The sequence below is a fragment of the Cupressus sempervirens genome, chromosome 3 (assembly GCF_028749045.1).
Source record: "Cupressus sempervirens isolate cs-2001-9-10 chromosome 3, ASM2874904v1, whole genome shotgun sequence".
NCBI lineage: Eukaryota > Viridiplantae > Streptophyta > Pinopsida > Cupressales > Cupressaceae > Cupressus > Cupressus sempervirens.
Genome location: NC_143120.1, coordinates 491,139,966 through 491,428,323, shown reverse-complemented (window position 1 = coordinate 491,428,323; position 288,358 = coordinate 491,139,966). Strand labels below are relative to the sequence as shown.

Below are 288,358 nucleotides of genomic sequence, written 5' to 3'. Positions count from 1 at the left end.
ATTGGAGGTTGCAAAGTTGTGATTTTTTTTATTTGTCGCTTTGCCATGATTTTTTACTTTCCTTTATTTCTAGCTACAACCATGTGAGGAAAGCTATCTTAACTATTTCACAGCCTTTCCACTTGAAACCCTAACTACTAGGTGGACCTTACAATGTTGCGCTTCCTTTTATTTGCCACTTCACAACTCTATTTCCTTGTTGACTACATGGGCATGCGAAATAGCAATCTCTTCATTTTAACCTTTATTGCTTCTTCGCAACTATTCATCACTTCAATTTACTAACTATTGCAATCTAGCGAAATAGCTATTTGACATCTTATCGCAACAGTGCCCTCTACATTCTTAATTGTCACTTTCACCTGCAAAGTAGTGAAACCCTTTATACTAACCTTTTCACAACTTCTTTGTGGTTAAGGACTTAACGTCTTCATCTCTTGTGATGGTGCGAGGACTTTCATTTTAACTTTGTCGCCTTTTCGCAACCGCCAAACACAAGGCTTCTCTGAACTGTGTAATATTGAGATTATTGTCTTGATTAACTGTTACCTTGTCTTGTGGCTTTGCGACCCAAAAATTTAACTGTAACTCAGACCTTGTGAGAGTGTGATAGCTATTTCATTTAACTATGAAATGCTCTTCACAGTTTCGTAACTCAAAATTTGTACTCATAGCTTAACCACATGAAGCTGTGATTTATTAACTCTCACCACTTCACTACTCTGACCTTAAGTCCAACTTAACCTCTTGCAAAGTTGCGATGGCTTAAACTTTAACCGTCCTGGCTCTTTGTCACTGCTTCACAACTTAAAACATATTAACTACTTTGCCACCTGAGATGTTGCGATAGTCATTTGAAGTTAACTTTTACCTTCCTTCACAACCTCACAACTTGAAGTTTTAACTCATCTCTTAACACTATGAAGTCGTGATTACATGCTTCACCACCTTAACCATGGATTACTCTTAACTATAGGTGATGAAGCGATAACCTTGAATTTAACTATTGTTGTTAGTTTTCGTACCTTCACGACTAGTTTCTAGAGTTTATCTGACTACTTGCAATGGAGTGATAGCTATTTAACTTTAACATTTTCTTTATTTTGTGGTCTCGCAACCATGGACTCTAACTGTAGTTTTAACCCTGTGAAGCCACAATTTACAAGATTTCGCTGCTTTGCAACTATAATCTCAAGTTAGCATTAATTGCATGTGAAGCTACAACCACTCAAGCTTTGACTATCATGATTATCTCCTGCACCTTTGCAACTTAAAATTCTTTAAGCCAGAATCAAACCGTCATCATGTGATCTTTAATGAATTGCTCCTTCGCAACCCAAATATGAAAGTTAGCAATAACATCTGTGGCGTCGCAATGAATGTGTTGATGAACGTTCTATTGCTTTGCAACTTCTAAAACAGTTAGATCTCAAACCGGAGTGATGAAGCAGTTGAAAGGATTTTGTGACATCACAACTTAAAACACATTAGAAACATTAACTTATAATATGAAAATGATCAAAGGACTTAGGGATATAAAATCAATGTATAACCAAAGTTTTTATATATCCCTATTTCCTACTTGCACATCAATTTATGAACATTTCAACAAAATACAAGACATGACTATTTCCCTATAGTTTTTTCATGAGGAAAACATATTTTCAGAAACCCTAAGCAACTAAAACAAGTTTTCTTCCTAATTTTCACAGGATATCACAAAAATTTTGTTGGGTGAAAAATCATGCCATTAGTTGTTCTTTTTGGGGATGATGGATAACTTTTATCCATGCAAGAATTCAGAATTTTTGGGATGGGCAGACCACATACATGACAACTTATTATAATTATAGAGAGCAACACTTGACAAAGCAGAGGGAAACAACAAAACAAACTGGAATAAACTAGACTATACAGATATTTGCATATAATACAATTTATGAAAACAAAAATACCTTCAACAAAAGTGTTTCTTCAAGAATTGTCCATGAACTAGCAATTCAAGAATGTCACTAGATAACTCCTTCATGAAATAAGAGTCTTCTACGCAATTTTCATGAATCAAATAAGGTCCTATCTAGATGGGATCAAACTTTCCACATTTTCCTTTTCTTCTAATCTTGCATTCCATAACAACACCATATCTTCACGGTGAAATTTTCTTGATACTACCCTTTTTTCATATAAATGCTTAATTTGCACTTGCAACTTTGCATTTTTGGCAGAAGCATCTCTTCTTGCTTCATCTAACTCCATAATGTCATCCATTCTAATATGCATCTCATCAATGAGATTATCATCATAATGCTAAGCAAACTTGTACATACCCCATAAATTCTTTTGAGGCAGCCTAGCTTGTATTCCATATACCAAGTCAAATGGTGCACATCCTATAGCTTTCTTTATTGTTACTTTGTCAGCCCAGAGTGCCAATGGCAATTTGGAATCCCAAGCCTTTTGTTTTCTTCTAGGATCCTCTTGATGATCTTTAGCAGACTCTTGTTACTTGATTCTGCCTGACCATTTCCTCGGGGATGGTATGGGGAAGATGTTGATCTAGTAATACCATACTTTGTCACAAAACTTCATAAATTCTTCAAACCTAAAGCAAATGGCATTATCAGTCACAATCTTTTTAAGACATCCAAATCTGGTTACAATGTTATTCTCTCACAAGTTCCTATGCATCTTTGAAAAGAGTAGGCCACCAAAATCTTGCTCTTATCACTTTGTGAGTTGTGGTTTTAGCCATATAATGTCCTCCACATACTCCAAAATTAATTTCATTCAAGATTATGATTGAATGATTTTTTTCAACACATTTGAGTAATACACCTTCTATACTTCTCCACCATAGTTGTCCACTCACAATAACATATTTGATAGCCTATAACTTTAAGGCTCTTCTCTGATTATCACTTAAACCCAGAGGAGCTTTCATGTATTACAAGTAAAATATGATATCCTTATACCAATCACAGATATCCATATTACACAATCCATCTATGTCATCACCATCAAGTTGATTTATCTGATTTGCTTCAAGATTTGCCTCTGCCATCAGCTTGGCGAGTCTTTGACCTCTCACCAACTTAGTAATTTGAATTTCTATATTGAATTCTTGGATCCTATTGATCCATCTACATCTTCTCCCTGATACTTCTTGGTGTGAGAAGATGTCCTTGACTACAGAACTTGGAACAAATGTAATCACTATAGCACCAATTAGGTAACATCTAAATGCCTTAACTACCTTGACCAATGCAAAGGCTTGATTTTCATTTGTGTCATATTTTAATTTTGTAGCCTATAATGATTTACTAAAAAATGTTATTGGTTGGTCATACCTATCCTCATTTTTCTGCAATAAAATTGCTGCAATAGTATGGAATGAGGCAAAGGAAAATGTGTGCATTGTCTTAGAATAATAAGTGGCTCTTAAAACACGGGCATCCTTTATTTCTTGTTTGATTTTATGAAAATCCATGCTTGGTTCTTCATCCCATCTAATCTCAAACCCTTTATTCAACATCTTAGCGATTGGTCTACTTATTTCAACAAAATTTGTAACAAATCTCCTAAGGAAATTTATTTGCCCAAAGAAGGATTGAATCCCCTTTACATTCATAGGCTTTTGAATCTTATCTATAGATCCTACCCTTTCAGGGTCTATCCTAACTTCTATCCCTATTTACCTTCAATAATAGCAACGACACACTTCATAGGATTCAAAGAGATACCATACTTAAGAGCTCTAATGAATACCTTTTCAAGATGCATACAATGGTCATTTTCACCCTTTAAATATGTTGTCAAGTCATCTTGATACACCACTAAAAATTTATCAATTATATCAACAATGGCCACATCCATGGCTCTCTGAAAAAGTGGCACTAGTAATAATTAAGCCAAAAGCCATTCTTTTTTACATATATGTTCCCCAAGGCGTGGTAAATGTTTTTTTGTACTACTATGATTCCTTTACAACTACCTAATTATATCCAGAGAAGCCATCCATCATAGACATCAGTTCTGATCCAGTAACTCTTTGCAACATGGCTTCCATGTTTGGCAAACAATAATTATCCTTTAATGATGATATGTTCAGATTTCTAAAATCAACACACAGTCTGATATCACCATTTTTCTTTCTAATAGGAACTAAATTGGACACCCAAGAAGAATGCCTAATTGGTTCGATAATTCCTGCATCTCTTAGCTTTACCAACTCTTCTTGCATTTTTGGTACCAAGGTTAGGTTAATAGGTCTTTGTTTTTGTCGAAAAGGATTAGCCCCTTCCTTCAATGAAACCTCATGCTAGAAAATATCTTCTCTATAAGCCTTCAAATAAGCATAGGACCAAGCAAACACATGTCTATACTTTCTCAATAATTCAATCAAAGTCTATATGGTACCTAGTGGATGTATCAGTAGAGTCAGTAAGAGAATTTGAATACTCACTAAGTTGTATGTGACATTTTGGAGATGTATTGTATTGGAGAGTGACATTGGACCATCTACTAGGTACATATGTGATATGAAGACCCTACCTCCAGATAATAGCATGGCCAAACTCATCAGTTTTGCTAAGATGGATGCATATTAAAATATTACTAGAGAGAAGACATGACTCTATTATGGTCCCCTACTATTTTGATAAGGGGATGCAGAATTTTGGTCTTTAGCAAGGTTGTTCCACACTTGTACCCTGGAATAACCATGGGTAGAGTTACAAAAGACCTAGGATTGTATCACAGCCTTCTATAGATGACATAGAAATGACAAATATAAATATTCAAAATGGTATCATGCTACCTTCTATAGTAGAGGATGTAGGAATCTCAAGGGATTATATGTGATATGTGAGTGTGTAGGGTGTGAGACTCCTATTCCTGGATGACTACCCCACTGAGGATCCTAGCCCATTCTTTAAGTCTCAAAGTAGAGGAGAGGATGATTAATTTCCAAATTAATCTAATTAGTAACTAGGATAATTTACCCATTACGTATGGATTGGACACTCACAAAGCAGCTACTAATTTAACTCACAGACTCATTAGCTTGTCAATCTAGGGGCGTAGACTTGAAATGGTGCAACAAAGTGTATGCACTAAGTTACAAAAATTGTCATCACTATTTTACTTAAAATGAAATGTTGCATGTTGAAAGTAAATACTCAAGAAAACTATCTAAGAAAGGATTTTTAAAAAATCAATTGGTTTAGTCTACTTAACAAAATTTGGTAACCAAATAGGTCTCTACTCTATCTAGCATTGTTGTAGGAACAACCACAAGTTTTGTTACCTAGTGGCTATAGGAACAATAGAGAACTTAATAACACCTAAAAAGACAAGTAATAGAAATGTTCAGTCACTGATTCAACCCCTTGGATGAGTGAATTAGAACAACACAGCACAAGTTATTAGAATGAAAAAATCTCCACTTTATCCATAATAGGAAATTGTATACATGTTGAATATAAATTGTATAACTATGCTTACCTGAAAATTACGATAAGGACATATGTTCTTATTCTTTAACTAACTTCAAGAAGTCTATAGGAAACTTATTTATAACAAAAACTCTCCTTAACTAAATCCTAAACTATCATCCATGTTAGTCGCATTGACTACAATAGTTCTACTTTATTAGAAACAAGTCTTAGATATCTTCTCAACTAACAGAACAAGTCTTATCTACTAAATGATCAACAAAAATACAGGTTCTTCTTCCCTAGATTTTCTCTTGAGCATAGTGGTACTTGGTTGACTCGCTCAATATTATCTTAGTGTGTTCATGATGGTCAGTAATCCACTCCTTCTAGTAGTTGTTGAACTAGTCCAAAATCCTTTGTGTTGGAACCTATCTTTATGTCTTGAATCACTTAGTCCTACAAACAAGGGTTAGTATCATACACCACATTATAACACGTGATTATCTCATCATCGTACTTTTAATAAAATCATCTATGTACTAATTCGTTCTTGTAGGAAAAGGTTTGTTTGGTTGCATGAACATATTTACAGTTTAATTGTCCGTATGAGAATGAATATATAAAAGGTGATTAGTTGTCCATAGATATTATTAGTCATGTTTTTCCCTTCCTATCATCTATAAATTAAAAAACACGTACTTAATAGACTTTATGCATTGGTCCTTTGAGTAATTTATATAGACATTTAACTTTAAAAGAGTCTTTATAAAAACATAGTAAAAATCCTAGCCCCTCAACCTTAAACTAAGAAAACATAAACATATTAGGCCATAAAAGGGCTTCATCATCCTCCTAACTTAATTTCCTTATTGGTCCTTTAGCAACTATAGAGTTTCTAATTCTAGCATTCATTGAGAAGTTTAATGGAAAGTATTGTCTTGTTCCTCCCTTTGCTAGGCTCCAGTAGTGTCCCTTACCTTCTCCAGTGCTCAATCTCCTCTACCATGTTATGGAAGTCGACATCATTGGCCATGCTAAGTAATGGACACATCAAATGTGGAGGTTAGAATTTTAGTGGAATCCAGTGGCTGCCTAAATCTTCCTAACATACATATCATAGATCTCTTTGTGATTCCATTATGTAATTTTGTGGGGAATGGGGCTCGGTACTTTTTTAATTATTAGGTAAGCTAATCCACCTTTGAGTTATGGCTCCCAATGCATGCTACCCTTCATGTCCTTCCATCTGTTCATTATCTCTATAAGTCAAATCTCTAAGGGTTTCTATTTGTAACCTTGCATCTTTGCAAATGATTTTTAGCCAAACGTAGTATACCCTCCTTGCACCCTTTGCTTCTACCAGAAAGGCTAAAGGTGTGTCCAACTCTTCATGCTTGTAAAGTTGTGTCTAATATTCTCAACTTAACTCATTTTGGATCCATGACATAAAGGTTCTTAATTGAATATCTCCCACATATGTCGAGGGATTCCAATGTCTATCATGAGGGACAACATAATTGTGCAAGTATAGCTCACATAGCAGGTTTTTAATAATTGTAGGGGAGAATTGAAATGTAGAGTAGAACTCATGTGGAATCTCTAGAGAAGGGTTAAGTCCTTGCACAATCATGGCCAACTTGAGATTGAGGAGCTATTCTCTCAAATAGATGGCATAAACTCATGTTGGAGATCAGCATTTTATCAATCCAAGAATAACAGTTGGTATTTGTGTGACCTCATCCTTCAACAATTCTATCTCTTCCTCTTTCTCAATTATTTCTTCATATTACTCATCATTTTTTTTTTGTAACCTTCCATTTTCTTCACGTTATAATCCTTTGTATAGCAGCATATCTTGGTATAAACTCAGCCCTACTATCAAAGTGGTGGTTAGATCAAGCGATGTTGAAGGCCCCTAGTTTTCAATAGACATTCAACCATCTCCTACATCAGCTAGTTTATTATCACCCCTTTGCTCTTGGATTGGTGCTTCTATCGAAAACACTATCGCACTTTCTGTATTTATTTCACTTAGTTTTTGGGCAGCTTTTGCTAATGTATATAAGCCAGCCTTATTTAAAACTTTCTCTACCACCTAATTTATAGCTTCCATATTAGTCTCGGGATTTTAATTTTCAAAAAATTCTCAATTTCCTCTTAGGAGGTGCTTCCTAAGTATTATCTTCCTCTATAGACATAGAACTTTCTCCTTTATCGTGTTGTTCCATAACTACATCTTCAACACTTTATCATCAAAGGTTATTGGACCTTCTCATTAAATGTCTCCTCCTACCCCAACCTCAATGTCCTCATCAAGTTTTGTCACCTCAAGGGACCCAAAGGACTCAATATAGATGGCTAGGGTGTCCTAAGTAGGGATGTCCTTGCTAGGATTCTCCTTAATGTTTTCACTTCTCCTTATAGGTGTTTCTATTTTAGATTTAGCAACAAGTTCTCTTCTAGCCTTTTTGTTAGAAACATGGCCTACAATAGAGATGTTGCACAAACTTTTTCTTGAGTAGGTTTCCTCTTAAGAGGAGTGTCTAGAGTTGGTTCTTCATGTGGAACTTCTCCCCTATCAACGTCTTTCCCTTTTGCATTCCTGCTAGAAACCCTACTTCTTACAGTTTGGAGGGGAGTTTGGTGTTTTTCAATACAGGAACTTCCTTTTTACATTGCCTAGAAGATGATGCCTCAGATGTCTTTCTAGATTTATTTTCCTCAAATGTTGACATGCTTCTAGGATTCCTACATTTAGAGATAGTAGAGGATAAAGGTTCCCCAATTATCTTTTTAGTGCCCTCAGTAGTATATGCCCTTCTGCCTATCCCTGCCCCACATGGGCCTACATCCATCAGTACAAACTATTCTAAAGAAACAAAATCATCCCAGGAAATAGTAGATTATTTCTTTAAAGCTCTTTCTATTGAGTAACTTAATTAAACATTGATTAGATATAGAATGTGTACCTTTTGTACTTTCTCTTCCATCTAGTGAGAAGATTGAATAGAAAGTTGGGAAGACTAATTAGCTTGTTTCCATGCCTTAAATAGCTCAACAACTTCAAATGCATTGAATGTAGGCAAGTAGTCGGACCCTCACAGGTCAAATATTGGATTATATAGGTACCCACTGCATGTAAGGATGTGGTAGCGAAATTCTTCTTGTGACATACTTCTTGTCAACATCTGGTGGAGGGTCTATATGCAAAGAAAACTAAGCCCTAGCTATTCAAGGATCCTGGGTGTCAAGAAAGTTCTCACCCTCTCACGGCAACCTTGTGACTTTCCCAATTATTTCTCATTGCATTTTACTTTCAACCCCTTCACATTAGCTTCCCCATATCTTAGTGTATCCAAGAATTGGAAAGCTACATCTTCATCATACCCATTAAGCTTATGAAAGTAATGTAGCCATCGCCTTGCTTCAAACTTCGGCTTGCATGCTTGATCAACCAGTCTAACGTTGTGTTATGTTCATTCATGGTAGATTAAATCACCCCCCATGAAAGCAAGGACTATTATTCCAAGTAACTCAAGAATTAAATAGGAAATAGACACAAACAAACAAAGTCAAGATTAATTTTTTTTAGGCAAGACTCACAAAGTATTTGTCTTCTTTTTGCCAAGGTATGAAAATGGCAATTAATAAGGTAATAAGCAATCGAGCACAAAATTTAGTACTATCATTATGAAAATCCTTCAATTGTGGTATGTCATGGATTTGCAAAGCTCACTACATCACATCATGGATGTTCAAATTTATTGCATTGAATACAATGAGTACTTGCAATTGAAAGAAAATACCCATATCATAACACTTATAGGTAAGAACCTCAACTAAACTGACTTGACTACATCTCCCCTGACTTAACTAAACTATATGTGCACTATTGTGCTAAACGTCATATCAGCAAGAATGAGTTAATTACACTAGAGTTTATATCAAAGTCAAATTAAGAAATAACACATGCAATAAAGGGGAGTAGAACTACTTACCTAGCATGATCTAAGAAATCATTAATGAAATTATTGTTGCACATACATATGTTGAAATGACGACTGGCAGCACGAAATGGTTAGAGAGAGAAGATGTGATGGATATGTATTATGAAGAAAATTTATTTCACATAATATGAAAGATTCATTATGAATGATTGTGAAGTAATCATAATGTGACCCATAGTCGGATACATGTTTGGAAACATGTTGGCTTCCACTAATTGGAATTTATGTAGAAATTCTTCTCTACTATGTGGTTTTTTAAACAATTTGAGTTGATGACCATTAACAAGCAATTTAAGGAGACATGATCAATGGTTGAAAGTGGCAATCACCTCATAAGGATTGGAGTATTCTGATACGTGGAGTCTTATCTCTAGTCATCTTTCAAACCCAATATTAGGGATCACAAAAAGAATTTTGTTGTGATGTGGAGCCTAATCGAACTCGGAGGTTATTTTTTCCCCACTTCTTTCAGTGTGGTTTCCCCCCATATTTTTGTATAGGGGTTTGGGGGCAATGGTCCCAAGCTCTAGGGGTCAAGGAGTAACGCCCCTTATGGGTTCCTAGGGCAGCGCCCTAGGCAGGGCCAAGGGGCAGTGCCCTTGCAAGGTCCTAGGGTCAATGGCCCCAAGCGTGCTCCCTATCACGATGTAGGGCCAAGTTTGAATTTAAAAGGCGTCAGGAGTTATATTTTCCTATTGGTTGGCTTATTCTTGCCCTAATTTTGTAAGTAGCAAAAATCTTGTATAAAAAGGCTTAGGGTTAGGGATTTTATTATGTATGACGGGATTGTAGCTTCTTGCACTAATATTGATTTGTAAGGGTTTACGAATTGTAATCAAGTTGTAATTACTAGATGATAAGATTTTTGGACTTGTTGTTTGGTGGACGTAACCCAAGGATTGGGTGAACCACGTTGAATTGTGTGTTGTGTTCTCCTCTATGCAATTTATTATTTTTTGATATTGGTTGTATTTGTGTGTAATTGTATTATGTATGACACGATTGTAGCTTCTTGCACTGAGAATGAGTTGTAAGGGTTTACGAATTGTAATCAAGTTGTAATTACTAGATAATAAGATTATTGGACTTGTTGTTTGGTGGACTTAACCCAAGGATTGGGTGAACCACATTGAATTGTGTATTGTGTTCTCCTCTGTGCGATTTATTATTTTTTGATATTGGTTGTATTTGTGTGTAATTGTTATTTCTGTCTCATTTATCCTAACAAATCTTTAATGAAAAACCCATTCTCCATGAGGGTTTTCTTGTGCTCATTTATGATCATTTCAAAGCCCTCCTCACACCCTTTGATTTTGTTTCTACTTTTGAGGAGGATGATACACCCTTGGGAAGGTTGTGTATGTTTCTAATGGTGAGGATGATACTTAGTGTGAGAAAGAGGAGAATGAGCTATCTTCTAAGTTTTCAAAAAAAATGTGAGGCCTCACCTCGACCCATCCTAGCATCGATGATACATTATTATCTTGATATGCATGAATCGATATGTCAGAACATTATTTGATGCACTGGAGATTATTATGTTATTTATGATGTGTGATGCTTTACTTTAGTTATTTGATTTTGTCATTTAATGATTTATGAACATGTTTAGTGATGAAGTAAATGAATGCAAAATTAACACTTTGATTTTCCAATTTTAATGAATAGAATGAGGTAAACAAATGATTTGTAGAAAAAATGGATGTTTTAATTTACATGAATTTCTTGATACATATTCTTACATATATATACATGTGTTTCTTGAACTACTGATGTGTGCAATGAGTGTGTAGGAAATTTAGCCAGGAAACCCCATGGAAAGACGGAACTAAACCCCTTGTTAATTTGTGCTATCTTTGCATTGTCTTTCTTTGAAGGTTGTTAATTGGTCTTAAAATTCTCCTAACTTTTGTTAGGTTCTATTAAGTCTTTAAAGCCTAAAAACATTAAATTTAAGTACCCTAAGGGTAAGGATGTGAGTGCGGAGCACTTTCCAACCCCTTAGTTTCTTTAGTTGACTTTTAGAGTCACTCAAAAACCCTTTTTTTGTTGATTGCGAAAATTGATTGTCTCCTACTTGAGTTGGTGACTCAAAACTCCATCTTGAGTTTACTTGAAGTCTAGTTCAATTAAAGATCATACTTAGAGGCATTTTGGAGTAGTTTTGGGGCTGTTACCCAATCTCTAGTTTTGGAGAAAGTTTGAAGATAGAAAGAAAAAAAGGGAAAAAGTTCTTCTCAGCTTACCATTTTACCATAACTTTTTGTGAAGGTAAGAGTTCTTCACTCTTTTGAATTTGTTTCCTCATGATTTTCATACTTGAATCATGCATATGGCATTGTGTTGTTCTTTGTATTGCGTGCTTGTGTGTTGAGGTTGATTTGGAGAGATCTTAACTTGTTCTTGATGTTATTCTTATGCTTGCCTTGATGTTTTGTTTTTTAGGGAATTTCATAGGGATTGTTTTCGCATCACTCACCCTTGGATAGGGAAGAAGTGGCTATGTATGGGGGAAAGGCCTTAGTTGGACCTCAATAGTGTGTAGTATCTTCTCATGGTGAGAGGAGGAAAAGAAGGTAGGGTGTATGGGCCCCTACTTGTCATCTCATACTTTGCATGAAAATTTGAATTCTTAAAGAAGGGAAAGAATGAACACCCTTGTTATATTGGCTTCGAAAGGGCATTTGTAAAAGAATGGAAGTTCTTGAATTTTAGCCTCGAAAGAGCTATGTTATGGTATGGTGATTGATATCTCCTATTGAGAAAATCCACCTCCCCCTATTTTGGTTCAATGTTGAACCTATTGTGCAAAACCAGGTTGGGAATGCATGCTTGAATTGTTCATCTTATTATGTTGTTTTACCTCCATGTTGGTTCTTGCCTTTCCCATGGTTCCCTTGATGCATTGAAGACATTGGTAAATATCTCTTGTGAAAGCCCTAGAAGAAAATTCAATTGAATTGTAACATTATGTAAAATTGTATTTTAAATTTTGATGTATTTGGCAAAGATGTCGAGTTTTCTTACTGGTTCTTTCTCGATGGAGCATTGAACCAGGTTGCATAATAGAAAAAGAAAAAAATTATGAAAAAAAAAAAAAAAAAATTGTGTTTTGCCCATATATTTTTGGGCATGACAAAAAACTAGGGCTAATATTTCCAATAAAAGGACAGGCAAAGACATGGTTACAGAATGACTATGTCCCCTCAACTGAAATCAAGACTATGCCCAAATCTAGTACAAATATGGATACTTTTGTGAAAGGGAAAGACAAACTATCTAAAAAGTAGAGAATTAAGGAGGTTGTGTTGCCTTCCCATGTTGGAGTTAGTATTGTGGCTAAAATTAAAAAGCCAGATCTTGGGAAAGGCAAGGACTGGTAATAATAAGATTATTTGAATGGAAATTCTTGTGGGTCCCTCACTTGTTGCTTGCACTACTCGATTTAAAAGGGATGTTGTCCATATTGGAGATATAACATAATCCCCATTGGAGCTTAGACCCAAATGTCACCATTTCAAGCCTAAATAGGAGGATTTCTATGATATGCTTGGCATGGCAAGAGAGAATGCCATTGATGCCTTTGTTCTTTTTAAATGGATTTTCCATAAAATTAAAGAATTGAAGATCAAACAAATAGGTCTATATAGAGTTTGATGTCCTTCAGAATTTTGCATCGAGAACTACAACTAGAATGATATGGTTTTGAATAAGAGTTTGTGGACTATGAAAGCGAAGAAATTGGTTGTTGACTATCTTAAGAAGACTAACATGAACTCAAACAATTGAAGAGTGATCATATGAAATATATGTCAATGTTGGAGGATAACATTAACAATGGCAAGAAAATTTTTTATATGGTGCTTAATCAAAGGCATAAAAGTATCAAGATCACCTCAATGAACAAGTTGAAGCAAAACTTGTAGAAAGGTCAACTTGAGAAGCACATTATCCAAATCCTTACCTAGAAGTTAGTAGATCGAGTAAGAGTGTTAAAGGCAACTTAAAAAGGAAAGTTACTAAAAGTTCCCCTCCAAAACACAACTATCTAAAGAAGGCTACTTAAGGGATGAACAAAACTATCTGAAGAAGGCTACTCAAGGAATGTCCAAGCTTGAAGAGGAGGTGTTTGAGGTTCTTATGAACCTTTTTTTTTAAATATTCCTCTTTTCTTTGTTACTTTATTTTCTACTTTTTGTTGACTTTTAGCTACCTTTATCTTTATCTACCCTATGGATAGCATTTTAGTTTTGGGCATAGTTTTCCTTAGTACACTTGCTATGGTGTGTTGCTAAATTTGTAATCTTTGATTTGTTGAATGGTTTCGAGTCCCTTCAAAACCTATTTTTACCACAACAAAAAACAAGATGAACAGTTAAAGAAAACAAAGGAAAAAAAAAAGTTATCTTCCTTTGGGCAAATAAGAACTAGGAGTATTACTAGGGAACTTCCCTCTATCTCCAAGTCTGGCAAGAAAAGAGGTGGAGCAAAATGATCTAGATCTTCTAAAAAGGAGAAAATATATTAATATTGGTGATGGTAGTGAAGCATGTGGAGATAAACAAAACTAAGCAAACAATGAATAAATAAAAGAAGAGCAAAGGAAAGAAAGACAGAGAATGCTCCTTTCTATTTTGATTTCAAGAAAAGAACAAGTGAAATTAAAAATGTTTTCAATTCTATAATTCAACATGATAATTTATAGAAGTTTGTTGAATTATATATAATGTTGCCTATACATATATTTAGGAGTTATTGAACAAGATATTATTATGTACATGAGAAGACAGCATTTCACTAGGTGACATCAAAGGTGATTTTGCAACAAATTTGAAGATGTGTTGAAGGAGAGTTGAAGCTCTTTTAAGATTGAAAAGAAACTAAGGAAAACAGTCATTAATGACTCCAAGAGTGCATTACTCGACACAGCGGTTACAATAATGAAACTATCACAAGAATTGAAAAGCGATCAGAGAATTAACACGCTTATAGAGGAAACAAAAGAAGAGAAAAAGTACTCAAGGAAAAAGTCCTCAAAGGTGAATCATTAAGGAAAGTTGTGTGCATCATTAAGGAATTAAAGGTCCTCAAATAGCTGACTTCTCCAAAAATCACGAAGAAATATAATATGAGAGATTTAAATAGTATTCACAAAATTAGTTCAATGAAAGGAGGAATGATCAGTACATCCAAACCAAAGCTGTAAGGAAAGTTGTGTGCATCATTAAGGAATTAAAGGTCCTCAAATAGCTGACTTCTCCAAAAATCACGAAGAAATATAATATGAGAGATTTACCTAGTATTCACAAAATTAGTTCAATGAAAGGAGGAATGATCAGTACATCCAAACCAAAGCTGTAAGGAAAGTTGTGTGCATCATTAAGGAATTAAAGGTCCTCAAATAGCTGACTTCTCCAAAAATCACGAAGAAATATAATATGAGAGATTTAACTAGTATTCACAAAATTAGTTCAATGAAAGGAGGAATGATCAGTACATCCAAACCAAAGCTGTAAGACCTCTCCCAATGAACTTTGAACCGTTCGTGGAACACTATTGGATCCTCAGTTATAGAGGAAAGTTGTGTGCATCATTAAGGAATTAAAGGTCCTCAAATAGCTGACTTCTCCAAAAATCACGAAGAAATATAATATGAGAGATTTAACTAGTATTCACAAAATTAGTTCAATGAAAGGAGGAATGATCAGTACATCCAAACCAAAGCTGTAAGACCTCTCCCAATGAACTTTGAACTGTTCGTGGAACACTATTGGATCCTCAGTTGTAGCTCAAGCCTTATGTCTTCCTCTCCTTAAGAAGGAAACTCTAATGAAAACAAGTCTAGTTGATAATGCAATGAAGTTATTCTTATTCTTATACATCTTACTGACTGTTTACACATCTTACTAACTGTTTACATTGACAGAGCTCTTGACCCTAGCCAACAATTAATTTTTTTTGTAAATGCTTTCAAAAATTACTCAGCCTTCTTGGGAAAGAATGTCAAAAAAGTTTGAGAAAATGACAAAAATTCAAAAGGAGGCAGATATGTAACCTATGCAAAATGCTCCCTCTTTGTGGCATGAAAACCTACAGAAAGTCGTAAATCATGTAAAGAAAGCTTCCAATATGTTCCAAGTATAGTCTGAAGTGGTCAGATTCCACCTGTATCAAAGCTCAAATGGAGTCAATTTTGTCCCAAATTTCTCCTATTTACAATACACATGATTTGGAAAACGATTGTAATGGTTCCTTTTGATTGAAAATCAATTAACTTACACTCTCAGATAGATAATCTACATGATCAAAGGATTCAGCTTGAAAGACAATTTGTATTGCTAAGGGAGGCAAATGATCCAAAGATGGTGACCCTGTCTACAATTGTGAAAGGTGCTTAATGCAATGAGAAGGTCAAAAGATGTATAAGAATATCATCATCCACTTTAAGGTTTTATGTTGTGTTGTATCAATGGGGTATGTATTTTGTTTGGTGATGCTGCTTTTCGGAGATGTGCAGTGTATGGAAGTTTTGTTCTGCAGATTCTTAGAAGCATTGTAATATCAGGAATATACATTTATATCTTCAAAGGCATATGTAGATTATTGGATAAACTTGTGTGAATGGTATAAGCATAATTGTTCCAATGAACAATTTAACAAACCCTGTTTGGTGTTTTACTCCATATTTTGGCCAACTGGCATATCTTGGGTTGCTATTGAAGAATGATGAAGATAGTTGGCAGAGGAACTCGTATCTCAGATTTGGTAGTTTGGCTTGACACTATAAGTAAAATTATAATGCTTTGTGGTTGTCAAGAAAATAGAGTACAAATATTGTCATCAAAATAGAGTACAAATGTACAAGAATATGTAACCATCAGGTGTTTTAATGTTATGACTTGATAATATGTTGTATGATGATTAAGTGATAGTGTTGTGCTTTTGCAGCCATTTTGGTGGTTTCCATTATATTTTTGGCCAAATTGAATAATAAGTTTATCTTAAGAATTGACCCTAAGCTTGATGCTTGGAATGGCATGCAGGAGACTTAAATCAGCCCTTCACATGCATAGTCGAAAGTCATCAAGTTAGCCACTATGTCTCATTTTGCTACTTACATGGGTGATTTTGATGTTGTGATGAATACACACACACACACACACATATATACAGAAGTGTGTATATAGCAGCACATGAAATATTGTGCTGTGTAGATAGATGGACAAAAATGAAATCAATCGAAAATTTATAAACAATTAACTATAATCAGCTTTTACATTATGTGAACCTAATCAATTCAGTTACTCCTTACTATCACTTGTAATCTTGGAATGTAAATAACAAGACATGAAATATTGTGGAGTTTGGACTAATCGACAGAAATTGACAGTGAATTGTAATCAGCTTTTAGAGAACGTGATCCTGTTCAGCTCAATTACTTTTGCACAACTACAATGTATAGTTTTTGTGTCCAAAATCAAGGAAAATACTATTTGGTGAAGTACACTGATTAGTTTTTGTATCCAAAATCAAGAAGTGTTTTTCAATGTCTCAAAACAGTTTGCTTCCTTGGTACTTAGCAGTGCCTACTACAACCATGACAATAATTCAGAGTGACTCGTGTTGTGTTTTTCACCATTTGGGTTTTCAATGTCCAATTTTGCATTATTCTCTTTCAAATTTCAATTATTTACTTTGATATATGATTTGAAAGAAATGAATGGATAAATGATCTCATTAACTTCTTAGCACTTGCTAGCTAGAGTCGAGGAACTGCTTTTCGATTTCTCAAGCAGTTTGCTTCCTTTGTACCGTACCTAAAACAACCATTGTAATATTTGGAAACATATAGTATGACTATTCCCATTTGGGTTTTCCTTATCAAAATATTATTTTCCTATTGTTCACTCTAAGATTTCAATTATTTACTTTTACATATGATTTGAATGAAATGAATAGATAATTGTCTGTTTTTTAATACATGCTAATTTGACCCCTCAAACAGCATCAAGCATCAAGTTGAGTTCTGGGCCAACAATCATTGGCTTGCTTTGTTTATCTTTGACATGCTAATTTGTTAATCTGTTTCGCCCCAATCGCAGAACTTCTATTATATATACACATCTCTTCCCATAGAGACAAGTGTCTACTTTGATCTGCCTATTTCAAGGATATATGGAACCTTCTAAAAAGAAATTAATCCAAAGTACTCCAAGTTCAAGACTACCTGTATTCAACCAAGGGTTCCTGCAGTCCTTTTCCTCTTATAAGCTGCATCTGACACTAGACTGAAGTTGCAGATACCATTACCTCAAAGAAGTAGATTTGATAATTGTGGTAAAACAATTAGAATTGCAAAAACTTCAGGTATGACAAGAAAATTTTCAACTTAGTAGCATTTCCTTGTGATAAAGCATTAAGATGATTAGTGTAGGTGGAAAACAATTAACCAGGTTCAATCAAGATATCTTAGCAATTGTCTTGTTTGCCAAAATACTGACCAGGTCAGGGCCTTCCCTGGGACTTGGGGTCACTGTTCCCAAGCCCCCAGCTGTGCCATCGGTCAGCCACTTGAGGCCTTCATAACTAGCATTTTAAGTACAATACGTATAGTATAAAGTATATGCACCCACCCTCCCACTGCTGTCCCATCTCCAAATCGAGGCCCCTATGTCCCCACATCCCAATATGTCCCCCATTCCAGCATCCCCTTGATAGTGTAACTATGCAAAATAGACTCTCAAACAGTTTACATCAGCAAGGTCTGCAAGATAGGCAAAAGAACAAATGGGCCATCACAACATTAATCTTGACATTGTTCAATCAGCACTCGCCCTCAAAATCAAATCCACCCATCCCAGACAACAGTGTAACTATGAAAAATAGACCCTCAAACAGTTTACATCAGTGACGTCTGCAAGATAGGTAAAAGAACAAATGGACCATCACAACATCTCTGATGGCCCATTTGTGAGTGATCTAATCTCTGCAAGCACCCTTGTGAACATTATTTAAAATGTCAGGTAATGGTTTCATTCAAACTAATGGATTATGTATGATCCATCTATATCCTATCACCCAAATAAGAAGCTCTACACTTTTTCTAATCATTGGAAAGTTCTGATTTGCCAACTGCTTATGTTAAAAGCTTTCAACACTCACTTCAATCTTAAATCCTCTAGATATGAAAACAATTTTTGGACAAGCCATCTTGGCAAATTTAATGCCTGTGAAGATAGACCCTTAAGCAGTTAACACTGCACCTGTAAGGTTGGCAAGATAGACAAAAGAACAATTGGACCATCACCCATCAATCTAAACATTGTTCAAAGAAAAATGTTCACCCTCAAAAATCAATTGGTTCACTTCACTGGACATTTTGGAGCAACACCCAAGCATCAACTTCCAATGAACTTTGAAGTTTACTAATTAAAAATCCAGGACTGTTGATCTCTGAGATGTGCAGCCATCAATAATTGAAAGGATTTGCAGAATTCAGAACTATCAGGTTGGCCTATACACTGTAAGATATGTTTGTTTGTCTCCTTGTTGCATAGACCACCAGGTTCCTACAAACATATTTATTATTTCCTTATTATACCAATGTCAACAAGCAGAATGCAATCACAAGACATTGAAACAATATTAACACCACAAATAAGAACACCTAACAAAGCACGGCAGTTCTGAAAGCTACAGCTAGTAACAAGGACGCATTGCCAGTTCTTGTTGCCATAGTTTGCAATCATAAACTCGATTTGTGGTCTAATCTTCTACAAGCACCATTGAGAATATGATTTAAAGTAGCAGAAAATGGTTGCATATAAAATGATGGATTATGTAGCTCTGTCTATTTCATTTATACATCCAGATTCTAAACCCTAGCCCCCAAATAACAAGTTCTACACTTACTTCTCATCATTGGAAAGTTCTGATTTGTCAACTGCTTTTGTTAAAAGATTTGAACACTCCCGGAAATCTTGAATACTCTAGATATAAAAACCACTTTTATTAGCAGGCAGGGTTTTAAGTTGACACAAAAATTTGCCTATCATGTCTGTTCTATGTATTCATCAATAGGTTTCTAAGGTTTTAATCCTGTTACTAAAGATGCAGAAAGTTGAAAGAAAGCATAGAAGACAAACATGTATCAACAATCGAAAGCCTAAATTTGAAGAATCAAGAAGGCAAGAAGGACATCAAAAAAAATCATAAAATTTGGTACAGTAAAAATATCAGCATACATTCACAAGCCCCTCAGCTGTTTGCTCCCATGAAACTATAATCTCCACATATACAGTTATCAGCAATATCACAATGTTTTCGGCAAGGGCTTGAACTTACTAATATTGCATTTTATACATCCATTTCGAATAACTGTGTATCCCATTGTACTTTCTGACTTAGACTGCTGCAATCGCATCCTATCTTGACTTCACTTACAAATTAATCACATTATTTCTTGACTTCACTTACATATTGATTGCACTACGAGAACTAAATCTTCATATCCCTGCACTATTTCTTTTCTTTTGATATAAGAATCAAACCAATACAAAGACACTAAAACAACCAAATCCCCAGAACTAATTAAAGCGCTCCGCCAGAAATAAAAAATTATTGTTGTCTGAAGTCAACACAGCAAAATCAATAATATGCATACTGAAGTCGAAAACCAATGGAATATGAAGTGCTCAATCATCGTGCATCTTTAACAAGTTTAAACTTTAATAGAAACTAGATCGAACTAAAAGCTCCACAAAAGAACATCCATTCTTAGTAACCAAAATTCTTACTGAAGTTTCCACTAAGGAGATAACCAAACTCTTACTCAAGTTTCCACTAAGGATATCTCAAAGAAGTCTAAAAACATTATGAGAAACTCCGCATAGATGTATCCAGGCAAACAGAAATTGTTTACCTGTGCTAATCTAAAATCACTCAAAATCAGTCTTTCCATGTCACGGAAGTTACCATATTTCAATTTAAAAATTGCATTCTTTATCCAGATACAATACTAAAATGTTCAGATTCAATATAGGAAATTACTGTCCGATTTCTGATTTCTTCTTATGCCACAGCCTATCCAAAGCGCTGTCAGCCTCTCCCTGACAACACAAAACAGAGCACAGTTGCAAATGACGAGATATTAGAAACCCTCGACCGTCCAAACACCACAGGAAACAAGCCAAATAAATGTTCATGTGCTCAGTAATACGCAACATTTGATTATCACAAAGTGAATCATGTCCACGGAAATATGCAACGATTAATTATCAGAAAGTGAACCACAAATAAACAACTTTGCCCGAGGAAAACATAACTCCAAAAAAATGTAACCCAAAAACGTTAAATTTCATCCAAGCTACTATCGGAATAGGGGTGAGATTTGCACTGCCATGAAGTGAACAAGATTTCATACATCTTAAAAAGAAAAGCCCCAATGAAATTTATTAATAGACGCAGCAGCCCACAGAGAAACATTGCGTCTACCAGAATGATAATGGTACAAACCTGTTGGCGAACAAATCCACAGAGAGCAAATGTTGTGAACTGGCCTGTATATATGCCGTTTTCGTCCAGATGCCCAACGTTAATTTGAACGGAAGCATGGTCTTTCGATGTTATCAATCGGTTCGTTGCAGAGCTGTAACATATCAAACAAATATACCAACAGCTTCAATTCCACCCGTATCTCATATATTAATTGTTCCCATTCAAAGACCGATTTTAAATATAGAAGAGTACAAAAACTTACCATTTTCTGGGGATGTAAAGATCAACATTCTGCCCTTCTTCGTTCTGCATGATGCCTCCACTCGCACAGATTATCCAAACCCCTTCAACAAAGCTTCTAAGGTTGCAGGGCAGTCTAGGGTTTCATATATCAGAAAACACAAATTCTGTAGGGTTTCGAATATAAAAAGCTCGGAGATTTTAGGGTTTTCAAAGTGGGAAGTTCGAACCTCATTAAGGTAGAATACGGGTTTATTTATATTTATACTAGCAATCGCACCTTGGTGTGCAATAGGTACGCCATAGAGTTATGGAAGGTTATCTAAGTATTTATCTTATTGTTTGTCTCTCCCTCTCATTCTCTTTTTATCTATTCATCTCTCTATTAGTCTATCTCACCATTTATATCTCTTTATATACCCTCTTCGACATTATCTCTTCTGATTTCTTTCTATCTGTACCTTTTGATCTATCTTTATCTCTCAATCTATTTTCTCTCTCATCCTCTCCCTCTGTTCATCTCTCCATCACCCCCTTCCTATACCTTTAAATATTCACATCTCCATATTTCTTCCCACATCTCTCTCGATATCCTCCCTCTATCTCTATAGCTATCTATATGTATATGTTTACCTTATTATCTTTCCATGACTCTCTATCCCTATATATTTCGCCATCTCTACCTCAGTCTCTACATATATGTTTCTGCCTCTATCTTTATCTTTATATATATTACTTACTTATCAGAGCCTAGTTTCGTGACACTTGGGCAATAATGGATCCATGATAAGTGTGGACATTTAAATTTCACTATTTGTAGCAGGGAATGAATCTATCTAAAATATATGGTGCTAAAAATGAAATTAAATAGAGATAAATATGTAGTTAGTATGTGGGATCAATCAGAGTTTGACCGACCATGGTTGTTAGACCACCATCTAAAATGAATTCAAAATCTCTGCAATGTATTGGGAAGACCTAAGATCCCTTATTTTCCTCAGTGACCCTGGTATGGCCGCATTATGTCAGTAATGTAAATTTTGTAAGTAATTGGATTTATGTCCTTATTTGTTTGATTTCAGATTTCACTCTTAGCGTTCTTCCTTTTTGGTAACAGTGTGATGTGGGGCTGTTTAGCCAACTATATTATTGATGATTCTATTTTGTCTTTTGGTTATATCTTTATTTCTTGATTAAAATTTTACTATTGTGGCCACTCTTTATTTTTTTTATTTCTAACTTTTGCGTTGGATGTTTCATCTTTGGTGTTGAATTTAAATTTTTTGAGGCACCTTCTTTTGAATTTTTTATTGGCAAAGTGACATATGATGAGCCTACCAAAGGGATTTCGAACAATCACGTGGATTCTCAACTTTAGGGTATGGGGTTATTAGTGAGAGTATTCGTGCCCCACCCTTTCCCAGGACTTTGAGATTAGAACTAGTGATATCCGTTGGATGTTTTGAATAATAAAAATTGCACCCCAACATAAATTTGGTTAAGGTTACGGGTTAACCAAAAGGACTTCTAGATGGAAAGGTGCATGTGTAGTGATGGACTTGTTGAGTATCCTATCAAGAATTAGTGCATTGTGAAAACTTTAAAGGAAAGTATTTAACCTTAAATAAAGGGACAAGTTCCTTAATTCGAACCCTCATTTGAGGGAGTCTTCTACAGTTGTTACTTGATGAGTGGGATTATTACGATGAGGTCACAGTTTCATGGGAGGATGCAACACGGATGCAATCTCAGTACCCTTATCTTTTTGATGAACTTCAGGAAGAAGTTCATGCCTAGTGGGGGAGGATGTGAGGCCTCGCCCCGACCCTTCGTAGCACAGTTGATACCTTATTATTTTGATACTTATGACTCGATACATCAAGACACTATCGGATACACTGACCATATTATGTTATGTTATTTCATGTTGTGCGATGTTTACTTTATGATATTTGAGTTCGTCATTTAAATGCTTTATGAACATGTATGTTGATGAAATAAGTAAATGCAAGATTAATACTTTGATTATGAAATTGTAATGATTAAGAATATGAGTAGGACGAGAGAAACCCTAATTGATTGAAAGATGTATGTTTTAATTTATGTGATTCCCTGATACGTATATACATATGTGCATGTGATTTTATGGGGCTACTGATGTGTGCAATGAGTGTGCAGGATATTTTAGTCGAGAAACTCGACAGAGGAACATAATTGATCCCTATGTGCCATTTGTGGAAACCATACATTGTTCGTATCTTAATTGTATTGTGAGATGCATGAATGTATCTTTCCATGATTTGTAAATGTTAATGTTTCGTAATTATGTTCTTATAGTGTCACTTGACATTTGTGAATTGTATGTGCTTTCCAACATGCTAGTTAGGGTTTACTGTGTAACCTATGGACCTAAGTTAGCTAAGTTAGCGCCCTTTTTGCTAATCAATTTTTAATCAAGCTTAGTTACCCCTAATCCATATTAGTGCTTAATCTACATTTTGGAGTTGTTAGATGTTCCTAAATTATTCCTAGCATTTGTTAGGTCCCAAATCAATTCCTTAGGCTTTAAATCATGAAATCTTTATACCCTAGGGGTATGGGTATGGGTTGGGGGCATTTTCCACCCCGCAAGCCCCCTTTTTTGACTTTTGAGGTCACTCAAAAAGTCTATTTTTGCCTTTGTGCGAAAATTGAAAGTTGTTGCCATGATCTGAATAACCTCAACTCCACTTAGAGGTTAACCTTAGGTTTGGTTGAGTTAGAAACTTCTAGATTTTTAAGTGAGTGGGGAAGTTATTGTCCTTTTTGGTGGTTGAGTTTGGATCTTTTTAGAGGCCCTTTTTGGAGTAGTTTTGGTGGTTACCCAATCTCTACCTTTAGAGAGAAGTCTTGAAAGATTGAAGACAAGGAAGGAAAAGCTCTTCTCAATTTGTTCATATTACCATAACCTCTTGGTGAAGCGTGGAAGATTTTTCTTGGATGGCACCCATACTTTGAGAATAATTTTTGTGACATGTGTCACATGGGTTGAGGTTGGTTTGGGGTAGTATAGGTAAGTAGTTTGTAGGTTGCTTAATATTTATTTTTAAGTTGGTTTGTTTTATTTATTTAGTATTTAATTTAGTTAAGATTAGTATTATTTTAAATTAGTATTGTTTTAAGATAGTGTAAGTTAAATATTAGTTATTTTGAGTTATTTTTAATGTAAGTTAATTGTAATTAGGAATGTATAATTGAAAATTAGTTTATTTAATCTTTTTAGTAGTGATAAGAAATTCGTTATTTAGAGTTAGTGATAATTAAATTAGTTTAGATTTTTTTTGAATTAATGTTAGTTTGCTTAGATTGTTTATTTTATTTTTAAAAGTTTTAAATTAAGTTAGTTGTCATTTAACTTAATGTTGATTTAAGTAAGCTTAGATTACTTTTGGTAAGTTAGTTAGGATTTATTTAAATAAAGTTTTTTTATTAAAAAAAAATTTAGGTTAGTATTATTTAAAGATTTGATGTTAGTAGGGATTTAGAATAATATGTTAAGTAAAGATTTAAATTTTTAGATAATCATGTTATGTAATCGACTTTAAACCTTAAATATAGTATATGTTAGTATTTTATTTTTTTATTATAGTTAGTAAAGCTTTATTTGGGATTTAGTTTTTAGTAAAGTGTGTAAGAATATTTTTAATATTAGATTTCTTTTTATTTAATTGCTAGTTGAATATAGTTAGTTATTAATATATTGTTTTAAATGGTGTTTTTTTTTTAGTGTATTAAAAATGGTTTTAAATTAATGTTAGTATTTTTATAATTGTTTTACTAAGTTAGTGTTACTTTGTTTTAAGTATTTTTTTTAAATGTTAGTATGTAATAAATGTTAGATTTTTATTTAATATTAGTTTTAAGTTTGTTAAGTGATTAGTGATATGCATTTTATTAATTTAAATGTTCTTTTTTTAATGTTAGCTTTAGTATATCTTATTTTATGTAAAGTTTTTAAATCTTGGGTAGTTTAAATTATGTTAGCATGTTAGTTTAGATTTTTATTATTATTTAACCTAGTAGTTTTATTAATTTAAATTGTATCATTTGGTAATTTTATTGATTGCAAGTTGTTTTATTATATTAGTTTAAGTTTTAAATAGGAGTAGTAATTAAATGACATTTAGATTTAGTTTTAATTTAAATTAGTATTAGATTCGTTTAATTTTTAAGTTAGTAGAATTGGATGTAGTTTAGTTTAAAGGTAGATTAGTTATTTAAAATAAATTTTAATATATTGTTGTAAAGTTAAAGTAATAACGTAACTATTGTCGATATCAATTTAATATCGAGAGTATAAATTTAATGATTGATTCATTCTCATGATTATAAACTTTAGAGTAAATGTAGTGAACCTATACTTTAACTATGAAGTAAACGTATCAACTTGGTGACTTTTAATTATTAACTTAAAAAAAAAAATTGCGTGTATTTTTGCCCTCGTATTTTTGGGCATGGCATTACTCATTTTCTTATGGAAAGTCAATTAAGTTTTTGTCTTATTCTTTGTCTCTCACTCTCGTCCTTTTTTATCTATCCATATCTCTATTGGTCTATCTCGCCATTTGTATCGAGCTTTCTATATCTTCTTCTTCTCTATCTCCCTAGATTTGTTTCTTCCTTTACCTCTCAATATATCTCTATCTATATATCTAATTTTCTCTCATGCTCTTACTCTAAATTCATCTCTCCTTCACCCCTTCCCAGACCTTCAAATATTTACATCTCCATACCCCTCTGCCTTTCTCTCTATCTCTATCTATATGTATATCTTGTTATATCTCCATGCCTATATATCTCCCCATCTCTACTTCTTTATATATTTATATCATCTATACCCCCTCTCTCCCTCTATATCTCCTTCTCATCTCTATATCCCTTTGCTTCTCAATCCTCCTTACTCATTTTACCTTCTTTATATATTTATATCTTCCATTCTCACTCTCTCCCTCTGTACACTCTCCATCTACATATACCCATGTCTCTTCTTCTTCCCTACAAACATCTCCCTCTTTCTATCCCTATCTCTTCACATCTCTCCCTTTCTCTCCCCTTCTCTCTCTCTCTTCTTTGCAATATCTCTTTGTTTGCCCATCTCTCTCTCTCTCTCTCTCTCTCTCTCTCTCTCTCTCTCTCTCTCTCTCTCTCTCTCTCTCTCTCTCTCTCTCTCTCCACCCCCTGCCCCTCCCCCTTTTTTTCTTTACTTTTCCCTACATATATCTATCACTTTCCATCTCTCACCAGGAAGGAATTTAGAAACCCAAGATAGTTTTTTTTTTCAAAAAAAATTTCTACTATATATCGATGTAAGATCCCTAATTGTTTTCTAGTGTGCCTTTACCATCTCTCTTTTTAAAAGTATTGAATAAGACTATGGTAATAAAGATGTGGAGACAGAAAGATATGGAGAGAGAGATAAAGGTAGAGAAAGATAAGGATAGAGAGATAAAGGTAGAGAAAGATAAGGATAGTGAGAGTAGGGGAATGAAGGGAGACAAAAAGGAAGGTTGAAGTGTAGAATAATTAACAAGAGGGAGGCACAACTAATTTGTATTTTTAATAATTTATTTAGTTTTTTTAAACCTATAAAAAAGAATTAACTATATTTATGTTCAATTTAAATATTTTTTATTTTGCTGATATTAAATAAAATTTTTAATTAACATAATATTTTTAAAGTATATTATAATTAAATATATCTAATATTTTTAATTTATTTAATAACTATTCTAACAAATTATTAATACATTGGATGTGTGAGAATTTCTCTTCAACTAAACATTTTATTATGATAAAATAACTGATTTTAATATATAATTTATTAAAATTTAAAATAATAGTATTATTTAACTTATATATATATATATATATATATATATATATATATATATAATTTTAATTTATATTAAATGTAAATTACACTTCTATTTAGTATCTATTGTATTTTATCCAATGTAAATTATATATAGAACTGTTTAAATCTTAATATTTATATTGCAAAGATTTTAACCATTATTATTAAAATAAATTGTGTGATAAATATTATATAAATAATTGGAAGGAAGGAAGCATATATTTGAAGCCCAGCTCCGTCTCTCCTCCTCTCGATTAGGAGCTCATCAATTCTCCAAATTGGACGACCCTCACTCACGTTTGCACATAGGACACAATCTTTTCCTGTTAGCAATATCATGTACATGCAACCAACTCAGAGAAGAAAAAATAATAAAAAGTGACGGTCTGTTTGATAGTGCAAACCAATCATCGATACCTACATGTGAATGATGACATATCACTTCAATCGTCACAGGTGTTGAATCCCTCCAACTTTTAGTAGACAGTTGTCTTACAATTACTTCTGAATGCACAAGTTACAACTAAAGACATCTCATACATGCACTACAGCCTGTTATAGAGGAATGATGATGTATGGTTAGGATGTTTCTGGCATTTCAGTGGCCTCTTTTTCTGTATTCTTCGTTCTTTATGCTCTGTTTCAAGAACTATTGGCATTGACAACTGATATGATGTGAATAGTGAATGACAAAAGGAAATAGAGGGTCCAGATGATTCCAATCATCTTGTAGGGTCTACAGATTTTTTTCAACCATCGATCCAAAATAGCTGGTTGTCTTTTTCAGATAACAAACCCCTTTGGTCTAAATATGTATAAAGTGTCTCAAAAGAAACAGAGGGATGGGATCATTTCTATGGTCGTCCTACTTCTCTAATACAATATTTGTCGTTAGATGGAAAATTCAGCTCCTCTTCTTCATATAGGAAACGTCTATAGCGTAATTAGAAGTATTATTTGATATTTTATTAAAATATGTTTAATATTTATATCAAAAGTTTTGTATTCACATTGAAAATTAGATATGCATAGGGGAGAGGACCCACTAGTTGTGCACCATAATTTTGGACACCTCAAAATGTATCATAACAAAAATAAAAATGACTAATTTTTTTACATCATCTTACTTAAAACTAAGGTTTCAACTCACCACCATCAAAATTGATGTCAATTTTATGTGTTAGAGTGTTCAATTTGCCATTTTTCAAACCCCCTATGATTCATAGTTAATTACCACCCCCCATATTTGATTGTCGAAATCTTGTTACTTGAACATTCTATCATGTTAATTTATAATATATGAAACCTAATATAAACATATAATCTTTATTAGTTACATAATAAAACATTTATATATAAATGAATATGTTCTACATTTAATTACTAAGTATCTATTTAATTAACAAATATTATTATATTATCAATTGTTAAAAAGCTAATAACTAATTATAAAATCTTCTTATTAACTTGTTTCTAACCTAATTCTAAGTTCATATTCCGACTATTAACCTAGCATGCATGCATCTATTGCATTGTTGTTGCCACTCATTATTTATGTGCGATGCCTTGTGGCAAGATTTGCAAGGGAGAAGACACAAAATTGGTTTGGCATGTCCCGAGGAGAAGACACAGAGGTGGTTTTGAGAACTCACATATGTAATACCTAAGCCTTCACCCAATTGGGTATGCAGACCCACCTATCCAGGCATTTTCTCTAGCAAATTTTTGTTTTACAAAGGGTTGCATTGGAAGGTTGCATGCTTATTGACAGCCTAGGATGGCATGGGCAGAGGTAACTCACAAATGTAATGCCTAAGCCTTCACCCAACTGGTAATGCAAACCCACCTATCCAAGCATTTTCTCTAGCAAAGTTTTGTTTTACAGAGGGTTGCATTGGAAGGTTGCATGATTGCTGATGGCCTAGGATGGCATGGGTAGAGGTCCGATGGTTGTGCTTTTTTTCCTTAGCAGATGGTTTAGGATGATGTGGACAAAGTGTCGTCAATTGTGTTTTTTTTTGTGGTTAGTTGCACATAGTTTTTCTTTGCCCAAATTCACAAGCAAGTTTTAAATTTGCAATTCTTCAATCCAACACAAGGTCAAAGAGATTTTTAACAAGATTTTTCTCAATTCTTTAATCCAACATAGGGTTAACAATACTTTTTCTCAATTCTTCAATCAAGCTTAGGGTTAACATATCGTTTGTTCTTTGGAAATTTCTCTTTAATCTACATGCTTACTGACCAATTGTGTTATTTGGGACAGGGTGAACTTGTGGACGCTTCATACTAATTTGGAAAATAGAGGAGGGGGCAGAGATTTTTGCACATGTTTCTATGGGCACACAAAAATCTTAAGGTATTTGGCACATTTTGACAGGTAAGGTCTTTCTTGGACCTTGTTAGGCAAATGACCCAATCATTCTTTTCTGGCAATTTTAGAACCCTTTCATATGAATTTGTTTCCTTTTGCAAGTGAATTGTGCTAAATCATTTGCTTCATTTACAATCCATTTTTAGATTTAATAAGTGTGGTTTGGAGTAGACATTCAAAGTTTTATGTTTGCATGTGAATTTGTTTCCTTTTGCCAGTGAATTATGCTAAATTGATGGCTTCATTTACAGTCCATTTTTAGATTTAATTAGTGTGATTTAGAGCAGACATTCAATGTTTTCAAGTTTGAGCCTGATGGTGCTAGCAAGTTGCAACATTAATTTAGAGGTTTCAAATTATTCCTCTATTGGTTGTTGTGGCTTCCATCGAGGGTTCCACTGCACATTTTGTTGGTTGTGAAATAATAGCATGGCTATGTGTGCTTGTGTTTCAAGATTCAGTACTCACATCACATAAATTTGCATTTCCAGACAGTTGCAATCACTTATAAGAAAGTTATTCTAATTATTTGCTATCAAATCTATTAAACTAGATTTCCTTTTCTGGGAGACACGATACTCTAAACACTACATTTTATTGTTCACTAATAAAAGAAATGATTTTAAATTAGATTACATTACTCCAATTTAGAAGTCAGTAGGAGTAATTTTTAGTAGTCTTAGATTAATTTAAAATCATTCATTTTAATGCCAAACAAGATAATTCAGTGCTTATAGAGTCATGTCTCTATCTTTTTTTATTGCTACCTATAAATTATGGAACACCAACATTCAGTTTGTCCATAACAAATATCTCTTGTATAAATTATTGGAACACCAACATTCATATTTGAAGACTAATCAAGTAATATAATAATTTGCATATTATATATATAGGAACCACAATAGTTTCAACTTGTACTAGCTGAAACATAAGCATGATAGAAGAAGTTACAAAGTTGGAAATACATGAGGTATGAGAGAAGAACTAGTCAATAAAACATTAAAAAATGCCAAACTTGTCATTGGAAAATAAGCTTGGACTGCTCAATAAAATGTCCTAGTTGGAAATAGAAGTATTGCAGAAGAGGACCTAAGCTAGTAGGTACTACATAAGAACCCATCTATAGGATCATTCGTTCACCATAAAGACAGGGAAGGGTTCTGGTTCCCCCTCAGTACTACCTATTGTAGTATTTTCTAGACTAGTTGAATCAACTTGTAGGGTGATGGGAGTCATACGCTCAAACATATTTTCATCTAACAGTCTACCAATTGGGAATTGCTTGATTGGAGAATGAGGGGGGCTTTGGCTAACAATAGCTTGGATGTTGTGGAGGGTTACATAGGTAGGGGATAGAATATTGTACATATCCCTCAAAATTTGATGATGCTCTGGTAAGGGGGTTGTTGGAGTACTGTTGTAGCCTGCTCTATTTGTGTTTGGTTCTAAAATACTGGGGTTATAATCAAGTTGGACAGGGGACATATTTGCAATTCCTTTGTTAGGTTTCTCTTTTTCTAGCCCTATAATCCAACTTTTCTTTCTTTTTCAACTCCCTCTCTTTTTGTTGTTGCAACATTTGCTCTTACTTCTGTTGCTTTATTGTTTGTCTTTCAAGTTTTTGTACATCTTTCCTTTTTCTCAACTCAGTTTGTAGCTTTTCTTTTCCTCCAACTATTTTTTCTTCCTTTTTATTAGCTCTCAAAGTTCAACTTTCTTTGCTTCTTGTTGCTCTTGCAACATTAAATGTACTCATTAGATGTAAGTATTTGAGATTTTCTTCCTAATATATGAGTAGCATTATCAGATGCCACATATCTCTTTATGACCCTTTCAATTTACAGCTTCAAAAAATTTATTAATGACCCCGACTACATAACACTTGTTCATCTTTGGTCTCCAAAGCTACAAATCTGTTCTATGCATCTAGATTATGTTTAGCTACTCCATCTTCATCTTTAGTATATTCCAAATTTGAAGCTTCCAGATTGTGTTTAGTGTAGCCAACTTCATCCTCATTATGATTTGTAGTTTCTAAAGAAAGAAAAAAATCAGCTTAATAATGAACCACCTCTTCTCTTGGCATTGGAGGTAGAGAAGGAATGGATAATGAAATGTCTTCATTTTGAAACTCAATCTACACTCCCAATTCCTTTGCTCCTTCTTTAACCTAATCAAGTGGATCAAAATGTGTTGGAAAACTCATATCATCATGTAGGTCATTTTCAAAATGTGTTTATGAGCACAACATTTGCAAGTGGAGCTAAGTTCCAATTGAATCATTTTTCTATTATTTTTGTCATTTTTGCCACGAAATTTCAATAACATCATCATCATAACCAACTAACCTTAAACTGCTTACAATTCCTGTAGCAACATTTTCATCTTCAACATTGAATGCATTACTTGGCTTCATGTCAGTACAAAGAGCATCTCTATTCAATGGCCAAATTCTAGTCCTTCGAATACCAGTTGTAATATTATCAGGCACAAGGGCAAGTTGGAAAGCTTTACTTTCTAGTTCTACTAATTCCATTCTCCTTATTTCAATGTGTGGATGTTTAGCCATCCATTATGACCTCTCAAATTTGAAATATGCCTTGAATGGAGAAAATACACTTACATCTAAAGGTTGTAGTCAATGACTAGTATGAGCAAGCAATGTAAGAAGATCTATGCCTAAAGATCTTGTCTCTAAAATTGTAGCAAAGGCTACATGTCTTCCATGTCCATGAAAAAGAAGGATATGCCTATTTTTGGGTGAAGCACCACCTAGAACAGATATAGAAAAATGATGTTGTCAATTTAAGAATAATTCTTTTGGTATCCACACATGTGCTTGTGCTGCTATGCAAGCTCTAGCTTCGCAATTAGCAATGTAATTTTTAAGTGTTATTTTTGCTTTCTAAAAGATAAATTCATGGTATGTTGTGACTTGTTGCATTGATACAACACAATAATGTGATCCATTATCTACTTTTAGATAAGATTTGAGGCACACTTCTACTTCCCAACTTTGCAATCACTCGCATCCCACAGTTTATGCTTGCTTGCACTCCCATTTCATCATAGTTCCAAATGTGTGTTGGTTCATAATGGTTAGCATCACACAATGTTGTCAAATTATTATAAAAATCTATTTTAATACTTGGTTGTAGCATCACTTCTCTATTTCTATCTAGATTTGTTACTGTCCTTATTGTCAAATCTGGATGACATCTGCGGAATCCAACCCACCATGATCTACTAGGTAACCCATTTTTCAATGGATTCAACCTTGTTTGGCAAATGTGAGCCACACGTGACTTCAACTAAATTACCTCCAAATCCACAAGCAAGTTGAGCTAATTTTTTACACCACTCAACAACTTCTAGCTCTTCTTCCAAGGAGAGAATCATTGGTGGTCCCTTGACACAGTTCAAGGTAGGAGAATCCCCAAAGGAGATGTCCTAGCCCCCAACAACTAACCACACAGTGGAAACACAATAATAATGCAAGATCTGATATAAAATCTCATCTCTTTATTCATAAAATAACTCTTACATGCAATGTGCCAGGTTGTAAGGCTTTCCTTGTTATGGCGAAATACAATAGCAATTACAATAATAGTTCTGTAAGATCCCTCAAGATCCAACCCATACACTAGCTAGTCCAGATCTACACTCTGGTAGAAACCTCCAAGATCTCAACTTGTGCTTGTAAGCCACCAAGCAAACTCCTCGTTTCTAAACCGCAACCACTAGCTCTTCTCACAAACTCACAACTCCACCAGAATCCTACTATAAACTACCTCACATTCGGCACTCTATCCACAGACTTAGGAAAACTCACTTCTTGCTTCCTCCTTCTCTCCAATATTATACTAAGAAGAGATCGCACCTTGAAGCTTGATTAAAAATGCTCATATGCCTTACTTAAATAGGCACTTACCACCCAAGATGTTACCAACACAACCAATGTGGGATAAAAGGTAAATACAACTACCTTAAAAAATATATTAAATTCTGACCCAAGTACAACTAAGCACCACCATGTGGCCTAATTAGAAAATTGCATTTCCTTTGTAGATCACAACAAATATTAAATGTATGATATAAGGAACTTTCCACAAACTTCTAAGATGCCACCTGCACACCTCGATTAATGGAATGACAACTATTTTTCTTATTTTTATATTCATGACACCTATGCACCTTGAAAATAAAAATTCCTCTTTTCTCCTTTTTTTTTTTAAAAAAAAAATTCTTTCTATTTTCATCACTTTCTCTCTCCTCCACATTTTTTATTAAAAAAAATTCCCATGCAAGATGCTCCTACATCAGACTCCCTCGATAGATAGAAAAGTGTGTCCCACACTTTGACACCAAAAGAAAGATCTACAACCATCTTCATCTTCGCCAAAGGTTTCCACCTCAATAGGGACAAGAAAATCAACATGCAGATATTCCACATCTGCATTCATATGTCAAACACCAGAATCTCAACCATCCAATCAACATGCTCACTCCCAAGAACAAACTGAACATAATGCTTCAACATCAAATCCTCATCCACATCAACAACTAGTGAATCCACACCAACAACAACAAATCCATATTTGCAACAATATGTAACTCCTCAACAACATATGCCAAACTCTCAACACCAACGACCTCGTTGCTCACAACAAGATGCTCTGCAACATACAAATAATTACACCAACAACTAGATCATCCATGATTGAGTGCTCCACAATCTCCATGTCAGACTCAACTAGCTGATCATGAAAACCAATCTCCATCCTAACATCAACAAGGTTAGGAATATCTTTAGCAACAACCTCCAGCTGCTTTGCAGGTTCTGTATCAGACTCCACAAACTGATCAACAAAACCAAACTTTTCCACCTTGACCTTGCTATGTCATCTTCTCTCATAAACAAGTATCTACCAGATGGCTCTCTTTTGGATCGATAGACTCCAGCTCCACAAACACCCACAAAATGCCTTTCTCACCTTTTCCTTAACTAGATTAGCCAAGCTAGCTTCAAACTGAGTAAACATCTTAGAAAACCTTCTCTCCACCACATCACAGAGATTCACAATCATCTCAGGGTCCAATCCTCTCGGAGCCATCTCCCAAGATCTTTGTAAACCCTTTGCAACAAATCCTTCCCACACTCCTTGGGACAACCTTGAATTGTTTGCAAGTTAAATCTCAACCTGCCACCTCACATGAACAATCAAGAACCACATCACAAGTTTAGGATCATAGATTCACAATCTACAAACTCTCTACAATCATGCCTCAACAAGATTAGTCTTTCATCTTTGCATCCATCGATCCATCTGTAAACCCTCTACAATTGCAAGTTAGAACCACGATCTGCCACCTCATAACCAAGAGATCTAGGACTCCAAAAAGAAAATCCACCACCAGATCAAGATCTTCTTAGATCCACTTCTCCAACCCAAGTCCTAGTGCAAATTGCCTCAACTTTAGCGATTTATCTTCACACTCAAGAAGAACCTTCACTGTGATACCATCTGACACAATGCAAGGTAGAAGAATCCCCAAAGGAGATGTCCTAGCCCCCCAAAAATAACCACACAGTGGAAACACAATAACAATGCAAGATCTAATATCAAATCCCAACTCTTTATTTATAAAATAACTCTTACATGCAATGTGTCGGGTTGTAAGGCCTTCCTTGTTACGACCAAATGCAATAGCAATTACAATAATAGTTCTGCAAAATCCCTCAAGATCTAACCCATACACTAGCTAGTCTAGATCCACACTCTGGTAGAAACCTCCAAGATCTCAACTTGTGCTTGCAAGCCACCAAGCAAACTCCTTGTTTCTAAACCGCAACCACTAGCTCTTCTCACAAACTCACAACTCCACCACAATCCTATTGTAAACTGCCTCACATTCAGCACTCTATCCACAAACTCAGGAAAACTTGATCCTCGCCTCCTCCTTCTCTTCAATATTCTACTAATAAGAGATCATACCTTGAAGCTTGATTAAAAATTCTCATATGCCTTGCTTAAATAGGTAATTACCACCCAAGATGTTACCAACACAACCAATATGAGATAAAAGGTAAATACAACTACCTTAAAACAAATATTAAATTCCCACCCAAGTACAACTAACCACCACCATGTGGCCCAATTAGAAAATTACATTTCCTTTGTGGATCACAACAAATATTAAATGTATGATTTAAGGAACTTTCCACAAACTTCTAAGATGCCATGTACACACCTCGATTAATGGAATGACAATTATTTTTCTTATTTTTCTATTTATGACACCTATGCACCTTGAAAATAAAAATTCCTCTTTTCTCCTTTTTTCTATTTTAGAATTTTTTCTTTCTATTTTTGTCACTTTCTCTCTCCTCTACAATTTTTTTTTTCAATAAAAAATTTCCCATGCAAGATGCTCCTGCATCATCCCTTGGTTTTTATTGTTGTGAGTCCTGCTAGCCAATACAACAAGCTACTAACATGGATTCCCCACTTCTTTGCTATTCCTCTTATTGAAAAACAACTATTTCCAACATCTTCAATTCAATGTTCCATATCCTCTTCTGTCCATTGATTTCTTGGAACCTTTTCTTATTCTTTTGGTGTTCTAAGGATTTGACAACATCAAGACTATTTGCATCATTGGCAAAAAGATTGTGGCTTGCATTATCATGAGTTAGCTTGGTTGAATGTCCCCATCATTAGAGTCCATAACATGTAATTTAACAACTCACGGATAATGAGGTCTCAATTTTTGGGTGGTTCTTTTGCTTCTTCTCTTTCCTTCCATCATAATACCTAAATAGAATAACAACATACATTAGATGATGGAAACATTGGGAAAGAATAGTAGCATACACTATATGATGGATTGTAATAGTTTTGTATAGTGGTTTATGATAGAATGGTATAGTATGTTGTTATTTGTACCTTAAATATGAAAGGATAACATTTGGAATGATCTCCCTACAACATTTGAAAAGAACAACAACATACATTAAATATGATGCAAACATCATGTGGACTGTAATATATATGTATAGTGGATAATGATGGAAATGGTATGGTGTGTTGTTATTTTTTATAAATGTTGTATGTTGTTATTTTTTCAATCATTCTTATAAATGACATCATAATATACCATTGTGGAGAACTACTACACCTTTGATCATATTGTGGCTTATGAAAAATTAAACTTGCATGAACCATTATGCCTAGAATAACAACATACATTATATGATGGATTGTAATAGATTTCTGTAGTGGATTATGACAGAAATTGTATAGTGCATTGTTATTTTTACATAATAACAACATACAACATTTGAAAAAAATAACGGCATACATTAAATATGACTTTGATCTTACTACAATATTTGAAAAGAATAACAACATACATTAAATATGGTGCAAAACTTATATGATGGATTGTAACTTATTTGTATAATGAATTATGATAGAAATGGTGTAGTGTGTTATTGTTTTCAAATGTTTTATGTTGTTATTTTTTTTAATCATTCCTATAAATAACATTATTCTATATCATACCATTTGTGGATAACTACTAGCTTTGTTCTTAATGCAACTATGGAAAATTAAACTAGCATCAAACCTTGGAAAAGAATAACATCATACACTATATGATGGATTCTAACAACATACATTAAAAGAATAACATAATAGTAAAATACCTGCATGTTTTATTGGGCCCATTGAAAAAGAATAATAGCATACATTATATGATGGACTATAACAACATATGTTAAAAGAATAACAAAATGGTAAAATACCTGGAAGAATAACATAACGGTAAAATACTTGGATGGTTTGTTGGGCCCTTTGATATCATGAGAAATTGATTTTATTGGGCCCTTTGATATCCAGAGCAACTAAGTTCTTTGCAGTCAAGCAGTCTAGGTTCATAGAGAATGTAAACACATTTGTAAAAGAATTCTTTCACCACATGTCATATTAATAGAGTTTTTTCCCTCCCAACAATTTGAATTTGAAAAAGTGCTACCATTTGTGACTTTCCTTTAAAAATCATGAATTTTCTAAGAATTTTGAAAATGGTTGATCTATGGCTTTCAAACTTTGTAATTTTATTGGCTTGCAATTAATTGTGTGGTTTTCAAGAGTAGATTTTGAATTGTGTTTCATTAATTGTTTTATTTTCCATGAGAAGATTTTGAATTGTGTTACATTAATTGTTTGATTTGAATGGATTGGAGAGCTCAAACATATCCATCTTTACGATTGCAAGTACTTCAAATTATTGTAGGTACTCCAACTTTTCTTGTTGAAGGCTCTAATTCTAGCATTTTGGTTTAAGATTTGTCAAAGATGGGTTGAAGATTTGTCAGAGATGGATGAGTTGGTAAATAAAAGTTGATTTATTTACATCTATATATGTGTTGGAAGTTGAACAACTGTACATTAGTCATCGCTTAGACATCAAGTAAAGAGTTGATGTCTTGTCCATGAGTTTGGACAACTATTTTGTTAAATTTGTACCTTTTAAAATATAATATTTATTAAATGTTTCTTTATATTGTGTACAGAGTAGTTTGACTTGTCAAAATTAACATTTTATATCATTTTATATAAAACACACAATGAATGTTCTAGTCTAGAATTGGTATCAATTTAAGTAAATCAATGATATATACAAGAATATTTTTTAATGATTTAGTTTTATATAAATTTTGATAAATTTCATACATCAAAATTAGTATCTTATTTTTCAATTAATAGGCTATATTGATACTATTATTGGGATATAACTTTGCATGGACTGTATAACACTCTATTCATTTTCAATTTTAAGCACTAAACTTTCTAAGTTCTACATTCTAACATTTTATCATAAATTTGTATAGGAAATTGGGCATAGGAAATATTAAACAAGTGTCAGGCAGTGGCTTGTAGATGCCTTGAGTTATAATAGTTAATAGGTAGATAGGTAAAGTTTTAAAAAAAGAATAATATGTAGAAATTTTGGTGGTTGATGATTGTACTATGTTTTAATCTAATAATAAAATATTTGATGAAATATGTATTATTCATATAATATTTTTACTTTTTAATTTATTGTATATATAGTTAATAACCATCTTTGACAAATATAACATTAAGTATAATATGATGAATAATGCATGATAAAAATTACAAATTAATAAAAAAAGTTCGACCAAGTTAAAATGTAAAACTTCTAAACTTTAACAATTATAAAACAATTGTACTATATTTTAACCTAATAAGAAAATATTTTTAGATTTTTAAAAAAAAATTATATATGCTAGTAAACAATTTTTAAGTAATAGAAAAGTTAATATGATGAAATATTGTAATGATGCATGCTAAAATAAATATTTAGAAACTAAATAAAATAGTATTTTTCTCCAATGCTATTATTTATCACAACTAAAATATCTAATAGTGCTATTATTTATCACAGTTAAAATATTCGATAGTCCTATTATTTATCACAACTAAAATATCAGATAGTGCTTCATGGAAAAGAAAAATATTTGCATCTAATTGGTTGAGATAGAAAAGATTAATCACTAGCAAATAGAAGAAGTGCCACATAGTGGCTTAGTACTTGCCTTCAGTTTTTATATAGATATAATGTTAATTTAATAAATTTGTTATATTCTATTAAATATTTTAATTAATAAAAATATTATATATTTATAGTTTTCAATAACAATATTAATTATAATTATAATTATAATTTTATTTATTAATATAATTATTGATATGTATTTTATTGCACATATATCATGTGATACTATTATATTATAAATAAATCATAACATCTTTATAATAATATTATATAATAATATTTCTTAAAGTATTATATAATATAAGAAATATCATTTTTTTAGTATTTTTAATTGAATGACAAAAATTATATTATAAAAAAAATGAATATAAAAATATAAACCAGCCCACTCACATTCAAAAAGTATAAAAAATGAATCAATCATATTAATAGAAAACAACTATACAATCCATCAAACTCAACCTATATAAGAGATAAATGAATTCACCCAATCAAATCTTAGCAATATATTTTCTAATAACTGTAAAGTTAAAAATCTTGAATCTATGCTTATGCAACATATTAGTTTAATAACAAAAGTTAAAATCAATTATTTCTGACTGTAGAAACCAAGAAATTTAATCAGTAGTTAAAGAGTAAAATTCAAAATGTGTCACAATAGTACTTAGCCTACTGACAAGTACTAATAATATATGTAGTGTTTGTTTGGTGTTCAATTTTTAGTCCTTGTCATAAATGCAAGAGACCAAAGTTTTCAATCTTCTAACATATTAGTTGGTTGATTGAAAACCATGTCTTTTTAGATATTACAATCATAAACTTTTTTTTTTTTGGAAAAAGAGGGGTAAAAATGTATTCAATAAAATCTAAGATACAGAGCAAAGCCAAAGGCCCAAAACAACACTACATACTCCTATCCTCAAGTAACAATTGATCAATGATCTCACAATACTCAGAAGGTAACTCATCCCTACCGTTAATATCCCATCTAGCCACATTCTTTGAAGCCCACTTTGCCAGACAATCCACCACTCTATTCCAGTTGCGAGGGATATGACGAAAGGAGACAAAGTCCAAGGAACTACAGAGACTAAGAATTTGTCTGGCCAAAGAGGCAATTTGCCAACTAACATCCTCCAACCTCTGGTTATTCAACATATCCACAACAATCTGAGAGTCAAACTCACAGATGATCTTCCACCACCCTAAAGAACAACCATGCTCAATAGCAACCTTAATAGCCAAGGCCTCCATTAGATTATTAGAATGTTGACCCTTGTAAACCGAGAGGAGAGAAACCACACCACCATCATTGCCTCTACCAATAGCCCCAATACCAGCATGACTAGGGTTCCCTTGAGAAGACTCATCTGTATTGATCTTCAAGAACCCAATCAGGGGAGGAGACCACCTCCCATCCCAACAAACCTGTTGCTTTACAGGGCTAGGTCTTTTTCTGGGAGTGCATCCCCAGTTGTTATCTCCCAGGTTTAGATTCCTCACAATAACTTGATCCCCAGGATCTATAGTAACAGACATATCAAACTTTGCATAAATTATCTCCTGGAGCCTATTAAGAATCATCTTCCATAGTTGGAAGCTTCCTAATTTGGAATCACAAAAAATTCTACAATTCCTTTCCAACCAAAGGTTCTAGAGAATGAAGATCGGTCCAACCATCCAGGCAACTTGTAAGAAAGAAGTCTTCGCTGGAGGTCTGCCCAAGCTTTCCTAGAAATCAATAAGAGAAGTAGCATGAATACAACCATGACACCAAGCCTCCCACCATCTATGCCATATCTCTCTTGAAAAAGGGTAGAGAAAAAACAAGTGGGAAGCAGACTCCTCATTGTGCAAACAAAGAAAGCAAACTGAAGGTCCTTGAAAACCTCGTTTGAGGAGATTCTCCCAAGTGAGGCATTTCTTCTGAGCCAACAACCATAAGAAAAAGTTACATTTGGGCCATGAAAAGCTGCTCCAAACCTTTCTCTACCCAGTGTACTTTAGCCAAACCGTGTAAGTTCCTATCAAGAGTAGAATAGCCTTGAGCCACTGTAAATTTACCTTTTGGACTAGGACTCCAAGCCAAGCTATCTCTCCCATTGAGAGCTGCAAAACCTATTCTCCAAAACTCTAAAGAGAAGGGCACAGTCCTCATCAGAGCCACCAACTAGCCACTCCCAAGAATCCTTCTAGCAAGTCACCTCAACCTGACCCAAGCATTTGACAGTCTTAAAATACTCCACCTTAAGCTAGCTTGCATACAATCATACACTATAGTTTGCAAGTGAAAATGAAATTTATATGATCTCATATATATAAATAAGTTTTATCCTATTGGCTCTTGCTATTTTTCCAGACAGCTTGTTTTTCTTGTGAAAAAATTCCCTCAAATATTTGAGTAGGGCAATTGTCATTTGTTCGTAAAGGTTAAGTGTCTTTTGTTGCAATTCTTGAAAAAGGAAATAGTTGTAGACGAAAAAATCTTGGAGAAGAAGCATTCCTTGCATGAAACGAGGTGTAGATTTTTTGGATAATTTGGTACATTGATTCCCTTGACAAAAAGAATTTACAATGTAAACACATTATATTAGCAATTGCAAACTTTTGTGACTGCGACAATGAGCTAATAGGAATTTTGTTTTACCAAATTATCAAATAATATGCATAATACCAAAAATAAACATTGATAATTTATTGTAAAACAATTTTGTAAACCGAAGAGAACACTTGAGGAAATAATGTACACTTTATTAAAAATGATAGTGAAAAGATAATTTGCATGCACTTTTGAAAGAAAAAAATGAAGTAAAAAATGTGTTTATCCATTAAAGAAAATATTTTTGGAAATCCCTCTCTTCTATGTTTATCAACAAGAAACTATTAAAAACTTTGACCATTATTTATTAAAATTATTATTAATTTTTAATTAATTTTCAATAAAAATAAAATAATTTTTTAAACTTATTTTTAAATAGAATATAAAATTATATTTATTTTATATTAAATTTATTACCATCTCAAAAAATTACCTAAAAAATAGATTATTATAAATTTTTTTTTTTTTTATTTTATCGGTAAACGGTCGAAGGCTGGGTATATATTTTATTAATCAAATATCAAAATTTTACATGTCCTCCATTCAAACGAGCACTGGTAGGAAAGAACGGGGAAGAAAACCTCCAGTCTTGCTTGAGAATTTTCGTCCTTAAAAATTACATAAGGAATAAGGGGCATACCCCTATATACAAATTACAAAATTTAGAAGGTAGATCCACCTATACAAGAATTTACAAGATTTAGATACAAAGTGCTCTTATAGCTTAAAAGATTATTATCAAAAAATTAATAAATAATGAAACTAATTAATTTAGAAATGTATGATCCTTACTTATAAAATATTATCAAAAAATTAATAAATAATGAAACTAAAATATTATTTTAACCTTTTCTTTAACTAATGACATTTAAAAGATTTGCATGGAAAACAATATCATAGAAGATTATAATGAATTTATTATTTTATACCATATTAATCTAAAATAAGAATAGTTGTGTGCATAATGAAACATTTATTTGACAATTTATTAATTTATCAATTTATTTAGGTCCATTTTGTGAAAATATTATTTATAATCAGTTGCATGTTTAATGGTTTCAAAAATTTATTTAATTAAAGCTACTTTATTATTCAGATCTTTCTCATGATAATAATATGATATCAATATTAGTAAAAGAACAATAATGCTTCCAACCATGAAAACCATGAATTTAGTATCATGTACATATTTATGTTACAAAGTCTAATAGAATACATTATTGCATTCTTGAATTAAAATTTTGCATCTCTTTTATACGTGCTTATTGAAAAGACAACAATAAGCTTATTGATATCATCAAGATATTGCTATTGAACAAAATGACTCCCATGAATTTAAAAACATGATCTCAAGATTGGGCACATCATCCTTGAACTAATAACTGTCGATATATGCTTTTTCATTCTAGGAAACCTGAGAATGTAATCTAGTTCCCATGATAAATAAAGTGAGCTTTAATAACAAAGAGGCAGAGATCAACCAAAACCTCTAAATTTTTGTAAATGAAAATCCAACATTGAAAGAAAAATTGTCAAGTATTAACTCTTTACAAAACAAAATTTTAAAACATTTTTTGTTTTTTTTATACATGTTCTTTTAAATTATAATGTTATCTCTTCAATATGTTAATGGAGATGTAAAATAATTAATTAAATCTACCTCTTTTTCTAAACAAAATTTAGATGATTATGTAAGTCATATAAATCAAAATAAAAATTCTTTCTAAAACACAATTTTCATGTTGAACTTCTTATGAAACAATGATATATCATCTTAGATGCCCTTACAATAAGAGGTAGAACAAAGTACATCACATTGACATCACATCTAAACCATGCAATAAGACACATAGCCTAGATTTAGCTCCTCCTAAAACTGCAATGAGAATAAAAAATAATTTAAAAAAAAAAAGGATATCGAGATCTATCAATGACAATAACCTAAATCACAACCAATGAACCAAGAGTAACTAGTTCTAAAAATATAAAACTATAACTAGTAGTTGTACTTTTTTGTATGTTCAACAATGAGTCGATAGGATTCTTTTTTTTTGGTACTAACAAAGAAATTGGTTACAAATAATGAACTAAAAAACTTGTAGTAATCATAAAATTGTTAAAATATGTTTGACATATGAAAGGGAGACAAAGACAATCATTGGCACAAATGACATAGTAATTTTATAGACAACTTAAATTCATAAGGATGAGTGGTGTGTCAAAGTCCAAAAACTATCATATTATGGTGATGAAATCGATGACCAAACAATTTTATGTTTTGTACATAATCTTATAACACCACAAAATATGAAATATAAACATCATTTATAGGTAAGAGCCTACATTTTTCTAATAATTTTATTCAATCTAGTTTCACGGTAACATCACTGCCTATGACTATACTCAGCAACTCAAAAGAGGCTAAACAGTAAATGAAAGTTGTTGATCATTCAACCATATCCCATATATGTAGATTACATCATCATGGAGTGAAAACATCAACCTTTTCCCATGTTTTTCTAATGTTACTAAAGTATTAATCATACCAAGATCCTTTCCCTTCAAAATACATGGAAAAAGAAACAAAATCATTACCACCACACTTGAAAAAAGAAGAACTTAGTCCTCTAGAATCTTCTTAATGCATAAGTAAAAAATCATATGATTTCACTAAGCAAAACTATTTCTTTTAATTAAAAGAGGGTCCAAAAAAAATTGGAAGCTATATTTGTAATTCTTTGCAAAGAAATCCTTAACAATTTCTATGGAAGGCCAAAAATAATAAACAAAATAACTAATAGATGAATCTTCTGTTGATTTTTCCACATGTGCTAAATTCATAGCCCAATAAGACAAAAATAAATTAACCCACAAGTCTTGTCAACTACATCTTTACAACCCCCTTAACTTTGCATTTAACTAGTCCTATGGTTTCATTATAGATCATTCCAAATTTACATGTTAAACTTATAGAAATTCATATTAACCAACTCAATTTTAGTCTAACACTTTGAGAGTTGTTAAGATGCATTCAACTTTCTCAAGTTTATCTAGAACTCAACCATTACATGTTATTTCTCATGCTTGTTAGGGAAGATTTAAAAAATGCATGCTTGGATGCTACATTTGACTTGTACTTGTATTTATTATGAGATGAGAAAAATAATCAATATTCAAAGAAGTGACAAAAAGTTATAATTCATTATAATTTATTTTACTTACGCTCACTTCATACATCTCTAATCTATATTTATTAGACATATTAATTAGTCGAATTCAAATAATCATTCAATTTGAATAGAAATAGTGAATCTAATTGGATACCACAAAAAAAAAAGTTTCAAGCATCAAGAATAATATATGTATACATGAAATGTATAAGCAATATATGAGTAACTAAAAAATTCAAATTACAATATGATGATCCAAAAAAATGAAAACATATTTAATATAATAAATGGATATATTTTTTGAAATCATCTCAAGATAAATCTTACAATAAGAACTTTCTATTTGAGATTTAATGAAAAAATGTTTCTATAAATGAAGTAGAAAAAAATCCATAAACTTAGGAGCTAAAAAATAGAGATATAAGTAAAAATTAGAAGGTCTTGGATGGTTTCTGTAATTGAAAATGTGATATGAGCAACTCATTCTTATCAGAAAAAATAAAAATAGCAGAAGGGCTCACAATTTTTTGGCAAAGAAATGTAAAAATCAGAGCAAAGCTCCCACATATAAGCCTGTCGGCTTAAAAATAAGACCGAAAGAAAACATCACTCTAGTCTGCATGTGGTTTCTGTTGTTTTTAGAGGTTGGAACTTCTCCCACTATTTTTGAACAAGAACATTTACTTTCATTGTTTTTTTAATCGACATGCTAAGATGTAGGTCTAAAAAGAAATTTGTTTGTTTACTAAAACAATTTTATTTTCCTTGCAAGTCAAGATAATATTGTGTTGAGGCTCTTTCTAGGCAAATAGTGGCTTCCTCACCCTAACATGTAACGTATGCTAAACAACATTTCCCATAGCCATGAAATCATTTGTATTTATATGTGTTGTTTATTCAACATTTTGTGTCACTATAAAATCATTCATCACTACATTTAGTTGTATCTTGATGAAGCAATCAATATTTTCCAGCCACTTGTTTTTTTATTCCTCCAGCTATCACATACTAGCATACATCTCAAGGAACACCACACACTTTGAGAATGGTTTACTATAGATTTTCAATGGTTATCTAGGCATAACAACAATATTATGTGATCATTTTTCATACACATAATGAGCCTATATATTCAAATCTGTAAATTGATATAATATGAATTGATATTTATTACTATACTTCTCAAAATTGTAAATCTAGTTTGTCATATTGGGACCGTAACTTGTTTCTATAGCTATAGATGAGTAAAATTAGTTTCATAAGTTTATCCCTTGTTGTGTATTCATTTTTGCATACTACTTCTTTACAAATCATACTTTTTGTTTATGTAATTGGATAGACACAATTCAAATCTAACAATAATAATTAAGGCTTACATGTCAAGTTGTATAACAACCATTAAGTGTTTGGTGAGCTATTTTCAGTTGTTTGATTCCATTTTTTATTTACTTTTTTGGTTTTCAAAAATTAGGAAATAAAAAATCATATATTTCCTAAAAATTCAATTTAAAAACATTACACAAACTCCTTGACATAGATAAATTAATAGAAATTAAATAAAAAAATATGTTTGTAATTATTATATATTTTATGCAAAACAAATTAAAATGCAAAGGTAGAGATTTATTTATTCATTTAATATAATTAATATTTATAAATTAAATATTACTACAAAAATATCTAACAAGGATAGAAATTAAAACCTAAATCTTATTAGTTAATAGTTTTCCATAACATTTGTTGAATGAAAATATAAATGGAAATAATAAATTTATACTGTGTTCCCCTCACAATTTTATAGCTTATTTACCCTCATAATTTTTTAACATTTAAATATTTATTTTCACCAATAAACTTAAATCTTATTACTCTCTAATTTTTAATAGCATTTGTTGAATGAAAATATAAATAAAAATAATAAATTTATATTGTGTTCCCCCTCATAAGTTTATAATTTGTTCACCCTCATAAATTGATAACACTTAAATATTTATTTTCACGAATTGCATTGCTTGTAGAAGCTCCACCATTGTTTAATGAGGGCAGATACGATATAAATTTAACATCATTACTAGCCCTCATAAAGCAAGAGGCCATTAATGCACTAGGACATGATCTCCGTTACATTTACTTGAAACTTTACTTTGAAGGATGATTTTAATGATCAATTGATTGGTAGGATCTTGCTATTGACTTTTTTCTAATTTATCTATCATATTTTACTCCGGATCTTAATCCTATGGATTTATGATAATTTTTTTATTGTAACTCTCTCTACAACGTTGCTTTATGGTTGGCTAGAAATCATCTATATGAGGATTTGGTTTTCTTTTCTTTTTTGATGGTGTAGAGCAAAAATTTTAATTAAACTTGTTCTAAATATATATCTTTGATAGGTAACAAGTTTTTTGTATTAAGTAAATAGAGATAATGCTTACAAAGATATGCCATTGTATAAAGTGGCCATTAAAACATGAGACCTCCTAACCTCCCTTCCCCATAGACATTGATAGTCAATATTTACAAAGGGCATAAACACCCATAAAAAAGCTAGACCCAAACATAGTAGTTTTCGATTACCATGGAGGACATAAACAACCAGACAAAACAAGACCCCAGAAAAAGCCACCAAATGCTCAAGATTCCTTGAACCATTTTGCTACATCCTCCTTTGGGAAATTTGGAACTTCTTGGTTTTTCTCCATTGATCACAGGATGCCCTTGTGCTCTAGACCATGAGGGCACTTCTAACTAGCTATAATTGTACCTGCCTTTGCTTCCAGCGACACATCAATCCATGCTCTAGACACTGATGTCTCCCCTGAAGCTCCCCTTCCTTCCCTTGCCAACTAATATTTCAATGGGTCCCTTGGCATCCTCACACTCTTCTAAGGAGTCATCTTCATGAAACCCCTCCTCTCCTCCTCCTTGACCCAAATCATTTCCTCCAAAAAACTTGTTGACATTATGGTCAAGTTTGTTTACTAGTGACTCACACTTAGTCAAATGGTTAACAACTACCAAGCTTATCTTGCAGTTTACAGTGTTAACCGAGTAATCAAGGTTCTACTGAGTTCTACAGTTTCTACAGAGTTCTAGAATCACTATTTATTTCACATCAAGCAGTATCTACCGAGTTGATAAGTAATAGTGCAAACTGAGCTTCATAGTATTAACCGAGTTACACAATATCAACTGCGGTCTCCAGTGTTTACTAAGTTCGTAGTATCAGTGATATGAATCTAGTGTTGACCAAGCTAGGAAGTGTTAATCAAGTGATTTAGTTTATACCGAGCTCACAATGTTAGTGTTGACTAAGCCATGTAGTGTCAACCAAGTGATTTAGTTTATATGCTGAGTTTCATAATATTCACCGAGTCACCAGTGTTGATTGAGCTAAGAGTACTTGGAAGTGATCAATATGAACCAAGCTTCTATGTCTACCAAGTGCATGATGATGTCAAGTGTTGACAATGGTTGTCAAGTATCAAAACCTCACCGAGTTTTTCTTCGAAACCTAAGTGCCAACAGTTGAGCTGACTTTGTGTATTTTGGTGAAACTTGTATTGTAGTTGACTTTTATGAATTGTAATTTGGATTGGTATATATGAAATGTATTATATCACACCAAAATAGAGAATGGATATATACATGTGAGATATAATTAAAGCAAAAGTGCGAAGTAAGAAGGCTACAAGTAGTATAAGTAGCAACAAAGATTTATCTATTACAGCAAGGTGATCATTACACTTCAAAAGAATCTTAGCCAGCAAATCAGAGTTGCAGATTAGAGATCAACCACTGGTTCATCATAATAGGTGGAACAATTAAATCCTTTCACAAGGTAGACTTAATAGTCTTTCACAAATCTCTTTACCAAGTGCATGCTTCATTGTATATTTTGTAAATCGTTTAACAAGGTGGATCTAGCAATCCTTATTGCTCCTAATAGAGAATATCATTAGAAGTGACCAATTGTAAGCCTTAATCACCTAAACTTTATACTACAATACTAAAGCTTGTGGGTATCATCCCCACCCTAGTTTTACTTTCTATTTAGAAGGTTTCTGGGTCACCATATCTTGTGTCAAAGTGTTATGAATGTTTTAATGCTTTCAGTTATTTATGAATGTCTTTATGCTTTCAGTTATTTATGAATGTCTTTATGCTTTCAGTTATTCATGCATACAATTAGATCAGAATATATATGAAGGATTAATTGGTGAAATAAGAATAAGTTTTATTGGTTCCTGATTCACCCCTCCCCTCTTAGTAATCTAGCCTATCCTATATTTCGAACAAAACTTACCAATTTCCTCCAACCTTCTACAACTTTTGGCAAATTCACCCCTTGTGGAGATGTGAAAGACCAAATAACCAGAGGTTGGACTGAAGAATCCCCCCCTCCCACCCCCCCACCCGCCACCAATTAGCTTCCATGGTTCTTGTCATATTTCCAAGCCAACACCCAACATGAATTTTTCAATTACATCATCAATCCCTAGTAGTAATTGAAGGTCCATGCAAGTTGCCACAAGCTTGCGAACTTCTTCCTTTGTTCACCAACTAACAGAGCTAGAGCCACAAAGAGAGACATAATGTCCAAATTGGATCTTCTCCTCCAATAAGTATCTGGATATTCCAGCACAAAAACATCATGGATGCTACTCAAGAATTCCTTGTCATCAAATATGAAAAATATTCTTTAATCTCCTTACTATGATCTGCCCTTCATACAACTGGGTCTGGTTGTCTGATTCCAACACAAAATTGGCCTCCATCTCTGATTTCCAAGCAAAGTTTCCTACTAAAAATAATCCCCTCCCTTCTTTAATCTTGCCTGCAAAGGATATGGAAGCCCAAACTTTGTGAGGTGATGTTTAATAATTTCATATCCTTTTTCATGCACAAGGGATAAATTCTTTATAAGTGTTCTTCTTTCCGAGAGCTCAAAATCATGATTGAGAGGTATGCTCACAATGGGGAAGTTTAAACACTTAAAAAAGCTACTCCATCACCCATAGTTCTTATTCCAAATTGAGATGCCTAAGGTCTTCAAAAAATATTATTTCAACTCCCAAATGAAGCATCCGCTCTCAAGTTGGCCAACTTATTTGCCTCCCTATAGACATGGGTTATCCTGAAGTCTTCAAATTCTACTAACAAGCACGTAATCTAACTAATGTGTTTATCAAGGTGCCAAGACTCCATCTTCCCTTTCTTGATTCCATTGATAATAATTTATGAATCTCCTTTCAAATGCACTCTACAGAAACCAAGCTTTACTCCTAAAACTAAAGCCTCCTTGGTTGCTTCGTATTCTGCCACATTATTTTTGCCATCCCTTAAGTGTTTTTCCAAAAATGCTAGAAAATTCCCTTGTGGTCTCATGTTATACATTCACATCCATATTTACTCAGGTTTCCTTAAGCAGCCCCATCAAAATTTATTTTTATCCATCCCTCCTCTGGTGATTGCTAACTAAAATTTTCTCTACTTTGGTTGGGATCAACCCTTGCAAGCCCATTAATAGGCCAACTTGTTGTAAATTTTAAAGATAATGATATTTTTTCTTTCACGAGGGTGCTCTCTTTTGACACTTCTGATTACCTTGTAAAGAGTTAGGTTGAATCATTCTTATGATTGTGATATTACAATAAAATGGATATGATGTCTTCGAATTGCTATTGGCAAGAGTAGAATATACTAACTTTGAAAAATAGTCATCAGGACAATTTTTTTTATTTTTCATATAATTGAGAATGAGATATTATTATTGATCAATAATGTTAGCCTTTAATGTTCCTCTTTCAACATACAATTGTCGTGGATGCACCCCTCATAAGAGTAGGTTGTTTTTGGGTGTAAAATGTGTCTTTCAATATAAATCAATTGTTTTTATTCAACTATTTGGTTATGTTTTTTGGAAAAAAAAAAAAAAAACATTCTTCATTTGCCAAGTCATATAGCATGCCTGGACTTCTTTTTATGATCTATGTTATGGTTTGCATTTAGATCAAAATGAAGCATATGTTAGCTTTACAACTTGGGTTTTTACACACATTTTCAAAGTAATTATCTACAATAACTAAGATTTTTTTTTTTTTAGTTTTAAAATTGTGTGTTCTTGACAAGAGACCAAACTTTTCTCTGTAATAATCACTGTACTGCTATCTAGATAGTTACTCTAACTCAACTTACTGGTTTTGATTTGGTTTATTTCTCTGTTTGAATTGTTTTGTTGAAATTTTGTTTGAATTATAGATTGGAATTAATTAATATTTTTTTAGGTGTTAACATTTATCATTTTTCCTTGTGCTAATGTCGAAGGAGAAGCCCACTCTTGGGTAAGTCATTCATATTTCTATAATATCATCATTTGTTAACTTTTGAGATAAGTTTTTTTTATCAAATTTTAACTAACTAAATCACTAATATTGGAACTAAATTAGTAAAATTTGTTTTTTATATGTTATATTTGACTTTAATATATTTTTTATTAGATTAATATGTATTTATGTTGTTATGTTGTTATGTTGTACTTATGCACGATCTTTTTAACAGTTGTCTCAAGTGAGTCCACTGTAAATGTAACGCCCCGCCAAGGGATCCAAAAGAATTAACCTAAATTTTTACTAAGTTTTCCAAACATTTTTTTTTAAAAAATCATGAAAGATAAACCATTCACATCAAACACATAGTAGTGGAAGTAATAACATGCAATCAACTAAAGCATACATAACATGTTACATTCCTTAAGGATCCCAAGATGTTGAATCACATTTAATCTTAATGAATACTAAGTCTAACAACTACCACATCTACATGAAAGAACAATGAAAAGTCTAATGTCCATAATATACATTTGTTCCAAATGCCTCTTGGCAATTAAATTCGGAATACTCAATCATCCACTGTACATGTCACAGGGTATGAAAAGCTTAAAAGATTAAACATATGTAAAAATAAAGATACATCATCCTCATCAAATCCATGATACAAGTACAATAAAGTAAATGAAACTATTAACATCCATGATACATCCATCCATCAATAAAGATATAACAACCATCGTAAAAGATAACCATCCATCACAAACACAATTATCTAAGTGTGGGGTTCCTCCCAACCATCAATAGCATCATTAGACCATCGTGGGCCCAAGCCATCCCCCGCACGTAACATCCCAAGTCATCGAAGAGATCATTAGCATTATCATAGTAGGGATGTCACTCCTAAAACATACTACATCATATGCATAAAGAAATCTAACATGCAAGAATAAAGCATAAGATGATCCTACAAAGTAGATAACATCATCTATCACATGCTAATCATCAATATAGAGAAACATACTAGTAAATAACATCCATCATAAGATCTATGAATAGAATGAAGGTAAATACCACAAAGAATGCTCCAACCATAGTGACTACAAATGGATCTCAAATGGTAAGAGTGAAAAAGCACTACCACCCGACCACATGGAACCTAAATGGACCACTCCCACTATGTTGAGGAGATAGTCTCAAGTCCCAAATAGGATATCAAATCATATAACACAAGATAAAAAACCACATAACACAAGATAACAAATCACATAACACAAGTACTCTCTAAGTCCAGGAATCCTAGATGTACACTAACTCAAGGTTCTAACACAGAACGACATCTAATTCTTAGAGGCAAACAAAGACACATAGGAAACCTACTATGTAAGTAGGAAAGTGTCATTACATGAATCACGCTAGAGTTACCCTGGTAGTCTCTCAATAGACCTTAGCCCCCTAGTGATCCCTATGCGGCCACTAGTATCCTCTCATACTAACGAGGCATACTACAAAATGCAAGGTTGCAACCAAGCGTTCTCTCTACTCCCTTCCTAGTTTGTACTAGCACTCGAGGCATGTGCAAGAGCATACAATTATCTTATTAGGTTCATTTTAATCCCCATTTAGTGTAAATGTTTTCACTTATTAAAACAACTTACAATGAGTTACCCTGGTAGCCACTTAGGGCCCTGGCCCCCATTGCAAGCCACTTTCTGACACTACAAGTAGATAACCTACCCTAGGCTCATGAAATCATAAATCACAAAATCACCTCAATCCTATACAAGTGACTAAAAAAATACCAAAGGATAATAAAAAATAAGAACATCAAATCTCCATGAACAACTGAAAAGCATCCATTGATAATCATGACCACAACAGTTCTCTATTGGTAACTGAAGGTATCAATGATAATCACAATATCCATAAGTTCTCGACGAGCAACCGGAATAAGTCACAAAGTAATACTGATCGAAGACCCCAAAATGGTCAAGTCAAAACATGTCACAACATGACATCATCAAGATCAAAATGAACACTTCAGTCCCATCAAGGCGACTAGAAAGTAATCCAAGTATAACTGATCGATGACTCAAAAATTGTTAAGTCAAGTATCTCAAATACATACACCTCAGCTTCACACATGAAGACTGTAAAGCAATAAAAATCAGTAAATACAAACATCTCACAGAGCATACAATCACATTACCATGGTTGGGTTTTAAAAAGATCGAGATCACCATCAACATGACATCGCAAACACATAACTCCCAAGCCTCTGGTAGACGTCCTAACTGGTCAACACTCTAGGACCACCCAAACCCCAAACATGGATAGCATAAAGAACAAGATAAAAACACATATTTTAGTTTGCTTTCGGAATCACATGGTTAAGCCAAATATGAGGTTTCAATTTTTGTTTCAAGTATACTTCAAGTGTATAAGATTCTTTGTTTAATCTCCAAGTCAACCCATTTATCTTTTCGGATAAAACATAGAATTATCCCTCCATTAGTTTAAAACAATTTTCTGAAATAGTCAAAAGATAATTATTTACTTATTTAAATCATTAAACTAATTCCCATTGACTTTTAATAAAATTATTGCATTATTTTACTAAAATCAATGTTACTAATAATTAAATGAAACTCTCTTAATTCCAAGAGCATCTCCCATTATTCAAATCATAAGAATAATACTTATCAACTTTCAAATAATTAGTTTACAATTTCCTTAAAACACTTCAAGGACAAACATTTATTTAAAATAATCTTCATTGATTTTAAGTAAAATCAATCTCATTAATAATTCAATTATTTAATTCTACTAAACACTTATTAACATCTCTTTTCTTTTAATTTTCCCTCATTTAAAAATCCATTTACTAAAATTGACTAATAATTAATTAGACTCCTTCTACTATTAACTAATCTTAATTAAATTAAATTTAATTAGATTAGTTAATACATCATATAAAACTAATGCATAATAATAAGATTCTATTTTAATTCGAACCCAAACCCAAATCAATTTCCAAATCTTGATTCTACTAAGGGAAGATTGCAATAATATTTTTAATTCCCATAACTAGATGGAACAATATGCATGCCCAAATTCCAAATTACAAAATTAAAGATTCATTCATAGAGAATTATTTAGACACACATAACAGACACGATGAAGATAGGAAGAGAAAGAGCATAGTAAAATATGTGAAATAATCACGAGTGCCTACCTAGACACTACTACTAATTTGCTACGCCCCAGAAAATTATAGAGAAGCTCCTCCTCTTAGAACCTTCTCCTTTCTAAAAATTCCTTCCTTCTCCAACATTCGCAATTCCTCCAAGAACCGAAACCCCCCCCCCAAGTGACTAGGAGTGCTTGTAGAAGCATATGAGGATGTCCATGTGCACTAGGAGAGCCTGTATATAAAGGCCTCTAAGATGCGTCTAGAATGTGTCTAGAAAGAATTAGGAGATAAGCATGACAACTAAGCACATATCTTCCATGATAAGAAGATGAACATGATGAGGTGTCTAGAATGTTGTAGACACCATGTGCTCAAATAATGTGCTAACTCCTAAGTGTAGACAACACGTGCATAATTAGAGTGCAAACTCCTGCGTTGTCAACATGACAACTCGCAAGAGTTCACATACTCCTATGTGAATAAATATTAAAATAATGCACATTACTTAATTAATTAAATTACTTTATTTAATATTCACTTGAATCTTTTTTTAAAATTAATTTATTAATTTTAAATCTCATGCACTCACTTTATTAAAGCCACTTGTTTTATCTTAATATATTTTAATCACATGCACGCATCATGCGATCTAGAATCTTTTAATAATTTTAATATCTTTACCACTTTTAAATTTATTTTCGAAACTTAATTGATAAAATATTTATTAACTTAAATAATAATATTATTTAGCATTTATTTAAAAATGAACTCTAAATATATTATTATTAAATTAAATAAATATTATCACATTCCAAATTTAAACTTATAACTTTCATCTCCAAATTTAATTCTTTTATTTAATTAATTTCCCAATTGATAAAATAAAATAAAATATTAAAATACCATAATAATTTTCTATTTAATTAAATCTTTTAATTAGACTTAATTAGTAGAAAATACCCCAAAGATTCATAAAGTAAAATACAAAAACCCATCATAGCAAAACACATACAAAATCAAATTAAGGGGTTAATATCATGAATTATGTCATCCAATGCATTCGAAGGGTACTCAACTCAGATACTTGTCCTAATTTTTAATTAGGACAAATGGCTTAAAAGTTGGGATTTGGATTTGAGAATTTATCTTAGGGTATGCTCATCCTAGCAATTCAGGGAAGTCGATACCCAGTACTTGCAACTTGCATAAAATCCACACATGTACAAGCATAATATATACTAAGCTAAATAGGAAATGGCAGGAAGTGGTGCATCATGTAGATCTTGACTAGCAGGTGACTACGACTCCCTTCCTTAACCACATCAGAAATGCCATACATAAAGAAAACAAGCACAAACACCATACACATGCAAGTATGGGGTAAGTATCCATAAGAAAACACATATGATAATAAATCATCTAACTAATCCTCATTAATAACTACAAACACTGTAATATTCATCATACATACATGAAATATATAGTACCAAGTAATCTCATCATGTAATAAACTGAATGTAAAAACAATATCTGATAATCTCAAAATAATGTCACTAATAATTATCAACATAAAACTGTCCTAAAAGGGTTTGGCAATGATAGCAAAATGTAACATAGGGGCAGGCACTACAGTAAACTTTTTAGGAACCAAAATAAAAGAATCTAATCATAGAAAGTGCATAAGGAACCATGCTTTTATGTTTGTGTATATATGAAATTTTGTAAACGTATATAGCTCATGATTCCTTGATATGATTGACTAATTGGTGACTACTTATCTAGTTTCCCTTTTCCCACTGGGCATCATCTAATTTTAATTATTTGACAAGTTTACTTCGTAATTGTTCTTTTTGGGATTCCTTTTCAATAGTGCACAAATTAAGACCCACCAAAAGAATATTGGAGCTCCTTTAGACTTGAAACATTTGTGTATGTAGTAATACAAATCTACCTTGAGCATGACCATGACTTGGTATGTGTTGGGACATGTAGTGTTGAAACTTATTCTATATGGTTGATTGAAACTAATAACAAAAATTGTAATTAGATAACATCAAGCTTCATTGATAGAAAGAATTTGTAGGCATATTCAGTCATTTTTAGATTTTGAATTGTGATTTGAGATAAATGGCAAGATATGGTGACACTTTTTCCGAGGTTTGGAATTTTTTTAAGCTTAATATGCCACTTTGTTTGTTTGAGTTATTATTTATTACTTAGATGGAAACTATTTTTTATTCTTTATGACAATATTTTTTTTTTTTCAATTTTTTTTTATGGTGAAAGCTTAGGGTTGACATTATTTGAAAGCTATAGAAATTCAATTCTTTATTTATAGTCCATTATCAGTTCTTTTTGCATATTAACCTTCTATACAGTGCGGTGGAATAAATTTCTCTTTAGGATGGTAGTTCACTTTTATTATTTTGATGTAGAAACTAAAGAGTTGGTTTTCCCTTGTGGAAACTCACTGAATATGCTTCTGCTGAAGTTATATTTGTCACCTTCTTTTCCCTTATTAATTAGATTATGGGTCATTCAATTTTTATTATAAGATTTACTCTTATGCTTAAAGCTTTTCAAAAATTCAATTTTTTCATAAAATATTTTTTTCATGATTAACTACCACAAAATCATTATTTATCACATGGATAAGAAATTTAATTAGCACACAACCATATTTCTAGTTTATGGTTCAACCATGCACTTATACAATCTATTTGTGCACAAAAATTAAGAGTTTATACATAGGTTTTCTTTTCTAGTTTTCTTTTGACAATATTTATCTGAATCCTTTTTTTTTTAACTAAACTTAATATTACCTCACATATACTTGATCAAATTTTATTTTAAAAAAAAATCTTTTAATATTTTAGTTTGGTGATTGGTTCACTTATTGCTTTACATAATAATTATTAAGTATTTGATATATCTCATTGTAACTACACTTTAATGTAAACATGTATGAATATTTTTTAGGTGGTATTCACAAGAGATCACACACAATCTGGAACCATAAATCTTGGAGAATGTGGTCAGCATACCTTTGCTATTTTCAATTGTCAACCTTCAAGGCAAAATATTTTTCCATTTGTTCTTTACATACTAGAAGATACTACGTAGGAGACATTTTCTTTTCAAGAATCTTGAAAATGTTATGTGAAAGTTCTTGTAGTCAACTTGAACTGTTCGAAGAAAATGAAAGAAAAATCTTGCAATTTTCACTCTACTCACCTTTTCTCAAAAATTGTCAAGATTGCCACCAAAAACTATTTTCCAACCTTGTTAGGATTACCACAAACAAATATAACAATTACATGCAAAAATAACCAATATCAAAAAATAATAAATCACACAGAAGAGAACACAAGACACTCATATTTAAGGTGGTTCACTCAATCTCTAGGTTACGTCCATCAAACAATGAGTCCAATATTATTATTATCTAGTTATTACAACCTTATTACAATCTGTAATCCTTTACAACTCAATACCACCACAAGAAGCAATTATCGCATCACACCTTATGAAATCCCTAATCCTAAGACATTTTATACAAGTATTTTTTCTACTTTAGGGTTAAAATTAGTTACAACATGTCAGCCCAAAAAATGTCAACAAAATATCCAAAAAATATATATCAGTTGCTCCACCCCTAAACCCCCAATAGTTGTGGCCTATCGACTACGGTTGTATTGGGGGCTGCAACCCTCAAATCCCTACTCGAGGCCTGGCCTGACCCCAAATATCATCAAGGAATAATGGGGTTTGTACATTACTTCCCTTATCAGTCACCGCAAACTAACACTCTCCCACTTAAGGACTGATCATACTCCACACTAGACAACAATCTCCCACTTGGAGACTGATTTTGTAGCAATGGTGCTACTCCATAAGGCTTCCACTAGAACATCAAATCACCCTAAACTTGGTTGTTCTTTTATTCTATTCAATCTAGAAGACCAATTGAAGTTGAAGAGGAGTTTGACTTATCCCTTATCGCTATCTTTGTAAACATATCTATTGGATTGTCATCTGTATGTATCTTGTCCAACTTTAGATGTCCATCATCCTAAATTGATCGAATGAAATGGTACCACAACTGTATGTGTTTTGTCTTTGAATGTAAAGCATAATTCTTTGCATGATGAATGACACTCTGGCTACCTCTAAATAAATAATTATCCCTTTGTAGGTGTCCCAATTCTTCCAGGAAGAATTGAAGCCAAGTCATCTCCTTAGATGCCTCTATAGAAGCAACATGCTCTGCCTCTACAGTGGAAAAAGCATTCACTTCTGTAATTGAGAAACCTAACTCACTACCACCCCACAAATAGTAAATACACAACCTGTAGTACTTTTCCTAGTATTAATATCCCCTACCAAATATGAGTCAACATAGCCTTGTAAGTCAGTAGTAGAGCCCCGAAAGTGTAAACACTTACTACATGTGCAATATTTGGCCTTGTGCATATCATATCATACATCAAGCTTCTTATAGTTGAAGCATAAGGTACCTTGGACATCTTATCCTCCTCTTCTTGTGTACTTGAACACATTTTCTTAGTCAATTTCAAATGACCAGGTAAAGGTGTGTTGACAACTTTAGTATTCTCCAGAAAGAGATGTTGCAACACCTTCTCAATATAATTAGCTTGAGATAAAGTCAATTTTCTATTTTTCCTATCTTTGCAAATCTTCATACCAAAGATTTTTTTTTTTGCCCCCAAATCCTTCATAGCAAATGAATGTGCTAATTGTTATTTTAACCCCTTAATGCGATCCATGCTAGACCCATCTACAAGCATATCATTAACATATAAACATAAAATAATGTAGTTGTCATCATCCAACCTCTTAAGAAAAACACTATGATCTGAATGACACCTACTGTATCCATGCTCGTGCATAAAACTATCAAATTTTAGATACCATTGCCGAGGTGCTTGCTTTAAGCCATATAAATGTTTTTGCAATCTGCACACTACATACTCTTGATCTTTAACCTCAAATCCCTATGGTTGTGTCATATATATCTCTTCATCCAAATCACCATGAAGACATATTATTTTGACATCAAGATGTTCCAAATGCAAATCTTCAGTAGCCATAATACTTAAAACAATGCGAATAGAAGTGATTTTAACAACAGGAGAGAATATCTCATTAAAATCAATACCCTTTTTCTATGTAAATCCTTTTACAACTAACCCAACTGTAAATATTTTCTTACCTCCATCCTCTTCTTTCAACCTATAAACCCATTTATTCTGTAAAGCCATTTTACCTTTAGGAAACTTACATAAATCTCAAGTCTTATTCTACAACGAGGAGTCCATTTCTTCTATCATCACAAACTCCCACTAAATCTTAGTATCTACTTGCACAACTTCATCATAACATTCAGGTTCACTAGCACCAGTTAGTAAAATAGAGTACAAAGAGGGACAAAATATTTTTGGAGGTCTACTTAGCCTTGTCGATCATCTGACATTCACTAACATGCATGGTATTTGTTGTTGCAGTTGTTGTAGAGCATGAGGGAGTGCTAGAACATCATCTTTTGGATTATCATCTAGCACTACATAATCATTTTCTTTCTTCTCATGTTGTTGCTACATATCTTTGTACAACACTTTCTCATTGAATGTGACATCCCTACTTCTTACAATTTTACAATTTTCAAAATTCCAAAGCCTATAACCAAAATCAACAATCCATATCTAAAAAATACACATTTCTTTGGCTTCGCTTCCAAATTGGTTCTATTTTTAGAATCTATATGTGCAAAAGCTTCACAACTAAAGGTTTTGAGAAAAGAATAACTCACCTTATTGCTAGTTCATGCTTCCTCTAGAATACTACAACCCAAAGGAATAAAGGAACCTCTATTAATCAAATATACAGTAATATTGAAAACTTCTACCCACATGTTTAAGGGCAGCCTAGCATGTAACCTCATTCTCCTTGCATACTCCATTATTGTCTTGTTCATGTATTCAACCACTCCATTTTCCTATGAAGTCCTTGGAACAATTTTATGTCTACAAATACCATTAGTGGACAATAATCTTCAAATTCATGACTGCAATACTCACCACCATTATCAAATCTGAGACATTTTAATCTCTTACTAATCTCATTTTCAACCAAGCATTTCCATTTCTTAAAAAGTTTGAAATACGTCATATTTTTGTCTAAGGAAATAAACCCATACTTTTCTAGTTGCATAACCAATAAATGTAACATAATAATGGGAGCCACAAAGGGAAGATACCTAAGCTGGTCCCCATACATTTGTATACACAAGCTCTAATTTTTCATTTTTCTTTTCCTTCCCACTCTTCACAAAACCCACTCTCTTTTGTTTTCCATACATGCAACTTTCACAGAAATCCATATTGATACATTTCAAACCTGGATAGACTTTCTTTGAATGAAATAATTTCATACCTTTCTCACTCATGTGCCCAAGTTTTTAGTGGCATAGCGTTGTATCAAAATCTACAACAAGTGTTTGTTCTCCCTACTCAATTATAGCAATTATTCTCGAACAATCATTTTCTTTGAAACAATTAAAGTAGAAGGAATAGTATGACCCATACAAAGATATAAGGTGCCTACTTTCACACCTTTTGCTGCTACAAGGAAACCTTATGAAACCTTCCAATTTTTATCATTAAAAGTAACTACACAACTCTCATCACGGAGTTGCCTTGCTAAAATTAAATTCCTACTCAGCCTTGGAACATGTCTTACCTCATGTAGTAGCTAGTTATTCCTATTCTGCAACTTAATCTTAACTTTTTCTTGTCCAAAAATATGATAGGGTTCATTATCCACCAAATAAACAAGCCAAAAATCCCCTTGGACATAATCAATAAAATAACTTCTATGGATTGTAGCATGAAATGAAGCCCCAGAATCTAAAACCCAAGAATCATCAACACTTTCTAAAGAATCATCAACACTTTCTTCTTTCGAAAGAAAGAAGAAAAACATCCTCTTCAAATTTGTTGCTTACCACATTTGCCTCTTTGTTTCCATTTTGTTTGTCTCCTTCATTGTTCTTTTTAGTCCAACAATCTTTCTTCTTATTCCCTTGTTTTCCATAGTACCAACAATCTCTTGGTCCTCTGGATTGAGACTTCTTCCCCTTTGATTTTCCTCTTGATTTCCCATGATTTCTAGAATTACTTCCTCTCTTAGTCGATTTGCCTCTACTTTGTGCATTCAAAGCACTTCCTGATGTAGATCAACCTGAGATTTTTCTACAAGTTTCCTCACTAAAAATAAAACCTATCACACCATCAAATTTTAGGGTATTAGATCCAGAAATAAAATTACTCATATCCATTACCAAGCCATTCTAGCTTTTAGGCAAAGAACACAAAATCAAGAGAGCCCTAATTTGTTCATCAAAATTGGCATTCACAGAAGATAACTAGCTGGTAATCTTATTAAAACTCATTTAAATGATCTACAATAGATCCACCTTCTATCATCTTTATGTTAAATAAATGCTTCATGAGAAATACCTTATTTGAAGTGAAGGGCTTTTTATAGAACTTTGTTAGGGTTTGCATCAAATCTTTCATTGTCTTTGCTTTTGTAATGTTAAATGTCACCAATGGTGCTAGTCATAATCAAATGCTTTCAAGTACTTTTTTGTCTAAAATCTCGTAGTACTCTTTGGTCATAGTTCCCTATTTCTTGACTTTTCCTTCCAATGGCTTCCATAAATCCTTCTAATAAAGATAGTCCTGCATTTTTATTTTCTATAACTAAGAGTTTTTCCCATTAAACTCCTCAACCTTTAGCTTACCCTCATCTACCATCACTCCTACTCAACTATGAGACTCCCGCTCAACTGTGAGACTTTCCTATAAAGGATAACTAAAAAAACAACCTTGCTCTGATACCACCTATTAGGATTAACCACAAACAAAAATAATAATTACATGCAAATATAGCCAATATCAGAAAATAATAAATCACACATAAGAGAACATAGGACACCAAGATTTAAGTTGGTTCACCCAATCCCTAGGCTATGTCCACCAAATAATGAGTTCCATATTATTATTATCTAGTTATTACAACTTGATTACAATCTATAATCCCTCACAACTCAATACCATCACAAAAAGAAATTATCGTATCACACCTTATGAAATCCCTAACCCTAAGCCATTTTATACAAGTATTTTTGTCACTTTATGATTAAAATTAGTTACAACATACCAACCCAAAAAATGACGATAAAATAGCCCTAAAAGTATTTCTTAGGTGCTCCACCACTAGTACATTAGGCCTCCATTTTCGACCAAATTTTTTGGTGACAGGCCAATTTGGCTTGTCAAATCCACTTTTTTTAATATAATCTCAATAAGGTCTAACATTTGACTAAACTTAAGTTTTTTTGTCAATATTTTGATAAAACTTAAGTTTTCCATCAAAATTTTAATGATTCTTATTATTGTCAAAATTTTGACATTGTCAAGATACAAAGAAAAAGAAAGAAAATAAAACATTTCATTTTGTATCTGTCAGATTGCAAGTACATGGGAGGGCTTTTGTATCACATTGTCTTCACACAAGGGAAAACACATCGTCACTCAAGTAAGATATCAACACCCATATCATTTTGGAGAATGGAATGGAAAATAAAAGTTCAGTAAATTTTGATTAAATGATTTCCTGCATTTAGATGATATACTGTTTATTTTTATGGCTCAAAGCCCTTTAGTTTTGTATCATCTTAAAATGGGAGCACTTCTATGTTAAGAGTGTTTAGCCCTTCGAGTAAGTGATATGGGGTCATGTGAAGTGCCTTGAATGGGTCTTTGCATGGATCTAGCTATTTTCCCCCTATTTTGCTTCTCTCCCTCCATTTCCAACCTCTTTTTGACAACTTTCACTATAAAATTGAGAAATTTAACTTTCTGGGTCAAGGATGACTTTTAGCTCAATGTCGACCTCAACCCTAACCTAGGGTAGGGTCGACCTCATCCCTAGCCCTAGGTCCAATTTTTAATTTTCAAGAGTTTTGGGACATCGAGCTTTAGAAAGTCTCTTTATCTCGCTTTCAGGTTGGCTGTTTCAAGTTTTAGAATGGTAGACTCTTAAATTGCATTTAATCTAGATCCATTTCTAAGGGTTAGGGTTTATTGGGATTTAATGCTCCCATGTCATCCTTCTCTAGGAGTTTGTGCCCTAGATCTCTATATAAGGAAGCCTCCTCCTCTCATTTTTCTCCAAGGCATAAGAAGATAGATGAGGAGATCAAATGAACCATTATCTTTCTTCATCCATTATTCTATGAAGTGAAGATCTACTGAGCATTCAAGTATTCAAACATTCAAGTGTTCAAGGATCCAATTCATTAAGGAGGTCCATTATTAGCTATTGAAGGATTCAATCTCTATGGAGAACTTTGGTTGAAGATTTCTCCATTCATATTCATCCAAGCCTTTTTTTACGCAAAGATACATTCAAGATTGGTGTTGAAGATCTAATACCATTGATTTGAGACATCCTATATACATTTCTACATTCATTTGGAGCACTCATAATTGTGGATTCAACGATGTGGATTTCAATATAAGCAAGTTGAATAGTTCCATTTACTTTGTTTATACATATTGCAATTTCAATTACATTTCAAGGTTGATTCTAAACTGGGGTTTGACCAAGGCAAACCCCCCACCCAAAAAAAAAAACTATTTTTCTTATAGATTTAGGTGTGGAACAAAAAATTGAAGAGTAGATTTCGACACCATTTTTGTCGAACTTGTGGGATCCATGAACAAAAATTTTGTCAGAGCAATGTAGGTCAAGGTCAACTTTTTGGGGTACAATTGTGCCCTGAGGTAAGATTGTGCCCCTCTATCTAGGTCAAGGTTGACCTCCCTTCAGAAGGACAAAAGTTTTATGTGTTTTCTCCATCTCGACATTTTCCAATCTAGAACAAGTTGCAGAGATCCTCAGAACTATACATAGACATCAAAAATCAACATTTTCCATATTTATCCTATTTCAAGGTTAGTATTTGTCTTTTATCTATTTCAAGATTTTAGCACATACTTCTCAAATAGCAAGACCATAGGATCTCTTTTCTCCATATTCTCCACTTGATGATCCATTTGTTAATTGATCACTTCCTTGTGCTTAATCAATTTAGTTCATTCCTTTTGGGAATTTGGGTTGAGGATAGGTCCTATTTTCTTCCTACTCATTTTGGTGAGCCCAACACACTTACCCTCTTTTCTTTTGTGGAATTAGACGGCCTATTGTGTTTTGCAGTATTGAATTTCATTTTTATATTTGTTAGGTCTTTTCTTGCATTAAGAATAGATTTAGTTTATGCTCTTGCATTTTACAATTCAAAAATACAAAAATATTGCAAAATTTATTTTAAAACATAAAAATGTTTATGTTTTATGTTTTATTAGTTTAGTTCATTTACATTGCATTGGTTTATGAGATTTATTAATTCTAGTCCTACTTCTAATCTTAGGGTTAGACATAATCATAGACTTATGGGTACCTTTGAGCCCAAGTATTCTTATCCTTTCCTTAGGATCTTGGATGAGACTTTGATTCTTCCTGATTCTAATCCTCTTATGGAGCAAAAATCTTCTTAGTCATCACATGATGAGGATGATGCTTTAAGAGTTCCTCCTGAACAAGTGCAAGAACTTTCAACCGAACTTGATAAAATGGGTAACTGGCTTCTTCAAGAAAACCATAATCAAGATTCTATTCAAGCTATAAAGGCTCTTAAGAAAGTTCTTCATGATAGTGACCAAGGTGTTAATCTCTTGCATGGTATTACTCACCTTGTGCATTCCAATGTTGAACCTTTAGCTCTAGAAGCTCAAGTTTTAGGGTTGATTCCTCTTGTCAATCATGTATAACCTTCTTCTATTCCTTTCCCTAGTGTTCCCATCTATACTCCTTCTTTGGTGACTAAAATAGTTCCCTCTATCCCTATTTGTGTTCCTCTTGTATCCCTTCCTATATCACAACCTTTTTATCATGATGTTCCTTTTACTTATTCTACTCCTCTACCAAATATAGTTCCTAGTGTTCCTTTAGTTGTGCCTTCTATTCCTATAGATTCATACACTTTTTTTGAGGGTTTCTAATGTTGCTAGTTCCTCCTATTTCCTCTCATGATTCCACATTAATCAGTTTGGCTCAAATAGTGTCATCTTTATAACAACATATTGCATCCTTGACTCAAAACAAGTTTAGTATTCCTAAATGTGACATGGAAAGTCCTTTGTCCTAGGATATTATTCATACTCTCGTTCCTCAGCAAGTTGATATGCCTCATCTTGAGAACTACAATGGTAAGGGAGACCCTATTCACCATGTTAAAACATTTCAAATCCTTTGTAGTGAATATGCTCATAACTATAGGATTTTAGCTAAGTTGTTTACTCGAAATTTTTGGGACAAGAATTTACAATGGTTTTGTTCCTTGACACCATATTCTATTAATTCATTTCCTCAACTTGCTAATGCTTTTATTTAACAATTTGAAAACAACATTGGCTCGCAAGTGTCCTTGACTGGTTTGATGCATTGTAAACAAAATCATAAAGAAAAATTGACTGAATTTATTGGTAGATTTAAACATTTGCATGCTTAGATTTCCTATCATGTTCCTGATATTGATATTCAATGTATGTTTATTTCAAATTTGCAAAAGGATATTAGAGATGAGATTTTTCTTATTGAATTTACTTATTTTCAACAACTTTGTGCAGTGCTTCATCATTATCAATTACAAGTGAGTTAAATTGAGAGCACCACTCCAATGGCTCCTGTTCTTGTTGTTAACATATTGCTCCTAATCCAAATAAAGTTGAAAAATTCAACAACTATGGCAAGATAAATAAACAAGCAAACACATTTGTTTCTCAAGTTGTTGTTGCATCTCATAATGCCACTTCTGCATCCATTTCTTTTCGATTAAATCATACATTTATTCCTCTTTCTAAATCTTTACATTCTATTATGAATAGGTTGTTAACTACTAATATGATTATTTTACCTCCTATTTAACCTCTTTTACCTGCTACAATGGCATCTAAATCTTTTGATCCAAAAGCTTTTTGTCAATATCATCACTAGAATGGTCATGATACTAAGAAATGTTATTCTTTAAAGCATCAGATTCAAGACTTAATTGATTCTAATGCTTCATCTATTGATAATTTTGATGGTAGTAGGAATAAATCTATTTCTCCTCCTAATCAAAATCTTCAAATCTATATAAATCCTTTACCCACACATGATACTAATACCATTGCTTAGCCATCTCCTATGGATATTATGTATGATTTGAAGATGGATGATCTTAATCATGTTTTTAATCAAGTGGAGCATGTAGTTCAATCCATATCTCCACCTTAGCCTCCACTTCAACCTTAATTTTTAGTGCCACCCAAAGTGAAACCTAAGCCTAAGTCAAAGTCTCAACCTAAAGCTTGACAACAACCTAAGAAAAAATGACCTCGGGAACTTTTGATTACCTTTGACGATTTCGAGACTATTAAAGCTCCTGATGGTCCCCATTATATTTATGCTAAGATTTCTTAGATACCCACTCGTGGTTGTCTTGTTGATCCTACCTCCTCAGTTAATGTAATTATAGAAGAAAATATTTTTATGAAAGGATTGTAATGTGATTTTTATAATACATTGGATGTGTGGATTCAAACTTGTAATGGTTTTCTTTATCCATTATTTGGTTCTATTGATTTACCAGTTGAACTTTGTGGAAAAATTGTGAACACTACCTTTGTTGTTCCTACTTCTAATTAGTTTCAAGTTAAGCTTGGGTTGTCATGGTTAACTGTTGTTCATGTTGTTTCTTCCCCTATTCATAAATGTCTTAAGTTTGTTTATGATGACAAAGTGAAGACAATTAATCATAGTTTATATCATACTTCTAGGCCCAAAGATTGTGTTACACTTGACTTCTTTTGGCCTTCATTACCTAATTCATGTCCTTTTTGACCTGATCATTTTTTTCATTCATATCAAGCCTTTAAGAATTGTAAGATTCTTGAGTTAAGTTTACCTCCTATGGATCTTAATCATGGTCTTTTTGCTACACCTTCCATACCTCCTTTATCGATGGCTTCTACAACTGTTAATCAATAACCTCCTATTGCTTGTCAGTCTCTAGATAATCCTCCTACAAAACCTATGAAGGATCCTGTAATTGTTCCTCCTTGTTCTCAACATATTTCAAGTAAGACAAAACATAATTAATCTACTAAAAAATGTTGAAAGAAGCATCGTGCTCAAGCTAAAGCTCATAATTATGTTCTTAAAAGATGTTTATCTTCTTTGAATACAACTATGCATGATGTGTTAACATAAATTTTTACTAATAATGATGTTAAGATGTATGATTTTGAGGATTCCATTCATATCTCAGTTCCCATTTTGATTAATCTAGATGAATACGATACTCTTAATGATGTTAATGATGAATATGAAACTATTGACATTGACATTGATTTACCTAATATGCTTTCCTCACAATTGACACTTACAACTAGTATTGAACATTGTGATTCTCAAGAGGATATTTATTTGGAACTGGCTATCATTCCAACTATTTTGGATACAGTCCCTCTTACAAGTTACCCACCTTTCCTAAATGATATACAACAAGATGCAGAGAGTAGGTGGTGCACTTGATTGGCTAGTCCTTCATGGTAGCCTTTGTCATTTTTTTTGTTGTACTATATTTCTCCCGTGATGTATTTTCTAAATGTTGTTAGATTCTTTTATATGATCCTTGCTACTCTTTTGGTGCAAGGTGATAAAGGAATGAAACCTATTATACTATTCCTCTATATGCACCTCTATTCTTCCATATGTTGTTTCATGTTATGTTGTACCTGTGCTATTATCTGTACATGTTTCCTTGTGTAATTTACTTGGATCCATTGATTCTTTTAGGTCTCCAAGTCATGGTCCGAAAAGATTCTTCTTTGTATCTCTCATGTGATCTTTCCTCCTTTGTGATTATAGTTCTACTTTCTTTGTGGAATGATGTCCACTAATGTGCATATATGTATGTATGTGTGTGTTTGTGTGTGTGTGTGTGTGTGTGTGTGTGTGTGTGTGTGTGTGTGTGTGTGTGTGTGTGTGTGTGTGTATAATGATCATACTAACCCCACAGTAGGTAGATCCCTTTGTGTTCTTTGTATGTTTATATGTTCTTTCGCTCAATTTGTCTTCATCCGAGGCCATCTCGTAGTGTAAAGATAATTAGTGGAATTGTTTTTGTTTTTATCAAAGCCATTGCTCCTATTAAAGTATTAGCAATGCTTTAATATGGGAGCATATGCTCTACTCACTTATTGCACACACACAGAGACAAACACACACATTTCAATACATATATATTATACCTTTTTCTCTCCCTTTTTGGATTAATGACTAACCTTAAAGGATGGATTTATATTTTAGGATCTCTTGATCCCTCCAATTTCAAGTATTTTTTTATCCCTTAAGCACGAAGGTGTCCTTAAGATTGGATCTCTTTTTTCTTTTTGGTTTTACTCTTATAGAATAGAATATTCTTAACAATAAATCCTTGATGGGTTGACTAGTGAGTAGCCACATTCACTAGGTGGTTCAATTCCATCTTTCTAGTTGTGCAGTTTCCTTGTGTGGTTCACAATGGAACATAAGTTCTCATTGGGCGAGATAATCACTCTTTTTTATTTTTCTATTTTTCTAGAGATGTCTCTCTTATTTTGATCTTAGAGTTGACAAAGACTTGAGTCTCTGGGGGCTTGAGGATCTCTTTGTCTCTTTGATTTTAATAAGATTATCTATTTATTATGATCTACTTTTCCAAGAGTTTACATCAAGTCCATACTCTTGCTAAAGTGGGGGCTAAATGTATCATCTTAAAATGGAAGCACTTCCATATTAAGAGTGTTTAGCCCTCTGAGTAAGTGGTTTGGGGTCATGTCAAACACCTTGAATGGGTCTTTGTATGGATCTGGCTATTTCCCCCTATTTTTCTTCTCTCCCTCCATTTCCAACCTCTTTCTGACAACATTCTCTATGAAACTGAGAACTTTGACTTTTTGGGTCAAGTACAAACTTTTAGGTCAAGGTCAACCTCAACCCTGACCTAGGTCAAGGATGAACTCAACCCTAACCTAGGGTAGGGTCGACCTCATCCTTGACCCTAGGTTCAATTCTTAATTTCTGGGAGTTTTGGGAAATCAAGCTTTAGAAAGTTTATTTTCCCTGCTTCTCGGTCAGCTGTTTCAAGTTTTGAAATGGAATACTCTTAAATTAAATTAAATTTAGGTCCATTTCTAAGGGTTAAGGTTAATTGGGATTTAATGCTCCCATGAAAGCCTTCTCTAGGAGTTTGTGCCCTAGATCTCTATATAAGGAAGCCTCCTCTCATTTTTCTCTAAGGCATAAGAAGATACATAATGAGATTGGATGAACCATTGCCTTTCTAGATCCATTATTCTATGAAGTGAAAATCTACTAATCATTCAAGTCTTCAAGCATCCAATTCATTAAGGAGGTCTATTGTTAGCTATTGAAGGATTAAATCTCTATGGAACCCTTTTGTTGAAGATTTCTCCATTCATATTCATCCAAGCCTTTTTCTATGCAAAGATACATTCAAGATTGGTGTTGAAGATCTAATGCCATTGGTTTGAGACATCCTACATACATTTCTATATTCATTTGGAGCATCCATAATTGTGGTTTCAAGGATTTGAATCCTCTATAAGGATTTCAATATAAGCAAGGTGAATAGTTCCATTTACTTTGTTTATACATATTGCAATTTCAATTACATTTCAAGGTTGAATTCAAACTGGGGTTTGACCAAGGCAAACCCCCCATCCAAACAAACAAACGATTTTTCTTGTAGGTACAGGTGTAGAACAACAAATTGAAGAGAAGATTTGAATATCCTTTTCGTCAAACTTGCAAGATCCACGAACAAATTTTTTGTCAAAGTGGTGTAGGCGAAGGTCAACTTTTTAGGGTACAATTATGCCCTAGGGTAAGATTGTGCCCCTCTATCTGGGTTAAAATTGACATCCATTCAAAAGGACAAAAGTTTTCTAGGTTTTCTTTGTCTTGACATTTCCAGTTTGAATTGAGTAGTACAGATCCCCAAAACTGTACACAGACATCAAAAATCAACATTTTCCAGATTTATCCTATTTCAAGGTTTAAGCACATACTGCTCAGATAGCAAGACCATAGGATCTCCTTTATCCCTATTCTCCACTGCATGATCCATTTGTGCATTGATCACTTCCTCATGCTTAATCAATTTGGATAATTCCTTTTGGGAATTTGGATTGAGGATAGGTCCTATTTTCTTCCTATTCAAGTTGATTTTCGAGCCAACATGAATATCTTTGTGTTATTGGAGTAGAAATTTATTTTCATCTTCACCTATCAGTATATCTTCAAGTTGATAAGTCCCATGTTCGGTGCCCTAGTCACAACATGCACATGATCTAAGGAGTTGTGTAATCCTTTTCATATAATGTGAAACTCACAAGAAAATCATCCTGGTGGATACCGAGCCTTGAAATAGGAGGATTATAGAGGAGGCACTAAAAACTATTGTCACACGGTTCAGTAGTAGAGTTGTTCAACAATGAAGGGTTCAATTTCATAACAAAGAGCCTCTGGTAGGATCTTTTTAACCTTACTATAATTTTCCTCATAGGTTTCACATCTCTCTACATTTGGGTATTTTTTATGCAAGAATTACATCAACATATTGTACAAGAATGAAGGGCTCAACTTCATAACCCATGGGAGATATCCATTGAACCCTTGGTTTCAACTATCTCCATACAAGTTCTATCTCTCTCAACCATAAAACACATGGTTTCTACATACTTCTAAATAATGTTCTTTGGTATCCTTACTCATTGTTTCATCTTTGTCTAAAAAATTTGGAATATTTTAAATAAATCACTATCAATAATCTTCCTATCTTGCATTTTGTAGTGTTTTGTGATTAACTTAGTAGTAGGAATGTTTTCTCTCCATGCATGAGGATACATATTGGGAAACTTTTAAATTATATGGAAAAACAAGTGAAGTATGAAAGAACCAAATCTAAAGACTTGTGCCTTTTCTTAGAATAGATGTACAATACTTAGCACTAATACTCCCTTATTTTATGTAATATTCTTCTCTTTTTTCTTTATGTGCCTTCTCATTTCCATCATTAGTTTCATTTACAAAAGTCTTATTAATATTCTCATAGTTTATCAAATTAATAGTATTATTCCTTCTTGCGATATATTTATTCCTCCTAACATTAGGCATTATTCTATTGCTTAGAAATCCATGAAATTTGCAATATCTAGTTGTATGCCCTAGATTATTACACTTGCAACGTGTAAAATTGAAATTCCTCACCTTGGCCCATTCTAATTTACTTGTGATTTATAATCTCTAGAAATGTGTCCAAAATTATTGCATTTGAAACATCTAACTCCACTAAATAATATATTGTTATTCCCAATAGGTCCTTCTACATAAGTTAAGTGTGAAGTGTAGTGTAAACTTTAGTGTCTTAGCTAGTGGAAGAAGTGAGCCAAAAGTGACCATAGATATTGAAGTGGTGTTATAGTTGTATACTAATGGTATAGTTTCATTGAATTGTTTTTTAAATTATATAATGGAATCAATCTCATGTTGTGAGAATTATTGTAAGTTGCCTCTTCAATTGGGAGTTTCATGGAATCAATTTATTTTCAAAAAAATAATTTAATTCACTTCATTACATTCATTTTCATTTAAATGGCATTCTTTCTAGTATCAATCAAGGGGTTCACCTCTTGAGCGATTAAAAAAGGAAAAGGATACATATTTTTGAGAAAAGTAGTTCATTAAAAATCCAAATCCAAAATCAAATTGAACTCCCCTGAATTACCTCATAATCCTCATAAGATGGAGCTTTGGGTTAAACCCTTGAGCATGTAGTCCAAAAACATTGAATCATAAACACTATATTATTATAGATAAAGCTCCTCTAAGTGGTATCTTGATCTGGATAAGGGTGATAATTCTTAATCACAATTGCATTAGCTTTTTGTGAAACCATCTATATTTGATCTCTTGAAAAAACCCCAAACCCTTCTCCAAAATATTACCTTCATACCGCATGTATCCATCAAATTTATTAGCATCAACACAAAAGGGAAAAAAATCATAAACCAAAAATTTTAAAAAAGATTCTCATAAGAGCATCAACTTAGAGGTAGAATTTAACTTGTACTTGTAAAAATCCTTCATACCTTCATACCACAAATCTCCAAAATTGACAATCATTAACCCTTAATAATAATAAAATAGTACTAGAGGCAAAATGAGTACAATAAACCCCTTTTCAATTGCTACATCTAGAAGGCCATACTCAAAAGCTTCCTTTAAACACATGAATTACATACACCAACATTTTCAATATTTCTCTTGACAAAGAGAATATTCATACAATATTTTAAGCCTCTCCTACCTTTTCAATTGCTACATCTAGAAGGCCATACTCAAAAGCTTCCTTTAAACACATGAATTACATACACCAACATTTTCAATATTTCTCTTGACAAAGAGAATATTCATACAATATTTTAAGCCTCTCCTACCTAGCTTGACAATTTTCCCTCCTCAATTAGGTAAATAAATGAGGCATATTTTTCAAGGAATTTCCATTTAGGTACCTATAATTATTTTCCTCAATAGCCTAATTTTGATGATATATTTTCTTTCATTTTATTACTTTTAAAAAATTAGCTATAATTAAGATTTCTCCATCCACATAATTGCTACCATAACATGAAATACCAACAATGTACTTAAGTTTGTCTAACATTCACAAATGTTTAAAACATCTAGCCAATTTTTTTTTGATGGTTTGGAGGTGAGAAATTTAATGTGAAATATCATTCACAATATATAAATATATAAATATGTTATGCATAATTCACTTAAGAAAATAGTTATGTAATTAACACTAGCACATGTTTTTTGAACTAACATTTATTTACTCCAATATTTAAAAAAAATAAAATTAAATATTGATGCATCGAAGAAAAATAATAGTAGATTCATATATTGAAGTCTTGCTTACTATAGAGGCAACTATGCACTCTAATCAATAGATAGTGGAAATTGGTTTTATTCAAGTCACAATGGAAATGGATGCGCAAATAGATTGAAAAAAGATACTTAATTTAGACACCTTCTCAAACTATTCAAGAAAGGTAGTTTTATTTACCTCAATTCACATTATTTTTATGATCATTTTTTATATTCACCAAAATAGTCCCTCCTAAAAGTTGTGATTTTTTAATTTAAAATGTCTCAAAATCATAGGAAGTAGGAAAGCTCAATGATCTCCTTTATAGGATATACACTATTACTTTGAGAATACCTTTTCTAATCTACACCGAGCCTTCATCATTTGATGGATTTCTATTTACTCCTCATTCCTTTCTTCCTCTCCAACATTGCAATTCTATGCCTTAACTTCATGCACCCTTCTACATGGAAGAAAGGTGAACTTCCACAACCCGCTATGCTTTAAACTTCCACATATTCATGTATAGATTGTATTAATATAAGCCCAAATGAATCCTTCACCATTAAGATGTCTTTATGCTAACATAGAGAGAAGACTTAGTTCCTTTCTTCCTCTCCAACATTGCAATTCTTTCTTCCTTTCTTTCTTACTAAATATATTTTGCACAAATCATGTGATCATTTATTCTAATTTAAAATCCTCCAAGATTTGTTCTAGATATGCAAGAAGGAATGTAAAGATGAAGTGGTATTAAAATTGTATACAAAACCCCAAATGCTGATTTGTTTCCCAAACCCAAAATGTAACCTACTAGGACTAGTTATTCACAATTAGCCCTTCAATGTTGTTCTACCTCCATTTTATCAAAATAATTCCAAAACATTAGAGAGATAAATTGAATATTTGGATACCCATTTGTATGTAATACAACATATTAAAAATTTAGGTATGCTTGTTTTGGATAGAGTCCTTGCTATTACACTATAGGCCCTATTTTAAGCCCAAAAACACCCACTTTTACAATGGAAGTATCATAACACCTATCCCCAAACCATGAGATTTTTTTAAGTATTCTAATTTGATCCCAATCAAAGAAATATAGCCTCCATTTGAACTTATTGTCTTTCTAGACCCAAAATCCCCAAATCACCCTCTAAATCCTTGCCTAAACTAGGGCTTCTTCAATTTCACCTCTCCAAACACAATCTCAACCTACTATGAGTTTTTACACTATTATTTGGAAATAAAAACTTATTCCAATAAAAAATTATTCCAATCATAATATATAGCCCTCCAATAGCTAGATCTCTAGCTTCTACTCCATAGCTATGCAAACCATTCATTTCCCAAGCACTTTTGATGATCACCTATTAGTATTCTATCCTAATCTGCATAGTAGTCTTTAGATATAATATTTTACATGTTTAAGGATGATAATCTCATAGGAATCAAAGATTATATCCATAAGATGATCTCCATTTCCATCAAAAACTCAAAATTAGTCAAATGAAACTATGAAACCCTTCAAGCAAACATCAACTTTTAAGAAAACTCAATGATCTAAACTTCAATACATAAAATGCTGGTCTAGAAATATCTATTATGATTCCAAGACCTTATAGAATGAAAATAATTAAAAGAGATCAAACAACCATGAATAAAATGCTAGCAAAACAGAGTTTTCCAATACATTTCCTTAACCAATCCATACAAATTGCTGATACAATAGTACATTTACTATCCCTATGCCTTACCTAGGATATAAAGGGTGATTGAAAACTTCCACAACCAATTACATTCGGTTGGGTCTGATTAGAAAATCATTTAAGCCTCTAAACTACTATTCCTTCCAAATTGCTACTAGCTATTAGGGTGTAAAAATTTAAATTTGCCATTTTATGTTTTACAACTTTCTAATCACTTTAAACCTTAAAAATTTAAACATGGATCTCAAATTATCCCTTATTTTTTCTAAGATTCCTATTAACCCTTTCTTAATTTAATTAACCCCATATGACACTATTGGCCATCCATTACATTATTTGGTCCTGTAGATGCTCAAAAATGGTTCGTGCCTACTCTTTTACCACCTTTCCATCCTAGCTTGTCTCACTTTCTCATTTCACTAACTTTGATCTTTTCGCCAACTTGATCATTTTTCAATCAAAATGCAGATCATCTCAGAATCAGTTCAAAAGTCATTTCAATATCATCTCATCATCATCGATCCTTTAGGCATTGTTATGTCCTTTAGTGCCTTATCAACATTCATTAATATATGGCATGTGTCCTTGGCATATCATCATTTTATCAACTAGATCCATGGCATTGGCACATCCTTTAATACCTTATCAACATCATCAATCCTTTTCATGTGTCCTTGACAAGTCATCATTTCCTGTCATTTGTCTACCATCATTTATTTCATTTGATCATTTCTTTGGTTCAATCCAATATCATCACATTTGATTTGTATTTTCATCATGATCCTTCACTAGGATTAACTTGCATTTATTTTATCATTTTGGCCAATCAATCTATTAATTTCCTCCACAAGAATAAATAACCCATGCTTTATTCCTATATCTTTAATCAGTTAATCCATTTTATTTTATTAATTCACCCTCTTTTATTAATTATTCCCAATTAATTAATATTTATTAATTAATTGTTCTATTTCCATGAATTTTGGGAATTTCCTATTTCCTAAATTGTAATTTTCATTTTTGGAGGAATTTATGAGTTTTTAGATTCAAAAATCTTAACTCTTACACTTTCCCACTAATTGTGCTTCCACTTCCTCTTTTTAATCTTTCACTTTCCCTTTTTATTTTGTCATAAATTTTCATAGCTTATGACAAATTTCTTTTTCTCTTTTCTCATAATTTGTCATAGTTCATGACATTTTCCTTTTTCATAATTTTCATAGTTCATGACAATTTTCCTCTTTTTCCTTTTGTCACATTTGTCATAGTTTATGACAAATTTCCCTTTTTTTTAAACTCTTCAATTTCTAATTGTGCATCCTTTTGTCATACTTTATGACAAATTTCCTCCTTCAATTTGTAAACTTTCTTTCAATTCTTCCAACCATATTCTCCTATTATTCTCATTATCTTGTCATTTTGTCATATCATATCATCATCTTGCTTTCAATTGTAGGTACATCTTGTCAAGATCAAGAGCTACAACAAATTCAAATTTATCGAGAAGAAAGGAGAGAATATGAGTTACATTTGAAAGAGGGTTTCTTGTTTTAATTTCTTTTATATTTCAAGTAGCTTTTATGTTTGGATTATATTTGTTTGCATAATTTTATATGAGATTAGCGATTCTCTCATTTTTGCAAATTTCCTCTTTTTCTAGTCCTACATTTGGTGAACCCAACATGAAACATGCTTTCCTAATCTTCTTTATTTTTCTTGTGTGCTTGTAGGTGCAAGAAGAAAGCTTGGAGAACTCTTGGAGTCTAACATTGTTCATTTTTGCAATTTCTTGTTTTTGGAATCAAAATGAACAACAAAGTCACATAGTCTAATTAGGAGGTGAATGAACAACAAATATCATCTAGCCTAATTAGGAGGATCAAAGAACAACAATTCTTTTTTTTATGCTCTCAAATTTTCCTTTCTTAATGGATCAAATGAACAATAAAGTCACATGGTCTAAGTAGGAGGATAAAAGAACTCTACAATTCTCACTTAGATTTAATTAGAAAGGAAAAGAACAACAATTTTTATATTTTGTCAAACTTCCTTTCTTAATGGGTTAATGAACAAAAAACTTTCATGCAATTTTAATTAGGAAGGAAAAGAACAATAAAGTTGTTTTCATATTTTGTCAAACTTCCTTTCCTAATGGGTTAATGAACAACAAATTTTCATGCAATTTTAATTAGGAAGGAAAATAACAATGGATTTGTGTTTTCTACCACAATTCCTTTCTAATTAGATTAAGAACCATGTGCTTATGTGCTTAAAATGAACTTTTTATTTTAAGTGGTTAGATTGTCCTATCATTTGTAATCTCAAAAGGCTATATAGACATATCCTCTCCCCTTGCCTTTGTGGAACTTGAGTGAAGAGAAATATGTGTAATTCTTTTATGGTAGCACATTTTTGTATTACTAACGATCTCTTTTAAGCTTGTGGCAATTGTTGGGTGAAGACCATATCATGCAAACTACTAACAAATTTGATGCAAGACTTTGATTGAAGACCTTGTGTGTTTGCCTTGAGACCAATGTGATTGTGATTTCTTAGATTAGCAAACACTTCATTTCGTACCTAAAATGAATATTTTCCATTATGCTTGGCATGTATATAGTGTCTAAAATCCCAAAGGGTTATACAAACATATTCTCTCCCCTCATCTTCGTGGATCTTGGGTGTAAGAGAAACCTATGCAATTCTTTTAGAGAAGCCTACCTTGGACCAAGATATCTGAGATTGGGTATGCTAGAAGATGACTTTGGAGTGGTAATAGGCCAAAGCCAAGTTTCCACTCTAACTACTATATAAAGGCTTGATTGTGGGTAATGCCTAATCGACAGTATGGCTAGGTGATAACTCTCCTCTAATACCCTTAGAGGTGCATCAAACCCTAGTTATCAGGGCTAAGAGATCTCTTGTAGGAGTGTATCATCCACATGCTGAATAGAGTGTCCCGTGCTAAAAACCTTTGTTGTAGTGGCCAAAATCCTTTTATTTACTAGCTCAAGGGATCACCCATTCCTGTGAAGACATCTCATACTTTTACAGTCCTTAGAAGAGACAACAATCATGCACTATTCCCACAATAGATCAAGATAATCAAACCATTATTCCTCTTTCAAGGATACTATGTCCATTTTTGAGAACTATCTATTCCATCATGAAAAATACACTTAAATTATCAACCCAGGGACGCAGGACTTGAAATAGGTCAGCACGATATGTGCATTAAGTTCCGTAGAGAGTCTCAACACCTATGTTGTAGGAAAGTAAAATGCATGAAAGGAATCTATACTACTGATACAGATAAGTAAACACACTTAGAATAACAATAGATAACTATAAAAACTTTAGAAAAGGAATTCTAAACTGGTTAACAATCCAAACATCCACTATGATCATTTTCCACAAGTGCTGCAAGAACTTTCACAGTAACTATGCTGCATGACTAATACAATAAATCTATCTTAAAATAGGAGATTGTAAGAAATGAATCTACTCTACCTAAATCTATTCCACCTCCCAAGTGGGCCCCCTTGGTTGGCTTCAACTAACTAAGAACACAAAAAGTATTCCAAAATCACTCTCTCATTAGAATTCTTCTTTGATTACATGACTGGATAATTCATGAAGAACAGAAAATATCAACTTCTGAATCTCAAACTAGTAATATTTCATTTAGTTTTCATCTCCCTTCTTATAATTCTTCAAGATGACCCCTTCTTCCTTATATATAGACGATTGGATACTTATTACAAACAGAACATAAAAGTTACGAACAAACATCACCAGAAAAGAAAGTAGATTGTCAACCATGACATAAAACATTGATTAAGCAACAAAATATAGCTCGTGGGAAATATAGCAAGTCAGGTCTTCCTGGTTTTTCTGAAACAACTACTCTCCTTGTGGAAGTGGCTTATCATCCGAAACTAATTTGCACTTCTTTTGCCATGAATAGTCTTCATTACTTCCTCCTTTAATACAATGATCACCACTCTTTGTGCCACTTCCCTGAAAATTAGAAACATTTGGAACATATGCATAACAAAACTTTTATTCAAATATTAGAACATAGCTTAAAACATTTATATGAAATACTACACATTATGTATAATATTAAGCAAGGTATGCCATATCCACTATCCATAAGTTTAATAGGTTCTAGCCATACCCGACATAAGTTCAAATATATTTAAGACAAATATGTTGGGAATGTTTTTCACAAGGCTCAAAGTAAGTTCAAACTATATAAAAACTACATGAAATTTGAGACATTAATATGCCTCATCAAATCCCTTGGGAAGTAATGCCCCTTGGGGAGTGGATCTTGGTATGCCCAAGAAGTGAGTATATTGTAAGGGGGAGCTTGTGCTACCAAGATTCTAGGTTGTCCACTCTCGACAAGTGTGGTTGAACTTTGGTTCAAGTGAGAATTTAGTGGATATTGTCCTTTTAGCCTAGGTTGTGGTGTGCTTATTCACTTTTAACAACAACCATTCTGTCTATTGTGTCTTGCATGAGTGTTTTCACTAATCAATATAATTTCCAAATTTAAAAACTTGCAAACACTTGTCAAAAACCTTGAAACATTTGCAAAATAATAAACTTGTCAAACTTGTCCAAAACATTTAAAAAATTTTCAAAATATACACTTGTCTAACTTGTTCAAAAACTTCAAAGACATTTTGCAAATATACACTTGTCAAAATTGGTCCAAAGCATTATAAAAAACATGGAAACTCAAACTTGTTGCCTTAGGATCTTATGGGATGTCTCTTAGAAATCATTTTGCATATCCGTATTGCACATTTCATATCATGTCCTTATCATATTCCTTGCATAATTTTTATTTTGCACTTAGGATCCCTTTTGCATAGCATAGCCCTCATCCTGGTCCCTACATTGTCCTCATTTTGCACTTATCATACCTTACATTATCCTCATTTTGCACATCCTAATCCACATTTTTATCATCCTAGTCCTCATTTTGATCCCATCATAATCTTCTTTTTGCATGTAGATCCTTGCATAACCCTCATTTTGATGCTATCATAACCCTCATTTTCAACCTAGGACCCTTGTTAGGATAAACCACAGACAGAAATAAAAAACTACATGCAAATATAACCAATAACAGAAAATAATAGAACACACAGAAATGAACACAAGGCACCAAGATTTAACGTGGTTCACCCAATCCCTGGGCTACGTCCACCAAACAGCAAGTCCGATCTTATTACAATCCAGTGATTACAACCTGATTACAATCCGTAATCCCTTACAGCTCAATACCGCCGCAAGAACCAATTTCGTATCACCACACATCAAAAATACCCAACCCTAAGCCCTTTTTATACAAGTATTAAACCGCTTTAGGGTTATAACATGTCGGCCATATGTCGGCCATAATATGTCGGCTACCATGTCGGCTACTTCCCAAATTTTTTTTTTCGGGGCGATGCCCCGAACCCCACTATTTATGAAGTATGTACAGTACTTTCCTGATCAGTCACCACAATCTAACAACCCTTTGAATTTGGTAGACAATCCAAACAAAACATGAGTCTTAGAGTATTATCTTATTTGGATGAATAAAGGATCTTGACCTTGGTCTCTTTATCATTTTTCCTTTTATCATTTTATTTGAGTCAAATTTTATCTATGTCCTAATGGATTTGACTTGGTCCTTTTCATCAAAATTGTCCTTTTAATTTTGTTGTTTATTTCTTGGTCAAGATCCAATATTCATCCTTGTAAGGTTAGACTCTCAGCCTTGTATTTTCCAAAGGTTTTCCTTAAAATTAAAACCTTCTTTTGCATGTCCTTAGTTTTCATAGTCCTCATTATAATCACCTAAAAATAGTCATCTAGACCATTAGCCCCTTTTCAGCATTTTGGCTAATTTAATTAATCGTTTACCTAGACCAAATTGCTAATAATCAATTAATTTGATTATAACTTATAGTTTGACTATGCTATCCTAAGTTCATTTTTTGATTAAAAGAACACGTCTCCTTTTAATTAAATAAAATACCCCATTCTTCTAACCCACTTAAAGTGCACATATAAAGTCCTTTTTCTATTTTTCAAATTAAAAGAAAAGGCTTTATGAATTTTGTCTTGTGTGGCAAGTCAACTTATATTCTATTGGTTGACTTATGTGTGCACATGGATCACGCCTCTTTTCAAATTCCACTATTGATCATCCACCATCTTCATCTTGATATCTACTGTCCGTATGACTTTAAAAGGGAGAGAGCTTTCCCCCTCAAAGGATCCATCCACCATTTGAATATTGTTATGTTGTAGGTTTTCTAACAGGTTTTCTTTGAAGCTTTGTGGAGAACTTCTCATTCCTTGTCTCATTCTCTCATCACCATTGTATAGTAGTTTAGAAGCATCTTGCATGATAGTTTAGTTCTTTTTGCATCAATCTAAGATCACATAGCATAACTAGTTTGGATTTTAATACTTTCTTTCTTGTTAACATAGCTGCATTTTGCATATTCATTCTAGCTTAGTCTCTATTTGCATTACATTTTTGAGAGTTCTCATTGTAGACACTTGCATTCTTGTTCTAGTCTCAAAGAACCTCCCCTTGCATAGTTTATTAGCAAGAAGTGTATCTCTAAGGCTCAACTGAGAGCCTTCATACTTGAATCATACCTTCTTGCACTTTATGGATATGGAGCTCTAAGCTGGCATCCAAGCATTCCAAACTCATGGAATCTTTTGGATAGAAGGGTTTAGAGTGTGACACCTTTTGAGTGTACATTTTTGGCACCCACCGTGGGGCTTGAATCAAGTTTCTAGCTCCATTTTCTTTCTTGAATTTTGGTTACATTATCATTTCTAATTTTCTACAGTGACTTCTTAGATCTAATCAAGTGGTTTTGTAGGTTTCTTACTTTGGTTTTAAGGCTAACCCTTGTGTAGATTTGTTTGAAGGCCAAAACCCTATGTTTTTGAAGATTTGATCATATCTCCTAAACCACTTAGAGTTTGGTTCTGAAATTGTTTTTTTAGGTTGACTATATGTACGAGATGTCTCAGATTGATTTTTAGCTCATTTAGACTTGATTTGCATTATTTATGATTTTTTCTTTATTTTTCATAAAAAGTCATTTTTGGTCTCAAATCTACAAATTTTTTGAAAAAAATTACATTTTCATAAAAAATTTTGAATTCTATAAGGGGTAATTTCTTTGTGTTTTGAATTTTGAGGTCATATTAAGGATCAAAAACTCGATTGATAAATCTGGTCTGTTTTGAAAAAATGGGTTCCTAGGGCACAAATGAAGATATTTTTTGAATTTCTAGCATTTTTGGAAAGCCCTCTATTTTTTAATAGGGGAATCTTCTTTTCATTTTTGTTTTTGAATCTAAAATCATAGCAAAAAAGTATAATCTTGTTGACTAGGTCAAAAGCAAAGAGTAAAAATGAGAGCATTTGTGATTAGCTTGCACTTTCTTTGCATACACTTGGTTCGAAGATAACTTGGATTTTTTAGGCAACTAACCACTTTATGTTGTAGGTCTTACTTGGTTGTTATTTCCTAACCTTGGTTGCTTTGCAAGGAGTTTCTAATTTCATTTCTAAAAAGAATGCATGTCAAAGCTTCAAATGCACAAGGGCTACTAACACTTGTTTGCAGGGCTACCCAACGCATAAAAATCCAAAAAAATTCTTTCTTTTTAAAATTTCATGTACGATATCTACTAGGTTTTTTTCTTTTCATAGGCACATTAAACTTGCAATTGGGATTCCTTGGTGATAGAAGAGTATGCTCTTCATCCTTGTGGTGAATCAAAAATTTTGACATACCTTTGGATTTTGAAAGCAAGTGGATAATTGAAGCTTCTTGGCGTGTTTGGGGGAGGTAATCAAGATAGGAGAGTATGCTCTTCACCCTTGTGGTGAATTAGAAATCTTGACCCTTGAGAGTGGATCCATTTTGTGGTAGTTAGAATCCTTTAGAGGGCTAGCTCTCGGACAACCTAAGAGAAATGACCCAAGTGGGGACAAGAAAATTACCCGGCTCTTCCAACCCACTATAAACTCAAGGCTATCAAGAACACAAAACCTTGGTAGATTTAGTGTTTATCTTCATTGAGTGTGATCACTTATGGGATTTTGACCATAAGGAGATCACTAGGCAAGAACACTTAAAGTGCTCTTATGATCGTGAGGTCTATTACCCGCCACAAGCTGGGGTGTCCCTTAATTGGGTGCAAGAGGAACATTATGAATGGAAGCCCTTTCTAAAAACCCTATTTTAGTAGCTACCCTATTTTGCCACTCAACTTCTTGGTGCAAGGATCGATCCTAGTGGACTACCTAGATCACCCCAAGATTTTACACTCACCATCTATGTTCCCTTGGTTGTGATTATGGCACTTCCATGAGGAGGCCAATATCTCTTGTGGGAAACCATTTAGTGTGATACGAAGGAGAATCAAGCATGGGCCAAGTTGTTGAGTAATGAACCATGACTTTTAGGTAGATATTGCTTGATGTGTTCTCGAATGTGCTAGACTTGTAGAAATCTTTGGAACATACACATGATGATAGTTCTAGGGCTTTCTTTTAAGACCTCACATATGCTTGTATCATAAAATGTTGCTTTGTCCCTTACTTGATTGTTTGAAGACTACTCCATGTGTCACTATCTTTCTTGGAAATAAATTTCTTTTGAACATCAAACTTGCTATGATATCAACTATTGTCAAAATTTGTCAACCAAGTCAAAGCATCAAGTCTTAACATTTTTTGTTGTGTTTCTTTCTAAGGGGAGTCTCATCATTTGATTTTTCTTTTCTATGTCTCCAACGCTTGAAAATGATTAAAATGACTCTTTGGTCTTAGTGCTCTTGGTCTAACTATCTTCATGGTCTATGTCCACTTGCTAGTTATCTTTTTTCTAAAGTGGTTACCTTGATTTCTTGACTATACTCTTAGGTTGGGAAAGTTGTTCACTTGTCACCCTACTTGCTCCATCTACTTGGCTATTTGGATTTTTTCCTAGATCTTGACTTGAGTCACTAGTGTTGTAATTTTCTTGGACACTTTCTTGATAACTCACTTTACTCTATCTTTACTATTTTGGCAAGTGAACACTCTACCTCTCTAGTTTGGAAATCAAGTTATATTGTCTCACCTTCTTAGCTTCATCTAGCCTCCTTCATGCTTGATTATCATCTACCACTATGAAATTCAAACCTTGTGCTACCAAACCTCAACCAAATATAGATGATCATGATATCCTCCATGCCACTAAAGAGTTTCAAGATCTATACGCTCAATACAAAGAACTAGAAGAGACAAATGATCTTTCTTACCTTCATCTCTCTAAGCATATGATAGAAATGAAGAATAAAGTTGAGAAAAGATTAGAGGATAAGATTTCATTCTTAAATGAATCTCTTTTAAGACCTTTACATACACATGGTTCATCTTCTTCAAGGTCTATATATTTCACTCCAAGACATCAAATGTCTTCATCTTCTAGATCTAAAGACCTCCTTAGAGAGAAAGAAAGTGATATCTCCTTTGAGCCTATCCCAAGCTATCATGATGGACCTATCTTTGACCAAGACAATGATGAAGACATGGATTCATATAAATCACTTGAGAAACAACAAAAGGACTCTAGACACACTCTTGATAAAACTTTTTCTCCCTTGGAAGATTCTTACAATGACACTTTGCAAACACTTCTTGGCACCAAGATCATCAAGTTACCTAAGTCTAGCTCATAGGAAACCCATTCTTGGATATCTATTGTGTTTATCATTGACATAATGAGCATAGTACTTCACATTGAATTGAGCTAAAACATAAAATCCAAGATCTTATTGATAACAGGATTATTGATACCTCTAATGACTCATGTGATGATGATACTTTTCCTGAGAAAGATCATATTAATGAACTTATGTCTAGTGATGGTTTCATTGATACCTCCACTTCTTCCAACACTCATGCACCTCCCAACACTTCAAACATTTCCATCATGCCTCTATCAAATAAAGAACCTAATGCTTTTCATGTACACTATGCATATCCTCAAGGGCTACCTCTAAAAGAAACTCAAGCTAACCTTCACTTGGCTGCAAACCTTTTCTATGCTACTAATCCTAGAGATCCAAGCACTACTCCATTCACTCTTCATTCTCCCTTGTCCTTATAAGTGGCTCCATGTCAAGAGGACTCTCAAAAAGAAAAATCTATAAATGTCAAGAAAGATCAAGATCAAGCACCCTTTCATCTCATTCAAAATTTCACCTCTCCATATCCTATGTCTTTTCCATCGCCCAAGTATGATGAAGATACCACTTCCACTATCTTCCTTGAGCTTACTGAAAATTATGAGAAAATTTCTCTTCGTATGCTATGCAAATCTACTTATCAAGATCAAAGCATCCCTTCATGTTATACTTCTCCATATCCACTTCAAAATTGTGCTCAAGCTTCAAGTGCTCCTATTAAAAATGTTGTTCCTATCAAAGCTACTCATGAGTTTATTGATGGCTTTGACCATGTTGCTCACTCTAAAGATGTTGATATCCCTTTCCACTATCCAATTGCATCTCCTAAGTCTATCCTTGGTCCTCATCCATCAAAGCTAAAGCCTTCAAACCTTCCATCTATATTGGGACCTTATGTTCCTTCATCTCCTACATTTTCCTCTCCTAGCTTTCCCATCATATCTCAAGATCAATAAAGACACTCATCCTTGATGAGTTTTCACCCATCTATCCATCTACACCATTCATATCAGCCTTATTCACCCACAAATCCTAAGTCCTTTGGAAGTGAGAGTAAACATAAGAATCCATTGAAAAATGAAGATCACTATGTCCCATCTAAATGACATGTGAATGCTAAGAAAGAAAATGCACAAAAGAGATCACAAAGGTCCAATATTAAGAGAGATAAATCAAAGAAAATATGGGTTCTTAAATCCATCATTGAAGAAATGCACTCTCAAGCATCCAAAGATAAAAAAAAATCTAAAGCTATATGGATTACCAAGTCTCTTTTGAAAGACTTGAATATTGAAAATACTTCAAAATTGACATTCAAGCTTCCAAAGGCTTCCACTCCATTTTCTTTTAAAAATTTTCCTCAAAAGCTTCCAAAGGATTCCATTCAATTACATCTAAAACTCAAGCTATTTCATCCATGATTCCTCCATCATTCCAACACCCTTCAAAGTGTGTGTTAATGTTGACCTTGTCCAATATTTTAGCTACCCTCATGAAATCCTTTAAAGCTTACACTTACTTTATATACATAAACTCTTATCCTCCATATGCTCTTCCTACTATCATGTCCCTTTCATCACTCTATCAACATCTCTAAGCATACTTATCTATGGTCTTAGCTTATCATGACTTATCCTTCCTATAATAGCATTATCTAAATTGAAAAAAAAAAGCTTGACCTATTTCTAAAAATTCCAATTTTTTTTTGAAAAATAGATAAAATGAAAATGTGCCTTGGTGAAAACCACTTCTTGTAGCACCTTGGTAGCAAAAGTAAAGACAAATAAATTCATCCTATGGTGAAAACTACTTCTTGTGGCACCTTGGATAAGTACCATGATGAAAACCTAGTAAACAGGTATCATGCATAATTCTTCCATCATCCATCTATCCCCTCTTCTCTCTTTGATCTTGAAAATGTTGAGCTATCTTTGCATATTAGCTATCTTATCCATGTGATTCTCTATTGTGCTTTCTTATTCACTCATAGCCTCCATCTTGAGCTTTATTCTTATTGCTCTATTCCATTGCTATCCTATCTAGTTGACCCCTTGGTCTTGATCAAAATAAATAAAACATGGTTCTCATAGGTCTCTTGACATGGCTACTCTTTTGGACTACACACTTCATTCTATCTCACCTATTGGCTTCGATTACTTATCCCATATGCTATCTCAGTTAGTGGCTCCTATTGCTTATCCTATATTTTATATTGCTCATTGCTTCCATCACTATCCAAAACCTTATTCATTTGGCTATCTTTCCCTAGCTTGTATACTCTTAAAGAGTCAATCCTTGAGGATCACTTTCACTCACTTCATATTCCTTGCCTATTCATCTATGTCTATCCACCAACTTCCTACTCCATATTATACACCTTGCTAGACAATGGGAAAAAATGATGTGATCTTACTTGAGAACTAGTAATCTCTAAATCATTCTTAAAAATCCAAAAATAAACCATACTTATTGTTGCTGAAAAAAATCCTAAAAATAAGAAAATGTCCTGAAAAAATGATCATCTTAGTGAAAACCTAGCAATAGGCACTTTGATGTATCACAAAAAAAATAAAAAATAAAAAATAAAAAATTTGAAAAAAGTCTTAAAAAAATCTATCAAGTGGTGAAAACCTGGAAACAGACACTACTTGAGACCCTTGCACCTATTTCTATCAATCTCAATCACCCACTTCAGACCACATTTTTTATCTTGGAATTGTATCTTGTCCTTGTCATGGGGGCATAATGTCTTAGCCTATTAAGGTTTCCTTGTGCATTAGGGTTTCTTTGGCAACTCACAAACATAGTGTTTCTCAACACTACCACCCCCCCCCCCCCCCCCCAAATTTGACATCAAGTGTTTTTCAACACTTTTTAGATAGTTTACCTATAGTCTTCGATGTCATGATATTTCTCACTATCAGAATCAAGTCTTGAAGAAATAGCCAACTAACTTACACACACACACACACACACACACACACACACACACACACTTCAAGAATGTCATTAACTAGAACATTGGGGGCATGGGGCATGTTTTATTGATTTTTGCTAGTGGGTATGCTTTATTTGTCTATAGTGTTTAAAGCATTTATGCTTGTCCTATTTGACACTTTGACTTATAAATGTATCATCCTTGACTATTTAGCAAGACCATACTTGGGGGTTTTCCTTGCACTTATGCCTTGATACAAGTGTAATCTTGATATACTAAACTTAGGGAATCTAATCATGTAGTCATATTGACTTATATTGTAGGGGTTGATAAAATTCAACTCCACAGTGCATTAAGATCACCTGCATGCAAACAACTTGTTGAAGAGAAACTAAAGGAGCAAGAGCTTGAAGCAAACAATGCAAGAAAAAATATTTCACAATAGGAAAATAAAATTTCTATGTGAATGGATGAATTTAGAATGAGAGAGAGACTAAATATAAAGGCCTCAAGGAAGCTTGTAGAACAAGTTGGAAGGTGGTAGAAGATAAGGTTGACAACTAAGCACACTTCCACAAAAAGGTGGAACATGCTAGAAGGGAATAAGCTCTCATGTTGTCAAAAACTCATCACTACAACTATTAACTACATGCATTAACCTAAGTAAGCTTAAGTAATAGAATAAATAATTAATAATTAATTAATTATTTACTCTAACACTCCCCCTTAAGTGCAACTTAGGGGAATGCCTTAAGCTCACAAAACTAAGAGAAAATGCAGAATGGGTCCCAGTGACAAGGCCATGTTAGGTACCCATGTACAATGCAAAGAAATGTAACCTCTAAAAATGGGGAAAGTAGGAAAACCTCATGGGAAAAACCCTCCCCCAAAAAGAGGTAAGTACAAACATGTTGAAAAAATGGAGGAAGGAAGGAAGGAAGGCCTTAACAAGACCCCCCAAAGGACAACTTCCATCGAAAATGTTTCAAGAGACTCTCTCAAAACCATAAGTACAACCAACCCCCCATGAGATATAGAAAAGATGCTAAAGCCCCCCCAAAATAATGGATCCCCCGGAGAAAGAATCAAACCAATGAAACTCCAATGTGGAGTAAACAAGCAAACAAAACAAGGGAACCCTTGAATGAGAGGGAAAATTGGAAGGCCTAGCTGATGCCCAAAGGAACAAGTATGAGGATCCTGAAATGGAATCCCCAAGGCAGGTGTGATGAAACTGTCATTAATGTCCACTGTACTATCCACAACAAGTGCACCTTAAGGCTTGATGAATGAATCTAGAGGATTAGGTAAATCAAAAGAAGAATCCTACAATTGGATGTGGTGTGGTAGTCAAAACAAGGATCTCAAGAATAACACAAAGGTTCAAGTATCTAGATTGCACCACATGATGCTCCTGCAAAAGAGAAGAGCCATGCTCTGAAAATGGAGATGGAGGGAAAAAGTGTGAGAAGGTATAGAGACAGGTGGAAGAATCAACTGTCCCTATAGTAATAAGGCCTCCTGTGGCATGATCTTGAATGAAGACTAAATCAGTAGTGAACTCAACTGTCTTCCCTGATTCACTACGTGTAATCTGAGAAATCAAGAGAAGGTTGGCAGACAAAGATGCAACATACAATACATCATTTAATATATCATCTTGGATGCAAATTGAACCTTTCCCATAGACTGGTAGGGTAGTGTTATTCCCCATGAGAATATGAGGAATAGGAGAAGCCTCAAGAGTAGAGAAGACACCTTGAGAAGATGTCATATGGTAAGAAGCACCTGAATCCAGTATCCAAGGAACTTGTGAAGGAGATGCAAAGGAAGCCTGTAATACAAGACCCTTTCTAAGGTCAAATGTAGATGGAAAATATGTGGAAGAAGACTGAAAGGTAGACCCCTATTAGTAGAAGAGGATGGAGAAGAAATAGTGTTCTTTTGAAGAAGAGCTTGCAAATCTACAATTTGTTTCTCATAGCCATCAAATCTCTTCTAAAAACAATGTGCCTCATCATGATATCCTTTCCAATAGTAGGAACAAGTAGCAGTCCCAATCTTCATTTTCTCCTTCTTCTTAGAATATGATGAACCAGTAGAAGAGGGATCTGATATCTGCTTTGACTTTTGCTCTTGTTTATCCTTGACAAGAAATGCCTATGACTGTGAACTTGAAAGTGAATCCATCTGATTGATTTTGGATTGTTCACGAGTTAACCGATCACAAAATATGTCAAATGAAGGCATCCTATGTCTATCGCCCAAGGCATCCATAGTGGATTAGAAAGCGGAAGAGAAGATCTGATATTGATCTCTCAACTTTGAGAGTATAAAAAAGATACACTCATCATTTGTCTTATTTTTCCCACATCCTTGCAAAAGTGTACGCAGAGATTTGAACTTCATCAAGGAGTCCTCAATGGTGGGGGAGTCTATAGGTGTCAAAGATGTCAATTCTACATCAAGATGAAGTGCCTAGAACTCATTCACTGTGCCAAAAAAAGTCTAAAATTTGAGCCAATAAGATTGTGGATTGGTCAAACCATCCAAGTGAAATAGTAGACTATCTGAAATGTTCAGTGCAATCAATCCCATGGCTTCATCCATTTTATTCCTATGCTAAAGAATCTCAAAAGTGCATGTAAGAATAGGTTGATTCTCATCGAGACATGACCATAAGCCCCTTGACATGAGAAGCCTAGTCATTTGTGCCTTCTAGGTGTGATAGTTGTGTGATGTGAGATGGGTCACAGATGGATCTTCCATTGAGAGAAAAAAATAGAAGTAGAAGGGTCTTATTCTAAATTGAATTACAGAAAAGAAAATGCCCCCCTCCCCCCACAATAGATAATGATATCCCTCAAATACCACAAAAGAAAAACTATGGAAAGCAAGAAAAACTAAAAAAAGAACTTGGATTTTGGATGCAGAGAGGGAGGAAACTGAAGCCTCTACTTCAATGCCAAAAATAGGAGCTCAATATTACTCCAAACTGATCCCAAATCTGGAAGTAGACAATAAATCATGCACTTTAAAAAAAATAGCATTGAAATATGTGTCCATATGAGCCCAAATGAAGCCCTTGAAGGTGCAAAAAATGGGATTTTTGAGTTGCATAAAAATTGAGGAAAAAAGATGTGAAACTTCCTATACCAATGTATAGGTCATGAAATTCTACCCCAAAACAAAAAAAATTACTCGAAAAAATGAGTCTGTATGAGGGAGATATCACTATCTGAAAATCACTTTTGCAGTTATTTTTTCTAAATTTCCATTGTTGCACCTCCAAAAAATAAAGAAAAAATTCCAAAAAATGTTAGATCTGTTATGTCAAACCCTCTTTCTTCTTTTTCTCCAAATACTAAAAAAATGCTCTTCCTCCCAATTGAAGAAAAAATCACAAACAAACTAGAGTTTGTGTCTTCAAATCATGGCTTCAAAAATTCTTCAACCAAGAAGTAGTAGGGAGTCTTTGATACCATGTAGGAGTTGATAAAATCCAACTCCATAGTGCACCAAGATCACCTGCATGCAAATAGCTTGCTGAAGAGAAAGCAAAGGAGAAAGAGCTTGAAGCAAACAATGCAAGAGAAAATATTTCACAATAGGAAAATGAAATTGCAATGTGAATGGATGAGTTTACAATGAGAGAGAGACCAAATATAAAGACCTCAAGGAAGCTTTTAGAACAAGTTGGAAGGTGGTAGAAGATAAGGTTGACAACTAAGCACACTTCCACAAAAAGGTGGAACATGCTAGAAGGGAATAAACTCTCGTGTTGTCAACAACTCATCACTACAACTATTAACTACATGCATTAACCTAAGTAAGCTTAAGTAATAGAAAAAATAATTAATTATTTACTCTAACATATATATATATTTGATGCTTAGATTGGATTTCCACATACCGATATGATATTGATCATATTCATATCCTCATAGTTATACTAGTGATGGTTGTATGATCTCATGATGTCCCTAATAAATGCTTAATGACGAAATAAGAGTCTAAATGTTATGCGTTTCTTGCTGGTAAACCACTTTACATATTATCTTGCATTATAGTTTCATTTCCTAGCTTAGTCTTGCATTCACGCATATGGGGAGAGCTCTCTCTTCATCTTTTCACAGACATATCGGATAACTACTTTCATATCTTTCTTGCTTTCTTCTTGATCATGTCTTTTCATCTTCTTGATCTTCCACTTTGTCTCTTTGCTATCCTATCATCACATCTATATAACCTTTTGAACCTTGGCTAATTTCAATGTCCTGAATCCATTTTCGAGATCAAAATTGAAATTTGAGTTCATCTTGATAGTCAAAATTGTATTTTAAAAATTCTACCTTCTTCTGAGTAGTTAGTTGATCTTCTTTGGTTTGATCTTTGAATCATCGCTGGGGCATCTTCATTTCTTCGTGTCTTCATCACCTCTATGCTTCATAGCTACTCAAATTCATCTTTTCATGTCTAGAATCATCTTTCTACTTGATTTGACCTAATTTTTATGCTATATCCTTCATGGTCAACTCTGGTGAAAAAGGGGTATTCTATCATTCCTTAATATTTACTCTTTGGTTCTAATCACCTATCTGTCATCTTGGACATTGCTATATTCTAATTTACACATATCGTGCTTGTTTCATCATCCCCTTACCTCATTTTGATTTTGATCCTGAGGGAGCATAAACACTCTATCATTGCTTGCTACATCTATCTATTTATTAGGAGCATTTATTTGATCTTTTTACTTGCTCTTGATCTATCTGCTTTGCTAGGTGTTAGCATTCTTCTTGAATTCTAATATCATCCTTTTCCTAGTGTTTAGTACTATTGCTATTAGGCTATACATTCAAGATGTGCTATCTCTTTCTGCATTTCATTCTTTAGAATCAAATATCTATATCTATTGCTGCATACTTGGCTTCTATTATCTTTGATGTAATGTGTTTCCAAATCGATCATGCATTAGTCAAAGAGGGGAAAATGTAATCACCTAAAAATGGTAATCTAGACCATTAGCCCCCTTTTCAACATTTTGGCTGATTTAATTAATCATTTACCTAGACCAAATTGTTAATAATCAATTAATTTGATTATAAACCTATAGTTTGACTATGCTATCCTAAGTTCATTATTTGATTAAAAGAACATGTCCCCTTTTAATTAAATAAAATACCCCATTCTTCTAACCCACTTAAAGTGCACACATAAAGTCCTTTTTCTAATTTTCAAATTAAAAGAAAAGGCTTTGTGACTTTTGTCTTATGTGACAAGTCAAGTTATATTCTATTGGTTGACTTGTGTATGCACATGGATCACTCCTATTTTCAAATTCCATGGTTGATCATCCACCATCTTCACCTTGATCTCTATTGTCTGTATGACTTTAAAAGGGAGAGAGCTTTCCCCCTTAAAGGATCTATTCACCATTTGAATATTGTTATGCTACAGGTTTTTAAACAGGTTTTCTTTGAAGCTTTGTGGAGAAATTCTCATTCCTTGTCTCATTCTCTCATCACCATTGCATACTAGTTTAGAAGCATCTTGCATGGTAGTTTAGTTCTTTTTGCATTAACTTGAGATCACATAGCATAACTAGTTTGGATTGTAATACTTTCATTCTTGTTAACATAGCTGCATTTTGCATATTCATTCTAGCTTAGTCTCTATTTGCATTACATTTTTGAGAGTTCTCATTGTAGACACTTGCATTCTTGCTCTTGTCTCAAAGAACCTCCCATTGCATGGTTTACTAGCAAGAAGTGTATCTCTAAGGCTCAGTTAATAGCCTTCATACTTGAATCATACCTTCTTGCACTCTGTGGATAGGGAGCTCTAAGCTGAAATCCAAGCATTTCAAACCTTTTGAGTGTAACACTCATCATGCATAACCTTGTCCTCATTTTTCATTATCTTAGTTTTCTCAAACCATAGTTGCATAAACCTAGGTTTGCATTTCATCTACTTAGTCCAAAAATACTAAAATAAATTGCATTTTGCATTTGCATATCAGTATCCAAAAAAATTTCATATCATATCCAAAAACATTGTCAAAACATCTAAAGCCTCCAAAGTCCAAGGAGCATTTTCAAACACAAACTTTGTCCAAGTCCAAAAATTTCAGCCAAACATTTCTTTTCATAGTCAAACCTTTGCATACCCCTACATTACACTTTAACTTTGCATGTCCTAAACACCCAACACATTGCATACATAAACACTTATCTTTCATTTTCATTTAAAAATACCAAAATCCAAAAATAAAGTGCATTTTACATACACCCTCATAGTTAGGTGCATTTGCCTACATTCTTAGAAATCATGCCAATTTTTACAATATCAAAAACTTCCACAAGGCAATAAGGTCCATACCAAACCATGTACATTTCAAGTGACAATGACCCCCAAAAATTCTTTGACCTAATACAAGACATACATGTGAAACAACAAGGTTTTCATCCAAACATCATGGACACTACACAAACACCTTTTGTTCAAACACAAGATTTTGACCCCAACATGGCATACACTTCAAATGACATTACCTCTTTTGATCAAGCACAAACAACACCCTCAATAACTTATTATCAATCACTTGAATCTTACATACTCCTTATTGAAAGGTTGCAAAATAAATTGGATAAAGAAACCAAAAAGGTTCAAGACCAAATGGAATCTAGTATAAAATGAGGCTACAAAATGGCTAAATTTTATAATTGTCCACTACAAAATTTTCCTAAAGCTCACTCTCAAGGTGTTGGTATCCCTTCCAAATCTATATCCAAACATATACCTCCTCCATCAACCCTTCCATCTATTTTAGGTCTATATGTTCCTCCATCCATTAGTTCACAATCCACTTACCCTTTTCCATATGCAAGTCAACAAAGGCACACATCCTGGAGAGTCCTTCACCCGTCCAAAAGTTCTCTACAAAATTCCTATCCATCCATAAATTCTATTCCATCTCCAAGCAATTTGGATGCCAAGCATAAGGTCTATAAGTCTAGAAATCCACATGTAATCAAGGATCAACATGTCCAGTCTAATCAACATGTGAATAAAAAGAAAATCTTGATCCAAAAAGAAAAATAAATATCAAAAAATCCATAGGCCCATGAATCCAAAGAAAACATCAATAGAAATATGAGTTCCTAAATCTCTTTTACAAACATTGCAATCAAAGGACCCGTAAAAGAAAAAAAAGTTAAACTACACGTGGATTCCCAAGAAGCTTCTTGAAGCACAGAGTCCTAAAGAAAGATCAAAGTTGGCATCCAAAATTTCTATCCCTCCATCAAAACATCTTCCACCTTCCAAATCTATTTTGGTCCATGTGTCCCAAAATCCACATCCCTTCCTCTATCAAATCAAAAATATTATTTTCCTTGATCATTCCATTATCCTTCAAGGTGTGTGATAATGTTTTTCTTGCATCCTTTTCCATCCACTAAACATCAAGCCTTCTTTCATTCCCCCTATCATCCTACATACTTTTCATATCCTTTCATTGAGCCTATCTAATCCTTTACCTGAATCTATTTTATCCCCATTTTCATTACCCTACCCAATCTCTAAGCCTACTATCATAGTCATGGTCCATTAATGCATAGCTTTCTAGAGAATTATCCAAAGAATAAGATGCTTGAGTCCTTCATCCATGTCATGTCATGCATCCATCATCTTCTAAAAATTTCAAAAAGTCAAAAAAAATGGAAGTGCCATGATGGAAACCTGGAAAATAGGCATCATATATAGTCTATGAACATCTTGCATTCAATTAAGCTTATTATGCCAAAATAAGAAAAATCCTTCATTAGTTGACCCAGCTCGGTAGAAACTAACTCAGAAATGATTAACTTTGTTAACCAACAGAAGCTTGGTTAACAATACAAATTCATGAAAATCCTTTGGCAACCAAGTGAGCTTGGTTAGCACTGGTTCCATCCAAATTTACTTCATTAACTGAGTGAGCTCGGTTAACACTCACTTTCTATATCTTTTCCTTTGATACCTTAGTGAACTTGATAGACATTGCCTTTTGAACTAGGCAAACACAAGAGTGCTTAGTAGACATAAAATTATCTTCACTGCTCAACTGAGCTCGGCATATGCTGACTGATAATGATTATGAAATTTGTGTAACATCAAAGACAATACACAATTAATCAATTATATCTAATAATCTCCCTTTTTGGCATTGATGGCAACACAACATGTCATAACATAATGAAATTTTGGATTTAGACTTGAGAATTCCCTCTGTTAGTATGAGCTCTTCCTTTCATTTGATTCTGTTTGCAACAATTGCTATCAAGTTCATTCAGAACTTTCTCCTTCTTTTAACAAACTTCTTCTTTGGAAAACTTCTCTCTCTTTGGTGCCTTACTTTATTCTGGTTCCAAAAATTTCTTAGAGATATGACAATAAACTTCTCCCTCTTTGACAACAAATGCCAAAGACAATAATTCTATAAATAACAATGTACCTTAAGTATCGATTCATTTGCAATATGCCCTTTGCTAATCCTACACCAATTAATTGATCTTCAATAGATTATGGTTGATGCATCATTAAACTTCATTTAGTGAATTTAAGATAGGGAAAGACCCCTAGCTTACTTCTTAGATACAAAAATGCATTCTTAGGTGATGGCTTGGTGAATATGTTTGCAATCTGTTCTTTTGTATTCACATATTTCAATCTAACTTCTTTATCCTACACTAATTCTCTTAAGAAGTGATATTTTATAGCAATGTGCTTTGTTTTGGAATGCATTACTGGATTTTTTGATATATTGATTGCACTAGTGTTGTCACAATATATGACTACTAGATCTTTGATCTCTACCTTCATTCCTCCCAACAGTTGTTTGAACCAAACAATGTTAGAACAATTGACTGTTGCTGCAACATATTCTACCTCTATTGTGAATTGAGATGTATAATTTTGTTTCTTACTTGTCCAAAATACCAATCTTTTACCAAGGAAGAATGCTCCTCCACTAGTGCTTTTTCTATCATCAAGACTTCCTACCCAATCAACACTAGTAAACACTTTTAAGTCCAAATTGCCTCCAAGTTTGTACCATAAACCATAGTCTTCAATACCTTTCAGATATCTCATGATTCTCTTGAGTTCTATCATGTGTTTTTCCTTAGCATTTTTTGAGAATCTTGCCACTATTCCAAGTGCTAGAGAAATATCAAGTCTTGTGTGTACTATATATTGCAATTTTCCAATCATTGATCTATATAAGGTCTAATTTAATTCTTTAGAATCATCATTTTTGGAGAGCTTATGTCCAAAAAACATAGGGGTTCCAATTGGTCTTGAATCTTCCATTCCAAATTTCTTCAGCATCTCCTTGATATACTTAGATTGAGTGATGTAGATATGGTTTTTGTTCTATTGTATCTACAATCCAACAAAGAATTTTATCTCACCAAACATGGACATCTCAAATTCTTTACTCATTTGTTCTAAAAATGCTTTGTACAAGTCATCATTTCCTATAAATAGAGTATCATCAAAAAATATTTCTACCAATACAATCTTCTTGTCTGGTCCTTCCTTGATATATAGACTATTGTTATGATTTGTTCTCTAAAAACCAATTTGTACCAAGTAATTATGAAGTCTTTCATACCAAGCTCTAAGAGCTTTCTTGAGACCATATAATGCTTTGTGTAATTTGCAAACCATGTCCTTTTTGTTAGGATCTACAAAACCTTCTAGTTGTTCAATGTAGACTTCCTCATTAAGAATTCCATTCAAGAATGTAGATTTGACATTCATTTGATATACTTTAAATTCCTTATGTGTTGCATATGCTAGTAAAGTTCTAACAACTTCTAGTCTTGCCACAAGAGTGAAAGTCCCACCATAGTCAACACCTTCTTCTTGAGAATAACCTTTGCACACCAATCTTGCTTTGTCTCTCAAAAATTTTCCATCTTCATTCAACTTATTTCTGAATACCCACTTTGTACCAATTATATTTTTATCCTTAGGTCTAGGAACAAGAGTCAAAATTTTGTTCTTTTCTATTTTTTCTATCTCTTCATTCATTGCTTCAATCCAACTTTTATTTTCTAGAGCATCTTTAACCTTCTAGGTTCAAATTCAACAAGTAAACATGTACCTCTTAATTTTCCTCTTGTCATTGTTCCATCTGATTTGTCTCCAATGATCTAATTTGGTGCATGATGCCTTTTGACATATCTTGCTAACATAGACTCTTTGGTCTTTGAATGAGTTCCACCATCTTCATCTTGAATTTTAGTTTCAAGCTCATGTCCTTCTATCTATGACTCAGGTCTATCAGGTTTAGTTTGAACTAGCTCAGTAGCCTCTGATTATTGCTAGGGTCCTTCAAGCTATAACTCAGGTTGCATTGTCTACAACTCAATAATTGTTGGGGATTCAGGGAACTCAGGAGATGAAGCTTCTTTTCTCTCAGATAGATTTGGTAGGGTATCAGGTTCATAGTAGACAAATCTTCTATAATCTTTTAGTTCCCTGTTGCTTTCTTCTTCACTCTTTTCTACAAACTCATCGATTCTAACATGTGCACTTTCTATAATTTTATGAGTGGACAAATTCAAACATCTATATGCTTTACTTCTATAGGAGTATCCTAGAAATATGCCTTCATCACCTTTTACATCAAATTTTCCCTTTTTAAATTCTTTTAATATATAACATTTGTTGCCAAATACTTTTAACTTACACTAGGTTTGTAGCCATACCATAGCTAATAAAGTGTTTTGTTTGAATCTTTCTACAACTGTACTCTATTCAAGGTGTGAACTATAGTGTTGATAGCTTCTTTCTAGTATTTGAGAATAACCTTCTTTTCAATCATTAGGGTTCTTGCACAATCCATGATAGATTTGTTTCTTCTTTCAACTATACCATTCTACTATGGTGTACCAAGGGTTGAGACTTGTCTTTTGATTCCTCTTTCAATGTAGAAATTATTGAATTCATTGGAGATGAATTCACCACCTTTGTCTAATCTTAAGCATTTCAACCTCTTTCTAGTTTCCTTCTCTACTCTTGCCAGATGCCACTTGAATTTTTGAAAAACTTCTAATATTTTTTTAGATACATTACTATCATCATTCTAGAATAGTCATCAACAAAAAGAACAAAAAACTTTTCTCCATTATAGCTTTCTATTCTAATAGGTCCACATAAATCTATATGAACAATTTTCAAGACTTCTTCTGACTGATAGTTTTTTCTTTTGAAGCTAGTCTTTCCCATCTTACCAATTTGACAATTCTTACATAGACCCATGTCAGGCTTCTTCAAACTAGGAATACCTCTTACTCTTTTATGTTTTCTTATCTTAACCAGATTATCAAAGTTCAAATGACATATCCTTTTGTGCCATAACTAGCTTTCTTCTACTTGAGCAATAAAACATGAATAATCACTCAGATCAAGATAAAATAAATTACCTTTTGGTTGCTTGCCAAATCCAACTAGATTTCCTTTTCCATCTAGTAGTTTGGCTTGTCCATTCATGAATTCTACCTTAAATCCAATGTTATTCAACTATGCCACACTCAGTAGATTATGCTTTAGTCCTTTAACCCAATAAGAATTGTCACATATAAGTTCTTTAGTCAATGAAATACATCATTTTCCTTTTATGTTACAAGGTTCATTGTTTCTAAATCTCACACTACCTCCATCATAATATTCCATGTGCTCAAATTTTGTTTTGTCTCTAGTCATATGATGTGAACAACCACTGTCAATAATTCATATATCATTTTTGCTAACATGAGAGATAAGTGCCATCTTATCTCCTTCATCATTAGATTCATCTTTCACAGTAATATATACCATTTCATCTCTACTGTTATCAAAATCTTTAGCTATAAAACAAGATTTCTTACCTTTGTGTTTGAAGTTCTTGTAGTTCTTGGAGTCCTTGCCTTTATGCTTATTTCTTTTCTTCTCATCCTTGATTTCTTTATTTAGACACCTAGCAGCAATGTGACCAACTTCTTCACAAGAAAAGCAAATCTTGAAGGAACTTTACCTTTGTACTTTCCTCTTCCTTTGGAATACTTCCTTGCAAGTAGGCCTTCAACAACTTCAAGATCACTGTCTGAACTTTCTTCTAATGTTTTTTCTTCTTCACTTCATAATTGACTGGACTTTGATTTCTTACCCTTTTCTTTGAGTGAGAGTTTAGCTTTAAATGCAGATTCAATATTCTTTGAAGCATGAACATAGTTATCATAGTTGTCTAGTTCAAAAGTTGTCAGTCTTCCTACTAGAGCATCCAAGCCTAATTTGTTATTTGGATCACATCTTATTTCTTGAATAGTAAACACTCTAATTGCATAAATAGGAAGAAGAGTTCTGAGCACTTTACTTAAATAGTTTCCTCCTTAATGTTTCCTTCAGATGCTTTGATTGCACTTACACTGGCCTTGATTCTTTCCACATATTTTGCAATGTTTTCATCTTCTCTCATTTTCATTTGGTCAAATTGTCCTCTAAGGATTTTTTCTTTGGCTCTTCTTACATTGTCATCTCCTCCATAAATATCTTTTAGTTTGGTCCACATTACATGAATAGTTTTACAATCTTTTACCTCATCAAATTCAACATAACTGAGAGCATATCAATCATCATGATATTATGATTCTTCTTTTCAACAATATCTTCAACTGATAATGTTCTAGTAGGAGTTTTGTATTCAGCATCAAAATACTTGCAACCTAAATCACTGATAGTAGCTAGATGTAACCTCATAAGTCTTTTCCATGATGCAAAATTATCTTTGTTCAGCTTGGGAATCTCTCTTTTGTAAGACATCCTGATCTTTAGCTTAGATCCTTGAAATATTCTCTACAAGCACCAAAAGCTCTAATACCAATTATTGGAAATATAAGATGAGTAACTAAGAGACGAGGGGTGAATAATTTACTACTAACATAAATCCTAGATCTCTTAGATATCAATACAGAAATGTAAACTGAAAATTGAATACTGTTGAAGCCTGGTAAACACACATAAAATGTTGCAACTTGGTAATAACTAAATTAGCTCAGTAAATGTTTAACATATAAACTTCTGGATTTTTTCTGTGATTACCATTACTGAGTTGCAAACATATAAAAGAAAATAACATGAACACATTTAACACTAGGATTTAATGTGGAAACCAATTTGGAAAAAACTACCAATTGCAACTAGTTACTCTTTTCACACTTTTGAAGTGAGCCCTATTAGGAGCCAACCTTGTTAAAGGTTACAAAACACACCATTAGGCATGACCCTATTAGAGGATTTAATCACCCTATTAGGAGTGGCCTTGTTAGAGGTCTTGAGACAATTCAATAGAATTACCACCTTGTTATAGGATTTGTAAATAGCTGTTAAGCCAACTTTGTTAAGAGATTTAGATCATTGCTATAATGGTTAGAGAGTAACAATGAGAGGATCTAATTGAATGTAACTGATTTGCTAATTACAAATCTCTATTCTAGCTTGTACTTGATCCTTCCTAATCAAATATAGCTTTGCTGCTCCACAAGGATATTCTACTTATCCTTCAAATTTGCTTCCTCTTCTCATCATTAAATATTCAATAACATCTTCATGTATTTCACACACTTTGAAATCAAAACTTGACCTTATACTTATATCCTTCACTTTGCCAAGTCAGCTCAAATACAACTTAGAATAATTAATATTCATTACCTTAGTTAGATGGAATCAATAGATAAATCAATTAAACTTATTATGCCAAAATAAGAAAACCCTTCATTAGTTGACCCAACTCAGTAGAAACTAACTTAGAAATAATTTCCTTTGTTAACCAACAAAAGTTTGGTTAACACCGCAAACTCGCAAAAATCCTTTAGCAATTGAGTGAGCTCAGTTAGAATTGGTTCCATCCAGCTTTCCTTCATTAACTATGTTAGCTTGGTTAACACAACTTTTTGTATCTTTTCCTTTGACACCTGAGTGAACTCGATAGACACTACCTTCTGAACTAGGCAAGCACAAAAGTGCTAGGTAGACACATAAAATTTTCTTCACTATTTGAGTGAGCTCGACATATACTGACTAATAATGATTATGACATTTGTGTAACATTAAAGACAATACACAATTAATCAATTGTATCCAACAAAAATATGTCCTCCCATTTCACTGGATAGTCCTCGATGACCCATCCTCAAAACCCTTCTAAGTAACCTTTTTCTTTCATACATCTGCCTTTTCCACTCATCCATTCACAAATACTCTTACCTAGCTGGACACTAGTGGAAATTCTTTCTCTGTACATACCTTAAAGATCCAAAAAAAATCACATATGATCTTGAAAAAAGATCCAAAAAATATCATAAACTATCCTGAAAAAGTTTTTTACAAAAGTCCTGAAAACAATCTCTAAAAATTATAAAATGTCCTAAACAAAACACTAAAAATTAAATATGAACTTGAAAAAAAAACCTAAAAATTGCAAAATATCCTAGAAAAAACAACACAAATTTTTTTTTTCAACACCCCCCCCCCTCCAAAAAAAAAAGAAAAATCCTAAAAAATTGCAATAAACCTTGTACATAATCACTGTAAATAATCACTCCTTTTGCTAAACACTTGCACATGTAGACTCAGACTTAACTATTGCACTTCAATGAAATCATGGTTTGACAAGGTTCACATATAGTTGCTTGAACCAACCTTCAACAATCAACTTGTGAAACATCAATCTTTGCAATCCCAACCAACACTTAATAAAGCAAGTAATAACAAATTAGAATGGTTGTTGTCTCACATTGTTTAGTGAGTATTTTATTTTTTGCTTTCTTTTCTTTTGATCATGTTCCTATGCCACTCAATGATATAAATTGATTTATGAGAGTGGCTAGGATAGTTCATGATTGGTTTTGTCTTTGTTTTTTGAATGTCTTTTGATAGTTTGGGGCACAACTCTATGCCTCATGTTGGAGAAGGTGATTCTCTATCTGGATCATGTTTGTTTACACAAAAGGCTTGCATTTTCACTCTGACTCTCTATTTCATGATGCGTTGCATTCTATTTGCTACATATAAATAAATCTCTTATGACATAGAGTGCACCTATGAAAGCAAGCTTCATCTCTCTTCTTAGTCTCATTTCCTTCTTCTACTAATGTTTCTTTCATTAATCTTTCTCTTCATCATATTATCTTTTCAAAAAATTATCTTCGAGTCAATTTCTTGCCCAATTTTTTGAGGGGGCACCCTACATCCTTCTCTTAATTTCATTGGGGAATTGATCTTTTTCATTATTATTCTTTGACACAAAGCTCATGATCATATTGTATCAAAGAAGGGAAAAATGTAGATGCTCAAAAATGGTTTGTGCCTACTCTTTTATCACCTTTCCATCCTAGCTTGTCCCATTTTCTCATTTCACTAACTTTGATCTTTTGGCCAACTTGATCATCATTCAATCAAAATGCAGATAATCTCTAAATCAATTCAAAAATTGTTTCAATATCATCTCATAATTATCTATCCTTTAGGCATTGTTATGTCCTTTAGTGCCTTATCAACATTCAATAATATATGTCATGTGTCCTTGGTATATCATCATTCTATCAACTAGATCCATGGCATTGGCACATCCTTTAATACCTTATCAACATCATCAATGCTTGTCACGTGTCCTTGCAAAGTCATCATTTCCTGTCATTCGTCTAGCATCATTTATTTCATTTGATCATTTTTTTGGTTCAATCCAATGTCATCACATTTGATTTGTATTTTCATCAGGATCCTTCACTAGGATTATCTTGCATTTATTTTATCATTTTGGTCAATCAATCTATTAATTTCCACCATAGGAATAAATAACCCATGCTTTATTCCTATGTCTTTAATCATTTAATCCATTTCATTTTATTAATTCACCCTCTTTTATTAATTATTCCCAATTAATTAATATTAATTAATTAATTATTCTATTTCCATGAATTTTGAGAATTTCCTATTTCCTGAATTCTAATTTCCATATTTTGTGAGATTTCTGAGTTTTTAAATTCAAAAATCCTAACTCTCACACTTTCCCACTAATTGTGCTTCCACTTCCTCTTTTTAATCTTCCACTTTTTCTTTTTCTTTTTTCATAAATTTTCATAGTTTATGACAAATTTCTTTTTATCTTTTGTCATAATTTGTCATAGTTCATGACATTTGCATTTTTCCTTTTTCATAATTGTCATAGTTCATGACAATTTTTCTCTTTTTCCTTTTGTCACATTTGTCATAGTTTATGACAAATTTCCTTTTTTTAAAACTCTTCAATTTCTAATTGTGCATCCTTTTTTCATACTCTATGACATATTTCCTCTTTCAATTTGTAAACTTTCATATTTTATGACATTTACCTTTTTGTGTACTAAAATTGCTAATTTTTGTACAAATTGAATTACAAATTGAAAGTCCTATTTTTCTTGTTGTACAAGTCCTAGGTTCCTTATCAAGTCCCTTAGGACATTTTATGATTCTTGCATTATTAACCATACAATATGCCATTGTTGGCTCTAAAACATATCGATTAACTTTAATTGGTGTCTTCATGCCTTCTTCCATGTTGGGAGCCTTCAAAAGGCCTTTGGATTTAAGAGCTTTAAGGGGTGCCCCCACACCACAAGATTTGAATGACTATAGATGCTTTTGGGGAAATGAATCAACACATATTGAAATCTATAAATTTATTAACCATTAATTATATGTACATATGTAAATAATAGAATTATAACATTCAACACACAAGAATAATAAGATTTTTAAATGAAAAATAGTCAATGTGGGAAAAACCACAGTGAAAACTCTCTCACTATATGAACACTAGCTACATAATTTTAGGCTCTAGACCAAGGAATCTCATTGATCCTAACTTGACTTTTACGCTAACATGTGCAACCTTAGGGAAAGATGCAATAGACTTGTAGGTTAAACATTGCTTCTTCAAGATAAGATATAACACATTCTTTGAAATGATAAGTGTAGTACATTGTTGTAAACATATGAAACTAACTTCACTAATACTCATCTAGAATTGTGGACCATTATACACCATAAAAAATAAAACCTTATTCAATTATGATGCAACAATGAATACATATTTTCTACTAGCAACTAAGGAATATATTTTCTAGTCATTCATTCTTTTAGGATTTGACAATGAATATATATTGTGTCTCTTGTTGTGCCCTTATGATCTATGTCTCTATATTGATATTTTTTTAATGAAAGATTTTCTTATTATTATATATATTTATATCATATAATTTATTTGATTTATTTAGATGTCACCCTTACTGAAGAGATACTAATATTTAATTATTCAATTATTTTTTATTATATATAAGATACTATTAATGCTTGTATGTTAATATTTGATATAATTTTATAGCTCAAATATTTTCCTATAAAGGAAGTCCATGCCTAACAATATAAACCCAAAATAAAATAAGGTGAAAATTGCTAGATTCTAGTCTTAGTCCAAAAGAAAAGGTGATGAAAAATGTTATTATCCTTGGAAAAAATCAAGGGCTTAAAGAATTAAATAATTCTTATCACAACAACTCAAAGACATTCTAGGCAACATGATCACATTGAAGGGGGAAAGGATTTTCATCCTTTGGTAAATGTGGATTTTGAATAGGTGGAACATGGAGGTGTGAATATCTAAGTAGAAGGTATTTATCCCATGGAAGAAGATGATCTTGAGGCAGAGAACACAATTGAAGATGTTGGTATTGGTGCAACTAATAATGTGCCAGAGAACAGGATTGAAGATGTCACTGGTGTAATTGATGAAAATGATGAAGACGATGATAGAAGCACATCTAGTGATGATGATTAAGAGAACCTTGATATACCTATAATTGAAAAGGTATACAAGCCCTTGTACCAAGTCTCTCAAATAATGCTTCTCTTCAATGTATTGTTGTTGGTAAACTTCAAGGTTATGTATGGTATGTCCAATGTAGTAAATTCACATATGCTAAGGTATATGTCATTTTTGTCATCTTGTATGTTAGCATATAATTAATGTTCTTTATATTAATAATTATTATTTCATAGGTTGATAGGTGAGTGTTTGTTACCACCATCAAACATTGTACCTCACTCTTACCGAGAATTATTGTCCTTTATGAAAGGTATTAGAATGGAGTATCAAACAATACATGCATGTACCAATGATCATATTATATTTCATAAACAACATGAATTTTCAACACAATTCCTTGATTGCCACATTAGTAGATATCGATTAGATCAAATAACCAAAAAGATACCTCACAAGGTTTTTCGGTACATTCCCATTATTCCATGTGTGCAATGATTATTCAGGTGCACTAGCTTGGAATAATTTATGGATTACCATGCACACAATAGAAGTCAAGATGAAATTATGTGAATGCCTATGGATGGTTCTACATTTAAGGACATAGAACATAGGTGACCATTATTTTAAGAAGAACCTCATAATTTAAAGCTTCCATTGGCTTTTGGAGAGATGAGATCTATTTACTCGATCTAGCCTATTTTTCTTATTATTAATAATATTCCTCCTTGGATTTTCATAAAGAGGGAGCACATAATGTTGGCAATGGTTGTACCAGGTATTTTTCTATTTAATAGTCATCTAAATTAATTTATACACATAGTATCAAAATGATCATAATAATTATGTTTTGTTTATGTTCATTCAACTAGGTAAGTACCAAGTAAAAGATATGAATGTATATATTAAGCCCTTGATTGATGAATTTTTTGAGTTATGGAATGGGGTCACTATGTATAACATATCTAGACCAATTGGTAAAAGACAATTTCAATTTCGTGCAATGCTTGTATGGACAATACATGATGCCCCTAGACTAGCATATTTTTGTGGTATGTAAAACTATTAATGTATATTTTTGGTATGTAATAGTGCTAACACATTTTCATTTTATGTTTAAGTTACGCATGATAATTGTAAATATGAATCTTCTAGTACACATCATCCAATTATACACAATCTTGTGGGTCTTTAGATAAAACAAAAAAATGCACGCCCAATTTGTGGTCCAAAGATGAATTCTCATCATTCAAAAAGTTTAGGAAAGCAAGCGTTCGATGAGCATAGAACTTTCTTCAACAAAATCATACATATCAAATTACTAAAAAAACATATTTTCAATGGGAAAGAAGAGACAACATCAAATCCATGAAGAATGACACCTTACTTATGGAAGTTGGAATACAATAGAATAAATCGTTGAGGTAATATCATTCCATCTGATGCAAGTTTTTGTATGAAATTAAAACTTGGTTATGTATTTTGTTTAGTAATGATATAATTGAAGTTCATGAAGGTCGTCAAGGCATTGATGAACAACTTCCAAAAGGACTTAAAATCTATTCTAGATAATTTAGTAGCTTGTTGTACTATGAGCACTTCCCAATCATGCATTTGTTTGATACTATGCATATTAGAAATTATGGAAAATATTGGATGGAAGGCATGACAAAGAAAAATTGGTCAAAATTTGTAATAACATTGATGAATCCAATCATGCATTGAAGTTTTTCCTTGAATCAAATAGCAATGGAAACCATATTAATACAAGTGTCATTCCTTGGTTATTAACACAACAACAAATCGATTCCATATTTGAAGCCATAAAAAAAAAAAAATTTCCCCAAGAATTTGTTGCAAACATAAGCAATCTCATTTCAAAGAAAGGTGATTTTGAGTCAGGATTGAAAATGCATGATTGACATACCTTTGTCAAGGTAAGCCATGTTCTTCTCTATTTACAATACATTTGTAAAACATCATGTACTTTTTATTATTTTATTTTATAATATATTGAAAAGATCATTTTTTTATTATTGCAGTATGTTCCACCTCTATCTCTCCCACACAACTTTGAAAACATGAGTGTCAAAAAAATTGATATGTGATCTTCGAAAATACATGAGATTAGAAGTGTTATTTGTTAGATTTGTTGTATAAATATTATTTTTTCATCTTGGTCTTCTTTTTTATAATTTTTTTGTAGAGTCTCATTAATATGTTTTTGCATGATGAATATCTTCTAGGTGGTTATCATCTAAATAAATTGATAGAAAATACATTAATTATTAGAAGAGAAAAATTCTTTAGCTTTTGTGTGAGATGCAAAAGTGTCTACCTTCAACTTTTTCCAATACACAAGAATACTACCTCATATATCTAGTTGAGGAGATTGAATTGTATGGACCCGTACCAACTAGGTCAATGTGGATGGTTGAGAAGCACTTGAAATTTTTGAAAGTCTTGGTTCAACATAGAGCACGTCCTGAGGGTTCCATGGTGGAGGGATATATGGTATACTAGACCATGGTGTACATTAGTGAATATTTTTGCAAGTTTGCTTCAAAGATCCATGTAGACCACATTTGGGATCCCAAATCTATTAACAAATTCAAAGGGGAGTACTTGATGAGGAAAGGTAGATTGAGGAAAGTGAGAGGTAATTATAAGATTTTGTTGTAGTTAATTAATTCTTATCCATCATCAATATAAGTTGTTTCTAAGTGGTCTATTTATTTTATATAGTTGTTCATGAGTGGGATGCACTTTATTTGTATACTGCAAATAACTTTGATTGGATGATGGTACAGATTAAACAATCTCAACAAAATGGTCGCTCATTAACATGGGAAGGTGTTTCTTCATTGGTTAAAAAATCTCATTGTAGTGAAGATTTCAATGTTACACCAATGGTGATTGATCTAGCAAATGGTTTAAGAGGTGGAAATGTATGTATAAGTTAATCTATCATGACCCATTTGTTTAATATCAACTCAAAATAGGAAGTTCATTAATCACCATAAAATATTACAAATCAAAATTGAATAGTTTTTTTACCTCATGGAATATTATGAGGATCGTTACATATACTTAAATCAATAGTGAAAACTAAATACTGGTGATATATCCTTAAAGTAACTAATAATAATGATAATTAGTGGTCATTTCAATTTAATTTCTCTAATAATATATAATATTTAGGTGACTCAAATTTAATCATGTATCAAATATTGTGGCAAATATTTGAGTTTAAATTTTTCAATAAAATAAAATATTGAGTGATTTTAAATATTCTAGACCTAAATTTTATAAAACTATGGCGATTTGGGTTGTATTAAATCTTAAAGTATTAGCCAAATTACTAGACAAAAATTTCTAAAATTAGCCAACTTGGGAATATTAGCCACTAAAAATACCTTGGGGATAAATGTAGTTTTTGAGGTCACCGATATTTTGTCTAGAAATGAAATGCATCCTCAACAATACGAAAATAGATACTTTGGTGTTTTGGATGATATAATTGAGTACAACTTTAATTCCTTTAAACTAGTTCTATTTGTTGTCAAATGGTACAGGCTACAATTGAATCAAAATTATCTAGATAGAATTGTTATTGAACATGATAATGGATTTACAATGATTAATAAAAGGTCATTTTGAGCTAGTTGGAAATGAGCCCTATGTTCTTCCAAGCCAATGTGATCAAGAGTTTTACTTTGGTGTTCCACATAAATTAGGTTGGTCATTTGTTGTTAGACATGATCCAAGAGGAAAACCAATAAAGTATAATGTGATTAAAGAAGAAGATACCAAAGAAGTGGAAGATGAAGTAGATGATGATGATGGAAAAGATGAAGAAGGAGATGGTGATGATGATGATGGTGAAGATGTTCATGATGATGTGATGGCATTGATGATGGTGATGGTGGTGATGATGATGATGATGGTGGTGACAGTGATGATAATGATGATGGTGGTGATGGTGATGGTGATGATGATGATGGTGATGACAATGACGATGATGGTCATAGTGACGATCATGATGATGACTATGGTCATCGTGATGATTTGGATAATGATGATGTTCATGATGATGAGATGGAAGAAGAAGATGATCAATGACATGATCAATGGAAATGTATTAGGTGTTGATTAAGTACAAATATTTGTTATGATGCTCAATTAGGTAACAAATTAAAAAGTATAAAATGCTTATGATGTATGCATATTGTTCATGTTATGTTCTATGTATTTTGTAGCATAAGTATCATGTAATTTGTAACTAACATAAGACAAATGATTTACATATGCAGCAAACGATACCCCTTTGATGAGGATCATACACAATGACATGGATCAAGAGGTATAAGTTTATTACATGCTTGATTTCTCTTTACCTTCAACATTAAATTTAGGAAAAATTCATTAATATTAGCCTCATTTTATACAAAAGTGTTTTTCTCCTTCAACTATCTCTCTCATTTGATGGGCTATAGATACCACCAAATAGGTATCTATCAAATTTGTCTTCCTCGAGTGAGGGAAATGTAGGAATAGAAGAGGATAGTGAGACATGTTGTAGGTCTATGAAAGAGAGACAAAATATAAGTGAAAATATTAGAAGAAAATTCAATAAATGCATGAAATTTTTCCTTGCTCAAGGGGGTTAATGTTCTTATGATGATGAGACAAAGGGTGACATCAAGGTATTGGAAATATAGAGGAGTAACTGAGAGTGGAGAGGTGAATTAGTTACTACAAAAAATAATCCCAAATCCCTTAGATGTCAATACAAATCAAAACTCTAATTAAATTGTATTTTGTTGTAACTCGGCAAACACACATGCACTCAGTTTACTCTAGTAAATACTATAACTCGGTAATAACTAAAATATCAGCAATAACTTAGAAAATAAAAATCATAAGATGTTTTCTATGATTAGCCTTATTTAAATTAGTTTCATACGCATAAAATAAATAACATGAAAACAAGTAACACCAAGATTTAACGTGGAAACCCAATTTGGAAAAAACCACCAATTGCAACTAGTTACTAATTTTCACTTTTCTAAAGTGAGCCTTATTAGGAGCCAACCCTATTAAAGGTTACAAAACACACTATTAGGTGTGACCCTGTTAGAGGATTTAATCACCTTGTTAGGAGTGGCCTTGTTAGAGGTCTTAGACACTTCAATTAGAAATGTCACCTTGTTAGAGGATTTATAAATAGTTGCTACGTCAACTCAGTTAAGAGATTTAGATCACAGCTACAATGGTTAGAAAGTAACAATGAGATGACCTAATTTTTGATGCAACTAAATTATTTATTACATATCTCAATTATGGCTTGTATACTTGATCCTTCCTAATTGAATGTATCTTTGCAACTCAACAAGGATATTTTTCTTATCCTTCTAATTCACTTCCTCTAAGCATCATCAAATATTCTATTGACTTCCACACATTCAATCCACAACTTGACCTTATATTTATATCTTACACATTTTCAAGTTGGCTTAAATTCAACTTATGATACTTAATATTCAACTTCTCAGTCAAATAGAACCAACAATTAAATCAATTGAACTCAATATGCCAAAACAAGAAAATCCTTCATTAGTCGATCATGCTTGGTAGACACTAACTTAGAAATGATTCTCCTATGTTAACCAAGTGAACTCGGTTAACACTACATATTCATAAAGTTCTTTTGGTAATCAAGTGAGCTCATGAGCTTGGTTAACACTAGTTCCATCCAATATTTTCTTCATTAACCAAGTGAGCTCGGTTAACACTCAACTTTTGTAAACTTTTCTTTGATGACCAAGTGCACTTACTAGACATTTTCTTCTAAACTAGGTAAATTCTAGAATGCTCAGTAGACACACAAAACTATCTTCAATGCCTGAGTGAGCTCAAAATATACTAACTGGTAATGATATGACATTTTGTGTAACATCAAAAATAATACACAATTAATCAATTATTTTCAATAATCTCCCTCTTTGGCATTGATGGCAACACAACATGTCATAATACAATAAATTTTTTAGAGAAAACATAAACTAAGGAACATATCCTTAGTTTCATTTTGATTCTCATCAATGAGAAATCCCTCTATCAATGTGAACTCCCTCTAACTTGAGTTTCTCCCTCTATCAGAAAAACTCTCTCTTCAACATCTTTTTCTGATAGCAAACTTTCTTCTTTGATATTAGGCCAAGTTCTCCTTCTTTGACATCTCTAAAGTAATAAATTTTTTGTAAGATATGACATCAAACTTCTCCCTCTTTTACATCTCATGCCAAAGACAATATTTAGTGAATATCAATGTACCTCACATACTAATTCATTTGTAATGTGCCTTTTTTGATACTGCATCAATTCTCTGATCTTCAACATGCTCTAGTTGATGAATCAATAAACTACATTTAGTGAGCTTCAGATGGGGGAATGACCCCTAACTTACCTCTTAGATATAAAAATGCATCCTTATGTAATGGCTTAGTGAATATATCTACAATTTTCTCTTTAGTATTCACATATTCCAATCTTACCTCTTTATCTTGTACCAATTCTCTTAAAAAATGATATTTTATAGCAATGTGCCTAATTTTGGTATGTATCACAAGATTTTTGGATATATTAATTGCACTAGTGTTATCACAGAAGATAACCACTAGATCCTTGATCTCTACTTTCATACCTGCCAACAGTTGCTTGAACCAAACAATATTAGAACAATTAACTATTGCTACCACATACTCTACTTCTATTGTTGACTGAGAAATACAATTATGTTTCTTGCTTGTCCAAAATACTAGTCTTTTACTAAGAAGGAATGCTCCACCACTTGTGCTTTTTCTGTCATCAACACTTCCTGCCCAATCATCATCTGTGAATGCTTTCAAATCCAAATTGCCTCCTTTTTTGTACCATAATATATAGTCTTCAGTACCTTTAAGATATCTCATGATTCTCTTGATTTCCATCATGTGATTTTCTTTGGAATTTGCCGAGGATCTTGCCACCATATCAACTGCTAATGCAATATCAAGCCTTGTGTGTACTACATACTGCAATTTTTCAATCATTGATTTATATGTGGTTTGATCTACCTCTTTGGAATCATCATTTTTTGAAAGCTTATGTCTAGTATACATAGGTGTTTCAATAGGTTTTGATTCTTCCATTCCAAACTTATTTAATATCTCCTTGATATATTTAGATTGAGTAATATAAATGTCATCTTTTTTCTGCTGGATGTGTAATCCAACCAAGAATTTTATCTCTCCAAACATGGACATCTTTGTAGATGCTTCAAATCATCCCAAATGCTATATTAATGCATTTAATATTTCATTTGATATTATAATTAATTATTTATTAACTAATTATATTTTTCATATTCTTCTACTTATTTAATTAAATTTATTTAATTAAATAGATTCATTTCCGTAATGTATTTAAATATAATTTGAATACTTCCCCTCTAATGTATTAAATTCATTTAATGCATAGTGCTCCATAAATCTCCTTTTAAATAAATTCTAATTTATTTAATTCCCTCCACTTTATTAAATTTTTTAATCCTATGATTAAGTTAAATCCTATTTAATTTAATTCTAATCTCATCCTAAAACCTAGTCTACACCCATCACTCTCATCCTTCTAAGCCCACCCATTAATTAATCCCACTTAATTATCCTAAACACTTTTTATCTCTTAAGTGTTTGCTTACACATGTGTGAGAAACTCAAGATCCAATAAAGCTTCCATTTTATTATTTTATTCACACCTCTTACACCTCTTACACATTTGTCCCCCTTTCCTTTCTTCAAGGTTTCTCACACATGTGAGCAAACCTTGAGCCATCACTTTCATCTAAAAGGCTTATGTTGACCTTTACATGAATTTTCCCCTTAGTACATGTGTCTTCCTTGTGATACCTATTTGGATGCCACATAGATGCCACCTTCCCAAGGCCTCTCTCAAACCCATAAATATATCCCCTATCTCAAGCATTTTTCATCTCCCTCATTTGCATTGTTATCATGCTAGTTTAGAGTTAGAGTTTTCTAGTTATTTTAGTGATTTTATGCATTGGTAGTAACCCCTTGGTAGTTGCTAGATTTCATTTCATTTGCATTGTTAAATTTGTTTGATTTCTTGTATCCACATTCATATCCTTTGAGTGCTTTCAAACATGGTTGCTTCCATAGCCATTACTTGAAGTATTCTTCATTCATCTTAATATAGTCTCATTATCATTGTACATCATTTATCAATCATTGAGATTCATAGTTATGTTTGGGGAGAGCACACTCACATCCCTTCAATCTAAAGCACATCAAGAAGGCCTCTTATGGGCACGCTTGTTGAGTTTTTTTGAGGTTGCATGGGGACTCTTTCTTTTTGGTTGCATAGTTTTAAAACTCAAGTTTAATAGTTAATTATATATATATTTTATTTTGAATCTTTTCATATGCATATGTACAATTAATGTTTGCTTGTTTATGCGTGCTCCCGACAGGTTAGGTTTTCACGTATACATTTTGGTACATTGGGTGGGACCCATGTCCCTATTCTACTATCAAATTTCATCAAAAACCCATAACTTGCTGTAAATACCTACACACTGTCGTCTCTGCTAGGACACAATATCGTCTGCAAAGATGCTTTGTCATCTATGCATATCAATGTCTCCACAAATTGGCATCTGGATGTCACTGTTAGTTTTATAAAACTAATCTAATCCTAAAAACTTCTAGTGTTTTGTCATCTCTATATTTTCATTTGTCATCTTTGCATTTTACCATCCTATTGGTTGAATAACATGCGACCAAAAAATTGTTACTTTTATCAAACTATCATTTGTGATATTCAAGCTATACCATCATCTTCACCTAAAACTATAGTCATCTCTGCTAGAGTCCTTAGTTGTCTACAATCAATTAGTATTTCCTATATTCTATCATCTAGAAAGTTTGGTATCTCTAATTTTGTTATGTTGTCTATGACTATAAAAGTGTCAGTGAAAAGTAAACCATACTTCTCTATGTTCTATCATCTATGAGTTTTTTCATCTACATTATTTTTTCATCTGTGCCTATTGTCTGTTGTCTCTATTTTTAATGTCTAACTCATTGTTCAATTGATATACAAGGATTTCTAATCTGGTTTTTATTGCAGATGACAAACTTTGGAATATTTTTAGTGATTTTAATCACTTGGAGATTTATAGTGATTTTAATCACTTAGAGATTTGTAGTGATTTTAATCACTTGTGGGATTTAAAATGATAAATGAACTTGCATGAACCAATCATTTGTCCTTGGAATTCATATTGCAACTAATATCAAAAGGTCAAATACACTCTTGAATTCATTAAAGTAATATTACATACACTATTGAATGATTTAAGAAAATTTACACACATTTCATTGAAATGAATGATGTTCAAACACACACTTGAATGCCTTAATGAATGAACAAGCTCTTCGTTGGAATGCATGTATAGAGTAATCAAACACAATCATGAGTGCCTTAAGGAAATTGACATGCTTTTCATTGGAATGAATGGTTAGATAGTGAATACACTCTTGAATGCCTAAGGTCAAAGAAGAATGCAATGAAACATTTTAATTTTGGGTTTGAAACACTCTCATACAATTTTGAATGACTAAGGGACAAATAAGCTTGCTATGAAACATTTAGACTTAGTGCTTAAAATGAATACTCTCAATCTTGAATTAAGAGAATTTGTTCATTTTCAACAATTTTCTTATGTTTAAGATGATCAATTTACTTTTTTTTGAGGAATCCTCACTTTTTATTATGTTGACGATGCTATCAAGTTGAAAAGAATAATGCATGCTTAAACACAAGTGTCTTCAAAAGTAGATAAAAATTCTAAGCTTCATTGCAAAAGAATGAGCACAATTTTAAACTCCAAGGTCACTTATGTATTCTCTCCTCTTGTGCCTTCAGGTGATCTTGAGTGCACAAGAAATAAGTGAGTCTTATTTTTATTTTTAGGGGACCTACTTGGAGATTTCATGACCCCTTTGGATGACCCCAACTTGAGCATTCTAGCAAAGTATAAATATTGAGAGGTGAATTGAAAGACACCTCTCTTAGAAGAAAATTTTTGTCACTCTTGGCTAAGCCCCAAAGAACTTTATACCTTTAGGAACTGAAGGTGAAGATTTGGGTTACCATCTTCTCTCGACTATGTGGCACTATTTTATTTTATCTATAGATTTGGGCCTCACGTACCTTGCGTATATCAAGGACGCCCCCTAGATAATCTTTGTACATCCTAGTGGTAGCCTTATAGGATTGTTGATATGTTCAACATGCTTGATTGTTTAAACATTGAAAACTAATACCAAATATTAAACAAGTCCAAAAATGAGTGAAATGGTGAGCTAAACATGTAGTGAGTGAAATGGTTGCAAGTGGGTCCTTATTGAGCTACAATTATTTTCATGAGTTCTTACATTGGGTCTAGCATTTGAAATTTATTGGGTCTTTTAATCATAAGCTTATTTGCAAATTTTTTATACTTGGTCTTCTAACTGGGTTTGTTTTGTTCCTGCCATGATTGACAAAGTCAAACCTAAGGGGGTGAAACTATCCAAACCATTTTCCTACAAGGAAAGGAAAAATCTAGCACACAATGATAAACAATTCCGATACACTATCAAAGACATCAAGAAAGAGGAAGCTGAACAAGACTGTTATGAATAATTTTATACAATGTTAAACTTTGAAATTGGTCTGCTTTCCCTAGAGTAAACCCAAGCTTTTTGTTTTCAATGAGAGAAGATTGAGTTATCCACATAGTGACCATATCATCCTCATTTTTCACATTAATCCATTTTCAAAATTTCCAGTCTCCCATTTGCAAAAGTTCCTCTAGAGAGCTTGATCATTTGAACCTTAATCTTTGGCCTAAGAACATCTTAGCTACAAAAATTTCTAGATTACAATACTAGACCTTCATCCACAAAGCAAACACTTGTCATAGTTACACTCACTCATTTGGGATCACAAATCCATCTTGAAATAGTGAACAATCTATTCAGTGTCCTATCTTTCCCAAAGATCACTTGTCCATCTTTGGTAGGAGAAATATACTTTTATCCTATAACACACTTGGTTTGCCAAATTAATAAGGTCTTTTGTTTACATTTAGGTTTTTGGCCCTTTTATCATATAAGGTTTAGTCGCTCTCTAACATTTTCTCTTTCTTCCACAATCTTCCACCCATTGGTTTGATCACAATTGTATGGTACAAACACAATCCGACAGACTAACATTTAATCCTATGTCACATTTATTAAAATCACTAAGACAACAAAAGATGGAGAATCATTTTCCTCCATGATCAGCCTCATTAGGGAACACATTTCCCCTTAGCATGAACTTTGGTATGCCTATCTCAACATCCAAACAAGAACCAAAGAATCCTTTTTGAAAAAAAATTCTAGGGGGTAACTCACATGATGACAAAGAAGTGTACCAAGATGAAGATCCCATTGATAATAATAATAATATCCCTAGTGATGTCCAAACATTTCTTGCAGATCCATACAACTTGGAAATGCTGGAAAAGTTTATTAGGGAAAACAAGACTAAGATCTTCCTAAACTTGGTTAAAGATGGTGGTAATGTCTCTACAAGTTTTGATGAGAGCACTTTGTTTAGACAAATTACCAAGGATGGTGCTCCCATGTTGCCAACTTCAAACATAACCTAAACATTTGGCAAGGAAAAAGAACCTATGGTGAGGACTAGTTCCATACCTACATCAAATGCTTTAACACAACCAACATTCTAATTAAGTGTCAAACATATTCAACAAATTATTAACTTGCTATGCCCAACACTACTACACATGCTAGCATTCCACGGTCAACCTTGACAGGTCCAACTATAGGATGGTTAAACATTGGGCAAGTACCTATATAACAAATGGCAATCCTAACACAATCGATATATTCCTCTTATTTACAAATTCCAACAAGTATGATGAAAATGTATGTGCCAATTCCAACGACTGCATATCAATACATTGGCCAAAGTGGTGCACTACCACCTCCACCACCTCATAATATGTTTGGGAATCCATACAACTTTGGAGATGGGTTCATCAATTCTCAACAATCACAAATGCAACCAAACTAAGATCTAGCCTAGTAGTTGCATGCAATTTGAAATTTGGTCCATAACATGAACAACAAAGGGGTGAAGGACTTCTTTTTGTAGGAAATTTGTCCCTTTCCATTTGATAGATCCATTAAAATGATACTGTTGCACCAAAATTTAAGATTCCTAAATTCGAAAAATACACAGAGAAACATGTCCCATCACACATCTCAAAGAATTTTCCGTCTTATGTCAAGAAGTGGCCTATAGTGAGGATTATCTTAAGAGGCTCTTCACACAAAGTTTTGGAGGCCCCACAGTTGAGTGGCTAATGAACTTACCCAAGGGTTCTATCACTTCCTTCAATGATTTGACAGGAAAATTTGTAGCACAATATTCTTAAAACATTGAACAATTGAATTGTGCAATACAAAACAATGAAATGGTGAAACATTTTCCAACTTTCTACAATAATGGAGGCATCTTGCTAATTGCATGCCATACAAAATTGAGGATTCATACCTTGTGGATATATTTATCAAGAATTTAATCCTGGAGATGTCTTTCCAAATGAAGATGGCTAGTCTTGAAGACTTTGCCACATTAGTCAAGAAAGACAAGAACATTGAAAGTGGACTCTTAGACAAGGGTTCCATTAAACATTATAACTCTTCATCCTCAAACAATGACACGAGAAACAATAGCAAACCCAAATTTTGGTCCAAAAACAAAGGTGTTACCCATGATGGTGTCATCGATGTCAAAAGTGTAAAAAACCTTCAAGGTGGAAACAACAACAACAACAACTATCATAACTAAAACAACAACAATTTGAACCATGATAGTCAGAATCAAAATCAAAACAACAATTAGAACAACCAACAATCTCATAATCAAACACAATTCTTTCCTCGCAATAGCAACAATAACAACTACGATCATGATTATGATTGAAATTGAAAGTTCACTAACTTTCGTGAACCCTTGGATGTCATATTTCAAAAGTTAGTGGATCACCATTTAATGATCTTTCCCAACACACAACTCTTTAATGAAAATCAACCCAAATCAAAATTGTATAGCGAAAATGAATATTAAAAATACCACTACATCAAAGGACATGACACAAACAACTGTATCAAACTCAAAATCTTCATCCAAAATGTTGTTGATGATGGAGAAATTGAGATTGAAGGAGGACCACCCTCTAAAAATGCTAAATTGAAGATATTTCAAAAGTCATTTCCTGACCATAACAATGACAATAACAACAATAGAAACAACAATATGAACAATGTTAGCCAAGTTTCCATGTTTAATGTGCTACACTATGGCTATTTTACTAACCACATATTAGGATTTGACTCCTTGTGTGGTAAAATAGAAACAAATGATATATGTGATTTTGACTCCATGTGTGGCCACATTGAAGAAGTGGACTCTCATGTAAATACCCTTGTCCTACAAGTAGCTGATTGTGATGCAACCACTCGGCAAGAAAGAATTACTTTGCAAGATGCCACTCCCAATCCCACTAACCCATTGTAGAAACTTAAAATTGTCCTAAACATTGTATTAATTCATTTAATATTTCCTTTGACATTATAGTTAATTATTTAATAATTAATTATATTTGTCATATTCTTCTACTTATTTAATTAAATTTATTTAATTAAATAGGTTCACTTCCCTAATGTATTTAAATTAATTTAAATAGTTCACCCCCCCTAATGTATTAAATTTATGCATAGTGCTCCATGAATCCCCTTTTAAATAAATCTTATTTATTTAATTCCCTCCATTCCATTAAATTCTCTAAACCTATGATTAAATTAAATCCTATTTAATTTAGTCTTAAACCTATCCTAAAACCTAGTCTACACCTATCACTCTCATCCTTCTAAGCCTACCCACTACTTAATCCCACTTATTTATCCTAAACACCTTGCTAAACCCCTTTTAGCTCCTAAGTGTGTGCTCACACATGTGTGAGAAACCCTTCACACTTCTCACACCTCTCACACCTTCCACACTTCTTACTCATTTGTCCCCCACTCCTTCCTTTAAGTTTTCTCACACGTGTGAGAAAATTTTGAATGTTGACCTTTACATGACTTGTCTCCTTAGCCCATGTGCCTCCCTTGTGGTACCTATGTGGATGCCACATAGATGCCACCTCCCCAAGGCGTCTCTCTCAAGTCTATAAATGGAGCCCTTGTCTCAAGCATTTTACATCTCTCTCATTTGTATTTTTATCATGCTAATGTGATTCTAAAGCTTTTTAGAGATTTTCATGCTTAGAACTAACCCTTGGTAGTTGTTTGCATTACTTAGATTTCTAGCTTGCATTTAGCTTTCATGGTAGTATGATGTTGTAGGTTTCTTTCGTGCACTACATTTCCATCTCATATCTTATAATTCTTTGAGGATTGGCTCACTCATAGCCATTTCTTGAAGGTTTTCTGCACTCATTTAGTCTTAGGATCATATCATTTTGCATACCATTTTATCATTCAAGGGATTCAATAGTTGTGTTTTGGGAGAGCACATCTACATCCCTCACACTTGAGCACACCAACAAGGCCTCTCATGGGTGCCCTTGTTGAGCTAATTTGAGGTTATGTGAGGACTTTATTTGTTGGTTGCATATTTGTTTTAAAACTCAAGTAGACTTAGTGGTTTTATCAATCTTATTTGAATCTTGAATGCATATGCTACTAACATTTTCTTGTTTATGCATGCTCCTGACAGGTTGGGTTTTCCCATAAACACCCATTAGTTCAACATGCACCTGCTATGCCGTCCACTTCACAAAGACCAGCTTCTCACTATGACATATTATCCCAATTAGGGAAGACTCCTGCATAGATATCCATTCTAGATCTTCTCACCACCTCACCTATCCACAAAGAAATTTTGGAGACTGCTCTTTTAGAGTCTCATGTTCCTAAAAATATTAATGTATCCCAATTCACCACCATGATTAAAAATATTGCCACACAACAAAACCTTGTCTTTATAGACAAAGATTTCCAAGGTCCCAATCGACACCATGATTTGTCACTCTACATTGAAGTCCTTATACAATGACATCAAATAAAGTGAGTCCTTATAGATAATGGTTTTGGTTTGAATCTTTGTACATTGAAGATGATCCATTTCTTGGGGCTTCCAAATGACCTCCTAGACATCAATAAAAGAATAACAATTAAAGCATATGATGAAAGAGCAAGAGAATCAAAAGGAGTTATCATGCTACCACTAAAGGTTGGGACAGCTATAATAAATACTAAGTTCCATGTCCTAGATTTGGACTTTCCATATAACATCTTGCTTGGTTGACCTTGGATACATACACTCAAAATGGTACCATCTACATATCATCAATGCTTGAAATTTCCCCACTAAGGAAGAGAGGTCACAATTCTAGGCGATCCTTTACCTTTTGCTTTATGTAAGAGATTGGAAGGTGCCCCAACAAATTTTTGTCCAGTTAGTGAGTTTGCTAAGGTTATCTCTCACAATAATAGAATCACCTTCCACAACAATACCAGAGTTATCTAGTATTCATTCCAATTCCTATAAAGGAAAAGATAAAGTTGAAGATATTAAGGTCAATACTACAATAAAGAAGGTTACTTTTGCTGACCAAGGAATGAGAGAGTATAAGTTTGAGAATTCCTTGTGTGTTGGATAGCTACCACTCTCCCCTCGATCCTTTGGAAAACCTTCCCAAATACCACCTTCTACAAATAAGGATACTATGCATGTTAATAAGATAACATTTGAACATTGGGGTTCACTTAGTGATGAATAGATGGAGTCTAATATCTTAGATTGGCTATATTTTGAAGAAAAAGATGATCCTATGGAATTCCCTAGAGATAAGTATGTTAAGGCTTCTCCCCTCATTGAAAACATGGGATATCACAACAACAGCCTTGGACCAGATGGAATCAGACAACCCCTTGAGGCTAATAGCTATTCTAAAGGATGTGGTTTGGGCTCTATTAAACCCAAGGTGTCCTTTGCTGACAACTATTATACAACTAAACCTAATTTTGAGACTGAGGAGGAGGAATTCTTTGAAATCCCCTTTCAACACATTGAAGATGACCTAGATAATAATATATGTGCCATTACCATAACCAACCTTTCATCTATCAACTTACCTCTCACCAACCCTGACATGATAGACTGGGACCTTCAGGATACACCACCAACCCTTGATATCTATAACTCAAATGAAGCAATGATGGTACTCTTTAGCCTTAAGAATATCCAAGATTATGAACATGAGATCCAATACAATAAGGAAGCCTACTTTAGTATCCAAGTCAACTCTCTTAGTTTTAAAAGTGAAAAATAAAATAAAAATAAAAATAAAAGAAACATCCTCTAGTGAAAACTCTTTTGGAGCACTTTTGGATGAAGAAAAAGACAAAATAAAAGGACACATCTTCTAGTGAAAACCTCCTAGAGGCACAATGATCTTTATATCCTAGCCAATTTCTTGGGAAAGGCATCATGTCTCCTACCCACGATGATATTTATCATTTTACGACATGCAGAGATGGCAATCCTCTGCATGTGTTAGATTAGGAAATCATTTCTCAGGACCTCAGTGTATGCTTGTTTCTAAAGAGTTCCAAGAAAGTTAAATTCAAAGAGGGAGAGACTGACTTGCCATTTAGATCTTTAACACCAGAAAAGTCATCTATATTAAATGAGGACACAATTCTAGTTAACTTGGGTATGGTAGATAATCCACAAATCACCTATACTACAACTACCCTAAGTCCTCAAGAACAAAAAGTGATGACTGAGTTCCTACAAAAAGGAAAAATCAAATTTTCATGGACACACTCCCCCCCAAGACCTTCAACCCACCATTACACCATGACCCTTTTCCTGCTAGGGATTCAACCTTGTTGGTTAAATAGATCCAAATTTTGCAAATGGCCACAAGTATATTAATGTCGCCATTGAGTACTTCACAAAGTGGGTTGAGGCTGTTCCTTTAACCTACACCACTGAAAAATAGGTTTTGAAGTTCATCTTGAACTACATTATTTTTCATTTTAGTATCCCTTAGGACATCATGATTGATAGTGAAACTCCTTTCAAAAATTAGGAAATTGCTAGATTGTATAGGAAATTCAAAATCACCCAAGATTTTTCCACCAAATACTTCCCCCAAGGCAATGGCCAAGCTAAAGCCACCAATAAAACTATTTTGAAAATCCTAAAGAAAATTGTTGATGCAATTGGCTATGACTGACACCTCCAAATTTCTCCCGCCCTTTGGGCATATTGCACCTCCATCCGTACCCCTATAGGAGCCACTCCATTTTCCCTTGTTATGGTTATGAGGCTATTTTACCCATCAAAATTAAGCTCCCTTCCCTTAGAATCTCTTTCAAGAATCGGATGTCTAAAGAAGAATACCGAGTTTCTCACTTGAAAGAGCTACAACTCCTCAATGAGAGATGCCTCAATGCCCTAAACCACTTATGCATGTATCAAAATTACCTTCAACTTTAGTTTCACAAAAAAGTTAGACTTTGGGAATTTGAGGTGGGTGACTTAGCTTGGCAACATAACATGAGGAACCTCCACAACCATTAAAATAAAGGAAAATTTGAAGTTAATTGGCTTGGCCCATTTATTATTACAACCAAATATGGTTTTGGGGCATATCAAATTGCCACTTCAGAGGGAGATCCACTCCCTGAGCCTATAAATACTCAACTTGTCAAGCCGTTCTATGCGTTAACTCTGCAATTCTTGTATAGTGTTGGTTTAAGTTCCACAAAACTCCAAAAAACATCAAAAAATCAGAAAACTCCAAAAATATTTGTCAAATGTTCTTGAAGAAAAGACTAAAACAAGAAAAAAGTTCCTAGAAAAAGTTTGTTGGTTCATTATCTATAAGGTTCAGCTTGCTTTGCTGTATTTACCCCCACTTCATCCCATCTTTGTGCAAAATTCCTATCCAAATTTTTCTTTTCATGCATCCAATAAAAGATCTCTTATCTATGAGACATCCATTCACTTCCATCTTTCAAAAGACCTCTAGTCTGCGAGGCATTTTCCTATCAAGTGTTTTTCCTAAATCCCATTACACTAAGCTTTTTCTGACAAAAGTGACTGCACGAGACCTAAAAAAAATCACCATTTGAGACTTAACAATTCAAGAAACTTGTTCTTTTCATAACCCTTACCAAAAAACATTTGCGACAACAACATCAAACAAAAAAACTTTCCTAGGATGAATCCTTCCTACAAATGGCAATACAACCTTCACTTTTTAGACTTAGCATTCTTAGTAGGAACTATGGACTAGATGACGACTTGGTCATGCAGTCTCTTTTGGTTGATTTCATTTTGTGTGTTAGTAGTAACCTTTTATGGTGTGCCTTATCTTCCATATTTTGGTATCACCTAAATGACTCCAACTAACTACACTTGTCATTTGCGGTATGATCTATTTTTGATGCTTTAGTACATGTATGTCAATTTCAAGTTATGGTTATGCATTGCTCACTTAGGGCAATGGGTTAGCACAATTTCCACCAAAGATCCCTAAAAAGACTTTGGGTGTGTCTAGAACTCTCCAATATGCAAAGACTTTGGGTGTGCCTAGATGTCATTTGTTCTAGCATGACTATGCAAACTCTATCTATCATGCTAAAGTATCTATTGTGTTGAAAGTCTAGTCCATGCAAAAGAAACTTGTCGTCTATGCTTCTATAGCATATGGTGCATAAATCCTTTTGAAAAATAAAACTAGGGTGTGCTCTCCCATATAAACACAACTGAATTCTTCAATATCATGTAGCTAGGATTCATGTTGTACAGGATTTCATTATGCCCTGCTTGAGACAAAGGTTCTGTTTATTCTTCCCCTCCTATGCTAAGCTACTTAATTCTTACGAGTGAAAAGTTTGACACATGTCCATTCATTAGGTTCATTCATATTATATTTTTATATTTCATATTTACACTTTAAGTTTGCATCATACATTCATAATTAGTGTCTTTTTTCTATTACTAACATTTTCATTTAGGATACACTCATTGTCATATTAGTACATTCATTGCATTAGGCATTTCATTCATTATTAGATCCCATTATTCATTACATTAATCCATTAAGTACATACATTTTAGCCATTACATTTAGTGACATATTCATCATGATACACCTCACAAAGAATATAGTAAATTCATACATATAAAATAACAAAATGCATACATCTCATAAATCACTATAGGACCTACATCATCTACACATTAGTCATCATATATGCATCATCAGAAACATAACATCACACAAATCCTGCATCACAATGTCAGTAATAACATCATAAATATCACATGCATCAGAGACCATCATCCCTATACATATAGGCTCATTGAATCATGTCATATATATCAAAAATAAGTGTCCATGTACAATCCCTATACAAAAGAATCATGTAGTACATCGTGCATAATGCATCATCAAGTACTTGCTACATCTGCATCACTATGTCAAAAATGAAGGCTCTAGGTCTCATGTGGCTGGCTATGAGTACCCTACCCCTCCTGTACCCCCTCCTCGTGGTGACTTGTCCAACCAATGACTCTAATCTCTGATGGCCCCTCGTGGCCCATGATCCATATGCCTCCTAAAAATTTGGCTGACATTGATCTGCCGAAATGACATCATGACATAAAGACCTATAGTAGGTCACCTCTCACATGGATCATGCCTCATGTCAGTGTACAATTAGGGCCTCTTCATCACCATCACCATCCCCTAGCTTGTACCATTTTTTAGGTGATATCTTACTAGGCACAGTATTCATCCACCTACCTCTACCAAGTCTCCCTTTTTGCCCATAGGGTGGCCACCTACTGCCATAAAGCATGATAAACTTTAAGGAAGCTGCCTCTGAAAAAAATATAAAATATTGGTGAATATTTCATTATTTTGAAAAAACAAAATTATTTTGTATTGGCGAATCTCTCAAAACTTTATTCTAAATATGATTAATATTGGTGATCATTTTTGAATCATAATTTTTTTGTATACAATATTGACGAATCACAATAATAATAAGTTCATTAATCACTATGGAATATTACAAATCAAAATTAGTTTTTTTTACCTTGTGGAATATTATGAGGATCATTACATATGCTTTAAATCAATAGTGAAAACTAAATATTGGTGATATATCCCTAAAGTTACTAATAATTATGATAATTATTGGTCAGTTCAATTTAATTTCTCTAATAATATATAATATTTAGGTGACTCAAATCTAATCATGTATCAAATATTGTGGTGAATATTTGAGTTTAAATTTTTCAATAAAATAAATTATTGAGCAAATTTAAGTATTCTAGAACTAAATTTTATAAAACTATGGTGATTTAGATTGTACCAAATCTTAAATTATTAGCCAAATTACTAGCCAAAAAATTCTAAAATTATCCAATTTGCAACTATTAGCCACTAAAAAATACCTTGCCATAGAGTGTCTATCTTAGCCAACTCATCCATATCAGCTTGCATGATGAAGTCATTGAACTCTCCTACATCTATCCTAGCCTGCAGTGCTGCAAAGGCCTCCTAGGCACTGTCTACCTCACTCTCTTTGCTACTATATCCCCTATAGATGGGAAACCTCTTTCTAGAGGCTATCCTACTTAGCCCTTAATGTCTCTATACAACTAAGGTGGCCCCTGTGGTACCTATACTTGTGGCCCCTATGGCCCCTACACTAGAGGTGACCCCGCTGGTACTAGTCCTCTCCTTTAATGGATTATGTGCCCTTGAGGACCCTATTATGCACCCTACTCTAGTGGTGGTACTACTATTACCTATCCCCCCTCTCCTACCCCATCTCCCTCACCTTGTGTCTACTCTGCTATTGGTGGCGCTCTTGGTACTGTGAGTCATATTGGCTAATGGGCCATCCACCATTGTGTGTATCCAGGTGTCATCCCTGCATCTCCCTAATCCTGTCCATGAACCCATGGCACTGGATGCATACCATGCCATGACATCCTCAATAGTCTCAAAGAGATCTCATGTCCCCAAAATCTCCCATACGCTCAGGATACCATTGGGTATAGGAATCTATCTGGCAAAGCATCTTGAATGTGCACGAACTATCGCTACACCCTAGAGGGCATACATCACATAAAAATGTGCATGGTCTAACCAATCAACCAATAGTTTATCTATGCATAAGGAAGGTAGAGCTAATCCTTGCTATCACCCTCTCCCCCTGTTGGTAGTATAGCCCCCCACTACTTACCGCCATCATATGCCATCTAGTCGAACATGATAATATCATCCAAACATCTCCTCCAAAATCTAACTGACTTAGTCAAGATGTACTGGCTCAATGGCCTATATCGACATACATAAGGCTCACCTGGCTATTGAGTCTTTTTCCTCATAATAGGGTGTGTCACACCTATGTGCTCCCATGACCACACCATCAATAATGTTAGTCTTGGACCTATAGTTTGTTGTGTCTTGTAGGCACACATGTATAGATCATGATATAACTAGGCCAAGATAGTCTAACCCCAATAGAAGACCAGTCCATCATCCTATAAAAGAGTGCTCAACACTCATGTCTAGTCGATCAGAAACCCATGCCCAACATGGTCCAACACCATCCTCCATATCAATGAGGCCAAATAGAGAGCAAGTCATGACAACCTCTGTTCTAATGCCTCCCTCCATATCAACCATGATCTCTGGATAAGTAGCCTTTGTCTGGATGCCTGAAGCACTCTTGAAGATAGGGATCTACACCCTCTAGTATGCACTCCAAATAACTCCTGCAAATTGGCACTCAGAGAATCAACCACACATCGAGAAGATTCACTATCACCTCTCCAATAGCTAGATGGAAGCTTAAGGTTAGTGTATACCACTACTCTATTAGTGCTAAAAGATGCACTGAGTGCACCCTCAAATTATGCTACTCATGGATGTGCTCCAAACTACATAGTCTCATGTGACCCCACTCGACCTCCATGAGTGTCTCTCCTAGCACCATCGTAGCTGGGTAATGCTCCTGCAACTGAAATGTCTCCATCACCATCTGTAACATAGACATGCAATGGTTAGTATATCACTTATTTCTTGCTCTTTTTGATTATCTAAGCATGGGGCATCATACCTTGTTCCCACCCAGTCATCCCCATCACCCACTTTTTCCAATTCATCCAAATTGGTGAAGATGCCAATCCACATAGACATGGATCAACGAAGATGCCAATCCATGTAGACGTAGATTAATAGAGATGAAAAACTATGGAGATGTCAATTTGGCATCTCTGACAGCTATGTAGATGCCAGTTGCCCACCAATGATTGCTAAATGTCATCTTTAGAGGTGATGACATGGACATCGTCATCTCTGATCCCATCTCCACACATCATTTTCCCCCCTTTGCAATCCGTGCAAATGACAAGATGAACCCTATCATCATCAAAGATGACAGGATGAATGCTATCATCTCCATAATGCCTGTAACTCTATTTTGTCATCTGTGAACACAACAAAACAAAGAACTATCATCTCCACCCTAACCCTATTTTCTCCCCATTTAATGTGCAATAAATGCCAATATTAAATTTGTATTCAAAAATTTGACAAGTAGCTGATGGTCGACTTATTGGTGGACCCATGTGGTTAACTTGTTGGTGGACCCATGTCAGTTGACCTCGGGTGTTCCTGGATGTGCTCTCCAAGCTGTAGTCTCTTGATCGGATCCATCCTTTGCTCTGGTTCTATGCTCTCTAGGTGTCAAATAACTCTTCCTTGTGCTCCTTGGAGACTTATATAGGTCCTTCAAGGTTCCCATTTGAGCCTATACCCTTTCTTTGGCCATGTCGACCCCTATTATCCCAAGTCATGCAAAATGTTCATCTATGCCTTTTTCCTACCATTTCTTTTCTTCTAGAGTCCTTTTTTTCGTAAAAAATATACAAAATTTATTTCTTGCTCTATTTTTGCGAGGGGGCACCCTCCTCTCCTATCATCACCATGATACAACTCCTAGGACCCCTATCCTCTCTATGGCAACCTATATTTTATTTTCTTTGATATAATGTCATTCTGATATCACATCAAAGAGGGGCAAAATGTAGACATTATAATTAATTAATTATATTTTTCATATTCTTCTACTTATTTAATTAAATTTATTTAATTAAATAGGTTCATTTTTGTAATGTATTTAAATTTAATTTGAATATTTCCCCTCTAATGTATTAAATTCATTTAATGCATAGTGCTTCATAAATCCCCTTTTAAATAAATTCTAATTTATTAATTTCCTCCACTTTATTAAATTCTTTAATTCTATGATTAAGTTAAATCCTATTTAATTTAACCCTAATCTCATCCTAAAACCTAGTCTTTACCCATCACTCTCATCCTTCTAAGCCTACCCATTAATAAATCCCACTTAATTATCCTAAACACCTTTTAGATCCTAAGTGTTTTCTTACATGTGTGAGAAACTCAAGATCCAATAAAGCTTCCATTTTATTATTTTATCCACACCTCTTACACACTTGTCCCCCTTTGCTTCCTCCAAGGTTTCTCACACATGTGTGAGCAAACCTTGAGCCATCACTTTCATTCAAAAGGCTTATGTTGAACATTGCATGGCTTGTCCCCTTAGTACAAGTGTCTCCCTTGTGGCACCCATGTGGATGCCACATAGATGCCACCCTCCCAAGACCTCTCTCAAATATATAAATAGAGCCCTTATCTCAAGCATTTTTCATCTCCCTCATTTGCATTGTTATCATGCTAGTTTAGGGTTAGAGCTTTCTAGTTATTTTAGTGATTTCATGTATTGGTACTAACCCCTTGGTAGTTGCTAGATTTTGTTTCATTTTCATTGTTAACTTAGTTTTATTTCTTGCATCTACATTCATATCCTTTGAGTGCTTTCAAGCATGGTTGCTTCCATAGCCATTGCTTGAAGTATTCTCCATTCATCTTAGTATAGTGTCATTATCATTGAACATCATTTATCAATCATTGGCATTCATAGTTATGTTTGGGGAGAGCACACTCACATCCCTCCAATCTAAAGCACACCAACAAGGCCTCTTATGACACTCTTGTTAAGCTGCTTTGAGGTTCCATGGGGACTCTTTCTTTTCAATTGCATAGTTTTAAAACTCAAGTTTAACATTTAGTTGTATTTTTGTTTGTTTTGAATCTTTTGATATGCATATGTACAACTGGCATTTTCTTGTTTATTTGTGCTCTTGATAGGTTAGGTTTTCACGTATACAATCTCAGATTCTTTACTCATCTCTACTGAAAATGCCTTGCATAACTCATCATTTCCTATAAATAAAGTGTCATCCACAAATATTTATGCCAACACAATCTTCTTGTCTAGTCCTTCTTTGATATATAGACTATTGTTGTCATTTGTTCTTTGAAAAACAATCTTTATCAAGTAGTTATGAAGTCTTTCATACAAAGCTCTAGGAGCTTTCTTGAGACCATACAATGCTTTGTGTAATTTACAGACCATATCTCTTTTTCTAGGATCTACAAAACATTCAGATTGTTCTATGTAGACTTCCTCATCAAGAATTCCATTCAAGAATGCAGATTTTACATCCATTTGATAAAATTTAAATCCTTTGTATGCTACATGTGCTAGTAAAGTTCTAACACTTTCTAATCTTACAATAGGAGCAAAAGTTTCACTATAATCAATACCTTCTTCTTGAGAATAACCTTTACAAACTAACCTTGTTTTGTTTCTTGAAACTTTTCCATCTTCATTTAGCTTATTTTTCAATACCTACTTTGTGCCAATTATATTTTTCTCCTTGGGTCTAGGAACAAGACTCCAAGTGTTATTCTTCTCTATCTATTCCATTTCTTCATTTATAGCTTCAATCCAACTTTCATTATCCAAAGCATCTTTAACATTTTTAGGTTCAAATTCAGCAAGCAAAAATGTACCTTTCAATTTGTTTCTTGTTATTGTTCCATCTGATTTGTCTCCAACGATCTGATTAGGTGCATGGTGCCTTCTAACATATCTTGCTAACACAAGTACTTTGGATTTAAAACATGTTCCATTAACCTCTTCATGATCTTATATATCAAGTTTGAGTCCCACTGTATGTGACTCAGGTCCATTAGACTCAGTTTGCTCAAACACTAGCTTGGTAGCATTTGAACGTGACTCAGGTCTTTCAGACTGTGACTTGGGTTGCACCGGATGCAACTCGGTAGCTTCCAAATAGATTTTTCACTATATCAGGTTCATAATAACCAAACTTTATGTAATCCTCAGGTTCTTTTCTACTTTCCTCTTCACTCTTTTCTGCAAATTAATCAGTCCTTACATGTGCACTTTTTATTATCTTATAAGTAGTTAGATTCAAACACTTTTATGCTTTACTTCCATTGGAGTATCCTAGGAATATGCCTTCATCACCTTTGACATCAAATTTACCTTTCCTAGATTTCTTCAAGATATAACATTTTCTACCAAATACTTTCAGGCAACTTACATTAGATTTGTAGCCATACCGTATTTCATAAGGAGTTTGGTTTGAGTATCTCTTCAATTGTAATCTATTCATGGTATGCACTGTAATACTAATTGCTTCCTTCTAGTATTTCATTGCAACACTCTTTCTATCATTAAGGTTCTTGCACAATCCATGATGGATCTGTTCCTTCTTTCAACTATACCATTATGCTAAGTGTAGGGCCCATTTTCCATTACACCAAAAGCCATGACTATTAGTGAACATGGAACACCACATAATTAACCACCTGTGGGTAGGGGAGCATGTCAAATCACCCAACAATCTCCCCCTTGACGTGCATACCAGGTGCTTACACGGGTCGGGAAGGCACCAGGGAGATTTGAACCCATGACCAGGCCAAAACTAGGCTCTGATACCAATTGTAGGGCCCATTTGCCGTTGCACCAAAAGCCATGACTGTTAGTGAACATGGAACACCACATAATTAACCACCTGTGGGTAGGGGAGCGTGTTGCATCACCCAACACTAAGGTGTACCAGGGGCTTATACTTGTCTCTTAATTCCCATTTCAATGCAAAACTCATTGAAATAATTAGAAATGAACTCACCACCTTTGTTTGATCTCAAACATTTCAGCTTCTTTCTAGTTTCTTTCTCTACTCTTAACATATACTACTTAAACTTTTGAAAAGCTTTAGATTTTTCTTTTAAATATATTACAGTGATCATTCTAGAATAATCATCAAAAAATAGAATAAAATACTTATCTCCATTGTAGCTCTCTATTCCAATAGGTCCGCATAAGTATGCATGTACTAGTTCCAAGACTTCTTCTAAATGATAGTCTTTGCTTTTGAAACTTGTCTTGCCCATCTTACCAATTTGGCAATTTTTGCATAGTCAAGTTTCCTCAAACTAGGAATACCTCTTACTCTTATATTTTTTCAAGTATCTTGTCAAGATTATCAAAGTTCACATGACACAACCTTTTATGCCATAACTAGCTTTCTTCTACTTAAGCAATAAAACATGAACTTTCACTCAGATCTAGGTAGAACATGTTACCTTTTGTTTGTTTTCTAGACCCAACTAGATTTCCTTTTCCATGCAGTAGTTTAGCCTTTACATTCATGAATTCCACCTTGAATCCAATATTATTCAACTATGCCACACTTAGTAGACTATGCTTTAGTCCTTGAACCCAGTAAGCATTGTCACATCTAAGTTCATTAGTTAGTGAGATACAACCTTTTCCCTTTATGCAACAAGGTTTATTGTTTCCAAATCTCACACTACCACCATCATAATGTTCCATGAGTTCAAATTTTATTTTATCACTAGTCATATGATGTGAGCAACCACTATCAATAATCCATGTATCATTTTTTCTAACATGAGAGATAAGTGTCATTTTATCTCCTTCATCATTAGAATCATCTTTCATTGCAATGTAAACCATTTCATAACCTTCACTACTATCTAAAGCTTTAGTCATAAAACAAGATTTCTTACCTTTGTTCTTGTAGTCCTTGAAGTTCTTAAAATCTTTCTCACCTTTGAACTTACTATGCCTCTTTTCATCTTTGTCTTCTCTATTTCAACACCTTGCAACAATGTGTCCAACTTCTTCACAAGAGAAATATATTAGAGGAATCTTACCTTTATACTTTCCTTTGTCTTTGGGATACATTCTTGCAAGAAATGCTTCAATGGCTTCAACATCACTGTCACAACTATCTTCCTTTTTACTTTCAAATTGTTTGTTTTTAGACCTTTTAGCTTTCTTCTTGAGTGATACCTTAGCTTCAAATGTAGACTCAAGATTGCTAGAACTAGGAGTATAATTATTATTGTTTTCTAGTTCAAATATTGTCAATCTTTCAACTGGAGTATCCAAAGTTATAGTGTGATTTGGATTACATCTCATCTCTTGAATATAAGACACTCTGATTGCATAGATAGAAAGAAGGGTTTTGAGTACCTTGCTTACCACTATTGCATCATCAATTGTTCTTCCAAAATCTTTAATAGCATTGACACTAGCTTTGATTCTATCAACATATTTCACAATATTTTCATCCTTTCTCATTTTCATCTGATCAAACTATCCTCTAAGACTTTAAACTTTGGCTCTCCTTACATTGTCATCTCCTCCATAGATGGCTTTTAGCTTGATCCACATTTCATAAGAAGTTCCACAATATTTGACCTCATCAAATTTGGTATAGTTGAGAGATGAAATGATATCTATCATCATGATATTATGACTTTTCTTCTTTGCAATTTCTTCAACAGTCATAGTTTCAATAGGAACCTTGTATTTGGTGTCTAGATTCTTTAGCCCTATAACTTTAGTGGTTGCCAAGTATAGACTCATGAGTTCTTTCCATGCCTTGAAGCTATCTTTATTCAACTTTGAAATCTCCCTTCTGTAAGACATCTTGATCTTTAGATTAGGTCCTTAAAACCTTTTCTGCAATCACCAAAAGTTTTGATACTAATTGTTTGAAATATAAGAGAGTAACTAAGAGGGAAGGGGTGAATCAATTACTACAAAAATAAATTCTAGATCCTTTAGATTTCAATACAAATCAAAACTCTAATTAAATTTTATTCTTTTGTAACTCAACAAACACACATGCACTCAATTTACTTTAGCAAATACTATAACTCAACAATAACTGAAATAACACCAATAACTAAGAAAATGAAAATCATAAGATGTTTTCTATGATTAGCCTTATTTAACTTAGTTGCATACACATAAAATAAATAGCATGAACACAAGTGACACCAAGATTTAACATGGAAACCCAATTTGAGAAAAAACCACCAATTGCAACTAGTTATTGATTTTCACTTTTTTGAAGTGAGCCCTGTTAGGAACCACCCCTGTTAAAGGTTACAAAACACACTGTTAGGTGTGACCCTATTAGAGGATTTAATCACCCTATTAGGAGTGGCCTTGTTAGAGGTCTTTAGACACTTCAATTAGAAATGTCGTTAGAGGATTTACAAATAGTTGTTAAGCTAACTCATTTTTAGATCACTGCTACAATGGTTAGAAAGTCAAAATAAGATGCCTTGATTTCTGATGCAACTAAATTGCTGATTATAGATCTCAATTCTAGCTTGTATACTTGATCCTTCCTAATTGAATGTATCTTTGTAGGTCAACAAGGATATTCACTGTTAGATTTCTTTAGAATAACTGGGGGGGGGGGGGGGGGGTGAATCAGTTATCCAAGGTCCAAATGCCCTATTAATACCTTTTTACTACTTTTAATGAATCCATACACTTTTCATCCATTCAAACTTAAATCAATCATATAAGCAAGTTATAGTAAATCAATATGCAAAGATAAAACATCCAAGATCAACACATGACACAATGATTTATGTAGAAACCCAATTTGGGCAAAACCACCAGTAACATGCTACTTGATTCTCACTCTTCTGAAGTGATGCCCTGTTAAAAGCCTACCCTGTTAAAGGCTTACAACACACTGTTAAATGTGACCCTGTTAGAGGATTTCACCAAACTGTTAGGAATGGGCCTGGTTAAAGGTCTTTAGAACATTCACTTGAAATGTCACCCTGTTAAAGGATTTATCTTATGGCTATTAAACCAACCTAAGTCCATAGGATTTAAACTTACTGTTACAATTGCTAGAAAGTAACGATAATGGTCTTTTGATCTAGTATAACTTACAACATACTTTGCAGATTTTAGATCACACTTTCAGTTCAATCCTTATGCTTGGCTTCAATCACTTCAGCTCTGTCTGCTTGTCTTCCTCTCAAGCTTCGTCTCCTTGAGTCTTCTTACTCATTCTGCCAATGCAATCATCCTTGCGGTCATCTTTCCAAACAAAGTTCCTGTGCTTTCTTCTCCTTAGCACCTTCTTCAGTACTTCATGCTTTTATGCTTGACCACCTCTCTCTCTCTCTTTTATTAACTTATGTCTTCTTAAATAGAGATCTGATTTTCCTTTGCTGCTCAATTCTCCCTCTCCAATTTTAGGGTTTCAAAATGGATTAGGTAGGATACAATGTATCTACCCCATATCTTGTTTTCTTCTAGAAACTTTTCCAGTTGTATCCTTAAAAATGTTCTACGTGGTGTTCTGTGCCACCAGCTCATCATTCTTATCTTCCTTTTAATTCAAAAATTTCTAGACAACAACCTTGTCGACTTAGATCTAGTGAATCTTGGATTTTCAAAATAATGCAGCAACTCGGCATTATTGAGTTATTGGTGCTTGACACCTCTGTCTTACTCAGCTCCTATACCTGCTTCACTTGACATCTGAACTTGCTCGACATCTGAAGTTTACTCGGCATCTGATCTTGCTCGGCATCTAAAGTTTACTCGACATCTAAAGTTTACTCGGCATCTGAAGTTTACTCGATATTAACTAGGAATTTGCTCGGCTCTTACTAGCTTGCTTGGCTCCTTCTCTCTAATGAACTTAGTTGAGCTTTACAAAAGACTTAGCTAAAACCTTAAATCTTTGATATGTTCTAGTGTGCCCATTCTTTATATCTTATAGTATGTCATCAAATACACTTTTTCATCAATGGCTTAGCTGATCCTTGTACTTCATTACATCATCATAACTTTTACCTTTCTCTAGGTGTTCTAGTTAAATCTTATTGATTGCCTCCTCCTTGACAATCAACTAATTGATAGTATTTGGATTACTAAAGCAATTGTCATTCCTGCAAGTAGCAAGTTTGACATCAATGAAAAAACAATGATTGAGGAAATTCTTTACCAGTTCCATCATTTCAATCATTTCCAACATTCACTTATCCTTCTAATTCACTTCCTCTAAGCATCATCAAATCTTCAATTCACTTCCACACATTCAATCCTCAACTTGAACTTATATTTATATCTTACACATTGTTAAGTTAGCTTAAATACAACTTAGAATACTTAATATTCAACTTCTCATCTAGCTAGAACCAGCAACTAAATAAATTGAACACAATATATCAAAACAAGAAAGTCCTTTGTTAGCTGACCATGCTCAGTAGACACTAACTTAGAAATGATTTTCCTATGTTAACCAAGTGAACTTGGTTAACACTACATATTTACAAAGTTCAATTGGTAACCAAGTGAGTTCAGTTAACACTGGTTCCATCCAAAAATTTCTTCATTAGATGAGTGAGCTCAATTAACACTCAACTTCTACAAACTTTCCTTTGATAGTAGACACTATCTTTAAAACTAGGCAAACTATGGAATGCTCGATAGACATAGGAAACTATCTTCATTGCCTGATTGAACTTGACATACATTGACTGGTAATGATATGACATTTTGTGTAACATCAAATAAAATACACAAATAATCAGTTATTTTTAACACAAGGTTCCCTTGGGGTACACACATCTTCAAAAAGAATGGGTACCCAAGGAATTACTTCCAATTAACTCTAATTTTTGTGTTAACAAGAGGATATATTGCATAACTCCATCATCATTACATGGTTTGGGACTATTTTTCATGGATGGCATAAAGGTCAGTAATAAAAAAGTTGTTTAATTGATGGAGTATGCAGGACCTTGTTACAACTAAAATAATTGGATGTAGATAGTTCAATAAAAAAAAGTATGCATAGGTATGAACTATCAACAAATAATCTATAATGGAAAGAAAATGATCAAATAAAAGACTTGCTATGTACATTGATGGAAGACCAAAAGCAATAGGGAACATTGTAGGGTTTATAAATAGTAAGCATCCTGGGTCAACTAATAAGCGACCTAATTATATTTTTGAGGTGCATGAGGGAAATCATGTTTTTATATGTGTGATAAAATCAATAAGTATATAGGAAGAGGTGCTAATAGATTACAATTTGAATTGTAAAGATACAAAGGAAGTTAATATCATGGATTTGTAAATACTATAAATGTAATATTTAAACTAATTACTTCCAATTAATAACTATAATATACAATATACCATTTTATTGATAATTTTTTTGCTAAGTTGACTATTCCTTTCATTATGCAGATGTTTTTATGTATATTCTTTGTCGTAGGGTGACATGGGTGATCCATCAAATGATAGAGGTAGGGGTGTTGCTCCCACCCCTTCTTTAGCACAAGTAAACCTTTTGTATAAAAAATGGTGTAACTGTAATTTACAAAATGCCATATTATTATCTTATTTTCTTTAAGGTTTTGGACTTGTTTTGATTGCTTTACTGAATTTTTTGTCACAATTTGATACTTAGGGAAATAAAAAAGAACCAATTACATAAGAGCAATTAGTTGCTAATATGGCAGCCATAGTATTATGCGATGATGACATCACATATACAATGACCCTATAAGCATGTGTAAAAAAGCCTCACAAGAATCAATCTACAAATTCTTGCGCTTGTGATGGATCCAAATCCAACTGAAGAGAAAGAGGAAATGAGAAATGAATTGTGTTAGAGAGCATGTTTTCTGGAAATAAGCAACAATAAATCTTTAGCTAGGATAATAGTTCAATAAAGCTTTATATTTTATACTAATATATGGATCATGAATCAAAATATGAATGTGTTGTAATAATTTTTTTTGAGAACTCACCAAGTTGTTCCACCTAATAAGGGTATTACTGCAACTCCTACAAGTATGTGATTTCAATTTTCAACTATCAGAAGGGACATCATCAAAATAACCAATGCTTCTATATTAAAGTCCATTAATAGTCAAAACTACACCATTATTTTTTTCATGATTATTATTGACAATTTTATATTATTGTTGTCATTTTTTTGCAATCTATATGTTAAAAAGATAGTAAATTATATACGTGATTATTTTTTAGGTCTCGATGATGTGCATATGCCCCCTTTGACAAGGTTAGCTAGCACCCTGAGATTGTCTACTATAGGATCAACAACAAGGAGCATGCAAACATCCACTATTGCTGCAACTAGAGATAGTAAATTCTTCTTTTGCTAAATTTTATTATGTGTTAAATATGATTTGATGTATACTTTCTTGTTCATTTGACCATAGTATGACATTGATTAACTTTGTTTAGTGATAGGTAAACCTTCTCATGATGATAGAACATATACCAATACTAGTGATAATTTACCATCTTTTCCTAGAACAACCCGTGTTACTTCTACTGGGTCATTGGAGGCATCTTTTTTGATGGTTGAGAAAGATATGATTCCCTTAAAATTGCCTAAGCTTCAGGGTACTTTAAAATTGTTATTATTTAGAGTGTAACTATAATTTGCTTATTCATAAATCATTTCTTACTAATGATCCCATGATGATTTTGCAGGAAACAATCTTTTTTATGAAACTTTTTTTGATTTAACATTGAAGATATTTGGGCCCACATTATGTAAAAGGTATGCAACTTCAAATAATTGGTAGAATATTTATTTGTTCATCCATTTTTTTAAATATATGTAAGGTACATAACTTGAACTAATTTTTTTATCTAACAATTTTGTTTCTTGTTAAAAGGTGGAATGACCAAGGTCCTAAATTAAAAGATCAGCTCATAAAATCTCTAGTGGATCTCTTTGGTCAAAATATTTTTAATAGAGTCAAAATTCTTAAAAAATCTTGCAAACATCTAAAGACTGTGTAAAGGTCAATCCAAAGTATGAGTGTCCTCCTATGGTTCCAGAGTTGGAGGGTAATGAAATTATTGAAGATGCAAAAGAGATAAGACAAAAAGATAAAGGAATTAAACCACTTGTTGAAGAAGGAGACTATTGAGAACAAATTGATACAAGTATGATCACTATGTTTCAATCATTGTTTTGTCATTGATGTCAAACCTTCTATGCTAGTAAGACAACTGCTTACAAGATGTAAGTACTATCACTTATTTGATTAATGAAGAAGATTTGATCAAAAGATGTAACAATAGCACCTAGAGGAAAGGTTAAGTTATGTTATGTAAAGGAGTACAAGAATAAGCTAAGATAGTGATAACATGATTTATTGATAATCTACTTAAGGTTACAAAGGTTGGCTACACTAAGTAAGTTTAGAAGAACAAGTTAAACAAAGTTTGTCTACCAAGCTTGACCAAGTCAATAGTAGGTGCTGAGAAAAGTCAGTGCAAGCTGAGCAGTAAATCAGTTGGACTGAGTAAAAGTCTATTCTAGTGTATGTTGAGCAAAATAGTAGATGCCAAGTAAAGTTTAGTTGATGATGAGTACCAGTAGAATTTTTTTCATGTTGAGTGACTCTAGAGAGGATGTCAAGCAATGCAGTGTGTGCCAAGCATTATAAGCAACTTAATGCTGAGTGGCTACATTACTTGAAAGATCATGAATTTGATGGACCTAAGCTAACAAGTTTATTTTCTTGGATTGTGTGAAGTAGGTGGAAGATAAGATTGATGAGCTAGTGGCACAAAATTCAAGGTAAACCATTTTGAGGAAAATTCAAAGAGGATTGAAGGAGAAGTTTCTAGAAGTGATATGAAATGAGGGGTAGATTCATTGAATCCTACCTAATCTGTCCTGACCCTAAATTGGATGATGGAGAATGAATGGAAAAAAGATCATAATTTCCTATTTATAGTGATAGCTGGTTAAAGAAAGGGTTGTCATGTGTGAGAACCTAAAGAAGGCAAGAGTTCAAAGGTATTGCTTCATCAAGTGACCTAAGAGAAGAGTCTACATTGGCATGTTAAGTAAGAAGGCTTAAGGGTATGAATGCTTGAAGGGTGAACAAGCTATCAGAACTGTAATATGTGAAGGCCAAGTAGAAAGGAGGACTGAAACACAAGTCCACAATCTATAAATGAAGTTGTAATATGTTATCAAATCAAGTCTTACTATTACTCTCTAATAATTGTATCAGTCTAGGGTAAATCCTTTGGATTAAGGTTGACCTAACAGTCATTTGTAAATCCCTTAACTGGGTGACATTCCAAGTGAATGGTCTAAAGTCCTCTAACAAGGCTCAATCCTAACAAAGGTTATTGAAATCCTTTAACAAGGTCATATTTAACAGTGTGTATTGCAACCTTTAACAGGGTTGGCCTTTCACAAGGCATCACATCAGAAGAGTGAAAAAGAGTAGCATGTTACTAGTGGTTTTTCCCAAATTGGGTTTCCATGTAAATAATTGTGTCAAATGTGTTGCTAAATCTATTATGTTTCATGTTTACATTTTTATAAATTGATTTGATAGTAACCTACAACTTTTAAATGATTGCATAATCTTATGGATGCATCCATGATAATAAATGTTGTATGGGTTCACCTAAGTTGTGAAAAGTTTTATTTATACATCTAGACCTTGGATAACTAATTCAACCCCCTACCCCCCCCAATCTCAATTATTCTAAGGTATTCAAACAATTGGTATTAGAGCCATCTGCTTAAGAGGACTAGTTTGAAGGTACTAGAAGCACAAAGATCAAAATATCAAAAAGAGAAGTACCCAAGCTTAATAGAGATAATTTTTTTGCATGAAAAAGTTTGATGAAGCTACACCATGGAGGACTTGGATATTGTGCACAATCTACCATTACTACTAAGCATATTGATCCTGTTAGAGCTCCAACTGCCAAAGATATGAAAAAGAAGAAAGAACATAACTAGACAATGCTAGAGATTGCGTCTACCCTAAGCTATGCATAATTTGATGATATCAAAGGTATTAATAGTACAAAGAAAATGTGGGATGCCTTAACCACCATCTATGGAGGAGACACTAATGTTCTAAGAGCCAAAGCTGAAAGTCTCAGAAGTAAGTTTGATGATATGAGAATGGAAGAAGGTGAAAATATTGCTCAATATGTCGCAAGGATAAAAGAAGTTGTTAATGCAATAAGAGGAGCTAATGACACAATAGATGATGATATTATCAAAAGTAAAGTTTTAAGAACACTACTACCTATATATGTTATAAGAGTTTTTGCAATTCAAGAACTGAGATGTATACTAGGGAATAATCTATCACTTGAAGATCCGGTAGGTAGGCTCACTACTTTGAGCTATCTAACTTTGATAATTACAAACTTAAGAATATTGAATATTCTTTCAAAGAAAAGGTGTCATTGAAGGAACTTGATGAGAAGAAGAAGAAGAAGATAAAGTATGTGTCTAGTGATAGTGACACAAATGAGGAGGATGTAGAACAACTTGAAGCACTACTAGTAAGAAGATTTCAAAGAGGTAAAGGAAAGTTCAAAGGTAAATTACCTATCATTTATTTCAATTACAATGAGGTTGGTCATATTGCTACTAGATGTCTAGAGAAGAAGAACTATAGAGGTGGTGACAAGTACAAAAGTAGAAGAGATGAAGACAACAAGGACTACAAAGACAAAGGAAAAAAGTCATGCTACATTGCTGAAGAAGAAACTGGAGATGAATCTGATGAACATGATGATGAAGTGGTGTATCTTGTAATGAAGGATGAATCTGATGAACATGATGATGAAGTGGTGCATCTTGAAATGAAGGATGAATCTGATGAAGATGAAGCAACTGCAATTGTAACTTGTGTGAACAAGAATGATAGATGGATCATTGACATTGGATGTTAACATCTCATGATTGGAAACAAAAGTAAGTTAATTACCTTGAATTTCTATGATGGAAATAGTGTAAGATTTGGTAATGATGCACCATGTTTGATAAAGGGAAAAGTTTCCATCAAACTCAAGTTCAGAATATAAGTTTGAATTTGAAAACAAAAATGCTAAGATATATGATACTGATAGAAAACTAATTGGAAAGGGTGATCAAACTAGGAGTAATCTATTCTATCTTGACATAGAGGCTGCCTAGTTGTAAAATTTGATGATGTGTGGCTATGGCACAAGAGGTTATGTCATGTTAATTTTGATAACTTGGTTAGTATCAGTAACATAAGAAAAGTTAGAGGTTTTCCTAAGTTGAAGAAGCATGATAATATAATGTGCAAACAATGTCAGTTAGGGAAAATGACAAAGTCAAGTTTTAAGAATAAAACCTATACCTCTAAAGGAATACTAGAGATTGTTCATACTAACTTGTATGGACCAATTAAAGTGCAAAGCTACAAAGGAGATAAGTAAATTATGTTGCTTGTTGATGATTATTCTAGAATGATGACAGTTATATTCCTAAAATAGAAATTTGATGCTTTCCAAATGTTTAAATGGTACTTAGCAAGAGTTGAGAAGGAAATAGGTAAAAGTCTAAAATGTTTGAGATCTGACAGAGGAGGAGAATTTACATCAAATGAGTTTGAGCTATTTTGTAATGAAAGAGGAATCAAAAGACCACAAAATGGAATTGCTAAAAGAAGGAATAGATCTATAATGGATTGTGCTAGGACACTCATGATTAAGAAAAATGTTACTTTAAAATACTAGAGAGAAGCTATAAATACAACTAATTATACCTTGAACTATGTACAAGTCAAAAAAGGTACTCATTCAACACCTTTTGAACTATGGTATGGATACTCACCCAATGTAAAATATTTTAAGGTATTTGGAAGCAAATGTTATATTCTCAAAGACTTCAAAAATGGTAAATTAGATACACAAAGTGAAGAAGGTATATTCCTAGGCTATTCTACAAGAAGTAAAGCTTACAAGTGTTTAAATACTAATACTAACAAAGTTGTGGAAAGTGCAAATGTAAATTTTGATGAATATAGATAAGTATATGAGACTAAACCTATGAAAGAACCAAAAGAATAAAAATCATTTGTATACTTTTATGAAGGAATGCCTACTGAAGAAGATGCTACAAATCAATTACAAATTTTAGCGACTACAGAGTCACACGCTATGAATGCCGAGTTGTATTCAAGAATTAAGCTACATTCAAGTGTTGAGTTATAGAATGAAGTTGAAGCATATTTTGATTCCAAGATTACTGTACATGAAGGAGATGCTAAGCTACTTGACATAGATGTATATAGTGACTCTGAAGTTGAAATATCAAATGAAGAAACTAGAGTTGAACCAAGATTGTCCACATATGTTAAGACACATCATGCTACTACACAAATAATTGGAGATAAAGATGCTCAACCAATGAAAAGAAACATATTGAGAAGTGATACATGTTTATTGAGCATAAAAGAACCCAAAGTAGTGAAAGATGCCTTAGAAGATGTGGACTAGAGTAAAGTAATGGAAGAATGGATTGAACAATTTGAAAAAAATAAAACACAGAATCTAGTTCCTAGACTAGAAGGAAAAAATGTGATTGGCATTAAGTGGGTATTCAGGAACAAGCTACATAAAAATGGTGGAATCACAAGGAAAAAGGCAAGATTAGTTTGCAAAGCATATGCATAAGAAGAAGGAATTGACTATGGAGAGACATTTTCTCCTATTACTAGATTAGGAGTAAGAACTCTACTTTCTTTTTTTGCATACAAAAGTTTCAAAGTTTATCAAATAGATGTTAAATCTACATTTCTGAATGACATATGAGAGGAAGAAGTTTACATAGAACAATCCGAAGGATTTTTTGATGTTAACAATAAGAACATGGTATGTAGATTACAAAAAGCTCAATATGGTTTGAAACAAGCACCAAGAGCATGGTATGAAAGAGTTCATAAGTATCTTGTGAAGATTGGATTTGAAAGGACTGATGATAACAAAAATTTGTACATGAAGATAGAGAAAGGCAAAGATATTTTGTTATTTGAAATTTTTGTTGATGATATCATATTTGGAGGTCAAGATGCTTTATGTAAGCTTTTACAAATGAAATGAAGCAAGAATTTGAGATGTCTATGTTTGGAGAGATCAAGTTCTTTGTGGGTTTTCAAGTATATCAGATGAAATATGGTATGTATATCACTTAGTCAAAGTATGTCAAGGAAATAATGAAAACTTTTGGATTGGAGGATTTCAAACAAGTAAGTAGATCTATGGTGACAAGACACAAATTGTCAAAGAATGATGATTCAACTAAGGTGAATCAAACATTGTATAGGTCTATGATTGGAAAATTACAATATGTAGTACATAGCAAACCTGACATTGCATTATCTATAGGGATAGTTGCAACATTCTCTGCTAATCCTAGGAAGAATCATCTGATGGTTGTAAAGAGAATAATGAGATATTTGAAAGGAACAAAGGAGTATGGTCTATACTATAAGAAAAATGAGAAATTTGAATTAAGAGCCTATAATGATGCTGATTGGGCTAGAAACATTGATGGTAGAAAGAGCACGAGTGCAGGAGCATTTTTCTTAGGTAAGATGCTAGTTACATGGACTAGCAAGAAATAAAAATGCATTTCACAATCTACTACTAAAGCTAAATATATTGTTGCTACTGTAAATTGTACAGATCAAAAAACTACTCAAAGGTATGAAGAAAGAGATCACAGAACCAGTGATACTTTATTATGATAATACAAGTGCTATAAATATATCAAAGACTCCCATGATGCACACAAAGACTAAGCACATTGCAATAAAGTATCATTACTTGAGAGAATTAGTTCAAGATAAACACGTAAAGATGGAATATGTTAACACAAAAGAAAAAATTGCTAATATCTTTACAAAAACATTACCTAAGCATGCTCATGAGTATCTAAGAGGTAAACTAGGGGTGATATCTCTATCAAAGGCTATCTAAGTAACAAAAGGAGTGCCTTGCCAAAAAAAAGCTAAATGTCATATGTTACAAATTGATGTAGTAGCTCTTACTTTAGTAAATTCCTAAAGTAATCAAAGAGCTGAAACTACAAATTAGTCACAAGCAAGGTGACAGAAGGAGAAACTGAAGAAGCTTATATCTACATGTTAAGATGACAAGTCTTTGGCATTGTTGTCAAAGAGGGAGAAATACAAGAATGAACTAGACTGATCCTAGAGCAAAAATTTACTAATCAAATAAAAAAAAAGAAAGAGGAAGATAGTTATTGATTAGGAGAAATGCAAGAGATTGGAGATTGAACAAAGAGAGAGAAATCCTAACACCTACCTAGTAAGAGGGAGTTAATTGTAAAGGAGATACAAGAAGTAATTCAGAGGGAGTTATAAGGATGACACAAAGGAGTTTTGTAACCTATTTAGAAGATGGAAGTCATTGATAGAGGGAGAGATTTCAATACAAGGAATTATTTTCTTTTTGGTATTTTGTTGGTCTTACTATTTTAACCTAGTCAGTTTGGTTGATCAATTTGGTTTGCCATTAATGCCAAAGATTGAGATTGTTGAAGGAGACTGTTGAGAATAGATTGATACAAGTATGATCAATATGTTTCAATTATTGTTTTCTCACTAATGTTAAACCTACTATTTTTTGGTAAGACAACTACTTACAAGATTTAAGTACTATCACTTATTTGATTGATGAAGAGGATTTGATCAAAAGATGTAACAATAGCATCTAGAGGAAAGGTTGAGTTATGTTATGTAAAGAAGTATAAAAATAAACTAAGACAATGATAACAAGTTTAGAAGAACAAGTTAAACAAAGTTTGTCTTCCAAACTTGACCGAATGGATAGTAAGTGCCAAGAAAAGTCAGTGCAAGTTGAGTAGTAAATTAGTTGGACTTGAGTAAAAGTCTATTCTAGTGTATGACAAGAAAAATAGTGGATGCCAAGTAAAGTTTAGTTGATGTCAAGCACCACTAAACTTTAGTCTGTGTCAAATGATTCTATAGAGGATGTCAAGAAATGCAATGTGTGTTGAGCATCGAAAGCAATTTAATGTCGAGTGGCTGCATTACTTGAAAGATCATGAATTTGATGGATCTAAGTTGACAAGTTTGTTTTCTTGGATTATTTGAACCAGGTGGAAGATAAGATTGATGAGTTGCTGGTATAGAATTCAAGGTAAATAGTTTTGAGGCAAATTCAAAGAGGATTGAAGGAGAAGTTTCTAGAAGTTATATGAAATGAGGGGTAGATTCAGTGAATCCTACCTAATCTATCCTAACCCTAAATTGGACAATTGATAATGAATGACAAGAGATATTAATTTCCTATTTATAGGGATGGTTGGTTAGGAGCAAGGGTTGTCATGTGTGAGAACCCGAGGAAGACAAGAAGTCAAGGGCATTGCTTCAACAAGTGACCTAAGAGAAGAGTCTACATTGGCATGTTAAGAAAGAAGGCTTAAGGCTATGAATGCTTGAAGGGTGAACAAGCTATTAGAGCTGAAATGTGTGAAGACCAAGTAGAAATGAGGACTAAAATAGAGATCTGCAATTTGCAAATGAAGTTATAAATTGTTATTAGATCAAGCCTTACTATTACTCTGTAATAATTGTATTAGTCTAGGGTAAATCCTTTGGATTAAGGTTGACCTAACAATCATTTGTAAATCCTTTAATTGGATGACATTCCAAGTGAATAGTCTAAAGTCCTCTAACAAGGCTCATTCCTAACAAGGTGATTGAAATCCTTTAATAGGGTCACATTTAACAGTGTGTATTATAACTTTTAATAGGGTTGGCCTTTCATAGGGCATCACTTCAGAAGAGTGAAAAGAGTAGCATGTTACTGGTGGTTTTTCCCAATTGGGTTTCCATGTATCTGTTATGCTTCATGTTTACATTTCTACAAATTGATTTGATAGTAACCTACAAGTTTTAAATGACTGCATAATCTTATGGATGCATGCATGATAATAAATGTTTTATGGGTTCACTAAGCTATGAAAAGTTTTATTTATACATCTAGACCTTGGATAACTAATTCACCCCCTGTCTTAGTTATTCTAAAGTATTCCAACACCACCACCTAGAAAAAAAAAGGTATGTTTTAGTATTAATTTAATTATGCACAAATTAGTGATCTTTATATTTATACAATCTAACATATTTCTAACGTATTTCATAGTTTACATAAATAGGTTGCAGGATACATCAAAGGCTACATAGGCTACAAAAGATAAGGTTGGTCAACACCATAATGGCTCTCGTGGATATATGAAAATTCATTCATGACTTGTAATTAGCATTAAACAAAATTTTGTATCAATTTTTTTAATATAAAATTACAAATAAGAAATATGTTCAATATTGACGATATTATGCAAAAATGTAGGGCATTAAATTTAATCTAGCACCCATAGAAGAGGATAGACAAATTGGCTTCAAATAAGACTATAAAATAGTAGTTGGCTATGGCTACACAGATTCCAGTGGCCAAAGAGATGTACAATACTATGGTGCATCAGTTCACACATATGTAAATAGGCCTAATGAATTATAACTAAAATTGAGAAATTCATGAGAAATGATATATTTGATGTTAATTTCAAACAATTATAACAATATGCATACAATTTCACTACAAAATTCTACTCCTAGCATAGATCCTACCCATGATGACGAAGGCACAAATCCTACACATAACAAAGGCCTTGATGTGCATCATAGTGATAGAGGTACAAATTCAATTTCTATTGAAAATTAATTATGTAATTATTAATAAAATCTAACATCTTAAATTGCAATTGGTGTAACCTTTATGTGATAATTTTTTAGTATGCAGAACGTCATGGTGACAGAGTCGAGTGTGATGTTAATGTTGAGCATGTTGAGGTTCAGGTTGAACAAAATGTGATAATATATGATGTGACACTATCAGGTAAAGAAAAATTCCTGTTATGTTCTTTAGATTAATGAAATACTTATAACATTTTAAAAAAATTTAGAATTAAACCCATTTATTTCTTATTGCAGGGGCACATCAACCTTGTGCTTGAAAAAAGAAGAGGAAGCATCATGTCATAAGATCAAAACCACAAGAGCCATAGAAGAATGTCAAAGATAGTTATGATGTGCCTATTATCCTTATCTTCGATAAAAAAAAAAGAAAAGAAAAATGAATGTTAAAACCTTGTTTGATGATGAATGCGTTGATGATTTTTTTTTAATGAAAGTTGCTTATTAGTGAATTTTGTGTCCTATTATTGAATATTGTTATGTGATTGTAATGATTGATGTGTTCATGAATTATTGATGAATGTTTATATATATTAATGAATTATATGTTGCGTTAATGAATGTTATGTGATTATACTGATTGATGGGTTCATGACTTATTGATTAATGTTTATATGTATTCATGAATTGTATGTTGTGTTAATGAATGCTATGATGATTATAATAAGTCAATGATATAGTTCTTAAATGAATGAATAAAATATTTGCTTAGATGATAATGGGGAATTTAGAGTGATTATGTGGGGGGGAGACCAAATGAGCTTCCACCTTCACGTGCTTGGCCTTGTTAAGTAGAGAATATGAAAGGATTCTCAAAACCAAGTGAAGCTCAAACTAAACACCAACATATGGGCTCATCATTGAGTGGCTGGAGAACTTCACCATAGTCACTAATGACTATCATTTCTTCCATATTGATTTAGACATGTCTATTATGTTAATTGTTATAGACTCCATATCAATTGCCACTATAGTTTCATAGCATGACTACACTATTAGTTATTATTGCTACATTTCCATAGTGAATCGTAGTCATCTCTTCTATGATAAATATTATCTATTGGTAAATATACTTGTCACTTTGAAACTCTTGACAATGTACCCAATGGAAGTGTGAAAAACTAAATACAACTATAGGATAAACCACTTCATAGTGTGATATTCCTCTGAATTTAGGAGGGGAAACTCCCTTGTATATATTTTAAGAATGAAATAAAAACATATGAACACATTAAAATCTTGGAATACTCTCAAAATCTTCTTTGTATACTAATAATTTGTTTGTCTTATATTTCTATTCCATAGGTATCTAAAGTAATTGAAGCAACACTTAAACTCTTCATTGCATATGAATCAGACACTTTGTTTTCTATCTATGAATGGATACTGTCAATGAACATAGTCAAGTGAAATTGACAATTAATATGTTGGATATCCTTTACTATTTATGTTTCAAAGAAAAATTAAAATATTATACTTGAGTGGACCAAACTAATCAAGATAGTATTAGATGTTAACTATGTCAATCTCTTGGTTTTAGGAAATGTAGAAGGAGGCCCTAGTTCAATATGCAATCTCAATTGATATGCAAAGGACATTAGGTGGAGCTAAAAAGCACATGTTTGCATTTTTATACAGGTCATTAATGTAAATGTGTTGATTTTTTTTAGCTCCACCTATTGTCCATGCATATGGAATGCTATTGCCCATGTATTTTTGAATTAGAGTGGTTGAATCTTATTTTGGAAGGGAGGGAGAGAAGCCAAAGACATATGCATACTTTAGTTGCTATAGACAAGGATTCTTCACTATTTACATTATAGTTCTATCATTGAGTTCCTTATTTTGACTATTGGTACATTCTATATTTTTATGTTAATAAAAGTAATGTTTTCTTTCCTCTTTTGAAATGTGTCATGCCTTCATTCACTAAATTTGATCTCTTCTAATTGCAACCATATTGGTAACATGTTGATCTTAGTCTTCTTAAAGTTGTTTTGATTAAGTAAAAATAGGTTTTGAAAGAACTCAAAATCTTGTACAAAGAGACAAGTAAGATATATCAATGAAGGATCTTAATAGAACCGTGGAACGCCACTAGAAAAACTAGAGGGATGCACCAAAATTTCCAACAAGAGGGCTAAAAACTAGCCCAAAGAAAAACAAAAGACCATCAAGATTTACATTTTGGTCTAATCTTTTGAGAACATAAAGACTTATCAAATGAAGGTTTGGAAGATTTGACTTTTTTTCCTTTAATTGATGTCCATCCATCCTCCACCTTTTTAGTAGCCATATTCTAATCCAAAGATAAACTTGAAGAACTAGGGTAGACCACAAGATTATTCAAATGGGGGAAAGGGGTAGCACCACTATTAACCCCCAAAACCCTCGTAGAAGAAACATGGGCCTCAATACCCACAAATGAACACCAACAACAGTGTTCTGGATAGAGTCGGCAGCAAAAGAAGGGAAAACATCAACATTTTGAAACAAAGTTTCCTTAGAGACAACATTTGTATCATCAAAGATAGAAGTAGAAGCATCTGCCAAAGAAAGATCATTCTGAGATGAGCTATCCACCCCATCCCCTTCCTTGGAAACTTTCTAAATGGTATGGCGGTGGTCCAAAACCCCCAAACACCAAGAAGGTGATTTCTTCGATCTAACCTTATTAGAGGAACACCACATAGTGATATGGTTGATCTTATGACATTTTTTGCACCTGAAGTAAATACCCTCATAATCAAGATTCTGGGTCCAAGAACCATTTAGAGAAGCCAAAGTAATCTATTTAGGGAGACCGTTGGAAACATTAATCTCCACAAGAATGCAAGAATATGTCATCTTATACACATTATTAGACTCTAAATAAACCAATTTGAAATTCCCTATGGCCTACCCCACAACCTCCAAGACTAAATCTAGTCAAAAGTGAAAGGGAAGATTCAATAATCTTACCCATAAAGGTATCTTATTAAAGGATTTAGTAGCCAGATCAAAACCTTGATACCAAGGTTTGGCCATCAGGGGAAACCTCTCCTCCCAAGAGAAACAATGACACATAATGGTTTTCCTATCTGCAATATTTGCAAATTTCATAATAAAAAAGCCCCTTGCCATAGGGTAAATTTGAACTAAACCCAATATGAATGGTTTCCAATGTTTGGAAATCTAAGCATGTAAATCTAGAAGAGAGGGCCAAAAACCCCTAAAATGAAAAATATCTATAGTAGAAGAGTAATCCTCCACATATTTAGAAATCTCATCAATAGTTTCTAAATCTAGATTAATCACAATGGGGATACTTATAGAGACAAGCACATCCAAAAAGAGTCCCCTCCCCCAACCAAAGTAGGACCAAAAAGGCCTACCTCAAAAGAAGCAACATCTACATAGATATTACAAATATCCCCATAGCAACCCAAGACCCAAAGAAGGTCATCTAAGATATCCCACAAGAACCACCAAGAGATGCAGTAGAATGGGTAGAGATCCTCTCATGAGGACAATGAGTAGTTGCAACAATAGAAATAGGAGGAGGATGGGTGGGTGCATCCACATTTTGAAAATCATGAGTGGGAGCAGCAGGATCAGCGTGAGCATGAGAAATGAAGACATCTATCATTAAGGGGAGTCTTATTAAAGTTGTTGTTAAAAAACTATAGATCATAATATGCATATAGCACACTCACTAATGCAACAAAATTAGAACATATCTTGAAACTTTTCAATATCTTTTGTTATAGTAATTGATCATTGTTTTGTTGTATTTGGTTGTAAGGTACCGATCAGTAAAACTAAATAAGAAATTAAGGTTGTAGAGTAAAGAAAAAATCTCTTCATCATTATAGGGTAATTCTAGGTAAGAGATAAATCTATTTATGGTTTGAATCAAGAAAGAAAGTATCAATGATAATATCTTTTTAAGGTTCCTACATAATGTTGTTTTGTTACATGTTTGGTGTTGAATGAGGGACATTATGTACTTGTACCTATGTTTCTTATGAATTTCTCATTTTGTAAATAATTTCTATATTTCTAAACCATATCCCAACCATTCTCTTTTTAAAACCTATATCTCTCTAGTGTTTAGCATACAAAGGTAATTGGTATCTTGCATTTAGAACCTTTATTTGCTTTTCATAGTCATCATTTTAGCCTAAAAAAATACAAAAACATAGTTTGCATATCTTAGGGATAGTTATTTTCTAAATTAGAAGGAGAATTATTCATAGGTCATTCCTTTAGGGTCCATTTGGTTTGTGGAATCTTTTCACTTCAAACTAATTGCACTTGCTATGTTCTTCAAAAAGCTAGTAGAATCCAAAGAATCAAGTATTTTCAATGGTGGTAAATTGATGTGAAGTATAAGTGGTCATTACACACAATGTTTAAATAAGGATAAGTTCTCAACTATTTGTAAGATACAACTTCTCACATCATCTACCCTTACCAATGTCACTATTCAAATATCAACTCCTTAAACATCAAGCACTCAAACTTTGACCAGTCCATCAACTGTTGATCATATTACAAGGTCCAACTTCTAATCTCAATCACATTTTTTTATCACACTCTCATCATGATATATCTTGTCCTTCCGTATATCCACACCCTTGGGCTGTTCAAACACACTATTTTCCATCCTTAATGCCTATTGACAACTACCATCATTATTATCTTGTAGACAATAATATGTAACTTTCCCTCTCTCCCATCTAACCCACATTACATATTTTTACTATCAATCCTTGGATGAATCCTTGACCCTTCAATTATTAACTCTCTTTAGGCCTAAGTATGCTACTTGTGACATACCCTTGGCCTTGAACTAATATCTAATTCTAAACCCCCAATAACATCCTTAACTTTGTCAAACTTATGACAGTCAACTAAACATGTGGAACACTCACCTATCAAATTAGAAAATGAATTCCCCCACTCTTAATCAATAAGGACACTTAATCCCCATATACCAATAATTCCCTTACCTTGGATCACCAAAAAAATATGATTCTTACACTCCTAATGCTTCTAGCATGACAATCACCAATTATACTTGTAAGATAATCACTTAAACTATCTCTTTGTGTCTCTGACCCATAATGCATTGAGACATTCTTGATATTCTTTCATGGCTCTTCCCACACCCTTTATAAACATCCAAGTCATAAAATATAGCTTCTCAAGAAAAATTACCTTATTAATATCTTGCTTGGACAATCTTTGTCAACCTTTATACCTTTAATGGTTTTAACCTTGTCACTGACTTCCAAATCTTTCTGTTGCTTGGATAGACTACAAACTCACCTTTCTTCATCCCTCACAAGCCTTCATGGAAATATATTCTATTAGCCATGTGGAAAAGCCCTATTTCATTTACTATCACTATTTAATCCATCTACCTATGACTAATAATAGTCACTTTCTACCATCATTTTACAAGATAAAGATTTTGTTACAAAATATTAGGTTTTCACTATTATTTTTAGATGTAGTTGGTATAGAACTAGTAAATCTCTGCAAGGAGATTTCTTGCCAATGTACCCATTCTTCCTTTGGCACTTATTTGAGGTGTAGGAGGTTTTTTCAGATTCAAGAAATTTGAATGACTGCAACAATGTGGTTATATTACTATATAATGGTGATAACAAAAAAATAGTGACAATATGGACAAAATCCACAATATAGTTCTCTACAATAGTTGGATATTAGATTTATCACACCTAAAAAATATTAAAAGTGTGGGAACAACATTTTTTATTGATATGATTAGGCATCTAAATATTGAATTCAAAATTTCTTGTCTTTATCAAGTCTTCTATATGAGGGAAAATGATCTACTAATTAAATTGTGAACTTAGTGATTCAAAATTTTTATAGAATTGAGGTTATTAATTGGGCAATGTTAGAGTGAGTATACTTGGAAAACCTAGGAGAGTAGTGTAGATGCATCACAAACCCTAGAAATGGATATGGTAGTACTAGGATCATGGGGTACCATTCTTTACATTTTTAGAAACATCTTCAACATTAATATATAAAATGTAGTGATGAAAATGATTTCTTCAAATTAACATGGACTTTTGTTCTAAAATTGCCAACTAGTTCAATGTGTAAGCCAAGTGTAAGGGGAAAGTTAACTTGGGATCATACCTTTATAAGTTGGGGAAGAGAACATGATGTCACGATGTGGATGTTTCTAATGATTTTTTATAAGTAACTAAGGATATCATCAAAGTTTCAATAATTATTTGTCAATTTATTGATGCTAGTTGCCATCAATGACATGACAATGTCGTCAAAATCTCATAGGATTTCAAAAAAAAATTGTCAATGTTTTGATGAAGTCTATCGTTGATGGCATGGAAATCTTGTTGATAACCACTCCCAATCATCAAAGTTTTGATGTCTACTAGTTATGGTTTGATGCCACCTCTTGATAGAGATTGGGCTCATTTTTGATGGGGTTGTTCATCGATAAATAGATGACCCTAGATTTCATCAAAATTTTAATGAAATTATAGTGACGAATTTTTTTGACCATTGGCAGTTAAAAACTTGACCAACCCTCATCAAAAGATAGGTCCAAATTTACTAGTGCACCCCCAAATCCCCACTTGGAGCCTAGCCCGACCCCTAACCCTATTGAGGAATTATGGAGTATGTATAGTACTTCCCTGGTCAATCACCATGAACTAACAAATCTCTTTTTAAAGATAATCTTATGGCTAAAGGCAATTTCCTTTCATTTATTACAGTCATTTTCAAGGAGTACTTGGTGGATAATAGTCTTGATGATCTCATAGGACTATTGAAGAGAGGGAAGGTGGAAGATAATCTCCTATAATTATAGAAGTGTACTAGAATATTATGTTAACTTGACATTTTTATTTTTCCAATGTTGATTTTAATTGATCCATATTATTCATTGTGATAGCAAGGAGGGTCTTAAAGTTCTTGTTGAGTAGAATGAAAATAAAATATATGATGTGAAGTTGAAGGAGCTAAAGGCTTTCCTTAATGACACTGGTTTCTAAAAATAGTGACATTGAAGATGTGATAAAAAATGTTAAACCACACCATACAGAAAATTTGCTTTACATTGAAATTGTGTGTCTCTTATGGGATGCTTGTATGGATTATTTATAGTGGAATGACAAGAATCAATAGAAAAATGAAAATTTGGCCTTGTGTCAGGTTAGTAATTATCAACCACTCATTATTATACCCCATTCTGTTAGCTCTTTTCTTCCTTCAATAAAAAATATTAAACCTAAGATAGGGATGACATTATGTGAAAATGCAAGCTTCTTGGTGATAAACAATAAAAAATAATTCCAAGTAACAAAGTATAACCATCATTAATCAAGTGTGTTTAATTAAAATGTCATTCATTTGCATCAAGGGTTACATCGCATTATGAGTGAGAAGAACTACTTGAAATAGGATGTTGATGCTTGCCAATGAATGTTAGTATCAGTGTGTTGCCCAATTTTTAGTTAGTCTCATTTTGCTTTAGGTTGAACTCAAGTAAATGTGTCAATGTTGAGTTAATTTCTAGAGTGATCCTAATACGACCTCTCTTTTCATCATCCCCTTTCAAGCTAACCTATGTGGGAAATCATGCAAGCATTACTTTGGTCAAGGGCTAGGTGATTTAGGGTTTGGTGGGTTAGTTATAAATGTTTCCTTGATGCAAAGGTTTGCGAAATCCAATGATTCATCATCTAAATATTCATAAGGATTTTGAAGACCAAGATATGTAGTGGTTTTCATTTCAATGGAAGATACCGTATGTGACCAAGCTCCAAATACAAGGAAACTAGTTGTTTTAGTAGAAAACCAAGTTAAAATCCTTAGATATATAGAAATATAAAGGCAAGAAAACATGCATCATTGATCTCTCACATGAATAGTCTAGATGCGATCTTGATAGCTACATAGGGGGTTGGAAAATTCAATCAAAAAAAGGAACACATGTCATTGGTTAGTTTAAAGTTCATGTCCTTAAGTATTTTAAGTTATGATGATGCAGGGGATAACCACTATAGTTAGATCAAAAGTTTTCGCAACCTCACAAGTAATTAAAGTTAATCTCTAGTTAAGGTAGTGAAGAAGCAAAAGCTAAAGATCATATCATTGTTGTAAATTAAAAGTAAAGTAAGGTTAGGGGTGTGAAGGAGCAAAAACATGTATTCACACCATCGTAGGGTTAAATGATGAGTTAGAGTTTTAAGTTGTGAGCTTGTGAATGAGGTAATAGTTAAACTCAAAATGATTATTGCAGCATCATAGATGTTAAAGATGAATTTCAAATTTAAGTTATGATGTAGCAAAGAGAATAAAATGGTAGTCAAAGGTGGTAAAGTAGTCTTCCATGGAGTCATTATAGCATTGCAAGGTGTTAATGTTAACTCTCAAAGAAGGTTGCGAAGGTGCAAAAAGGGTAACTACAACAGTATGATTACAAAACATCACTACTTTGCAAGTAGTTAAAGTTAACCTGAGGTCAAAGTTGTGAAGATGAGATAGCCATGATCACATCCCTACAAATTTAAAATTTAGGGATTCAAAGTTTTGATGGAGTGAAATAGTCAACTCTAAATGGTTTTCACATTATTGTAGGTTAAAAGACATTCAAGACATTTCAAGTTCCAAAGTGGCGATAAAGAGACAAAACAAAAAAAGTTAATAGATTTCACCATCATACAGTTAATCCATGAGCAAAGATTTCAAGTTGCAAAACTATGAAGATGATTTGACAGTTAAAGAAATAAGGTATCATACCATCACAAAGCTTATCCGTAACTTAAAACTTAAGGTTGCAAAGCTACGAAATAAAATAGCAATTAGTCATCACATCATTACATGGGTCAAAAGTATTATATGATGGACAATTGTGAAGAAGAAACAAGGATTAAGATGAAAGGGTTGTCATTCTTAAATCATGATTGTTGATAGGAGATCGATGACAAAAATTCAAATTTGATGTGACTATTAGGATATGAAATATAAGTTTTGGCGCCAACACAAGATTTTTAAAGGAACACGAAGGGTCATCATAGGACCAAGGATTCAGATCAAGAGAGGTATTAATAGATTAATCTACCTACAAATTTAGGATTTTATTCCTAAATTTCTTAAGTTAAACATTTGTAATAATATGAATATTGGATTCCTAGTGACAAATGGGTTTAACAAAAAAACTATAAATGTAATTTATGATGATAATGTAAAGGTCCAAAAATTTGATAATGGGAGTTGGTAATTCCATTTATATTGATTTGAATATCATGTGTGCTGTTCCAATCATATGTTAGATTATATTTGCATTGAGGGCTTTAAAATAATTATATTTGGTACTATAATTTTCTCTTGGATTCCATTCCATTATGGTGATTGCAACATAGGTAATTCCATTTACCTTCCATGTGTGGTTCTTTTTTTTCACCTCCCTATTATATCTACATCATTAGAATCAGTAGTCATGGTTATAGAAGTTGAAATAGTTGCTAATTAGAAGTTAGATGTTAGAGCTTTAAGATAACTTATAAAAAAAATTCCATTGGTGGTTGTGAGTTATCCAAATCCAATTTTGCTTGAATTGTTTGTGTCTACAAGCAATTTGGTTAGTAGTCTCTTTTGCTCTTAGGTCAAGAGCTTATCCTTTAAAATCATGATAAATAAAGACATCAATTCATTGTATATCATTTAAAACTAAAGGGAGTTGTACCTTATAATTCATAGGGTAGTGATATAACACATACACTAATCCATTCATTGGTGACATCCTTTTGTTTCTCCAAACATTAGGCACAAAAAAGAGCCAGGTTATAAAACCTATCAAGATAACAAATTGTTAATCAACAGTTTTTGGCAACTCCATTATGGAGAATTTAAAATGAAAGAGCTTTGAAGAATTTCTCTTCATAATTAGTTTGCAATCTAATTTCTTATATATTTTGAGTTGCAAGATAGATCTTGTGGAGGTGAGGTGTTTTCCATAAGAACCTAATACTAGTTGAATAGCTTCAACCTGCTAGAAAAGGAGAAGCTAACTCAGAGTTGAAGACTGGTAAAGTTTCCTTGATCACTAGGCTTAAGGTAAACTCAAAACACCATTTTCTAAGTAGTTGATTCATCCTAGATCCCAAGTATATCAGGAGTACCTAGGAAAGAGGAATGATTGATCTAATATATGAGGAACTCAAGAAGGCCAACTTTCCTATTCTAGAAGATATTTTTAGAAAGGGAAGAGTGCTTAAAAGGGAATACATGGCTAAGAAACTAAAAAATAATCACTTGCTTGCAGTTATTTCTACTAGAACAATGAGAAGTCAATCATCTTCATGTCCTATTGCCAAAAATTCTATTCCTTTTATATTTGATTCTTTGTTGTTATATGGTGTAACACTCCCTGTTTAAGTCACTTTCTAAACAAATCATATCATTATAGTAGTAGCTATGGTAGCCCCTTGGGGAAATAAAATTGGTTCTCTCAACCTTGGAGCTCATAATGACTTACCAAGAGCATTAAGAAAAAATTTCCAAAGATTTAATGGTGATGGTACAATATCTACAGATGAACACCTAAGTGCTTTTCATAAAGCATGTGGTGTGGTGAATCCTCAACATGAAGATGTGGTAGTCTGGACGTTTGTGGATACTCTTGTAGATAATGTTGCTAATTGGTTCCAAGATTTACCTGCATGGTGCATCACATATTGGAATGACATGAAGAAAAGGTTTGAAGAACATTATAAAAGTATAGAAAATGTACAAGCATTGTTGCTACAATTGGCACAAATAAAGAAAGAACCATCTATTTCTATGCGAGATTTTAATGCAAGGTTTAACAAACTCATCAAGAGAATACCTAATGCAAGTGCACCAATAGAAGATAATAAGATTACCTTCTACATAATCTCTATGCCTCCTAATTTGGGATATCAAATTAGGAGAGAAAATGTGGTAAATTTACAAGCTACCCAAATGTTAGTTGTGGAGATGGAAGATGACATGATAGCATCTAGTAAGAGGAAAAGAGAACTTCAATCTAGAACCATAGGTAATGCAACTAGCACTTCAAATAATACATAGGTCATGTTCCATAACTTTTCTAATGAGGTTATTTAATTGAAGAAATAAATTAATAGGTCTATTCATTTTTTTCACCAACCTTATCAAGAAGGTTCTAGACATCCAAATGGAGGTAAGACTTTGCAAATACCACCTTCTCAACAAAGGTTAGCAATTGAACCTGCTCCAAAGAGATAGAACATGTGTGCTTTCTACTTAAGGGAAGATCATGATGGGGATACATGTGTTGACATGATCAACTATAAGGATATGGTGGACAATAAAGAACAAATAGTGAAATATCTAGAAAGTGAAGATGATCATACTCCTTTTGGTGACTCTAAAAACTTTTATCTAGAGTATGAATCAGATCCAAAAATTGGAGGGAACTATTTTAAAACTCTAGATGAACCTCAATTGATAGTCATGATAAGGGGTCAAAAGAATAAGAATCAAACCTCCAATTTAGTTCATGCCAAAATTTATGCACCATTAAACAAAGCAGCTAGAAATAGTGGTGCGGTACCTTTGACTTCACAAAAGGAACACAAAGGTAAGTTATCTAATTCCTTTGATATAATAAAATATTGTGAAGAGGTGAGAATTCAGATATCTCCATTAGATTATTTGAAGTTTAACCCTGATCAACTCCAAAGACTTTTTGAGCACTATAGTAATAAAGATGGAGGTCATGATAGTATGAATGCTAATGTTGATCATCACAACAAAGCTAGCACTAGTGGAACCTCTCTAGTTGATGAAGTTCTTGCACTACCTAAGTTGTTTCAAGAAGAAGAGTCTATTTTCTTAGATGCTTATCCCAATAAAAAACCAAATCATTTTTACATTTCTTTGTTTATTAATGGAAATAGGCTGATTAATTGCACCATAGACTCAGGGACTTCTGATAATGTGATGCCTTCCTCTGTAGCTAAAGCTCTAGGCCTAACCGTGACTAAAAATTTTGGTCATTGTTACTCAATGGATGCAAAATAAGTACCCCTTCTTGGACAAATAAAGGATGCTCAAGTTGCTCTAGCTTCCTATCATTTTAGAAGGTTAAAACTCACTGTCCTAGTGGTAGACATCCCTGCAAGTTATGGAATGCTCCTAAGTAGAAGTTTTTGCAAGGACATGGGAGGAGAGATAAAATTAGATTGGTCCTATGCTATCATCCCAATTGGGAACAAAAGGGAGAAACTAGAACCAAAAGAAAAGGAAAAGTTCATTGTCCTAAAATCAGATGATCCTAGGTCTCAAATCTTATATCTAGAAATGAAGTTTGGTAACTATATGTTATTTTCTAATACACTTGATATTCAAGAAGAATTAGAGTAGACTAGTGGTGAACAATTATGAACTTTAGAATTTGATGGCAGTTGTGCCAATGCTAGTTTAGGTGCAGGAGTGGTTTTGACATCACCTAGTAGAGAAACAACTTGTTTGACATACAAGTTAGATATCCATAATACCAACAATACTGTAGAGTATGAATCCCTTCTCCTTGGCATAATTACAACAAAAAAAAGGGTTTAAGATACTCAAAGCTCAAGGAGATGCAAAATTAGACCTAAGGCAAGTGAATAACCAATATGCATAAAGAACCAAATATTGAAAAACTACTATAATAGGGTGTGGGATGAGATTGAAAGTTTGGATGCTTTCTCAATTATAACAATGCCAGGGGAATTGAATTCAAGAGCTAATTCTTTAGCAGTCTTTGCATCTTTGCTCCTACCACATCTTAACTTCAAAGATCAAATCTATAAAGTGGAAGTTCTATTGAAGGCCAATGTTCCTAATAGTGAAGATTCTTGGTAGGTGTTTGATGATGAAAAACACATACAACAATTCACTAAAGGGGAAAAACTTCTTGCAGGCTTATGTTTTGAAGGAAGCAATAATTCAAGTGGTGATCCATTGATAGATGGGAAAAGGATACCAGAGCCAAATTTGATCCAATTGAAAGGCAACAAGATCCCATCTCATCTCATTTCTTTGGAAAAGCTTTTTGATATACATGATGCATACATTAAGAGAGAAAGAGATAAGAAAGGAAAAACTTGTGGTGAGTATGATGGAATAAATATAGGAACAAAAATTAGTCCAAAATGATAAATATAGGGAAGTGTTGCACAAAAAAGGAGAGGGTAGAAATCAAGAAATTACTCATTGAATATCAAGATGTATTTTCTTGGAGTTGTGAAGATCTTAAAAAATTCATGTTTGGGAAATTCAAACATGAAATCCCCCTTAAACCAAGAGCAACACTATTCATACAAAAACAAAGGAGCAACAACCCTATGACTAAAGGAGCATTCTTTGAGGAGATTGATAAAATGTTGAAGGCTAGGATTGTATATCCTATTCATCACTCTACTTGGGTAGCTAACAGTGTGCTAGTGAGGAAGAAAAATGGAGAGATAAGGATTTGTGTGGATTTTAGAAATCTAAATCAAGGTTCTCTTAAAGATAATTTTGCACTCCCCAACATGGATCATCTCTTGCACATTGTTGTAGGGTCAAAGATGATGTCCATGTTAGATGAATTTTTAGGGTATAATCAAATTCAAGTAGATGAAGTGTAGTGCCTACCCCTAGTTTACATTTTTGTTATCATTGCCAAACTCTTTTAGGCTAGTTTATGCTTGACGATTAGTAGCATTATCTTTCAGATTATCATATATTGTTTCATATTTAGTTGATTTTATGATTATACTAATTGGTACTATTTAATTCATGTATGCATGATGATGGTTATTATAGTGATTTTAGTTATTTGATGATGATTAGTTAGATGGATTTTTATATGTATTTTCTTATAGATACTTACCCCATATTGCATGTGTATGGTGTGAGTGTATATTTTCTCTACGTATGATGTTTCTAATGTGGTTAAGGAAGGGAGTTGTAGTCACCTACTAGTTAGGATCTACATAATGCACCACTTCCTACCATTGCCTGTTTAGTTTAGTATATATGTGTTTGTACATGTGTGGATTTTATGTAGATTACAGGTACCGGGTATTGACTTCCCTAAATTACCAAGATGAGTGTATCCTATACCATTATCTTAATGGTAAGAGAGGGGAGAAAAATTCTTCAAGTCCAAATCCTAAACCTTTAAGCCAGTTGTCCTAGAAAATTAGGATAAGTATTTGAGATGATTACCTTTTGAATGTGTCTTATGACATAAATTCATGATTATAAGCCTTTAGTTTGATCTTGTATGTGGTATTTTATGATGGGTTTTCGTATTTTGTCTTATAGGTTTTTTGTGATTTTTCTATTAATTAAGTCAAATTAAAAGATTAAATTAATAATTTAATTTAATGGAAAATTATTATAATATTTTTAATATTTAATTATATTTAATTAATTGAGAAATTAATAAAATAAAAAGAATTAAATTCAAGGATAAAATTATAGTTTAATGTTAGAGCGTAATAATATTTATTTAATTTAGTAATAATATATTTAGGAGATCATTTTAAAATAAATGCTAAATATTATTATTACTTGAGTTGATAAATATTTTATCAATTAAATGCTTTGAAAATTAATTAAAGAGTGAAAAATATATTAATTTATTAAAGAGTTTTACAATTGCGTAAAGTATGCATGAGATTAAAATGTGATAAATTAATTAAAAGAAAAGGTAAGTAAATTTAAATAAAGATATTTTATATTGCAATAAGTGTGCATGATAAAAGAAAAGAAAAGTTAATAAAGAGTTAAAAAGTTATAAGCAAGGAGTCCTCTCGGATGATTGCACAATTAGTGCCCCAAATTTAGGAGAGAACTCCTTATCAGCAATTGAGGGTTCATTTTTGGAAAACTGGAGAATTCTGGAGAAGGAATTTTTCATAGAAGGTTTTGAGAGAAAAGATTTCTCTCACAATCTTTTGGATACTTGTGAATTGTAGCATCAGAACTAGGTAGATTCTTGTGTTTTGTTCACCCAGTTAATTATGTTTTCAAAATATTTATGTCTTCTTTATGACTGTGAATTGTTTATCCAAGTTTCTTTGTGATGAATCTTTCAATATTTCAATTTGAAATTACAGGTATGCATATTGATTTCTTTTGTATATGTGAGGATTAAAAGATTAGTGAAACCCTCGTTCTATAGATTTAAGAATTATTAATTTAATTGGGAAGGGATTGAGAAGAAATATAAATTTGACTGGTTTTCTATGTTTGCCCTATCAGGGTATTGCTAGAATTGTTATAAATAAATAAATATATATATATATATATATATATAATAAAAAGTGGGAATGGTTTTTTGTTTATAAAAATTATTATAAAACAAAATTTAAAAAAAATGTTTGGAAAACTTGTAAAATTTTAGGTTAATTCTTTGGGATCCCTTGCCAGGTGTTACATCTAGTATCAGAGCCTGAGTTTCTACATTGGGAGCTCTGGGCATATTGGAACATCACTAGTTGTTAACTAGTTGAACTAAAAAAAAATTTAAACTGTTATGTATATCTATTTCTAGTTGAACTGAAACAAAACTTAAACTTTTAGCTGTATATTTTCAAACATGAACACTTAGACTTCAAAACTAAAATATACTTAAACCTAAAATAGACAAAACTGAAAATTGAATATACTATTTTCAAAACATGTGTTCTTTATCTATGCTTTATAGTAGTATGTTTTATGGTTATTACAACACCTTGTATCTTGGATACTATTGTAGGATGGTATCTGAGACAAGATCTTCTATTAGAGGTTGTAACCTAGGCTATGGTAGAGGTCGTGTACAAGGCATAAACATTAGTGTACATGAGTTTGTCAATGAAGGTCCTAATCAGGAAGAGGATAGGGGAGATCATGTCAGTGAGCAGCAAGAAGAGAATCATAGAGAGCAGCAGGCTGGCTCTAAGGAAGTTGACCTGAAGCAAATAATGAAGACCATAATTAATTGCCTACCTCTTATTTATGGTTAGGATGGAGCACATCAGGTAGGACAAGAGCATATACCTAGGTCTAGGAGTCCTCAGAGGGATCGATAGAGATCCATTGTAGCTACTCAGATGAAGGACCTTTAGAGGTCCAAGGTCAAGCCTTTTAATGGGTATGGTTTAAGGTTATGTAGCCAAGCAATGGTTTATTTCTCTTGACAGGGTTTTTGCTATTTAGGAATTTGACACTAATGTCAAAGTAAGGTTTTGTATTACTAACTAGGAACTATTTGGAGCCACTTGGTGGACTATTAAAGAGAAGAAGTTGGGCATAAACATGAACAATGTCATAGGGGAGTTATTTCTGGAAAACTTTCATAAGTGATTCCTACCAGAGGAATGGAACCAACATAGAGCAGATGAATTCCACAACTTGAGACAATTCACTATGACCATAGTAGAGTATGAGTGCAAGTTCTATGAGCTCATGCCCTATTCAAGAATTAGTGATAACCTAACACAATTGGCACAACATTTCATCAGAGGCTTGAACAATCGTCTAGTTGGGGGTGTCAAGGTATTTAAAACTAAAACCCTCAAAGATTTGGTACATTGAGCCATTCTTGTAGAGTAGAGTGTCAACCTAGCATATGGGGGTTTTGTGGGAGCACCTATAGTATCAGGATCAAAGGGTAACCACAACTCAGGTGGGAATAAGAAACCTCCTTTTCCTAAGGGTAATCAGAACCAATAGCAACCTCAACAACATAGCAAAAAAAGGGAACATACTCTCAAGCATAGAGTGGTGGTGGTGGTTCTAACTCTAAGAACTATCACAACACACAACACAATGGGTGAAATCAAAACACTCATCTTACGTAGAGCAACTAGTCTTTTGCAAGTAGGGATAGCCATCAACAGTCGAGTGCACCTCCAATAGGGAGGGGATCTGGCATAGGCACAAGATGTTATTCTTGTGGGTAGATTGGACACATTAAAACCCACTATCCATAATGTGTATCTTAGTATTCAAGTTCTAGGCTAGTAGCATGTAAGCCCACAGTCAGAGATGTAGGTAGAGCTCACAGGGTATTTGTAGTGGTGGATCACTGTTAGGTAGACCATCAGGGGACTGTAGTCGAGACTACGAGAGCTATTCGAGGTAAACCTCTCTATGTATTGTTTGATTTAGGTACCACAGATTTTTATTTCACCATCATTAGTTGCTAAGTGCAAGCTAGAAGTAGTTAAGAAAGATTTGGTTTGGCAGGTGGAACTAGCCTTAGGTGCTAGGGTTTCCACAGATTCTATAGTTTAGAAGTGTGAACTAAGCTTAGGAGTGTTTGTGACATCAGTTGACCTTTGAGTTATTCCTCTTGGCTCTTACGATGTGGTCATAGGTATGGATTGGCTCGGCTCTCATAGAGCTAGTATAGACTGCACGAAAAAGACCATCCTATGTTAGGATGATCATGGGAAGGATGTGGAGATTGTGGTTATACAGAGGCCTATATCTCTATGGATGATATCTTCTATGCAATTGAAGTGGAACTTTTGTAAGGAATGTTAGGTATTTTCTATTATGGCAAGTGAGCTAGAAGAAGAAGACCCTTTGAGGAAGACTATAGACCACCTTATTCTACTGTAATATGCAAATGTCTTTCCTAGTGAGATTCTAGGCATGCCCCAAAAGAGAGATATTGATTTAAGCATTGATCTCATTCCAGGAGTGGAGCCTATTTCTAGAGCTCCTTAACTTATGACCACTCAGGAATTGAGTGAGTTGTGCCTACAACTTGAGGACCTTCTAGCCAAAGGTAGTATCCAATCAAGTGTATCACCATGGGGAGCTCTAGTTCTCTTTGTGAAGAAGAAGGATGGTTCATTGTGCCTTTGTATTGATTATAGACTGCTGAACAAGGTAACAATAAAGAACAAGTATCCTTTACCAAGGATCAATAATTTATTTGATTAGATTAAGGGAGCTACAATATTCTCCAAGATTGATCTTAAGTAAAGATACCATTAACTTCACATTTAGGATGCTAATATTCATCAGACCACCTTCTAAACTTGCTATGGGAACTACAAGTACATAGTAGTCCCTTTTGGGCTAACAAACACTCCATCACTTTTCATGTGTTTGATGAATGGAGCATTTCATTCCTATCTTGATAGATTTTGACTCGTGTTCCTAGATGATATATTGATATATTCTAGATCCTAGAAGGAGCATGAGGTACATTTGCATTTGGTTTTGTAGTATTTGAGAGATAATCAACTTTATGCTGACTCGACAAAGTGTAATTTCTTTCAAATAGAGATGCAGTACTTAGGGCACATCATATCAGGTGAGGGTATCTCTGTAGACCCTGCAAAGATTTAGGCAATGGTAGATTGGCCCACACCCACTACCATGTCAAAAATTCATATTTTCATGGGTCTAGCTAGTTATTATCGTAGATTCATCCAAAACTTCTTCAGAGGAAAGGAAAGAAGTTTTTATGAATGGAGAAATGTGAGGAACCATTTCAGAAGCTCAAGGAGCTTTTGACCAATGCACCTATCTTATCAGTACCTGATCCAACAGGTGACTTCATGGTGTGTACAGATGCTTCCCTTGAGGGGATTGGAGCAATTTTGATGTAGGATGGATGGGTGATAGCATATGAATTACACAAACTCAAGGATCACAAGTTGAATTATCCTATGCATGATCTTGAGTTAGTTGTGGTAGTTCATACATTAGTGAGATGGAGACACTTCTTTTTGGGACATAGATTTGAACTTCATAGTGATCATTGTAGTCTATAGTACATATTCACGCAACCTAATCTGAATGTTAGGAAAAGGTGTTGGATTGAGTTTCTTTGTGAGTATGACTTCGAGGTGAAGTATATTCAGGGGAAGGAGAATGTGGTAGCTGATTTTTTGAGTCACAAGAGACATGTGACATTATCTATGACTCTTAGTGTGGATTTGAGGAGCTAGATACTTCAGGCACTCCCTACAAATTTTTGGTGTTAGGATGTGAGCAAAGAGATAGATTCAAGGAGACTATTGGAGAGCAGGTTTTAAGATTATGTCTTAGAGTCAAATGGCCTTTTGTGACATTTAGGAAGGATCTTTATACTGCTATTGGATGAGCTTTGTACATTGATCATATTAGAGGCTCATCATGCACCTTACTTGGCACATCCTAGTGTCAAGGAGATGCATGTAGATTTGTGATGCCTATTCTATTGGATAGGGATGAAGCATGATATCACTAATTTTGTGGCTAGGTTTCTTGAGTGTCAGAGAGTCAAAGCAGAGCACCAACACCCAATAGGGCTTTTATGGCCAAATATCATTCCTTCATGGAAGTGGGACATCATCTCCGTGGACTTCATAGTAGGATTACCTATGACTACTTGTTGACATGATGCTATCATGGTCACCATTGATTGGTTGACTAAGGTGGAACATTTTTAACTAATGAGGTTATCCTGTAGTACAACTTCTATAGCTAATGTCTTCATGAATGATATCATGAGACTACATGGAATTCCCTGGAAGATCATTTTGGATAGGGATCCTATATTCATTTTTGCATTTTGGACATCATTGCAACATGAGCTTAGAGCACAATTGAACTTTAACTCAGCTTATCACCCATAGACAAATGGGTAGACTAAGAAAGTGAATTAGGTTCTAGAGGATATGTTGAGGATGTATATGATGGATAGACAAACTCTATGGGAGGACTATCTTTACCTAGTGGGGTTTTCTTATAACAACGAATATCACAATTCTATTGGCATGGCACCTTTTCAGGCTTTGTATGGTCATCCTTGTCATAAACCTTTGAGTTGGGACAGTCTTGAGGATCACATCTTGTTGGGTTTTGAGATGCTTTGAGATATGGAGCAACAAGTAGTGTGCATCCATGAGCATGTGTCTATAGCATAGGATAGATAAAAAAAGTATGCCAATGCTCATAGGATAGATAAGCAATTTTTTGTGGGAGAGAAAGTGTTCTTGAGAGTGCATCCACAAAAGAGTCCAATCTATTGTAGAAAGGAGTCGAAGCTAGCACCTCGCTTTGTGGGACCATTTGAGATTCTTGAGAGGATAGGTCTAATTGCCTACCATCTTGCTTTACCACCCTCGTGTTTATGATGTTTTCCATGTTTCTATACTTAGGTAGTATATTTCTAATGTCGTACATGTTCTTGATTGGAATGTGTTGCAGGTAGAGGATGGGAAACTGGCTTTAGAGCCAATTTGCATTCTGGAGTAGTGAGAGTTGACCCTCAAGGGTCAAACCATAGAATAGGTAAGGGTCCAATGGGACCCTATTGATGAGTCATCAACTACATGGGAAGATGCATCTGGCTTATAGGATTTATATCCCTATTTTTTTATAGGCTTCTAGGAGTAAGCCTAAGTCTAGGGGGGTGGATGTAGTGCCTACCCCTAGTTTACATTTTTGTTATCATTTTAGAACTCTTTTAGGCCAGTTTATGCTTGATGATTAGTAGCATTATCTTTCAGATTATTAGATATTGTTTAATATTCAGTTGATTTTATGATGAGACTACATGGTACTATTCACTTCATGTATGCATGATGATGATAATTACAGTGATTTCAGTTATTTGATGATGATTAGTTAGATGGATTTTTATATGTGTTTTCTTATAGATACTTACCCTATACAGCATGTGTATGGTGTGCATGTATATTTTCTTTATGTATGATGTTTCTAAAGTGGTTAAGGAAGGGAGTTGTAGTCACTTGCTAGTTAGAATCTACACAATGCACCACTTCCTACCATTACATATTTAGTTTAGTATATATGTATTTGGAAATGCATAGATTCTATAAAGATTGTAAGTACCAAGTATCAACTTCCCTAAATTGCTAGGATGATCATACCCTATCGAATTATTTCAATGGTAAGAGAGGGGAGATAAATTCTTGTAGTCCAAATCCTAAACCTTTAAGCCAGCTATCCTAGAAAATTAGGACAAGTATCTAAGATGATTACCTTTTGAATGCGGCATATGACATAAATTTGTGATTATAACCCTTTAGTTTGATCTTGTATGTGGTATTTTATTATGGATTTTCATATTTCATCTTATAGGTCTTTGGTGATTTTTCTATTAATTAAGTCAAATTAAAAGATTAAATTAATGATTTAATTTAATGAAAAATTATTATGATATTTTTTTATATTTAATTATATTCAATTAATTGGGAAATTAATTAAATAAAAAGAATTAAATTTAAGGATAAAATTATAGTTTAATTTCAGAGTGTAATAATATTTATTTAATTTAGTAATAATATATTTAGGAGATCATTTTTAAATAAATGCTAATTTTTTATTTTTTTTGGCAAAAGTGGACGAGCCACTAGATATATTTAATATATTAAGTAAAAACTGGTTCAAGAGCTCAACTGGGAAAGAACCAGAAAGAAAACCCAACATTGTTACCATATTTAGAATTGACTTAACATCAATACTTACAATTCAGCTGTATTAATGAACAACCTATCAAACTTCAAAAAATTTCAAATTTAACAAAATTTCATCACATAGAAGGTATGATGGACTCAAAGTTAGTCAAAACAATAATTTCAACATTCTAAAAAACATGCCAGAAGTGAGGAGAAGAAAGCCCAGCCCAAGCTCGGGCCCTCAACAATAGCATTTGAAAGCACATCCCAACCACTAGGTATAGTGACATTTGGGTGTAGAGGTCAAGTGGTTTCTGCTGAGGCAAGGTGACCAAGACTAGGTTCTTTGGAAGCCAAGAACAAATAGGCACTAGGTTCACTAACCAAATGAATAGGAGTGGCAAAGGGTGTCTTCATTTGAGTAGCTTTTTCTCGTGCATCAGAAATTGGAATTCCCAAAATGTAAATTAGAGCAAAAGTAATTTTCTTCACCTCCTCAGTCAACTGGAAACCCAGAGCACGAGTAGTGAATTATAGGGTCTTGAGCAGGAACTGAGTGTTGTGCTTCTCAAAGGTTTTCTGCATTGCTTCAAATGTCATCATGGCCTCATGGTTCTTCATGAGCATTGTTCTTGAAAATATGCCACCAACTAGGGCATTGCCAGTCCACAAGTCATAATTCTAAATCGCACATTTCAGTTTATTATCTGCCCAAAATTTTGGCCGAACCACCTTGATGGAAATAATTTCTAATCTTGACAAAGGTTGAAGAAGGTCCATGGCATTGGAGAGAAATATTGAGACCAAGGTTGAAGAAAATAAAACATTCCTTACGGATGCAGAGAAAAGATCCTCCCCAATTATGGTTTGAATTACACGTTGGATGTTATATGAGTGTACAATAAACATACTATCCAGAGCTACATCCTCTAGAGGATGAGAAATTGTGTCTTCATCCAATGCCGGTTGAAGCCTGATTCTAAAGTTTTTGGGCAAGATGTTGCGATGGAATTGATGGCAAGAATTGCATTTCACACAAATATCTTTTGGGGATGACATGTTGGAAGTAGTTTGAATGGAAAACACAACAAGCTAGATAAATATTTTAGATTGAAATTCATTTTGCATCTTAAATTAAGTCCCTCAGCATATGCACACAAGAAGTGGAGTACTTGCACTTGTGTGTAATAAATATAGTACCATTAAATCATAAATTAGTTGCAAATTGAGAAGGGAAATGTACAAATCTGACGCGCCCAAAATTGAAGATTGAGAAATTTGATCTACAGCTGTGTATGTTGAAATTAATTATGTCGAGTGCAAAATATCACATGACCAAATTGAAACGAAGTCGTACTCAATTAGCGTCAGTGTTCTTTTTAATGATAAATATTTATCATGATTTTGCCTTACTCTCGCATGTGAGAGCTTAATATATGAAAGCTGCAATAAATGTTCAATGCCTAATTTGGATAGTGCACAATGACCATGGGATGATGTCAAACTATCCACTATAGCATACTTGGCACATATGATGATATGGTTTGCTTTGTATCATCCACATTTCAGCACATGAAACACTCTCGGCACCCAGAACACATTCGGCACTTGAATCTTCTCAACACACTTAGCACCTAAAACAACTTGGCAGCAATTATAATTCTAACTCAGCATTAGTAGTAACTCAGCACATGAAGTGTGTTAGCTTACTCAACTAGCTCGACACATGCACTATACACAACGATCGACACCTAAGGTCATTGGCTAAGTAGGTGTCAAACATGACTCAACATATGACAGAATGCCCACTATAGCATACTCAACACATATGACTTAAATATTATTATTACTTGAGTTGATAAATATTTTATCAATTAAATGCTTTGAAAATAAATTAAAGAGTGAAAAAGATATTAATTTATGAAAGAGTTTTAAAATCGCATAAAGTATGCATGAGATTAAAATATAATAACTTAATTAAAAGAAAAGGCAATTAAATTTAAATAAAGATGTTTTATATTGCAATAAGTGTACATGATAGAAGAAAAGAAAAGTTAATAAAGAGTTAAAAAGTTGTGAACAAGGAGTCCTCTCGGGTGATCGCAGAATTAGTGCCCCAGATTTAGGAGAGAATTCCTTATCAACAATTGAGGGTTCATTTTTGGAAAATTAGGGAATTTTGGAGAAGGAATTTTTCAAAGAAGATTTTGAGAGAAAAGATTTCTCTCACAATCTTTTGGGTGTTTGCAAATTATAGCATCAGAACCAAGTAGATTCTTGTGGTTTATTCACCTAGTTAATTATGTTATTTAAATATTTTTGTCTTCTTTATGACTATGAATTGTTTATTCGAATTGCTTTGTGATGAATCTTTCAATATTTCAATTTGAAATTATGGGTATGCATATTGATTTCTTTTGTATGCATGAGGATTAATAGATCAGTGAAACTCTCGTTATGTAGATTTAAGAAATATTAATTTAATTGGGAAGGGTTTGAGAAGAAATGGAAATTGTAGAATATAAATTTGGCTCATTTGTCATATTTTCACTATCAGGGTATTGCTAGAATTGTTATTAAAATTATATAATAAAATGTGGGAAGGGTTTTTTGTTTATAAAAATTATTATAAAACAAAATTAATTTTTTTTTTGGAAAACTTAGTAAAACTTTAGGTTAATTCTTTTGGATCCCTTGGTGAGACATTACATGAGGTAGATCAGTTCAAGACAACATTCACCATGCCTTGTGGTACTTTTTCATATAGTAGGATGCATTTTGGCTTAATTAATGTAGGTGCAACATTTCAACATGCAACAAATTTGGGTTTTCATAATTTGAAGGAAAAAAATCATTGTTGTGTACCTTGATGATTTGACAATCTTTTCCAAGAAAGGAGAAAATCACATCAATGACTTAGATAGAATACTACAAAGGTGTAGATATCATGGTGTCTCACTGAATCCAAAGAAATTAGTATTTTGTGTGAAAGAAGGTAAACTACTTAGTCACACTATCTCTCAAGAAGGGGTGAAAATTGATCCAGACAGAGTTAAAGCCATTCAAAAATTAAGTCTCCCATTAAGAAAAACTAGAGTAAAGTCTTTCTTTGGCTAAATAAATTCTTAAGGAGGTTTGTGCCCAATTTCTATGAAATAGTTAGGTGTACAGTAGATATGATGAAGGGTAATAAAGCTTTCAAATAGAGTGATATTGAACAAAATGCTTTTGAAGACATCAAAGGTGCTATTGCCAAAGCCCTTGTTCTTGTTCATCCTGACTATACTAAGGAGTTCATCATATATTGTTATACATCACTGCATACAATGTCAGCCATATTAATGTAGGAAAACAAAGAAGGAATACGAACCCAAATTGCTTTCATAAGTATGCCATTGAAAAATCAAGAATTGAAATACTCACAAATGGAGAAACATGCATATGCAGTGGTAAGAGCACTAAAGAATTTAAGGTTCTATGTGTTGCATTCTCATTCAGTGATGTATGTGCCTAATTTTGTAGTTAAAAGTATCTTGACATAACAAGAGGTTAGTTGCGATAATAGAGGAGCTTGGATAGAAAAGGTCCAAGAGTATGATGTAGAAATTAAGCCAACAAAACTTGTGAGAGGAAATGCACTTTGTAAAGTCTTGGTAGAAGATCAAAAGTTTGAAGTAGAAGATATTGCAAAGGTCCTCATGGTCATCCTTCAAGATCCTTGGTTTTCAAATATTGCATACTTTCTGACTTATGATGAGTGTCCTAATGGATTAAGTGCTAAACAGAGGAGAGATTTAAAAACAAAAGCCTTAAGGTATGTAATTCATGATAATGTCTTTTATAAGAGAGCTATTGATGGTACATTTCTAAGATGTGTTGATAAGGAAAAACATGTGAACAACATGGAGAAAAGGAGCCAGAAGGACTATCATATGAGAAGCAGGGACCAGGGACACCATGCTAACCAAGAGGATCGAATCTCAATGGTTGAAAAAGGAGTTCAAAGGATGGAGATTTCTAATTAGAACCTAGCTAATCAGGTAATTGCAACTTTGAACACCCTAAATGAGAATATCAATAGTCTAGGTGAATCACTAAAGAATGCTAGATTTGGCAGGGAAAAAGATGATAAGGCCAGTATGGACTTTGGGCAAGCTAAGGGAGAAATGAAAGAGACAAGGGGATTAGTGGATGATTAGAACTAGGACCAAGTGGGCATGGACAACTGGAGGGCCAATGAAGCTACAAAGACTTTGCAGGTTCTAGATAGGGAGAACTAATAGTTTCAGTTTTCATTTTTTATTTCATCCTTATCTAGGGTTGTTGGCTTTCATTTCCTAGCCATGGGCCTATCTTTTGGTTTTGGCTTTTTATAAGCAAATGCATAGTAGTTGTGTAATGCCCCACCAAGGGATCCAAAGAATTTCACTAAGTTTACCAAAAAAATTTTTAAAAAAAAATATGAAAGTAAAACCATTCATAACATCTGTGGAAGCAATAGTAACATCCAACTGAAAGTAAAACATAACATGACAGATTACATTCTTTAAAGATCCCTTAATGTTGAATTACATCTAATCATAACTATTCATCTAACATCACATCCTTATGAAATAACAATAATACATCCAACATTCTTAAACCATATACAAGTGTCCTTTTTGTAATTACATTTCAGCTTGCTCAATCATTCACTGTACATGTTACAAGGTATGAACAGCTTGAAAGAATAAACATCCTTGTAAATAAAGTAAATCATCATCCAATATTAATCCATGATGCAATAGCATAAATGAAACCATAAACCATACATGATACATCATCACAAAAGATATAAACATCCATCACAAAATGTAACCACATATCACAAACATAATTAACTAAGTGCACGGTTCCTCCCAACCGTTAATAGCATCATTAGACCATCGTGGATCCTAGCCATCCCTCTGTGCATAACATTCCAAAGCACCAAAGAGATCATCAGTATTAACATAGTAGGAATGTCACTCTTAAAACATCCTACTTACATGCAAAGTAAAGCATAAGATAACATCATCTAACATATGCAAATCATCAATATAAGAAAATACTAGTAAATACATTCATCATAAGGTATATCATCAATCATAATGCTACAAGATCATAATGAAGATAAATACCAACCAAGAAAGCATCAGCCATGGTGTCTCAGATGGATCTCAAATGATAAGAGTGAAAAAAACACTACCACCCAACCACGTGGAACCTAAGTGGTCCACTCCCACCGTGCTGAGGAGATAATCTCAAGTCCCAAACAGGCTATCAAAATCACATAGCATAAATCTCTATAGGTCCAAGAATCCTAAAATTATACTACTCAAGGGTTCCATCACACAAAATCAACATCTAATTCCCAGAGGCACACAATGACATGTAGGAAACCTACTATGCAAGCGGAAAAGTGTCATCGCAATTATCATATACATGTTACCCTGGCAATTAGCTAAACTCTGCGGGTACATACTGATCTCATGTAGCCACTAGTATCCTCTCATACTGATGAGGCAAACTACAGAATGCACAGTCGCAACCATGCGTTCTCACGACTCCCATCCTAGCCTGGACAAGCGCTCAAAGCATGGGCGAGAACATCAAAAAAAATATCTTTTTAGGTTCATTTAATCCCCATTTAGTGTGTAAATATTATCACTTATTAACCAAACTTACAATGAGTTACCTTGGTAGCCACTTAGGGCCCCAACCCCCATTGCAAGCCACTTCTCGACACTACAAGTAGATAACCTACCCTAAGCTCATGGAATCATAAAATCACCACAGTCTTGTACAAGCAACTGTAAAGAAAATCCAAAAGATAATCCATAAAAAAGAATCATCAAATATCCATAATATAAGCATCAAACATCCATAATAAGAATCATCAAATCTCCATGAGCATCTGAAAAAGCATCCATAGAAAATCATGACCACAACAGTTCTCTATTGGCAACTGAAGGCATCACTGATAATCATAAGTATCCATTGGTTCTCAACAACCAAAATATATCTCAAAATAAATCACCACATCGATTGGTTCTCAACAAGCAACCAAGAATATTTCAAAATCATACTGATCAAAGACTCCAAAATGGTTGAGTCAAACATGTCACAACATGACATCATCAAGAAATAAGTCCACATTTCAGTCCCATCATGGCGACTAGAAAATAATACAAGGATAACTGATCGATGACTCAAAAATGATTAGCTCAAGTGTCTCATACACATACATCTCAGCTTCACACATGAAGACTGATGAATAATAACAATCAGTAAATACAAACATTTCATAGAGCATACGATCACATTACCATGGTTGGGCTTATAAAGATCAAGACCAAATAAGATCAACATACCATCACATCTCATAACCCCTGAGCCTGTGGTAACAACCTAGGACTGGTCAACACTAGTCAACCCAAAACCCAAAACAAGAAGCATATAGAATACAAGATGCAAACACATGTTTTGATTTACTAAATTCACATAGTTGAATAATGTGTAGGGGTTTCTAGTTTTCTGTTTCAAGTATACTTTCAAGTGTCTTAAGTTTCATCATTTGACCTACATGTAGTGCCTACCCTCGTTCACATCTATTTAAATATGAATTAATGAGGAAAATGAATTAAATAAAAGAAAATTAGAAATTAAAATTACTAATAATAAAATAATAATAAAGTAATAAATAAATAATAATAATAAAAGTTATAAAAATTAAAATAAAAGTTATAAATATTTAGATAGAAATTATATGAAAAGTGGATTGGAGTTATAAGCTTGCATGGGAGTTAACACACTTCTCTATTTCTCATGTGTCAACAACACGGGGGTTTGTGCATCAATTAAGCACATGGTGTCTACTACCCTAAGGCTCATCTTGAAGGTTGGAAAAGACCCATGCTTAGTTGGTGACACCTTCCAGCTATTTTTAGAAACATTCTAGAGGTTTTTTGAGAGCTCTTTATATTCAGGCATCCCTAGAAGCTTAGACATAGCGTTTGGAGTGCAATTGGAGCATTGGAGGATTCGAGAATTCTGAAGAAGGGAGCTTGCTTTGCGGGTCTTCTGAGGAAGAGTGAATTAGCATCAGAATCCAGGTAGATTCTTGTGATCTTACTTATGTTATTTCTGCATCTTGCATTCCCTGTCTTCTTCGTGTCTTCCATATGTCTTCTGAGGAATTTCATATTTTTATTGTATGCATTCTCAATATGGGCAATTGAATTTATGTGAAAATCTTTATATGCATAGATCTGAAAGAAAACGAAGCTAGGGTTTAAATTCATAGCCAAACCTATTAGATTATTTATTGAATAAATTTGAAGATCAAAGATTTAAAGAAAAATTCTGAAAATTAGAATTTCTAAGTAAACTGTGTATATTCTTGAATCTACATACACATATACATATATATCATTATATACATACATACATATATATATATGTGTGTGTGTGTGTGTGTGTGTGTGTGTGTGTGTGTGTGTGTGTGTGTGTGTGTGTTGTGATGGTGATAAACTCTGCGTGTATATATATATACACACATATATATATACCTATATATACCCATATATATATATATACATATATAATAATCGACTGTCAAATCGCAATAGAGTTTCATGTTAATAGTATTTCATATCACATGGGAGCGTTTTTATAAAAAAAATGTTATTGAAAATTGCGTTAAAAATATATATATATGATGTTGGGCGGGTATTATATACCCCACCCACCGCAGGCCTGCGAGACCGCAGTGTACCTGTGATGCGGATGTATTGGGCCGTGCAATTTTAAAATCGCATTGCGATTTGAGTTTGGTTTTAAATTATATAAAGTTTTATTTGAGATTTGGATATGAATCTCGATTTTGTTGCAATATCATTAATTATTAAATGTTAATATATATATATATATATATATATTTATGTATGTATATATATATAAATATAAATATATGTATATAAGTATATATGTATATATAATTAATTATAAATGAATATTATAAAGTTCTAAATTAATGGATCACTCTTTTAATGATTTAAAATATTGATATTGAGCTTGTCAATTATGAAGAGATATTAATAATTAATTTAATTAAACTCAGTTTAATTAAGATTAGTTATTAGAATATATAATCGAAGTTTTGATTCATTGAGATTGTCAATTTTCAAACAATGTTATATAAACAAAATAATATTAGATCAATTAGAAAATTGAGTCTAATAGTTTTGGGGAGAAACTTTTATCTATCAAACAAATACATGGGTTAGGAAAAACGTGAAATTTCTCCACTTAATATAATTTGGAAAAACGTAAACTCGGACTTTTAAATTCAAAATTGAAAACTTAGCAAAACCAAAACATGTGTTTTTTATGCTATTGTTTTGAGTTTTGGGTTGACTAGTGTTGACCAGTATAGGACATCTACCAAAGGCTTGGGGGTTATGTGATTGTGATGTCATGATGATGTTTTTATCTCGAACTTTATAAACCCAACCATGGTTTGTGATGGAATGCTCTATGTATTGGATGTGATTACTGATTGTTATAGTTGAGATTCTTGTGTATGAGACTCTTGACCTAACCATTATTTTGGTTATCGATCAGTTATCCTTGATTATTTTTTAGTCACCATGATGGGACTGAGATGTGAATTTATTCTTGATGATGTCATGTTGTGACATGTTTGACTCAACCATTTTTGGAGTCTTCGATCAGTATGATTGAGATATATATTTTGGTTATTGAGAACCATTGGATATTTGATTATTAGTTATACTTCAATTGCCAATAGAGAGTTGTTGTGTTCATGATTTTCTATGGATGTTTGCTCATGGAGATTTGATGCTTTTATGCATATTTGATGATTTTATGGATTATCTTTTGTGATTTTTTGATTTATGATTCCATGAGCATTAGGGTAGGATATCTGCATGTAGTGACGGGAAGTGGCTTGCAATGGGGGCCGGGGCCCTAAGAGGCTTCCAGGGTAACTCATTGTAAGTTGGATTAATAAGTGATAACATTCACACATAATACTAACTGAATGAACCTAAAAAGATAAGTGTTTTGTTCTCGCCCATGCCTTGAGCGCTTGTACAAGCTAGGATGGGAGCAGTGAGACGCATGGTTGCGACCTTGCATTCCATAGTATGCCTCATCAGTATGAGAGGATACTAGTGGCTACATGAAATCAGTATGGACCCATGGAGTTTAGCTAACTGCCAGGGTAACTTGTACGTGATAATTGTGATGACACTTTCCCGCTTGCATCGTAGGTTCCTACATGTCATTGTGTGCCTCTGGGATTAGATGTCAGATTTTTTGTTTGGAACCTTTGAGTTAGTATACTTTTAGGATTCCTGGACTTATGGAGATATGTGCTATGTGATTTTGATAGCCTGTTTGGGACTTGAGATTATCTCCTCGGCACGGTGGGAGTGGACCACTTAGGTACCACGCGGTCGGGTGGTAGTGTATTTTCTACTCTTATCATTTTGAGTTTCATTGAGACATCGTGGCTGATGCATCCTTCATGATGGTGGATGTGTATCCTTTTTCATTGATGATTAGCATATGTTAGATGATGTTATCTTATACTTTTATTTGCATGTTAGATTACTTTCTACATATGATATTGTATATATTAGGAGTGACATTCCTACTATGTTAGTACCGATGATCTCTTTGGTGATTTGGGATGTTACACATGGAGGGATGGCTAGGATCCACGATGGTCTAATGATGCTATTAATGGTTGGGAGGAACCATGCACTTAGTTTATTTTGTTTGATCTTTATGATGGATGTTTATATCTTCTATTATGGTGTATCATGTGATTATCTCTACTTTGATGTATCATGGATTAGAATAGGATGATGTACCTTATTCTATATATGTATATTCTTTGTGCCTATCATACCCTGTGACATGTACAGTGGATGATTGTGCATTTTGGAATGTAATTCAAAAAGGACATTTGTATATTGGATGTATCATTATCATTTCATGAGGATGTTGTACTAGATGGATTCATGTATGTAATTCAACATTAAGGGATCTTAAAGAATGTAATCTGTTATTTATGTTATGTTTACTTTTAGATGGACATTGCTATTGCTTCTGTTATTGTGCATATGTTATATGTGGTATTTACTTTCAAAAAAAAAAATGCTACCAAACTTAGTGAAAATTTTAGGTTAATTCTTTGGATCCCTTGGTGAGGCATTACATTTGGTATCAGAGGCTGAGTTTCTACATTGGCAGCTCTGGGTATTTTGGAACAACTAGAACTTTGAACTATGAACTATCAAGTGTATCTGTTCAATTTGAAACTAGGTGAACTAAAACAGAACTTGAACTGTTACTTGTATATTTTTCATACTTCAACACTTAGTTTTCAAAACTGGAAATTTTCCATAAACCTAAACATAGAACTGAACTTAGTACCTTGTACTATTGTATGATGGTATCTAGGACTAGGTCTTCTATTAGAGGTCGTGGTAGAGGCTGTGGAAGAGGTCGTGGTTGTGGCAGAGTTGTCAGTGCTCATGAGTCTGCCCATGAGGGATCAGCTCGTGTAGAGAGTAGGGAAGAGCACTCTAGTAGGCAGTAGGAAGAGAGCCATAGAGAGGACCAAGCTGAGTTTGAAGAAGTTGGTTTGAGACAGATGATGCAAACTATTCTAGAACGTCTACCTCCTATTCAAGAATAGCCTAAAGTGCATCAAACAGAACAAGAGCATAGACCCAGGTCTAGGAGTCCTCGGAAGGATCGTCAGAGGTCCATTGTGTCCACTCAGATGAAGGATATTTCAAGATCCAAGGTTAAGCCTTTTAATGGGCAAGGTTCTGGTTATGTGGCAGAGCAGTGGCTTATTTCTCTCGATAGGATTTTTGCCATGCAGGAGTTCGACAGCAATGTTAAGGCAAGGTTTGTGATCACTAATCTAGAGAATTTTGGGGTCACTTGGTGGATGATAGAGGAGAAGAAGCTGGGAATCGATATGAGCAGTGTTACATGGAAATTATTCCTAGAGAGTTTCTGTGAACGATTCCTACCAGAGGAATGGAAACAACAAAGGGCTGATGAATTTCATAATCTCAGACAGTATACCTTGTCAGTGACCGAGTATGAGCATAAGTTCTATGAGCTTATGCCTTTTTCAGGATTCAATGAAAATTCAGCTCAGTTGACACAACATTTTATTAGGGGTTTGAATAACCGTATTATTGGGGGAGTTAAGGTATTTGAGCTAAAAACCCTCAAGGATGCGGTCCATCGAGCTATCCTTGTTGAGCAAAGTGTCAACCTTGGTCAAGGTGGTTTTGTAGGAGCGCTAGCAGCATCAGGATCTAAAAGCAACTACAATTCAGGTGGTAACAAGAAGTTTTCTTTCTCTAAGGGGAAACAGTATCAGCAGCAGTCTCAACAGACACAGCAACAGAAGGGCTCAAATTCTCAAGCTCAAGGCGGTGGCAAAGGTGCTAACACCAAGAACAACCATAATGCTCAATGCAATAGACAGAATTAGTCCAATTAGCCAGCTCAGAGTAGCCAGTCTTTTGTTAGCAGGAACAGTCGTCAGCAATCTAATGTACCACCTATGGGAAGAGGTTCTGACAAAAATATGGAATGTTTTGCATGTGGTTAGATTGGACATTATGCAGCTTAGTGTCCTCAGCGAGCACCTCAATTTTAAGGACCTAGGCCTATAGTTTCAGAGCCTACAGTTGGTGATGTAGGTAGAGCTCATAGAGTATTTGTAGCAGTTGATCAGCGTCAGGCAGATCATCAAGGAACAATGGTTGAAACCACAGGTGCTATTAGAGGTATATCTCTTTCAGTATTGTTTGATTTAGGAGCTACAGATTCATTTATTTCACCATCTATAGTTTCTAAGTGTAAGCTGGATGCGGTGAAGCAAGTTCGTGGTTGGCAAGTGGAACTAGCCTCAGGCATTAAGGTTTCCACAGATTTTGTAGTTCATAAGTGTGGGCTTAGTTTAGGAAGCTTTGATACGGTAGTGGATCTTCGAGTCATACCCCTTGGTTCCTATGATGTGGTTTTAGGCATGGACTGGCTTAGATCTCATAGAGCCAATATAGATTGTAGGAAGAAGATCATTATGTGCCAAGATGACCAAGGGAATGATGTGCTGATAGTTGGGATACCGAGGCCTATATCTTTGCGGATGATTTCTGCTATGCAATTGAAGTGAAGTTTCCATAAGGGATGTCAGATATTTGTTGTTATGGTAAATGATCTTGATGGAGAAGATTCCATGAGGAAGACTTTGGATCACCCAATTTTGCAGGAGTACGCAAATGTTTTTCCAAGTGAGATTCCAGGCATGCCTCCAAAGAGGGACATTGACTTTAATATTGATCTGATTCCTGGAGCGGAGCCTATTTCTAAAGCTCCTTATCGCATGACTACACAGGAATTGGGTGAGCTACATCTTCAGCTAGAGGAACTTTTGGCCAAAGGGAGCATTCGACCTAGTGTATCACCATGGGGAGCTCCAGTGCTCTTTGTGAAGAAGAAAGACGGTTCTTTGCGCCTTTGTATTGACTATAGATAGTTGAATAAGGTGACAATTAAGAATAGGCATCCTTTGCCTAGGATTTATGACTTATTTGATTAGATCAAGGCAGCTACGGTATTCTCCAAAATTGATCTTAAGTCAAGATACCACCAGCTTCGTATTAAGGAAGCAGATATTCACAAGACTACTTTTTGAACTCGTTATGGGCATTATGAGTTCACAGTGGTACCTTTTGGGTTGACTAATGCTCCATCAATTTTCATGAGTTTGATGAATGGTGTTTTTCGATCATATCTTGACAGGTTTGTACTTGTGTTTTTGGATGACATATTGATATATTCTAGGACTCAGAAGGAGCATGAGGAACACCTGCGGTTGGTATTGCAGTGTTTAAGGGACAATCAGCTTTAGGCTAATGCAGCTAAGTGTGAATTCTTCAAATCGGAGATTCAGTATTTGGGGCATGTCATCTCAAGTGATGGTATTTCAGTGGATCCTGCAAAGATTCAGATGATAATAGATTTGCCTACACCGACTAATGTGTTAGAGATTCGTAGTTTCATGGGTTTAGCCGGTTATTATCACAGATTTGTCCATAACTTCTCTAGGATAGCACATCCTATCACTTCTCTTCAAAGGAAAGGAAAGAAGTTCGTATGGACAGAGAAATGTGAGGAAGCTTTTTAGAAGCTCAAGGAGCTTTTAACCAGTGCACCGATTCTAGCTGTATCGGATCCAGAAGGTGATTTCATGGTATGTACAGATGCTTCTCTTGAAGGGATTGGGGTAGTGTTGATGCAGAATGGACAGGTGATTGCGTATGAATCACGCAAGCTCAAGGATCATGAATTAAATTATCCTACGCATGATCTTGAGTTAGCAGCAGTAGTTCATGCTTTGACAAGGTGGAGACATTTCTTGTTGGGGCACATATTTGAGCTACACAGTGATCATCATAGTCTTCAGTACATTTTTACTCAGCCTAATTTGAATGCTCGCCAGAGGCGATGGATGGAGTTTCTATGCAAGTATGATTTTGAGGTTAAGTACATTCAAGGTAAGGAGAATGTGGTGGCGAATGCTTTGAGTCATAGGAGACATGTGGTATCATCGATGACTCTTAGTGTGGATTTGAGGAGTCGTATTCTTCAAGCACTTCCTACGGATTCCTGGTATCAAGAAGTGTGCAGAGAGATTGATTCAGGAAGATCTTTGGAAGGTAGGTTTGGAGGTTACGTTCGAGAATCAGATGGTCTTTTGAGACATTTGAGGAGGATTTATGTGCCATTTTTGGATGAGCTTCGCACCTTGATTCTAGCAGAAGCCCATCGTACACCTTACTCAGCACATCCAGGTGTCAAGAAAATGCATGCAGATTTGAGACATTTGTTCTTTTGGTCTGGGATGAAGCGAGATATTGCTGATTTTGTGGCTAGGTGTCTTGAGTGTCAGAGAGTCAAGGCAGAACATCAGCACCTAGCTAGACTTTTGCAGCCTAATCTCATTCCTTCTTGGAAGTGGGATATCATCTCCATGGATTTTATAGTAGGATTACCTATGACAGTTCGGCGTCATGATGCTATCATGGTTACCGTTGATCGATTGACTAAGGTGGCACATTTTTCACCGATTAGGTCTTTTTACACAACAACTTCTATAGCTAATGTCTTTATGCGTGATATTGTGAGGTTACATGGTATTCCTAGAAAGACCATTTCTGATAGGGATCCTCTATTCACATCTGCATTCTGGACATTGCTGCAGCATGAGCTTGGAGTGCAATTAAACTTTAGTTCAGCATATCATCCAGAGATTGATGGTCAGACAGAAAGGGTGAATCAGGTTTTGGAGGATATGCTACGGATGTATGTGATGGATAGGCAGACACATTGGGAGGATTATCTCTATCTAGTGGAGTTTGCTTACAACAACGGGTATCATAGTTCTATTGGTATGGCACCATTTCAGGCATTATATGGTCATCCTTTTTGTACACCACTAAGTTGTGATAGTCTTGAGGATCGCATCCTATTAGGTCCTGAGATGCTTCGTGATACGGAGCAATAGGTAGTGTGTATCTGTGAGCAGTTGACTACAGCATAGGATAGGCAAAAGAAGTATGTCGATGCTCATAGGACTGATAAGCAGTTTGCTGTGAGTGATAAAGTTTTCTTGAGAGTGCGATCGCAAAAGAGTCTGATCCGATATGGAAAGGGTTTTAAGCTAGCACCTCGTTTTGTGGGACCATTCGAGATTCTAGAGAGGATTGGCCCGGTTGCTTATCAGCTTGCTCTACCACCCAGCCTAGCTCACATTCATGATGTTTTCCATGTTTCAATGCTTCGGCAGTATATTCTTGATATTGTGCATGTTCTTGATTGGAATGCGTTGTAGGTGGAGGACGAGCAGCTGGCTTTGGAGCCGGTTCGTATTTTGGAGCAGTGGGGGTTGACCCTCAGGGATCGAACCATCGAGTAGGTAAGGGTCCAATGGGACCCTAGTGATGATTCTTCAGCTACTTGGGAGGATGCAGCTAGAGTGAGGGAGTTATATCCCTATTTGTTTGTAGGCTTCTAGGAGTAAGCCTAACCCAAGGGGGGTGGATGTAGTTCCTACCCTTGTTCACATCTTTTCTGGACATTGATGCTATTATTATCCAACTGTGATAGACTAGTTTTATATTGATGGATTAGTGGTATTGTTTTGACACTATCAGACATTATGTTATGGATTCAGTGGTTATATGATGAGATCATTTATATTTTACATTTCATGCATACATGATGATCATTATACTATTTTCATTTATTATTGATGATTAGATGGATGGTTATTATCTTATGTGTTTTATTATGGATACTTACCCCATACTTGCATGTGTATGGTGTGTGTGTTTTCTTATTGTATGGCATTTCTGATGTGGTTAAGGAAGGGAGTCGTAGTCACTTGCTTAGTTGAGATCTACACGATGCACCACTTCCTGCCATTGTCTGTTTAGCTTAGCATTATATATTGTATGTACATGCATGGTTTTTCTGCAGGTTGCAAGTACCGGGTATCGACTTCCCTGAATTGCCAGGATGAGCATACCTTATTACACTATCTCAATGATAAGAGAAGGGAGATAAATTCTCAAGTCCAAATCCCAAACCCTTAAACCATTTGTCTTAGTGAGTTAGGACAAGTATCACAGTTGAGTACCCACCGAATGTGTCGAATGACATATTTTGTGATTTTTAACCCTTTAGACTGATTTTGAGTGATTTGCTCTATGATGGGTTTTCATATTTTATCTTGGAGGTCTATGGTGAATTGTTTATTAATTAAGTCTTAATAAATGGATTTAATTAATAAATTAATTATTTCAGAAAATTAATATAAAATATCATGATCTTTGATATTTTGAGTATAATTAATTAAATGAGAATTATTGAGGAAAATGAATTAAATAAAAGAAAATTAGAAATTAAAATTAATAATAATAAAATAATAATAAAGTAATAAATAAATAATAATAATAATAATTATAAAAATTAAAATAAAAGTTAAAAATATTTAGATAGAAATTATATGAAAAGTGGATTGGAGTTATAAGCTTGCATGGGAGTTAACACACTTCTCTATTTCTCATGCGTCAACAACACGGGGGTTTGTGAATCAATTAAGCACATGGTGTCTACTACCCTAAGGCTCATCTTGAAGGTTGGAAAAGACCCATGCTTAGTTGGTGACACCTTCCAGCTATCTCTAGAAACATTCTAGAGGTTTCCTGAGAGCTCTTTATATTCAGGCATCCCTAGAAGCTTAGACATAGTGTTTGGAGTGCAATTGGAGCATTGGAGGATTCGAGAATTCTAAAGAAGGGAGCTTGCTCTGCAGGTTTTTTGAGGAAAAGCAAATTAGCATCAGAATTCGGGTAGATTCTTGTGATCTTACTTATGCTATTTCCGCATCTTGCATTCCTTGTCTTCTTCGTGTCTTCCATATGTCTTCTGAGGAATTTCATATTTTTATTGTATGCATTCTCAATATGGGCAATTGAATTTATGTGGAAATCTTTATATGCATAGATCTGAAAGAAAACAGGGCTAGGGTTTAAATTCATAGCCAAACCTATTAGATTATTTATTGGATAAATTTGAAGATCAAAGATTTAAAGGAAAATTTTGAAAATTAGAATTTCTAAGTAAACTGTGTATATTCTTGAATCTGCATACACATATACGTATATATCATTATATACATATATATATATATATATATATATGTATGTATGTATGTATGTGCTGTGATGGTGATAAACTCTGCATGTATACACACACACACACACACACACACACACACACACACACACACACATATATATATACCCATATATATATATACATATATAATAATCGACTGTCAAATTGCGATAGAGTTTCATGTTAATAGTATTTCATATCACATGGGAACGTTTTTACAAAAAAAAATTTATTGAAAATCGCATTAAAAAATATATATATATATATATAATGTTGGGCGGGTATTATATACCCCACCCACTGCAGGCCTCCGAGACCGCAGTGTACTTGCGATCCGCAATGTACCTGCAGTGCGGATGTATTGGGCCACGCAATTTTAAAATCACATTGCAATTTGAGTTTGGTTTTAAATTATATAAAGTTTTATTTGAGATTTGGATATGAATCTCGATTTTGTTGCAATATCATTAATTATTAAATGTTTATATATATATATATATATATATATATATATATATATATATAAGTATATGTGTATGTATAATTAATTATAAATGAATATTATAAAGTTCTAAATTAATGGATCACTCTTTTAATGATTTAAAATATTGATATTGAGCTTGTCAATTATGAAGAGATATTAATAATTCATTTAATTAAACCCAGTTTAATTAAGATTAGTTATTAGAATATATAATCGAAGTTTTGATTCATTGAGAGTGTCAATTTTCAAACAATGTTATATAAACAAAATAATATTAAATCAATTAGAAAATTGAGTCTAATAGTTTTGGGGAGAAACTTTTATCTATCAAACAAATACATGGGTTAGGAAAAACGTGAAATTTCTCCACTTAATATAATTTGGAAAAACGTAAACTCAAACTTTTAACTTCAAAATTGAAAACTTAGCAAAACCAAAACATGTGTTTACATTGTGTATTCGTTATGCTATTGTTTTGAGTTTTGGGTTGACTAGTGTTGACTAGTATAGGACATCTACCAGAGGCTTGGGGGTTATGTGATTGTGATGTCATGATGATGTTTTTATCTCGATCTTTATAAACCCAACCATGGTTTGTGATGGAATGCTCTATGTATTGGATGTGATTACTAATTGTTATAGTTGAGATTCTTGTGTATGAGACTCTTGAACTAACCATTATTTTGGTCATCGATATGTTATCCTTGATTATTTTCTAGTCGCCATGATGGGACTGAGATGTGGATTTATTCTTGATGATGTCATGTTGTGACATGTTTGACTCAACCATTTTTGGAGTCTTCAATCAGTATGATTGAGATATATATTTTGGTTATTGAGAACCATTGGATATTTGATTATCAGTGATACTTCAGTTGCCAATAGAGAGCTGTTGTGTTCATGATTTTCTATGGATGTTTGCTCATGGAGATTTGATGCTTTTATGCATATTTGATGATTTTATGGATTATCTTTTGTGATTTTGTGACTTATGATTCCATGAGCATTAGGGTAGGATATCTACATGTAGTGATGGGAAGTGGCTTGCAATGGGGGCCGAGGCCCTAAGAGGCTGCCAGGGTAACTCATTGTAAGTTGGATTAATAAGTGATAACATTCACACCTAATACTAACTGAATGAACCTAAAAAGATAATTGTTTTGTTCTTGCCCATGCCTTGAGCGCTTGTACAGGCTAGGATGGGAGTAGTGAGACGCATGGTTGCGACCTTGCATTCCGTAGTATGCCTCGTCAGTATGAGAGGATACTAGTGGCCGCATGAAATTAGTATGGACCCGTGGAGTTTAGCTAACTGGCAGGGTAACTTGTACGTGATAATTGCGATGAGACTTTCCTGCTTGCATCATAGTTTCCTACATGTCATTATGTGCCTCTGGGATTAGATGTCAGATTTTGTGTTTGGAACCTTTGAGTTAGTATACTTTTAAGATTCCTGGACTTATGGAGATATGTGCTATGCAATTTTGATAGCCTGTTTGGGACTTGATATTATCTCCTCAGCACGGTGGGAGTGAACCACTTAGGTACCACGCGGTCGGGTGGTAGTGTATTTTCTACTCTTATCATTTTGAGTTTCATTGAGACATCGTGGCTGATGCGTCCTTCATGATGGTGGATGTGTATCCTTTTTCATTGATGATTAGCATATGTTAGATGATGTTATCTTATGCTTTTATTTGCATGTTAGATTACTTTTTACATATGATGTTGTATATATTAGGAGTGACATTCCTACTATGTTAGTACCGATGATCTCTTCGGTGATTTGGGATGTTACGCACGGAGGGATGGCTAGGATCCACGATGGTCTAATGATGCTATTAATGGTTGGGAGGAACTGTGCACTTAGTTTATTTTGTTTAATATTTATGATGGATGTTTATATCTTCTATGATGGTGTATCATGTGATTATCTCTACTTTGATGTACCTTATTCTATATATGTATATTCTTTGTGCCTATCATACCCTGTGACATGTACAGTGGATGATTGTGCATTCTGGAATGTAATTCAGAAAGGACATTTGTATATTGGATGTATCATTATCATTTCATGAGGATGTTGTACTAGATGGATTCATGCATGTAATTTAACATTAAGGGATCTTAAAGAATGTAATCTGTTATTTATGTTATGTTTACTTTTAGATGGACATTGCTATTGCTTCTATTATTGTGCATATGTTATATGTGGTATTTACTTTCAAAAAAAAAAAAATGCTACCAAACTTAGTGAAAATTCTAGGTTAATTCTTTGGATCCCTTGGCGGGGCATTACACTACAAGTCAACCCATTTGTTCCCTGATAGCATTATCCTTCTATTATTAAGAATTTCATTCTAATAATAACTTAAGGATAAATATTCACTAAACTGATCATCATTGACCTTTAATTAAATTGTTCTCTATATTTAACCATGATCCATATTCTAATTGATTAACCTTTCAACTTTTCTAGGATCATTATTCGTTATATTATAAGAGGACCAATTATCATTCTTCGAATAAGAGATTATAACTTTATTAAAAATGATCAATTAACATCGGTTCACAATCCTTGAGCTTTTATTATTCTAATAATCCTCAATTAAATATTACTAAGTCTTCACCATTAAAATATCTAAAGTCATTATTCAAGTCATTAAAATAAGACTCATCAACTTCAATGTAGATACTACACAACTTTACTAAAAGAATCGATATATCATATCGATGAAAACTTTGTTACATAACTTAATTATTAATTAAATCTAATTAACTCTAATTAATTCAATTAATAATTAAATCTAATTAACTCTAATTAATTCAATTAATAATTACAAATCCAGTTGACTAATAACTAACGATAGTTTGTACATAAAAAGTCATCTACAATCCAAATATTCATATTAATAGTTCAATAACTTGTTAATAGCTTATTAATAAATCTATAATGACCACCTTCGCCATTCTATTAATGAAAACTAACTTTTCCTTGACAAACTCATATTATTGATAATCATTCAATTAAACCCTATTTGATTCAACTAATTATCAATCAACTATATTCCATTTCATTAACATTAGAATTAGTAATAGTTTAATAACTAATAACAAGTTAAAATAAATCTACGATAATAGATTCTTTATTATTTTTGCTAACAATGATGTCACTAGTAAATTAAATATAACTACTTTAAGAATCGTTCCCCGGATAAGATTGACCAATAATCAATAGGTAATCATTTGTCCAAAATAATCTTTGATGATTCTAAGTATAATGATCACCAACTTATTTAATCACAATTTCATTCATGATAACATGAATTCATTTCCATTGTATTTCCCCCCCCCCCCCTTAATTTGATCTCAACTAAATTCTTAATACTATACTTCAATTATTAACTAATCTCAATTAGATTGAACTCAATTGAATCAATTAATAATTATATAAACTTATCTATACTATCTTTCATTAATAATTTGTTAAACTTAACACTTATTAATAAATAATAACTCACTAATAATTTCAATATTCAATTATGAACCAATCAATGAATAACAACTAAATCATTAATATCTCTTTTCTTTTAATTTTCCCTCACTTAAAAATTCATTTACTTAGATTGACTAATAATTAATTACACTTCTTCTACTATTAACTAATCTTAATTAAATTTGATTTAATTAGATTAGATAATAAACCATATAAAACTAATGCATATTAATAAGATTCTAATAAGGAAAGATTACAATAATATCTTTAATTCATTCCATGCTTTGATATATATTATTTTTGTGAAGTTTAAGCATAAAGAACTCTTGGTTATGGGAAATTGGGAAATATCTGTCTTTGAATAAAATAGTCTCAGTACGATGGCTATATCTCCCTAATGAACTATTGGATCAGGCTGAAATTGAAATATGTTGGAGAAGGCCAAGTTGCGTCAATTTTGACTAGAGCGATCGAATAAATTCGATCACAATAAAAAGTTATGAATGATTGAGTTCAGGTCTATCCAAAGGGCAACGACAAGACAATTTGTGATGAATTAAGAATTTTCTCTTAAAATAATTGTTCTCTAAATTTATCCAATTCTTCTAATAGGTATGGCTTATAGTTTTAGAAACCATTTTTTTTAAAGCCCATTAATCAATTTGATTCCAAATCGAACCCAAACCTGTTTTAGATCTAATTTCTTTCTCATTTAGAACTAGAGTTTTTCTATTGTTTTCTTCTCAACCAAATAGCATATCTAGATTCTAATTTAATTGTAGATTCAATCACAAAGAGTATTCAGACACATATAACAGACACGATGAAGACAAGAAAAGAAAGAGTGCAAAGGGAATATGTGAATATCACGAGTGCACCTGAACACTGATGCTAATTTGCCATGCCTTAGAAGTCCATAAAAAAATCCTTTCCTTCTCCATCATTCGCAATTCCTCCAAGATCCTAGCCAACCGAAAACTTTCAAGTGACTAGAAGAGCTAGAAGGAGCATAGAAGCATGTAGAAAATATATGAGCATATAAACTTCTCCAATGTATATAAGCTTTGAAGCCTCCATTTTAAGCTTGTAGCTTGTAGCTTCCATTTAAACTTTCATTTAAGCTTCTCCAAACACACTAGGAGAGCCTCTATTTAAAAGCCTCTAAGATGCATCTAGAGTGTCTCTAGAAACAACTAGAAGATAAGCATGACAACCAAGCATGGGTCTTCTCCAACCTTCTAGATGAGTCTTAAGTTTGTAGACACCATGTGCTCAAATAAAATGCTAACTCCTAAGTGTAGACAACTTGTGCATTCGTAGAGTGCAAACTCCTGTGTTGTCTACATGACAACTCCCAAGAATTTGCCAACTCTTATGTGAGCAAATATTAAAATAATGCACATTAATTAATATAATATTTAATTTACTCTTTTCAATTCAATTTATTTATTTATTAAATCTCATGCACTAACTTTAATAATTCCACTTTTCAATCTTAATATATTTATATTTTAATCACATGAAATCTAGAATATTTTAATAATTTAAATATATTTTCCACTTTTAAATTTCATTTTCCAAAACTTAATTGTTAAAATATTTATTAGCTTTAATAATAATATTATTTAGTCATTTATTTAAAAATGAGCTCCAAATATATTATTATTAAAATAAATATTGTCACATTCCAAATTTAAACTTTTAACTTTTTATTTTCAATTTTAATTATTTTATTTAATTAATTTCCCAATTAATTAAATAAAATAAATATTAAAATATCATATTAATTTTTCATTAAATTAAACCATTAATTAAATCTTTTAATTAGGCTTAATTAATAGAAAATACTCCAAAGACTCACAAGGTAAAAATATGAAAACTCATCATAGCCAAAATACATACAAAATCAAACCAAGGGTTAATATCACAAATTACGTTATCCAACATATTCGAAGGGTACTCAACTCAGATACTTGTCCTAATTTTCCAATTAGGAAAAATGGCTTAAAGGATTGGAATTTGGACTTGAGAATTTATCTCCCCTCTCTTATCATTGAGATAATGTGATAGGGTACGCTCATCCTAACAATTCAAGGAAGTCGATACCCGGTACCTGCAACCTGCATAAAAATCATGCATGTACAAACATAATATATACTAAACTAAACAGGCAATGGTAGGAAGTGCATCATGTAGATCCCGACTAGCAGGTGACTACGACTCCCTCCCTTAACCACATCAGACATGCCATACAAAAGAAAACACACACACCTACACATGCAAGTATGGGGTAAATATCTATAAGAAAACACATATGATAATAAATCATCTTACTAATCATCATTAATAACTGCAAACACTGAAAATAATCATCATGCATAGATGAAATGCAAAATCTAAGTAATCTCATCACATAATAAACTGAATCCATAGCACAATATCTAATAATCTCAAAAGAATGTTGCTAACCAACAACATAAAATTAGCTCTAAAAGAGTTCAGCAACGATAAAAAAATGCGAACTAGGGGCAGGCGTTACATCCACCCCCCCTGGGATTAGGCTTACTCCTAGAAGCCTACAAGAATGAGAAAGTAAGATACTCACTATGTGGGTCCCATTGATCCCTTTTCCTCTAGTAAGAGGAAATATGATTCCACTAAGAACACTACAACACACTTAGAGCAATATGATTCTGATTTAATGATAAACCAAAAACCATATCAATCCAACATTCATTCTTTTATCAACTACTAAAATAGATCCTTTAATACATTCTAAACAAGAGCAACTTAATGTTTGCAAAGATAATCAAAGGCATACTACCCTACATCATAGATGAAAGATACATGTTTTGCAACTAGAATGAGTTTCAATTTTCAGTTTTACCCTCTTTTAGGTTTTCAGTAGAATTTTTAGTTTTGAAAGCTAAGTGTTGAAGTATGAAAAATATGCAAGTAACAGTTTTAAGTTCTGTTTTCAGTTCACCTAGTTTCAAGTTTTCAGTTTGAGAGAGATACACATGATAGTTCAAAGTTTCATTTTGTTCAACTAGTTGACACTAATGGCATTCCAATATACCCAGAGCTCCCAATGTTGGAACTCAGGCTCTGATAAGTTGGACTTTACTTATTATTTCTATTTTAGATATTATGTAAAAACTTTTGAGTTTCAAGATCCCTGTAAAACTTGTTTTACTTAATCAAAAACATGTGAAATTGTTAAGATCTTTCCATGATGAAGCATGTGGAGGACATTTTTCTTCCACTGTCATCACATTCAAAATTTTGAGGCAATGCTACTATTGGCTTGGCATGTTTAAGGATGTATATAAGTGGGTTTCAAATTGTGAGAAATGTAGGATGTTTATTGGTAAACCTCAACTAGTTGCCTTGCCTATTAGGCCAGTGCTGATTGAAGCTCCTTTTCAACATTGGGGGTTGGATTTCATAGGCCCAATTAATCCTCCTTCAAGCCAAGGACACTCTTACATATTGAATACCACAGATTATTTTAGTAAATAGGTGGAAGCCAAGCTAATGAAGAAGGCCTCATTAGAAGTAGTGTGTGAATTTTTTAAAGAACATGTATTTTTCAAGTTTGGAGTGCTTATGAAATTGATAATGGATAACACATCTCTTTTCTCTTCCTCAGAAATTATTGACTTTATTTATGATAATGGTATCCAAATTGGTGATTCCTCTAACTATTATCATTAAGGAAATGGGCAGGTTGAACCTAGCAATAAGAATCTAATTAAAATATCTTGAAGAAATTAGCCTCTGATAATCAAAGAAGTTGGAACAAGAAGATACATGTTGCTTTATGGGCAGATAGGACCACACCTAAAAGAGCCATTGGTATGTCACCTTTTCAGTTAGTTTATGGAATAGAAGCTAGCTTGTCATTACCTCTAGAGCTTGCCACTTGTAAATTGAAGACTATGATTGAAGATGGTATATGAAAAGATGGATTGGAAAATAGAATTTTGTATCTCACCAAGTTGCAGGAGGAAAGAGAAGAAATGGTAGATAGAATCACTAAACATCAAGAAAGAGTTGAAAATTTATTTGATAAAAGAGCAAGACCAAGGAAATTCATGGAAGGTGATTTGGTCCTATTGTGGGATAAGAGGCATGAACCAAGAGGAATGCACTCCAAGTTTTAGCCCTTGTGGAAAGAACCATTTCAAATCATGTAAGTGAACTAAAACAACTCTTTCAAGTTGGCATATCCCACTAGAGAATCCCTACCATGTTCTTATAATGGGTGGGATTTGAAGTTGTGTCAAATGTAAAATCGAAGCATGTAACCCCTGCATAGTAGCTAGGATCCTTTTAAGAATTGTCATGCTTAAATCCCTATACGAAGCCAATTATTGCTCAATTTTTAGTTCGTCTCGTTTTGTTTTAGGTTGAAGTCAAGTCAATGCATCAATGTTGAGTCTATGTCTAGAGTTCTCCTAGGATGAACTCTCTTCTCATCATCCCCTTTCAAGCTAACCTATGTGGGAAACCATGTAAGTATTGCATTGGTCAAGGAATAGGTGATTTAGGGTTTGGTGGGTTATTTATAAGCATTTCCTTGATAAGAAGAAGGTTTGAAAACTCCATTGATTCATCATCTAAATATTCAAAAGGATTTTGAAGACCAAGATCTGTAGTGGTTTTCATTTCAATGGAAGATATCACAAGTGATCATGCTCAAAATACAAAAAAATAGTTTTTTTAGTATAAAACCAAGTTGAAATCCTTTGATATACAAAAATATAAAGGCAAGAAAACATACATCATTGATTTGTCACATGAACAGTCAAGATGTGATCTTAAAATGAAAGTCAAAGGTGGTAAAGCAGTCATCGCAACATCACAAGATGTTAATGTTAACTCTCAAAGAAGGTTGTGAAGGTGTGAAAAGGGTAACTACAACAATATGATTACAAACCATCACTACTTCATAGGAAGTTCAAGTTAACCTAAGGTTAGAGTTGCAAAGAAGAGATAGCCATGATCACATCCTCGCAAGGTCAAAGTTGTGGTTAAAATTTAGGGATGTAAGGTTGTGATGGAGTGAAATAGTTAACTTTAAATGATTATCACATTATCATAGGTTAAAAGGCATTCAAAACATTTCAAGTTGTGAAGCAACAAAAAAGAGCCAAAACTATAAAAATTAACAGATCACACCATCGCACAGTTAAGCCATGAGCAAAGATTTTGAGCTGCACAACCGCGAAGAGGATTTGACAATTAAAGAAATAAGGTATTGCACCATCAAAAAGCTTAGTTGTAAGCTAAAACTTAAGGTTGTGAACCTACAAAATGACATATGAATAGTTAGTCATCACACAGGTTAAAAGTATTGTATGATGGATAGTTACGAAGAAGCGACAAGGATTAAGGTGAAAGGGTTGTCATGCTTAAATCATGATCGTTGATAGGAGATAGACAATGAAGATTCAAACTTGATGTGACTATTAGGATATGAAATACAAGTTTTGGTGCCAAAGTAGGAACATGAAGGATCATCATAAGACCAGGGCTTAACATCAGGTGAGATATAATTTGACTAAAAATTTGGGATTTTATTCCTAAATTTCTTAAGTTAAATATTTATAATAATATGACTATTGGATTCCTAGTGACAAATGGGTTTGCAACATAGGTAATTCTATTTACCTTTTATGTGTGGTTCTTTTTTTGTACCTCTCTATAGTATCTACATCATTAGAATTAGTATTCATGGTTATAGAAGTTAAAGTAATTACTAATTAGAAGTTAGATACTAGAGATTTAAGATAACTTATAACAAATATTGCATTGGGGGTTGTAAGTTATCCAAATGCAATTTTTCCTGAATTGTTTGTGTCTACAAGCAATTTGGTTAGTAGCCTCTTCTACTCTTAGGTAAAGATCTTATCCTTTAAAATCATGATCAAATAAAGACATCAATTCATTGTATATCATTTTAAACTAAAGGGAGTTGTACCTTGTAACTTAGAGGGTAGTGATATAGCACTTACACTAATCCATTTTTTGGTGACATCCTTTTGTTTCTCCAAACATTGGGCATCAAAAAGAGTTGGTTTATAAAACCTAACTAGAGGAAAAAATATTTGGCTGTAAAGATTTTGCTATTTTCTATTTCTACATTCTCTAATCCTTTGAACACATCCACTGCCAATTAATGTGCCTTGGTAGAAAGCACTAGTAGAATTTTGGAAAATTTTAGTCACAAGACTAATTTTTTTGGTACATGAGTAAAATTGATCAAATTCTAGTAATTTTTGCAATTTATGAGTATAAGAGACTAAATAAATTACTAATTTGGTCATCAGGTAAAATCATAAGGTTTTAGGCAAGAGCCTATAACACAACAGTAAATTGTAAGCCTCTTATCGAAGAGGTCTTGGTTTTGAATCTACTCGTGCTTAATAAAATAATAATTACTAATAATACATATTAATTAATCTTGGCTTCGGCCTCTTACCGATCAAAAAAATAAAAATTCACAAGGTTAAACAAAGATAAGTGACTAAATAAATGATCAAACAAATTACTAAACTATTGATCACCCAAATAAATGACTAAATGAATGATCAATGATTTTTTTAAATCACTTTAGTACATTCTTTAAAAAAATTAATAACTTTAACAATTACTTACCGATAATTTTTTTATTCTATCAATGCTTCATTATTAATTAACTTTCTTGAATGCCTTCTTAACTAATATTGAATGAGAAACAAACTCAAAATCACCCCAATCTCCACTCAAACTCCTCAAAATCTATTTATGAACTTCTAAAGAATATTTAAGTAAAAACCCTCAGTGCACTCAAAGGAAAACTCCAAATCTATCTTTGCATATCAAAAGATTTATTATGAATTAAGTATTTTATAATCTTAACATATAATTTCTAGCTATCTAGATTTGTAACAAAGTTCACTTCCATGAAGGGTGTCAATCAGAGAGTTTAGATTTCCACAATCTATTAAAATTGTTTGTAATTGCTTTTGGATTAGATTGTGTTGAAATTTTACCATCAACACACTATGTTTTTGTGGCTCTTGCTCTCTCATCTTGATGATGAATCCTGTAGTGTGATTTGAAACGTTGATGGTAAAAATTTCAACACAATCTAATCCAAAAGCAATTACGAACAAATATAATTTCTATTAAACTCATTGACCCTATATATTAACGTGTTTCATGATTTGTGGTTCACATAAATACTAAACATATCTGATCTCATTATGAGAATGAATGAAAGAATACCACTTAATTAACACTAGTCACTAGATCTACATGTTGATGCTCACAATGCTTGTAAAGCAATGAGAATTTCTAGGAGGTTAATACCCATCATAAAACTACTCTAGGTCAAAAAAGAAAAAAAATAAAATGTTTAAGATAAAATTAACATATTGTTATAAAACCCTAGATTATTATTAATTATTTTGAATATAAAATTTAAACTATTTTAATTTTCTTAAACTTAGAAATGTAAAATAAATAAATTAACATTTATAACTTATATCAATTAATCAAAATATAATTTAATTAATTCAAAATTAAAGTAAAAAATATAAGTTTCTTAAATTAATAATAATAGAATTACTTGATTTATAATTAATGTAAAAAAAAAAAGATTTGTAATAATAATATAATTATATTGAACTTTTGGTACCTATAAAAAAAAAAAAGAACAAAAAATAAATTAACATTTATGATTATTATAAAAAAAAAGTAATAATTATAATTAAAATAAAAAAATACAAAATAGGTTAAGTATTAATCACACAAATGAAGAAACAAATTGATAAAAATGAATTAAATGGCCATAATGTATGGTAACATGGGCAAATAAATCACAAAATAAATATCATCGACCCTTTTAAAGCCCATATATAAGAAAGGGCAAAAAAAATTACATTCCTCTCATTCACACAAAGGACAGACAAATAGACATTTCACAATTGATAGGACTACGGACAATGCAATAGACTTTTTCAAGCCATTTGGCCTTCTTCATTCATCACCAAGTTAGTTAGGGTTTCTTTGCTTAAAATCTTTCACAAACTCATATGTTTTGCAACATAAAATTCTTTTTAGGTGTAAATAGTAACGCACTTTCAAATTATTAGTCCCTGCCTATATAGGCAGGGAACTAATATTTTCAGTTGTCCTTTTTAATTAATTTTTATGATTAAGATTATTCTATTCCCAAAGTTTGAAGGCAAATTTATTTTTAAATTAATTTCTAATCACTAATTACTCTTTTTTGATTGGTTGATTCTAATTTTCCTAGGGTTTTAGTTTATTTATTTTTTAAACTATAACAATAAAACATGTGTGAAAGTCTGTGTAAAGCGCTGGAAATTTCACAAAACCTCTGAACTAGTCTTGCAAAGTTTTACGGTTGTTGAAGATGATTAATCATAGACGTACAACACACAACACTACAAATAAGAGTATTAATGGCCGTAAGTACAGATTTCAAATGCCGAGCTTACGTGGAATTTGATTTGAATCAAGTTAAACTTTAAAGAAAATTATTATTAATAAATTTTTTGCGCTTAATAGTGCTTTGTACATATCTAAGTAGGATAAGCTTGGGAGAATAGTCTTATAGATTGGAAAATTGAAATTTAACTTTTTCTCTATCTACTAAAAAGGCTGATGCAGTCATTTTCCAAAAACAAGGCTGATGCAGTCATTTTCCAAAAAACTTGGTGCCGAGTGTAGTATAAAATAAAATGAATTGACTTTATTGATATAATGATTACTTTTTCAAATATTTGATTTTGTATAATTATATTTTTATTGTAATATAATTTTAAAAAAATAAAATGTTTTTTTTAAAATAAATTATATATATATATATATATGTTATATTTTCTTCAACTTTTAAAATATTTTTAATAAAATGAATTATTGAATTGCATATGTAGAAAAATTTATAATTAGATATATCAATAATTTTAATTTTTCGTTAGTTTAATTACAAAACATGTACAATAGTTTTCTAAATGCACTATAATTTTTTTATCAATATTAAAATTTCATCTAATAATTTTCAAGTGTTTAATCTATGAACATGATATTTTTTGAAAATAATCATTTTAAATTATAACATCTATAATCTAACATAAAAAGAACATAATAATTTCAGAAATTATTCAACCTAAGAAATGTTGAATCTCTATAATGACATTGAACATAGGTAAAACAAAGAAATTTTTCATTGTAAAATGAAAAAAAAATTCTCAACGGATCAAAGTAAGAAAAAATTATTATGTTCTTTTTATGTTTGCTATAATTTAAAATCACTAGGAAACGACAAATGATACTTATCTAACCAACCGACATACCTTCTAACATGCGCACAAGGTAGGGACTCATGCTCTCCCAGAGCTCTTGTTATATGAGAATAAAATTTCCACAGAGATCCACTAATCTATTTGTTTCAAGCATCTCTCTATCTCCAATTTCTATTTTTCTCTTCCTTGACAAAAATTACCCCTCTTAGTCTTATTCCTGACGCTATTGTAACACCTATCCCCAACACTTTCATCTTTACTTGCCTTTTAAAAGAAATACACATACTTAAATGTTTAAAATATGAATTCACTGGAATTTACATTATAATCATATATTTCATCAACCATTTATTTAATGCCAAAAGGGAAAGTCATTTAGTAATATGAATTTTTAGAAACTTAAGGTGGGACATTACAATCCATGTTCTTCATTTGAAGTGCTCTGGAATCTAACTTAGTCTCATCTTGTATTAGAACATTTTCATAATAAGTTTTAGTGCATTCTACATAAGGAAATGGAGGAATCTGATACCAATATTCATCATGAGAACTCATCTTTTTATCAAGTTATCAATCTCAATATCACCAACAAAAAGTGTACAATACTTCTCACTTCAAGCAATGTATTCTCCTTTGTTAATTTTTTGCTACCACCATTATTGTGAAAATGGAAAGATGAATGAAATTATTCATATTTCAATTTTTTTCTTAATTACCTTTGTCTTTCATAACATTTTTGTACTTCATAACAAAAATAAATCATTGCTTGTACATCTATGTATTTAAGTTTATAAGCTGGATACTGGTATTATTATTTTTCTTAAGCATAACCCCAACTTTTGCAATATTATATGTGGCCTTCAATTAATATAGACATCAGAGTTGGGCCTGATCAATGATGACACTTATGTTCTAGTAGCATATCCCTCCATATAAACTATGGTTTCAAAGGTAATTATATTAGTGGATTCTGAATATATCATATTGGCTAATCTTTATGAAGTGAATTTCTTATACCATTTGTCACTTTATTTCCAATGTTGGATAGATGTCTTTCTCTAATGTTCATTGAACATTATATACTTGTAATGCCCCGCCAAGGGATCCAAAGAATTAACCTAAAATTCTCACCAAGTTTGGTAGCATTTTTATTTTTTTTCATGAAAGTAAATACCACATATAACTTATGCACCATAACGGAAGCAATAGTAATGTCCATCTAAAAGTAATCATAACATACACAACTGGTTACATTCTTTAAAGATCCATTAACATTGAATTACATCTACAAACATTTAACATATATGAATCAATCTAGTTCGACAACCACATGAAATAATAATGATAAGTCCAATGTTTATACATTACATTTCAAAATGCTCAATCATCCACTCTACATGTCACAGGGTATGACAAGCTCAAAAGAATATACATACATAGAATAAGGTACATCATCCTATTCTAATCCATCATACACCAAAGTAAAGATAATCACATGGTACACATGATACATCATCATAGAAGACATATACATCCATCATAAAGATCAAACATAATAAACTAAGTGCACGGTTCCTCCCAACCGTTAATAGCATCATTAGACCATCATGGATCCTAGCCATCCCTCCGTGCGTAACATTCCAAATCACCGAAGAGATCATCATTATTAACATAGTAGGAATGTCACTCCTAACATATACAACATCATATGTAGAAAGTAATCTAACATGCAAATAAAAGCATAAGATAACATCATCTAACATATGCTAATCATCAATGAAAGGATACATAACCACCATCATGAAGGACGCATCAGCCACGATGTCGCAATGAATCTCAAATGATAAGAGTGGAAAATACACTACCACCTGACCGCGTGGTACCTAAGTGGTCCACTCCCACCGTGCTGAGGAGATTATCTCAAGTCCCAAACAAGCTATTGAAACCACATAGCATAAATCTCTATAAGTCCAAGAATCCTAAAAGTATACTAACTCAAAGGTTCCAAACACAAAATCGACATCTAATCCCAAAGGCACACAATGACATGTAGGAACCTACTATGCAAGCGAGAAAGTGTCATCACAATTATCATGTACAAGTTACCTTGGCAGTTAGCTAAACTCCACGGGTCCACACTGATCTCATGCGGCCACTAGTATCCTCTCATACTGACGAGGCATACTACAGAATGCAAGGTCGCAACCATGCATTCTCACTACTCCCATCCTAGCCTATACAAGCACTCAAGGCATGGGCGAGAACAAAATACTTATCTTTTTAGGTTCATTTAGTTAGTATTAAGTGTGAATGTTATCACTTATTAATCCAACTTACAATGAGTTACCCTGGCAGCCTCTTAGGGCCTTGGCCCCCATTGCAAGCCACTTCCCGTCACTACATGCAGATAACCTACCCTAATGCTCATGGAATCATAAATCTCAAAATCACAAAAGGTAAACCATAATAATATCATCAAATATGCAAAAAAGCTTCAAATCTCCATGAGCAAACATCCATAGAAAATCATGATCACAACATCTCTCTATTGGCAACTGAAGTATCACTGATAATCAAAGTATCCAATGGTTCTCAATAACCAAAATATATCTCAATCATACTGATCAAAGACTCCAAAAATGGTTGAGTCAAACATGTCACAATATGACATCATCAAGAATAAATCCACAACACAGTCCCATCGTGGCGACTAGAAAATAACCAAGGATAACTGATCGATGACCAAAAATAATGGTTAATTCAAGTGTCTCATACATAAGAATCTCAACTATAACAATCAGTAATCGCATCTAATACATAGAGCATTCCATCACATAACCATGGTTGGGTTTATAAAGATCAAGATTAAAACATCATCATGACATCACAATCACATAACCCCCCAAAGCCTCTGGTAGATGTCCTATAACTGGTCAACACTAGTCAACCCAAAACCCAAAACAATAGCATAAAGAATACACAATGCAAACACATGTTTTGGTTTTGCTAAGTTTACAAACTTGAATTTAAATGCAAGAGTCTCGGTTTACGTTTTCCAATTTAAATATCAAGTGGAGAAATTTCACGTTTAACCCAACCCATGTTTTTGTTTAATAGATAAAAGTTTCTCCCCAAAACCATTAGACTCAATTTTCTAATTGATCTAATAATATTTTGTTTATATAAACATTGTTTGATAATAACATTCCCAATGATTCCAATATTATCAAAAAAATCTACATATTTCAAAACTTCAATTTATGACACGTTCTAATAATCAACCTTAATTAAACTAAGTTTAATTAAGTTAATTATTAATATCTCTTTATTTTAATAATAATTGATGAGTTATTATTCATATTTTTAAATCTTTTACAATAACTTAAATTTACGTATATACATATATATATATATATTCATATATAAATATATATATATATATATTCATATATAAATATATATATATATATTCATATATAAATATATATTAATATTCACATTTTTATTAAAATAAAATATAAAATTGAATTATAAAAATGGATTTCCATATATAATAATTAATAACCAAACCAAAGGCAATTTATATGGAATTCGCCGCCGATCATATTGCTAGCGCGCGACTTAAACCCGTCGCTGGTACTTTGCATCCGTAGTACCCTGCAACCACTACCATATGGCAGTACCGTGTCGCAGGTACACTATGCAGGTACCCTGCAACCCGCCTATTTAAAGATCAGTGGGGAGAAAGGGGGGGGTATGGGTATAACCCGCCCCTCCACACATTATTATATGCATTTTTTTAACAAATGATATCAATAACATTTTTTTAAATGTTGATCTTATATAAATCGCAACGTGATTTTATATATATTTTTACTGCGATTTATAAAGTATGATTATTCAATGTATATATATATGCATATATATATATATATACACACACATATATATGTGTGTGTGTGTGTGTGTGTGTGTGTGTATTTATATGTACTCGCAGAATTAAACATCACAGCACATATATATATATGTATATATATATATGCAGATGTGAAAATTATAAACATGTATATTTTATAATGAGCATATACACAATTCATTTAAAGATCTCAATTTTCAGATTATTCCAATAAACTATTTGGTCTCAAAATTTATCCAATAAATCATCTAATGGTTTTGGCTACAAATTTAAGCCCTAGCCCCGTGTTCTCTTTAGATCTATGCATATAAAGATTCTCAAATAAAATTAAACTACCCATATTGAGAATGCATACAATAAAAATATGAAATTTCTCAGAAGTCATATGGAAGACACGAAGAAGACAAGGAATGCATGATGCAGAAATAGCATAAGTAAAATCACAAGAATCTACCCGGATTCTGATGCTAAATCGCTTTTCCTCAGAAAACCTACAGAGCAAGCTCCTCCCTTCTTCAGAGTTCTCGAGTCCTCCAATGCTCCAATTGCACTCCAAACGCTATGTCTAAGCTTCCAGGAAAGCCTGAATATAAAAAGCTTTCAAGAAACATCTAGAATGCTTCTAGAAACAGCTGGAAGGTGTCACCAACTAAGCATGGGTCTTTTCCAACCTTCAAGATGAGCCATAGGGTTGTAGACACCATGTGCTTAATTGATGCACTAACTCCTGTGTTGTTGATACAAGAGAAATAGAAAAGTGTGTTAACTCCCATGCAAGCTTATAACTCCAATTCACTTTTAATATAATTTTCTATTAAATATTTATAACTTCCATTTTAATCTTTATAACTTTCATTTTAATTTTTATAACTTTTATTATTATTATTTATTTATTACTTATTATTATTATTAATTTTAATTTCTAATTTTCTTTTATTTAATTCTTTTTCCTCAATTAATTCACATTTAATTAATTATAATCAAAATATCAAATAACATGAAATTTTCTCAAATAATTTATTTATTAATTAAATATATTTATTAAGACTTAATTAATAGAAAATTCCCCATAGACCTCCAAGATAAAATATGAAAACCCATCATAGAGCGAATCACACAAAATCAGTCTAAAGGGTTAAAAATCATGAATTATGTCATCCGACACATTCGGTGGGTAAAATATCCAAATACTTGTCCTACCTCACTAGGACAATTGGCTTAAAGGTTTGGGATTTGGACTTGAGAATTTATCTCCCTTCTCTTATCATTGAGATAGTATAATAGGGTACGCTCATCCTAGCAATTCAGGAAAGTCGATACCCGATACCTGTAACCTACAGAAAAACTATGCATGTACATACAATATATATATAATGCTAAGCTAAACAGAAAATGGCAGGAAGTGGTGCATCGTGTAGATCCCGACTAAGCAGGTGACTACGACTCCCTTCCTTAACCACATCAGAAACGCCATACAATAAGAAAGCACGCACACCATACACATGCAAGTATGGGGTAAGTATCCATAATAAAACACATGAGATAATAACCATCAACCAATCATCAACAATAGCTGAAAACAATATAATGATCATCATGTATGCATGAAATGTAAAGTCTAAATGATCTCATCACATAACCTCTGAATCCATAACATAATGTCTAATAGTCTCAAAACAATACCACTAATCCATCAACATAAAACTAGTCCATCATAGTCTGATAATAATAGTAGCAATATGTCCAGAAAAGATGTGAACGAGGGTAGGCACTACATCCACCCCCCCTTGGGTTAGGCTTACTCCTGGAAGCCTACAAATAGGTAGGGATATAACTCCCTCAAACTAGCTACATCCTCCCATGTAGCTGAAGAATCATCAATAGGGTTCTATTGGACCCTTACCTGCTTGATGGTTTGACCCCTGAGGGTCAACTCCCGCTGCTCCAGAATACGAACCGGCTCCAAAGCTAGCTGCCTATCCTCTACCTACAATGCATTCCAATCAAGAACATGTACAATATCAAGAATATATTTCCGTAGCACTAAAACATGGAAAACATCATGAATGTGAGCTAGGCTGGGCGGTAGAGCAAAGCGGTAAGCAATTGGGCCAATCCTCTCTAGAATCTCGAATGGTCCCACAAAGCGAGGTGCTAGCTTAGAACCCTTTCTGTACTAGATTGGACTCTTTTGTGGATGCACTCTTAAGAAAACTTTATCACCCACAGCAAACTGCTTATCAATCCTATGAGCATCGGCATACTTCTTCTGCCTATCTTGTGCTGTAGTCAAGTGCTCACGGATACGCACTACCTATTGCTCCATATCACAAAGCATCTCAAGACCCAATAGGATGCAATCCTCAAGACTATCCCAACTCAATGGTGTACGACAAGGACGTCCATATAATGCCTGAAATGGTGCCATGCCAATAGAACTATGATACCCGTTGTTGTAAGCAAACTCCATCAGGTAGAGATAGTCCTCCTAATGTGTCTGCCTATCCATCACATACATCCGTAACATATCCTCCAAAACCTGATTCACCCTCTCTGTCTGACCATCAGTCTCTGGATGATATGTTGAACTGAAGTTTAACTACACTCCAAGCTCATGCTGCAGCAATGTCCAAAATGTAGATGTGAATATAGGATCCATGTCAAAAATGATCTTACTAGGAATACCATGTAATCTCACGATGTCACGCATGAAGACATTAGCTACAGAAGCTACTGTGTAGGAAGACCTAATTGGTGAAAAATGTGCCACCTTAGTCACCTGATCAACGGTGACCATGATAGCATCATGACGTCGAACTGTCATAGGTAATCCCACAATGAAATCCATGGAGATAATATCCCATTTCCAAGAAGGAATGAGATTTGGCTACAAAAGTCCAGCCGGGTGCTGATGTTCTGCCATAACTCTCTGACACTCAAGGCACCTAGCCACAAAATCAGCAATATCTCGCTTCATCCTAGACCAAAAGAACAAATGTTTCAAATCAGCATGCATCTTCTTGACACCTGGATGTGCTGAATAAGGTGTACGATGGGCTTCTGCCAGTATCAAGGTGCGAAGCTCATCTAAAAATGGCACATATATCCTCCCTAGATGTCTTAAAAGACCATCTAATTCTCGAATGTAACTTGCAAACTTACCTTCCAAAGATCTCCCTGAATCTATCTCTTTGCACACTTCATGATACCAGGAATTCGTAGGAAGTGCCTGGAGAATTCGACTCCTCAAATCCACAGTAAGAGTCATTGATGATACCACATGTCTCCTGCGACTCAAAGCATCCGCCACCACATTCTCCTTACCTTGAATATACTTAACCTCAAAATCATACTCGCATAGAAACTCCATCCATCGCCTCTGGCGAGCATTCAAATTAGGCTGAGTAAAAATGTATTGTAGACTATGATGATCGCTGTGTAGCTCAAATCTGTGCCTCAACAAGAAATGTCTCCATCTAGTCAAAGCATGAACTAATGTTGCTAACTCAAGATCATGTGTAGGATAATTTAACTCATGATCCTTGAGCTTGCATGATTCATACGCAATCACTCGTCCATTCAGCATCAACACTGCCCCAATCCCTTCAAGAGAAGCATCTGTACACACCATAAAATCACCTTCTGGATCAGGTATGACTAGAATCGATGCACTGGTCAAAAGCTCCTTGAGCTTCTAAAAAGCTTCCTCACATTTCTCTATCCACATGAACTTCTTTCCTTTCCTTTGAAGAGAAACTAGAGAATTTCTGGACAAATTTGCGATAATAACCAGCTAAACCCATGAAACTATGGATCTCTGACACATTATTCAATGTAGGCCAATCTATTATCACCTTAATCTTTGCAGGATCCACTAAAATACCATTACCTGAAATAACATGCCCTAAATACTGAATCTTCGATTTGAAGAATTCACACTTAGCTACATTAGCATAAAGTTGATTGTCTCTCAAACACTGCAATACCAACCGCAGGTGTTCCTCATGCTCCTTCTGAGTCTTAGAATATATCAATATGTCATCAAGAAACATGAGTACAAACCTGTCCAGATAAGATCGGAACACACTATTCATAAAACTCATGAAAATCAATGGAGCATTAGTCAACCCAAAAGGTACCACTGTGAACTCATAATGCCCATAGCAAGTTCAAAAAGTGGTCTTGTGAATATTTGCTTCCTTAATGCGAAGCTGGTGGTATCCTAACTTAAGGTCAATCTTGGAGAATTCTGTAACTCCCTTGATCTGATCGAATAAGTCATCAATCCTGGGTAAAGGATACCTGTTCTTAATAGTCACCTTATTCGACTATCTGTAGTCAATACAAAGGTGCAAAGAATCATCTTTCTTCTTCACAAAGAGCACTAGAGCTCCCCATGGTGATACACTAGGTTGAATGCTCCCTTTGGCCAGAAGTTCCTCTAGCTGAAGATGTAGCTCTCCCAATTCTTGTGTAGTCATGCGATAAGGAACTTTAGAGATAGGTTCCACTCCAGGAATCAAATCAATACTAAAGTCAATGTCCCTCTTCGGAGGCATGCCTGGAACCTCACTTAGAAAAACATTTGCGTACTCCTGCAAAATTGGGTGATCCAAAGTCTTCCACATAGGATCTTCCTCATCAAGATCATTTACCATAACAGCAAATATCTGACATCCTTTACGGAAACTTTGCTTCAATTGCATAGCAAAAATCATCCATAGAGATATGGGCCTTGGTATCCCAACTATCTTCACATCATTCCCTTGGTCATCTTGGCATAAAATAATCTTCTTCCTGCAATCTATACTGGCTCTATGAGATCCAAGCCAGTCCATGCCTAAAACCACATCATAAGAACCAAGGGGTATTACTTGAAGATCCACTACAGTAACAAAGCTTCCTAAGCTAAGCCCACACTTATGAACTATAGAGTCTGTGGAGACCTTAATGCCTGAGGCTAGTTCCACTTGCCAACCATGATCTTGCTTTTTCCGCATTCAGCTTACACTTAGAAACTATAGATGGTGAAATAAATGAATTTGTAGCTCCTAAATCAAACAATACTAAAAGAGATATACCTCTAATAGCACCTGTGGTCTCAACCACTATTCCCTGATGATCTTCCTGACGCTGATCAACTACTGCAAAAACTCTATGAGCTCTACCTGCATCACCAACTATAGGCTCTAAAACTGTAGATCTAGGTCCTAAAAACTGAGGTGCTCATTGAGGACACTAAGCTACATAATGTCCAATCTAACCACATGAAAAACATTCTATATTTTTGCCAAAACCTCTTCCCATAGGTGGTACATTTGATTGCTGACGACTGTTCCTACTAACAAAAGATTGGCTAATCTGAGCTGGCTGATTAGACTAATTCTGTTTATTGCATTGAGCATTGCAGTTGTTCTTGGTGTTAGAACCTTTACCACCACCTTGAGCATTTGAGCCCTTCTATTGCTGTGTCTGCTGAGACTATTGCTGATACTGTTTCCCCTTAGAGAAAGAAAACTTCTTGTTACCACCTGAATTGTAGTTTCTTTTAGATCCTGATGCTGCTGGCACTCCTACAAAACCACCTTGACCAAGGTTGACACTTTTCTCAACAAGGATAGCTCGATGTACTGCATCCTTGAGGGTTTTTTTGGCTCAAATACCTTAACTCCCCCAATAATACGGTTATTCAAACCCCTAATAAAATGTTGTGTCAACTGAGCTGAATTTTCACTGAACCGTGAAAAAGACATGAGCTCATAAAACTTACGCTCATACTTGGTCACTGACAAGGTATACTGTCTAAGATTATGAAATTCATTAGCTCTTTGTTGTTTCCATTCCTCTGGTAGGAATCGTTCATGGAAACTCTCTAGGAATAACTCCCATGTAACACTGCTCATATCGATTCCCAACTTCTTCTCCTCAATCGTCCACCAAGTGGCCCCAAAATTCTCTAAATTAGTGATTGCAAATCTTTCCTTAACATTGTTATCAAACTCTTGTGTGGCAAAAATCCTATCGAGGGAAATAAGCCACTGCTCGGCCACATAACCAGAACCTTTCCCTTTGAAAGGCTTGACCTTGGATCTTGAAACATCCTTCATCTGAGTGGACAAAATGGACCTCTGACGATCCTTCGAAGGACTTCTAGATCTGGGTCTATGCTCTTGTTCTATCTGGTGCACTTTGGGCTGTTCTTGAACAGGAGGTAGACATTCTAGAATAGTCTGAATTATTTGTCTCAAACCAACCTCTTCAGACTCAGCTTGGTCCTCTCTACAGCTCTCTTCCTACTGCCTACTAGAGTGCTCTTCCCTGCTCTCTACGTGAGCCGATCCCTCATGGGTAAACTCATGGAAATTGACAGCTCTGCCACAACCACAACCTCTACCACAGCCTCTAACAAAAGACCTAGTGCTAGATACCATCCTACAACAACACAAAGTACTATTATAATCACACGTTGCAATAGACTAAGTTTTAGTTCTATGTTTAGGTTTAAGTTAAAATTTCCTATTTTGAAACTAAGTGTTGAAGTATGAAAATATTCAAGTAACAGTTCATGTTCTGTTTCAGTTCACCTAGTTTAAGTTCGGAAAGACACACTTAATAGTTCAAAGTTCTAGTTGTTCCAAAATACCCAGAGCTCCCAATGTAGAAATTAGGCTCCGATACCAAATGTAATGCCCTGCCAAGAGATCCAAAGAATTAACCTAAAATTCTCACTAAGTTTGGGAGCATTTTTTTTTTGTCGTGAAAGTAAATGCCACATATAACTTATGCACCATAATGGAAGCAATAGTAATGTCCATCTAAAAGTAATCATAACATACACAACTGGTTACATTCTTTAAAGATCCCTTAACATTGAATTACATCTACAAACATCTAACATATATGAATCCATCCAATATGACAACCACATGAAATAATAATGATAAGTCCAATGTTTATACATTACATTTCAAAATTCTCAATCATCCACTCTACATGTCATAGGGTATGACAAGCTCAAAAGAATATACATACATAGAATAAGGTACATCATCCTATTTTAATCCATGATACACCAAAGTAAAGATAATCACATGGTACACATGATACATCATCATAGAAGACATATACATCCATCATAAAGATCAAACATAATAAACTAAGTGCACGGTTCCTCCCAACTATTAATAGCATCATTAGACCATCGTGGATCCTAGCCATCCCTCTGTGCGTAACATTCCAAATCACTGAAGAGATCATCGGTATTAACATAGTAAGAATGTCACTCCTAACATATACAACATCATATGTAGAAAGTAACATCATCTAACATATGCTAATCATCAATGAAAGGATACATAACCACCATCATGAAGGACGCATCAGCCACGTTGTCTCAATGAATCTCAAATGATAAGAGTGGAAAATACACTACCATCCGACCATGTGGTACCTAAGTGGTCCACTCCCACCGTGCTGAGGAGATAATCTCAAGTCCCAAACAAGCTATTGAAACCACATAGCATAAATCTCTATAAGTCCAGGAATCCTAAAAGTATACTAACTCAAAGGTTCCAAACACAAAATCGGCATCTAATCCCAGAGGCACACAATGACATGTAGGAACCTACTATGCAAGCAAGAAAGTGTCATCGCAATTATCACGTACAAGTTACCCTAGTAGTTAGCTAAACTCCACGGGTCCATATTGATCTCATGCGGCCACTAGTATCCTCTCATATTGACGAGGCATACTACGGAATGCAAGGTCGCAACCATGCATTCTCACTACTCCCATCTTAGCCTGTACAAGCACTCAAGGCATGGGCGAGAACAAAATACTTATCTTTTTAGGTTCATTTAGTTAGTATTAGGTGTGAATTTTATCACTTATTAATCCAACTTACAATGAGTTACCCTGGCAGCCTCTTAGGGCCCCGACCCCCATTGCAAGCCACTTCCCGTCACTACATGCAGATAACCTACCCTAATGCTCATGGAATCATAAATCTCAAAATCATAAAAGGTAAACCATAATAATATCATCAAATATGCAAAAAAGCTTCAAATCTCCATGAGCAAACATCCATAGAAAATCATGATCACAATAGCTCTCTATTGGCAACTAAAGTATCACTGATAATCAAAGTATCCAATGGTTCTCAATAACCAAAATATATCTCAATCATACTGATTGAAGACTCCAAAAATGATTGAGTCAAACATGTCACAACATGACATCATCAAGAATAAATCCACAACATAGTCCCATCGTGGCGACTATAAATAACCAAGGATAACTGATCGATGACCAAAAATAATGGTTAATTCAAGTGTCTCATACATAAGAATCTCAACTATAACAATCAGTAATCGCATCCAATACATAGAGCATTCCATCACATAACTATGGTTGGGTTTATAAAGATCGAGATTAAAACATCATCATGACATCACAATCACATAACCCCCCAAAGCCTCTGGTAGACGTCCTATAACTGGTCAACACTAGTCAACCCAAAACCCAAAACAATAGCATAAAGAATACACAATGCAAACACATGTTTTGGTTTTGATAAGTTTACAAAATTGAATTTAAATAAAAGAGTCTCGATTTACATTTTCCAATTTAAATATCAAGTGGAGAAATTTCACGTTTAACCTAACCCATGTTTTTGTTTAATAGATAAAAGTTTCTCCCCAAAACCATTAGACTCAATTTTCTAATTGATCTAATAATATTTTGTTTATATAAACATTGTTTGAAAATAACATTCCCAATGATTCCAATATTATCAACAAAATCTACATATTTCAAAACTTTGATTTATGACACATTCTAATAATCAACCTTAATTAAACTAAATTTAATTAAGTTAATTATTAATATCTCTTTATTTTAATAATAATTGATAAGTTATTATTCATATTTTTAAGTCTTTTACAATAACTTAAATTTACGTATATACATACTTACATATATACATATATATACATATTCATATATAAATATATATATATACATATATAAATATATATTAATATTCACATTTTTATTAAAATGAAATATAAAATCGAATTATAAAATTCAATTTCCATATATAATAATTAATAACCAAACCAAAGGCAATTTATATGGAATTCGCCGCCGATCATATTGTTGGCGGGCGACTTAAACCCATCGCGGGTACTCTGCATCCGCAGGTACCCTGCGACCACTGCCATATGGCAGTACCGTGTTGCAGGTACACTACGCATGTAGGTACCCTGCGACCCGCTTATGTAAAGATCAGTGGGGAGAAAGAAGGGGGGGTACGAGTATAACCCGCCCCTCCACACATTATTATATGCATTTTTTTAAAAAACGATATCAATAACATTTTTTCAAACATTGATCTCATATAAATTGCAACGTGATTTTATATATATTTTTACTGCGATTTATAAAGTACGATTATTCAATGTATATATATATATATGTATGTATGTATGTATGTATATATGTGCATATATATATATATATATAATATATATATGCATATATATATATGTGTGTGTGTGTGTGTGTGTGTGTGTATTTATATGTACTCGCAGAATTAAACATCACAGCACACACACACACACACACACACACATATATATATGCAGATGTGAAAATTATAAACATGTATATTTTATAATGAGCATATACACAATTCATTTAAAGATCTCAATTTTCAGATTATTCCAATAAACTATTTGGTCTCAAAATTTATCCAATAAATCATCTAATGGTTTTGGCTACAAATTTAAGCACTAGCCCCGTGTTCTCTTCAGATCTATGCATATAAAGATTCTCAAATAAAATTAAACTACCCATATTGAGAATGCATACAATAAAAATATGAAATTCCTCAGAAGTCACATGGAAGACACGAAGAAGACAGGGAATGCATGATGTGGAAATAGCATAAGTAAAATCACAAGAATCTACCCGGATTCTGATGCTAAATCGCTCTTCCTCAGAAAACCCGCAGAGCAAGCTCCTCCCTTCTTCAGAGTTCTCGAGTCCTCCAATGCTCCAATTGCACTCCAAATGCTATGTCTAAGCTTCTAGGAAAGCATGAATATAAAGAGCTTTCAAGAAACATCTAGAATGCTTCTAGAAATAGCTAGAAGGTGTCACCAACTAAGCATGGGTCTTTTCCAACCTTCAAGATGAGCCATAGGGTTGTAGACACCATGTGCTTAATTGATGCACTAACTCCCGTGTTGTTGACACAAGAGAAATAGAAAAGTACGTTAACTCTCATGCAAGCTTATAACTCCAATTCACTTTTAATATAATTTTCTATTAAATATTTATAACTTCCATTTTAATCTTTATAACTTTCATTTTAATTTTTATAACTTTTATTATTATTATTTATTTATTACTTATTATTATTATTTTATTATTATTAATTTTAATTTCTAATTTTCTTTTATTTAATTCTTTTTCCTCAATTAATTCACATTTAATTAATTATAATCAAAATATTAAATAACATGAAATTTTCTCAAATAATTAATTTATTAATTAAATCTATTTATTAAGACTTAATTAATAGAAAATTCTCCATAGACCTCCAAGATAAAATATGAAAACCCATCATAGAGCGAATCACACAAACTCAGTCTAAAGGGTTAAAAATCATGAATTATGTCATCCGACACATTCAGTGGGTAAAATATCCAGATACTTGTCCTACCTCACTAGGACAATTGGCTTAAAGGTTTGGGATTTAGACTTGAGAATTTATCTCCCTTCTCTTATCATTGAGATAGTATAATAGGGTACGCTCATCCTGGCAATTCAGGGAAGTCGATACCCGATACCTGCAACCTGCAGAAAAACCATGCATGTACATACAATGTATATAATGCTAAGCTAAACAGGCAATGGCAAGAAGTGGTGCATTGTGTAGATCCTGACTATGTAGGTGACTACGACTCCCTTCCTTAACCACATCAGAAAGGCCATACAATAAGAAAGAACGTACACCATACACATGCAAGTATGGGGTAAGTATCCATAATAAAACACATGAGATAATAACCATCAACTAATCATCAACAATAGCTGAAAATAATATAATGATCATCATGTGTGCATGAAATGTAAAGTCTAAATGATCTCATCACATAACCTCTGAATCCATAACATAATGTTTAATAGTCTCAAAACAATACCACTAATCCATCAACACAAAACTAGTCCATCATAGTCTGATAATAATAGCAACAATATGTCTAGAAAAGATGTGAACGAGGGTAGGCACTACAATACTTCAATACCAGAGTCATATATAGTTCTCCAAATTCTTTCTCAAAGCTATAAATCTCCAAAAGTTTCATCATAATTGCCCCTTGAGATGGTGGCATGATGGAAGTCCTTACATCACCTCCTAATGTTGTAGTTGTAATGCTCACTTAAACTCCTCCATAACATACAATTGTTTATTGCTTTTTAATTTTCTATCCTTTATGACATACAACTATCTATTCCTTTTGTATTTTTCATCATATATGAGGCCTAATCAAGAATCCTTATTGTCCATAGTGTCATTACAAAACTATCTTCTTTTAGTGAATTGTTTCTTTTCTTACAACATGCTTGTGCATCTTTATTTAAGTTATATTACTCGTGTTGTCTAATTGTTGTTCCCTATTCCTCCATAGACTACATCCTTATAGTTCACACTACTATTCATAAATATTTGCAGTGTGTAGCTTCAAAATCATGCATTTGCTTCCATCATTCACTTTGCTTATGAAAATCATGTGTTTTTTCTATCATTCACTTTTCTAATATATGGGAACAAAAAAGTTTGTAAATTAATCTTCTATTCTTGCACTTGAGAGATATGAATATCATAGGAGCTCCATCATTTTATATCCATAGATTTTTTATTTATCTAATAGTTTAAATGATAAAAGAACCAATAGAAATTCTTAATTTAGAATTTCTTCCAGTTTCCTCTATAATTGAACCACCCATAAACATCATATATCAAGAAAAGTACTAAACTTGAAAAAGGTAATTCAACTTTGACTATTTAGTACCATTAACCTAAGAATCAAATTTCATTATGATGTTTAATGAACGTAAAACTTGAAATTGTAATCCATTTTTTCTTAGCCTTGCTCTAAAGTCCATTTCTAGAAAAATGGGATTTCATATGACATACTCTGAAATTATATGTTAACATCTAAGAGTTTGAATTATTTTTTAACCAAATGCATGCATGTATGTTACCAATTTTAACAATCCATATCTATTGAAAATGTTTCCACTCATACCCAAATTTGGGTCACTAGGTTAGATAGTTGAATAATTAAGCTAGTAGGATTCTTCTCCTTGAGGAACTTTGACTGGGTTGTTAGGATTTCTCGGTAGTCTTACACCAGGAAAGAAGGAAATTGGTGCCAATAAAAAATCATCAAAAATAGAGGAAGCAATAGATATGAGGGAAATTGCACACTGAGAAGAAACATTTTCTTAACATATATTATTACATATTCCATTTTTCATAGGGGTGATAGTATCATGGATGCCTGTTTCATTCTGGTAGAGCAAGTTTCCCCTTTCTATACACTACTTTGGATGAATTTTCTCATCAAGCAATATATTATTTTCTTTAATTTATTTGTGACTAATTTTCATCTGTGAATTGCTTTGTAGATAGCGAAGGCCGTGAGAAATTTCAATAATAATAATATACCCCTTTTCCCAATCTAGCATCCTACTCTTTTCTGGATATGTAACCCCAAATCCTAAACTTTGTCATCTCTTTCAAACAAGACATGATACTAATGAGAAAATAAAGGTCCACATGTAAATTACCAATAAGAAAGATGTTGAGGATCTTGTTGGGCATACACTACTAGAAAATCAATCTTTCATCTCCCTCAATGTAATACCCAAATAGATTCACAAGGTTTTAGCATTAAATAGTGGTCACAAGCTTTACTTCATTCATGAATTCTTCTTTCCCTTGTCTGGACTTTACAGGTAGTTTTCTCACAACTATTTTCTTTCCCTCTCTCTTTTTGGTTTTATGTTGTTTTATATGAATATTTTAATCTTCTAATGATTCTATTGTATAAGGATTTTTCTTGTTCATTTTCTCAATGACATTTTCACAAAGCTTCAATCTTGGTTTTACAAGACTCATGGAAGCTTGCTTACAGACCTTCATGTAACATTTTTCTCCTTATTTTGATTTCAAATAAACAAATATATTTTTTATTTAAGGTAATAAAGAAACATACTAATAAAAAATAGATTTTTTTGGAAAGGTGGAAGAATTCTATATATATATATATATCAAAAATGTTTGAATAGATATAATTTTTGGTCACATTTCGTAGGACTTAGTATTTCAGTTGAATCGCACATAAGAACCTTTTATTATTTGTATCTCTAAACACATGGAATTCTAATTATGAAGAAAAACTTATGAATATCACTATCATCTTTCATTGCTTAGTGGTTAAAAATCAATATCAATGTCATCTTTCATTGCTTAGGAGTTAAAAAAATTTTGAGGCTCACACATAAATTTGTAAAAAAGAAGAAAAAAAATGATATAACTCTTATACATGTACTTTCAAATTGTGCAGTTTTGTTTAGGAGAGATTGCCATATGAAGTAATTAAGCTAGATCCATCTCTGAGAAACATTTTTTTGAGCATGCCTCAAAGAAAATTGGAATATATTAAGGCTCTCTATTCTAATATTTATATGAAATCTATGATTTCTAAATATGAACACCCATCAAAAGCTCAAATCACCTCAATAGTTTTGCCTTAACACTACACCATAGGGTATACTATTATTTTCAATTGAGATGCATATATTAAACTTTTAAGTTCCTAAAATATTCTTTAAAAAGAGGACAAAATGGATAGACAATCAAGGCTATATTTCATGTAGTGTTCTTAGGAAATCTACTTCTCACAATTTTATTTTAATGTGAATGTTAAAAACTTGAAAGAAAAATGAAGCAAAACATTAATGATTAGTAATGATTAAAATTAATGCAACTTCTTGTATAAACATTTAGAAATTCAGATAGATCTCATGCAACCAAGCTCCTGAAGAAATTATGCTTGGAGGACTACTTTGAAGATGTTATTTTCTTTGAGAATTCTTTGATGACAATCGTAGAAACATAGTGGGAGAAAAAGCATCAAGCCTTAATATTGTCCTTCTAAGTTCCCAAGAAAACTTATAATTTACAAATAAGTCCGGTTTTAGGTAAATGCCTTCAATGCTTTGCTTTTCCTCAACTCATTTATTTCTAATTGAATTCATTATGCAAGTTCCCAGGAAAATATAGAATTTACAAATAAGTCTAATTTTAGATAAATGTCTTTGATGCTTTATTTTTAGATAAATGCCTCTAATGCTTTTTTTAGATAAATGCCTTCAATGCTTTTTTTTTCCTTGATTGATTTCTTTCTAATTGAATTCAATTTATGATTTCTAAGGTTGTCAACTTTGAGAAAAGTGAGGGAGTTGATTATGTATTGGAAGATATTCAAAATCGTTCATCAAAAATAGTTGTTCAATTGGAATAGTTAAATCCACTGTAGCAACTCTAACTTCTATTGTAGTATAATAGGTTCATGCCTTACTTCCATAAACAATATGTTAAAATGGATCTCTAGAAAGCAAATATAGATCTTATTGATGTAACACCTTTTACCTTTGTAAGCTTAGTTGTAATTGCAAGTGTAAATAATTATTGTATTAAAAATAAAGTTTTAAAATTATTATTATTATCATCATCATCGTATTGAAATTCATAATGGTAAGTTTTGCACTATAAAGATATAGTTTAAAAATAAACATCATACTTTATATTACATCTTTAACGATTTATAAGACTATTTAAAAGGTTCAATTTTAAAATTAAATCTTATTAAAAACTATTCTTCAATGTAAATATAATATTCAAACAAAAGAAGTATTAGGCATATATCAATTCATTTGCATATGTAGACATTGGACATTATGGCCTTTGTATGAATATCATTATGAAATTAAATATCGAAGTATCCCAAATGTTTATAATGAGGAATAGTTGAGGCATGCTTTAAAATCGAAAAGTATTTGTCAATGTCGATGAATTCTATGATTAATAAGTTCAATACTAATTCATATCCAAACATTGGACATTACTGTCATCATATAAATATCATTATGAAATTAAATATCAAAGTATCCCAAGTGTCTATAATCAGGAGTAGTTGAGACATATTTTTAATTCAAAGTATTTATTTATGTTGATGAATTATATATGATTAATAAGTTCAAATAAAATAATATTTAATGTGATTGAGAGGTTACATACCTAAAACTTAATTATGAAAGTTTTTCATTTCTATGTATTGGGATTTGGTTAGCAAGCCTTTTAAAGACATGTATTGGAATTGGGTTTCCAAAGCATCACTAAATATAGGTTTACCTATTGGCTTAACCCTTGAACCTTTCAAAAGTGCAAATGGTAGTTACATAGGAGTCATTCTTGTATCAAACTGGTTTTATGCACTTAACATCAATTTTGTAAATTGAACTTTCCCCAACATTCCAAATCCCATAGTAATCACATATATGTGATATTTAAATTGTGTGTGTAATTTGGAATATTTTTGTGCAACCTTATAAACCTAAGTAATTGGTATGTGTGATGTTGCTAAATCCCAACACCTATAATCTTATGTCCATTTAAAAGGATAAAATATGAGATTCTTATAGTAGGTTGAATGGGTAGATGTAAACATGTTTAACTGCTATTGCACCCTTCATTATCACCAAAGAGTAGTTTGTTAGTAGTGAGTCAAAACATGATAAATTTTATGAGAATGTGACTTAATGATATAGGTTGGAATGCTTTAGTTAGTGAAATTCCATCAAAAATTGATAGATTTAGAATTCAATGTCATGAGATTGAAAATGAAATTCCACCTAACATTGATAGATTTAGAATTCAGTTCATGAGACTAAAAATGTATCAATTGCATTGAGTATTTTAAACACATACTAATTTTTTTAACATTGATTTATCTCACCCCATTTTAACGGTGCAATGTGTCTAAAAGTATGTGTTGTAGCTTATGATGAAGTTAATGTTGGTATCTCTAAGTCTTTTTGTCCATTAGTATCAAACACTTAGTTATGTATAAAGTAGAGTCAGTCAATCATTACTATGACCAAGCTACTCTATTTAGGTTAGGTCTTGTAAAGACTTGTATATAATCTTGTATATGTCAAGTTCTATAGGAGTCAAGGAAGTCTGTGGTCATTGAGTTTTTTCAATATAAGATGAGCCTAGTGAATGCCAAGTAGATAGAGCACATACATGTTGAGTTATATAGAAGGGGCTGAGTATAGTTAAGGTTGAGCAACATAATGAAGAATAGTTATGATCAAGCATCAAAGGTAGTATGTGTCGAGTAACATAGAGTGAACATAAATGCCTAGAATGATACAAACTCTAAGGTAAACTACTTTGGGCCAACGTGGACATGTCAATTAACGATCGCAAAGTTTTTCACATAGGTTGTTATACATTTTGACATGGATCATCGATCCCTATGAGGAAATAAAAAACAATTAGATGAATAGGCTAAAAGGGAAGCATCTTGAAGACTCCACAAATGTCTTTAAATAGCTAGATCCAACCCTATTTTCAATGAGAGTAGAGTGAGTTATCATAGAATATATTGTGAAGTGTGCGAAGGAGATGAAATATTTGGTAAAGAAGTTAAGCTTTGGATGTTGCATTAAAAAATTTGTAAAGAATAGAGTTTAGTGACCTAGTGAAGCAGTGAAGGATAGAGGAAAGATATATAAGATTAGAGATTATATTAGAGATTGGAAGGAGGAGATCCATAATCAAAAATTCTAAGTGTAGACTGAAGGATCAGGTACTGAGTCAGTTGTTACAGATTGAATTAGGGAAAATCTCTTAACATAGTGGTTTTAATAGACCTTTGTCAATCTCCTAACAGAGTCCTTACTTCATTGTAAGTGTAAAATCCTTTAATCAAGGTAAGACCCAATAGTCTTAAATGTCTTTATTAGGGAAGACCCCTTATAGGATAGATCATTAGAAGTGATCAAAATTGTAACCCTAATAGGTTAATTTTGTTACTGTAGTAGTGAAGATTTGTGGTTGTCATCCCCACCCCAGTTTTACCTTCACCTTGGAGGGTTTCAGGGTAACCAATTTTTTGTGTTATGTGTTTATATTTTTTGGATGTGATTGATAGTTAGATCTATCACGACATTTTATTTTACAAGTTATGATATGCATAAACTAGATATGAGATGGTCAATGTGGTGAATGCAGTAAAGTTATTTTGAAGGATAAAAGTTTTATAGGTCCTAATTCACCTCCCCCCTCTCAGTATCTTAGTTTCCCAATTAAACTTCCAAAAATTGGTATAAGAGAAAATGTTCTCTTAAAATAAGTCTAACAACTTGTGACTTTAGATCTTGGAGATGGAGGTTTACAAATTGGGAAAGGTTAGTAACAATCAAGTGATTGGCATCTAGCTCATACTGTAGACACCTAAATTTGATTACACTATTTTAGTAATCCTATTTAGTTATCTAAAAAGGCATTATTAATTAAATTTCTATTTAATTAATCCTTTGTCATCCCCTAGTTGATTAATTTAATTAATCATCTATAGTCCTAATTGATAAATCAAATAATCTATTATTTATCAATTAAATCCTATTCTTCTATCTAATTCCAAAAATCCCTATTTATTAAATAAACCTATTTGATAAATGAAATCCTCAAATTCAAAAACCCCTAACCTATCTCTAATCCTCCATTTAGCCTAATCCACCCCATCCACCCATACTAACCAAGCTTAGCCACTAACTCACCCACCCTCATTAATACCATCCACTTGCACATCTCTAACATCCCTAATCTAATCCAAAAACCAAGCCTAATCCACCCCCTAATGTTGTCACATTCCTTAAACAAGTTTAAGACTTTCCTAAACCAAACCAAAGTCTTCCCTCAAAAAACCCAACCACTAAGTCATGAGTGCTCTTACAAAACATAAAGACTCTTACAAGCCCACTCATGACTCTTACACCCATCTTCCACACTCTTCCCTCTTCTACACTCATTCCTCTTACATCCCTCTTACATACTCAACCCCACTCATCATGACTTTAACCAACCTTTAACCCTACCCTCTCACACTCATCCTCCTTGTGACAAGTGTCACCTTCCCATTGGTGCTAAACAAGCACAATCCATGTGCTCCCCTTTGAGTGCATCTTAGCCCTCCTTAAACCTTCATCCATCCTTGCATCTAAGCCCTCCATCCCTCTACCCCTTAGCCTATAAATTGAATCCCATCCCAAGCCATTTCATCAAAAATCTTTGAGCTAAAGTTACCATGCTATTTTGAGAACCAAAGACATCAACCATACCCTTATAATGCCAAATTGAGAGCTCACAAAGCTACCAATTTGCCATTACCCATCTCCATTGAGCAGCTTTTGAGCATCTTGAGCATACATCCACAGCAAAAGGACACATCTACAGAATCAAGAAAGCATGGAGTGTTTTCTCTTGTGAGGTTTGCACTTCTTATTTTCTTTCTTAGTCTAAGCATATATGTGAATTTAGTTTTTGGTTTGTGAATGTTTACTTCATTTGTTAATGTTCTTTGCATACTGATTCTGATTCTACACATACTACAACAACTTGAAGTAGCAAGACAATAACTAAGGAAATCCTTTAGAAAGAGAAAGGATATGGCCATTTAATAGAATGATACACTTTATGAAGAATTTGATACACAAGGATTGTTTGACACTAGAAATTCTAATGAGAGTGATGCAACCATTGCAAATCTACTAGAGAAAAATAGTATCATGAATGAATAAGTCAGAGGATTGAAAAGAGAACATGAAATATAATCAATATGTGAAGTGACCAAAAAAAAGAACAAAGATGAAGAAGACAAAGTTTTAGTTGTGGAAGATAAAATACAAATGGCTATCAAACTTGAAGAAAGGTCATATGATGTGCAAAAGCATACAAACACTCAACTAGACATGATGAATCAATTGATGCTTGCAAACTAGGAATTGAATAGGAAAGACACAGAGATAGAAAATATGACATCATAGAATAACCTTCTAAGGAATGAGTTAAGATATGAGAAATAACTAGTGGAAATGACAAGCCCAGTGAAGCACTAAGGTGCTTTGAAGAATTGATGAGATTACCTAGGTCATCTGGCAACATCTTTGGATAAGAACATACAAAGCAACATTCATCCACTAAACAAGGAGAATCATCCAAGAATGGAGAGCTAAGGAATGCAAAATACAAATACAAATAGACATGTTATCATTGTGGTAGTTTGTGGTGACTGATTAGGGAAGTACTGTGCATAATTCATAATTCAAAAAAATTGGGTCATGGCCAATGTTGTGGCCAACATATGGCTGACATGTTGTAACCCTAAAGTGGAAAAAATACTTGTATAAAAGGGCTTAAGGTTAGGTATTTTCCCATAAGGTGTGATGCAAAAATTGCTTCTTATGGTGGTATTGAGCTGTAAGTGATTATAGATTGTAATCAAGTTGTAATCTCTGGATCATAGTATTATTGGACTTGCTATTTGGTGGATGTAGCCTAGGGATTGGGTGAACCACGTTAAATCTTGGTGTCTTGTGTTCTCTTCTATGTGATCTATTATTTTTTGATATTGTTTATATTTGCATGAAATTGTTATTTCTATCTCTAGTTAATCGTAACAAGTGGTATCAAAGCGAGGTTGTTTTTTTAGTTATCTTTTGCAAGAAAGTCTTATAGTTGAGTGGGAGAAATGACAAACAATGGTAAGTTGAACATTTACAAGTTTAATGGGCAGAACTTTTAGTTATGGAAGACTATCTTTATCAGAAGGATTTATGGAAGCCACTGGAAGGAAAAACCAAGAATTAGGGAACTATGAAAAATGAGGAATGGGATATATTAGACAGGAAGGTACTTGGAAGCATTTGATTATGCCTGGCACTATCAATGACATTTAACATTACAAAGTGAAGACAACATAAGATTTGTTGGAAACCCTAGCGAAATTGTATGAAAAGCCCTTCACTTGAAATAAGATATTTCTCCTAAAGCATTTATTTAATATGAAGATGACAAAAGGTAGATGTGTTGTAGATAATTTAAATGAGTTTAATATTGTTACTAGTTAGTTATCTTTTGTGGGTATTAATTTTGATGAAGAAATTAGGGCTCTCTTGATTTTGTGTTCTTTTCTTGAAATTTGGAATGGCTTGGTAATGGCTGTAAGTAATTCTATTTCTGGATCTAATACCCTAAAATTTGATGATGTGATTGGTGTTATTTTGAGTGATGAAACATGTAGGAAAAGCTCAAGCAGATCTACATCAAGAAGTGATTTAAATGCACAAATCAGAGGTAGAATGACTAAGAGAGGAAATAATTCTAGAAATCATGGGAAATCAGGAGGACAGTCAAAGGGAAAGAGGACTCAATCTAGAGGACCAAGAGATCATTGGTACTGTGGTAAAATAGGGCATAAGAAGAAAGATTGTTGGACTCAAAATAATAATGAAGGAGATAAACTAGAAGGGAACAAGGAGGAAAATGTGGTAAGTAAAAAATTCAAAGAGGATGCTTTGCTTATTTCTTTAGAAAGCATTGATAATTCATGGGTATTAGATTCTGGTACTTCATTTCATGCTACACTCCATAGAGGTTATTTTATTGATTATGTCCAAGGAGATTTTGGGCTTGTTTATTTTAGGGATAATGAACCCTATTAGATTTTTGGAAAGGGAAAAGTTAAGATTGTGTTGTAGAATGGGAATCATTGGCTACTACATGAGGTAAGACATGTTCCAAGCCTGAGTAGGAATTTAATTTCAGCAAGACAACTCAGTGATGATGGTTGTGTAGTTACTTTTGATGATAAAAATTAGAAGGTTTCAAAAGGTTCCCTTGTAGTAGAAAAAGTTGTGAAAGTAGGCACCATATATCTTGTATAGGTCATACTATTCCTTCTACTTTGATTTTTCCATAGAAAAATGAATGTTCAAGAACAATTGTTTCCATTGAACAGGGAGAACAAACTATTGTTATAGATTCTGATATGACACCATAGATTTGGGCACATGAGTGAGAAATGTATGAAACTACTTCATTTAAAGAAAGTCTTACCAAGTTTGGAATGTGTTAATATGAACTTCTATGAAAGTTATGTGTATGAAAACAAAAGAGAGTGAGTTTTGTGAAGAGTGGGAAGGAAAAGAAAAGTGAGAGAGTAGAGCTTGTGCATACAAATGTATGGGGATGGCTTAGGTATCTTCCCTTGGTGGGTCTCATTATTATGTTACATTTATTGATGATGCAATTAGAAAATTATGGGTTTACTTCCTTAGACATAAATTTGATGTATTTCAAACTTTTAAGAAATGGAAATGCTTGGTTGAAAATGAGACTGGTAAGAAATTAAAATGTCTCAAATTTGATAATGGTGGTGAGTACTGCAATCATTAATTTGAAGATTATTGCTCTACTAATGATATTCATAGATAGAAAACTATTCCAAGGACTCCATAGGAAAATAGAGTGGTTGAACACATGAATAGGACTATAATGGAGCATGTAAGGAGCATGAGGTTGATGTAGGGTTTCCCTTAAACATGTGGGTGGAGGCTATCAATACTACTATATATTTGATTAATAGAGGTCCCTCTACTCCTTTGGGCTGTGGTATTCTAGAGGAAGCATGGATTGGTAAGAAGGTGAGTTATTCCTTTCTCAAAACCTTCAGTTGTGAAGCATTTTCTCATATAGATTTTGAAAATAGAAACAAGAAGGAAGATAAGTCAAAGAAATATGTATTTTTTGGATATGGCATTGACGAATTTGGTTATAGGATTTGGGTTTTTGAAAATCATAAAATTGTAAGAAGCAGGGATGTCATGTTCAATGAGAAAGTGTTGTAGAAAGATCTGTTACCGCAACATGAGAAGAAAGAAGATGATTATGTAGTGTTGGATGATACCCCAAAAGATGATGTTACAACAATTACTCATGATGTGCAACAACTACAACAACAAATACCACACAGCCCAGTGAATGTTAGACGGTCAATAAGGCTAAGTAGACCTCTAGAAAGATTTTCTCCCCCTTTGTATTCTATTTTACTAATAGATGTTGGTGAATCTAAATGTTATGATGAAGCTATGCAGGTGGATACTAAGATTTAGTGGGAGTCTATTGTGGAAGACAAAATGGAGTTCTTGCTAAAAAAAAGACTTGGGATTTATGCAAGTTGCCTGTAGGTAAATGAGCTTTACAGAATAAATGTGTTTACAAGTTGAAAGAAGAGGATAGAGGTAAGAAAATATTTAAATCCAAGTTAGTTGTAAAAGGATTTGTACAAAAAAGGGCATTGATTTTGATGAGATATTCTCTCCTATTGTAAAAATGACTTCTATTCACATTGTAATAGTATGGCTACTGAAGATTTGCATTTGGAGTAGCTTGATGTTAAAAAAACCTTCCTTCATGGTGATTTGGATGAAGAGATATATATGGAACAACAATAGGGATTTGAGGTCAAAGGTAAGGAGAACTTAGTCTGTAGATTGAAGAAAATTTTGCATGTCTTGAAGTAAGCACCTCGACAATGGTATCTAAAATTTGACAGTTTTATGCATGAGCATGGATATAGTAGGTGTCATTCATATCATTGTGTTTATTCTAAGAGGTTGGATGATGAAAACTACATTATTTTATGTTTATATGTTGATGATATGCTTGTATTTGGGTCTAACATGGATCACACTAAGGGGTTGAAATGCTAGTCAACACAAGCATTTTCTATGAAGGATTTGGGGTTAGAAAAAAAATTGTAATATGAAGATTTGCAGAGATAGGAAGAACAAGAAATTGACATTATCTTAGCCTAATTATATTGCAAAGTTGTTGGAATGTTTCTCTATGGATAATGCTAAAGTTGTCAGCACACCTTTACCTGGTCATTTGAAGTTGACTAAGGAGATGCGTCCAAAGATACAAGAAGAGTAGGATAAGATGTCTAAGGTACCTTATGATTTAGCTATAGGAAGCTTGATAAATACTATGGTATGTACAAGGCCAAATATTGCACATGCAATGGGAGTCGTTAGCAAGTATATGAGTCATCCAGGGCTTGAGCATTGGAATGCAGTCAAATGAATTCTTAGATATTTCAGAGGAAGATCTAGTAAGTGTTTACAATTTGGGGGCTCTATTATTGTTTTACAGGGATATGTTGACTTAGATTTAGTAGGGGATATTGATACTAGGTAGAGTACTATATGTTATGTATTTACTATTGGTGAGGCAACAGTAAGTTGGGTTTCTAGGTTATAGAAGATGAATGCTTTATCCACTACAAAGGAAGAGTATGTTGATGTTAGAGAGGTAGTTAAGGAGATCATATGGCTTTAGTTCTTCCTAGAAGAATTGGGACATGCTTAGAGGGATAATTATTTGTTTACAGATAGTTAAAGTGTCATTCATCTTGCGAAGAATTCTACTCTGCATTCAAAGACAAAACACATACAATTGTGGTATCATTTCATTCGATCAATTCTAGATGATGGCCAATTAAAGATGGACAAGATACATAAAAATGAAAAATCTAGTGGATATGTTTATAAAGGTAGTGAGAAGGGATAAGTTGAACTCCTCTTCAGCTTTGGTTGATCTTCTAGACTAAATAGAATAAAAGAATAGTTGAGTCCAAGGTGGTTTGATCCTTTGGTTGATCTTCTAGACTAAATAGAATAAAAGAATAGTTGAGTCCAAGGTGGTTTGATCCAGTGGGAGCCCCATATGGTAGCAATCTTGCTACGTGATCAATCTCCAAGTGGGAGATTTTTGTTTAGTGTAGAGCCTAATCAAGTGGGATATTTTTAGTTTGTGGTGACTAATTAGGGAAGAAAAACATTTTAGGTCATGGCCAACATTGTGGCTAACATATGGCCAACATGGTGTAACCCTAAAGTAACAAAAATACTTTTATAAAAGGGCTTAAGGTTAGGGATTTTCCCATAAGGTGTGATGTGAAAATTTCTTCTTGTGGCGATATTGAGTTGTAATGGATTAAAAATTGTAATTAGGTTGTAATCTCTGGATCGTACTAATATTGGACTTGGTGTTTTGTGGACGTAGCTGAGAGATTGGGTGAACCATGTTGAATCTTGGTGTCTTGTGTTCTCTTCTATGTGATCTATTATTTTGTAATATTGTTTATATTTGCATGTAATTGTTATTTATGTCTATGGTTAATCCTAACACATTGTGATAATCATGGACACATTGCAAACATTTGCAGAAGCAAGAATGGTATGCAAAATCCTAAACTTAAGTTTACTGGTAATTAATTTTACTACAAGAAGTAAGGCCATCAAATACATTAGTGTAGATTTAAAAAAATGAACGATACATCTACTGCACCTAGATTTGAGGGATATTGTTACAACTATCAAAATTTTGGACATAGAACATATGGATGGAGAGCATAGGCAAAACCCTACTGGAAGAACAAAAGGAAGAGAGATGCACTTAAGAAATATCATTCTAATCATCATAATATTGGACATGTGAGCAAGAACTACAGTACCCGAGCACTAGTAACAAATAATGAACACATCAAGGGTAAAGGAAAAATAGATGTTGAACAAACAAGGAAGGAGATGAATCAAACCTAGAAGGAAAAGGTGGAAACTAGAGGCAGTGGAACAAATGAAGTCAAGGTCACCTAATCCAATGGAGGAGGTGATCACAACACCTCAAACTGATCAAGAAAGGTATGTAAGGAATTTTATACTTAATGATTTATCTTTCTTCAATGCTTAACATAAAAATGTGTAAAATTTCATATTAGCATTAGAAAAGATGCAATAGAACATATCTATGGAAATAATAGTGCAAAAGAATCATTTACATGATGAGAGTTGAACATTAGTAAAATTATTTATATCAACTGAGGATTGCAATATGGACTGAATACCCAAATGTCAAACTAATGTGTAGGATGAGTTAGATGGAATTGACCAAGTTGTATAGTAGAGACCGAGTTCAAAAGTGTCCATATCAACTAAGATAGTTGGATTCTACTTAAGATAGGATACAACATTAATGAGACCCTAACTTGAATGAATGAATTTGAATAATTAAATGCACCTTACATTCATATTTTGAGAGCACAAAGTGATTTGAGGAATTTGCACAGTGATTTCAAGGTGATTGAAAGAAAACTAATAATGATTGAGTGATCGAGTACCAATTTTATGTTGTGCTAATTTATTTAGAAAGAAAAATTTCAAAACCCTGAGACAAGAAAATGAAATCTTCATCATCTAAAATAAAGAGTCAATATGTAAGTAATGTTCAATTGGTGATTAGTGAAACTTCTTCTCCACCAAAGTTTCATGTTATTCTAGATATTGGTATGAAAGGAGATTCAACAGGTGTCTTATCATCAATACCACCTAAGATTATTATGATACATGATGTATGAAGCTACCATATGTGAAAAATATGCAAAGTTGGAGATTATGAGATTCCTATGGTATATGAGAAATTGTGTGATGAAGGTATACTAAAGGATGAGTTTAAAATTGTTGAGAAGAAAGGGCTAACTCATACCCTAGATTTCCTAACAAACTTTAAGATTGAATGGATAAAGTTGTGCTGAGAAGAATTCATGATATGAAGTTGTGGTTAGAAAATTGATCTATCGAGATTTTGAAGAAAGTGATTCATAATGTTATTGGATATCCAACGATGGATAAGAAGAAGATAATGCATTGCCTAAGCTGAGAAGAAATTGAGGCTAATACAAAAGATGAGTGGAACAGACGAGGAATGCCTATTTCAACCATCATAGATCTAGTGATTGAGTTTACAGTGAGAGTCATCTCTCAAAAAATTTATAAGTTGAGTAGACTAAATAGTGTGCCTTGTATCGTAGCTGACCAAGCATGGAAGATTGTGATGAAGGATTATGAATATGATCTTGCCAAGTTGTGAAGGTCACAATTGGTAGAGAACATAACATCCATCCAAAAGGAAAATAACTCAATGTGTAAGTTTGGATCATTAATTGTGTATTTTCTTTTATGTTCAAAACTATTTTTCTAATATTGGAAATATTGTATGGGAGAAAGGAAAACCTATTACAAGACAGATTGGTGAGTACATAATGTAGTTGGAAGAAAATTTTGAACATGTCATGAATGATTATTTCAAAGAATTCAAATAGAAGATGAGAAAAACAATGAGGATCCTGGCATCATTAGTTGTGAATAATTATAATGATGTATATTTTCTGCTAGACACAGATAATAAATTTGTACAAGTAATTAAGCCTAGGAAAGCATGGCTTAAACCTTTTGGTTATGAAGTTGAAAGTGATATTGTGACTACAAGTATTACAACACTATTGAAGGAAGAAATTGATGTGGAGGTTGAGCCCTTTGGGAAATATAAGGAAGAAAAGGCTAGAATAACAATTGACAGTAAGATTTCTTCCACTGACTAGAAGAGAAAGAAAATCATTAAAGACCTAGTAGAGAAGCTAAGCACACAAATCAAAGGAAAATAACCTTTGATGTTAACACAAGGTCTTGGAGAGGATGAAGAAAATGAAAAAAATGTAGAGGAAGAGGAAGAGAGTGTTGAGAAATAGGGAAGATCCCTAGCACTTGTTCCCCACTAGCAAAGAAGGCAAAATTAGTTGAGCCAAAGGCAAGGAAGGTTGTGAAGAAGATAGCAACAATGCCCCTCTCTCCTCCTACACCATCAAGACTAAGAACCAAGGAAGTGACAACAAGCAATGTCGAGCCACCAATCAAGAAAGGAGTAGTGAAAATCACCAAACCTAGTATCACCAGTGCAGAAAAGAGGAAAATGCCTACCACTATGAGCCAACCAAAGAGAAAAGGCCAGTGAAGTTGAAAGAGGTTGAAGAGGAAGATGCAAAGAGGATAGAGTCTGATGAACTTGGACATCACTTAATCATTATACCTACCAAGCCTAGAAATATTGACGAGGTATGTACCAACATCAGAAGCTATGCATGTCTATCAAGTTTCAAATTTGTGAAGTATAATACATTGAGCAATAATGAAAAATCTAAGGTAGAAGAGGCCATGATAGATATGATGGCTAATAATAAGCTTTCTCTTATTGAATTAGAAAATATGATTCCAAGTGATTTGTATAGTAGACTAGATAGAAAATGGCAACAAGCAACAAAAGTAGAGAAGAAAAATAGAGAAGGCACATTGGCTAAAATTATGTATGAATTAACAAATAAACAAAAGACAACATTTTTGGAGAAGCATAGGAACTAATTTGTTCCTAAATTTAGAATATTCATGATTCCATGGAATCAGATCGAGGCTATTGTATAGAAAAATAAATTATTATGGAAGAGTAATTTTGGATTAACCACTAAAGGAGTTGAACATGAGAAAATAATAGTGACCATTGAAGAGGATTAAAGTGATGAATAAATTCCAAGTGTGTCAAGTCAACAAGGAAACATATCTCCTATTCATGCCACCACACCTGACACTCCTGTTGATGAAAAAAAAAGACTCAGAAGTTGAGAAACAAGAAAAGGAGAAGCCTGAACAACAAGAACTAGAAAAGGAAACATAGGTAGAGATATCTACTAAAGGTAAAAAAGGAACACATGTCTCAAGACCTCAGGATGAGGGAGATAAGTAGACTAAACAACAAGGACAAGATAAAGAACAAGATAATGTAGATTATCAATCATTACCGAGTGCTATTATTTCTATCCTAGGTATTGAAGTTCAAGAAAGACTAAGTGGTGACACCCCCTTGTTGACTCTTACTCAAGCCATACCAAGTAACAATACTCCGAGGAAGGGAAAATGAAAGAAGATAAAAGATAGTTTTTTGGATACAACTGTTACCTTGGATGAAGTACTTGATATGCCAAAATGGGATCTAATCAATCTCATTTTTGAGAAAACCATCATCTTGCAAGATATTTACACAAGAAAGAAGAATCAAGAAGAAATGAAAAGGGAGTAGCAACATAAGAAAGTGTTGCATGATATCAAAGACATACTTGTTTATGCCTTTGATATAGAGAACATTGATGAATAGGCTCCCATAATATCTCAGTTAGTACAAATAGTTGAAATAGTTAATACTAAGAATGTTAAAGCTAATGAGAAGCTAATGGCCTGGTTAGAAAAGAAATTTGAAAAGCAAGTTTTGGAGTAAATATGTATTTTTATTGTTGTGAGAAAAGTGGAATTACAAGCACTTGTAAAGAACACATAAGAACTTGTAAAGAAGGTACAAGATCTATACAATATACTTTATGGTGTGCTAAGGTTCAAAATGAATTCCAAGAAAATATAGAAAAGATTGAGGTTGACATGAAACTCTTAGGAGAATCTATATCTCATTTAGTTGGATCTAGCTCAATGCACTATAATAGAATATTGTTTACACAAGGAAGATTAGTCGAGCTATATACAATAGATAGTCAAATGGGAGCATTATCTCCATATAATAAATGTTGATACCTCACTTGGAGGTTATGTAAAGGGAGGTAGTTGAAGAAAAGGATCTAGTTCAAAGAGATCATAATCTCTTGATTTTTAACAACTTGATTGATTTAGCTAAAAATTTGGGGATAAAGATTCACATTTTGGAATCACCGAGAACCACATGGGATCATACAATTTCCATGATCAATCAAATTCATAAATCCTTCATTGACAAATATGGTTTGATTCCACATACACAACCTCTGCATCAATCATTCCTGTAGCAAAAGCAACGGACATAAGTGTCAAAAACAAGAGGGAAATGACTAATATAGATGATTTCTATATAATAGAAGGAAATGAAGTGAAATGATCAAGGGGGAATGATGAGTTACAACTAAGAATGGAAAGATACAGAGATTCAAAGTTCAGAGAGATAGAAGATAGATAAGGTATGACAAAGCTAGAATCAACCTTATTTGAGTCATGTAAAGTATTGTATATTGTATTGTGTAAAAGTTTTGAAGTTCTATAAGAGTCGAGTCATAGGCTTAGGGGGAGTACCATTGCTTTGTACTAAACAACTATAATCATGACAAAGTGTTTTTTCCACTAATGTCAAAGGGGGATATTTTTGGTATATCTAAGTCTTGTTGTCTATTTTTGTCAAACACTTAGTTATATATAAGATAGACTCATTCGATCATCATTGTGACCGAACTATTCTATATAGGTCAAGTCATGTAAAGATTTCTATATAATCTTATATATGTTGAGCTCTGTAGGAGTCAAGAATATCTTTAGTCATTGAGTATTTCCAATATAAGTTGAGTCTAGTGAATGCCAAGCAGATAGAGCACATAGATGACATGTTATACAAAAGGATCCAAGTATAGTTAATGTTGAGCAACATAATAAAGAACAGTTAGGACCGAGCATTAGAGATAGTAAGTGTATAGTGAACATAAATGTCAAGAATGATACAAAATTTGAGGTAAACCATTTTGAGTCAACATGGACATGAAATTTAATGATCATAGAGTTTGTTACAAAGGTTGTTACACATGCTAACATGGATCACCAATTCTTATGAAGAAAGAACAACCAATCAAATGAAGTGGCAAAAAGGGGAGCATCTAGAAGAATCCACATACGTCTTTAAATAGGTAGATACAACCCTATTTTCAATTACAACAGAGTGATTTATCGCATAAGAGATTGTGAAGTGTGCAAATGAGTCAAAATTAAGTGAAGAAGTTAAGATTTAGATGTTGCATGTGAAAATTTGTAAAAAAAACAAAGTTTAGCGACCTATTGAAGTAATGAAGGATAGAGAACAAATATATTACATTGGAGATCATATTAGAGATTGGAAGGAGGAGATCTGTAATAAAAAATTATAAGTTCAAACTAAAGGATTAGGCGTTGAGTCAATTTTAACACATTGAATCAAGGAAAATCTCTTAATATAGTGGTTTTAAAAAACATTTATAATCTTTTAATAGAGTTCTTACTTCATTATAAGTGTAAAATCCTTTAACCAAGGTAAGACCTAACATTCTTAAATGTCTTTAGCAAGGTAGACCTCTCATAGGGTAGATCATCATAAGTGATCAAAATTGTAACCCTAATAGGTTAACTTTGTTACTATGATAGTGAAGATTTGTGGGTGTCATCCCTACCCCAGTTTTACCTTCACCTTGGAGGGTTTCTAGGTAACCAATTTTTTTTTAATATGTTTACATTTCATGGATGTGATTGATAGTTATATCTATTACAACATTTGATTTACAAGTTATGTTATGCATAAACTATATATTAGATGGTCAATATGGTGAATGTAGTAAAATTGTTTTGAAGGATAAAAGTTTTATAGATCTTGATTCACTGCCATCCCCCCCCCCCCCCCCCCCCCCACTCTTGGTATCTTAGTTTCCCAATTAAACTTCCAACAGTTAACACGTGATTGGGCATTTCTTAGCCAAAGACCTTTTGTAGATTTTAACTTTAAATTTTATGAAATCTTCATGGAAAAATTATGTTGAATTACTTATTTGAAAAATTATTTGAACCAACAACAGAATGTTAACACCTATTTGGACAATGTGTGATGCATTTATCCAAGTTAAAAAATAAAAGTGCATATTGAGAAATTAATTTGGATCCTTATTATTTTTTCATTTTAAAAAAATGAGAATAGGTGTTCATGATAAATTATGATTTAAATAAATATAAATTATATGATTAAATGCACAATGGCTTTTGTGCTACCTATTTTTCTTTATAGGATGAAACTATTTAGCTCTTTTATATTGGATTGATGAGGAATGAAGTTGTTATTGTATATGAGCAATGTTAGTATGCTAATAGAAACCAAATTTAAATAAAGCTTCTACAAACTAAACAAAATTCATAAACTTCAAGATAGACTAAGATGAACTCTCAATTGAGAATATGAGCCATTAATGGACTCTCTCAATGAGAAGCTCTCTTGTTGAGTGGCTTTGTCTAAATAGATAGTATGTATGCTCAAGCTTATGCTTCAAAAAGGGCTTCAAATGGAGTTGGAATTTGGGTGTGAGTGTATGGTTTTGATGTAAAATGGCTTCTTAAAATGGCATTATGACTTTACTTCATGGATTGTGTTATTTTGCAAAGGGGAAGGATCCAATTTATAGGCAAGAGGCTTGAGGGATTGAGGGCTAAGATGCAAGGATGGGAAAAAGCTCATGGAGGGCTCAGATTGCATGAGAGGAGAGCACATGGATTGTGCTTCCTTACAGCCAATCAAGGAGTGACACATGTCACAGGGTGAGAGGATGGAGGAAAGGGGAAGGATGAGTCAACAAAGGAGGCTCAAGGGATAAAATCTTCATAAAGACCCTCATAATGGCTTGTAAGAGCAATAAAAGGGCTTTGGAAGAGTCATTTATGGCCTATTGGGCTTCATAAAGTTTTATGGTTGGGATATTTTGAGGGAGATGAGAGGAATTTCGACTTGGGCTTGATTAGGAAGGTTTTAAGCTTGCTTAGGCTTGTGCAAATGATTAGAGGATGGATTAGGATGGTTTAGGATTAGCTTAGGGATAGGCAAGTGGATGGCATTTAATGAGGGTGGGTGAAGGAGGAGATATTTGTTAACTTTGGCTTGGGTTAGTAAGTCTTAACCCATGTTTAGAGAATGTGACAAGGTTAGGAGGGGATTAGGATTAGGTTTAAAGGAATCTTCTAGAAGAGTCTAGACTTTGGATGAGGATAAAGACTTTCTAGAATAGTCTAGAATTTCCTAGGATGAGGATGAATTAGATTTTTAGGAAATAAATAAAGTTTTATTTATTTCAAGGGTTTGGGTTGAGAAGATATTTATTAAAACTTTTTTAATAAACATGAGGATTAATATTTAATTTTAATTAAATATTTTGAGTTGGGATTAGGGGTAGGAAATGATGGGATTAGCCTTTAATCAAAATTAAAGAAGGATTAGAAGATTTTGGAAGAGGTTAGTGGTCTTAAGGAAATTGGCCAAGTTTTGGGCAAAAAATAAATTTTTTATTTATTTTGGGTTTTTTGGTCAATTTATTAATTAAATAATTAATAAATAAGGAAATAATGTTTAAATAAGATTTAAACATTTTTGGGAGGGATTCCTTAATTAAATATTTTTAATTAAGATAAAGAGATTTAATGGCATAAAAATAAATTAATTAATTAATGATGATGTCATCAGGAATTTTTCAAAAAATAAAAATACTTTATATTCTAAAGGTTTTTAGGTGTCTACAGTTATTACATAAGTAAGCTTGACCTTATTTGTTATCATTTGAATTATGCATATTAATTTGTAGTTTTCCATTATTCCTATCTGTTTCACTTGGTTAGTCTTCCTTGAGATGGGTTGGGTAACTTTCATGTCGAAAAAGCTTTCAGATAAGCATAATTGTTTTGTGGTAGATTGGAAATGCACTCCTATAATATTCTCACCCTTGATTTTTTTTTGTGGACATGTTTTTGGACCTTTTGTTAGGAAGGTCTTCAAGATTGAAGTGTTATGATTTCCTTGCAATTGAATAAGTGATCTATTTTGTTTTATTTATGAAAATTCTTGTTTAGTCTATTGCTATTGTCATACATTGATATTTTCAACGCATTGGTAAAAATATTTTTATTTCTTTTTTCTAGTGTACTTTGATGAAGTGGTCGAAGTCTCTTTTTGGATGTTGTTTTTTTCAACAAGTAAGTCAAAACTATTATCAATTTTTATGTAATATCTCATGGGATAGACTAATAATGTATTTGATATTTTGGTCAACACTCTTTCTTGTTATGGACTCATGTGTTCACTTATGTCTGTTCGACTGTGCGAATCATGTACCTTTTCATGTAATTTTAATGTAAATTATCTTGCCTTGTCAGCATTTAGTTTTGACTTTTGATCGAGTTGACCAATTTCCTCATCTTGTGTATTTTTTTGATGTGTCATATGTGATCTAAAATGAAATATTTACATATGGTATTGGAGCTCTGGGCTCCACTCTAGGGTCTTGAGTTTTCTATGCTCATACGGATTTACTTTTTGTATTGTGATGATTTTGTTTTCCATGAGCGTTCTTAAACCATTTTCCAAAGTTTCACCAAACCGCATGAAGTTTCTTCAAAATTTAGTTATAAAACTTGGTCTTGGTTTATTATTCCCTTGATTCACAGAGTTTTTATTAGATAATTGATTGACATTGTTTATTTGAGAATTGTCTCCCTTTGATAAATTAAATGAATTTTCTTTGAGATTATTTTCTTCCACTACTCCATTATTATTTTTTAGATTTGACTTTCATAATTGAATGGCTCTTATTTTTATTCTTTAACCAAACTTATGATTGTCATTATTGTTGTTATTTTTATCATTTCTATTTTAGAAAACTTTATATTGTTGTTATCTTCTCTATGACCTTTTCAAATGTAGAATATTAAAGTTGTAGTCAATAGTTTATCTTCGCATTCAAATCATTTATCAAGATATCCATTTTTTCTCTTTCCCATACTGTTCTTGGATATCTAGGAAGGATTTTTCTTCATCATTGTAGGAAATGTAGGAAAATATCTCTATTTATTTGTTTTATATTGCATAAGAGAAACGTGGTAGTTTGATGTTCAAAATGGCATGAATATTGATTTAGAAACTTTGTAGCCAATTCCTCAAATATTTCAATCCTGGGAGGTAGTTTGAAAAACCACTCCATTGCTTGCCCTCCAAGGTTCCTTGGAAATAATCTCATTAAATAAGTTGGTTCATACACAAATTCTAAACTCAAAGTGTAAAATTATCTCAAATGTTCTTTTGGATCCGTTGTACTCATTGTTGTCCCAAACCAATACTAAGAAGGGAGGGGTGAATCAGTTCTAACTTTAAAATCAGCCAACTAAGCTAAAACATCAAATGCCTTGCATACTTTAACGATAAAGTAATGAGAAAAGAAACAAAGTAACACCAAGCAAGAAGACATTAGAAGGCATACATCAATGAGATGTAGATTTTAGTAAGTGGAAACCCTCAGTGAGAGGATGAAAACCACATTGGGAGTAATGTACCCACTAACCTTTTACTACAGATAAAAGGTTTCCATGTTATGAGCCAAAACTATTCTTTTTAAGAAATCATCCTATCAAGAATTCTAGTAATCTATTAGGATTAGAATAGGCCTATAAAGACTACCTTGTTAGAGGATTTACAACACTCCCTCTAAGAGGTACCTTGTAATTCCCCACCCAGAGATCCTTGGAACAAGGATGAAATACAAGCCAAGATTTTTTTTTTAACAAGTATGAGTGCACATGAAAATATCATACACGGATCACATAGATTGCAATGGAAGACTTAACCACCATATTGGTAACCAATGAATCTCCAAATGCCACTACCTAAACTGACACACACACAACTGGAAACTAAAATCCAAAATGAAAAAAATACAAAGAATCTAAGATCGATCAAAGCATGGTAATTTAAGTAAACCCAAAGGGTACTAGAATCACCAAAAATTGATCCCTAAAAACCAATGGAGATGCCCCCTATTTTATGTGTGAGGACCATAGAGTGACAGGTTTTTGTGCAAAGATGTGCAGCATGCCCTGCAAGAAAGTGCCTTCTATGCAAGGATGTGCACCATGCGGCACAAGGAAGTGTTTGGCCAAATAGCCAAAGCATCCAACATAGGTGTTGGGTTTCAAATGAGAAAGTGACCAAGGCCACATGAAGAAACCCAACACACCACATGAGATCTTGCATCCTCATGTGAGGATGCACGATTTCGCATGAGATCCCAGAATAACAAGCTAGAAAATGAAAAGATAAAAAAACTAAGGGATGAAGTTCCTCCACACCAGGGAGTACTGTATCCATAATTTGAGGCATAAACACTCAAACATGATACTGAAAGATGGAAATACAATCTAACCATCTAAAAATTGGTGAAGGAAAAGTACATAAGGTTATCACAGTGTACTCAAAATAACATCACAATATATAGAAAAACCAAACTAAGTATGTGGTTCCTCCCAACCATAATAGCATCATTAGGCCATCGTGGATGCTAGACATCCCCCACGTGTAACATCCCAAGCTATCAATCAAATCATTGGTACTATCATATAAGGACATCACTACTAAAAAATGATACGATCACAAGCATAAGAAAATCTAACATGTTAGAATTAAAGCATACAATAATCCTACAAACACGGATAACATCATCTATCATATGCTAATCATCATAATAAAGAAATGTGTTAGCATCTAACATCATCTAAACATGATATACAACCATCCCAATGAAAGCATAAATCATGAAAAAGAACACTCTAGAACCCAATGCACCAAGTGAAAACATCCAACAACGGTCACACCAAGATAAAAGATCATCTTTGTACACCAGTCCCTAGCAGTGGTATAGGTAGCTATGCCTCCCGACCATGTGGAGCCCATAGGTCCACTCCTGCCTTGCTGATGGAGATAATGATCCAACCACAAACACACACAAGCAAACGTTCATGGAAAGCACACACGTCAGACAATATGATAACTGAATCCAAGACAAACAATGCATAAACTACAAGTCCTAGTCAGACAATCAATGGGCTACTAAGTACGGGCTGACATCATGGAGATTCACTTGGCATTGAAAGGCCCAAGCTCAGATCTGTGCAAACTCAACTTCCCAATGGGAGGCTCTCACACTGAAGCATTATTTTATTATCTTAAATTTTATTACCATGCAGTTTTGATTTAGTTATCACTTACTTAAAACTTCCTCTGCCAACCCTATGGTGTCATTACACCAAGCTACAAGATATAAGCCCCCTCTATATGCTACCCTACCCTACCCATACTCATCCAATGATGAGTGCTTGTAGGCATGCGAATTCCCAACCCAACCCTAATGATCATAACTTTTGGAAGTACCACGAAAGATTGGGCCTTGCAAGTCACTAGACAAATGTACACATATGTACTCGTGTGCGGTAAACCACCATCACAAAGATCATAACACAAGGACTAGATGAGAACACAAAGCAAAAATTCACTCAATCAAAAATAGACTTAAGAGGATAGATCTGGCACTCATCCTAATGCAACATAGAAGTGCAATAAAGGTCCGATCGAAATCCAAATAGATAATCCAAGTCCATGACCTAACTCATGCCAAGAAAACTAAGAAAATAGGGTGACACACAAAACAAGGTAAAAACCCCCCAAAAATTGAAAAAATTTAAAATTAAAACCCATTTGACCCTTGGGTACAAAAACTCCAAAAATCCAATAATATTTAGGTTTGACATCGTATGCAAAAATGGCTAGCATAATGCTGTGAAACCCCAAACCTCCATCCCAAGAACTGGGAAAATGTTCATACCTGACCAACTGGGCAGAACCTACAAACAAAAATGTAGGGGAACACTAGTTCTCAGCCTTTAGACAAATGACAACAAAAAATAGAACCTGAAATAGAACTAAAACAAGAAAATGGGAAAGCCCTACCGAACAACAAAAGGTGTAGAAACTAAAACACACACAATAAAATAAAATGCCCACCAAAGCTGTTATAAATCATAGCAAAGCAAGGTCTACCCAAGCTGGATCCAACAAGACTGACCTCATGAAGATCTGACACTCATAGCTTCCAAAACAAACACATGATCCTCTAGAAGAAGATTCTCCAAAAAGCTCTCAAATTTGTATTTTCAAAAGGTGAGAAGTGAATAATAAAATCCATTTTCAATACTTATTCACTTTTCAAGTGAATAGTCAATTAGGGAAAATAGCCAATTAGACTAGCTAAACTCATAATCAACCCAAACAAAAATAGGTTATTCCTCGTAATGGGAATTCACCTAAGGCAAAGTTGCCAAAAATTAAATTTGAGAAGATTTAAAGCCCAAAAACCCAAAATCACTTAACAATTTTTGCGACAATGCAAACCTCCAAAGGCATAGACACATTCACTAGTCTAATCACATAATGCAATGATTTTGAATTTAATAATCATCGAAAGGTTTTAATTTAAATAATTAAAATAAGGATACATCGACCATATAGGGATGACATTCGTAAAATATGAATAGTTGAATCACTAACTCCATGTCCCACTGCCAGGGATATAATTCCTGCACACTAAAACACATGATCAAGTGAAATTGCATATAATATCATAGCCAAAGAAAAATGCATTAAATACCTAATTAATCCATTTACATCACTCATGTCCACATAAAGCATAAAGATATGAGAATGAAATAAATAACCATAGCATAGAACCTATCACATAACATGATTAGAAAATATGTCCAAATACTAGATAATCAGATATCATTATAGATCTACTATCATCTCAAAATGGCATCAACATCCAAATATGATAAACTAAATAGCATAGTAACAAAGCATCTATGGTACTGAATCAAAGTATAACATTCAACCCTCAGGTCATCTCAAAGTACATAAAATAAGAGTATCAAGTATCTCTCGAATCAAAATAGACAAGGTACAAATTGCAAACATGAGAGGCACTACGTCCTCCCCCACTAGCATAGGCTTACTCTTGGAAGCTGGCAAAAAAGTAGGAGTACAATCCCCTCAATCATGTAGCATCCTCCCAACTCACATAGGTCTCATCACTCAGGTCCTATTGGACCCTTACCTACTCGATGTCTTGACCTCACAAGGTTAGCCTCTGTTGCTATAGGATGTGAATGGGCTCCAAAGTAAGCTTTCCGTTCACTACCTACAAAGCATCCCAATCAAGAACATGGGTCACATCCAAAATATACTACATCAAAACAAAAACATGAAAGACACTATGGATGCGCAATAGGCTAGGTGACAATGCTAGTCGATAAGCAACAAGACGAATCCTCTCAAGGATCTCAAATGGTCTGACAAAATATGGTGCCAACTTAGAGCCTTTCCCATAATGGATGGGGCTCTTCCTCAGACACACTCGCAAAAACACCCTATCACCAACTAAAAAGTGACGGTTCAACCTATGGGAATCTACATACTTCTTCTGCTTGTCCTAAGTAGTAACCAAATGTTCCCTAATGTAAACAACCTACTACTCCATATCTTGAAGTATCTCTAGACCCAAAAGAACTTGGTCCTTTAAGCAATCCCAACTCAAATGGGTACGACATGGTCTATCATACAAGGCCTGAAAAGGTGACATGCCAAGAGAACTATGATACTCGTTGTTGTATGCAAACTCAACAAGGTACAAATAGTCCTCCCACTTCACCTACCTATTCATAACATACATGCAAAGCATATCCTCTGAAACCTAATTCACTCTCTTAGTCTAACCATTAGTCTTTGGGTGATAAGTCAGATTGAAATTGAGTTACATGCCCAAAGCATGTTGGAGAGACATCCATAGTGTAGAAGTAAACATTGGATCTCTATCTAAAATAATCTAATGAGGGACCCCATGCAAATGAACAAAATCCTCCAAGAAAACATGCACTATAAAAGAAGTTGTGTAGGATGTTCTCATGGGTGAAAAGTGTACTACCTTGGACAACTTGCCCACTATCACCATGATACAATTATGTCATTGTGATAACATAGTCAACCCTATGATAAAATATATGGATATCATATCCCACTTCCACTCTAGAATGGTATGCAACTGCAAAAGACCCACCAGATGTTGATGCTCTTCCTTCACTCTCTAGCACTCAAGACATCTAGCAACAAAATCAGCAACATCATGCCTCATCCCTGCCCAAAAGTATAGTTGCTTGAGATCAGCATGCATCTTCTAAACACCAAGATGTTTGTTGAGATAGTGGTTGTTGCACACATTGCATAATATTACTTATATTTTATTATTTTATTTTATTATGTAATGTTCCATCTAGATGGATGTGCAATATGTGAAGATTCCCATGGAATATTCTTGATGAGTTGTATTATAACATTGTGATAATATTTCATGTAATTATTTAATATTAGGAAAAAGAATTAAATGCCCAATATTAAATGTGGGGTTAGTGAATTAGGTAGCACATGGTTTTAGCACATAGTTTATGTAATACCACTTGGTGGTTTTGTGGGACTTGCTACTATATAAGTAGCCATAAGGGTAGTTGTTGTGTATGAGTAAAAAAGGCAAGAGTCGAGCGAAACAATGCTTGAAAGGTTAGCCAAGGGAGCATTTGTGAAGGTTAGAAGCATGGCATGGGATGTGTGGATCCATGCTTGTTCACATAGTTTGTTCGGTGGTGGCTATGTCTATGACGGCTTTCATAGTTGTATGGTAATGGTATTTTTTGCTGAATAATATATGGTGATGGATGCTTTTGGAGGCTGGGTTTTTCCCTTAATGAGGGTTTCCCATGGTATATCTTGTGTCACAATTTTGTGGGTATGTTGTCTATTCTCTTGCATGTGGATTTTAATTATGTATTTATTTTAGATCTATTATGGGTTATGTGGAAATGATTATATTATTTTTTGCAAGTTTCCTTACAAGTGGTATCAGAGCTATGGTTTTATTGTTGTAACCTTAGATTGAATCCATGGGAATGCATGAGAGGATAAAATAAAGGGCAAGATATATGAGTTTTTATTGCAGATCTGAGGGTTTTAGGTTTTTTGTTATGATGGGATGTTGGTAGATTTTTGGCAATGTGAAATTGTTGGACAAAAGGATTTTTTGGATGTTTCATTTAAATGAAGGTTTTAGGGGGAGCTTGCAGAAATGACCTCCTAGACAAAAGCAGACCTCGCCATTGGATTCGGGTCAACATTTCTATAAATGTTGATATATAATATACCCTAGTTTGGCCATGTTCAATGGAAATGAAATAGTTTTTTGGTTTTAGCTCATGATGGCCGTCAAATTTAATCCCATCAAAATTTTCATCACAAAAAAAATAAAAAATGAAAAATTGCAGTGAAAATGGTAAAAAGACTGTCTTAGTAAAATAGCCATAACTTTCTCTCAGGATATCAAATTTTAGAGTTCTTATAGCTGTTGGAAAGCTAATTCAGAGCACTACAACTTGGTGTAGGTTTGGTGCTATGATTTTAAAATTTTATCAAGTTTTAAGAGCCCTAAAGTCAAATGTTATTTATTTGAGCACAGATTAGAGCATAACTTGGATATACGGAGTCAAATTTTGGACTTTGAGTAGTCAACGAAAAGCTCTTAGAGAGCTCTACACATTGGCTCAGATTTGGTGTAGGTTTAGCATGGTTTATTTGGTGATATATTGATCCAAACAATTTATAGATATATTTTGACTATGGTAGCATTGTGAGTTTATGACATTGTATGTTTGAAGAATTAATATTTAATGTCATTGTATACTCAATTCATATTTCAGATTGATCTCATGATGATATGATTATCAAAATTTGGTTTGGATATGTATGATGACTTGTTGGATCTACAAGTTGTGTAGTGTTGTAAGCGGTCTATACTTATAGGTTACATTTATAGCTTAGTTATGGGTTGTCTTTTCCCATTGATCTATCATTATTGATGCATATTCAAATTGGTGGCTTAGATTTGGGTTGTTTATGCCTTAAGTTGCATGATTTTTTGATTTTTTCTTTATATAGAAGGAATGAGATTTTGTTGCCAAGTACAGTCATGGTGGAGGATTGTGGTTGACTTATACTAACAGGTTAGACACATTTTAAGAGTTGGATGCTTGGTTCATGGATGTGATCATGGTGCCATAGATTTTTTTGGCATGACATGATTAGATATATAGGTGCATCCTTGATGATTCATTGGCTTGGATTTCTTATTTGGTTATGGTGGTATATCTTCTTGGTTGAGGATCATGGTTATTTGGTTTCTTTTGAGGAGCTCATGATGTGCAGTTTGAGTTCTTTGATAGTTTGATGCCTTGGTTGAGTCTCATGGTTAGAGGATGGATCGTTTTCATCATGATGTCATGGATAACTTAGATACATGGTTTGGTGGGAGCTTGTGACAGTGATGGGGTGACAGTGCAAGATTAGTTCTTTATTTGGTTTGGATCTTCATGTAGGAGATGGATTTTAGGATGCCATAGGTGACTTGGTACCATGATTGAGTGGGAGTTTTTTGGCATTAATATATTTATCAAGTGTTTGCAGATGATGGAGGTTTGTCTTAGATCCTGTTGCTGCAGAAGTGTCTTTGACATTTGTATGGTGCACTTGGTTATCTTCATGGTGTGTGAGGATGGATAGATCTTGAAGACTCATGGAGTTTTTGGTTATCTTCATGGTGTGTGGAGATGGTTCTTCATGGTATGTGAAGATGATTTTTTTTTCATGGTATGTGAAGTTGGTTGCATCTTGAGGACTCACAGGGTTCTTGGCAAAGGTGTAGTTTATGCTTTCATTTGGCATGTTATCCTTGGTATGAGGATGGTTTTATTTTTATGTCATGGTATACTCTTGATATGCATTTAGAGTTGTGACATGTTATGGTATGTTCTTATCGAGCATGTTATCTTTTTTGAGATGGTTAGATCATGTTGTCATGTTTATATTCTTAAGGCCATGGTTGGAACTTTGACATTGATCTTGGTTTAGTTTCTTAGTATTGAATACACTAATCATAAGCTGGATACTTCTTGATATTGATATGTTGCATTTGGAGTTGGCATGGATTGATTGGTTACAGGTGCTCATGGATACTTAGAGACAGTGGTGATGTTGATTTCTCTTGGATTAGAGAAGTATTTGTTGGGACATTTGATGGTTTCAGCAGGAAGTCCAAGGGGTAGTCACCTAATATGGACTTGAGAGGAGATTTTTCTTAGATGAGTCTTGGTTGGAGACTTGGGTATCTTGATGAACATTCGCATTCCCCACTCTTGGTCTTCTCGGCAATTTGCTACTTGAGAGGTATAGCCCATAATTTAATTTTTTTCAAGTGCATTATATTTATGCTTGTCTTTCATGGATATGGATCTTGAGCTATAGTACATGAGTTAGTTCTGGAGGGTTCATTTGAGAGATGGTTTAGCATTGGTTATCTCCATGTGCATATGTTGTTATGTGGATTGAGTTTGGGAGATGGTTTTATATTGGGCATATTCCTTGGTTTATGAATGCTTTATGAGTTTGATCTTCTTGTGAGAGGCTTACATCCATGATGAGTTATATGGTATGGTTTGGATGTTGTTGAGGCTTCTTGTTGGGGTCTTATGGAGGAGATCATAATTACACAGTTTACATCTGTGTGTAGAAGGACATGATATAGGTTATGATTTGCATGGTTTCTCTATGGTCTTGGTTATCTTCCTAGATTTTTAATTTCACTTACATTGGATTTGAGATTGGTTGGAGATTGTGATCACTGGTATGTGCTCATATATGTCATGTGAGAGATGAAATGGTTATTAATTTATCTCTTTCCTCTATTGGTTGCAGAGAACTTGGGAGAGTATTGGAGACTTTTTATGAGATTTTTTCTTGTAGGTCATTGGTTTATGTATTGTGGATGTCCTTGATACTACATGGATTCACTTCTTTGAGATGTTGTGAGTGGATTGGTTACAAATTTGACATTATCTTTTGCAGTGGGAGCTTCTTGGTATAAATGTGGTAGGTATTACTCTTGAGGCTTGTGATTGTAGTTTACAAATTAAATATGTTGATGATGTGAGATTCACTTGGTATACCTTTGGAGGTATGGATAGTTGGATGGGTTTGGCACTTGTTGTGGGTGCTATTTCAGCTATGGATATTTTGACAAATAAAGATACATGTGATTACCTCTAGATCAGGTTTTTTGTGCTTGGCATTTTAGTTGGTACAGGATTTTATGATCTTCTAATGTGACAAGTTTGGTGGCTTTCTCTTTGGATGGCTTCTATGTATGTCTAGTGGTAGTGGCAAAATAGGAGGTGGCATCATTCATGTTCGATATACCAGATACTTTGATTTTGTTGTGGGTACCAAGATGGAGCACATGGTGTACTTTGATCCATGATGGTGATGTGTTGGGAGGGATTGTTCCCTTGTTCATTTATTTGGCTACGGATTGACCCTATGCAACGTATACAACAAGTGGGAGATTGTTGAGACAATGGGTCTTACACACATTGCATAATATTACTTATATTTTATTATGTAATTTTCCATCTAGATGGATGTGCAACATGTAAAGATTCCCATGAAATATTCTTGATGAGTTGTATTGTAACATTGTGACAATATTTCATGTAATTATTTAATATTGGGGAAAAGAATTAAATGCCCAATATTAAATATGGGGTTAGTGGGTTAGGTAGCACATGGTTTTAGCACATGATTTATGTAATACCACTTGGTGGTTTTGTGGGACTTGCTACTATATAAGTAGGCCATAAGGGTAGTTATTATGTATTAGTAAACAAGGCAAGAGTCGAGCAGAACAAGGCTTGACAGGTTAGCCAATGGAGCATTTGTGAAGGTTGAAAGCATGGCATGGGATGTGTGGATTAATGCTTGTTCACATAGTTTTCTCGATGGTGGCTATGGCTATGAAGGCCTCTATGGTTGTATGGCAATGGTATTTTTTGTTGAATAATACATGGTGATGGATGCTTTTGGAGGCTAGGTTTTTCCCTCAATGAGGGTTTCCTAGGGTATATCTCGTGTCATAATTTTGTGAGTATGTTGTCTATTCTCTTGCATGTGGATTTTAATTCCATGTTTATTTTAGATCTATTATGGGTTATGTGGAAACGATTATATTCTTTGTTGCAAGTTTCCTTACAATGTGCAGAATATGGTGAATGATGTGCTTCTAAAAAAATTAAGTACAAAGATCACCTGACAAGGGTACATAGATACACCCCAAATATTGCAACAGTCCATTAGACTCGAGCATATAACCTAAAAATCTCTCCTCAAGGGTAAATCCAGACTCGATCTCCACCCTCGCCTCCTAATACCAAGTGTCACTAGGTAAGGCCTCCAAGATACGGCCTCACAAATCCACTCTCAATGACATTACCAATACCTCATGTCACCTCCTACTCAAGGCATCCACAACAACATTCTCCTTCCCTTTAATTTAATGAACATCAAAGTCATACTTGCACAAGAACTCCATAATAACACTATTGTGCATTCAGGTTTTTCTTAGTAAAGATATACTACAAGCTCCTATGATCACTATGCAACTCAAACTCGTGTCCCAAAAGAAAATGCCTCTAATGGACAAGGGCATGCACCATGACTGCGAGTTCAAAATCATGAGTGGGGTAGTTAAGCTCATGGTCCTTGACTTTCCTGGATCATATATAATCACTCGACCATCCTGCATCAACACTGCACCCACACCTTCCAATGAAGCATCTATGCAAACCATGAAATCACCTATAGGATTAGGCACTGCAAGGACTAGTGCACTGGTCAAACACTCCTTAAAAGCATTAAATGCTACCTTACACTAGTCTGAACAAACATATGTCTCCCCTTTTTGCTGAAGAGAAGTGATGGAATGGGATACTTGTGAGAAATCCTTCACGAAGTGATGTTAATAACTTGCTAATCCCATAAAACTATAAACTTTTGAGACATTAGTGGGTACTGGAAAATCCATGATAGCATGAATCTTCTTTGGGCCCATTGCAATTTCATCATCAGCATTGAAATGTCCCAAATACTTCACCTCTAACTAGAAGAACCCACATTTACTCAAGTTTCCATACAACTAATGGTCTCTCAAGCACTGCAATACCTAACATAAATGGACTTCATGTTCCTCCATAGTCTTCGGATAAATCAATATGTCATCTAGAAATACAATGACACACTGATTGAGGTAAGTGCAAAATACTCCATTCATCAAACTCATAAACATTGATGGTACATTGGTTAATGCAACGGGTATAACCATGAACTCATAATGGCCATACTTTGTACGAAAAGTTGTTCAATGAATATTAGCCTCCTGGCTATGAAGTTGATGGTATCCTGACTTAAGATCAATCTTTGAGAACACTCTTGCTTCCTTCATCTGATCAAACAACATCTATCCTTGGCCAAGTTCTTCACCATCACCTTATTTAACTATTAGTAGTCAATGCACAACTCCAAAGAACCATCCTTCTTCTTTACGAAGATGACTGGTGCACCCCACAAAGATACACTAGGATGAATATGGCCCTTGGCCAAAAATTCCTCCAAGTGCAATTTGAGCTCACTCAACTCTTGAGTAGTCATGCACTAAGGAGCTTGTGAAATTAGCTCTACTCCTGGTACAAGGTCAATCTGAAAATCAATGTCACACTATGGTGGCATACCTAGAATCTCATCAAGAAACACATCGACATACTCATAAAGGAGTGGGTAGTCATCAAGTGTCACAATATAGCTCTCAAATTCCTCAAGATCACTGACAAAAACAAGAAACAACTGACAACCCTTCTGCACACTTTGCTTCAGTTGATTGGCTGAGATCATCTGAAGTGAGACTGGTCTCAAGACTCCTAAGAGTTCCGCCTACCCACCTATGTCATCAACACATTGTACCATCTTGTGACAAAAATCAATATTCACTTGATGGGCAACTAGCCAATCCATGCCTAACACAATTCCATATGATTCCAAAGGTAGAATGTGTATATCTACTGTAGTGGTGAAGGGTCCCAAATTAAAAACACAACTCCTAACCAATGAGTCAACAACCACCTTGGAACTCATGCCTAACTCAACCTGCCACTTATTGACCTGAAACATGACCACTAGACCACATGGTTGAACAAGAGATGGGGATATGAAAGAATCAAAAGCACTTGAGTCAAATAAAATAGAAGATGAAATACTATGCAACATAACTGTTGCCTTAACTACTATACCCTAATGATTAGCTTGATGATTGTAAACCACCACAAAGACCATCTCCTATTGTAGGCTCAGATCTCATTGTGCCCTTACGAGGTCTTGAAGATGGTTTAATGGAGCACTCAAAATATTTATGGCCAGGCTGGCCACACAAGTAATTGTTTCCTTCAAATTTGGAACTTGTTCCATGACCACCCTAGGTAGTACTAGGAAAGGGTGCACTACCCTTGCTAGAATTCTATTGAGCACTCTGAGTAGGATGATCCTACTAAGATTTCTATCATTTATTCTAGTTATCTCCTTTATTTACTATGGTATATGAAGCTTCTCAGCCCTTGGTCCAATATCCCTGCTAATGACCAGATGTTTACCACTCTAAGAAAGGTTCAAATTGGCTTGGACCTCCCCTAAGGATTGGGTAAACTATGTATCTTTCCCTAAACTCTAAGAACTTTGGTTCTAAGAACCAAATTTACCACTAAAACTGATTAACACATTGCGTTCTATGATTCTCACCTTCTCAACAATAAGAGAAAGTGTCCTTAATTGATGAGCATACACATCTCCAATGATGGAGTCCCTTAGGCCCCTGACAAAATGTTGAGTGGTGAGTGCCTCATCATTCCTATACCTCGAGTACTACTTCAAACCAAGGAACTCTTCTCATATTGATCAACTATCATAAAGCCTTGTCTAAGCTCATGGAACTCATCAATGCCAGCCTCATGCTACTATGGTGATAGAAATTTCTCACTGAACCTCTCCTTGAAAATCTCCCACGTGAGATCTACAACATTGATTTGGAGCCTATCACTCTCTGAATTCCACAAAATGGAACCATATTCCCTTAACTTTGTGATCACACAATAGGCCTTCATCATCATCCTAACCACAACCTCTCCATTAGTGCCTCCTACCACCAGTTGGTGTTTGAGAACATTCCCACTCACATTCCTCCTCTCTATGCTCTAAATGATGGGATCCCTCCTCCTAGTTATGGTCCTATTGGTGCTCCTCCACATGAGGGCCCAATCGAGCAAGAATTTCTTAAAGCACTGACATCAATGCTCCCATGACATTTTGATTAGCATTATCTTGTTCTCCCCCACTGTCTTATCATTCCTTCTCATGGTGTTCTTCCTCTTAAACAACCCATCAGTTACCACCCTGATCAGACCTACATGCAAGAGGCATCATTATGGAAGCAACAAGATTAATACAGACATAAGGATCATAAGCATAAGAGTCAAAAGCATGAACCAATTAGATATCAAATAATCAAACATAATATAAAAATACATGATGGAAAACAAAATCATAGTGGAATCGTAATACAGAGATCCTAATGTTTCAACATGGGATCTGAAGATGTAGTGCCTCTCATGTTTGCAGTCTATACCTAGTCTATTTTTATTTAAGAGATACTTGATACTCTTATTTTATGTATTTTGAGATGACCTAAGGGTCAAATGTTATACTTTGATTCAGTACCATAGATGGTTTGTTGTTATGCTATTCAATTTATCATATTTGCATGTTGATGCTATTTTGAGATGATAGTAGATCTATGATGATATTTGATTATCTGGTATTTGGACATATTTTATGATTATGTCATGTGATGGGTTTTATGCTATGGTTATTTACTTCATTCTTGTATCTTTATGCTTTATGTGAATCTGAGTGATGTAAATGGATTAATTAGGTATTTAATGCATTTTGCTTCGGCTATGATATTATATGCAATTGCACTTGATCATGTGTTTTAGTGTGCAAGAATTATATCCCTAGTAGTGGCAGAAGGAGTTAGTGATTCAACTATTCATATTTTACCAATATCATCCCTATATGGTCGACATATCCTTATTTTAATTGTTTAAATTAAAACCTTTCAATGATTATTAAATTACCAAACTCATTTGCATTATGTGATTGGACAAGTAAGCATGTCTATGCATTTAGAGGTTTGTATTGTCACAAAAATTGTTAAGTGTTTTCTGTGATTTTGGGTTTTCGGGCTTTAAATCTTCTCAAATTTAATTTCTAGCAACTTTGACTTAGGTGAATTCCCATTACAAGGAATAACTTGTTTTTGTTTGGGTTCATTCAGTGTCTAGCTAGTCTAACTGGTTATTTTCCCTAATCGACTATTCACTTGAAAAGTGAATAAGTATTGAAAAAGGGATTTTATTATTCACTTCTCACCTTTTGAAAATATAAATTTGAGAGCTTTTTGGAGAATTCTCTTTTGGAGGATCACATTTATGTTCATTCTAAGAGCTATGAGTGTGGGATCTTCGCGAGGTCAATCTTGTTGGATCCAATTTAGGTAGACCTTGCTTTTCTATGATGTCTAGTAGCTTCAATGGTAATTTTATATTATTGTGCGGGTTTCAATTTCTGCCCCTTTTGTTTTCAAGTAGGGCTTTCTTGTTTGCTTATTTTAGTTCCATTTTAGGTTTTATTTTTTGTAGTCATTTTTTTGGAGGCTGAGAACCAATGTTCCCCTTTGTTTCTATTTGTTGGTTCTGTCGGGTTGGTCAGGTATGAACATTTTCCCAATTTTTGGGATGGGGGTTTGGGGTTTCACACCATTATGTTGGTTATTTTTGCATACGGTGTCCAAATCCAAATATTATTGGATTTTCAAAGTTTTTGTACCCAAGGGTCAAATGGGTTTTAATTTTTAAATTTTCCAGTTTTGGGGGTTTTTACCTCATTTTGCATGTTTCCCTATTTTCTTGGGCTTTCATGGCATGAGTTGGTTTGTGGACCTAGATTATCTATTTGAATGTTAGTCAAACCTTTATCACACTTTTATTTTACATTTGGATGCATACCACATCCGTCCTCTCGAGTCTGTTTTCAATTGAGTGACTTTTTGCTTTGTGTTCTCATCCAGTCTTTATGTTATGATATTCATGATGGTGGTGTACCACACATGAGTATGTGTGCATAAATTTTTTAGGTGACTTGTGAGGCCTGATCTTCTGTGGTACTTTCAGAAGTTATGATCATTGGGGTTGGGTTAGGAATTTGCATGCCTACGGGCACTCATCATTGGATAAGCATGAGTAGGGTAGGGTAGCATATGGAGGGGGCTTCTATATCATAGTCTGGTATCATGATGCCATAGGGTTGGTAGAGGAATTTTTAAGTAAGTGATAACTAAATAAACACTAGGTGGTAATAAAATTTAAGATAATAAAACAATGCTTCAATGTGAGAGCTTTATGTTGGGAAGTTGTGTCCACACAGGTCCGAGCTTAGGCTTGTTGATGTCAAGAAACTCTCCATAATGTTAGCCCCTACTTAGTAGCCTATTGGGTGTCTGACCAGGACCTGTAGTTTATGCATTTTCTATGTCTTGGATTCAATCATCATATTGTCTGGCATGTGTGCTTGCCATGAATGTTTGCTTGTGTGTGTTTGTGGTTGGATCATTATCTCCATTAGCAAGGTAGGAGTGGGCCTATAGGTTCCACTTGGTTTGGAGGTGTAGCTACCTATACCACTACTAAGAATCGGTGTACAAAGATGGTCTTTTGTCCTTGTGCAACCGTTGTTGGATATTTTCACTTGGTGCTTCACGTTCCAGAGTATGCTTTCTTGTGATATATGCTTTCATTGAGATACTTGTATATCATGTTTGGATGATGTTAGATATTAATGCATTTACTTATTATGATGATTAGCATATGATAGATGATGTTATCTAGGTTTGTAGGATTATCTTATGCTTTACTTCTAGCATGTTAGATTTCCTTATGCTTGTGATCGTCACATGTTTTACTAGTGACATCCTTATATGATAGTACTGATGATCTGATTAGTAGCTTGGGATGTTATGTGTGGGGGATGGCTAGGGTCCACGATGGCCTTATGATGCTATTATAGTTGCAAGGAACCATGTACTTAGTTTGGTTGTTCTGCATATTGTGATGTTGTTTTCAATTATTGCAATACCTTATGTACTTTCCCTTTACTAATTGTTAGATGGTTAGATTGTATTTTAGTTTTTCAGTATTGTGTTCAAGTGTTTACGCCTCAAATTGTGGATCTAGTATTCCTTGGTGTGGAGGAACTTCATCCCTTAGTTTTTTATCTTTTCATTTTCTAGCTTGATGTTTTGAGATCTTGCACAAAATTGTGCATCCTCACACGAGGATGCAAGATCTCACATGGTGTGTTGGTTTTCTTTGCATGGCCTTAGGCACTTTCTCATGCAAAACCAAACACCAATGTTGGGTGCTTTGGCTATTTGGCCAAGCACTTCCTTGCACTGCATGGTGTACATCCTCATGCAGAAGGAATTTTCTTGCAGGGCATGTTGTACATCTTTGTGCGAAAACCTATTAGTCTGTTGTCCTCACACGAAAAAATAGGGGGCATCTCCACTGGTTTTTGGGGATCAATTTTTGGTGATTCTAGTACCTTTTGGGTTTACTTAAAATACCATGCTCTAACAGATCTTACATTCTTTGTATTATTTTCATTTTAGATTTTAGTTTCTAGTTGTGTGTGTGTCAATTTGGTAGTGGTGTTTGGAGATTTTTTGGTTGCCAGGATGGTGGTTAAGTCTTCTATTGTTAATCTATGTGATCCATGTATGATGTTGTCATGTGCACTCATACTTGTTCAAAAAAATATCTTGGCTTGTATTTCATCCTTGTTCCAAGGATCTTTGGGCGGGGCATTACATATCTTGTGAGAGGAATTATAAATTCTTAGAATATAAGCATGCCTAATTAAGGGTTGCAAATAGCTTCAATGGTAAGAAACTGAACTAAATGGTTGTTCTAAAAAGTGGCACAATTTGCCTTGTATATATGTTGTGTTGTCCTTAAAGATCACCTAATCTCTTTATTCTACCTTGGCTTGCCGTTCTTTTCTATCTGAAGTAACATGTTTGTTGTTTGGCTATGTTGCTATGCAACTCACTTCAGCTCTTCAATGACAATGTCAACATACTAAGTATTTAGATATATTTTTACACTTGAATTATTTTGGATGCCAAAACTACATTTAAAAAATCCTTCTCAATCAGTGTATTCAAATTTGAATAGATAATGTCGGTCAGTCACAAGACACCTATAAGTACCTACTCATAGGTACCTAGACTAGTAAGCCTACCAATTTACCTACTATCATGTAGCTTCTAACATTTTCATACATGAAGGTTGTGACAAGGATGCATATCACATCATAATCTCTAATTGTCCTTTTGTCATGTCACATCAATGGTGACTGGACACTCTTTTATTATGCCTCTGACTTAAAATTGAACCTTAGTATCAATTGCCTTGTCTCAACTTGTTTAGGGGTCTACCAGTGACCTTTCCTTGTTTTGATGAATTTTCTTATGTCTCTTTCCTTTTCTAGTGATTGTCAATCAATGACAACACTAAGTGTGTGATACAAAATATTAAGCATCACCTATCTTTGGTCATCATGTAAATTGTCTAATTATTCCAACACCCATGTACTTGTTAGACTTTGAAAAGATTAAATTTAGAGGAAATGAGATCATAAATACAACTTAATTAAAAGGAAATGGACAAATAGATTCAATGGAAAATAATATAGGAGCCACCTCTTTCTTCATGTTATCAATTGAGTTTGGGATAACCTTACTTGTTCATTCATGACTCTAATGGGGATATCTTCATCCTCATCCTTTTTAAGTTTACAAATGTGATAATCATGTGGATGTTTCTCTCCTTTTTGAGCTAGGTTCAAAAAGTATCTTTCTTTATTTTTTTCAAAAAAAATCCATTAGTTTAAGGAAGAAAGGATCTCATGTGGCTTCAACAAATTTATCTGATGTGGCTTCTTCCTCTTGGTTATGATTTTGATTATTATTGTCATCTCAATTGTTATTATATCTTACATTGTTACCATTGAGTCTTTGATTACTATTTTTTACATTGTTGTTTTTATTTCCTTGATTATAGTTATTGTTTCTATTGGCATTGTTTATCTCATTATTATTGCATGCAACATGAAAAGTGTCTTCCCAAGTACTTTTTATTTTTTATTTCTTCTCCTTGTTCTTGTTGATTGTGCTCTTCTTCTCCAAAAGGTTGGTAAGGAAAGAGAAGAGGTTGTTCTTCTTTGTAAGGAATCTCTTGTCTAATGTATGTACCATATTCTTACAAAGCTAACTTGATGTAGTATGATCTATTAGAAACTAGCATTAACAAGAATTGGAAGTTCAAAATTAGGTCTCTTGGTAACAAGTCTCTTTAAAAGTTGAAAAACAAAATTTAATGTTTTTAGACTAGTTATTCATTTGAATAACTAGTAATTTGTAAAGGGTATTCAAAAATATGTTTTGATTCTTGAGATTACTCTCTATTTGGCAGTCTTAGTCTATAGGCACTGAAATGTTTTTGGAAAGTATTACAAACATTAGTATCGGCACTGTAAGACTTTTCACAAGTGCTATAGGGATGTTTATAGGCACCAAGAGACAACTTATATACATCAAAATATTGTTGATATGCATTTTAGAATTTCTTACATGTATTGCAAAAAGTGTCTAAAATTATTGATTGATAGTTTTGGTTATTTTTGAAGGATTTTAACAAAATTTTAGATTTCAATGGATGTCTTCTATCTATAATCATGAATCTTCAAGTACAATAATCACAAGAACATTTGTTTCACCTTAATTTCCTAAAAATAAATTGTATGTTCTAGATCATTTCCATGAGTCTTTACAATACAATAACTTCAAGTAAGCTACCTGAGATCAATTTTGGCTTTTAAACATGGCTCAAAGAGGTAGGCTTTTCTACACGGACCATGTCTTATTAAGGGCTCCAAAAAAAATATCAAATGAATCGTACAAGGAAAACATAATTACACAAGTGTGATTGATGCCTATATCCTCACACAACTAGACATTTGATATATTTTTCCCTCTAAATATTTCACATCAAAGGAGGTATTTATTTATAGTGAGTGGAGTAGGTTGGCTTCACCTTCTTCCCACTTTAGGTTGTCCCTCTCACTAGATTTGCTAAATCTCTCAGGAACCAAGCCCATTAAAGCTCTAATATGTTCATTTGACGATGGGAAAATTAAAATGATGAATAGGTCTATGAGTTTGATTCACCAAAAAGGTGAATAGCATATTCCTATTGTTCTCAATACACAAACATAATTAACCTTTTTTATTCTCAAGCCCTTTTAACTAAGGGGACTTCACCAAAAGGTGAAGAACATATACCTAATGCTTTTCATCCAAAAACATGGAGTCTTATTTAATGTGTTTAATTCATTATCAATCCCTTATTCATCTCAAGTTTATAATTTCTAGGAGTTTGATCCACATAAAAGGTGAAGAGCATATCCCCAATGCTTCACTTGAAATTCCAATTTGATTTTCTTTGTTAAGATATATTTTGAAAAGAACCTGTCACAAGTTGAGAAAATGTATAAGGATAAGATATAACTCATTTGAAGCTAGAAAAGGTAGGTGCACTTTTTATTAATTGCATTTTTATTTTCATTTACCTAAGAAATTTCTCCAATTCCTAAGAATCCCCTTCCACAAATAATAGTTTGACACACTCAACGCAATCTGAGGAAATAAAAATCTAACTAAAATTGAAGGTTCCCTTTAAAATGTGTATAGAAATCTAAAGAGTATAGATCCAATTTAAAGAAGGATATTTAGATTTGTAAACACTTACAACTTTGACATAATGCTCATAAGCCTTTACTTCCCCATTTAAAATTTTAATTAGAGAAACATTTTTTAACCTATTCTCATACCTTACAATCCTTTTCTCCATGTTCTTTCGTAATGAATTGGAAATGTCAAAGTCAGATTCTTGACCTTCTTATAACCATCTACAAAATGGACCATTATTTTCATCAAATTTGTCAATTTTTCAAATTTTAGATTTGGCATTAGGTGTTATAATGTTGTGTATAAGCATTGTAAGACTTTGTATCGGTGATGTATGTCACCTTATGTATTATATTAAAATGGATGCACTCTATTTTATGATATTTTTTATCCCCCTTTCAAGATATTTTGGATTTGACCTAAATACATCTATTAGGTTAACATATGTGTATATGCTTTTGCACCTTATTGAGCCCCAATTCTGCACTTTCTTTCCTTTCTATTCACTTTCCCCAAGACCAAAAACAATTCAATGAGGTCCCATTCTTCTGAGATAGGGATGATATTGACCCTATCCTAGTGTCTTGGAAAATAAAAATACTTTCTTGGGTTGGATCTCTTGCATGTACACTCAAGATTTGGTATAAAAGGATGCATTCCCTCTTCATTTGGAATTCCATATTCATAATGCATGATCCATGATCAATAACATACTTACATCCAAGCATTCAAGTCTTCAAGAATTTAAACCATCTTTGTAACACCCCACCGGGGAACCCAAAAGAAATTGACCTAAAGTTTCACCTAGTTTGCCAACAAAAAAAAAAATGATTAAAAGATAATAACAATAGATAATATAGCAAAAGAAATAACTCACATACATTAAAAAAATCCATAAATAGATTACATCTCCTAAGCGCTCCATGACATTGAATCACATGTATAAGTTTTATTAATATTAAATTTGATACATAGCAAATCCACATCATAGATAGAACACACGTATTAATCCAATAATATACAATTATATAAGATGTCACTTGGCAAAATTAGAATGCATAATTATCCATTGTACAAGTCACAGGGTATGAAAAGCTCCAAGAATATAAATCATCAATAAAATACATCATCTCATAAGATCTCTGATAATCAAGTACAATATAAAAGAATATAACCATCCAATAGAAATAAAAGATCAGAAAGAAAGGAACAACTACATAGGAACATCCAACAATGGCATCCAAGTGCCAGATCTCAATGGTAGAAGAAAAAGAACTACCACCTGATCTCATGGAACCTAAATGGCCCACTCCCACCATGTTGAGGAGATAATCTCAAGTCCCAAACAAATATCAATCCATAAGTCATAACCATTATCTAGGTCAAGGAAATCCTGATAGAAATCTATCTCAAAGGGTACCAAGATGCAAGTAACATCTAAACCTAGAGGCAAAAAATACGCATAGGAAATCTACTATGTAAGTGGGTAAGTGTCATCGCATGAGCCAACTCTGAGGTTACCCTAGCAGCCTCTCTGGACTCTAACCCCCTAGTGTCTCTATGTGGTATCAATATCCTTTGATATAGATAAGGCATACTAATAAGGCAAGGTTGCAACCAATAATCCTCTCTACTCCCATGCTAAACTGTACTAGCAGTCAAGGCATGGGCGAGGAAAAACATTGACTCTTATTAATTCATTTTACTCTCATTTAATGAAATTTTATCACTTATTAAAACAACTTACAATGGGTTACCCAGGTAGCCTCTTTAGAGCTCCGGCCTCCATTGCAAGCCACTTCCCAACATACACATAGATTACCTATCCTAAGCTCATGAAAATTACAACTCATAGAATCATAGTTTTCACCTCATTCCTTTACAAGCAATTGGCAAGCACCTAAATTCCAATCACAATAATCACCTCAGTCCTATTCAAGCAACTGGAAAGCACCAAAATATAACCAATTGAAAAATCAAAGGTTACAACAAGAAAGTCACAACAATCACCTCAGTTCTATACAAGCAACTAGAAAGCATCACAAGATAACTGATCGAAACTCAAAGGTTACACCAGGAAAGTCATACCATTCACCTTAGTTCTAAACTAGTAACTAGAAAGCACTAATAAGCAACTAATCAAAAGTCATCTTAGAATAAACATGACTACATCACATTGGTCGGATAGAAAAGATCATATACATAATATCACCGTACCAAAAAACCCCCAAGCCTCTAGTAAAACTCCTGATTGGTCAATGAACTAAGTCAAAACCCGAACCCTAGCATGAAATAGAACATGCATCTCATCAGAATTTAACAATTGTTTTCATAGTTCATTTTGTTTTGAAAACACAAAGATTCAATATACAAATAGGGTTTCATTTTTCATTTCCAAAGTGTCAAAATTACTAAGGTTTTTGAATTATCAAAAGATGCAATAAAATTCCCCTAGTAATAGAAATCATTTTCATATAAAATTCAAACCATCAAGTGAAACCTGAGTTTATTAAAATAATCATTTTCCCAGTTACAATTATCAAATTTACTTTCCAAATATATTTTAATAATTTAAAAACTTCAATTTAAATATTATTAAAATCCAACAATAATTAATTAAATCATTAAAGATAATAATTTTTTATTTATTAATAATTTATATTAAATCATTAATAAAACAATTACCATTCTATTAATAAAATACTAATTATTATTAGTAACAATATTTATAATATTTAATATTTTAAAATAACATATTTATTAATTATTAATATTTAAAATATATAAAATAAACTATGTTTAAATTTACATATATTAAAATTTTAATAAAGATTTTTAAAAAAACTTTTTAAAAAATAAACTTACCATAATTTCTTTTAAAGCTCGTAGGCTTGCTATCATGGTAGCTCTGTTGACGCAACAGGGTATTATTGTAGGCAATATCTGCTACTATAGCAATAGAGTCTCCTAAGCGGCAAGCTTTAAAAGCCCACTAACAACCTGCAGTTGTAGGAGGAGAAAGGAAGGGGATGGGGGTGGGGGGTGATGGCGTCTACTTACCATTATACCTATTATTATTTTTTAAATTTATTTTTATAAATTTAAAATTAAAAAAAAAGGCCTCCCACAAAATTGTTTTATAGAGTCTACCGTGTGATAAGCTTGAAAAGCCCACTGACAGTCTGTGGCTGTAGGAGGAGAAAGGAAGGGGCGAGGGGAGAGGGGGGTGGTGGCCCCCAACCATTATTTTTTTTTTTTTTATAGAAAAATAAATAAAATCAAGCCTGCCACAAAATTGTTTTCTCTTTTTTATTATATTTTTATAATTATCAGGTAGTTTTATATATATATAATTTTCTAAAATAGATTTGATAGGGCAAAAAAAAAGAAACAATTAGCTTTTTCCTTTTCTAAACCCCCATCCCAATTTCAATCAACCCAATTACTAATCATCGAATTTCTCAAACAAAGTTTTCCAAATCTGATTTCATTCATAGACATTTTCGAAACAAAGAACAATAATTTCACAAACAAGGGTTTCAACCCAAATTAAATACTAAAAATACATATCTACAACAAACATGGAGAAGCCAGAGATTTCAAAGAGGAATTTACTGCACAAAACTCAACAAGATCCTACCTAGATCTGATGCTAACTGATCATATGCTCAGAGCTCGCAAGAAAATTCCCTTCCTTTCAAAAACCCTCTTTCTCAAAAATTGGCTCCTCCAAACTTGTGTGTGGAAAAATTATCTCTAATTTTTTAATAAAGAGTTTTCTCCCTTTAGGGTTTTGGTTTTGCAATTAGGCGAAACCTTTTTCTTAATTATTTTATTTTATTTTAATTTAATGTGCAACCATTTTACAAATTAATTTAAATAATATTTATTAATTTTTTATCTCTCTCTTATTATATTACAAGACGTCTTTAATAAAATATTTATTAATTTAACTAATAATCCTATTTAGAGTTTATTATAAAAATGAAACTCCTAAATAGATAATTATTAAATTAAATAGATATAATTATGCCAAAATTAGAACTTTAATTAAATCTTTAAATTTAATTCTTTTATTTAATTAATTTCTCAATTAATTAAATATTGATTTTTCTTTATAAAATTTGCATTAAAATAAATCATTAAATTATCTTTTAATTTGATTTAATAATAACTAAAAATCACAACAGACCCACAAAACTAAATACGAAAACCCAATTTAAATAACAAAGTACTAAATCAAACTCAAGGGTTAAAATCACAAATTCACATCACTTGATGAATTTGAAAGGATAAATAACTCAGCTACTTGTCCTACTTTCTAAGACAATTGGCTTAAGGTTAGGATTTGGACTTAAGAATTATCTCCCCTCTTTTACCATTAAGATACTTCGATAGGGCACACTCATCCTGGCAATTCAGGGAAGTTGATGCCTAGTACCTACAATCTACATAAAATCCAAGCATGTATATAATATAAACTAAATATGCAATGGTGAGGATTGGTGCATCGTGTAGATCTAAACTAGCAGGTGACTACGACTCCCTCCCTCAACCACATATGAAATGTCAAGCATAAAGTAAAACATGAACATACTTAGATCATCATTGAAATAATCATGAATGCATGAAATAACTAAGTATCAAGTAGCTCATCAAATATCTAACTGAGTTTGAAAAACATCTGAATCAAATTGGGTAACCAACTACCACAATCATAAAACATAATCATAAAACTGGCCTAAGAGAGTTTAACAACATAACATGAAAAGTAAACTAGGGGTAGGCATTACAATCTTCAAGTGCATTCAAAGAGATCTTTTTGAAATCTATTGGAGAAGAGATCCTTTTCATTCAAGGTGCTTTCAAGGGGCTTAAAATTATTTCATCTAGGAGTTTCATCATTAATCTTTCATGCTCATGCCGCAACATTTCAAGATTTAGCTTTCTCTATTGGTGGTAGTGGAACTTGTCATCAAGAGAGGGTTTCAAATTTCATCATTCTTCTATGTCCAATTTGATTCAAGAGTTCTTTCATATCTCCTTGACCTAATCAACTTGATATAGTGAGTTTATTACATTTTATTAAGAAATCCTACTCTTGTAAGGTGAATTTGTTCATTTTCTTTTTATTTCCAGCTTTGAAATTACTATTTCAATTTCAATCTCAAGGTTAATTCCTAAACTATGATTTTACCAAGGAAACCCCCCCATCAAAGAACAATAACCCTTATTTATAAGAAAATATCTCAAAAAGAAGAACAAAGCACAAATCTATATACCCATTTCACTAAATTTCAGAGGTAAGAAATCAGTTTCACGATAAGGTATATAGAAGGACTTAGGATGCATTTCTTCCATGTCTTGAAAATTTGTATCCATATCAAAAATTCATCTACATCCTAGATACGGTGCATTTCTTCTTTGTCCTAAAAAAATTTATGTGCCCTAGAGCCGAAGGATTTTTGCTTTTGTAGATCTTGCAATTTTAGGTGTATAACCAAGTTTGTTTGTTGTTAGGAACAATTCAAATACCATAAATTCAGATCCAATTTTCCATTCACCTTTCAAGGTTAGTATTTAATTTTGATTTATTCATTTTAATAAATATGCTTTCTAGATCTATAGTCTTTAATTGCAATTCATAGCTTCTTTCTACTTCTTTGTTTGTATTTTCTACAGTTAGGGTTTTAAGGATCTTGCATTCTTTCTCTATTTCTATAACCATTAGATATATATTTTTATTAGTGCTCCTTCATCATTTGGATTACATTAATTTTCTTGGATCTAATTACCTTAGAGTTAGAATTGAAAGTATCTATCTTCGTAACTTTCATTTGAGGTATAAGGTCACAATTCCCCATACGAAATGTGAAGTAATTGAGAGCTTTAAAGCTTTTATGTATTGATTAAGTAAAAACAAGGTTTAAAGGACCCAAAACCTTTACAACAGTAGAGTTCTAGAGAGAAGTGCAAGAAAAGAAACCAAGAACAAACATGAAATAGACCTCAGACAACAAAAGAAGGTCACAGAGGACAGTGTTGGAAAAGATAGCAAAAATCTAGCAAAGGAACAATAACCGACTAGCTAAGGAGTATTGATCAGATTCATAGCCTGGTCCACCAGAGAATGCATGGTTTCAACAGTAGCTTTCACCTCATCTTTCCTACTGGTTTCCTCGATCTTCTTCGAATGGGCTTTAGTACGCATACTAGGTCCTTGAGAATCAGCCCCTAGGGGAGAATCCTGGCGTTTATCTACCTCGTTCTTCTTCAGTAAATTTATTACTTTATCCCCCATTTTCTTAAGTTGCTTATCCATGTTGCCCAGCATGGTTTCAAGTTAAGACACCTTCCCCTGGATACTGCTAATGTCCTTGTCCATAACCCTCTGCTTAGCTTCCAACACGGGAATCTTATGCATAAGATTTTTCACTTCTTCAGTGTTTCCTATGACCTCCAAGAGCTTGTCAATATGTTTTCCTAAGGTTCTTTCCCCTTTGGCCATATTGGAAAATTGCTCCATTTCCTTGCTCGGTAAAAACATTTTATGCTTTAAGATGCCAATGTCTTTCTAAATAGAGCTAGGGTTTCCAAACAAGCCTTTAGGAGACCCTAGCCCACTACCTGCATAATCAACCCCATCAGATTTAGACCCCTGCTCATCATCCTCAACGTAGTCAGAATCCTCTTTAGCCTTTTTAACATTTTTATTATCCCATTGCCACACAGACTTCCTTTTCCTCTCCAAGCGTTGAGCCAAAGGCTCATCATCAGAATGAGGAGAGGCCCTCTCATTATGCCAACCCTTGCCCTTACCTTTGCTGCCTCCCCTATTTTTGATGTGCTCTCTGACAATTTCTTCAACAAAATCACTCTCCCTCTCCCAGTTAGAGTCCTCCTTCTCAGAATTATTTTTCCTTTTCTTATTGCTACCACCTGAACCTCATTTTGGGCTCAGCAGACCTCCTTCGGCCTCATCTTGTGTATCAGAGTCATAGCCCTTTTCTAGAATGCTCCCTTCAGTATCTTGATCTCCCCCTTTAAAGTTCCTAGGTTTCAGGATTTTTTTAGATTTGAGCACATTCATGATCAAAACCATAAGCCCTTCATAGCAGACATGTTCTCCATAAGCCCTTAAAGCTTTTATGTTGCTTCACATTTCACCTCATACATTTTAATGAACCTAACAAATGACATTTCCACTTTTTATCTTAGTGTTAGATTCCCTCTTGAATTATATTGAGTATTCACCTTTATTATACTTTTTTGGTGAGCCCGAAAAATGAAATTTCTACTTTTTATTTGGTGTTAGATTCCCCTTTGAATTCTATCATGTGTTCACCTTCATTATACAATTTAGTGAACCCAATAAATGACATTTCCACTTTTGATTTTGTAGTTAGATTTCATTATTTAGTTAAATATGTCTCTTGTGATCTCTCTTTACAAGTTTTTATGTTTTTACTTTCATTTAGATTACATTGTGTGCTTTGTGGATACTTTGTGTTCTTTCATATCTAGTTCATAACTCAAGGTTAGACTCCCTTTGTATGATCTTCCTCTTTTTTCTTGCTTTGTGTATGAGCTTTATTACCTTAATCCCTACCTATAACATTCTCGTTAGGAGAATTCATAGACTCGTAGCTTCATTTGATCCAAAATCTTCTTCCCCCCTCTTTATAACCTTATGATAATATGATTTCCCATGATTCTGATTCTTCTATGGAAAATAACTATTTCCATTCATCTCATGATGAAGAAGAGGCTTTAAGAGTATCTATTTCCCAAGTCCATAAGCTTGCTACTGATATTGAAAAGATGCAAAATTGACTTACTCAAGAGAATCATAATATTGATACTATTTCTTTGCTTGAAGCTATTAAGAAAATAATCCGTAATGATGACAATGGTGTTAATCCTTTGCATAGTATTACTCACATTGTGCATTCACATGTTAACTCTTTTACTTAAGTTTCATGTGAATTAGGTATTGGTCCACCTATCGCTAGTGTTGAGCCTACCTTGACTATTTTCACTCCTATATCTATAATTATTACTTATGTTCCACCTATTGTAACTACATATATTCAACCATCAAACCCTACTAGCATGAGTCTCCCTAATCCACATCTTCTTGAAAGTGCTCTGCCTACTTCATTGCCCACCTTATAGCCTTCATACAATAGCATTCCTTACACTTATCCTACTCCTCCTACTATCATGCTCCCAATTGTTCCATCCACAACACCTTCTATCTTGCAAAAAATCATACACTTTTCCTAGTGTATCAAATGTGTCAATGCCAACTATTTCTTTGAATGATTTCACCATCATTAGACTTGCTCAAAATTTCTCTTCCTTACAACAACTTTCTTCTTAGCTCAATCAAAATTCGATGTGCCTACATGTGACATGGGTAGTCCTTTGTCCTTAGACATTATTCGTGGCATTGCCCCTAAACAAGACAATATGTCTTGCCTTAATACTTATAATGGTAAGGATGATTCTCTAACCAATATTAAAACTTTTCAAGACCTATGTAGCAATTATGTCCATGACCATAGGATTTTAGCCAAGTTTTTTGCTCACACTTTTTGTGACAAGTACTTTCAATGATATTTCTCCTTTCTACCTTACTCCATTGTGTCTTTTCATAAACTATTGATCTCATGTTGGTTTTGAGTAATGAGTGTCTACAAACTTAAGTCATTTACGTAGTTCATGGAAAACAAGTAGTACATGTCGAGCACAACATATATATAATAGTGTATTTCGAGTCCATAGTGAGCATCGAGCCACTCATGTGTCGAGTCACTCAAGTGTTGAGCAGACAGTGTATGTCAAGTGATTCAAGAGCTAAGTAAATAAAGCATGCCGAGTGATATAGAAGTTGAGTCACAGTATAGAGAATAGTATATGTCGAGCATCAAAAACTTCAGATGTCGAGTAAGACAGTTTTGCCATATTTTTTGTAATGGCATAAACAACTATGTAAACCATTTTTAAGGTAACTTAAAGATTGAATTACGATATTTTGGAGATAAGGATGAATCTTAATTTGGAAACCCTATGTACTGCATGCAGCCAATCAAAAAAAGGGAAGGATTAAGCTTCAAAATGGATGAATCATACTTAACCCTAAGTCACCTAAGTCTTCTTAAGAAGGACAAACCCAAAACTTTCTAAGGAGTCTGAAGGAGCGAAAAGAGAAGTTTGCATGTGAGAAACAAAGAATTCATGGTGACTAAGGAATTATGAAGTGAGATTACATTGTAGAATCAATTAAAGGAGAATAGAGGAAAGGAAAAGTATATAGCAATGAGACATATGATCAAGAACGATCGAGAATACATCAGTTTAGAGGTGATCTATCATTAGGAAATCAAGTGCTAATCGTAGGATCAATGCTAAGTCATTCTAGCAGGTGAATTAGATAAATCTCTTAACAAAGTAGTCCTAACTGGATGTATTGAAATCTTTTAGTAGGGTGCTTACTTAATTGTGAGTTGAAGTCCTTTAACAAGGCACACTTTTAACAGGGTTTTGAAATCCTTTAACAGGGTGAGACCTAACAGTCTTTGTAAGCCTTTAATAGGGTAGATCATGTCTCATGATCAAACATTGTAATCTTCATTGGATACACTTTATTACTGCAGTAGTGAAGATTTGTGGGTGTCATTCCCACCCCAGTTTTAGCTTCTCATTGGAGGGTTTTTGGGTAATCATATTTGGTGTCATATATGTGTGAATTTTTACTTGCTTACTTGTTTTAGATGTACATGCTTTACATGGTATTTCAGTTTACTTATTGAATGTATGAGATGGATGTGTGGTGAATGTGTTAAGGGTGAAAGTTTAAACTATTAAGGGTGAAAGTTTAAACTACTGATTCAACCCCCCCACCCCCCCCAAAAAAAAAAAGAAGATTACCTTTCCTATTGTAATTCCAACAATTGGTGTCAGAGCCTAGTTCTTTGAAAGAGAAACTTTGCATCTTTGAGGAAAGATCTTGAAAATGAAATTCTACAAGTTGGGAAAGATCATTGAGAATCAAGGAATTGAAATACAACTCATTCTACATCAACTAGATGAAGCAAGAGAAGAACTAAAGAAATCTTTGAAGAGAAGGGAGGAAATTTCTATTGAGGAGAATGGCACACAATATAGATAAATGGACACTATTAAGCTATTTTCTAATGGAGACTCCAACGAATTTGATGCAGCAGTTGTAGATCTAATGGAAAAGAATAGAGCCCAAGCTGAACAAATCGGGAATCTCAAATTGGAGCAAGAATCACAAGCCATACTACTATGCAAAGTGACTGAGCAGAAGAAGAAAGCTATGGAAGATAAATCCATGATTAAAGAAGAAAAAAGAGTATTGATCAATAGATTGGAAGAGAAGTCAATAGAGCTAACCAAGATTTTCAACATGCAATTGGATACATTGAGTCAAATGATCAATGTCAACTATGAATTGAATATCAAGGACATTGAGATAACACCATTAAAACTATAGAATGAGAAATTGAAGAGTGACCTAAAAAGGGAAAAGGAATTTTTTGAAAGCCTCAATAAATCTAATAAATCTATCAAATACTTTGAGAAATTATTGAGATCCCCAAGATCCAATAATGATACATCTGGACTAGGATACACAAGTATTGAAGAAGGAGAATCATCCAAAAGTGCTGAAGAAAGGAACAATAAAGGTAAGAACTCTAAACCCACTTGTCATAATTGTGGTAACAAAGGATATACTGCTAATGTATGTAGGAGTAGGAAAGTAAATTAGAATGTCAAGCATAAAAGCATGGTTCACTGTCATAAGTACAACAAACAAGGTCATTAGACACATGAATGCAGAACTATGACTACACACATACAAAGATTTGAAGGGTATTGTTACAACTATCAGAAGTATGGACATAGAGCTTTTGAGTACAGATCCAAACCCATGTGGTCATCAAATAGGCAAACAAAGGTAAGGAGCAATAGCAACTCTTATAATTAGGATTATAATACAAGATATAGTTGTCATTATTGTCAAGAGTATGGACATGTTCTTGTAAATTGTATTAGAACACACTTTAGAGCTGACTAAAAAAGGTGGTTGAGTCAAACCACATGTTTTAATTGTTTAAATATTGGTCAAATCAGTTGATATTGTCCAACAATGTCAAAGGCACCAAGTTGTCAGTTTGATAAAGACAAAGGCAAGGTAGATGTTGAAAATGTAAAAAATGAAATGAACAAGACATGGAAGAAAAAGTATGATTGCAACACATCAAATGGAGAAGGGATCACTTCACCCAATGGGTCATCAAACTAAGCAATCAAGAGGTATGTGGGATTGATATTCATGGGTTATATCATACATTAATTCCAAAATAATTTAGTACTAGAAATTCTACATAAGCATGAATAAAGATGCAAGATGTTATTAGCATTCAAAGAAAAATCCTTAAGTTTTTCATGTTACTGGCAAGCATGAAAAGTTTCCCATGAGTTTCGAGTGAAATATTAGAGGATGTTGAGCTAACAAATTGGCTAGTTGATGCCAAGCTCATAATGGTTTCCAAATGAATAAAATGCTAATGGATGCCGAGTGAGCCTAAAATTAGTTGATATCGAGCTTACAGTTGTGTAAGCACTCAGCATTTCTTGCATGGTTTCAAAAGGATATTTGATTTTCACCTCATTTTACACCATTTCAAAATCAAGAAAGAGCAAGGAGAGCTAGAGGTGATCAAGAAATTCATCAAAAGTGATTGCAGAAAAATTTGAGCAGCGATTCAACACCATTTCATCAAATCTTGTAACGTATTTATCAAGTGCCAAGTTATGTTGTTTATATTTTCGTAAACCCTAGTTTCACACAATGACATCTAGTTCAAAGAATGTTGAGGGAAATGAGGTTTTGAATGTTCAACTAGTTAGTAATGAGGTTAAATAACTAATATCAAGGCCATACCTGATATTGCATACAAAAAAGACCCCTTCGCTCCTTTAGCCATGATACCACCAAATGTTTTAATGATTCAAGATGTTAGGAAATGTTATAATTGTAAAATTGGAAGTATTGGTGATATGGAGATCAGGAAAGCATATGATAGACTTTGTGAGAATGGAGTGTTAAAGGAAGAATACAAATTGTAGAAAAAAAAAGGGTTAACTTGTGCCATAGATTTCTTGAATGTATTCGAAACTGAATGGATTAGGATTGTGTTAAGCAAAATTCATGATAGTTCTCTATGGTTAGAAAATGGACCTATCAAAATCACCAAAAGGATAATCCATAGTGTAACAAGGTATCCAACCCTAGATTGGCCTAAACTTTGAGGAGTGATTCAAAGGAGGTTATTGAGAAGAATATAGGAGCCATGTGGAATAAGAGAGGAATGACTATTGATACCATAACAGATCCATTGATAGACTTTGCAATAAGTGTTATTGCACACAATTTTTACCAATCCAGTAGATTAAATAGTGTGCCCTATATTGCAGCAGATGTTGGTTACAAGATTGTAAAGAAAGATCGCGCATATGATCTTACAGAGCTACAATTACAACAACTAGTTGAAAACCTAGGAACAATAAGAAAGACAAAGAGTGCTTAGTGCAAATTTGGTTCTATTTTGATATACATTTTCTTTTATGTTCAAAACACTTTTTCTACATTTGGCACAATTGTATAGAAGACAAATAGGTCAATGGAAGTACAAATAGGTGAGTTCATTGAACAATTCAGTGAGAACTTTAAGTCTGTAATGACAAGCTATTTTGAGGACTTTAAGCAATCAATGAAGAAAAGATTGAGAATTCTAGTATCACTAGTGGAAAAGCATTATGATGATGCTTGTTTCTTAGTGTATATTTATTACACTTTTGTTCAAGTAGCAACTCTAAGGGTAAGATGGCTAAGGCCATTAGGATATGAAGTCAATGTAGATGAGGCCTTTGTAGCTATTATAGCCTTACTTGTAGAAGAAATAGAATAAAATGCTATTGCATTTAGAAACTATGAGATGGAAAAATCTTAAATTACCATGGAACTCAAGACTGCCTCTATCATTGCGAAAAAGGAGAAGTTGGTGAAGAAATTGAAAGCTGAATTTGGTGAAGGTATCGAGTAGGAAGAGGATGAAGAGGAAGAAGACTCTCAGACATAAGCACCACTTGCACTAACTCAAGGAATGGGAGAAGATTAGCCAAAGGAAGAGACTAAAGTTGCTGAAGGTGCTGAGGGAGAAGAAGCCAAGGAAGCACTGACTCCCACAGATCTAAAGAAGAGAAAATTTAAGGCCCAACTAGTGACAAAAGCCAAGAAAATTGCAAATTCAAGCCAGCCCAAACCAACTGCACCTACTACAAGGGCTAGTGCATGTGTCACTGCACAAAAGGCAAAGAAGAAAGTCAAACCAATCGAACAAGGAGGAGTGCAGAAAACTCCTAGGAGGAAGTACATTGCACAAGCTGAATCAGATGAAGAAAGAACTAAATCAAATGACAATACCCAATTCAAAGTGGTGAGTCATAATCCATTATCTAATTTAGAAAATCTATGTGAAAATATTAAGAATAATGCAAATTTGTCAAGATTTTCACATTTTGATTTTGATAACCTTGGTAAAGTTGAGAAGAATCAAGTGGAGGAGACTATATATACCATGGTGGAAAATTTTAAGAAAGGCCCACTAGAAATTGCTAACTCTATGCCCAAAAGTTTATATGAGAGAGTTGAGCAAAAATGGCATTATTGTTTAAACCTAGAAAGACAAATAAGGGAAATGTCACATGCACAAGTTATGCCTGAAACCAATAAGACACAAATTGCTAAGGCTATGAAGAAATATGCAGTTCGATTTGTTCCAAAATATAGAGCCTTTGGCATACTACAAAACAATATTGAAGATGTTGTGAAGAAGTTTACACAAATATGGAAATGACATATGGACTAGCAACAGTAAAGGTAGGAGAACAAGAACCCATTGAGGTAAAAGATGATGAAGAAGATGATGACAATAAAGACACTATTGAGGGAGACACAAAAAAGAAAGTATATAAATAGGCAATAGCTGAGGCAAAGCAACAAGAAGAACAGAGTGTACAAGATACACAACTGCCAGATGTCAGCCCTCAACATGTAACAAATATAAACAGCGAAACAGTAACAATGAAGGATGTTTCTGATCACACTGCTCATAACATTAATCCCCTTACAAAGGAAGATTTGAAAAAGATACTTGATCAATCTGCATTGCATGCCAAATTATGTGATAATCCTCTATTGGTGAGTGTAGATGAGATATAGAAAATAGTGACTGATACTACAATGGAAGAGATGAATACACAATAGCCACCTACTATCACCCCTCAAGTCACTAATGTGAAAACTTTAGATAAATTACCTAAAGCTACATCAAAAAAGGTTGACACAGTTGGAAAGAACGTAGTGGAAACCCAAGCCAATACAGAAAAATAGAGTGAAACAGGTCAAGTAGACTTATCTGCACCTCCAGCACAAGTACAAGGTGCATCACAAGGAATCGTGGAAGCAAAGGACAAGCTTGAAGAAACTAAGTTGACACCAAAGGTGAAGGAGCAAGTAGCAATTCAAGCCCCGGTAACTTTACCAGAATCTATCTCGCCTTTTAGTCACACTCTTCAAAAGTCGAGCACAAATACAACACCATTGCAAATCTCAATGTCGAGTCCAAGTTCCTCAAAGGCTGAAGAAGTGACACAATATGGAGATGTAAATCTTGATGAAGATATTATTTTACAAAAGTATGACTATTACACAATAAAAATTGAGTAGATGGGCATATTGCAAGAAGCCCTAGCAAGAAAGAAAAGACAAGAACTACTCAGAAAGGATCATAGGCAGAAGCAAGCATTTGTGGAAATCAAAGACATCTTTTTGGATGCATTTAGTTTGCCTACTCTGGATGAAACCAAGCCACTCACTAAACAACTGGAAAATATAATGGAAAAGGTTAGTGATGTAGACCTTGATACAAATGTTAAATTACTAGAATGGTCTGAAAATAAATTTCAAAGCAAAGTGAATGAGAAAATATCAGGTGATATAGCACTTACACAAGTTGCATTGGCAACTAAGGTTGAGAGTGTTGAAGGTACTTGAGAATATTTTCTCACTTTACACAAAATTGTGCAATCCAACACTCCTCACACAAGAGACAAGAAGTCACATTTTGAGTTTGGAAAGTTAGATTAATGCATCAAGTGCAAAATTGCCTATGACACCAGCTCAAAGTGAGAACCACTTTAGAACTTTGCTATAAACCCAAAGTCGGTTAGCTACATTATTAGTAGATGAAGCCAATATAAGGGCAAAATTGATTAGCATCCAAACAAAATTGACCCCTCACATGGAAATTTTGCACAAAGAGTTAGGCTGCACTAAAACACTTATGAATAAAGATCCCAATCTTTCAACATTAGATGGCCTAGTCCACCTTGCTACTGAGGTGGCCATCCAAATTAATTCTTTGGATGTGGCATCTAAAAATTGGGATGCAAGTCTCAAGATTATACTAGAGGTCCATAAATCTTTTTCGGACAAACACACTATTAGTGTATAACCCATTTGACATAAGTGTCAAAAATGGGGAGAAATAAAAGTGAGGGAGATATAGAATTTGGGGGAGAAAGAGAGAAAAGAAGGAGAATAAGAGAAAAGGGGGAGATGAAATGAAAGAGTATCAGTTAGTAACGAACAACAAGCAAGTCAAAGAGTATCAATTGAGACACATTTACTCAGCAAGAGTACAAAATTTTGGATACAAAATTTTGACTGTAGAATAGGCCAATCAACTCAGGGGGAGTTATTAGATTTTGAGGTATAAGCTATTACAAAATTTTGAAATTTTGTAGTTTTGTACATAAGCCGAATAAGAGATATGTTATGCTCGTAAGAAAAATGACAACAATAAATGACCAAGTGTTTTTGAAACTCATGTCAAAGGGGGAGATTGTTGATCTCAGATTGGTTTTGACCAATGAGTGTCTACACACTTAAGTCATTTACTTAGTTCATGTCGAACAAGTAGTACATGACGAGCACAACATGTATATAATAGTGCATGTTGAGTCCACAGTGAGTGTCGAGCCACTCATGTGTCAAGTCACTCAAGTGTCAAGCAGATAGTGTATGCTGAGTGATTCAAGAGCTGAGTAAACAGAGCATTCCAAGTGATATAGAAGCTGAGTCACAATATAGAGAACAGTATATGCCGAGCATCAAAAACTCTAGATGCTGAGTAAGACAGTTTTGTCATAGTTGTTTGTAATGGCACAAACAACTATGTAAAACATTTTTGAGGTGAATTAAAGATTGAATTATGATTTTTTGGAGATAAGGACGAATCTTAATTTGGAATCCCTATGAATTGCATGCAGCCAATCAGAAAAAGAGAAGGATTAAGTGGCAAAATGGATGAATAACAATCGTCAATTCATACCTAACCCTAAGTCACTTAAGTCTTCTTAATAAAGACAAACCCAAAACTTTCTAAGGAGTATGAAGGAGCAAAAAGAGAAGTTTGCATGCGAGAAACGGAGCATTCATGGTGACTAAGGACTTGTGAAGTGAGATTACATTGCAGAATCAGTTAAAGGAGAATAGAGGAAAGGAAAAGCATACATTAATGAGACAGCTGATCAAGAAGGATTGATAATACATCAATCTAGAGGTGATCTATCATCAATCAAGTGCTAACTGCAACATCAACGTTGACTCATTCTAGAAGGTGAATTAGTTAATTCTCTTAACAGAGTAGTCCTAATAGGTTGTATTGAAATCCTTTAGTAGGGTGCTTACTTAATTGTGAGTTGAAGTCCTTTAACAAGGTACACTTTTAATAGGGTGTTGAAATCCTTTAATAGGGTGAGACCTAACAGTCTTTGTAAGCCTTTAATAGGGTAGATCATGTCTCATGATCAAACATTGTAACCTTCATTGGATACACTTTATAACTACAATAGTGAAGATCTGTGGGTGTCATTCCTACCCCATTTTTACCTTCTCATTGGAGGGTTTTTGGGTAATCATATATGTGTGAATGTTTACTTTCTTACATATTTTAGATGTACATGGTTTACGTGGTATTTCAGTTTACTTATTGAATGTATGAGATGGATGTGTGGTGAATGTGTTAAGGGTCAAAGTTTAAACTACTGATTCAACCCCCCCCCCCCCCCCCCCCCCCCCACCCCACTCCGAAGTTTACTTTTCCTATTGTAATTCCAACATAAACTTGCTAATCCATTTATCCAACAATTTTAAAACAACATTGGTCCTCTAGTGTCCTTGACTAATTTAATGCATTATAAATAGGGTCCTAAGGAAAAAGTGACTAATTTTTTTGGTAGATTTAAGCACTTACATGCTCAGATTTCTTATCATGTGCCTGATATTGATATTCAACATATCTTTATTGCTATTTACAAAAATACATTAGAGAAAATATTTTTCTTACCAAATTTACCTCTTTTTCATAACTTTGTGCAATGCTTCATTATTATCATTACAAGTGAGTCAATTTGAGATCACCACTCTAGTGGCTCCTATGCTAGTTGATAAGAGTAATTCCGTGACTAACAAAATATATATTAAAAAATTAACAAATATGTCAAGATAAACAAAATAAGAACTACAGTAGATGGACAAGTAGTTGTTGCATCCAAAAGTGTCATTCTTCTTCCTATATTTTTTGGATGAATCGTAAGTTTACTCCCCTTTTTGAATTTTTGCAATCTACTATGGAAAGGTTAGAAACTACTAATATTATTAGACTTCCTCCTATTAGACCTCTTCTTCCTTCAAAAATATCAAATGCATACTTTGATTCAAAAATCTTTTGTCAAAAAAATTGAATTCAATTTTGGAGGTTTTAAAGGCTTCAAAATAGGCCAAACATATGAGTGATCGGTTTAGGGATTTAGAAAATGATATAGAGTTTCTTGAGCTTTTTGACGCTTCAAATAATTCATTAGTCAAATACTCGGTTTCAATATTATGGCTTCTCGAAGCTAGGTCTTCTAAAATAGGAAATGTGAAAATGTATTGAACCCACGAATGAGATGTAAATGGGAGTTATACACATGTGTTGATGTGTATATTGACACATCATAGGATAGCTTTGATTGAAGAAATGATGGGAAGGCCATATTATAAGTGGTTTTAGCTCATGGTTTAGTAATACCATTTGATGGTTTCATGTATTATATATCTCTTATATATTGGGTACATGAAATGGACGATGTGTGTAAGAGTCTTATATCTATTCAATTACTTTGGAACTATGGTTGGTGATACTCCTAAGAGAAGCTTGATCTACAAGTATATTGTGATATGTTATTGATTTTTTAATGATATATTTGACAACCTTTTTAGTCTGGGACTTTTATCCTGAAAGGGGTTTCCCAATGTGATACCGCTATGGTATGCATGTTAGTTTTATTATATTTCCATAAATGTTATAAAGATCTTAGATTTTTTTTACATTATCCTCTCCTCAAGATTAGCGCAGGAAGTTATTTCACTACTTAACATCCTTAAAATATGACAATACAATATGTTAAACTACTATAGTAATAATTCAAAACTATCATTACTTGGGTTTGAATATTTAGACAAGGAGAAAATATCCAACAATAATGATTTTATCAACTTAACACAAATCTAAGAAATGCAAATTAAACTATTAATGACTAAAAAGTGTTGTTGACGAGAATTAGTGTTAGCACAAAAAGACACCCATCAATGTTCAAATTACAATAGGATTTAGAATTTTACCATAAATAATAATGTATAATCACACCATTAGAAAATTATATTCATTCCAAATTAGAGCATCATAATAAAGTAAATAAAGTAACGTTAATGCACCAAAATGATGGATTTGATGTGGATTTATTAATTTCTAAGGATGCAATGGTAATGATAACTAATAATGTGTTGATACACACACATCTCGTATATGAAGCTCAATGGAATATCCAAAAAATAATACAAGAAGTTGGAAATTTGCCACTAGAACCACTAGTGTATGTTATGATTGGAGTTTGATAATTACTCAAAGATAACATTTGAAGCTCAAGCTCCACATACAACCATAATTACACTGATGCAAAGGGGCCACACAACCAAATGTTATTAAGATTACTTTGGGATTTTACGCTAATATCAAGGCTTGAATCTTTTAAAAGCCCTATAGATAAGGACAAAAAGAAAAATTATAATTGACATTTGTGGTTATATCTTATGTAGACATATTAAGTACAAGAATAGTACCACCATTCGTATATAAGCATTCTAGAAAATAATTTTAAAAAGATGACACTTTGGCAAGAGAAAAGATAAAGAAGAAAAACATTTTTTAGAAGATAGATGATACATGTGATTTGCTAATATTTGTTTCAATTAATGTAAAAGAGTGCATTATGGCATATTCAACAAAATAGATCATAAAGGCATGTAGAGTATAATATATAAAGTAAAGCAAAAAAATACAAAATAGAGAAAACTATACATAATAGAGTAGGGCAAAGCATAGCAACCTAGATTAGAGCATACAAAGCATAAAAAGTCATAGGTAGTGAAGAGCAAACAAAGCCAAGAAAATGATATCCAAGTAGAACAACAAATATAGAGTATAGTAGAACAAAGTAGCGCATGTGAACTATTTTGCATATTTGATAGGGTGTACTACATATTTTATACAACATAAATATATATGTTGTATAGCTTCACTTGGCAAGCCCCACCAAATACTTTTGCCTACATAAAAAATACTTACTGATCTCTTTTATTGGCAGAACTCTCAATAAGACCCCTACCTATAAATTTAGTGTTGTAATAGTTAGGTAAGAAATAATATACATTAATTTATGCATCTACACATAGACTTAATAGTAATATCTACATATTTCAAATATTTAGAAAAGTTTAACTTTTAATATTTGAATTGAATGATTTTTGCAAGATTATTTATTTCTAATGTTCTTAGCTCTAAAGATATTTCTCAACTATTACTTAAGTAAAGATTTGTCAATCACTAAAATAGTAGATATATATATAAATAATGGTAATGGTAATGGTAAATGTTATTACAATTCTAATTTTATTCTTAAATTTAAGATTAGTTCTAATGGTAACTCTTTTTCAAACTCTAACTAAAACACATTGCTAATTCTAACTCTCATCCTAATTACAACTTTATATCTAACCCTACCTCTAACTTCAATTCTAATTATAACCTCATTTCTAGGTTGAATTCAAGCATAACCATAGCCTTGTTTCTATATCTAATCCTTATAACCCTAGTAGTAATTTATCATTCACATAGATGAATAATCAATTTATAATTATAATTGATTCTGGTAATCCAATATTAATTTAATCCTAGATTCTTTCTATGCAGGCTTCCTTTATTCCTGCAACCCTATATTATAGGGATAGAGTAACAAGACTCTTCAGTCTCTATCTACTTTTCAGTGGCATTTAATTTGGTGTCATGAAATATGGTATTAAATGGGCCACGCACAGTAGTATACAGTGCTTTTGCAAGTATTACAGACGTAAAAAGGTGAGCCAAAGCTTTCATTCATTTCAGGCCGTACATCTATTCATTTGAGATATCCCAATTTTGTTCCCTCCATGGCCTCCCCACCAGTCAAAGCAATGGATTAAAGCTTTTGACATCATTTGTTAAACATAATCATATTCTCATGTGCGATATTATAAATTGAGACAATGAACATAAATTTGACACATCAAACTCATTTTCGTGTAGTGAATTGATTCACAGACAGAAAAATCTTTGTCATCTATCAAGATCCAAAATGTCATTATTGTCCCGGGAAATTTAGGCCCTCACCTAGTGCGTAATCAGCACATGCAACATCATAGCTTATACCCATTTTTCAAACAATGCATTAAAATGTATAGAAATGGTTTTCCTTCTTGCTGTAGAAAGAACGATAAATAGCTTTCATGATTCACAGCATTAAAAGTCTCTTGAGAAGCATATGGTTATAGAGCTGAAGAGTAATACTTGCAGCTTAGGATGGTTTCCATGGTTAGAGAGGTTTGCTCTTCTTCAATCAATTACACTAACTCATTTGTGGGTTCATTGATTACATCCATTAGAGCCTGGCAATTGCTGTTTTTTTTATCATAGCCCATCAATTCATTGTTCACTAGTTATGATGATAACATTTGCTGATTCATTAGCTGTTTTAAGTAGATCTTTGTGTTTGGATGCACTGATTGTAGGACACAGTTTTGGCATTGCTGCTTTATCTCTGGATTGTACTGTGTAGGATTTTGTTTGTATCAACAATGTTTTAAGTTTTATCATTTTTGGCTTCTCAATTTGTTTTATTAGTTTGTTTTCTAGATTTGATTGTGTGAACAATTTTTATCATCAATATTTCTGATCACACTACTTGATCCATCCTCCTCTTCTTCTTTTATGGCATTTGCATTCTGATGATGGATCAGGTAGTGTGATCTGAATTGTTGATGATAAAAGATGTTCACACAATCAAATCCAGAAAACAAACTAATAGTACTGTGAAAATCTAATAGCTCTAATTCTCAATTTGTTTTCAGGGTGTTGGGTGGCCTCTTGGACTGGAGACTGTTAATATCAGAGTGGAGATAACGAATGCCATAAGAGCCATGGAGAAAACTCCATTCCATTTTACCACACCCAGTTCCTCTTCGTTCTCTTCATCAAACCTTGACACAGAGGTGAGGATCTTATCAATGTTTCAGATTACATTCTATACTTTTTACAGCTCGCTCATCCTAATGATAGATCGTAGAATATGATCCAAAATGTTGATGTAAATACACACCATGCCATCGAATTCAGAAATACTATTTTTTGATGTCATTGTGGACTGCTGAAAATCTTATGTCTGGTTTTTTTTATTTGGAGGCAGTCTAGTACATCATTTTTTACAGAAAGGAGCACTACTCTTGGGAATCTGATAGGCATTAGACCCACCACACACACAAGTAACAGTGCTCATTCAGAAGAGCTGAGGTGGATGAGTACAAATGGCAGGAGATCTAAGAATAATGGGAAGCTGAGGAGTTGGAGGTTGCTGATTGGGTGCAGAGATTTGAATATAGATGAAGGTGCAGTTAGCAAATCTGATAACAACAATGCACCTTCCCTTAGGGATTTACTGGAAGCACAAAGAAATGCAAGAAGGGTAGAGGAGAATGTTTACATCAATGTAATGTATGAGGCCTCTGAGTTGGAGATTACTCCTCTATTGTTGGATGGTGTTCCAGAGAGCTTGAATGGGAGGGGATTTTGTGCAAGTGGTATGCCACCAATGGAGGACATTTCTGTCAGTGGAAGCACCTTGAATATTCTTGCAGAGAACTGAGCAAATGCAAATCATATGCCATCAAATGATTCTATGTGATTGGAAGCTTCATGTTTTTCTATGCAAATTTTTCAGAGTGTATACAAACATATGCTTATCATATTTGTTATTTGTACATAAATATGTATATATGTACACTAGCATATGTTGATGTTATGTGCACACAATATGTAATTTCATTAGGATGTTTTTTTTAATTAAAAAATGCTTATTTTGAGTAGTTTTATAACTAATTTTTTAGGTTTTATTTATCAATATTATTAAGATACTAAGATGAAGTGGATTGGGAAGAAAGTTTTTATTTCTTTTATTTATAATATCAAATTTAGGAAGAGGTTTTTATTTAATTGGATATTTTGAGGTTTAAGTACTTTATAAAAGAGCATTAAGTACTAGACTCAATCAACAATATCATTAACTTTCCTCTTAGATCAATGGTAGTAGATGATCTTCAAATATAGATAGTTTACTTCATCATATCCTGTTATCACTATTTCAAACACAACATGTGAAGATCAGTAGTTATCGGATCTCTTAGAGATCAACTAGATCTAGAATAAATGGATGGATGGTAACCATACAAGAGTGTTGTCAATGGTTCACGAGCATCTAAAAATCAAATAAAATTTAGTATAAAGCTATGCTAGAAAAAATATCCCTTCCCAGTCACATTTCTTATTCAACTAATAAAGTGACATGTCATGTTGTCAATATTATTGAGATGGCAAGATTTGTCATCTAAGAGATATGCTAGTGTGGAAGCTTAGATAACGTCAAGGTTCCTTCATATTAACTCAATCCTTACACATTTACCTTGTCATATTACGAGTATGCTTAACAACACGGATTAATTCCTTTGTTAGAATCATGGCGTGTAGGTTAGGAGGTTGTCAAAATATTTACATTATATTCAAAACTCAAAAGAGAAATGATTTCCTTGTCCATTTTCTCAAAGCCTTGCTATTTTCTCTTCAAGGTCACATAGGTTACTTGTAACATCAACCTAATAAATTATAGACACGTCGCCAATCTTTACCCAAAAACTAAAATGGATGCATACTTAGCCAATAAATTGAATTTCTCCAACATAGTTAGGCACTTGACCCATTATGTGAATCCTCTATACTATAGGAGACCAATTTCTTGTCACCAAACAAACAAGATCAAAGAACTTAATTCATGGTGAACATGGATAGCAAGCCAATAACTTAATTAGACTACAAAGACACAATTTTTTTTTTTTAAATAGTAATATTTATATTTGAATAGACTAGTTCTCCATGGATGAACAAAGAGAATTCAACTAAGGTGCAAAATTTATATGGAAGAAAGATGTTTTGCATTTTATATTCTCTTGTTACAACTAGAAGAGGGTTAAATATTTACTAATAAACAAAGAGATACAAAAAGAAGGGCTTGAAAAAAGCTCTAGAGAGCCCTATCTCGATCGAAAAAATCATCAGACTCGAGATAAATTAGGGTGAAAATGTCTCTTATCAACAATATTCTAGTCTCGCATGTGAGCTTAAGTCCATTTAGTTAGGCAATCAACAATACCATTCCACTCACAAGGGATACGCATAAAACTAACAAAGTCAAGAGACCTATAGAAGTGGAGAATCTAATTAATAATTTAAGCAAAGTGGCAACTCACATCTCGAAGCTCTTACACATTTAGCAAGTTCACAACCACTTGAGAATCAATGTCAGAAATAATCTTGTGCCAACCATGTGCATGAAACTCCTCCGCAATGAACAAGATGACTAAAGCTTTGATAGAATTTTTAGTATGAAAGCCCATATACATAGAGAAAAGTAAGTGTACTTCCCTGGAGCTACTACGAACAACTCCCCGGCCCAATGTTTGCAAGGCCTGGATTCCCCCTGAGAAGAACCGTCAATATTAACATTGAGAACACCAAATTGGGGACGATCCCACTACCCCTCATGCTTAACACTCCACAAAGGTTGTCTAGGCTTATTACGAAACCTCTTACTACTACTACTACTAGGACCCCTCCTGGAAGAAGAAAAATGAGATGATTACATGTAACAACATCTTTGTGATCCATACCCCATGCATCCCACATTTATCCAAAATTGTCTCATGAAGAGAATGGATAATCTTCCACCATAGATGTAAAACCCCAATCTAAACATCCTGAAAGACCCTCTTGTTCCTCTCCAACCAAAGATGCCAAAGAATAAAAAAAGAGCCAATAACACAAGCAACCTGAAGAAGATGGGATTTAGAGCAAGCACACGTCATATGATATTAGAATTATGAAAAAGAGGAAACATAGTGACCCCAAGCATTCCACTTGAGGTATCATATATGGTTAATAGAAGAGCGTAGGACAAAAAATGGGAAATAGTCTCCTCCCCTTTACCACATAAAACGCAAAATGAAGGACCTTGAAATCTCTGCTTACAAATATTATCCCAAGAAAGACACTAATTGTGAAATATTAGATAACTTTTCAAAAGAAAGATTTAGCAAGACCATAAATAAGAATTCAAACCACATGTTGGGAACAAATGGCATAAAAGATCAAGGCTAAAATATCTTGATACTATTATTCCTTCAAAAATGTGATCTTTTAGATGTCTTTTGAATATCTAAAAATAAAAATATTATTATACGAAATGAAAATAAGTAAACTATAAAATTGCAACAAATAAATTTCATTCATTATTAGAATACCATGATTTGTCTTGATAGTAAAGAGTGATTTTATTTTAATAAATTAGTATTTATTGATACAATCAATGATTCAATTTATTTAATTATCATTTTTTTTGCTCAAGGATATAGTACACTTTGGATATATGTTATACAAGAAAACATGTCAAAGATTATTGAACTTAGTTCCACTACTAGTCTAGCATCCATAGTCTAAATGGAGGTGTATTTTTGTGAAGGATTTGAGCAATACAAATCCACAAAACCCAAAGAACACCTGCATGCAAGAACCTATCACAAAGAAGAAAAGACAAAGAAAAGGCAAGGGTTTTCTCTATAAATACGAAAAATCATATTATTAGACTTAAAAAATGAATTAAAATTTACAATTGATCAATCCTTATAGAAGGAGATCGTAAAACCTAATAGGGAAACCCTAAGAGGTAAATGACATTTAATAATTAGTATTTAATTATTAAATGGAAATGCAAGTCCATAAAGGGAAATCTTAAGAAGGGAGTAAAGGCAATTTAATAAATGAAATGAAATTAACACTTTACTCTAATGCCCGCGCCCCCATCCCTCCCCCCCCGAGATGAGTAGTAATGCAACTACAAGAAATGCATGACAAAGCAAGGAAACTACAATGTTGAAAGCAAACTTGGGTCTTGGCAACAAGGCTTGATGATGTACCCAATAACAACCAAATCTCTATGAATTAAAGAAAACCTAATGGGAAAAACCCCACTCCAAAAAGAGATAGAAAAGGATGCGCAAATGAAATATCTCAAGAGACTCTCTCGAGACCATAAGTACAATGGAACCCCTCATGATAGCAGCTTGAGACTCCATAGCCCCCCAAGAATGATAGAACTCCTATGTTGATGAACATACCAATGTGGCTCCAATATGAAACAAACAAAGCTAGTGGACAAGGAGGGTGAAGCTAGAAGTCCTAGTTGATGCTCAAAGGAGAATGCATGAGAATCCTGAAATGGAATCTCCAATGGAGGTGGGATAACAATTGTGTTGAATATTTCATCTGAGAGGAGATCTATGTCCTCTGATATATCCTTAACAACTATAGTAGGTGGCTCAATGACTGGAGCTACAATGGTAAGCAATGTTGAAGAGTAATCTTGTGCAATAGATAGAATTTGAATAGGAGATGGAGGTATAGAAGTCACAACACTGGTCTCAAGAACAACACATAAGTTCAAGTGACCTGACTTCACTTCAATAGTCTCTCATAAAGAAGGAGAGTGATTCTTCGATAGTGGAGATGGTGCACCAAATTGAGAGAAAGAGTATAAGCGGGAAGAATGATCAATAGCCCTTGTAGCAACAATATTGCTTGTCTCACTATCTCTAATGTGCTCTGAATCTTGTGCAAACTCAATTGTCTTCCCTGCCCCATTGTGAGTAATCTAATAAATAGAGAGAAGGTTAGAGGACAAAGATGGAGCACATATTACATCATAAATTGTACCATCATCAATGTCAATAGAATATTTTCCACATACAATCATAATAGTGTTGTTCCCCATCAAAATGTGTGCAGTAGGAGAAGCCTCAAAAGAAGAGAATAAATATAAGAAAATGCCATATGGTGTGAAGCACATGAATCCAATAACCATCTAAAAGAATGTGGAGTAGTAGTTTCACATAGTGCATGACCCTTTCCTATATCTTTACCATCTGACTGAAATGATGATGATGATGAAGATCTATAAGAAATAGAAGGAATATCAATGTTGCTCTTCAAAAGGAGAGTTGTCAAATCTGAAACATGTTTGGCATAGCCATCTAACTTTTTCTCATAACAACATTACTCATCATGATTTGGCTTATTATAATAAGCACACTTCGGTCTTTCTAGCTTTGGTTTATCTCCCTTCGGAGGAGGTGGGTTTGATGTTATGTGAGGGCTAGAATCAATCTGAGACTTTGTAGGATGTAACTTTTTGTTCGTATCCTTTGTCCCAGAAGATGGTCAAGCTACAAATGCACAAGTTTGTGAGCCTATGAGAGAATCCAACTGAGAGAGCTCAACTTACTCTCAAGTCAAATGATCACAAAATACCTCAAAGGATGGCATGGTTAATCTAGTACCCAAAGCATCCTTGGTAGAATAGAAGGTAGAAGAATAAATGAGAAAGTTCCCACAAAGCTTAGAAAGAATCAAGTAAATGCACTCAGTATCAGACTTAGTTTTCCCACAACCCTGCAATAAAGATTTCTGTTATTTGAACTTCATTAAGAAGACCTCAATGGAAGGAAAATATTTTGGTACAAGATAGGTAAAATTTGCCTCAATCTAAATTTCTCTAAACTCATTCATTATACCAAACAAGTCATCAAGCTTGGTCCACATAGTTAGAGGTGTATTGCACCCATCAAGATAAAATTGTAGACTGTTAGATACTTGTAAAGCAATCAACCCCATTGCTTCGTCCATCTTGTTCCTATGTTGGATGACCTCAAAAGGGCTCTATAAAATTGGTTGCATTGCGTCTAAACAAGACCACAACCCTTTTGACCAAAGAAGTCGTGTCATCGGGGACTCCTATGTGTGATAGTAATGAGGGGTGAGAATTTCTAGACAAGAGGAGATCTCGGCCATTGTTTTTTGAAGGTGTTGGATTTTTTTGAAAAAATTATGGTTTACTAATGTAAATAACAGAAACAATAATACAAAACACCCCCCACAATGCAAGAAATTGAACCTTAGCTATAAGAAGCAATGTGTATAGAAGAAAAGAGGAAAACAAATTTAGTTTGAGAATCACATGTACCTTTGAGAAATACTGATGAAAATAACATAGAACTTGGATAGTTCTCGATGGAAAAAAATACCTTCACCATCATGCTAAATCTTTGTGATCCATACCCCATGCACCCCACACTTATCCAAGATATGATGGAAAAAAATACAAAAAATACCTTTACCATTATGTCTATCTTGGAATCATCTTTCTGACACTTTTTCAAATCCAAAAAATGCCTTTGTATGCTCAAGTTAGAGCCAAAAAATTGATAGGGCCTCCATATAGCAAAGAAAAATCTATAAACCCCTTCAAAAATTTAAAAAGGGCTAAAAGATTAGCCCCCAGCACTCCATTGTAAATATTTTGCTAATTCTATGCTTTTGATCAGACTTATCAACAATCTTAACTTATCAACAATCCTTATGTGGTGAATAATGAACTTCTCAAATTTTGATGCAAGGAGGAATGATCAACCTTTGATCTGATTTGAAATGGAAGTATCTCTACAATATATATTCACTGGATATTGTTGCTTGAAGGAGCAGACTGGAAATGTAATTGTGTGTCTTTCAAACTACAACAATAACCTACCTATATATCATCACTAAAGGGTGTGTCCCTCAAAGGGACATGTCCCTTCCTTAATCAGCATATATCTCCTCTCTAGAAATTGGCGATCTGCAAAGAAAAACATATTAATTACTAACTAACACAATGTGTTAGATTAGTAATGAATAATAAACAAATCCTTTAGAAATTGTCAGCTCACAAGGAAAGTATAAAACTTAATGCCAATCATATGATATTCAAGGTGAGAAGATCAAGTGCAGTCTGCACATTCAGACCTATAGGATTATCGAGTTACATACTTAATACTCCCTCTTAACTTGATAATCATACAAAGAGATATTATATCTAGCAACATCAATAGAGATTAATAAGCAAGAATTAATAATTTATATCTATCTGAATCTTCTTAGTATGTGGTATTATAGAATACATGATACAATGTCATACTACTAAACCTATGATATGACAAATCACTAGTACTAGTGATAAGATACATGATATATTTGAAAAGTAATTTGATTTCTTCATTTATCCAAGTTGTGACTCATAAATACTGGTATTCTATTTCACAATCATGATCCTAAGCTTAAGATCTACCAGAAAATAGGATAAATCTGGAAAAAAAAAAAAAAAAAAGCTTCTTTTATCCAAATTGTGACTCATTGACATAGCAATGTCAACATCGCAATACGATCTTAAACTCATCTAGATCTTATATTAGAACTCTATTGTTTAGCACATTATCTAAGAGATCGTCATCTCTCATAATGTCTTATATACAAGTGTTCATTATCTCAGAGATCATTACCTCTTAAATAATGAACACAAATGGTGGATCCCACAACAGTTAATAGCCTGACAAAATAAAATTATTTTATTAACAATTTAAAGAGTACAAATGGATTACAACTCAACCATACCAAGTCTCCTCCTAAAGTGTTCTATCTTCACTCTAGATAGAGGTTTGGTGAGTATGTATGTTGTCTGATCCACAGTGCAAATGTATTCTAATTTTATAGAATTCTTGTCTACCATATCTCTTACATAATGGTAAGGAATTTCAATATGCTTGGACCTGTCATGAAAAATTGGATTCACTGAAAGCTTGATGGAACTCTGATTATCACAATGAATAATTGTAGGATTCATGGCTTGCCCAAATAATCTCACAAGTAACTTCCTTAGCCGGACTACTTCTTGAGAGATCATGGCTACTACAATGTATTCGGCTTCTATGGAGCTCTAAGCTACTGAAGACTACTTTTTACATATCCAAAATATCATTGTTGATTCTAAACTGAAATAGCATCCTGAAGTACTTTTTATGTCTTTAACACTTCCACCCCAATCTAAATCAGTGAATCCATGTAAGTCCAAGCCAACCTTCTCATATTTGAGTCCAAAATTAAGAGTGCCTTGTAAGTATCTCATAATGTGTTTAATTGCAACTAGGTGAATCTCCTTTGGTTCACACATAAACTAACTTAAGGCATTAACAGCATAGCAAATATTTGGTCTTGTATTTACTAAGTACATAAGAGACCCAATGATCTATCTATAGAGAGCAAAATCTATGGAAAGTGATTCTACTGTTCCTTCCTTAAGTTTATGTAGATTAGTCTCCATTGGAGAAGACATAGGCTTGCAATTCCACATTCCAAATCTCTTCAAAATGTTTAATGTATACTTCCCTTGATTAAGTATGATACTATCAGAATTCTGTCATACTTCCAGTCCTAGGAAGTAATGAAGGAGTCACAAATCTTTCATCTTGAATTCTCTAGTTAGATCTTTCTTGCACTTATCTATGAGATGATCATCACCCGTTATTAGTAAATAATCAACATACAATATCAAAATTACCATATCATCTTTATCTCTTTTATAATATAAATTTGGATCAGCCTCATTCTTGGAGAATCCTAAGCTGATGAGATACTTATCAATTCTTTCATACCAGACCTTGGGAGCCTACTTAAGCCCATAGAGAGCTTTCTTGAGCCTACAAACAATGTAGAAGTTGATGAAAGCCAACTTCACAGCTTGCCAAGATCACCTGCATGCAAATAACTTGTCGAAGAAAAATCAAAGAAGGAAGAGGTGGAGCTTGGAAAAACTAAATGGACTTGAGAGAGAAGATATTGCAAACAAAGAAAAATGTATTGTTATACAATATGCCTTGAAAATGATTTGAGAAATACAATGAGAGAGTCTAAATATAAAGGCCTCAAGGAGACTTCTAGAACAAGCTAGAAGATGCTAGGAGATAAGAATGACAACTAAGCATATGTCCATAAAAGGTGGAATGTCCTCGATCAAAGTGAGGAGATAAGTATGAATTAGATAGGAACAAACTCCCATGTTGTCAACAACTTCTAGACTACAACTAATAAATAAATTCATTAACCTAAGTAAACTTAAGTAAAAGCGTAAATAATAATTATTTACTCTAACACCCCCGCCCCCCTCTCTCAAGTGCAACTTAAGGGAATACACTTAAGCTTACAACAGCTAAGATAAAATGCAGAATGGGTCCCGACAACAAGGCCATGTTAGGTACCCATGTACAATGCAAAGAAATGCAACCTCTGAAAAAACGGAAAAAGAGAGATAACCACATGGGAAAAACCCTCCCCCAAAAAGAGGTAAGAAAACCTAGCGAAGGATTGAAGAAGCCTCCAACTAGAGGAAGATCATGAAGAGCATCACTAAAGCATGAAGAAGCTACAAACTTTGTCAGAAAGAAACTACTAATTTGAAGAACCTCCATCGAAAATAGAAGGCATGAACTGAACGTGTCTATATGGTAGATGATCCATCTTACCAAAATGCATAGGTAGCCAGCCATTGCAATCGCCTAGTATATTGGATCAAATATTTAATACATAG

General features: G+C 33.5%; 2 protein-coding genes and 1 pseudogene across 5 annotated transcripts; 2 read left to right on the top strand and 1 right to left on the bottom strand.

Annotated features, from left to right (window-relative positions):
- Positions 1-20,146: 20,146 nt before the first annotated feature.
- Positions 20,147-21,471, bottom strand: LOC149567323 (small ribosomal subunit protein eS21-like). The gene is made up of 3 exons (XM_089820494.1): positions 21,201-21,471; positions 20,957-21,089; positions 20,147-20,550 (listed from the first exon to the last, which is right to left on the bottom strand). The coding sequence occupies exons 1-3, from the start codon at positions 21,248-21,250 to the stop codon at positions 20,488-20,490; spliced, it is 246 nt and encodes an 81-aa protein (XP_089676620.1). The 5' UTR covers positions 21,251-21,471; the 3' UTR covers positions 20,147-20,487.
- Positions 21,472-51,123: 29,652 nt separating this feature from the next.
- LOC149567322 (uncharacterized) lies at positions 51,124-168,192 on the top strand (annotated as a pseudogene).
- Positions 168,193-277,938: 109,746 nt separating this feature from the next.
- Positions 277,939-279,668, top strand: LOC149567321 (uncharacterized). Of its 4 annotated transcripts, none has more exons than XM_089820491.1 (3): positions 277,939-278,130; positions 278,658-278,798; positions 278,993-279,668. In XM_089820491.1, exons 1-3 carry the CDS (start codon positions 278,110-278,112, stop codon positions 279,446-279,448), a joined length of 618 nt encoding a protein of 205 aa, XP_089676617.1. In that variant the 5' UTR covers positions 277,939-278,109; the 3' UTR covers positions 279,449-279,668. The 4 variants fall into 4 exon arrangements, with proteins under 4 accessions (XP_089676617.1, XP_089676616.1, XP_089676618.1 ...); XM_089820490.1 differs by having other exon boundaries at positions 278,063-278,166; XM_089820492.1 differs by lacking the exon at positions 277,939-278,130 and adding an exon at positions 278,237-278,361.
- The last annotated feature ends 8,690 nt before the right edge of the window (positions 279,669-288,358 follow it).

Bases quoted from the DNA above. Each gene is read 5' to 3' on its own strand.
- LOC149567323 (XM_089820494.1), bottom strand. From the start codon at position 21,250: ATGCAGAACGAAGAAGGGCAGAATGTTGATCTTTACATCCCCAGAAAA. The intron at 21,090-21,200 runs GTAAGTTTTTGT...GATATGTTACAG, and splicing joins CTTTACATCCCCAGAAAATG to CTCTGCAACGAACCGATTGA. The intron at 20,551-20,956 runs GTTTGTACCATT...TTGTGTTGTCAG, and splicing joins GTGGATTTGTTCGCCAACAG to GGAGAGGCTGACAGCGCTTT.
- LOC149567321 (XM_089820490.1), top strand. From the start codon at position 278,110: ATGGTTTCCATGGTTAGAGAGGTTTGCTCTTCTTCAATCAATTACACT. The intron at 278,167-278,657 runs GTGGGTTCATTG...ATTTGTTTTCAG, and splicing joins TCAATTACACTAACTCATTT to GGTGTTGGGTGGCCTCTTGG. The intron at 278,799-278,992 runs GTGAGGATCTTA...ATTTGGAGGCAG, and splicing joins CATCAAACCTTGACACAGAG to TCTAGTACATCATTTTTTAC.